Genomic DNA, 226,390 nt, shown 5'->3' on the forward strand with positions numbered 1-226,390 from the left:
AACCCCCGTCGGCTTTGAAATCGCCCATCATAGCTGAGTCAGTTGTTTGTGGGCATGTCTGCTGGGGAGCAATTATCATTTTGTGCCAGATTTGGCAGGTGTTGTCCTCATATTCCAAAGTAAGGAAAGATGCTCTCTAAAAATATCTTTCTTCTTTATTCACACAGGCACCATATTATTCTGGGAATGAATGCATTACTACCAATAATAGGGCATGTATGTATTCGTTTATCTTTTGTACTATTCCTTGTTCCAAAAAAAATGTGTGTTTATCTTATATTTTCGGATGGAGCACCGAACCCGATGCCTGGAACATAGTACTCAGCAGATGCTGAGGAAATGAATGAGTCAGCAAAGCAACTCAGAATCTCTTTCCCAGGAATTATATTGCAAAATACTCAAAGCTTGAAGCAATTGGCTTGTTTATTTTTAAGCATTAGTACGTTTCTTGTACATTTCTATTTGTTTTCAGAACTCTCGTCCTTATCTAGATATTTGACAGTACATTAAGGAAGCACAACTTTCTTTGTCGACATGGCCCCCCAGCTTCTGTCCTTCTGAGCTTTCTCTTGTATGTACTTCGTTAGGATCCACCTCACTACCTTTGCTCAAGCAGTTGTCTCCTCCCCAGATGACCTCCTTTTCATTTACAACAATGTGAATCATTTAAACCCCAGCTCAGAATTGACCTTCTGTGAGAATCTTCCCCCAGGAGCCTGTCATCCCTCTCCATCTGTCTTTACCCCTCAGCACACATACACTGGGTGCCCTGGTATTTCTAGTCTCCCTTCTTTATAGTGGTTCTCATACTGCTTATGGTGCACATATGTTTTATCTCTCCTTAATTATGAATGCCTTCAGGAAAACACCTGTTCCATCTTTTGGACACACTGCCTTCCACTCTCCCATAAGATCGATTTCCTTATGTCGTATCTGGTAAGAACTCAATGAATGCTTCCCTGTTCAGAGATCACACTTCACAATGTATCAACTAAAGCTCAAAGCAGTGTTTTGCTCTTAGCAGTTCTTTGAGCAATCTATACAGCTCTCCGATTCTCAGCCTTTACATCTGGCACTCCATAAACACACATTTTCTACAGTCAAAAGCCACCCTCTGGTGATCTATTCTAAATGCCAATCTTCTATAAGGCTGTCCATACAGGACTTCACATGTAATTTTGCATCAAAGAAATGTATGCATATGTTTTTCTTTCTGTGTCTAGAGCTTCCTTCTGCTTGTCCATGTAACGGTAGATTCTTCACAGGGAAGATGTAGCTTCATAAAACCATCTTTACTCTGGGAGCAAAATAAACCTGTGTATCTTATTATTGTACAGGGTAGAAAATCAACCACAGTCTTGCTCCAAGTTCTCAAATGATGATGCCGAAAGAACCCTGGAAGGGCTTCGTGAGGCGGGGTAGAGTGCCCAGATTTTCTTCTGGTGCATGGGAAGCCACTGAGGAGGGGCTCTCTTAAGCAGGATCACTCAGGCTGCAGGGCGAAGATGAGCTTAGAGGGGACGAGGAGGGTTGCAGGGAAAGGCTACAGAGTTGTCCCCGTGAGGATGACTTGGGCCATATCAGTGCTTCTTAACAGCATATTGGAAAAAACTGTAAAGAAAAATAGGTGGATAATGACAAATGGGAAATCAAATGCATCTTTTTTGCAATACAGCCTTGGGAAAAGACAGTAGAAGCTGAGTCGACAAGCACAGAAACCTGGGGCGTTCCTGGTTTATAGATGAGAAAGCTGAGATCTGTGCACACAGATCTAACAGAGCAGGTAAGATTGTCCTACTCTGCCCTGAAGTTTGTCTTTCTTTTTTCTGTTCTTTCTCCCCAAATCCCCCCAACATATAGTTGTATTTTTTTGCTGTGGGTCCTTCTAGTTGTGGCATGTGGGACGCCGCCTCAACATGGCCTAACAAGCAGTGCCATGTCCACGTCCAGGATCCGAACTGGCAAAACCCTGGGCCGCCGAAGTGGAGCGCACAAACCTAACCACTCAGCCACGGGGTCAGCCCCCTGAAATTTGTCCTACGTCACTCCTTGAGTGGGGTTCAGGAACGTTCCGCATGTATTGGGAAATGTTATCAAGAAGTACTCCAGGCTGTATGTCAAGATTTCTCCCTAAGCCATACCAAGCTGAGAAGGCTAATTAGAGCCTCCCTAAGATATTTTCTTCTCAAGCACCAGTTTACCATCCATCCTAAAACCACAGGAGCTGAGCATCTACAATGACAAGTTCATCTGTGGCCATGAAGCTGTGGTCTCAGCATTCTTCAGCCACCTAAGTTAACTTCCCAAGATTTGATCCAATATATGTAGGGACAATATTTTACAAAGGTACAGGGATGGGAAATAATATTCTTGATCTCCTCTGTGTCAAGCTCTGATACTTACTTTGTATTTTATATTCACTGTCTCATTTATTTCCTCCATCAAGTCAGAGGGTAGTTATGACCATCACCAATTTATGAAAAAGTAAACTGGAGCCCAGAAAATGTGGGGACATGCAGCCAATGAGTAGCACGGCCTAGATTTATTTTCAAAGCTCATATTTTAAGGAAGCCAAGTACATAGCGTGGATTTTAGATTTCTCTAAAGGAACAGAGAAAAGTTGATGTTTTAAAAAGCGAATAATTGTGCCTTAAAAGAATTACGTCCTCAGGGCTGGCCCTGTGGCGTAATGGTTAAGTTCGGCACACTCCACTTCAGCGGCCTGGGTTCAGTTCCCAGGGGCAGACCTACACCGCTGTTCACCGGCCACTCTGCAGCGGCGACCCATGTATAAAAATGGAGGAAGACTGGCACAGATGTCAGCTTAGAGCTAATCTTCCTCAAGCAAAAAGAGGAAGATTGGCAACAGATGTCAGCTCAGGGCAAAACTTCCTCAGGAAAAAAACGAATTACATTCTCAATGTAAAATGTTTAAACGATACAGAAATGTTCACTCCCACTTCCTGGCAATGCTCAGCTCGGGTGGGAATCCCCAAGCTTCGGATCCACTGAAGGTCTTACTACACTTCTGCGCACTCTGTTCCCTCTAGCTGGAATTCCCATCCAGACCCACGCATGCCCGCTTCTCTCTCTGGTAAATTCATAAGCATCCTGCAATTCTTAGTCCAAACTTCCTTCAAAGACTTCCTTGCATCCTTCACCTTGCCCCCTATCTTCACCTAGCCACACAGCGTCCCTCCCTCCTTGACCTCCCATAGAGCTTCGCTTTCGCCTCTGCAAGCATTCCAACTGTAATTTGCTATGTATGTGTCTCTCTTCTCCACTGAAGTGTGAGCTCCAAGAGGGTAGCAGCCAAGTCTTATTCATCTTTATGCCATGAGCATAACTGCATGGCCCAATTTGCATCATAACCTGGTAGCAGGGAAATATATATCATCTCTATTACTATACGGAGAGACAGCATAATATGGCAGTTAGAGGGAGGGACTCTGGAGCCAGACTGCCTGGGTTCAAAACCTGGCTCTGCCTCTCCTAGGTGTAACTTTGGACATGTGAATTCACCTCTCGATGCTTCAGTTCTCTTATCTGTAAAATGGGGGTTATAACAGCACCCACCTCATAGCGAGATCGTTAGGATTTAACGAGGCTGTATTGGTAAAGAACTTAGAAGAGTACCAGGCATGAAATAAAGGTCTGTTTAAAAATATGTGCTTGAAAAACAAATATTATTCAAGACCTATGCCTGAGCCACATCATTCAAGAGAGAAGCAAATACAGCTCGAATTCGGACACTTGAGCCTGCCTTTTTCCAATTGTTTTCACCGAATACTTGTACGATTAGAGCATACAAACAGTTAATATTGTTCCCTATACTGAAAACATGGATTTGGTGGCTGGAATTGATTTTAGAGACGACTGAGTTTAAGCACCTCATACAAAGGGCAAGGAAGCCAAGGTGAAGTGGCTTTCTGAGGGCACGAGGCTCACTGATGGCAGAGCTTCGAATGCCAGCCCTGTGCTCTTTCCACACAACCTCAGATAACACCAGAAAGCTTGAGCATTGTTAAAATTATCTGGAAAAAGAAATGTCAGTAAAACTTGTGTGAGCACAGGGCAGACGCTGATGAAGCCAATGTTCTTATTCAAAACAGACCTCATTAGTTTCTGACAAAATTTGGATTCTATTCCTTCTAGTGAACCACTATGCCCTTCTCCTTGGATAAAATTACCATGAATTTCAGAAAACGCCTCTAATTGCTAACGAGTGGCAGGAAGAATTACAGAATGTTAAATTGCCTTTGTGCCATCTGGGGAGAATTTCTTTGATTTTATGCCTCCGATGGGAGGGTATAGATGATTGTTACTGTTGCAACAAATATGGGGATATCATGGAATAGACTCCAAAATGTGCGTGCGTTTTTTTTTTTTTTTTAGAGTTAAAAGTGACATTGCAAAGAAATTTCTCACTTCTGAGGAGGATGCTTCAGGTTACACCTCGACCCCTGGAGATCAAGTTCAATCCCTTCTACCCCCGTGGGTACTTCAGTAGGACGTTTTGAGATGCAGTGAAACAGCAAAGTCAAGGATATGAACCACTCAGTGGGTTCCCTTTCAAAACCTCACACATGCAGTCTAGTCCTAAAGATATCAACAGATAGAATCAAAACCAGCCTGGCCTCTCTTGGGAGATGATTTCTGCTTTTTTGCCATCTTCCCTTTGACAAACACGATGTGTGGCTGGGAAAGAGCCATTTTCATAAGTGTTTCATTCTCCCTCCTCCAGGCATAGCATCACTGGAGCATGAATTATGACCAGCCTGGCCGGCAAGCATCTTTCTACGAGCACATCCTTTCTCATTTGCAGTCACAGTGGTGCCTCCAGTGGAATTGACTGGGTGAAAAGAGCTCGGTGTCAGAAATCACCGGCGGCTTCTGCGTCTGCGGACCCATCCCTTGCTGAGAGTTTACCAGGTGGTTTATTTATGTTCTTTTCTCAAAGCCAAGGTGCACGGGGCTTTTTCCTTCTTGCTTGGTTGCAAACATAGGGAAATCCTGCTGCTGCTGACTTCTCCCACTTACGATCCCCTTTCAAGCACTATTTCCATTATGCCACATTTGAACAATAAATTATTGTTAATCCTTTTTTTAAATGGTGAACAACTTCTGTGGTCGCTCAGTGATAATACTCATAATTGGAGCCCATCGGGAGAATCTGTCTGTGGAAATTTCCTATTGCAGCTGTAACCACAGCGCTGCAGGGCCCAAAGAGAAAGCACATGGTGTAGCCCCACACACATACCCTCTGACAGCCTCATTCATCTCGCCTGGAATTCCTCTCCCTTACACATTCCTACTTTGTAATGTAAAACCATCCACAGAAGCCACTTAATTTATTGTGAGGCCTTCATAAAATAGAATACCTAGAAAAGTAGAAGTCACTGAAGCGGAAAAATGGAGTCATCTTTCAGAGGAAGCCCTCAATGCAAGGTAAAGCAAGACACCTTAACCCTGAGAATACTGCACTTTTGTGGGCTCTCCTTCCCCTCAAGTCCTCACGGACGGCCCCTTTGCCCGCCCCCCCCCCCCCCCGAGTCACCCAGCTCGAAACCTTCCTCTTTCTTCCCTCCGCCCCATCACCAACATGGTCAAGTTCTACCTCTTAAATTTTTCCTAAATGTGTCCCCTCATCCCTAACCCCACTGTCACATCCTGGATTCGAATCATCATTGTTTCTCGACAACAGTAGTTCTCGTGGTTCTCCAAGCAGGGCTCCCAGACCAGTAACATCAGCATCACTTGAGAACTTTTTGGAAATACAAATTCATGGGCCCCACCAGGGACCCACTGCATCAGCCAGTTGGGGTGGCTCCAGCAGTCTGTGCTTAACAGGCTCTCTGGGAGGGTCTGAGGCCCACTGGTTTGAGTACTGCTTGATTGCAATAGCACCCTAACTTATCTCCCTGCCTCCTCTCTTACCTCTTCCCCTATTCATGTGTCTTCTTTAATGACCTTCTAAATGGTATTATGCTTACGTCAATTCCCCTACTTACAACCCATCCGTGGTTCCCTCTTGCCTTCTAGATAAAATCCTGACTTCTTACAATAGCATGTAAGGCCCTCCCTAATCACTAACTTTCCTCCCCTTCTGTTAATACCTCCCCGCCATGTGTCCTAGGATCCAGGTATACCAGACAGCCGCCCCGAATGTGCCTGTCGAAGTGCATGCTGCCACCTCAGCTGGGGAAGACTCAGAGAGGCCAAGGAAGATTTCACAGGGGCAGAATTCCTTGTCTGGGTCTTGAAGGAAAGGAAATGGGAGCCACTCCAGGTATGTTCCTGGTAGGTACAGAGGTCACTGAGGCACGGCTGTGCATGAAGGCCTATCTATTGTTGTAGGACCCAGTGATTCTGGGTTCTACAATCAGAGATGCTCTTGCAGGGGCAGAATCTCATGTCAACAGATACTCCAGTTTGTGGAACAGGAGGCCTGGCACCAATGGCTCCTTTCAGTCTATGGTTTTCATCCATGAACAATTATTAGTGATCCCTGTATGAAAGTAAGAAAGCAAGACAAAATATATTTTGGAAGATCTCTTGGATGACTAGGAACCACTGCAATGTGTGGTTGTTTTTCAAGAGATTTATTAAGGGGCAATGAAGGTTGAGAAACAGGAAGTAAAGCACTGTTAATAGCTTGTCGACATGAGACAGTGCTGGTTGTATGGCCTTGGGTGATGGGTAACCTCTCTGTGCCTCAGTTTTCTTACGTGTAAAATGGGAGTAGTAACAGTACCTACCTTATAGAACTGTGGTGAACAGGAGATGAGATTTTGAATGGAGAGTACTTAGCACAGCTTGGCACATAGTAAGAATGCAAAAAAATGTAATCATTATTATCCCAAATACTGCAATTCTTGGTATTTTAAGAGCCTGTCAAGGCCACACAGTATGTATTTGGAGAGAGAGCATCTATGTGGGACAGAACATGTTTTGGAAATCATGAGAGCATAACACGATTCAAATTGCTTATATCAATTAATTCTTAGTACTTGTCTCCCTCCTATTCAATCCAAATAGTGGGCCAAGGAGGTCCTCATTGGTGAAGTTACCCAAGCCTCAAAGAACTTGTTTTAAGAATTTGAGAAGATATCTTTATCTCAATTTGAGAAGAGCTTTATCCAACTGACCCCAAAATCTCAGCTATTGAGATGGAGAGAGGGGTGGGAATATTATCTGATAAGATTTAACTCACAAGATGAACCTTCATGTATAGCGTTATCTCAATACTTTGGCTTCCTTTTGACCAATGACAGTATCGCTCATCAGTTTTTGATGATAACTCCCACAACTTGTGGGCTGGGTTGTCTCTAGACAACAAAACTTGAGGTACTTCAACAAGCAAGAAAGATATTGTTCCCACTGCTATGTTCTAACTCCCTCCAATGTTTGGCACAGGTGCCTAGTTCGGTAAGGTGTTTACGGCACAATCAAAATCAAAGAATATCACCCCTATGCTGTTCTAACAGCATATTTTAGGAAGAAATCCTCACAGTAGTAGGTCACAGTGAGGATTCTAAGATTCGCCCAAGCTTTCTAAGTTTACTCCATTCATTTTAAAATGTAAGTCTCAAACTTTGGAATCTATGATTTTGTGATTGACAGACCTAGGTAATGGAAGCTGAACCGAAGCCACTAATTCATATAAATGGGGCTGTCAACAAGAGAGCTCATGATTGTTTTCAGTCAGAGTTATAGGAGCCATAATGAAAGTAATGACCTAGAGGCAATTTTGTCTCCATCATCTCAGTAACAACATAGGGGTCTTTGCGTGATTAGCAAATGTTTATTATGAATTTCCATTTAGCTCTAATTGGCTCAAATAACACATTTGGCTTCTCAGTAGGATTTGGATTGCTATAAACAAAAAAGTTACTTAGTTATAGCTGAAGGAACCTGGCTCTGAATGAAGGGGTTTCTAACACGCTCATGCACCTTCTCTATGTCCATGGTAAAAAACTGACATCTACAGAATGCGAAATCTGTGCTCGATATCGTGTTAGATACTTCTACGGTTCCTCTCTTTTAATCTTTACAGCAAATTTACAAGGAGGCTACTATTAACATTAGTGCTTTATAAATGAGGAAAGTGACATTTAGGGAGAGTTTCAACTTGCTTAAGGTGCAACTCAGTCAGCGTCGGGCAGCAATAGTCAAACTGAGCCATCTGACCCACAGAGCCCATGCTTTGAATCAGGGGCCTCTGCTGCTGCCGTATGGACTCTGAAAGCCTGGATTTCTGAGCAGGTCCTGGGATATCACAGTTCTTTTCGCTGATCATCTTTCTCTCTTTTCTTTAGCTGCCAAGGAAGTCAGGACCAGTTTTCAGTGCTTCCTGGAGAAAGGCCATTTAGCACAGTGGAGAATGGCTCAGTTCTGATCACTCAGATACAGGCCTATACCTCAGCTCCTCCACTTAACTGCCGTGTGAATGTGGGCCAGTGATTTCACCTCTCGGAGCCCTGTTTCCTCGTCTAGAAATCAGCAACATAATACCTGCTTAAGGTTATTGTGAGGACAAAATTAATGAATTAATGTATGTTGTCTTGTCAGTAGACTAGTGGTGATATGTTTGATGTAAAGACGTCAGCCTTACATAATAAGTATAGACATTGTTTCATAAAATGTTTGTAGAGATTTTACGTTTATGCACATCCTACTGGGTCATCGTGTAAAATGTCACTGTGAGTTGGGGCCAAGGTTTGAAAGACACTGCTCTAAACCCTCCTCCTTTCCGACCCTTTCCTCTGAGATCTCTGGGGAACCTTTCCAGCCTTTTTCTGTTCCTCTTGCAATGAGTAGAGGAATCTCCTTTTCCTCAGGATTTGAGCTTCTTGGTAGAGACATTATGAATATACTCACAAGAAGAAAATAAACTGTTCTTTACTGGCCCTTTCTAATTTGGGGAAAAGAAACCAAGAACTTTTTCACTTCAAAGTGTCCTAAGCTAAGTGGCAGAAATCATCTCTGGACATAGAAGAAAGCCCAGCACGGTTCTCTGACCAAGTGGCTTGCTAACAACTCGAAGTATCCAAAACATGTCCTGAGTGTGCCTGGGGATTTGGGATCAATTACCTCATCTTATTTCTTTCTTGGCCTTCCTATGTTTATCCCATTCTCCCAACCCCTCCTTGCTATTCCTTTACCTCCTCAAATCTTTCTATTCTTCCTTCTAGCCAGATAACTCATTGGAATGCAAAAATGTTAATTTCTCATTCTTCATCGTGTATTTTTAATGACGATTACACAAAACCAACACCCTTTAGTTGATTTGAATTAGCACGACTTTTTAGTAATTGAAGGGTCATCAAAACAGTAGTTTTGATAACAGTTGCTCCCACTTTCCACCTGACATTAATCCATCATCAGAGGTATTAAGCTTGCATTGAATTTCCAAGTTCAAGAAGCACCCCTACATAGTGACTTATGGGGCTGCCCTTTGATTTGGTAATCATGCAGGCTGATAGTAGAATAGCCACACATTCAGAAGGCATCCTCATGGAAGCGAACAGCTCTATTAACAACCTGAACACTGACACAGTCATTCTGAGCCAGTAGCACCATTATGTACACAAAACAAGATGAATGGTACAGTATATGAGGCCAAGCGGAAACCCTTCCAATACAGGGTGAAAGAGACACCTGATTTACCATGAATGCAAGAGACAATTGTCATCCCGTGATGTACAGTCATTTTTCTTCGCTGCAGACTATGAGGGAATGTTTCAATCACGTTAGCTGGGTTTTTTACTTTTACCATAATAATTATTATTGACAGATTCATTTAGGGTAAGAAATGGCCTTTCAAGAAAACACTGGGGGATTGCAGCAGAGCCTGGGGTGTGGGAGCAGATGTGCATTATAAAGCAATATGTGGCATAATGAGAAAAGCATTCTTCCCTATCCTATTAATTGTTGGCACCACCTGATAATCAAGAATTACTGACCCCTCCCACCCTGGAGCCAGTAGATATTTGTGAATTGTAATGCCCTGTGGCCCAAATACGAGCTCAGCTCTGTGCAATGTTGACAGCAAGTGTTTCAGTAACATTAATCTGAACTCTACCTTTTCCCTCTTTTGCCTATAATGCAACTTGTGAATAATCCGTAAATTCTTTCCAATAGGTGAATGGTTAAGCAAATGATACAAGGCAATTGATGAACTACTGTGTGGAAACATAATTAACAGCTGTTAATTATGAATATGATTTTAAAATATGGAAAATACTTTAGACAATGAGGTTAAATGAAAAGCAGAATGCAAAACTGTCAGAATACTAAGATTACAGATATGTAAAAATGCAGTTGGATGTAGAGAAGAAGGAAAAGGCAAGCTGTTGTATTGACAGAGAGGGTGATAAGCAATTTCTCTTTTTCTTTTGAAAATACCCCTTAATGTTCCTAGGATATTCTTATAATAAAAGTTATTTTTTAAATCAAAGCCCACCTCTTAAGACAAAGGTAGTTACTCTTTACCGTAAAATCCATAAACTAAAACTTGCATGTGATAAATGCTGAAACATTTTTTTTTCAGGTTCAGAAATAGTGTTGGAATCTGGCAAGGAATGGGTTCACATTATTCAATGTCAGACACATTTACACTCATATGTATTAGTAATTCCTTTGGTTGACTTTTCCTTGCTGTTGTCATGGCAACCATTTCCACTGCCATTAGTACCTTTAGGGCCCAACCTCGTTCACATGTTTTTAGGCTGTTTCTCTTCTAACAAAGCAATTAATACTTGTGCCATATCTGTATCCGAAGCCGGGGTGACCTGTTTCATCTCTTGGCAGTGCTAAGCATTTGGTTTCCTTCCTTTCTACTTTTGTAGGTGCTTTTGTTTTTCTTTGTGGTGCTTCTTTTCATTAACTCTTAGAAGCCACTTTACTGTTTCTAATTATATCCTGTTTGGATTATTTAAAGTTCCTTTTTTTGACATATACTCCATATTTCCCTACCAAATGACCCTCTCTCCATCATCAATCAAACAGCATATTTTCATTAGTGATCACTTTGGACCACTGCCGTAGAAAAGGATCAAAATGTCTTAGGAATAATCGAGACTTTAGAGTGATTCTAGACTGATAATCACTTGGTTATATCGTCTGGACTCACACCCTCCAGTCACAAGAAATTCACTAAAGCACAAGATACCTCTGGCATTTTCCGACATCTGGAGTCATCTAATAGTCCTTTGTAATAAAGATTAAGAACACTGGCTTTTCTCAGATGTCAAATTAGAATTTTAATAGTAATAACCAATGTGGCAAGGGTGCTATGAGATGGACTTATTCTTATACTGCTGAATAAAGAATAAATTTACACAAACTTTTTGTTAAGCAAAAACCACCATCAAAATCCTTATCAATTGGGGGGGCCAGCCCAGTAGCGTAGTGGTTAAGTTCTTGCACTCTTCTTCAGCAGCCCAGGGTTCGCAGGTTCTGATTCCGGGTGCAGACCTAGCACTGCTCATCAAGCACGCTGGGTTGGCATCCCAGATGTTAGCTCAGTGACAATTTTCCTCAAGCAAAAAAGAGGAGGATTGGCAACAGATGTCAGCTCAGGGCCAATCTTCCTCACCAAAAAAAAAAAAAAAGCCTTATCAACATTTACTCCCTTTGGCTCTGCAATTCTTGTAGGAATCTCTTCTAAAGAAATAATCTAAAATATAGGGAAAATTAGGTATATTGTTTATTGCAAAGTTGTTTACCACAGCAAAAACATTGAGAGCCATCTAAATGTCTAAGAATAGAAAAAATATGTGGTATCCACTAGGTAAAATATTATGCAAATAGCACATCTATAATAACATAACAAGTGCATATGATGTAATGATAATTTAAAATGTTAATTTACAAAACAGGATGTGAATATAATGTGGCTATAACTTTGTAATAAGAATCAGCTAAACCATAAGCCCCATTAGAACAAGAATCATGTTTGTTGTATCTAGCTTGTATCCATATAATCTACCATGATATCTACAAATATTTGTTATATAAGTAAAAGAATGGATGGACAGACAAATATGTGTAGCAATTCGGAAAGTAATACACCAAATTTTTAAGAATAGTTGTCTTTGGGAGATAATTTTGTTCTAGGTTGTTCTTTACTTAATTATTTTCCATCTTAGTAACTTTTAGAGACTTTTTGGAGGCATTGAATTAATCTTCCTAAGCTTATGCCTTTCCTATGAAGACAATACGGAACAAATCGACACTCATCCTATATAGAACCCTTTAAATAGTTGGGAGCTCGTTCCAGTAATTTCAGACAGACTTTGTATGACATGAATTTCCAGCTCCACATAGGGCTTTATCCACCTTATTCCACAAGATCAAATGTTTTAAAGTAGATGGGAAAGCTATGTAAACTCTAGAACTCTGTATACATATGAGAATTTGGTACACTAAAATTACCCTTTATTATTTTATAAATTCTCTTCCTAAAGCATAGGTCAAATTATGCATTAGCTTGAAATGCTCCTTTTCTCTTTCCTCTTGTCAGAATCTTTCAACATCAACTCAAACACCATCTTCTCTGGGCCATGAAGATATGATCAGCGATGAAAATCAGTCTGCAGGATTCTTAAGATTAAAGCCTTTTTACGTTTCCAAATACTCAGGCATTTTAGTTTCTGATATCAAATCAATAAAAAATCAAAACATCTAATATTCATTGGCCTTCTAATTAGGATCTACTGTGAGCAAGTCTCATTAACAAGAGACACCCATTTTACCTGACAGAGGTTCACCCAACTCCATCCTGACAGGGAACTGTGTGTGTGTTGTGTGTGTGTGTGTGTGTAACATGGGAGTTTAGATTTAAGAGTAACGTAACCAGCACTCCACAGCATGTGTGTGTTGGGAGATGAGAGAGAGTAGCACATACTGACTAGAAGAAATCTCTGGGATTGTAAAACCATTTGATAACATTTTTTCATAGAGTTCCAAAATTGAAGCTTGAATCACTGGTGATGAGGGAAGACAGAGAAAGCAGTAATTTTCTAGCCTGGTAGATGGGCCAAGAATAGCGTGTGAAGAAAAAAAATGAATTTCAAGGACATTTGTTTCCACCTTCTAAGGCATAGTTGGAAAATTCACCAAAAGATGACATTTTAAAATGTTTCTCTTTTATGATAGTTGCCCAATACTTGCCGTCACCCTGCCAATGAGCGCACACAGGAGATAAAACCACCAACCCGGAAAAACACCAACTGTCAGGAGAGACGGACACATGGCACCTCAGTTAATTCAGCACAGAAATGCCTCCACTGAAGCGCCATGCACCCTTCCCTCCTCCTCCTGCAGGGGACGCTTCACAGCCAAACCATTTTCTCGTGCCTTGCAATCATCCTTCTGCAGTCTTTTAGAATATTTATTATATTTCTCCTTTTTATGTATTCAAATTTCCATCCTCATCAATAAAAACCATATATAACATCCCCTGCTCCAATTTGTACGAAAATTCACTCAACCAGTTCTTTCCCAATAAAAGCAGAGGGCACTTTTCCTCACTACGTGTTTCACTAATTCCCTCGATAAGCTCTAACACCTATATTTCACCTCCCAATGCCTTTTTCCACTAATTCATTGGAGGGTCGCTAGTTCCAACTATTTCAAGGGTCCAGATAATTGATTGATGCTGCCTGGTGTTACTCCATCTCTCCAGAAGATTGAACAAAACGAAATGGGATTAAATCACAGCTGAGAGGAAATTGTAAGAGCACAAGGAAAAAGCTTCTTGAGTGTATAAATCAAACAAATCAAGAGTATCTATGAAGGTTATAGAACACCCATCATCAAATCCTTTAAAAAGGAGTTAAGTCTATTTTTAAAGCCCCAACCTCCTTGGGAGAAGTAATCTTGAATGAAAGACCTCTTGATGCCTTTTCCTTCACAAAAATTCTAAGATTAACAAATATTACAGCAGCAGACGCTCCTAACTGCCTACTCAATATCCATTCTTCCCTCTTCCTGGCTAACAGACTCCTCTTGTACTGCTAGAGATGGCCATGGAAACTGGCCAATGAGATGTAAGCAGAAAAGACCAGGAGGAGCTTCTGAGGAAAGTTTTCAAAATGGAACTAGACTCAGCTGGCACACCCCTTTTACCCTTTGCCCTTTGCTCTTTACCCTTTCCCGTTCTTCTGACTGAAAAGCAAACTCAAAGCCTTGAGATCAGCCACCATCTTGGAACTGGGATAAAGGAAGCCACACACTAAACACAGCAGAGGAGGAAGACAGAGGCACCTTGCACTTAGTACTCCAGCCAGGGATGGTCTCTTCTAGACTTATTGCTATAAGACAAAAATAAACCCCTTCTTTGGTTAAACCACTGTAATAGGATTTTCCATTACTTAGAGCTAAACCCAAAGCTAACTAATATGATTACACTCCCTTTTTCTTAAAACTGTCTACGTTTGGCTTCTATGACACCACATTCTCCGGGTTCTCTTCCTCTCTCACTGGACTTTCCTCCTTCTTCTCCTTTGCTGGGTCGTCTCTGCTCAGCCTCCTAGGAGCACTCCAGGGATTAGCCTTGGGGCCTCTGGTAGGCAAAATAATGGCCCCCGAAGTTGTTCACATCTTAAGCCCCAGAGCATGTGAATCTTTCACCGTACATGGCTAAAGGGACTTGGCAGATGTGATTAAGGATCTTGCCTTGGGGAGATTACCCTGGGTTATCCATGAAATCACAAAGAACTTTAGAAGGGAAAGAGGGAGGCAGGAGAGTCAGAGTCAGAAAAGGCTGTGACAATGGAAACAGGTCAGAGTGATGCATTTTGAATATGGAGGAACGGTACACAAGCCAGCGAAAGCAGGTTGCCTCTAGAAGCTAGAAAAGGTAAGGAAACAGATACTGCCCTATAGTCTCCAGAGAGACCGCAATCCTGCCAACACCTTGACTTCAGCCCAGTGAGACTCATTTTGGACTTCTGACCTCAGGAACTATAAAATAGTAAATTTGTGTTGTTTTAAGCTACTAAGTTTGTGGTGATTTGTTATAGCCTCAATATGACACTAATACAGATCCCCTTCTCTCTCTATTTGTATGTTCTTCCTATGGGACATTAAGGCATGCTGTGGCTTAAGAAACCATCTATATTCCAAGACCACCAAATCTTTCTCAGCCAATCTGACCTCTCCTCAGTGCTCCAGATTTGTATATCCAAATTACTACTTGTAGGGGAAACAAACAAGTAGAGCCCCTTTACAAAATGCAGACTTGTCTAAGCCTATTATTGTCTGAATGTGTTACCTGTTGAATTAGTCTAGCTTTCTGCATTCCCCGTGTGTGATGGGGCAGCATCTGACAATAATGAGGATGTAGTGACAGAGCAGACCACCATCCACTTCATTCATTCATTCTTTAATCCAAATATGGTTATTGACCCAACCTAGAATGTGCCAGTTGCAATGCCTGGCCCAGAGGCAGGTAAGGCATGTTCTATCTTGCGCATCTAAGATACTTCAAACTCCACACAGCCATTTGGGAACCCCTAATTTCCCCACCTCATCCAGCACACAAGCATCTCCTCATTTCCCCCAAAAAACACTCTGCTCCTTTCTCAAGCTTCTTCATCTCAAGAAACTGCACCATCATCCAGCCAGTTGCTCCCGCCAAAAACCCAAGACCTTATCTTATATTCATTCTTCTTTTCCTCACTCCACACATCCAGCCTATGAGCAAATCCTATCAACTCTATCTTAAAAGCACACCCAAACGCACTGACATCTCCCCTCTCTACTGCTTCCCCTGCCATCCAAGCCACTACTGCCATGGCTTACATGGAATGCTGCAACCCAACCACCTCCAATGATCTATTCCCCAAACAGCAGTCAGAAGTACGTTTTTTTTTTTTTTTTTTTTAAAAGCAGTTTTGTTGGCTTTTTTTTTTTTTAAACTGTTTCAACTGTTTCAACTTTTTTTTTTTTTTTTTTTTAAAGATTTTATTTTTTCCTTTTTCTCCCCAAAGCCCCCCGGTACATAGTTGTGTATTCTTCGTTGTGGGTTCCTCTAGTTGTGGCATGTGGGACGCTGCCTCAGCGTGGTCTGACGAGCAGTGCCATGTCCGCGCCCAGGATTCGAACCGACGAAACACTGGGCCGCCTGCAGCGGAGCGCGCGAACTTAACCACTCGGCCACGGGGCCAGCCCCAGAAGTACGTTTTTTTTGATGTAAATTCGATCGTGTCACTACCTGCTTAAAATCCATCAATGACTTCTCCTTGCACCTAGAACGAAAGTCAACCTCCTCGTGCTGGCTTTCCGAGACTTTCTTGCCTCTTCCTAACTCTCCATCCTTGTCCCACCCCTGGCTTGCCCTCCACCTTCTTTTGAACATGCCGATCTCCATTTTGCACTAGGACTATTCCACCAGCTTTTCTCCCTGCCTAAAATGCTCTTCCCCTCAACATTTCTTCTTTCTTTCTCAGCCTTTAGGTCTCATCTCAAATGTCACCTCCTCAGCAAGTCTTTCCTGACTACCCTATATAAAATAGCCATCTAATTATTCCCCAAAACATCTCCCTATTTTAATTCTTTGCATGACGTATATCCCTATTTCATATTTTTCCTATTAGTTTAGCCCCGCCCCCCAGGAGAACATAAAAGTGATGACAGCAGGGGCCTGGTCTTTTTCACTGCTGTGTGCCCAGATCTTTGAAGATGGCCTGGCACATAGTTGGTGTTCCACAAATATTTGTTGTCAGAGTGAAATTTTTCCCCAAGACCTGCAATTACAGTTACTGGCTGCTCTCATCTGGTCATTATCACAAGATATGTTCACTATCATTATTCTTAACAAGTAGCACTGTATTTGGTTTCCCTGTTTACGTTTTCTGTCTCCTCTATTGAATGTGAAAGTCCTTGATAGTAAGGATTATGAGATTAGAGCAGTGAAGAATATAGTCCAGGAAGTCCATCACCACATTTGAATGAATAAATGAATGAATGAATCAATTAATGAATCCATAAATCAATGAATGAATTAATTAATGAGTAAAAGAGACAGTAGCCTGCTCTGTCGCTGCATCCTCATTGTATCTTCAGATGTTGCCCCACCACACACAAGGGGCACATAAAGATACAAATTAAATTAACTGGTAGCAAATTCAAACAAAAAGTGACGTAGTTATACCCGTATTTTGTAAGGAGCCTGCTTCTATGACTGTAGTTTTCACCCTGGTCAGTCCAATAGTCAGGTAGGGTCCACTTGAACTAGGTATCAATAGCGGATCGCCCTTAACGATTCTCTGCTTAGCAACACTATGAAGAGTATAAAAAGAATTGTGACTAATTCATAAACTGTCATTTTGTAATTAAAACACGATACAGTTCACTAACTATACTAACATACTACAAGCCATAAAAAATATTGACCAGATTCTGATATCTGTCTCATTTCACTGTGGAACTAATAATAAGATAATTGCATTAGTATTTGCACAGCTAACATTTATAGAGAATTTACTAGGCGCCAGAAACTATGCTAAAGCTTTGTATGAGGTTATTTTACAGATAGCATGACTAAGTTTAAGAAACACAAGGCCACACAGTTGTGACATGGCAGATCCAGGACATAAACCTGGTGACCTGACTTCTGGGCCCACACACTTAACCACTGCACTAGCCTGAATTAACTGGCAAGGCCACGAACTGGCCAAACTTTATCAAATGGTTCTTTCTGGACCCTCTTCTGAATGGCTTAGTCCATGTGGCTCCCATCCCAACAAGCCTGTCCTCTGCTGGGATGTCTGGATGTCTTATGTTTATTTCAGCACTCTTATTAAAAAGACCTGAGTCTCTGCTTAAGTACTTACTCAAAGGACCGATTTAACATATTCCGTATCCCTACACATCTGGCTTGGCTTCCCTCCCACAGATTCTGGGTAATGTTGTGCACGGCTGCTTGGTGCTGGAGCTCCCTGGCTCTCCAACCTGAGCGCTCTGCAGCTGGCTCTCTTGGCCCTGATGCTCCCTGCTTTGTAGTTGTGCTCTGGCAGCAGAATTAACATATTTCCAAGTCTCTTTGACATGAAGAATATATATCTGCTTGAGCTGAAAAGTTAGAATGACTCCCCCAATGGACAGAAACACGGAGGGTATGACATTTCCTATGAAACACGATTTAACAACCCCACATAAAATGTTTAATTACATGATGCCAAATTTTGTATAGCTTATTCTAGAATATTCTAATAGCGGAGCTTTTCAATCACATTTTGTAGATTCTAAACTGAAAACATTTTAATAAATGAAATCACATGGTACTTTCATTTCTTCCCGGTTCCACCCTGCAGTTCACAAGAAGAGCATCACCTTTTCTCCAGAAAACACTCTCTTGGCACTTGGGTCATACAGTAATTCACCTTTCCATAATGCTTCTCTGCTTTGGCATTTGTCCATTTGCCACAAAGAAAGTGAGGACAACACGGACAAAAGATGGAAACGTGTAGTTCTCCCACTTGTTTTTCCTACCAGGAAAATAAAATGAAAAGGCACATGGGCTCTATATCATATGTTTCTGCTTTGGGTTCACATTATGGGAATATTCGGGAGAATTCTGGCCAAACTGGAAAGGAAGAGACACCAAGATAGTTATCAGGCATGTTTTCAAGAAGATAGCAGCATATTTTTTAATGCCAAATAAAAAAGCGTATGAATAAGGAATATGTTGAAAAGTTCGAAAAATATGTCCACATTTAACCACAAAAATCTCCTGCCTCACTAAATAAACCCAATAGGTAAACTTCCAAATGGGGGCCGTGCCGCTTTAAGAAAATTAAGGCCCTAAATATCGTAGAAACAGAGCCAATCATAGTTATCAAAAATAATTCATGTCTAGTGAATTGCTTAGTGCTCAAGACATCATTTATACCCAAAAAGAAACATTAGGGCTTTGTGGCGTGGCAGCTTCTCACAGCTGTCAGGAGCCAGTTTCCTTATCAGTCCAGCAGGAGTGTAATTAAAGACAATAGCCGGAGCAGCTGTATTGAAAAAACAAGTCGTTTGTCTTCCCTTCCCCCACCCCTTCTGCTCACGTAGTTAATCTGAACACAGCATCAGCTCCATCGTCAAGGCTTCTTCAAAAGGCAGAATAATAAGAAACATCTATCTGTTTCCCACTGTGGATTGTGAAGGCTGAAGAAATACTTGCTCTTATCTTGCTATTACATTATATAAAATGCAACTAATTTAGGTCTGGAAATTCAAAAGCTCCTGAGATATGGCAAGTTTTTGGAGAATAAGAAAAATTATCTTCAGCGGTAGAGAGAATCTGGGGAAATGGTTTATACGCGGTGGTGTTTGGAAAATGTTTCACAACAGGCTTTCCAGGGGAAAGCCCTGATTTGTAACATCTTCCAGTTTCTGTGGAGTAAATACTCCCACTGTGGCTGATGTCAAGCTACCAATGTGACATCATGAAACATGGAGCTGAAAAGAGATGCACAGTAGGGTGCCATTATACAGTATTTCCACCACACAGATGTTTACGATAGATGTAAATAATCTCAAGAAAATAGATAATAGTAAATGTAGGAAAATAACTGGAAGTGGCGAATTTTGAGTATTTGTTACTTTGTTTTTAATGTGATTATTGAAATTTTACAAAATTTTTAATAATAACTATGTTTATTGTCTTGCAGAATTCCTAAAAGAAATCATCTCTTACAAGCCAGTACAAGCTGACTCCAGCCCACCACTACCTATACTCTGGATGCCCCGTTACTGGAAGTAATAAATAGCCCTCTAGTTATAGTAGGTGAAAGAGAATGTATATTAACAATGTTTATTTTTTCAACAATGGAATTTGGTCACTTTTTGTATAATTTTTCCAAGACCTACCTTTCCAGAACGATCTCTCTGAAGCCAGAAAAAAGAGTAATCTAAGAACATGTTTATGTGTTGTTACTAAAACAGTGAAAACCCAGGTAATTTTCATAATCATGATTGTTGAGGATGTATTTTGTAAACCTTTTTTCTTCACGTGAATGTAACTAAATGCTAACAGGAAATGTTGGCTGAGGCACCAAGACAATAAATGCCACATTCCACGGGAAGCACAAAGCTATGCTGAGAACTTGCAAAAGAGGTGATCAAAAAACAGGTAGATAGGCTTCCCCTTCCGGGAGGATGGAGTTGACGTATTTTTCCCTATCCCTCTCCCTAAGTACAACTACAAACCCTGGACATTATGTATAAAACAAACAAAAGAAGACTCTGAAAGGTGGAGCAAAGAAGACAGACCAGCTAGGGAGTAACACAGTGGTGCGTTTCCTAGCTTATCTTTTTGCCTCATAAATCCCAGAGTAGGAGCTGCAGAGAAGCCAGCAACCCAGAGACACCAATGGGCGCAGACTAAAATGTCACCAAGAGCCTGCGCTCTTTACCTGAAAGGACTTGGCAGGATGGAACTCGTCTGTATCTTGACTATCCTGACGTCAGTGTCCTAGTTGCGACACTGCGCTTGAGTTTTAAAGATGTTTCCATTGGGGGAAACCGGATAAAGAGTACACTGGATCTGTCTGAATTATATCTTACAACTGTGTGTGAACTTAAAACTACGTCAAAATAAATTTAATTAAAAAAAATTTACATGACGGATGCAGAGAAAGCATTTGATAAGATCCCACATCCGTTCATGATAAAAACTCTCAATAAAATGGGTATAAGAAGGAACATACCTCAACATAATAAAGGCCATATATGACAAACCCACAGCCAACACCACTCTTAATGGTGAAGAACTGAAAGCCAGCCCTCTGAGAACAGGAAGAAGACAAGGATGCCCCTATCACCACTCTTATTCAACATAGGACTGGAGGTTTTGTCCAGAGCAATTAGGCAGGAAAAAGAAAGAAAAGAAATCCACCTAGGCACTGAAGAAGTGAAACTCTCACTGTTTGCAGATGACATGATTATATACAAAACCCTAAAGAATCCATCAGAAAACTATTAGAAATAATCAACAACTACAGCAAGTTGCAGGATACAAAGTTAACTTACAAAAATCAGTGGCATTTCTATACTCTAATAACAAACTAACAGAACAAGAACTCAAGAATGCAACCCCATTTACAATCTCAACAGGAAGAATAAAATATCTGGGAATAAATTTAACCAAAGAAGTAAAAGAATTATACAAGGAAAACTATCAGACATTACTGAAAGAAATTGATAATGACATAAAGAAATGGAAAGAGATTCCATGCTCATAGATTGGAAGATATAGTTAAAATGTCCATACTACCTAAAGCAATCTACAGATTTAGTGCAATCCTAATCAGAATCCCAGTGACATTCTTCAAAGAAATAGAACAAAGAATCTTAAAATTCATATGAGGCAACCAAAGACCCCAAATAGCTAAAGCAATCCTGAGAAGCAAGAACAAAGCTGGTGGGATAACAATCTCCGGCTTCAAAACATACTACAAAGCTATAGTAATCAAAACAGCATGGCACTGGCACAAAAACAGGCACACAGATCAGTGGAACAGATTGAAAGCCCAGAAATAAAACCACACGTCTACGGACAGCTAATCTTCGACAAAGGAGCCAAGAACATACAATGGAGAAAGGGAAGTCTCTTCAATAAATAGTGCTGGGAAAACTGGACAGCCACATGCAAAAGAATGAAAGTAGACCATTATCTTTCTCCATACACAAAAATTGACTCAAAATGGACCAAAGGCTTGAAGGTAAAACCTGAAACCATAAAACTTCTGGAAGGAAATATAGGCAGTACACTCTTTGACATCAGCCTTAAAAGGATCTTTACAAATACAAAATCCACTCAGACAGGGAAACAAAAGAAAAAATAAAGTGAGATTTCATCAGACTAAAGAGCTTCCGGAAGGCAAAGGAAACCAAGATCAAAATGAAAAATCAACCCACCAACTGGGAAAAAATATTTGCAAATCATATATCTGATAAGGGATTAATCTCCATAATATATAAAGAACACACACAACTGAACTACAAAAAAATGAACAACTCTATCAAAAAGGGGGCAGAGGATATGAACAGACATTTCTCCAAGGAAGATATACAGATCGCCAATAGGCACATGAAAAGATGCTCAACATCACTAATTATCAGGGAGAGGCAAATCAAAACTACACTTAGATATCATTTTATGCCCATTAAAATAGCTATAATCACCAAGAAAAAAATAATAAATGTTTAAGAGGTTGTGGAGAAAAGGGAGCCTTCATACTCTGCTGGTGGGAATGCAAACTGGTGTAGCCACTTTGGAAAACAGTAGAGAGATTTCTCAAAAAATGGAAAATAGGGGGCTGGCCCGGTGGCCGTGTGGTTAAGTTCAAGCACTCAGCTTCAGTGGCCCAGGGTTTCGCTGGTTCGGCTCCTGGGAACAGACATGGCACTACTCGTCAGGCCATGTTGAGGAGGTGTCCCACATGCCACAACTAGAAGGACCCACAACTAAAATATACAACTATGTACTGGGGGGATTCTGGAAGAAAAAGCACACAAACAGAAAAGAAGATTGGCAACAGTTCTTAGCTCAGGTGCCAACCTTTAAAAAAAAAGAAAAATGAAAAATAGAATTACCATATGACCTAGCTATCCCACCATGAAGAACGTGAAATCAACAATACAAAGAGAATTATGCACTCTTATGTTCATTGCAGCCTTATTCACCATAGCCAAGACATGGAAGCAACCCAAGTGTCCATGGACTGATGATTGGATAAAAAAGATGTGGTATATATACACAATGGAATACTACTCAGCCATAAAAAAGACATAATCGTCCCATTCGCAGGCACATGGATGGACCTAGAGGGTATTATGTTAAGCAAAGTAAGCCAGACAGAGAAAGACAAACACCACATGATTTCACTCATATGTGGAATATAAACAAACTTATGGACAAAGAGAACAATTTAGTGGTTACCAGGGGGAGGGGGGCACAAGGGGTGCAGGGGCACATTTATGTGGTATCTGACAAATATCAGTGTACAACTGAAATTTCACAATGTTATAAACTATTTAGACCACAATAAAAAAATATTTTTTTAAGTTACATGTCTCCTACTCCCTCAGCTGTATCAGGATATGAAAGGGTCAGAAGTCAGAAATTAGGAGATTTTGGAGAAAGCTGCTGGTGTACGAAGAAGCCCCCCCCCCACCCCCGCCCTTCCTCAGGTGGTAAACTGGGGAGTGTTTCCCCATCTCTGCAAATCAGCACAGAGGGGCTTGAAGAAGACCGCTTGAGAGTTTGATGTTTGGCCTCTAGAGATGGGGACATATAGATCAACTCTCACCTGAAAAATCTAAAGGGCAAGAAACCAGCTAGCTAGTGGCTTTGATAGAAAAGCAAATGAGAGGCAGCTTCTTGGGGAAGCCTACATTCCCGGAGTTTGTGGAACAAAGATGTGTGAACTATGTCCTGAGGACCAGATGGAGACCAAGCACAAGGGAGCTAGCGTGGGTCTTCTTAAATCTTGTCCAAGAGAGACCCTGGAGGGGCAGAACGACCTCAGCAGGAAGAAACCAGGATACTGCTGAGTTCATCAAAGATGAGGGAGCTTTCTTCAGCCTCCATTCAGAATAGAAATGCCCATGTCAAGAGAATGATGCCTTTTCCCTTCTGAGGGATCAGAAAAGAAGCCAGCAGCATAGGGGAGGAGGAGCAGAAGCCCCAAGTGGGCAAAGAACATGCAGCAGCCAATGCTGGAAGATGTTCACACATGGAGTTTTCTTGTGTTGCCACAAGATGACAAACATTCACTGGTGGTTCTCAAACTGAGCAATCCTGAGGACTTATAAAAATGGAGACACTTAGATCATTTCTTTTTATTTTATTTTATTGAGATAATGGTTTATAACATTGCGCAATTTCAGGTGTACATTATTATTTACCAGTTTCTGTGTAGACTGATCAGGCTCACCACCAGTAGTCTAATTTTTATCTGTCACCATATGCATGTGCCCCTTTATCCTTTTTGCCCACTCCCCAGCCCCCTTCCCCTCTGGTAACCACTAATGTATTCTCTTTACCCATATGTTTATCTTCCACATATGAGTGAAATCATGCATTATTCACCCTTCTCTGTCTTCTTTCACTTAACACCATACCCTCAAGATCCACCCATATTGTTGCAAATGGGACAATTTTGTCCTTTTTTATGGCAGAGTAGTATTCCATTGTATATATATACCACATCTTCTTTATCCATTCAACCATAGTACGGCACTTGGGTTGCTTCCACATCTTGGCTATTGTGAATAATGCTGTAATGAATGTAGGGGTGCATAAATCTCTTTTAATTGTTGATTTCAACTGCTTTGGTTAAATACCCAGTAGGGGGATAGCTGGATCATATGGTATTTCTATTTTTAATTTTTTGAGAAATATCCCCACTGTTTTCCACAGTGGCTGCACAAGTTTGCATTCCCACCAGTAGTACAAGTGTTCCCTTTTCCTCACATCCTCTATAACATTTATTTTTTGTCTTGGTAATTATAGCAATTCTGACAGGTGTAAGGTGATATCTCATTGTAGCTTTGATTTGCATTTCCCTAATAATTAACAATGTTGACCATCTTTTCATGTGTCTGTTGGCCATCTGCATATCTTCTTTGGAAAAATGTCTGTTCATATCCTCTGCCCACTTTTTGATTGGGTGTTTTGTTACTGTTGAGTTGTATGAGTTCTTTACACACTTTGAAAATTAATCCCTTGTTGGATATATGATTTGCAAATATTTTCTCCCAGTTAATGGTTGTCTTTCAATTTTGTTCATGATTTCCTTTGACTTGCAGAAGCTTTTTAGTCTGAAGTAGTCTCATTTGTTAATTTTTTCTTTTGTTTTCCATGCCTGAGTAGACATGGTATTTGAAAAGATGCTGCTGACACTGATGTCAAAGAGTGTACTGTCTATATTTTCTTCTAGGAATTTTATGGATTCAGGTCTTACATTCAAGTCTTTAATCCATTTGGAGTTAATTTTTGTGTTTGGAGAAAGATAATGGTCTATTTTCATTCTTTTGCCTGTGGCTAACCAGTTTTCCCAGGACCATTTATTGTAGAGACTTTCCTTTCTCCATTGTATGTTCTTGGCTCCTGTGTCGAAGATTAGCTGTCCGTAGATGTGTGGTTTTATTTCTGGGCTTTCAATTCTGTTCCATCGATCTGTGTGCCTGTTTTTGTGCCAGTGCCATGCTGTTTTGATTACTATAGCTTTGTAGTATATTTTGAAGTCCAGGATTGTGATGCCTCCAGCTTTGTTCTTTTTCTCTGGATTGCCTTGGCTATTCAAGGTATTTTGTTGTTCCATATAAACTTTAGGATTCTTTGTTCTATTTCTTTGAAGAGTGTCATTGGGACTCTGATTAGGATGGCATCGAATCTGTAGATTGCTTTAGGTAATATGGAACTTTTAACTATGTTTGTTCTTCCAATCCATCAGCATGGAATATCTTTCCATTTCTTTATATCTTCCTCAATTTCTTTCAATAATGTCTTATAGTGTTCCTTGTATAGGTCTTTCACCTCTTTGGTTAAATTTACTCCCAGATATTATATTCTTTTTGTTGCGACTGTAAATAGGATTATGTTCTTGACTTCTTTCTGCTAGTTCATTATTAGCGTATGGAAATGCAATTGATTTTTGTAAGTTGACTTTGTACCCTGCAACTTTGCTGTAGTTGATTATTTCTAATAGTTTTCTGATAGATTCTTTAGGGTTTTCTACATACAGAATCATGTCACCTGCAAACAGTGAGAGTTTCATTTCTTCCTTTCCATTTGGATTCCTTTTATTTCTTTTTCTTGACAAATTGCTCTGACCAAACCCCCAGTACTGTATTGAATAGCAGTGACAAGAGTGGGCACACTTTTCTTATTCCTGTTCTCAGATGGATGGCTTTCAGTTCTTTCCCATTGAGTATGATATTGGCTGTGGGTTTGTCATATATAGATTTTATTATGTTGAGGTACTTTCCTTCTATACCATTTCATTGAGAGTTTTTATCACAAATGGATGTTGGATCTTGTCAAATGCTTTCTCTGCATCTATTAAGATGATCACATGGTTTTTATTCCTCATTTTGTTAATGTGGTGAATCACATTGACTGATTTGTGGATGTTGAACCATCCCTGCATCCCGGGTATAAATCCCATTTGATCATGGTGTATGATCCTTTTAATGTATTGCTGTATTCAGTTTGCCAATATTTTGTCGAGGATTTTTGCATCTATGTTCATCAGCAATATTGGCCTGTAATATTCCTTCTTTGATTGTCCTTGTCTGGTTTTGATATCAAGGTGATGTTGGCCTCATAGAATGAATTAGGAAGTGTTCCGTTTGGAATAGTTTGAGAAGGAAGGATAGGTATTCAATCTTCTTTGAATGTTTGGTAGAATTCTCCAGAGAAGCCATCTGGTCCTGAACTTTGTTTTCTGGGAGGTTTTTGATTACTGTTTCAATCTCTTTACTTGTGATTGGTCTACTCAGATTCTCTATTTCTTCTTGATTCAGTTTTGCGAAGTTGTATGAGTCTAAGAATTTATCCATTCCTTCTAGGTTATCTAATTTGTTGGCATATAGTTTTTCAAAGTATTCTTTTATAATCCTTGGTATTTCTGTGGTATCTGTTCTAATTTCTCCTCTTTCATTTCTAATTTTATTTATTTCAACCTTCTCTCTTTTTATCTTAGTGAGCCTGGCTAATGGTTTGTCAATTTTGTTTATCTTCTCGAAGAACCAGCTCTTAGTTTCATTGATCCTTTCTACATTGGGGGGGGGGAGTCTCTATTTCATTTATTTCTGCTCTAATTTTTATTATTTCCCTCCTTCTGCTGACTTTGGGCTTTGTTTATTCTTCTTTTTCTTGTTCTGTTAGGTGTAGTTTAAGATTACTTATTTAAGATTTTTCTTGTTTGTTGAGGTGAGCCTGTATTGCTATAAATTTCCCTCTTAAAATCACTTTTGCTGAATCCCATAAGAGTTGGTAAGATGTATTTTCATTTTCATTTGTCTCCAGGTATTTTATTTCTCCTTTGATTTCTTCATTGATCCAATGGTTGTTCAGTAGCATGTTGTTTGGTCTCTGCATATTTGTGACTTTCTCAGCATTTTTCTTATAGTTGATTTCTAGTTTTTTAGCATTGTGGTCAGAAAAAATGCTTGATATGATTTCAATCTTCTTAAATTTATTGAGGCTTGCCTTGTTTCCCAACATATGGTCTATCTTTGAGAACGTTCCATGCGCACTTGAGAAGAATGTGTATTCTGCTGGTTTCGGATGGAATGCTCTATTAATTTCATCTGATCAAGTGTTTCATTTAAATCGATTATTTCCTTGTTGGCTTTCTGTCTGGATGATCTATACATTGATATAAGTGGGGCGTTGAGGTCCCCTACTATTATTGTTTTGCTGTTAATTTCTCCTCTAGGTCTGTTAATAGTTGCTTTATATACTTTGGTGCTCCTGTGTTAGGTGCATATATATTCATAAGTGCTATATCCTGTTGGTGGAAAGTCCCTTTAATCATTATATACTGCTCCCCTTTGTCTTTCATTGTCTTTTTTTATCTTGAAGTCTGCTTTGTCTGATGCAAGTATGGGAATACCTGCTTTCTTTTGTTTGCCATTTGCTTGGAGTATCACCTTCCATCCCTTCACTCTGAGCCTATGTTTGTCTTCAGAGCTGAGATGTGTTTCCTGGAGGCAGCATATTGTTGCATCTGGGTTTTTAACCCATCCAGCTACTCTGTGTCTTATGATTGGAGAATTCAATCCATTTACATTTAGAGTGATTATTGACATATTAGAGCTTAATATTACCATTTTACCTGTTGTTTTCCAGTTATTCTATATTTCCATTTTTTCTCTTTCTTTGTGTTTTTGACTGCCATTTCATTTTGGTGGTTTTCTCAGTTTTCTCTTTTTTTTGAATTGTGACTCTGCTTTGATTTTTTGCTTAGTGATTACCATGAGGTTTGTGTAAATGATCTCATGGATGAAAAAGTCCATTTTCTAATAACCTCTTATCTCCATTAGCCTAAGTAGGTTTCAACCCCTACCTCTTCCCTTTCTGAGTTATTGTTGTCACAAATTATTCTGTTTTGTGTTGTGAGTTTGTAAATAAGTTGAAGTGTTTATAGTTAATTTTGATGCTTTCCTTCCCTTTTTCTTTTAAGTTATAGTTATTTGCTACCTTGTTCTGAAAGAGAGCTGCAGTTTTCTGATTTTTTCTGTCTACTTATCTCCTTGCTCAAAGCTTTATAGACCTTTGCCTTTTTATTTCCACATGAGGGGGCATCCTTGGTCATTTCTTGTAGGGGAGGTCTAGTGCCGATGAACTCCCTCAACTTTTCTTTATCTGGGAAAGTCTTATTTTTCCACCATATCTGAAGGATAGCTTCACGGGATAGAGTATTCTTGGCTGAAAGATTTTGTCTTTCAGTATTTTGCATAAATCATTCCATTCTCTCCTAGCCTGTAAGGTTTCTGCTGAGAAATCTGCTGAAAGCCTGATACAGGTTCCTTTGCAGGTTATTTTCTTCTGCCTTGCTGCCCTTAATAATTTTTCTTTGTCATTGACTTTTCTCAGTTTTACTATTATATGCCCTGTAGAAGGTCTTTTAGCATTGATGTAATTAGGAGTTTTAGTGGCTTCATGTATTTGTAAGTCTGGTTCCTTCCCCAGGTTTGAGAAGTTCTCAGCTATTATTTCTTTCAACAAGCTCTCTGCTCCTTTCTCCCTCTCATCTCCCTCTGGAATACCTATAATCCTTATGCTGTTTTTCCTAATTGAGTCAGATATTTCTCAAAGAATTCCTTCATTTTTTTTAAATCTTAGTTCTCTCTCCTCCTCCACCTGAAGCATTTCTATATTTCTATCCTCTAAATCACTAATTATTTCCTCCATAATGTCAGCTCTATTTTTCAAGGATTCTGGATTATTTTTATCTCATTAATTGTGTTCTTCATATCCAGAATTTCTCATTGGTTTTTTTTATAGTTTCAATCTCTTTGGTGAACTATTCCTTCTTCTCATTAATTTTATTACTGAGCTCAGTGAACTGTCTTTCTGAGTTTTCTTGGAACCTGTTAAGTTTCTCTATGACAGCTATTTTGAATTCTCTGTCATTTAGATTGTAAATTTCTGTGACTTCAGGGTTGGATTCTGGAAATTTGTCATTTTCCTTCTGCTCTGAATTGTTGCTGTAGTTTCTCATGGCGTTTGTGACTCTAATCCTTTTCTGGCACATCTGTGTTAGTATCAGGTCACAGATTCCACCTGCTACCACTGGTGGGAAGCAGGATCTGTGTTTCTGATCCCACCCTGTTTGCTGGAGGTTGTGGGGATACAGCGGGTGGTCACACTTGCCAGGAAAGCACTCGTGGGTGGGCTCAGGGCTGCTGCCGCTGCTTCTTACAGTCTCACCAAGGTGTGTTCCCACTTGCAGGGCAGCAGCAGCACTATGGGCACTCCCAGCCAGGAAAGCATTTGAGCATGCACACAGAGCTGCCATGCAAGGGTCAGGGAGTGCTCACCTATCTCCACTACTTCCCAGAGGCCCAGTCCATCCACTTTCATATGTATAGCTGCATGGGTCTCTCATCCTGTTGTGCTGTGTGGGTATCCCCCATTAATCAACGAATGTCCATTTAGTGGTAGTTCAAAGGAGGCGATAGAAAGGGAACAGCTCATTCTGCCATGTTGCTGACGTCACTTCTAGATCATTACATTTTTAATCATTGCATAAACATGTCTGGGTCTTCATGACTAAAATGTACTTTGAAAATGTTTTTTAATTAACATAATTATGATATAAAGAGCAAAAATAATTTTGTTGAATTAAACAATTTGATGGAATAATTTCTTTTCCCTAAACATATTCTCTGACGTTACAGTTTTCCATGACAAAGCACATTTTTTTAGGTCTCTGTCTTTCCTCCCGTACCCTCCTCACACCTCTCCTCTGAAGCCCACCCCCACTTCAATCTCCTCTCCAAAGAGAAGAAATTCTAATTATAAGTCATATTCCAGGGCACAGATCATACTACATTTGCTAGTGGAGAACCATGCATAACAGGGTCAGCATATGAGTGTGCTTCCTCTCTTCTTTCTCTTGGTTATATGAGGCTGAAGATATCAGCTGACCCACGTCCTGGACTCTTAGGATGATAAAATGATTCTCAAGAAATCTTAAGGGAACAAAAAGAGGTTGTGGAAAATCACTACAGTATCATAATATTTCTTTCTCATGTTCTCTATTCCACCCTTTTTTAAAAAGCATCTTACATACTATTTTATTTGGTACTCAATAACTCTATCGTTCAAATTCCTGAAGTTCCTTCTGCTACTTGTTGTTTCTGGTGACTCTTACTCAAGGTGGATTGTTTCCATGTGTTTTGTATTTTTAGATTATGAGTTCATGTTTAGTGGAGCCTCTAACTTGAAAGCTAACTGTTTAACAAGGGCATTCCCATCGTTTACTTATTCAACAAACATTGACTTATACGCCACGTGGACGTATGATGGTCTCTACCCATAAGGAACTTTAGAGTTGCTATCTATCTGTACTGGTTGGGGCAAATAGTCAACATCCTAGTGATAATAATAATAGCTAACACTTATTGAGCAATCATTGGGTGCCAAGAATTCAACATGCATCACTTCACTTAATCCTCAACAACCTTTTAAGGGAGGTACTATTATTATCACCATTTTATAGATGAGAAAAGCTGAGGTCTGTAGAGAGGTTAATAACTTTCCCATGGTCACTTTGCTAGTACACTGTAGAACCAGAATTTCAAATCATGCCATCCTGACTCCAGCACCCAAACTCTTACCCACTAGGCTATATTACAGTCGCACATAAATTTCAAAGCAATTAGGCTCAAACCAAAGGCACCAACATCAGGCCAAGAAAGATAGGGACTAGGCTGAGATCCAGAGGTTCCTCACTCATTTGGACATAAAATACAGGCTGAGAGTAAACAACCTGCTGCAGAAACTGACCTCAGGGAAGACACATCCAATGTCTGGTCTGATGCAAGGTTTAATTCTAAGTTTCACAAAGTAGGGAGGCTGGGGCTTCTCCTTCTCATGTCCCCACTGGGACAAGTTCAAGAGCTGGAACAGAACTGGGCTTCCAGGAGTCCAGCTGCAGGGAGGCGAGGGAGAAAATAAATTTGGGGGATCTGGGGAGGGGGAAAATGCGAAAGCACAGTCTTGGTTACACCAAAGTTTACTGACATGCTGAAGCCCACCATCTAGTACATGCTGTTCATCAGGATGAAGAAATCAGGATTTTCACAACGTGCTGTGGCATTTGAAAATGTCACTACACTTGTCTGGAGGACACAGCTCTGTAAAACTTATATTTTATGGATTTCAAGCAGAAGACAAGTTCAAAAGAAGACCTGTTGAGTCGAAAGCGTGAGAAGCTCAGGGTAAAGTGGTTGGGAATGAGCTCCTGAATGGTACTCTTAGTCGTTAAGTAGGTAGACAATCAGCGCCAACAAACATCAAGGATGCTTGTGCCCACTTCCTAGCAGATGCAACTTCTTCTAAAGAAAAGGTATTTTCAAAAACTCTGACTAAATGGGATACAATAAAATTCTTACGTCTCAATAGATTATGTTGCACAGCCTTGAAAATCTCATTTTAACTGTTTATACCACTGTTTGCCATCTATAAAAGTTCTACCTAGAGCAATTAGGAAAAAAACTGCATACATTCTTTAATAATAACCCATGCACTTAAGTATTATGGAAATATGCATTATGTAATTATTCAACTATCAGATTCTTGCCTGAGGCCGATTAATCTCAGGAGAACACCAGACAAGTTGTTCATGAAGCCATGGCCAGGGGTCAGTTCTCATGAATGCTATTCTGGGTCACTGTGTTTCATGACTTCCATCTGAGCCCTCACCCTAGTTGGTGGCAAAGGGGACAAAGCAAGACAGAGGGAAGAAATAGCTTTACTGAGAGCAGAGGAGTGGTACTGCCTTCATATATAAAAGAAAACATATTATTAGGTCATGGTTGACATGTAATAGCTAATTCACTCAAATGACTTTTCATTTTCATATCCTGTAATTTGGTGTGATTCTCCCTTTAATAGCACTCTGAACTGATGCACGTTTGCATTTACATTCAAAAATCACAGCAAATTCTCTCTAGCAAGTATGGCTCTTCTGAAGGTTGAGACTGAAAAGGTGAGTGTCTAGCGAACCACACAGACCTCTGCCCTTAGCGGCCTGTCCTGTCACCACTCTGCCTGCATCTGCCCTCTTCGCCTCTATGAGCCCATTTCACCCCCACATTGGGCTCTGTCTGCTTTCCTTTCCATTTTAGAGCTACCATCAACTGGACCGGTCCTCAGGGAACCTCTCCCTTTGTGCTGCGGTAGAGGACTCAGTTTCCCTGGCTTTGCTGTTCCCTTGTGTGTGACCTCCCAAAGTGAGAAAAAGGAGCATTCTTGAGGGTGTTGCTGTTTATCACTGGGGAAACAAACAGGAGTTAGTCAGCCACAGTAACAAATAAATGTAAGTGACAAGCTGATGAGTCCCCTGAGGGCCCCTACTAATTGTCCTCTGGGCGGCACAATTCTGGGGATACAGAAGACTCAACATATGCTTCCAGAAAGAAGAAACGCACTACCACTTGGTAGCTTATGGTATATTTTTACAATGTAAGACCCAAACTGCCTTAAAAAAAAGAAGAGGTGAAGGCGTGGGGAGGGGACTGATTGTATATTTACATGAAATTGTCTCCAAGACATATTAAGTGAAAGCTGAGTGTAGAACTGATACATTTTGTATAAAAAAGGGATAAATATGTAGTTAAATGTATTTACTTTTAAATGACTAAAATACCGCTATAATGCCACACTAGAAACAGATGACACAGATTGCCTCTGCGGAAGGGAACTGGGTGGCTGGGGGCACACTTGGCAAGAAGATTTCTCTCTATAATCCCTTTTATGTCTCTTGAAGTTCCACTCTTTCCTTTTTTTTTTTTTTTACAAGTGAATATACTCACCACTCAGATATAGATACATGATAGAAAGCCAGATTTTAATGTTAAGAATCTGAAGACATCACCCACTTCTCTGCTGTGAAAAAGATGACCCTTCTCCCCTTCTCTCACTGTCACCTCTGTCTTCACCCATCCATCCATTAAAGGATTGCTCTCAAGTTTAAATGCATTTTTGAAGTATAAGAAAAATGCAGTAGACTCTAAATGACTAGCTCTCTTCTCTTCCCCATTCCTTTCCCCTACCCTACCCCCAATTTACACAGAACCTTCCTCTTCCTAAAAATGAATTTTGAGTAAGGCTCTGGAGGCATAATTAATACCCTGTTGATTGTTAAATTGAGCTTTAAAACATTTTAAAAAGACTTTGCAGAAACATACTCTCTAGTCCCACAGCTTTTCAACTTTCTATTGGTACCACCAGCAATACTTAGCCACCTAAAGTTGACATTTTCTCTGAGGATTAAGTTGAAGGCCTTGCAAGTCTTCTTTCAGAGGATAAAAGACAACAGTCTCCTGCACATAATGTCCCCCTTCCATTAAGCATTTTTCAAAAGAAAATAAACATCCTCAAGTTTAGTAACAACAATTTGATTCCAAGAAAAATAAATTGGTTCTCAAATTCTATTGCAGCTTTGAAAATATGCTCCCTGGGCTGGGCCGGTGGCACAGCGATTAAGTGTGCAAGTTCCGCTTCGGTGGCCCAGGGTTCGCCAGTTCGGATCCCTGGTGCGGACAAGGCACCGCTCATCAAGCCATGCTGTGGCAGGCGTCCCACATATAAACTAGAGGAAGATGGGCACGGATGCTAGCTCAGGGCCAGTCTGTCTCAGCAAAAAGAGGAGGATTGGCAGCAGATGTTAGCTAAGGGCTAATCTTCCTAAAAAACAAAGAAAAGAAAAGAAAATATGCTTCCTGAGTAACCAAAAAGAGATCTGCATTGTTAGTCTAACAGGAAAAAAATTAGAACTCAGCTATGCCATATAAAATGTAGCAAGAACCAGTGTCTTCCATTTCAGCAGAGCTAGAATTGAAAAAAAGAATAGTAGGCCAAATAAAGGTAGCACGTTAAAATATTTGTCAATTGTGTGGTATTACTGTTGACAACAATTTGCTCCCTATCCTGCAAGAGAATTACACATCTTCATTGTTTGCCATGATTCCTGCAGGCTGAGCACATCTCCCTGCCCTTTTTCAAACTTGGCCATGGACTTGATTGGCCAACAAATGTGAGCAGAAATGACAGTGTGCTCCCCCCAAGTAGGAGCTTATTTAAGATGCCTGCTCTTGCTATTTAATCTCTGCCTGAAGAACAGCATATCCTAGGTGGGATGCGCCATCAGCCTGGATTCCAAGATGAAGACTCACGGAAAAGAGCCATATGAAACAGAGCCCCGCCCACAGCTGCAGCTGCAGGCAACCTGCAGCAATAGGGGACAGCTCCAGCCCAACCACAGAGGATGTGCAATGAGGTGAAGAAATAAGTCTTTGTTATTATTTGCCACTGAGATTTGGGGATCACTCTTTATCACAGATTGGATGATTAATGCAACAGACAAATCACGATGCATTCATCTCAAGAATGGGAAACTAGGTTTCTGTATTCTAGGAAAAAGGGAAAAGAAATTAACGTTTATAGAACATATGCTCTAGGCCAACTACTGTTCTAGTTTTCATGAAATTGTCCACCAACTTGATATCTGAAATAACCTCCGGAGTCTCATCTAGAAAGAGAGAAGCTAAGGTTGTTCTACGACCTCTAAGGAAGTTTCCAGAGTGGGCATTCTATATGAGTACTTAACTGGAGCCCTTCATAAAAATAAGATTCACGCCCTAACCTGCAGTCACCACATTTTTAAGGAAGTGGATATCTGGCCTGGGTTAATCTCTATGGTTTTTTCATAATATGACTGACATTTTAAACACACCAAGAATTGTTAGTATCATTTTCAGAGAAGACTGTCCTCCAGGTCACTGTTTGCAACTTTCTATTTCAGAGAATAAACTCATTTTTATTTCCTATTTTCACCCAGTAAATATTACATAACTACAAAAAATCTTGGAATTCTTTTAGAATTTAGCTGCTTCTTACATTGCCATGAATTTCATTAAGACACCCATAAATGTAATGATATTAATGAGAATCTGACTAATAATTTCTCTTTTCCAAAAGTTTATGTGATAACAGAGATATCGTGAAAAGACTTCAAGTCAGCAGAGTCTAATATTATTAAAGATCAATATCGTTACCATTAATGACACACAGGCATTGTTCTTGGAAAAGAAGTGCACCTGGAGTTTGACAAATGGATTTGAAATGAAGAAGAGTGGAAATGATCTATCCTGGCTGCAAAACAGCTTTAAAAGGCAGGCAAAGTCAACTGTAATATTCAGAAGTAAATTCTCCTATGCCTCTTCTGATCTGAAGGAAAACATTTGTAAAAAGATATATACATCTTCTGGTGATGTTAACATTTTTAACCATTTTATTCGGTATTTTAACTATACATCTATCGGATAGAACAAGAAATCTATAAATATACCAATCTTTTTAGGTGTAGGCAAAGAATAGGAAGATGTTGGACCAGAATTAGAAACGTAGTATTAGAAAAAATAGAGACCCCTATTTTTTTTCAAAGTACATCATTAAAGTTCAATGTTATGAATACTCACGTGTCCACTGTTATATCTGTATATGAAATAAAGGCCCAGACTGGAAAATAAAAAAATTTAAGTTTAAATGAGGGGATTATGGGTGATGGTTTGGTTTATATATCTTTTATTATTGTTATAATAATGTTTTTAAACAATAACAAATAAATTGCTGCTACTAGTATCTTATTATATATACTAATTTTAATGTTCTATTTAGATACATTAATTTTAATAAATCTAAGCAATTCACGCTCTTTTCAGGAAACATATACATCACAAGGGAGTAAAAAAGAAAACAAAAACATCCATGATCCTACAAAAATTCTAAATTCCTTGATTCTTTTGTCTCTGCATATTTATATAAATAGAGAAAAAAAATGGAGTTCCACTTCCTGCAATGGATGATGCATAGCTTTAGAATAACCCTCCTATTGAGAACTAAAAGATGGGCACAATGTTTTAAAATACATATGTTTGAAATATACATTGGCCTCAAAGAATTACCAAGGCAGTGACAAGTTGTGGGACCAAGATTTAAGAGAGGAGGGGAACCAAGAGAAGTAATTCCAGAATTAAAGGCACATCTCACCTCAAGGCAAATTGCCAATTCTGAAAATGAAAACGACAAATGTGGGCTGACCCCGTGGCTGAGTGGTTAAGTTCGCGCGCTCCGCTGCGGCTGCCCAGGATTTCAACGTCGGTTTGAATCCTGGGCACGGACATGGCACCACTCATCAAGCCATGCTGAGGCGGCATCCCACATGCCACAGCTAGAAGGACCCACAACAAGAATATACAACTATGTACCAGGGGGCTTTGGGGAGAAAAAGGAAAAATAAAAAAAAAAATCTTATAAAAAAAAGAAAACGACAAATGAGAGGTTGAGGCAGTGAGCACAATTTTCTTTATTCTCACAGGACTAGGGGAACGAAAATTCAGTTCAAGGCACCCCAAGGAGGAGGGGCTCTGGTGAACAGCCTGCACTTGCAGTGAGCTCCAAAAGATAGTAGGGTGAACTACGAGCAGCCTAGCCCTCATGAGAACTCAAGCGCAGATTTGAATCTGGTACCGATTTCTGATGGGAGTAAGTTCATCTGTCCAGATGCGCTGTCTACAAGAGCTGAAGGAAATCTTCCCTGGAGGAAGAAAAGATCACTCAGAGCCTCAAATTATCTCTAAAATTTTTCATAAAAAAATACCTGGCACTCAATAAAAACAAAACAAAACCAAACAACAGACAAAAAGAGGAATTATCTGCAAAGCAAGAAAAAAACACAATAGAAACAAACTCACAAGTGGTACATAGTCAATAGATTATGTTCAATCAATTAAATGAGAAGATGGAGAATTTCAGCAGAGAACGGGAAAGCAGCAAATAAGTTAAACAGAAAGTCTAGAACCAAAAAATAAAAACCTTGTAGGTTGACAACAGGAGGTTACATACAACTGAAGAGACACTTAGTGAAGAAAACATCAGAAGAAAATACACAGGCTGGAACACGGAGAGTCAAAATGGAAAAATGCAGAAACGCACGTTAAAGACTCGTGGGATATGGACAAAGTATCGAAGAATAAGAGAGAGAAGAAAGCAAAAGCAATATTTAAGGAAATACTGGCAAAGTTTTTCCCAAAAAATGACAAAAACACCAGGAAGTGCTACAAACTCCAAGAAGAGCAAATACAAAGAAAACCACACCCAAGTTCATCCCGGTCAAACTGCTGAAAAACAAAGACAGAGAGAAGATCTTAAAGTCAGCAGAGGAAAAGAGAGAGTTTGCCTTTAAAAGAACGACGCTGAGACCATCAGCTGATTTCTCAACAGGAAAGAAGAGAAGCAAGAAGACAACGGAATAGCTTCAAAGTGCTGAAAGAAAACATCTCTCAACACAGAATTCTATCTCCAGCAAAAAATCCTTCAAAGTTTAAGGCAAAATACATTTAATACAAAAACTGAGACGATTTGTGATCAGCACAAATACACTTGTGCAAATACAGAAGGGAGTTCTTCAAGAGAAAGGAAAATCATCCCAGAAAGAAGCACCTAGATGCAGGACGGAATGCAGAACAACGGAAATGGTAAAGTGGGTCAGTATATCTAAGTGAATATTGACTACAAAATAATAGTAGCAATGTTATATGGAGTTTAAGATATACCGTTAATATCCTTGACATTAGTAGCACACAAGGCGGGGTGGGGGTGGGAGGAGGTGGAGAGAGTACTCTACCATCTTCACATTATCCAGAACTAGTATAAATTCTAAGTAAAAGTACTAATAAGAACCAAGATGATAGGTTTAAACCCAAATATATCAATAATACATTGACTGCGAATAGATCAGACACATAATTTTTAAAAAAGGTTGTCAGACTGTCAGATTAAAAATAAGCAACTCAATCACATAGAAAAGATACACCATAAATAAATGAGGTTGAGAGTAAAAGGATGGTAAAATTATATATTCCATGCAAACATCAACCAAAAGACAGCTAGGTATCTTCACTACTCTAAGATAAAGCAGACTTTACAAAGCACCGTGGACATAAAGAGGGACATTTCATAAAAGAGTAGGTCTAAGGGGAAAATACAATGTCTAAATTTGTATTATGAACCTAAGAACATTACCCCAAAATATATAAAGCAAAAAACTGGCAGAAATAAAAGAAAAATCCACATGATGGTTAGAGACTTCAACATGTCCTTCTCAGTTACTGATAGAAAAAGCAAACATAAAATCAGTAAGGATATAGATTTGAACAAGATTAACAAATGGCCCAATGGATAGATATAGAACAGTGGGCCCAACTAGTGTCAAACACACATTCTTTTCAAATACCACAGAATATTTACCAAACTGTCCCAAACCTGAGACAAAAATCAAGTTTCAAGAAATTTCAGAAGATTTAAGTGATACAGGTTATGTCCTGACTAATCACAGTATAATTAATAACAAAAAGATAACTAAAAAACCCTTATGTTTGGAAATTAACCAATACCCTTCTAAATAGCTCATAGATTAAAGGAGATCATGAAAGTGAGAAATATTTGAAGTGAATGACAATGATTTTTTGTAAACTACATATCCATTTTTGCAGATGAAGAGCTAAAGCCACACTTAGAAGGACATTTATGGCCTTAAATGTGCACATTAGAAAAACGAGAAAGGCTAAAAAACAATGCTCTCAGCTGTCATCTTAAGAAGTTAGAAAGAGAAAGAACATCAAATTAAACCCAAAGAAACTGAAGAGAGGAAAAAATAAAGATCAGATCAGAAATTAAGTTAAAAAACAGCCATATGAGAGAATCAACAAGGCAAAAGGTGGTTCCCTGAAAGACCTAATAAAATTAACAACCCCTTGCAAAGCCAAGAAAAAAGCAAAAAAAGGGAATAAAAAAGGACATCAACTACAGTGTCTCCAGACATTAAAATATAAGTGAATATTATTAACAACTTTGCTGATAAATTTGAAATGATAAATTAAATGGACTAATTCCTAGAAAAACATAACTTAGCAAAAGGATTGGGAAATCTGAACAGTCCTATATCTATTATGGAAATTGAATATAGCCTGATATTGTTTCATATAGCAATATGTTGTAACCATTTCCTTATGTTATTAAATATACTTGTTCCGTGACAGAGGACATGTATTATAGTAATTATAGTAGTTAGTTAAGACTGGGATTTCATTTAAGCTTTCCTTATTGTTCACCATGTGACCTTTGATAAATTATATAACCTCTTTCATAATTTTTTTTAAATACTGACCTCGTAGGTGAGATATCATGTTAATTTAGTACAATGCCTTGGATCCCATAAATTTTTGATAAAGATAGCAATGAGGATGTTTAATGACTGCATAGTAGCTTATTTTCCCGTCTTATAAATGCTACAAGAAAATCCTTGTTTATCTACCTTTACACATATCCCTAATTCTCTCAGGATAAAATCCTGGAAGTGAAATTGATGGATCAAAAGAGACTCATGATGCCTGGGGCCCAAATGTCCTTCAGAGAAGCTGAATCAGCTGACACTCCACAAACAGTATAAAAATGCTCATTTTCCTACACCCTTGTCCACCTGGATATTATCCTTTTATATTTTTGCCAATTTGGTAGGACAAAGTGGCAGATCAGCATCATATTTATTTTGCATTTTACTTATTATGTAGTAAGTATGAACATTCATTATATCTACTGGCATCTGTGTCTTTTCATAAACTGCCTTTTCATATCTTTTAACAGAGCAGAAGAAAGGGAGAAGAACTGGTGCAAATTGCACAATCCTGGTGGTCAAGGGTCCCAAAGCAAAGACCCAAAGGTCCCAAAGCAGTTGGTTCTCAAACTGGCCCCCATCCACAGAGGGCAAGGAGAGACTGAAGAAAGAGGTGGACCACTCCAGATTGGTAGGTAGCAGATGTAATAAGCGAGGAAACTTACTTACGAGGCTTGTCTTGGGCGGCCACGAGACAAATAGGTCTCTGCACCTGACCGCCAGCATCTCAAGAGCTTTTATGGAGGCTTAAGTGGGTTCAGTCATGTATTCAACCCAGATGATCTCAACAACACCTTACTCTCTCAAGGCTGTGTCCCTGAAGCAGCGCCTCGTGTTTGAATGGTGGGCGGATCATGCATCCCAAGGACAGGGGAGGGAGGAGCCTCCAATTGCCTGGGTCCAGCTCCAGGGTCAACCAGCCATCATGTCCTCTCCATTATTTTCTCCAACAGCAGCATCTGAAAAATTTTTAGCTAGACTTCCCTTTCTGGAAACGCAAGAATTATTTGCTCACATGGACCTTCTTGACAGCCCTTCTTTCAACCATTTTTCTCCTGGGATATTTGCATTTTTTCATATTGATTTATAAGAGCTCATTACAGAGTATATGGTTTACTTTTTAATTCTGCTTAGAATTATTTACTTTCATTCTCATTTAATCATGAAAGTATTAGGCCGTGGATTTGTCTCTGCAATTTTGGTCATATTCTACGGGTCCTTACAGGGAGTGTTCTCATTATTATCTTCTCAATTTTTGCATCTGCAATTTGTTTTTCAGAGTATCTGGATTTAGGACATAGATATAGAAGAGAAAACAAAATCAGAACAGTACAATTACCAACTCATATTATCTGTTAGGTTTTGATTCTTTAATAATGACAGAATATTAAACAAAGCACATAAAACCATACCACGAGGATATTCTCAACTAGAGTGGTTGGGTCTTTTTTCCAATTCAAAGGTTAAAAGAAAAACATATGGGAACAGGGAGAGAAGATAAATTCTGAAAGGCAAAAATTATACATATTCATTGTCAGAAGTTGTATGTAGTTGAAACGACATTGTGCCCATTATCAAATAATGTTTTGCCATACCAGATGTAACCTATAATGCTCACGTCTCAGAAAATGAGACAATTCCAATGTCAGGCTGCGGACGGCCAACAGCTGTAGTTGAGTCTTAAGCGATCCCAAGTGAAAAACATGTCACCACAACAAACTTCCCTGGGGTCAGTTTTACTGGGACTAGAAATTATTTCCATGATTAACAATGTACCAGCGTTGTTTATATTGTAGCATTGACAGTTCAGAAATTGTTGATGTTTCCAAAAGAGGCATCTGATAAGAGATTTTGAAATTATTTGAATTGAGAACAGCCCATGGCCTCTTGTCAAATTAAGCTCCTAGTAAATGCCTAGAGAGAGAGGGCATGAGGAAGCCCAGAACAGGGCCTGCAGGAATGCAAAATTTCATGAACTGACTGGAGGTACTGACTGAACCAAGGAATTTACTAAACTTTTCCATGGCATCTTTTCAGGTGAAAGCTTCTTGTAAAATCTGTGCAATATCTAGAAAAACAGGCAAGCTTAATTCTGCTTAATCATGTTTGTCAGTGTTTGTCAAAAAGATGAAATTGTGCCCCATCTAATGAGATGCAGTAAAATGGGCTATGAGAGCTTGGAAAAGCAAGATAACAAAACACAAAATATACAACTGCAAAAGGGATGCTGGTTCTGGCCTCTATTTTGGCACAAGTGAGTCTGTTCCCATCAAAGCCTAACTATAAGAATCGGAAGCACTGGCTTTTTTCAAATACCAGAGACACAGAGGATTTCTTGACATCAGCATTTCCCAAACTGACTTCCCACAGAATCCTCATAGCTCAGCACCCATTTAACACTGGTCTGGGAAGCACCTTTTGGAATTCAAACCAGCGAAACCCTGGGCCGCCAAAGCAGAGCGTGTGAACTTAACCACTCTGCCACAGGGCCAGCCCCTAAATTTGTCTATTTGCTAAAACTTGTTTGTATCTCCCAAAATCAATACTCAGGAACTCTTGGCTTCATTCACTGACATTTGAAAAGCAGGGTGAATTCTGAGTTGCCCAATGCTCGCGTTCCCAGCTGAGGTTGAACAAGGCGATGTTCTGCCTTCTTGTTTCAGATCTCATCCTGTAAACAAATGTCCTTTCCATGGTTTATTTAGTGCCACGTTTTCCACATTGTTGTGCTTTTTGTGGTGCTTTCACAGGGCCCCAAGCATAGTGCTAAAGTGTGTCCAGTGTTCCTCTGCACAGGGAGGCTGGGAAGTGCCTGAGGGAAAAGTAAATGTGTTAAGGAGGCTTCCTTCACACACGAGTGATAGTGCTGCTGGCCACGGGTTCAGCATCAATAATCAACAATGATATTAGATAAGGTGTCTTTAAATAGAAATGCACATAAACAAGGTTATGTTGATCAGTTGACAAAGACATTGTGACCAGACGCTCACAGGAACCTAACCCTGTGTTGCCCCTAGGAGCAATGACACAGTACTTGCTAATTCAGTGTTTGAGGCAACTTCATAGAACATAACTACCAGCAAATAACAAGAATGGATTATATGTATATAAATGAGCCAGAGGAACTTTAGGAGTTTAATTTTTCAAGCTGGAGAAATGAGCTTTATCTTATTCAGATAAGAGCCTTCTCTGATAGCCATTCATTTATTCAATCAATGAACATATATCGAGTTCTATGTGCTGGGTATAAAGTGGTAGCAAACACAGACATTGTCCTGAGTTTCTGGAAGTCTGTGATCTAGCAGGGAAGGGCCACTGTTCCCATATGTTGTATAATGCACAACCTGAGTGGGGAACACAGATGCAACCAAATAATCACATTAACCAATTAATAATCACAAACTTGAATAAGTGCTCTTTAGGAAAAGAACATGGTTCTCTAACGAGGAAGGCCCCCAACTTACACGGAAGGTGGGAAGTGGGGAGGATATTCCAATCAGAAAACACAGCCTGGGCAAAGGCTTGTAGCAGGAAGGAGCGTGACATTCTGTAGAAACTGAGAGAAGAACATTGTGCCTGAAGCAAAAGAAAGAAACGAAAAATGGTCCAAAATAAACCTGGAGAGACAGGCAGGCGGTGAATCACCCAGGGTCCTATAAGCCAAGCTAAAAAATGTTGGTTTTATTCTGAGTGCAAGGGGAAACCACTAATGAGGGGTGATTAGATTACTTACCTTAAAAAGATTGCTCTGGTTACAGCGTAGAGAAGGCAGAGAAGGTAGTCAGAGTCAGTGTAGGGAGAGCAGTTAAACTATCGTAACCTCCCTCGTGTCCCTTACAGTGTAATTATAGCCTAACAAATATATAGCTATCCATGTGCAGATTGGACCATACGCTGAGGCAAGAGTGATGAGAAAAATCAGCCTGGCCATCATCAAAAGAGTTTTATATCTCTTCTTCTAGAATTTATAAACCATGGGAATAATGAATTTCCTTTCAGATGCATACTTAATCTTCTTTACTCTGACTTTCCTCATCTTTCAAAAGAAGTGTTTGTGTCTCCCTTCAAATGTATACCTTGTTTGTCATTATTCCTCCATTGTCACAAAGTCTGCGTAAGTCACTTTTTCAATGTATACTATCAATATTCTTAGGAATACAAAGACTTCCCTCCTCTGTGGATCCCAAAGCCATTTCTGGAAAGGATGGAGGTGTCAGGGAATCTTGAGTTATCCCCTGGAATTAAAGGTAACCCAGAAACTCATGATTTAAGACATCTGGCTTTTGGCTGTAGATGGTCTCTTCACTTTTTCCTGTATGAAGACTTTTAAGTAAGTGTTAGAAGCTGTATTTCAAAAGAGAAGGGGAGGAAGGAAAGGGGAAGAGGGGAAGAAACTGGAACAGGAGGAGAAGGGAAAAGAGAAGGCATCTCCTACCCGTGTGACCTTATCTGGTCCTCGTTTGACCAATGACTGTAAATAGACATTTTTAAGATAAGCATGGAAACATGAATATGGACTGTGTATCAGATGATATGGGGACATTTTGTTAGATGAAATAAAGCCATGGTGATATGCAAAAAAAAATTTTTAAGTCCTTCTCTCAATCAGAGATGCACTGAAGCATTTATGGGTAAGATGACATGATGTCTAGGATGTTTTATAGTACTCTAGAAAAGGGCTAAGATAAATGAAATGTGATTGACAAAATGCGAATAATTGTTGAGGCTGGGTGGCGGGACACGGGGATTCACTCTACATAGGACATACTATACTTTTCTCTTAACTTTTGGTATGTTCTTGAGGCCGAGGAGACAGAAGCCAAATAGCAATGGGCTAACGAGTGACAGGGAGATACTCTGCGTTTTTGATATCTCCAAGTCCTCTATACACTTTTATTAAACACTAGGCCTTGTTTTAACTGGGATTCAGGAAATTTAGAGGGTGCATCGTGTTCGTGGTTGGGAGGGGATATAATGCAGCCTCATTTCTCAGAAGACAATGGTCCAGGAACCACAGCGGGTGGCCAATAGCACAGCCCACAGCGGTCCCTGGGGAAGCACGAGCACAACCAGGAGCCCTGCGATCCTGGAGGCCAGACAAAGGTGACAAGCAAGGAGCAGATAGATTCGGGGACTTGTAATGATTCCTTGCAAGCCCCAGAGATGACTTGAGGAGGAGAACCTGGTAAATGTATGCAGTTCCAGCGTTCAGCAGAACGAGTGCACAGACTCAATATTGGGGCTTCAAAGGGAGAGGTTATGCCTTGAGGCTGGACAACTGGGGAGCAAGAACAACACGTGCACACACGTGCACAGAAACACTGACACTTAGACAGCACTGACCTTGAGCCGTGCACTGCTCTAAGCTTTTTACATACACTCATTTCATCCACATTTCAACAACTGCGAGTAGATATTATTATTTATAAACGCAGGAACTGAAGGACAAAGAGATTCTGTAATTTGCCCAATCCAGCTAGTGAGGAGAAGAGCTGGAATTCTCACCAGGTCATCTGACTCCAAAATCCATGCTCAACCTCCGTTCTATACCACCTCTCACAACACCACACACACACACACACACTTTCTCTCGCGCTCTCTCCCTCCGTCTCTCTCTCTCAGAAAACAACCAGATGGACATTCACTAGTAAGTTTTTGGGTAAATGTTTTTTTCCTTTGTGCTTGTCTATTTTCTAGGTTTTACGAGTTGAACATGTATTACTTACATTTTCATTTTTTTAATCTGTAAATATATTTTTTAAGCGAGGCCCTTCCTTCTTTAAAAATTCCCAAAATATTAATGTGAGATTTTGCCTAGATTAAGGGAAAGAAAAGTTCCTTCTCAAAGCATTTTGATTTCTGCTCAGGAAAGCCTGTTTTCTCAGAATAGAAATGGCCTACGAGGTAGAAAATGTGACTGTTAACACGGGGAAAACATCAGGAAAACCCTCACACGGGGTCAGAGACCTCTTCCACTACAATAGAGAGAGACAGCATGAACAGAGTGTGGTGCATTGCAAATATGGCCCAAATTTTTCTACCCCAGTATCCACACTCCTTGGCAATGGGACTTTGCAGCTCTTCCCCACAAGACATGGGGTCCCTTCTGGAGATCTAATGTACATCATGGTGAGTACAGTTAACAATACTGTACTGTATTCTTGAAAGTTGCTAAGAGAGTGGATCTTAAAAGTTCTCACTATAAAAAAAAAGGGTAACTATGTGAGGTGATGGATGTGTTAACTAACCTTATAGTGGCCATCACTCCTCAATATATACATAAGTCAAGTCATCACATTGTCATACATCTTAAACTTACACAATGTCATATGTCAATTATATCTCAATAAAGTTGGGGGGGGGTCTATTTTTCCATCACCTTGAATCTGGACTTGGCCACAAACCTTAATTTAGCCAAGAGACATTGACAGATGGGAGGCAAGCAGAGACCAGAAAAGCACTTGCTCCCTGTGGTTTATCTTCTTGCCGCTCTTAAAAGCTTGAGGTACCGTGTAAATGAACCCAAGCTGGCCCGCTGGAAGATGAGAAGCCAGGGGGAGAAAACCACGGCTCGCTGGCTCTCAGCCTGCCAATCACCAAATATGTGAATGAGGCCACAGCTGCCCCACCGACCCAAAGAACTGTGAGCTAAAGAAAACAGTTGTTTTAAGGCACTCATATTGAGTGGTTTGTTACACAGCAAAAGCTCACTGCGACAGATTTATATTTAAGCAAAGTATGCTAAGGTGTGTATATATGTCACTTCCAAGAACTACATCTCTACGTTAAAGAGGCAGAACAAATAAAGTCTCTTTCTTAAAAAGTCCTTTTTTCTCTAGAAATTGTTTGCTCGCTTTTTAAGACATTACAAAAGAATAGAGAAAAACTGCCCCCTCAGCCTCAACTAAGGAATCGTTATGATTAGACCCGGAATTATAGCCCCAACATTATAAATAAAAGGGGAGAGTCCACCACCTTCCTTAGTCAGAATGGTCCCTGGTAGAGTGCAACACAATGGTCTCCCTCCAGGAGCTCGGCAGGAGGCTACAGGCAAACCCCAGGGTCCTCTGACCCCTGATCACCAAAGGAGCAATTCTACCTTCAGGGGCTTAGGGCCAGTGGGACAACAGAAGATCCTGCTCCTTGACAGGGAGCTGGAAGCAGTGTAGGTAACATGTGGGTATCACTTGGCATTGCATGTAACAGAAAATCAAGGACTCTGATACTTGGTGTCCTGAAATACCCATTTCAAGGCAAAGAAGAAGATTTAAAAGTAGGGTCTGGTCCAGAGTGGAAAGGCAACCCCAGGTTCAGCAGAACTAGACGCCTGGCCTTAGGAAGAAGCATGGAGGGGATCACATACAGGATGTTCTAAGGACGCCTGCCCACCCTGATGCCAGGAGAGTCACGGAACTTATCACAGACCATTTCTCAAGCAGGTAACAAGAAGGGAAAGACCAGTGAAAGAGAAATGAAAGCCATCAAAAATACTTGTTATAGTTCTATTTTACCTTGAACCGGTGCTGAGCCACACAAACAACATAGTATTAGAAGAGCAAATTTGCTGTGGGAAATAAAAGATTTGGGAACACTCATACTGCAGATAGCTGCAAAACTCCTAGTGTGACAGCCGATTACCATTATCCACAGACATTTCTCTTCTTTCTCATGGCCAAGAAGACTTTCTCACAATTCAAATGTCACTCTACCCAATTTCATCTTCATACTATTTTTCCCTCTGTTCGTATTGCAATAGGGAAATGAGCATGGCCATCAGGTAAAGATAACATTGTTATTTCTTCTTTAGTGTCATTCCCTCTGAGGATATTTCTGAACCATGCGTTTTTTAAATGTTACTTGTTTAACAGTATGAAGCACATAGGGTTTTTTAGGAGGCTATAAATAAAATAAATTATGGAAAATATACACAGTACTGTCAAAACAGAACAGCCCTTATGAACTACATTCTTCAGATCTTCTCTTTCCTTGATCTCCTCTATGGTCACACAGTGGACCTTGTCACGTCCTGAAACAGTAGTCACTAATTTAGACCATAACTTCCCAATCTTCTGACCTTTCAGAACCTCCAGTCCATTGGCCCCTCCCCCCCAGCCCATTACATTTCAAGAAACTATTGGTTCCATATTTTGTTCAATTCCTCACATTTCCCTGACTAAAGTCTAGCTCTGGATACATCCAACTATCCACCTTCTCCACGCATGTTTCTGAGCTTTTGCCCATACTTGAGAAAAGTCCCACAAGGTTTCTCTAGACAGCTTGCTCTCCCACTCTGAGCTACCGCTACTTAACGCTTAGACATTTTCCCACTCTTCAAAGCTTCCATCTCCCCTCTAACCTCCTCACTCCCAGCAGATAATCTCACCTCCAACCAACCATGCAGAGAAAAGACACTCCAAATGGAAATTCCCTCAACTTGCCTTTCCTCCTTCCCTCCTGTTATAATTAGGACTCTCTCCTGTTTAAAAGCAATCCCTCCCACCTGTGTTCTGGATCCCATTTCCCCCATCACCTTAGGGCCTTCTAGCTAGCTATTCACAGCCCACGCCCACCCCAACCCCACTTCCCATCTCACTCTTCCCTGCTCACTCCTTCAGGTCAGCATTTGAACATGTCCAAGTCTTTCTCTGCCATTTTACTAAAAAAATGTCATCTTGTTTCTCCACTCTTACTTCATCTATCCCCTTCTCTTTTCCCTCCTTCACAGAGAGTCTTCCAGAGAGTTCCATACATTAACTCTTTCTGTGCATCACCGCCCACACACAACAGTCTTGATTCCACTCCTACAAGTCCCATGAAACAGTTGTCACTAAGACCAACTATGATCACCATGTTACAAAATCCAGCGGAAATGAGGACCCGGGAAAATCTCCAGAAGAAACTTAAATTGATCACCTTGCCATGATTGTCATTTTCCCTTAGACAAACTGTAATATATAGACATTATAGAAACTGTCACCTTACACAAAAATCTAACAGAAAAACAGTTTGCAATCACATTTATGGATACTAACAACAAAAATTTAGCAAAGTTAGATTTTAAAAATAGATTAAAGAAACTTCATAATATATAAAGCGTGCTAAAGAAAACCTCAGAAAATTTGTTTGGATTTGGTTTAGGCTTTTTTTAAAATATATTTTATTTTTTATAGCAGTTTTAGGTTCATAGCAAAATTGAGTAGAAATTATAGAGAGTTCTCATAAATCCCCTTCTCCTCACACATATACAGTCTCCCCCACTATTAGCATCCCCCACCAGGATGGGGCGCTTTTTTTTACCATCGATGAACCTACATTGACACATCGTTATCACCCAGAGTCCACAGTTTACATTACAGTTGCAACGTACAGTAATGTAATGTATACTATACATTCTATGGGTTTGACAAATGTATAACGACATGTCTTTATCATTGTAGTATCATACAAAATAGTTTCACTGCCCTAAAAACCTCTGTGCACCATTTCTTTATCCCTCCCTCACCCAACCCCTGGCAACCATTGATATTTTTGCTGTCTCCATAGTTTTGCCTTTTACAGAATGTCATACAGTCAGACTCATAGAGTACTCAGCCTTTCAGATTGGCTTCTTTCACTTAGTAATATGCATTTAAGGTTCCTCCACGTCTTCTCATGTCTGGGTAGCTGATTTCTTTTCAGTGCTAATAACATTCACTGTCCGTACATACCAGATTATTTATGTGTTCACCTACTGCAGGGCATCTTGGTTGCTTCCAAGTTTTGGCAAGTAGGAATAAAGCTGCCATAAACATTGTGTGCGGGTTTTTGTGTGGACATGTTTTCAATTCATTTGGGTCAATACCAAGGAGAAAGTTTGCTGGATTACATGATAAGAGTACGTTTAGTTTTGTAAGAAACTGTCAAACTGTCTTCCAAAGTGGCTGTACCATTTTGCTTTTCCACCAGCAGTGAATGAGAGCTCCTGTTGATCCAGGATAGTTTGTTTTTACAGAAATAAAATAATTCTATGCACATTACTCCACACCTTCCCTTTTTGTCTTAACACAAAGCACGGACATCTCATTAGTTAGTGATAAACATCAAATTCCCTTGTTTTAATATTTGTGAATATGTATATGTGTGCATATATATATATGTATGTATAATTTTATATAGCTAGGATAGTATACATGTTATTTTTTTCAAATCCTGACTCTTCCATTTTGCCATGAGCACTTTAAAACCTCAATGCCTCAGCTTTCTCACCTGTAAAATAAAGATAATTTAGCGAGTTTACAGAGTTAAGGTATATAGTGTGTTTATAACTGGACTAGGCATACTAAACACTAGTAAATGTTATAATTATAGGGAAAAATTGTTAAAGATGTCAGAATGGACCAAAGAGATTTCTGAGTGTGCCATATAGCAGGCGCTTCCAGGTTATAGCAACCTTTCATTGTTAGGGAGCTATTTTACAACTCTGTAAGTTGCAGAAAATGGGGAATCATATAAATTATTCTTGCCCATGAAAACGCAAATTCATTGTGTCCCACGGAATATAATGGATTACTGCCTCGTGTTTTACATCTATTTATAAATTCATTCCAACATTCCTTATTTGCCTACATAATGTGTGGTTCTGGGAATTTCCCTTTGTGTCAACTGTAACATCTTACTGGTTCTCCCATCTTTGACACATGTTCATTTTATATTTGTATGAGAGTCATGATGCCATATCTTTTTAAAGTATCCTTCAACACTTATAGTATTTTTTCAAGAAAACGGTTGTGAGTCAAAAATATATTCTCACACATGCAAGGGCGCAGATATATACATAGAACATAGAACACATACCTTCATTGTTAAAAGTGCTTGAAGAAATTGGCACATTGAAGCACACATCTTCATTAAGAACTCTAGAACAGCAAAGAAATGAAGTAAAACACTGAATTCTTTAAATATAAATCATATAAATAATTATGGCTAGGAGCTGGCCCCGTGGCACAGCGGTTAAGTGCACACGTTCCCCTTTGGCGGCTTGGGGTTCGCCAGTTCGGATCCCAGGTATGGACATGACACCACTTGGCAAGCCATGCTGTGGCAGGTGTCCCACATACAAAGTAGAGGAAGATGGGCAGGGATGTTAGCTCAGGGCCAGTCTTCCTCAGCAAAAAGAGGAGGATTGGCAGCAGATGTTAGCTCGGAGGTAATCTTCCTCAAAAAAAATAAGTAAATAAATAATTAGGGCTAGAGGATGCAAGGAAAAAAGAATGTTTTGAAAATAACATATACTATTTTTCAAATAAATTTAACTACAATAATCTGGAGAGGATTCCAAGAAGACGGGATACAGTATACGACTCTGACAGCCTCCCATGCCCAATTCCCTTCTTAGGTAGATGGGAAACCCTATTCCATAACTACCTTGGAACATACAGAAGAATTTCCCCTACCTGCCTGAAAAACTTTCCACAGAAAAGGTACAGTTGAGAGTCGGGTGGACTCTCTTTTCTCTTTATACCTGCTTTGTTCCCCATCAGGACTCCCAAGCTGAGAATTTTCCCTTCCGGCAGCTCCTTTCTGCAGGTCTTGCCAAAAACAGACCTTCCGCCCACAATCATCTGCTTCAACTAAGGGGATCTAGCAAGGGCCAGTTAATCTCTGATCCGTGTATGCGCAAAAATAATAAGTTTGATTTGTCTCTTTTTGTAAGCATAAGAACACTAAGAAACTGTAAGGAATGTATACTATCTTTACCCAAAATGCTTTGTCAGGAAGAGAATCTGCAGAAAATGTATTTGTTTAAAACTTGCAAAACAAATTAACGTGATTCTGACTCAGCAATGTCTGAGCACTTACAAACCCATAAATAAGCCACACCATCCACATCAAGAACATTTCTTGAATGAAAGGTAAGTGGCTATGGGGCCGTTGGTGGGTATCTTGACCAATGAAGGAATTAGTATAAGAGTGACTTCACAGCCCTGCTATGGGAAAGCATGCTAAGAAACGACGAGGAATTTACCTCAGGTATGCCCATATTTTCTACTTTACAAAGAAAAGATACAGTATACTTAAATGCGTAATTCCTGAAATGAATTAATAAATATAATTCTGCCTCATACGGGTACAACTCTAAGAAACGTCAAGGAATCCATATCATTTCCACTCAGAATGTTTGCTTCTTGGAAAGAAAGACAGGTCTTTCCCCAAAAAGGTAACCAGATATTATTTCCCCAAAATATGCTAACCAAATACTAAGTCTTCTAAAAAGTTCACATCTCTCTAGACCACATGGCCCAAATTTTGTCTGAAAGGACCAGATAGTAAATACTTTTGGCTTTACAGACCAAATGGTCTCTGTCACAACTATTCACAGTTGTGCAAAAGACTGACGACATGTCAACAAATGGTCACGGCTGCATCCCAAGTAAATTTATTTACGAAATCAAGCAGAGCCCCAGATTTGGCCCTAGGGCCATAGTTTGCTGACCCCCTGCTCTAGACCTTACCTCTAGAACTCACAGTTTACACAAAACAGTGTGACGAGGGAGTCAGTAAATACTCCCCCCCACACCCCCACCGCATCCCGGTGTCCCTGTTTCCCAGAGCTCAGAGCTCCGTGCTCTCCCTAGAACTGTTTTCTAAATAGCCCAATAGTCCCTCAGGCAAGGAGAAGAAAATCTCTCCTTTGTCTTGCTTGTTAGTATTCCAGATTGTTCCTCAGAGTCAATGAAGAAGAGAAGATGCAGAGAACATTTTCAGAGAAATCTTCTGTAATGTGTGACTTAATCTCACTTCAAAGGGATCCTCTTCTAGCTCAGAGAAGGGCATTTTAACCCAAAGCACCACTTCTTCCTCACAGGAAATTAAGTACCAGCGTGGCTTAGGCTGCCATCTTGTGGCTAATTGGAGGAAGGAAAGGGAAAATCGTTGGACCCAGACACTGGAACAAGCTGGAAACGTGTGCTTCGTAACAGGCCTCTGTAACATGTACCAGATACTGGGGCTATACAGGGAGTCAAAACTCAGTTCTCATCCTCAAGGAGCTTACAATCTGTAGGAGAGAAGATAGATATTAATCCAAAAATTTGCAAAAAGATAAGTAAAATTACAACCATGAAAAAAGGTCTGAAGGAGCTTTATGTGGTGCTCTGAAAGTGAATAAAACAGATTTGACCTCGGAGGGAAGGTGGAGAAAGCGTCCCTGTGGATGAGATGATTAAACGAAGGCCTGAAGCTGAGGAGGGACCTACCAGGTGAAAAAGCGAGGGAAGATGATTTTAGAGAAAGGGAACAGTGTCGTAAAAACTTGGCGGCGCGAGGGAAGCAAGGCAGAGTGTGGTATGAGATGAGGCCAGGGAGGCACAGAGGGGCCAGGTTGTGCAGGGCCTCAAAAACCGTGAAAATGGGGGAGGTTTCTTTATCCTATAAGCAGAGCGAAACCATAAAATGGTTTCAAGACGTGACAAAATCAGATTTACATTTCAAAAAGAGCACACTGTATCAGTCACAGTCCAATCAGGAGAGAGAAACTACACAGCAATTTGGGAAAGTTTAATATCAAGAATTATTAACTATTTAACAGGAGATTGGAGTAACGGGGGACTGGCCTACAAGAAATCAAGATATAGGCTCAGCAGACATAAGGATCAGCCACTCCACCTTAGATAGCAGATATAAGGAAGCGCCTCCTGCTCCCAGTGCTGAGCCCCAGACCTTGTTGGGGAGGAACCCACCATCGCTCCCTGGATAGCAGAGAAGTCACAGTGGGGGAACTTGCTGAAAATCCCCCCTCTAGGGTGCAGGGGGTTGGGGGGGGGAAGCCATTCAAAGGGAGGGAACTCTCTGGAGGCACTCCGCTCTGAAACCACCCAAAATGGGAACCACGAGGAGCTTCTGGCACTGGGTGCTGCTGGCCATGGACCCCTACAAGAGCTGGGCTCAGGAACCTGGTGCTGGAGAAGCCGGGCACTGGAAAGGCCGCGCGATCTGCAGGAGCCTGTGGAGTAGCATGGGCCTGACTAGGAACGAAACCTTCCCTCCTCCAGTGTCTCTCCAGTGCCCTCTACTGACAAAGTTTAGCATCATGCAGCTGGCAAAGCAAAAATATTTAAAGGACCCAGCAATGCACTATGGATTTGAAGCTGAGAGGCCATAAATTGATAACCAGCACACATTGGCCTCTAAGTGGAGAGCCTTCTAGAAGAGAACCAAGAGTGGACGCAAATAGACCAGTTAGGAGGTACTTAAGTAGTCCAGGAGAGAGACGAGAAAGTGGTCATAACCTATAAGGGGCTAGACAACATACACCAGCAAGTTCCCCATGGACTGTGGGATGGACACCAAATAGCATGGTTTATGTTCCTTTGCTCACCAGACTTGCAGAAGAGCTGCCTCAGAAGGCGTGGCTAAAAGAGCAAGGAGGGTCCGCTGTCAGGGTCTTGGTCTTAAGGCAGCACAAGCTGTACTGAGTCAATTCTTTGTACACAGTAAGGCACAGGAGGAGCATTGCTCCCAAGAGACAGACTTAACAAACACATGAGTGCAGTGCAATCAAAGCCACACCCAATGCATGCAAATACTACCGCAGCCAGGCTTACAAGAGCAGGCTTTTGGGTCCAAAAAGTTACCAAAGCATGACTTCTGACAAACCATCACTCCTATTTTTAAAAAGCTTTTAAACAAATGGCCTTAAAAAAAACCACAGCAGCAAGCCTGGAGTTCTGGTGCTTCATACAGGCCTTCAGTTTACCTGCTGTCTCAAAACCATCAGCGGGGCAAGGTCCAGGTGAGAGGGCTCAAGTGCCGCAGCTTGTCTGTAAGGGGTCTCCCCTCATTTCTCCAAAACATTAACACTGCCAGGTGGGAGAACCTGAGTACTAACTGAGAAGCTGAGGTTGAAGTAAATTTGCCTACAACTAAAATTTACCACTCAAACACAAAAACGAACAAGAGTTTATCAACGGCTCCTTCTTGGGCGGTGAGCCTGAGGATGGGGAGAGGGGTGGGGCAGGTGACTATTGCTTTTTTAATAAACTCTTCTGTGTGGTTTGATATTTTTTTAATCAGGCTTGAAACGAAGGTGCAAACGAGCTTTCAAATGGATAAGGGAAAGCTGTTACATCATGATGACACTCAACTAGAATTTTAATTACTCAAAGATTACCCTTGGGTCTGAAAACGACTTGAGGACTTTTTATTATCTGAGATGACTAAAGAAGTTACAGGATCTGCCTGAGATAGTCAATAGGGAAGGACACAGTTCCCCTCTGCTGGCACTCCTTTGAATTCAGCTCTCTCAATATAATGGCACCCACAGGAAGCACACTGAGAAAGAACTGCTTAGAACTGAGCTCTGCCCGTGGGTGGAACCAGGATTTGGACAAGTCTGAATCTAGCGGTAGCCTCAGTTTCTGCAAGAGTTGAGCAAGCTCTTCTCTTCCATGAAAGGTTTGCTTGCTCCTGCAAGTTGATTTGCACAATGCTGCAGCATCAAACCAGAACTCTTCCTCTTCGGGAGGCATGAATCAATATTTCAAAATGAGTAGCGAACCAGACCATCCTGGTGCATTTGCAAAGGAGGATATGGCTTAAAACTCCTTGAATCCATCATCCTGCCTATAACGAAGACGTGAAAGGCTAAGCGTAGAGAGCCCTGATGAGCCTCCACCGAAGGCAGTGGGTGGGTGTCTGAGGCCTGCCTCTAGCTTCAAGCTTAGGGAAGGGGATCTGCGCAGGATCCCTCAGAGAGCTTGCAGTTCAGGAGTAGCTGCGAATTGTCCTCTGACTCCCGCCTGGGAAACCCGGAGAACAGTGGCGCCTTCCAGGTGTGGCAAGTTCGCAGGGCTGATTCTTTCTGTGGAGCATTTTCAGAGGTTCCTCATTCAATGCCTCTCCTCCAGCAAGCCCCTAACAACACCCCCTCAACTTCTGCATCTTAACTGTACAGCCCTAACCCCCTCTGCAGAGGGCTCCTCGCCTCTGGGAGAAGACCTTCTTAAGGAGAGTTCTTTTGCAAGTGACCACCACACCAGCTCCTATCACAGACCCACTTGGCCCAAAGAAAGCTCACTCATCATTACCCTTCTGTCATTTTATCCACAGCTTGTTCCTAAATCTAATTCGACCTGCGGAAAGAAACTGCTCTTGTCTCACCCGCAAAGCTTTGATTTAACAGCTTGCCCGCCAGCCATAAATAACAGCACAGTTCAAGGAGAGAGTATTGGTACTATTATTGCAAAGAAACCAAAAAGAATTTTTTTATTTCTGATGTGCGTGGGCGGGGCTGCAAAATATTCTATCATATGTGCATAACTATATTTTAATTAACAAATTCCCTATTGATATCAGATTGCCACCAACTTTTTTAATTAACACAAAATTCTAGAAACCAAACTTCACTCAACGCGCCACCCACGTGCAGAACTGGGCTCCTAACCCACCGAGGGAGAAACGCCCCGCCCCTCAGCCCTGGGAGCCGGCGTGCTGGAGTCGGCGCCGCCACCGTCGCGCCGCAGCGCGCATGCGTCACCTAGCCAGCACTGTTCGCGTCCATGTTCCCCGCTCCGGTACACCTCCTTCAGGAAATGCAGTCTTCACTCCTCCCGCTTCCTTGCCGAACCTGGTTCAAGATGGTTAGGGGCTGCATCTAGAACCGTCCCTGGGTAGCACGCCCCTCCACGACCCGCCCACACGGAAGCGGGCACTCTCCGCCACCGGGGGGCTGGGCGGGGCTCCGAGCAAGGAGGGAGCCTATCAGAGCCGAGGCCCCGCCCCCTCGCGCCACTATCTCCGGACTGGTGGGGTGATGTACTACCTGAAGATTTGTTGTGAGGGTTAAAAAAAGTACGCACGGTTCCAGATGCTTAAAGAGCATAAAGTGTAGCGATTGTTACCCGCCTCCATGTCTAGTCATCTTCCTTCCGGTGGCAGTGGTAGTTTGGCTCTACCTCTCCAAGATTAATCCTGTGCCCTCAGTCATCTTCCACCTCCTGAAGAACTTCTGAGCAGTTGCCACTCCTGTGGCCTTCATTTGATCCCTTTCTAACTGGAACTTCTTCAGTCCGTCTCCCCCATCATTTACACACAAATATCCTCCTGTTCTCTTGGCTCCTTACTGCTATAGCTACCTCTCCTTTCGCTCTTCCTGTCTCATGAAAACTGCAAAAGGTTATCACGTCCGTCTCTTCTTCATCCCTCCCACCCCATCTGCTTTACTGGCATCTGGCTTCTTTCACTCACTCCACTAAAACTGCCCCCAGCAAGGTTTTGAGTGGCCGTGTCATTAAACCCAGTGAACGCTTTTCCGTGCTGCGTTCTCTGCAGCATCTGCCACATCCCCCTGCAGTCTCTGTACACCCCTCTGCCGCTCCCTCTGGTATTCATAATGCTCACGCTCCTCGTTTTCCTACCTCTGATTACTCCTTGCTGTGAGTTTGTCTTCCTTGCCCTGCCTCCCCCTGCTGGGTCCCAGATCACACCAGTCCTCTGTTTCTTTCACTCTCCACTCGTCCATGGATGAGCTTTCACGTCACTGGCTTGGTGTGCCAGTGACTCCCAAGCCCATACCTCTAGCTCAAATCTTTCTTCTGAGCTTCAGACTCTTCAGACCACGGGAAACTCAAGACTTAGCACCTCCAAACCTGCTTCAGCTTCTGTGCATTATCTGTCTCCTGTGTTCATCTGTGGCTGGCATCATGTGCTGTCGCAGGTCAGAAATGGAGGCGGCACCTTAGACTCCTCCATCTCCCTCATGCCCAGTTGTGGGTCAACTCCCTTGGGAAACAGACACTGAGACTTGTGGGCAGGTGGTTTGTTGCGGGGAGAGTGGTCTCAGGACCAGCACTGTGAGGGGGCAGGGAGGGAGATGGGGTGGGGGGCTGGAGGGGGCATTGAACAGCTGATGCAGTTGCAACAGTGGGCTCAGCCAGTCCTATGGTGACCTCTGGAGCTGGGATAAGCCTTCAGAATTGTTACACGCTGAGGCAAGGGATGGGACACATACCCCCCAATTAACCTCTCACTGGATGTGGGCCGCTCTTAGGAGGGGGCTTGACCTTAGGTGAGGTGACTTTCTTTACTGAGGGCTATTTCTGGAGAGGGACTTGGCTGATGGGCATCAATCATCAAAACTCCCACTGTCTGGAGGGAGGAGTGCCTGGTCTTAAAGAGAGAACCTGGGCATCACCCCACAGTCCCCAGTGACATCTTAATACTCAGTTACTGACCAAGCGTTTTACCGATTTCTACATTTTAGTTTTCAAATGAAATCCCTCCCCTCTTCAGACAACTCTCCTTACTATTCAAAAATACCTGAGCATCTATGTGCACCAGGCACTGTGGAAGGGACAGAGTGATGGGTCAAGTACACACACTTCCAGCTTTCAAGATGCTTTGTCTAGTTGGAGGGCGAATAATCATCCAAATATATACTTTAAAACCATAAGTGTTCTGATGAAAAATTAAAAGTGCAGAATGCTATGAGATCATATTACAAGGGAGGCTTGGCCAGCAGGTAGAGGAGTCGAGGCAGGGAGAGCTTCCCTGGAGAAGTGTCGTTGGAGCTGGAATCTGAAAGATGAGTGGGCGTTAACCAGATGTGTGCTTGGTTATTGGGAGCTGTGGACAGGCTACGGGGTCATCTGCCTATGCAAAGGTCCTGAGACAGGTGGGACAAGCCACTGGAGGATCTGAAAAAAGGTCAGCATGTCTGTGTCAATGAAAATAATCCATAACCAATCTATAAATCAAAATTAGGGTGAGTTATGAGCCAGATCTGAGGACTAGCCTAGCCTGGGGCCTTCCTTCCTCAAGGAAAGAAGGGCACCAAAGAAGTGGGGTGCACAGAGTGGTTATATACCATCTTGGAACAAAGAGCATACCTCACATATGATAGGAATGTCTCTTTTACAACAGTCACGAGATTGCCTAGCCAGCACAGCACAGCTATTCACAGAGCAGGTAGTAGGTCTGCTATCTTGATGGACACAGCAGGGTGGGCACAGCAATCAATTCCTAGCCTAGGGAGAGATGCTTATCCTTAAGGAAATGCCAATGTGGGGGAAGTTGCGTCTTTATCATGAGGCCGTTTACTCTCGTCTTTGGGACACAGCAAATGCTTAAAGCAGATGTACAATGCATGCTCAACAGCCATGTCAGGCCCTTTTGGAAAAACAAGGTCAGACCAAATTAGGTTTACACCAAATAGCTTCCTCATATACTCCAATATATCCTATTGCTTGCCATTTGATTATCATCTGAAATGCAGAAACTGAGGCGGAAGAGTAGTAAGAGATGAGGATGAAGAGGCAGGCAGGAGCCAGGTCCTGCAGAGCTAAATATTTAGGTCCTCTTTCCTAAAAGTAATGAAAGCCCCTGAACAGTTTTAACCTCTGTGTAGTATAACCTTAGTTGAGCAGAATATTCAACTACCCAGAATCAGTGCAGATAAAATAGATAATACAGATATACAAAATGGTTAAAAGCTAAATTCTGCTAATGTTGGGCACTGGGGGAAAAGATGTTTTTGAATGCAGATATTATTAGTACTACAATAGCCTGCTTCTTTATCTCTAATGGCTACTTGTGGCTCCTCTAAACAATAATACCTGGCTGTTATTGCTTATTAAATGCTAGCATGTTAAGTGCTTTGCATAAATTATGTCTTAATGAAATATCTTTACAAGTGGGTATTATTTAGAAATTGAGATAGAGTGCAACTTGCCCAAGTTCTTGCAGTCAGGAAATGACGGAGTAAGACGTGAAGCTGGATGTCCAGTTATAAAGCTAAAGCTCTTGACTGCTACACTGAAATACCCCACCTCAGCTGTGGGAAACACCCAGCCTCACCTGACTTTGAACTTCCTCCCATCACGCCGCACTCATCAGATCAGACACCTTTGGTAAATCGGTACCAACCTGACTCAAAACTAGGTTTGGAACACACACACCCTTAGACACCACACAACACAGGCTGCCTTTCGAGGGCCACCTCTAGAAGGAGCACTTTCTCCTGGTTGATTCCACCCCGTCCTGACTTATTCTCCCTTACCAGCCCATGATTTTGATGTCCCAATCTTCTGGCAGCTAACCCCACCAATTTTAATGGATATTTGACAGAGAAATGCAAACGTAAATCTACTGTAATTTTCTCCTAATAAAATTATGATTGTTCTATCCCATTTGTCATGTTAAAAATTGCCCCCTCTTCCTAATCAAGAACTGGTGTGTTCCAAATTCCAGGTTAGAAGCAATTATGAAAATATCCACTAGATGTCAGCCTTGAGCTGCAATAGGGTTTCCTGGGACGTGGAGGAGGGAGCTAGTAAGGAGCAAGCCTAGAATGGAAAACCCTAGGTGTTTGGGTGATTTCCTTGGCAGTGTGAACTAGGACAGAAACTGTAGTTAGCTTTTTGTGTTTTGATTTTTCAACGACTATAGATAATTAGATCAATAAATTAGATCATGTCGTTCCTCTGCTCGACAAGCTCCAGTGTGTCCTTCTCATTCAGAGTAAAAAGCAAAGTCCTTACCACAGTCTGTAACACCGCCTCCTCTCCCTCGTCCATCGTCGCCCACTTCAGCCACACTGAAACATGCCTAAAACATTTTTCCCAGAATTACCTGCCTGGTTGATTCTCATTAGATTCAGGATATTGAGGCTTCCTTCTCACAGAGGCCTTCCTGGACACCCTTCCTAAAATGGCACCAGCCTGCACCACCACACCCATAACACCCCGCTCCCTTACCCTGACTTATTTTTCCTCATAAAGCTTATCACCACCTGGCATAGTTTCTTACTCATTGTTAGTCTCTCCCTGGATTGTCAGCTCTCCGAAAGCAGGGACTTTGTCTTGTTCACTGCTTCGTTCCCGGAGCCTAGACCAGGACCAGGCGTACAGGTGCTGCTCAGTATACACGAAATAAATGGTCTTAATTCAAAGATCTTCAGAGAAGATGTCATAGTTCAAAGAGTCATTTATTTTCATTTGGTAGATACTTATTAACTACCTAATATAAAGTAGGCATTGAATTGTGGGAGGTACAAGAGACAATATCTTATTGATGAGAAACACAGTTAGGTCTCTGGCTCTTAGTTCATAGGATCTCAGCGAGAACACCTATTATAAAAGGCTTTACCAAAAAAACTATACGACAATCATGGCTGCTCATTGTGAAAAACTGTGGAGCAGAAAGATGATGCATGCATTCATCTCTAGGCAACTACATTTACTACCCTCCCTCCAAATAGAAAATTAATTCTTCAAACTTTTCTGGAAGGAGATGTTTCTGTAGAGTGGGAGCTTTCCTCGTGGATAACCCGATTCCCTTCCCCTACGGTTGAGATCCATTTTCTTTTGCTTCCCCCTCAGCGACACTGGAGACCACCCAGTCACCCAGCTCCCTCAACCTGTGCTATTTAAAGGTGTTCCTGGCTTTGATCTTTAATTCACAGTTAAGAGACTTAGTTGGTTTTTGCCTAGAAGACTCATGATTAAGTTTCATGATTTCCATGTCCATTCTCCCCATTCCTGCACCTCGTGCCCAGGGAAGAAAAAAATATAATAATCGTCTTTTCAGCACAAAATTTTGAGAGAAAGTCAAGAAAAATAATCCACCACATGCATATGGCCTACAAACCATAGGAGTAAATTACAGACTCCTTTGGACTCTAATCAATTACTTCCCCACTTCCCAGCCCCTCTACCCTCGCAGATGCCGTCATTCTAGGGAAAAAAATAGAGAAATGCTTAAGCAAATTATCCCTGGAAGATGATAATTTTTAAGAATAAGGGAGAATAACTAGTAAACCTTAAGTGATTTTACTCTCCAACACAGTTTGCCTGTAATGCTGGTAATTTCTTTTTATGTGAGAAAGATGTACGAGTTTCAAACAGAGAATATTTTTGTGCCTTTTCCTCATGGATCTACAACCTATGGTTTATTTGGATATTTTCTCTCCTGTTGAAGAAAATTTAGTCCTATTTCTTTACAATTGACAAGTATATGTTTCCCTCTGAAATCTCTTCCATTGCTTTGAACTAGAGCCGAGCAAATCCCATGCATAATTCTGTCAATCTATTTCTTCTCCTTATGGAATCATTCCAAATACATGTGGCCACTTAAAAGGTGCTAATACAATTACGGTGACAAACTCATTTCAATGGACTTTATTTTACCCTGAAACAGCATATCTATAGGACAAGTTTGTTGAGAATTTTAAGCTTATTCAGATAAAAGGCCTAATGAGACCCTGATAAGCTATGAATGTTAGCCCAGGAGATGATCAGGGTAACTTGGCTGCTTTACAATATTATGCTGAGGGCAAACTTCAGCCAGCAGCAATACCTTAATGGACTCAGCAGGAAATTGCACCAAACCCTCCAGACGGTGGTGCTCCCTGTAGTTCTCAATTTAAGCTTAGGACAATATTTAGTGTATCTCTTATCTTAAAGTGAATTATGTCAGGGAGGGATGGAAACCAGTGTTTGAGAATAGAGAATTCCTGCCTTTACAAAGGTAAGGATAGTCACAGACTGATGAGGAGAAAATTATTCTTGAAATGAGAGCCCGAGAATATTATTCACGATTCAGAAGAATGGTTTAATTCAGGAGTTAGCCGACTTCTTTATCCACTCCTTCCTTCCAAGAGATCTTTATCCACTCCTTCCTTCAAAGTCAAACTGCCTGCATTTCCTGATGAAACCCCACAATTTCACTTACCTATACTTCATCTAACAAGTGTGTTTCTCCAGCCCTCTCCTCTGGGCTGTGGTCTGTAATACCCAACTTTGAGTTGCCTATCCTCCACTTGGTGCTCTCTGAAGACACACTGAGTCCAAAACAGGCCTCAGAGAAGTAGCTGCTACCCTCACTGGGCTACGTTTCACTCTGCACATCAGGCCTCAACAGCACAAACCAGGCTGTGGCTTCAGTTGGACCCTAGGTTCAGGCGTGGCGGATTTTCTGGCCCAGTGGCTCATCTTTCTGCCTCCTGTGTCCTTTCTATCCGCCCACCTGAGCTGGGTTACTAGCCTTCACTCCTGCTGGTACCCCTTGCGGAGTAGGCGAGGCAGGCCTGTGGGCTTCACTGCTGGCTGATAAAATGAACTCTGCTTCTGCTGCACAGACCTTGCCCCTCCTACTGCCACACCAGAGCACGCAGGTCCCCAGGAAGCCACATTCTCCAACAGAATTTACCAGATGCTCTACATTTGAGGGATTTGTTGGACGTTTACCCAGGCTGTAATAAAGATGACACTTTGGTCTCCATTTTGCTGGTGATCCTTATATGAACTCTTCCATTAGCCAGAACCTTGGAGAAGAGGAATGGGTTACAGCAAACCCCACATTGAACCCCTAATACATTCGTGATGCTGTGTTTCAGATCTAATGTGACAGACACTAAGGGATGAGATTTGAAACCAAAGTACCCATGATGAGATCAAGGCTCTTGCTGCAAACACGGTGACTGATATGAGTAGCTACAGGAACCTAGGCAACTCGCCTCGGCCAACGCAGCAGGTTACAGCAGGTTTTACTGTAGTGTCAGCTGGAATAAAAGCACAGCTTTGGCTGGAATCCTCAGATGCCAAACAAGAACTGAGATTTAAAAAAAAAGATCCAGGGCCTGTCCCGTGGCTGAGTGATTCAAGTTCTGCACACTCCACTTCAGCAGCCCAGGTTTGCAGGTTCAGATCCCTGGTGCAGACCTACTCCACTCATCAGCCACGCTGTGGAGGCATCCCACAGACAAAAAAATAGAGGAAGACTAGCACAGATGTTAGTGCAGGGCTACTCTTCTCAAGCGAAAAAAAGAGGAGGATTGGCAGTGGATATTGGCTCAGGGTGAATCTTCCTCGGCAAAAAAAATAAATAAATAAATCCATTCTAAGAATCAGGAGTAGCTTTTCTTTGAACCACACAATGAGCAAGCAGAAATCTGGCCTTGAGTAAAACTATAGCTGGAAGAAAAGCTCTCACAACGGCCTTACACCTGAAAGGCAATTCTGCTTCTCAAGGACTTGGAGTCCAGCTGGAGAGGGCAAGGCACTTGCTAGAGCCAGGAGAGGATCACTTCAAATCAAGCTTTTCTTTAAGCACAGGTGACGGCCATGACGGCTAGACTAGGCAGACCTCTAGTGTGGGAGCTTGTGGAGTACAGGCATGGCTCCTCTTTGTTTTCCAGGCTGGGCTGAGGGACTAGCAAGCAATGCCGTCAGTGCAGAGAGTCAGAGGAGCATCAGGAGAGGGCTCTTTCAGAATACGGAACAGAGTATCGTATTTCCTATCTCGGTGAATGGCCTAACCACTTGCCCAAGTCAGAAACTTGGCTATCATTTGCTCCCTATCAACTCACGTCCAACCCATGTCCAAGTTTACCCCATTCACAGCTCTGTTAAGGTTTTAGGTCAGGTACTATCCTCTCACCTGGAAAAATGCAAGGCCCTATTAACTGGTCTCTCTGCCTCTGGTGTGTTAACAGAGCATCCTTTTGAAAATGTCTATCATGGTACTCGGTTTAGAAACCCTCAATGACTCTCTATGGCCTTTGACGTAAAACCCAAAACACCTTCACACAACCTCTCTAGCTGGATCTAGCTTGAATTCTTTCTATATAATTTAGCTGACTCTTGACTGGTCTTCAAATGCCAACTTAAGCTCATTTTCTCTAGCTTTCCCTGACAGCCCCTCTCCAGCTTGTTAGATGCTCTTTCTCTGTGCTCCCATCGTCCTTTCTTAAATCTGAGGATCCTATCATTGTGCAATGATGCTGGGTTACACGTGTATCTCCTCCACCAGGGGAACAGTTCCTTAAGTGCAGGGACTGTGCCATTCATCTCTGGATTCGTGATACCTAATGATGGCTCTCCAAGTGCCGGTGATCCAAAGGTAAGGAAAATACAGTTCCCACCCTTGAGAAGCACAGCCTAGTCTAGAAGACGGTTACACAAATAAACTAGACCACAAGGCAAACGCTATGACAGATGGATGATCAAAATTCCTTATAAACACCTTCCATCTCTACAGCTTCATCATCTTATACGCAGCACTAGTCACATCGCTGAACTTTTGCTTGATGGTCTCCCGGAACACTGTGAGCCCGAGACAAGGATTGGGAAAGGGGAGGGGGAGTCAAGAACTGCGTTCTATTCATCCTCAGTACCTCACACAGAATCTGGCATATAAAGGTGCCATATATATATTGACTAAATAGAATAATCATAATCATGCCCTTCTTAGGGGGTGGAAGGTGACCACGGAGAGCTAAAACGAGTAAATTGACATTATCACTGAACTTAAAAGTCACCTCCCAGAATGAAAGGGAAAGGTGGTATTCAAGGCAGACAAAAACGACATGAGCAAAGGCATCAAGTGGCAGGCCAGTCTGGGAGTGTCCTTGACGGGCACAGCTGATTTCAGAAAGATCCCAAGGTACAACCAAAGCCTGAGGATATTCTGCCACTCCATGCTACCCTCTCAGGGATCCTGGGATGACGTGAGAGACTCCCAGGAAAGAAGCAGTTACCCCAGATCTCCTATCCACTTATGAAATGCCCTGAGGGATTCTGACCTGGTACGGCCAGCTATAAATCCTGAGACATCACATAACTCAGAGGTGGTCACAAGAACAACACACACAATTCAGCACCGAGGCTTCTTCATTTTTCCTGCACTACAGACCAAGTACCAGCATGCCCCAAATTCAAATAGAATCGAGGACGAGACCACAGTGGTCATTCTCCCTAGTCTGGACTCAAATATGCCAGAGCAATTTATTTTGAGATCTTAATCTGTAATTTTTTTAGCAGGTTTCAATAAAAAAAAGCTATAGAAAACATGTCTTAGAAGGAATAAAGGCCCCAGAATTTCATGTGACGGAACTGCACAATGAACAGCGTTTTACGTAACCTGACCCACGCTTTCAGCTGACAGAATCACGACAACCTTCAGGCCCTGCTCTAAACCAAACCCTTAAATGTGCATGGAAGGCAAAGAATGAGGGCAGAATGAAAATACTGTATTTTGGTTTAGTATTTTTAATTTGTAAACACTTGTTCCAGGGAGATCACACACATCACAAATACAATCTCAGCGAGCTGAATTTTCACGCGCCTATTACCACTAGTTCACATTTGGCCTGTTTCTCTAACCTACGAGCCAGAACCAGGCCACTACCAACTCTCAAAGGAAACCCTGGGTCACCACGTACAGGAGGCAGAGCTGCTCTCCCTGCTCTACTCTGTCCATCCTGTAGAAGAGCACGAGGGGCTCCAAGCCCTCAGTGTCCACAGACATTGCACTGCTCTGCCTCATCAAAAGAAAAGGGGATAAATCCTGCTGATGGTTTGATTTGAAGAACTCATTTAACATGTATAATTCCAAAAACACAGAAGTGTAAAACAGCAGGAAATCTGTTCTGTGTTGTCTGAAACTTTTAAAATAAGGAACATTGACTAAGATAATCTTTGCATTAAGTGGGCATGTGTGATTTTGCAGCCCATCACAAATAAGACAGTCTTCATCAAGAAAACAGGTTGAAAGAAGAAAAAATTATGAATGCAGAATGCAGGAATCTCCTAAATATGGGAGAAATGTCAAGAGACAGAAGCAACATAGAGAGAAAAATCCTAGTACCAAGAAAGCAGTACAAGCTAACAGTAAACTTCGAAGGACACAAACTTGTTTTAGTGTTTCTGGGGTTGCACAGTCTACCACAATGAAGAGCTGAGAAAGTTATCAGGCCTTCCTCATCAAAATTCAGGCAGATCTATATGGGAAATGTTCTGTAACATGTCAAGTCTGGTCATATAAAGGGTCAGTAAGCAGACAGTCATTATGAAAATTCCTTGACAGACTTGCAGAAAAATATTTTAGCCCAATTGATATTTACTCTACATAGGTCTAGAGAAAAAGAAAAAGCTTATAACTTCTTTACATTCTTCTTACCCTAGAAACATATCCATTATAAGAAGGGTTACTGCATCAAATTCACGCCATGGTGTCTGCACTCATTATTAGTAATAAGATACTTACAAATAGGACACTGACATCAAACTTTATAATAATGTCTTTTTTAAATTCAAATCTATTATGGCTTTAAGGAACTATGTGATTAGGCATCCAAGCTCTTTATAAACTGTAATAACATTTTTAAAATTATTTTTAAGTATTGTTCAATGTTGTATACAGTTTAATTTTCAATATAAAAAGATAATGAGATGAGCAATTTATGATTTTATGTATTCATGCAGAGGAAGAGGAAATAATGCTGAATCAAATTCCCAAATCTAGACATCTGGGTAACCACGTCAAATATTTTAAAGTTGACTTGTGTGTGTGTGAGAGTGTGTCTGTGTGTGTATTTAACACAATTAACTACTACATGAGCATCCAAAACTGATCTGAAAGCTGACTGTTGTCCAGACTCTTCCACTTCAACAATTCCTCATTTCTCCAATATGACAAAACCAGAAGATTTAAACATGCCCGAAGTGCAGAGCCAGTATGACCATTTCTCTCTTTCTTTAGCAATAATATCTACTTCTGGATTGGCTAGAGCTAAAGTGAACATATAACTGAATCCTGGCTGCTTCTGAAAGCAGCTACGATGAACTCCTATGAACACTGTTTTGGAAAGACGCTCCCTGAGGGGAAAACAGAAATATCTGAGGTCATTTCCAAACCCAGTGCACCGGGGCTGACTTTAGAAAGGCCTCTTGAAGACACAGCCACAGTTTTACACTTCATGCTGCTCAAACACACGTTGCTCTAGCCCACTGTAGATCTAAGAGAAGGAAAGTTAGAAATGGATTTTCCGGCAAACATTTTAGGACCCAACTCAAACCCAAGATCTGGTCTTCGTCTTTGACAAAAAAGAGGTCACCCAAACATTTATTTTTCACTCCTGATTCTGTGAAGAGGCTTCTGAAGACCAACTTTAGTTTCTGTCCCACCGAGGTCCTCACCGCTTGGCACTCAGGGCTTCGTCAGAAGGTGCAGTTATTTCGATCCTGGTCTTAAGGAATCAAGGGGGCTTGTTTTCCCTAGATATGATTTGAGTTTCCCCAGAATGTTCGATGCTTCCCTCAATCTTCACAACACTCTGAGTGGGCAGGATGGGCAAACGCTCTTCCTTTTACGGATGAGCTGATTAGCAGACAGCTTGCCAAGTGGCTCCATATAAGTAAATCTGTGATGCCAGAACCAAATGCTCAAGTCCAGAACTTCAGTTTTTTAATGCAAAAGTATCACAGAGGGGTGTGATTGCTAATTACTAACAAATCCACTGATTTGAACATAAGGATATTATCCACAATGAGCTATTCCCCTGGGAGGCTGGCCACCACATTAATCTAGACCAAAACTGAGAGTTCACTTGCAAATGACAGCCACAAATTTGCCCTCAATTTGTTTTAGACCAAATACCTAATTGACCCCTGCCAGGAGACTTTTCCTGGTGGGCAAGAGAAAGGAACTTAAAAAATTCACAGCTGCCATGAGAGCGACAGAGAGAACGCTGCTAGGATCTTAGAAGCCAGGGGCAGAAAAAAGAATTCCCAAGGAAGTTACAAGGAAATGTATATTATATCTGTATTATCTTTAAGATTTTAAACATAAGAAATGAAATAGTTACACCATTTGTGTTTTCCTGGATGGCCTATAAACATAAATGACTATACTATTTAAACCAGAACTGTGTGGTTAAGGAGATTTATACTTAAAATATACTTAATTCCTCTTTATGATGACTGCTTTAAATCTAGCAAAAGAGATTCATCATCCTCTACTTTCACCTGGGGTTTAAATGTGACCTTTAAAGGCTCAGGGGTCGGGATCTCCCCTACTTCACGGGGGGAACCCCCGGCCCTGGCCTCCTCGCGGTCTGTTTCACTGAGCTCCTCACTGTAGAGCTCACTGATGGGGCCCAGAGCCTCGCTCCTGGCAATGATGTCCACGCCCATCTCCCTGACCTCTTCAGGGCCTTCGGCCACAGTTCGGTCTTTAGCTTTCCGCAGGCTCCGCATCTTAAAAGCTTCCCTCGAGGGAGCTGCATTCGAAATAGATTTCTTGAATCTTTCCCCTGACTGTTTCAGCCTCTCTCCTGACTGCCTCAGCCTCTCGCCTGACTGCCTCAGCCTCTCCCTCCTCTCTGGGGTCACTATTCTAGTTCTAATTCTGTTCACTTTTTTGTCCAAATTCTGCCGTGTCTTCTGCATGTTTTCTTTGGAAAATGCCTTTTTGATATTATCAATGCGCTCCTTGCCTGACTTTCTAAGCCTGGCAGATCTGCTCTCTTCAATATAATATTCTTCATCGGAAGACAGCTCTATCGGGGGATCAAAGACATCGTCCTCCACCTCTTGATCTTCAGTCAGGGTTCTGTCTTTAACAATAGACAGGGATGTCGGGCACCGAAGCTTCTCCTGAAGGAGAGAAAAGGGAGCATGTGAGAGATCAGTCCTCTGGCCTTCTGGCCACACCTTCTGAACCTCCTCCAAAGGCTGCTCATCCTGTCCCTGCTCCTTAAATGGGGGTATTTCTCCGGGTTTCTCTATCTGTGGCCCTTTTTTCTTCTTCATCTCTGAAGCTCACCTGTGCAACCTCATTCACTCCTATACCTTCAGATCCAATTGTAACAAACTCACGAATATTTTCTCTTCACCCCCTCCCTTCTCCTAAGATGAAGACACATTTTTAAATAATAGACAGCCTTCATCTTGATGTGACACAGGCATCTCAAACTTAACATGTCCAAAACTCGAGGCCCATCCATCATCCTCTCCACAGCTCCTTCTTTTCCTGTCCCTCTCAGCAGCAATACCCATCCAGGTGCCACCCAGTTAGAAACCTCAGAATCAGGGTCCCCAATATTTTCTCTCCCTCTCATCCCATATCCAACTGGTCACCAAGCATTGTTGATAATACTGTTTAACAGACTCCTCAGTTCCCTCCTCTTTCCTCCTTGCTTCTACCAATGTCTTAATCCAGGTGCTTGTCATCGGAGGCCTGAACTTGTGCAATGCCTCCACCTCCAAAACATCACCTGAGTCTTTCCTGAGAAATATTTCTGAAGCATAGCTCTGATCCTTTCTCTACTTTAAAACTTTTGGGAGCTAATCAACAATCAGAGGATAGAGTTCAAATTCTTTAGTATGATTAGAAGGCTCTTCGGTTTGAACTAAGCCTATTTTCCCACTCCTCCAGGCCAGCAACACACAATCACTCTTTCCATTCCTCAAACACATAATGTTTTCATCCTTCCACATCTTTGTGTCATGTGGTTCTTCATACCTTCAATGCCCCTTCACCTCTTTTCAGCTTTGTGAACAAAATCTTCCTTCAAGAATGGATTCAAATGTCCCCACCTTCCCAAGAGGTTAATTCTGTCTCCAAGATACACCAAAACAACAGACCTCTATTTATAGCATTTATCACAGTTTGAACTGAAATGGAGCTCTACTTATTTATAAATGTCTCCCTGCGGCCTTCACTGAACGGTAGGTTCCATGAAAGCAGAGATGTGGCTTATTTATGTTTTGTGCGCAGCATCTATCAGAGTGCCTTGTACACAGCGGGTACATGACTACTGGATCAAGTAAGAGGCTCATGCCTTTATCAACAAATAGCTACTAAGCATCTACATGCACCAGTCCATGTTCTAGGAACTGAGAACCTCCTGAGAAGAAAACAGAGTAAAAGAGCTTATGATCTTGGAGAGAGAGAAACAAACAAGTTAAATATATAGTATATTGGATGGTGATAAGTGCTAAGCTGAAAAATAAAGCAGGGAAAGGGGGAATATGGTGACTGGGGAGGATGCTTGGAAAGGCCTCACTAATAAGGTGACATCATAGCCCAGACCTGAAGGTAATGCATATATTTGGGAGGAAAGGAGAAACAGCGAGGAGGACATTGTGGCTGGAGCAGAGTGATCAAGGGGCAAGAGGAAGAGGAGAGAAGAGAGGAGAGGCAGCTGGAAGGCCAGACCACATAAGGCTCTGTCTCCAATAATAAGGATAGTGGCTCTCATTCAGAGTGTGAGAGGAAGCCTTTAAGAAAGTTTTGAGGGGAGTAGTGACATGATTTGACCCATATTGTAAAAGGATCACTCTGCTGAAAATAGACTATGGGGGCAAGATAAGAAGCAGGCAGAACAGATGGAGACCACTGAGATCAGTCAGGTGAGAAATGGATGAGGGTGTTGGCAGAGGTGGTGGTGAGAAGTGGTCCGATTCCCAATCCCCTGTGAAGGTAGGAGCCAACAGGATTAGCTGCTAGACGTAGACATGGAGTGTGAGAGAGTATCCAGGACCAGTCTCAAGTACATGGCCTAAGCAACTGAAGGAGAGACCTGCCATCAACTGATACAGGGAAGATCACAGGAGGACGCGCCTGGAGGGAAAGGATGGGATCTGAACAGGCTGACTTTGAGATGCCCAATGGCAATCTAAGGAAGCAGAGATGGTGAGCAGGCAACTGAGCATATAAGTCTGGAATTCAGAAGAGAGGTCTGGACTAGAGATATACATTTAGGAATCATTAACATAATGATGAAATTAAAAATCATGAGACCAGATGAAAGAGATCACCAAGAAACTGAGCGAATGAGTCTACACTCCGTTATTCAAAACCCCTTGGCGCCATGGTGTGTTTCAGAAATCAGAATATTTCATATTTGGGGGAAATATGATATATTACATAACATTCCCAGTGAGATCTTGGGAAGAAACATTTTTGCAGCAAAAATATGAATATTCACTGTATGGTGGGATAAAGAGTATAAACAGCCTCATGCTATTTCAGGTGAGGCTTTGCCATCAAATGGGTTCAGGTCAAGCTAAGTCTTGCTGCCAAATAAGTTATGAAAAAAAATTATTTTTAGAAATGTTTGGATTTTAGTGTTATGAAAAGATACGATTTTGGACCTCTGGATAAGACGGAAGAGATGAAAAAGAACCAAAAAGGAGATTTATCAGCCAGTGAGGCAGGAGAAAATCCAAGAGAGAGTAGCACACCCAGGAGCCAATGGGAAAGAAGCTTCAAGAAGAGAGGACCAACTATGTCAAATGTGTCAAAGGATGAGGATGCGAATTGGATTTGGGAACACGGCAGACCCTGGTGACCTTAAGAACCCACCCAGAAACACAGCTGCTAGAGGAACCCAACTCACCATTTAGGGATTATTTCTAAAACTAAACAGGCAACACTTTAAAGATCTTGAGATTTTTTAACTGAATCCCTAAGTTAAAATTTCTAAAAGAAACTGTGCTCCTACTTGAGATCCAGATTAAATCTGTTCAGTCAAAAAAATTTTATAAATATGTAAGAAATACATTTATACATATTCAAAACCTATCAGCCTGATAGTCGAGAAGGTATCCCTGGAACCTTATTTCTTTGGATACTTATTTAAAATTAAATTCTTTGGCTACAGGATTGGAGAGGCTAGAAGCTAAAAAAAGGCAGGGTGGGTGTCTCGTAGCTCTCTGATGAATCAGAAGCAGCCAAGTTATTCCTCTCCTTTCCTGACACCTGCTACAGGGAGGAGCTTCAGCAACACTTGAGGGGGCTGATACGGCCTGAGAAGGCATAATTAGAAAAGGAAGGAGCCAAAGAATAGTTACTGTTTGATAGGGAGGAAAAGCCCTCACAATCCTGCTGTGAAGAAATCAGATATAGCTTAAGTCAGGAATCATATACCCATTCTCAACCGCCTAACAAATTATACAAAATTAGGCTTCAAAACAAAACAGAGGTAGAGTCAGAGAAAGTACTCATTATGTGGATCTATTTACTGCAACTCCTATGAGTCAGAGATACCATGAGTTACTGGTAAATACACTGTAATAATAATTATAGGATTGAATTATAGGTGATTTCCAAATACAATTACCATGTATCTTTTTATGTAAAAGTTGAGGTAAAAAGATGATTTTTATAATAAAATGAGTACTTTGGGTCAGAGTAATGTGGCTTTGATTGAGTATCAGCGTAATATAACTAGGGGAATATTATTATATAAATATTATACATATATATGTGTATATACATATATATGTATGTATGTAATCACAGGCATGTGGTCAGTAAGCAAAATTGTTTGAAGATATGGTAAGACTCCTGTCTTGCATGATGAGAAGGTCATCAAGGTAAAGGTATGCTCAAAGAAAAATCTGTAACTGGATGAGAAATAGCAGATAAGTTTTTTTAACGCTCATGTCCAGGATTAGGTGAAAACTCAGCCATACACAACTGTGGGTGATAAAATACTAATAAACACTGCCACAAAAGACATATCCAGGGAAAACTATTTGAGGAAAAATCCAAATGGAAATGAAAGTATACTAAAGCTGAATTACTCAGTTTCAAGTTAATTTTAGTAGAAGGGAGAATCTCAATATAACCACTTATACATATTAACTCCAAGAATGAATTATAAGAACTAATTTTCACTGCTGAGAATAACCATGTGAATATTGCATAGTGTCCTAACATCTAATGAATCCTCGGTCTGAGGTCTATGTCCACTGGTGCCTGCCTTTATCCTTCTCCACAAGCTCTATTATAAAAGATAGCAACGGCATATTTACAAACTGCTGCTTATCCTGAACAGCGTAAATTCACAGACTCTTCACAGCATTCTCTCTTACAAAGAAAGATCTGACCTAAACTAGGGCCTTTCAGTTGCTTTTTCATACTACCTTCTATTTGTTCAAGTAATAATAGGGGCTCAAAGAAAAGGAAAAAAACATAGTTTCAGGGAATAAACAGGTGAATACAGAAACATCTTAACTTTAAAAAAAAAAGAATTATGTCAATAGACAAACAAGAGCCAATTAGAAATTTCAGAAACCTCTTTGTGCTGGCCTTGGTAAATCCTGACAGTCCCTGGTCCACTCCTTGCACAAGGTTCTCAGGAGGGATGCTGGACACCAAGACTGTTTCCTGGCATGTCCCAAGCAAGTGGAGGGTGAGATACGCTCACTGCCGCTAATGCCCTTGGAAAGTGAATTGAAAAATGTATACTACATTCTCCAACACCAAATCAGATTCCCATTACATACACTAATGCTGGGACGGGCCTCTGAGAGTAACGTGAGTGATTTTTTTTTTTCATATTTTTAAGTCTGTAATAGGACTTCCAGTGACCTGGAAGGAAAGGAAAATGATAAACAATTTCAAATGGCCTAGTGCAATCCGCCTACTTTTAAAATAAGCAACTCTTCTCTCTCCTCTTCTTCTTCCTAAATAACCAACAGGCTCTTAAAAACAGATCCAAAATACCACTGTGCCATCCCAGTGTAACTTTATCAGTCACCAGAGGGCTATGGAGAACTGACTAAAGTGTAGAGAATGCCATGGGGAGTTATGGCCCACATCCTTAGTATCTTACACGTATCTGCCTGCATAATCCAACTGTGTTCCTATCTTATTTTGTTTTAATTCTTCTAGGGTTTTTTCACTATGTGTATGGGCATTCATCCATTTTAAAAATACAGTGTGATAACACTGTATATATGCACCAGTGAACATCCCTGCATACATTACTTACTTTATACTGAGAACAAATCTCTGACATGAAATTTTGGGGCCAAAAGGTTTGTGAATTATTAAGGTTCTTAAATGCATACTAACAAAACTGCCCTCCAGAAAATTAATTGCACCAATTAATATTCCCACCAGCAGAATACTGAAGTACTTGTTTTTTTCTACCCTCGAACTCTATGTTTCAGTAACTGTAAATATTTAAATAGGTGAAAGTGGAACTCTGCTCATTTATTTTGTCTTTTGTGAACTTCTGATAACGACTTTCCTGTTTTTCCACCATGGGAGGAGAGTTCAACTTTATCCTTTTGATTTAGAAGAGCTTTAAAATATATTATAGATACTAAGCATTTGCCATGGATATGTTCCAATTTCAAAAACCACAAGTATCAAGCGCAGAGTAATATAGGAACTTAGCTCAATACACAATGCCACACAAAAACTATTATGTTAAATCACTAAGTAAAAAGACTACGTAATCAAATATAAGGAATCACTTATATGACTCCTACATTTGTATGAATATAATAAAAAAATAATTTCCTGATTAAGAAATAGCATTTTTCTTATTTATGACTCTTACGTAAATATTCCAATAGACAGATTATATTCTGAAAAGTTCACATTTTACTGTTTAGGGCTTTCCTGGCTCTCCATAATAAGGAAGAAAACCACATTGTGGGGCTACTGGTCCTCAGTTTCTTTTTTCACACAACAAAAAGGTGTTTTAAACTAGAGGCTTCTTAGGTCTCTTGGAGTTCTAACATTCCAAGGTCTATGAGAGGGCATCATTCTAATATGTCCAACATGCCGAAAGAGCCTTACCAATATTAAGTTTCAAAGGCTGAAATAGCCTCAGCTATGATCCACAGTTCATATTACACAAAATGGTTGAGCAGCTCAAAACACTGATATGATAGTACATTAGTTAACACAGAAATAAATGGTTTGATCTTGAGATCTCTGCTGATACTGAACTCCACCACATGAATATATACCATAGTTATGATGCAACACTGGAAACCTCTGACACGACTTGGCCATTAAAGGATGTGAGAGATTGCAGTAATCGAGCTAAGCACGAGTGCAAGCTTACCTGGAATATTACCACGCGGAATTTGTTTTTCTTCAGTATTTCCTCTTGCTTCGATTCAACTTTTTTAACATGAGTTTGTTGCCTCTCCACCCGGGCCTTCACGTCTTTAATGTGAGCACTGACTTTGCGGGTTTTCTCAAACAACTTATTAATAAGATAGCCTGTGTTGTTGTGTGACTGTGAAAACTTCAGTAGGTCTATCTGGACGGATTTTATGGCGTTTTCCATCTCCCTGTGTCTCTCTTCTATCCTCTTCTGGCTTGCCTGCACACTGTCCACGATGGCGGCCACTTTGTCCAGCACAGTCACAATGGTAAAAGCAGCGTCTTGGTCTTCATCCTCTGTAACGCTCGACAGGCGATTCTGGTGGATTTTATCAGCATTTGAAGCAGACCCATTATGTTCCATTGTATTTATTTCTCGGTGAAAGATGTCCTACCACAGTCGATTCTGGCACTTCGAGCAAAACAGTCAACAGGGGTGTTTAAAGGGTTGGAAACCCCACCCCTGGAGACTGGTCAAGTATTTATAACTACAAATACCCATACGTGACTGCTCTGCAACATGAGCCCTCGCAAAGCACTGGGGAGTGTTCCACGCATGCTTACTGACTGACTAAGGGACCCAAATAAGACTGTGTGGACACCAGAGGAAAGCTTCTTAAAAAAAAGCTCACTGAAGCCACCATGTTACTAATATTAAGCGTAGAAGCCAAATGACCAAAAAAGCAAACTCCAAATGTTGGGTAAAGCTCTTGCCTTTAGATAATTTACAGCAGTATTTGTAAAAGCGAAGGGGACTTTTGAAGTGAAATCTGCTTTTTCTATTAATTACAAATATTAAATGTACTGATATATCAATATCAAAGAATATAGTAAATAAACACACCAAAACAGAGGCCATATAGTGAAAACATTATATTATAACATGCTTTTCCAAACCAAATATTAAAATTAATATTTAATTTTGAACATATTCTTAAATTCTACATGCATACTTCTGAATATCTAAACATGTTAAAACAGCTGAATACATTCTACTCACACTTCAGATCCTTAAACACCAACAATCTATTAATATAGCTATGACTACAGGACAAATTTGGGTAGAGTTCTTAGATAATTTTTAAGCTCACTCTAAGAGCACCAATCATTAACAATCATTTTTGCATTTTATTCACAAACACTGATACAATTTGTTTATTTATGTTAAAACAAATATTTTCTTTAAAAATGAATGTGTATTAAAGTAGTTTAACTGAGAGAGTAGGCTTTATTCCAATCTGTTTGTTAAACAGACTATTCTCACAATACCTAAATCTACCTTTCAGTGATCGGCTCCATCATTGCTACCAGATACTTTCCCAAATTATCAGAATTATTTTTTCAAAGAGAGGAATAACCAAATTCCAGTTCATACATCTTATATTTTACATCTAACACACACAGCTTTATAGTTCATGCGATAGGCAGTGTCTAAAAAATCAGTTTCTAAATCTCAAAAACATTTAAATGTCTATTTAAACACAGTGTCTTCTAGATTTTTTTTTTTGTAAGAAAAGTAATCTGTAAACATCTTTACCTTTAGTTCATGCTTGGTCATTTGCTGTGGTCATTGTGGAAGAAGGGGGTATGACTTTATAACCATTTGTGAAGTGGTCCATCTTTGCAAAAATATTACATTCCATGGGTAAAGAACAAGTCTTAGAATTACCATGTGGTACAAATTTGTGAAATCAATTTCTGTATTTAAAAACATAAAACAAAGACTACTAAACAGTCCAAAACTGTTGTAGTTGAATATTCTAAATACGAGCCAACAGTACTACACTAAAAATGTCCAAAAATAAGGCCTCTGAAATAAATATTTCCATTCTTTAAAAAAAGACATAATAAATGTGCATCACATGGTCAGTGTACATATAAAAGTTATCATCTTAAACCATTCTGGATGACGTATCTGAAGTAAAATGACCTAGGTTTTGCTTCTGTCGTCGTCCTCTGTTGTTTTTAGGGCATTTTCTGTTGAGTTAAAAAAAAGAGAAGAAAAATGTCATTTTGTTTAGAATATTTCAAATGTTTCCAAAGTAATACACATCTCACTCATAAGGCCACACTGCATGCGATCACATGACGGGGGAACAGGATGCTACTTGAGGCAACACAAGGTGAGGACCAACAAGTCAGACTGCTCTCTTCCCTACAAAGCTGGGAGGTGAGAGGAGTAGATATACGATGCAGGTACGAACACAGCAAAACTCATTCCTGGGGTCTCTACTGCTGCATATGCATCCCCCTGGAGAGGAATGCCTGCCTTCCTCTGGCCTGGTGACTCCCCAGCCACAGTGACAGGAGAAAGGATCCTAATTGACACCCCCCAAAATGACAAGAAAGCTCAGATGAAGGAGGAATCAGGAAGATGTATGCCTGTTAACCTCAGATATGAATACACAGGAAATGCCTAGTGATTTTAGACAATGACTCAAAATAAGTCACTCCACACCCTGCTTGGGCAAACCATAAAATCCACGAAAGAACAGCCATGCCAGGGAGAAGGGACATTCCTTGACTCTGCTCTCATTTTACCGGGCATGTTTCTGCATGGTGGTATGAACCACTGTGCTGTAACTGCTCTTTCCTGCCCACAGGAGTGCAAACGGACGAGCTCTTACTATGCACAAGGCGCTGTGCTACGCAACACGGAATAAAGGGACTGCGATGAATCCTGGAAATTCCGAGTTTGGGCTGTGCAAACTCCTTTTCCTATATATAAAATATTAAATTAAGAGTTGGACTAACTTCTAAAATCTCTGCCAGCAAGGAATTTATAATCTAGTGAAAAGAAAGTCTTGCAACAATGAGTACTCCTACTCTAAAGTTCCATATTTTCATTCAACCTCAAAGAGCACTGTTTTGCCTTGACTTAAAAGCCTGGATGGTAACACTTCCGTTTTATACACTGTTTTCCACAAATTTTATCTCCATTTCATAAATAAGGAAACTGGTTGAGAAGTGCAAAAATCCTCTTTAACATGTCACTAACGCACGATGACCTTGGAAAAGGTCCAACTTCCTGGGGCCATGGTGTTTTTCAACTATAAAATAAGGGTGTTTGGCTAGGATGATGTCCAAAGTCCCTGCCAATCTGTCACTCTATGAGTCTAAAAACATAAAAGATTCCAAGCATAAAAGAATAAAATTTTACTTATACAGTGTTGATAAGCAGGTCAGTAGAAACATCCTTTTAAAAGAGGATTCCTCCCACGTAGCAGCCACCACGACAAGTGAACAGCTGTCCCATAACAGACTGTGTGGGAGAGACACTCCTTAAAAATTCAATGGAGATGACCAAGCACATAATTATGATATCTAAATCCAAGAGCGCAACACATCTATCTAGGGGAGAAAATCTCACAATAAAAAGACAAGCCTCAAGGAGAGACTGATGATAAATTCAGTGAGATGACCCTTCAGTGATGGAGACAGTGGGCAGTGAAGACATTATAACACAGTTAAAAACACAGTGATGTCTAAGTGTCTGTGAAGGCAGCAAACACATGTGGAGTAGAAAGTAGAGGATACAGACTTGAAAACTACCTGCCAGGTCATTTTAATTTAGTAGTTGAGGATTATAGCGCACTGAGAACAAAAGCACAGAGCTGGAGAAGAGGCTGGATTAGGCTTTATAAAGGGTTTAACCATCTGTGCGACCTTGGGCAAGGCATTTCCCATCCTGGGGCTTTAGTTTCCTCAATTCTCTAGAATGAAGGGGTTGAAATCAAAGTTGCTTTCCACTCACTCTGACATTCTTTGATCTTCTTAAAGGTGACACTGTCACCAGGCCTCAAAATCTTCTCTTATCTTTACCTTAACTTCTTTCACCTTCCAAATCATTTATTACCCTACTCCTGCTTTCCTCTACTAATGCCCTAAATGCTCTCCTTCTACCTCACATTTTCATTCCTTCAACGAAGTTTGCAGGTGACACTCAGATTAATGCTCTGGAAAAATGGTTCATACCAAGTTCCTCTCCTGCTCAAAACCCTCAACAGCTACAAAATCAAGTTTGAACCTTGCTCCCACACCACGATCATACTTGGCAAATATATTTCCCAAGATGACTCAACGTGGACTCTTCTCTTGGTTTGGGAATCCAGCGGCACTGAATCCAAATCGAGGCACTTCCACTCATGGGTAGATGACCACAGGCAAATTACTTAAGCTCCGCACCTATATTAAATGGCCAGAGGCAACCCTGCTGTTGCACGTTTTTATTCTATCTTCTCTTTCCTGTCATTATTTTTTATGTCATTATGTCTCTACTTTAATCTACTGCCCAATATTATACTCAGCAGTCTTGCCTAAGGGCAGATCATCTGTTCTATGGAATAAAGTCCACTGACTTTAGAATCTGAATTTTATGAAAAATAGCTGTTAGAGAACCTTTGTTATCATTTCTAGATTTATCATTTCAGCTCCAGATGGCTGAGACTACTGAAAGTCTGGCTTCTATCCAGACCTTGGATAGAAGAGCCATAAATCCATTATGGCCTGCCAATATCTGTACTTGATATGCTCCAATCCTCTGCCCAGAATAATGCAGAAAAGCATAGGGATGATGCTTATGGGACTTCTGAACCAAACCTTAAAGGAGGTAGGAAGAGGGAAGCGAGAAGAAAATACACAAGACCAGGAAGCATACACACAATATGAACTTGATTTGCTTTGATTTTTCACAGGTGAGATTCCAACTTCTACTCAGCTTGAAAAATACCCATTTTATGCCAACTGCACTCCAAATAGGTCCTTTAATTTGGAGTTTAGTTGCAATAAACTCCAATGGTTTTAGTTATGATAGAGAATTTTAAAGCTTAGTATTTATGACCATATTCCAGAAAACAAAATAACATTAGCACAATGATATAATAAGAAAAGCAGTTTTCGGTAACCTCTGATTTATTCCTTCTTATTATATTTACTATGGATAAAGTATATTCTTAGGGCATGAAACATCTTTTAGTTCTGCCAGGCTTAAAAAATTTCTGCATAGGTCTTCTGTGCATGTTCAGGCCATTCTAAAAGTTCTGCTACCACCATTATTGTCCCTGAATGCAGTGTTAGAACACACAGTTCTGAGTCCCTAAATTCCTTTATGTCATTGAATATTCTCATGCTCCCTCTGCCTGTAGCCCAAAAATACCTGTATTCCTGGGAATGAGTTCTTGCCCATATTCTAAAGAAGCAAGACAGGGAGAGGTCAGATCGATGGAAACATCAGTGAATTGATTCTAGGGCTTTTTCCTAAAAAACTGGTTGGAGTTAAAGCCCCTATGATTTTGCGTGTGCTTCAAGGGTCTTTCTAATTTAACAGCTACCCACCTCTAATTTAAAGTTGGTATTTCTCAGGTCATGACCTACCTTGTTATGCACATGACAATTGCTACTATGATGGCAATCTGCACAGCTCCGATAATGGCTGCAATGAGAACATGGGTGAGCTTTTGCCTACTTGGCACTACATAGAGAATACTAAAGTCTGTCTTTTCACAGTGCTGTCCAGTGTAACCAGATTCACATCTGAAAAGGGGAAAAAAAAAAAGACTACTATGAGAATTACAAACCTCAATAACTCCAGGTTTTAAAATTAAAAGATACAGAAGAATGATAAATTTAAATCAGAATAGAAAATCAGGCACTCTCCCACCATTGGCAAAAAAACTGCCATTTGTCTATTTCCTTACATGTTTTCTGATGCCTATTTTACACAGCGCTTCTTTCACCTACCATGATATCACATTAATTTTAAAGTTGCTAAATAGTCTTTATTACCTTTATTCAAAAACAAATATCTAGGGGCCAGCCCAGTGGTGCAGTGGTTAAGATCACACATTCTGCCTTGGCAGCCTGGGGTTCGCCAGTTCAGATGTCAGGTACAGACCTACGTACTGCTTGTCAAGTCATGCTGTGGCAGGCGTCCCACATATAAAATAGAGGAAGCTGGGCACAGATGTTAGCTCAGGGCCAGTCTTCCTCAGCAAAAAGAAGAGGATTGGCAGCAGATGTTAGCTCAGGGCTAATCTTCCTCAAAAAAAAACAACAAAAAAAAACAGATATCTAATATTCCATTCAGTGGTTATAATATAGCAATCTATTCCTTGTTCTAAGACATATGAGCTATTTTCCAGTTTTCACAATTATAAATTAGGTGTGGTAAACACTTTGGTGAATGTGCACTTTTCTATATTTAGTGCTATTCCTTAGGCTAGATACTTGGAAATAGGATTATTGAATAAATAAGCATAAACATTTACAGTTCTTTGATGATAGCACCCAACTATCTTCAAGACACTTTTCAGTGCATATATATAATATGATCTTTTAAGATGCGAGTGGGAAAGGAAAATAAGTTATTAATGACAGAAATGAAGCCAAGCAGTCAAGTAGGTGCTAATCTTAGAAATTATTTAATTCCAATTAGAAGTAAATAAAAAGGCAACAACATCAGCTGATGATAATAATTTGACAGGGGAAAACATTTCAGATATTTAACAGAAAATTCACATTTTTTAGCTGACAGAGTGAAATGTATAAATTAGCCAGCCTTCAGTTGGAACTGATTAATAAAACATCTGAAGTGTATTTATTAATGTCCCACACTTCATTATAAAAAAAAGATTCTTTAATAAAGCACATATACCAACAACAAAGAAACTTGGGAGAATGAAACAGGGGACACCAGGGGTGATATGAGCCCACGAATCCCATCCCTGAGGTTCCGAGACACCCGCCAGTAGGTTTCACACTGGGCTCTAAGCTTCCTAGCAGACAAAAAAAGGTAGTAAGGTAGATACATAATTCATAGAACAGAATTGAGTGCCCAGATATAAACCCATTCACCTATGGTCAACTGATTTTCAACAAGGGTGCTCAGTGGGAAAAGAGCAATCTCTTCAACAAATGGTGCTGGGACAACTGGACATCCACAGGCAAAAGAATGAAGCTGGACCTCTTCCTCACAACATACACAAAAACTAACTCAAAACGGATCATAGATCTAAATGTAAGAGCTAAAATTAAAAAACTCTTAGGGGGGAAAAGGAGTAAATGTTCACGACCTTAGATTAGGGAATGATTTCTTAGATATGACACCAAAAGCACAAGGAACAACAACAAAAGAGACAGACTGGACTAAAACAAAATTAAAATCTTTTGCACTTAAGGACACTATCAAAGGAGGGAAAAGACAAACCGACAGGAGGGGAGAAACTTTTTCCAAATTACGTATCTTTTTTTTTTTTTGGCTGAGAAGATTTGCCCTGAGCTAACATCTGCTGCCAATCTTCTTCTTTTTTTTGTATGTGCACCACCACCACATCCTGGCCACTGACAGATGAGTGGTGTAGGTCCACACCAAAGCAGAGTGTGCCAAACTTAACCACTAGGCAACCAGGGCTGGCCCACAAATTATATATTTGATAAGAGACTTGTATCTGGAACATATAAAGAACTATTACAACTTATTAACAAAAGGCAAAAAAATGCAAAAATGGGCAAAAAGATCTCAATACACATTTTTCTAACTAAGATACACTGATAGCCAATAACACATGAAAAGACGCTCAACATCATTAGTCATCAGGAAAACACAAACTACAATAAGATACCACTTCACACCCAAGAGGATGGCCAGAATCAAAAAGTCAGATAATAACAAGTGATGGCAACAGTAGAGCAGGGAATAAAAAATGGTGCAGCCACTTTGGAAAAGAGTCTGGCAGTTCCCCAAAAAGTTAAACACAGAGTTACCATTTGGCTCAGCAATTCCACTCGTAAGCATTTACCCATATGAAATTAAAACACACGTGCACACAAAAACTTACAAACAATTGTTCAAGGAAGCATTATTCATAATACCCAAAAAGTGGAAACAATTCAAATATACATCAACTGATAAGTGGAATTAAAAAATGTGGTACTGTCCGTTCAACAGAATATTATTCAGCCATATAAAGGAACAAAGTACTGATACAAAGTGCTACCACGTGGATACACCTTAAAAGTATTATGCTAAGTTAAAGAAGCCAGACACAAAAGACTACATATTATATGAATCCACTTAAATGAAATGTCCAACATAGGTAAATCTATAGAGGCAGAAAATAGATTAGTGGTTGTCCAGGGCCTAGGAAGAAGGAGAGATATGAGACTAATAGCTAAAGGGCCTGGAGTTTCTTCTGGATGATAAAATATTCTAATGTTGACTGTGGTGAGTGCACAACTCTGTGAATAGACTAAAAACCATCGGATTGTAAAAAAGAATGAAAGAAAAGAAAGCGGTAAGATCATTCACACAAAATACAGTCTCCATAAAATAAAATCAAAGCAGTTGTTCAAAAGAACCAGTTACTATTTTTACTAAATTCAAGGAACTTTATCTCATTGGTCCTCGTGTAAAGAGAGCACTGTCTGACATTAGAGATCATCATTCTTAACAGCACAGCTGCAATAACTTCAATGATATAATGAAGTCTCGTAAGATTTTTAAAATACTATCTCTCACAGTAGGCTAATGGCCAAACGTCAAAGCTCAGTAAAATAAAAACAGTTCTAAAGGGGGCTATAAAAATGTCCTAGATAGGTAGCCCTCTGAATGTGAAGCTTAATCCAAAAATTAAAATCAGAATATCGAGAAGAATGTGTAGGCCATATACGGTTCAGGCAATCCTCCCTGGATATTATTTTTGTAACTGACTTTTGGGTCATACTCTCCAAATATCTCGAGTATTAACTTTCAGGTTATTACTTCTTCTTCTGTTATGGATTAAAGGCAGATCCAGGCACCTGGTCCTCTGCCCTCTATTCTTGCATCCCACACACCCTCCATAGTAATTTCATTCCCTCCTGTGGCCTCATGCGCTGATTCATTTGCTCACCCATATTTACTGACATGTTTACGGACATGTGCTGGGTACTGTAGTGGCATTTGGGATACATCAGTGAGCAAAACAAAGATACCTGGCCTGTTTACCCTCTAGCAGGGGAGGGAGGGACAATAAACATAAGTAAATAAAATGGTTATGTTAGAAGGTGACAGGTACTACTCAAAAAGAAACAGAATTAAGGGGGTGCCAGGTATGGGCCAGGAAGGGAGGACTGCAATTTTAAGTAAGGCAGTCGGGGTAGGTTTCATTAAGAAGTGAAGGAGTAAAGACATGTGAGTAAAGACATGAAGGAGGTGAAGGATTCTGCCATTTGGAACAACTGGGAGAGCATATCGGGCAAAGGAAGAGTTGGTGCAAAGATGGTGAGGTGAGAGCATGAGTGCACGGCGTGTCCAAGGAGCAGCAAGCGTGTCTGGAGGGAGGTGGGAAAGCGGAAAGGGAAGCAGGGGACCAAGACAGACAGGTGACGGGGGCAAACGGTGTAGGGCCTTCTGCACTCACTGAGATGGAGGAGCCACTGGAACGGTTTTAGCAGAGGAATGATATGAACTCACATTTATTTTAAAAGGCTCACTCTGGCTGCTGTGCTGAATATGGACTGAAAGACACAATCAGGGAAGTTACCACATTAATGCCAGGGAGAAAAAATGGAGGCCTGCACCAGGAACAGCAGTGGCAAGGGTGAGAAGTAACCGAATTCTGGATATATTCTGAACTAGAGCAAACGGGATTTCCCAACTGACTGGCTGTGGAGTTTGAGAGAGAGAAGAGTCAGAGATGTATCAGAGGTGTTTTGTCTGAGCAAATGAAAAGATGAAGTTGACATCAACCGAGATAGAGAAGGTTACAGGTGGAGCAGGTTTAGGAGAGGGGAGGCAGATCAGGAGATCAGCTTAGGTCCTACCGAGCTTGAGGTGTCAGAAATCTAAGTGAAAATGTCAAGGAGGGACAGGGATCTATGAGTTCCAGGCTTAGGAGAGAGGTCTGAGATTTACGTAAATTAAAAGTCATCAGCATATGTCAGGTAAAGCCCTGAGACTGGATGGAATCACTAAGAAAGAAGACCAGGACTGGACCCTGATGCACGCCCACATTGAGAGGTCAGGGAGCAAAAGAGGAAGCAGCCAAGAAGACCAAAAGGAATGGTCAGGGAAGAGGGAGAAAACCAAAAGCTCATGTAATCCCAAAGCCAAATAAAGAATGTGTATCACACAAGAAGGACTGATCAATTACGTCAAATGCTACTGATCATTCAAAAGTAATTTAAGACTAAGAATTGACCAGTGAATTTAGCAACAAGAACAGTCTCAGTGGAGCGTTGGGGGCAAAAGCTTATTGGAGTGGGTTCAAGAGCAATGGGAAGTGAGGGAGTGGAGACCAACCATAGACAACTCTTTCAAGTTCTCCTGCCAAGGACGGTAGCTGGTGCAAGTGAGAACAAGGGTTTTTTCCCCATGACAGAAGAAATAAAAATGTATTTATGAATATATATAAAATATATTTATACAAAGATATATGACATGGAGAAAAAGAGAGAGAATTGCTGGTAGATAGTGAAAGTCTGTAGAAGTTCCCTTCATACTGCTTCAGTTTTCTCAGTGAACTTGGAAACAAGATCATCCGCAGAGAGGAAGGATGAGAGAGGACGTACTGACAGTCTGAAGAGAGAGGTGAAGGTATGAAGCAGTCCTCTGGGAGAGAAGGAGAATGAATGGACTACACTTACAGAATGACTGCCTGGCAGTGTGAAGGGCCCACGTCGAGCACAAACGTCAGCAAGACAAGTCAACTGGGTGGTGTGCCTTTCAACAGCAGCCATGTTCAGCTGTATGCGTGTAGGTATGCAATAGGCGGGGGGTCGGAATGAACCAGCGTTATAGCATTGTCAGGTGAGTATGATGAACTAGGGGAGGACTACAGTGACTGTCCATGGAATTTCAGCTGAGTAAGGAGGAAAGAGGACATTCAGGTGATAGGATCAATAAACTGAGGCCTAAGGGGATGGAAGGACTTCTGGGTAGGAACTAGAAGGGATATGCTAGAAATGGAATGGTTCCCAAATGTCTCCTAAGTTCTAAAACCAAAATATATCCAGTAGCCTACAAGACATCCATAACTGGATACCCCACAAGCACCTGAGACCAAGAATATTAACCTGAATACATCATTTTCCCCTAAATCCTATTCCCTCTGCCAACTGTACTTCCCCACTCAATTCTGCCTTAGCCAGAAACCTGGGAGACTCTCCTCACTCTTCCTTCCCACTACCTCCCACCAACTCCCACATTCCTATCCTCATACCCAGACGGTCACTAAAACCTATGGATTCAACCACCTGCTTCTTTCTCTGCAATTCGTCTCCTTATCTCAGTCCAACTACAACTCCTTTACTTAGTTCAGGCTCTCACTTCTTACTAATATACAGTCTCCTAATCCATTTTCCACAAAGCAGCACCAGAGTGGCTTTCAGATCTGATCACCTCTTTCTCACTTAAATTCTTAAGTGGTTTCTTGCTGCCTTTAAAATAAAGGACAAGCTCCTGGGATGGCAGAAATGTTCCTGTGACCTGCCCCTCCTCTCACAATGTCCGCCACCCCCTGAACATTGAAGTGCCTTGTCTGAAGTCCCTAATCATCTCCTGTACATCTATGTGTGACAGCATTTTTCATATTAAATTTTAATTGCTTATTATGTGTCAGTCTTTTCCACCAGATTATACGTTTTTTTGAAGGCATGATCCATGGATCCCTGGAATATTTCAATTTAAGACCCCAGTGCCAGGTAAAATTTGGTACAAAGTAAGCAATAAATAAATAAACAAACAAACAAATTAATTGTGGGACAATGTGAGAAGATTCTAACCTGATAATAGGACTATGGCTAAAGGTTCCTCACCCCTGCCTGTTTACTGCCACCCAAACTACTACACCCAGCTACTAGTGGAAGTGCATGTGATGTTATGGCCTGGTTCTTGTAGACATTGAAGTACTCTGACACAAGAAAAACATCAACTGCTTTTTAGGAGTTATCAGTGTACAGAAAAGAGATTCTTTAGCATTTAAGAAACACCCCTGGTCTGGAAAAGAGGGAAAAGTTGATAATCATCATGTCATTCAAAACACAATTTACTGAGTAGCTACTGGGCTAGGTCCTATGCAAGGTACTAGGAAGACGGTGGTAGGCAAAACAGAGCCCCCGACCTAATGGCACTTACAGTCTAATACTAGCAATTGCTATTTATTAAATACACACTGTGTACCAGGTGTCGTGCTAAGCATTTTACCTATACTATCTCATCTAATTTTAACAACGCTTGGAGGTAGGCACTTTTATTAATATAATTTTAGAAATGAGAAAAGTGAGGTTTAGAAATTTTAAGTGACTGCCAAAGGGCATAACTGATAATTGGCCAGTCTGGTGTATCTGATTCCAAAGCCTTTAACCACCATACCATCCAATCCTGTTACTGTCAATTCATAAAATACTACAAAGTGCCTGATATCACTTCACTATCAGGACATCACCCTCTCTCATCCTTCCTGTAGGTATCTTGAAAGATGCTCCACCCTAAGAGTACAACGCGATCTGAACTTCTATCAAGATGTATGCCACTGTGACACAAATGAGGAATCCACTGTATGTTTTTGTTTTACAACTGCCCTAATAAAACGCTACATGTTGATTAATTTTACTGGCCTGTTCTCTTTTGTACAGCTGTAGTTTTTAAGTGTTTGGGAAAAGGCGGGGGTGGGTGGTTAGCTCCTCCAAAAACAAGGAAAACTTTCAATCAGGAAAAATTCAAAAGCTTAAATTTAACAAAGAATTATTTAACTATTAACAGTTTACAGTGTTTTATTTTGTTTTGTTTTTTAACAGGAGGAGAAGGAAAAAAGAGTCAGGAGAAGGGAGCTAAAGGAGTAGAGGGACCAGGAGACCTGCTTTCTTTTACTTCTTGAAGAGAAAGATTCACTGGCTTCTGGGTTGACAGGACAAAAGAAAAGTATAATATTTCTCCATGTCTTGGTGTTTTGACTAAGAAACAAAAAAAAAAGATTCTGGCCAACTGTGGGAAGCAGGAGTAAGCAGAATGAGAGCAATCTCCCCTGGTCTATGGAAACATTACCTGGCTACCTAGACCAACCTGGGGCAGAGGGTGAGGTCCCAGCAGCAGCAGCACAAGAAGTGTTAGTGGTAGACAGACACAGAACCACAAAAGGCACTCAGCTCATCAGGCTGAGGATCAGGAAACCTGAGACCTAGTCTTGTCCCAGCTCTATTTCTAACTTGCTCCTGATCCTGAGCAAGTCACAGAGCCTCTCTGGAATCAGAAAGGGAAGATTGACACCCTTTCCATTTCCATCTCTCACATCACACCTGGTTCTAACATCCCCATCCCCTTATTTTTAGAAATCTATTTTAGTACATATTTTGAGTTCCATGTTCTCTGTTCTTAACACATTCTTTAGTCCTTCAACCACTTGGTGACAGATTGCCTAAAAACCAAAATAGCGTCAGAATATGGTATATTTATTTTTCATATTAAAAAATACATAACACTAAAAATGTTAAGCCCATAATCTCAAAACCCAAATACAACATCTGCAGGTTTTTTTTGCAAATTACTTGCCAATTTTTTTCCAAACTATGCTAATTTATTTTTTTACATCTCTACAACAAACAAACGTTACTTTTTGATAATATTTAGTCCACATTTCATTTCCTTCTATAGAGCAGTGACCACTGATGGAAAAAATTTCTCACCTCTGATCTGGAGGTAATGACTTACCTACAAGAAGCCTTCTGAGTGGAATAAATGAATTCACATTTTCCATGGATGCAGTAACCATTGAGGTTTTCAGGGCAAGGCATGTGGTTTCCAATATAAACATCTTCTCTTTGATCACTAGCATCTTAAAAGAACATAAAGCAGTTCAATAAATAGTGAAAAGCAAATTGAAAAATATGGACTTTTCAGAGGTTCTGAGACAACAAATAAATTCACCCCTTGCTGGGTAATTTGGAAAGGCAATTTATCAGAGGGGAGTTGGAAGAGAACCAAGGTCCCATTATGCCACAAACAGCCTGTTTAGATTCAAAGCACTTGAAAATATTTGCAGGATGTGACTACTACAAGCTACTGTTGTTTAAAAACAATCTGCCAAGGGCCAGGCCCCATGGCCTAGTGGTTAAGTTTGGTGCACTCTGTTTTGGTGGCCTAGGTTCATGAGTTCAGATCCCGGGTGTGGACCTACACCACTCGTCAGCCATGCTGTGGTGGCAACCCACATAAAAAATACAGGAAGATTGGCACAGATGTTAATTCAGGACTAATCTTCCTCAAGCAAAGAAAAGAGGAAGATTGGCAACAGATGTTGGCTCAGGGCTAATCTTCCTCAGGGGAAAAAAACGAAATCTTCCCCAAAAATATTAAACATCTTTGCTAAAGAAATAAATGTCACTTCTAGAATAAAGCTCACCTCTGTGACAGAGAGATGGTATATATAGCACTGACTTTTGGAGAACTAATTTACTCTAATCATTCACCTAAGGGCTACAAAATTGAGGCCAAAGAACACTGGAATGGCAGAGAGCAAGTGAGGGGATTCTGAAATTTTAGGGTGAAATGTTTATTTTTGGAATTAAAGCTACTGATTTTTTCCAAATGAAAATAGCTTTGCTATTCTTTCTATATAGTTTTTCTTAGTATACGTTATTATTAAAAAATTCAAATAACATAGAAAACAAATAAAAAAGAAATTTAAAATCCCCGGAGACCCCTCTATCCGAAGAGAAGCTTTATAAACATGTTGATGAACAACTGTTCAGACTTTTGACCTGACCTGAGTTGTAGTGAAGAAAGGGGAAGTGTGGTGAGTAATTCCACTGTCAGAAATGGGAAGAGAGTTAGGGAGGAAAGAGAGAAAGAGCAGGAAAGATGAAGACATGGGGACCCAGTCTTCAAAATCAACCATGTTCATTCATTCATTCTCTCTCTATTCCTATTTCTTTCTCTCTCTCTCTCTCTCATATACTTACATATGCAATACTCATTCACATCCCCAGACATTTTGGAATGGATTTTTGTACTTTTTTTCTGGCATATACACTAATACATTAATCGTCAGCTCTATGGACCCAGAGTTCCCCAATGTCTAAGGCCTGTCCGTGTGTAGGAAAAATTCCCAGGCTTCCTGCCCTTTCTCTTTTACAGTTCCAGCTTGCAGATTCTGTGCATTATTCAGCTGTGTGACCATGAGCACACCACCCTCTCTAAGCCTGAGATTTCATGATTGTAAAATCAGGATCATAATAGGACCTACACTTCATGCAGTTTTGAGAGGATTAGGCAAGAAAATTAATGTATGTAAAAGACACTAAAACAACCAGCTATCTATATAGCACATCAGGTAATGGCAAAGGCTTATCCCCCACAAAATACAGAGAAAGGTGTCAATAAATTTGAAGAATGTTAATGGAAATAAGGAATAAAATAGGAAGCTGTGAGTATATATGCGTATATGGGAAGGAGAAGAGCAACAGAGAAGTGGGAATAGAGGCATCAAGTGTGAAAATACTGAGAACTAAAAATGCAGATTTTCTGGAGATCAATATTTACATATAAAACAAAAAAATTTTAGTGATTACTAAGCTCAATGATAGGACAACCAAAGCAGAGAGATCATGTCATCTCTAAAGGACCAAACTGATGCCATTTGACCTCAAAATTTATATATTGACGTTGTACTAATTTATGCCTAGAAAGAGAAGTGAACAAGAAGGCAAGAAATCCAACATGTAAGTCCTCCATTTTAAGGATATTTTTGCTATTTTGTGGCCTTGGTCACATCACTTCTTCTCGCTAAGGGAGTAAAATGAGGGCAGCACTGTCCAAGAGAAGTATAATACAAGACACACACGTAGTTTTTTTTTCTAGTAGCCATATTTTTATAAAAGTAAAAATAGGGAAACTAATTTTAATCATATATTTTATTTGACCCAATATATCAAATACCATTTCAACATATCATCAATATAAAAAACTGTGATATTTTACACTCTTTTTTCTTAAATAATTCTTCAAAATCCAGTGAGCACTTCACCCTCATAGCACACCTCAATTCCAACTAGCCACATTTCAAGTACTCGACAGCCATATGTGGCTGGTAGCTACCATACTCGACAGCAAGTAGATGATTTATTCATTTATCATTTATTGATCACCTTCCATATGCCATATGCTAGGTGCTGGGGATAGAAAAATAATTAAGACATATCCCATCCTCAAAGGGCTTACCTGTCCTCCAGCTCCCAAACTATAATTCTGCCACGGCAAAAGAAATCAACCCTCCTTTGGGCTGCTCTAATCCTAGCACCCACTCCTCTACTACAATACTCATGATAATGTCATAACTATTTGAGTTTTTAAAATCAGTCTCTACAATGAGACTGTGAGCTCCTTGAGAATCTAGACATTTGTATTATTCGTTTCTTTATAATTCTAACATTTAGAATGTAGTACTCTTCTTGCTATGGTTTCAAACTAAAAATGCTTCTTGACGTTCGCAATCAAGCCATAAGGGACTTAAGGAATGCAACTGTCTCCCACAGCACTCATCACCGTACAACTCTCCAAACATGACACTTTCATACTGTGATACACCGTGAGAGTACAATAATGGGACTACAGAGACTGAGGTTATGTGACAACCTACAATAATAAAGTCCTATAATGTGTGTAACAATAGGACTGTATAGGTCTAGAGAGGTGGTAGTAATATACTAATCTACCATGAGAAAAATCCTATAAACAGCAGGAAATTTCCAGAATAATGCAGAGCTGAAAGCTAGCAGAGAATTCAGTTAACAGGACAGCAATAAGAAAAAGTTAACTAAATTAAGAACAGAGTTTTGAGAAATTAATAGACAAAGTATGACACCAATAGCGTTTATTGAATGAATTAATGAAAGAATGGTATCAAGCTCTACACAGAGCAAAGCCATATAAAACATGGACATGTCTACTAAGACTTTGAAGTTTGTGGCTGACAGAGTCTAAATTCTGCATTCTGCTCAATGCCAACACTATTCATTCCATTATACTGACAGACTATTTCTGTGCATAGCTATATGCTCAGCTAAGCTAACAAGATATAAAGAAAAAGTTTACATGGTTGCTGCCCTTAAGGAGCTTATAATCAACTTCGGCTTAGACCCTGGGGAAGGGTCTAAGCTGAAGTTGGAAAAAGAAACTGAAATCAGATTATGGAAAAATCTGAACTCCGGGTAAGAAATGTTTTCTTAATTATACAGACTAGGAAGACATTGAAGGCCTCCTAGTTGGAAAGCAACACAATGAGAGCCATGTTTTACACAAAAAATTAATTGAGAGCGGTTGCCTAGGGCTGGAAGTAGGGCAAACGAGGAGTGACTGCTAATGGGTGTGAAGTTTCTTTTGGCGGTAACGAAAATGTTCTAAAATTAGATTAGGATGTGATGCTTGTACTACTCTGTAAATATACTAAAAAAACATTGACTTGCACACTTTAAACAGGTGAACTTAATGGTATGTACATTATCTCTCAAAAAGCTATTAAAAAAATTAATTGGATACAGCATGCAAGACAAAGGGGCAGGGGAACCAAGAGGACCAGATGATCAATCAGGAGGTTACTGCACAATCCAAACAGTGGCAATGAAAAGCCAAGCTAGAGCTCAGCAGTAGGAGTGTATGTGAGAGATACAGAAGCAATAAATACGGCTTGAAGATGCCTAGAGAGTAAATGAGCTCAGACACTCAGATCTGGAAGGGTCCTTGGAGGCCATTTGGTCTTATGAAGGAACTCCTTTAGGTATAACTCCAAGATCCTGTTTCTATTTGAACACTTCAAGAGGTAAAAAACTCAACATAATATAGTTAATTCCAATATTATCAAATTTTCCTTATGTTGAATGAAATCTTTCTTTAACTTTGTATACATTTTCCCAAGTCTGTTCACCCTCTAACCCACTGCTCACCAATTTTTTTTCTTAAGGTCAAACTTCCCCCCGCCTATCCTTTAGATAGTTTGCAACAACCATCTTTAAGAGTGGTGCCCAACGCTAACCCCAATACACTTAAGCACTTAGTAGAACAGAACTGTTCTCTTTATTGAAGATGCTCTTCATACAGAATTATGTAAAATGGCTCTATTCCAAAGAAGATATACAAATGGTCAAAAAGGCAGGAAAAGATGCTCAATATCACTAATCATTAGGGACATGCAAATCAAAACTACAAGTTAGCACCTCATACCCATTAGGATGACTACCATCCAAAAAACAGAGAAAAACAAGTGTTGGCAAGGATCTGGAGAAATTGGAACCCTTGCGCACTACTGGTGAGAATGTACAATGGTACAGGTGCTGTGTAAAACAGTATGGTGGTCCCTCAAAAAATTAAAAATAAAATTACCATATGATCTAGTAATTCCACTTCTGGGTATATACCCAAAAAATTGAAAGCAGAATCTTGAAAAGACAGCTATAGATCCATGTTAATAGGAGCATTATTACAACAACTAAAATGTGAAAACCACCTAAGTGTCCAACAACGGATGAATGGATAAACAAAACAAAAACAATGGAATATTATTCAGCTTTAAAAAGAAAGGAAATTCTAACATTTGCTACAACACGGATAAACTTGAGGACATTACGTTAATTGAAATAAGCCAGTCACGAAAAGACAAACACTGTATGATTCCACTTATATGAGGTACTTAGAGTTGTCAAAATCTTAGAGACAGAAAGTAGGATGGTAGTCGCCAGGACTGAGGGGAGGGGGGAGTAAGGAGTTAGTGTTTAATGGGTACAGTCCCCCAAGTTTTACAAGATGAAACCCTTCTAGAGATGGATGGTGGTGAGGGCTGCAAAACATCATGAATGCATTTAATACCACTGAGCTGTACACTTAAAAATGGTTAAGACGGTAAATTGTTATGTATATTTCACCACAATAAAAAAAATTAGGAAAAAAAAACCCTAAATGTGAGCCTAATCACAGGAGGTCCACTAGAGAGAATGTAGTAAGCCGAGTTCAAATTTAGACCTCCAGTCATCCAGGAAGTATTTATTAAGCATCTGCTATGTTCCAGGCACCATGGAGTTTCAGACAATAGCAGTACAAAGAAAACATAAATGCAAAGACCCACTAGGCAACTGAATACATGAAACTAGTGCTTAAAGACAGATCGAGGCTGAAGAACAAGCTCTCGCCAAGGTGAGAGCTGAGAGTAAACATTCTGAAGGAAATTAAGAAAGCAAGCAAGGGGGTAGAACAGAATTCTGGATACAAAATGTGCGATAAGTGTGATACAAAAGAAAGAGTACTAGGGTTTAGGGTCCGAGAGTCTGAATTCTAGTTCTTCTCTGCCATTCTACATGAGTCACAAAATCTCACTGTTTAAGCTTCTTCATCTGCAAAGTGAGGAAATATGGTTGTGATAAGGATACAATAACAACACAAATATGTGAAAGCACCTGGCACATAGGAGGGCGCTTGATTAGTCACTGTTCAATGGATGAATATCCTACTGACCGTACTCATAAATCATATCATACATGTTGTTGACAGGCAGACCTCTGAGCATACCCAGGCTACCAACAATGAAGCTAGAAAACAAAGTACTCACAATCACCATAATAGCATCGATAATGAATTCAGTGATAAAGCGTTTAATATTCAGAGTAATCCCAGGCAGTAGATATTACTGCCCCTACTTTATAGATGTGATCATTGAGGCTCAGAGAAATCAGGTCACATAGCCTTTATGTGTAGACCAAGCCTGACTCCAGGGCACAAGCTCTTAACTGTCACATTATCATGTCACCAAGCTACCTGGGAGATGTGCAGGGAATGGACAAAAACGGAATGTCCAAGCACCTGCTCTCTGGGCCAAGTAAATTAGATAACTTCAAAAAGGAAAGAGAAAAAGCCTTTCAAGATGTAATAAAGCACAGTTTCAGTAACCACAGTCCTGTCTAAACAATGCCCTCAGGCAAGTGGTGACAGGCTCCAGGAACAACAGCTGCAATGCTAGTCTCTGAACAATGTTTGTGTGTGTTCAGTATAAAGAGGGTACTTGGTCACCCAGTGGCTCCTTCCCCTAACAGAAGCATTCAGAAACAAGTCCACCACCAGCGGCAGTGTTTTCAAATACAAAGGAGAGTATGTTCTAAGTGATGACGTTATAAGAAAACCCAGCGCCAGATGGCTTGTCTGCAAAGGCATGTTCCACTGGCTATCTGTCCTGCCCCATCAATGTACAAGTGAAATAAAGCATGAGGAGACGCTATTAACAATCAAGAAATTCAACTGCTGAGGCCACAACTACATCAATACCACATCAGTAACTCTACGGCTCATTATTTCTACAAACCCCCTATACCACCCTGTACCTCACGCTTTATCACTAACATATCCCTCCATGCACCCTTCCCTAACCCCAGTCTCCTGGGACCCCATCAAAGAACTACCTACCTAGCTATAAACACCTGTGTACACTCCGACACCGCCCACTCTCTCATTTCTAAACCCCACTGTTCACACCAACCCCTCCTTTCCTAACTGCTCCACTCTGCCCAGTGAAACACCTTTTCAAATGTGAACAAACTCACCCACCTCCTCAGCTCTTCCCTGAGAAAGTACTCCTTCATCTCCCTGATGTACCAAGACCCCATTACTTCCTACATGCCCTTTCTTTTCACCTTCCCCTGCTGTGCTTACCACTGTCACCTCCAGATCAGCATTCTACTCTCGTCTCCCAACAACCCTCCTCTCTTAGGGGCCTGTGCCATCCACCTACACGGCCTCCTAACCATCCTCGTCATGACTCTACCACACTCCACAACACACACTCTCAGACTCCCTGCAATGATTTTAGCACCTGGCTCACAGTCTTATCTTTTGATGAAGCAAATTTATCAAGACCATTTTAAAAAGGGCATATCAAAAGAGCTGTATTAAAATATACACACAACAGTCACCAAGTAATGGAAACAACAATACCAACATCTCGGTATCTCTGGAAGGCCTGGTCAGCAGGAGTAGAGACCACAGAGAGAATGAGGTCAAGGATGGGGTGAGGTGAAGCTCAGGAACGAAGCGCGAATGTCTTGATAATAAAAAGGTGTCACGGTTAGATTTTAGGCTGTATGAAAATATCTTTGGATAAAAATGGCCACATTAAAATGTCATACGCCACAAAGGAACTTCCTGGGTAGACGGAAATGTTCTAGATTGTGATAAGGTATAGTGTATATGGGGTGTATCCATTTGTCAAAACTAATAGCTAACATTTGTGCATTTCAATGCATATAAATTGTACCTCAAAAAAATCTGTAAAATAAGAATAATGGTAATCAAGTGGGTGGAGGTATACAGACAAGGCAAGAATGACAAAATGCTGAGAAGCTGAAGGTGAGTATTGAGCACATGAGAGTTCATTACACTATTCTATTTATATGTTTGAAATTTTCTATAATCAAGTTTTCAAGATGTGACATACCCATCTCCCACACACCTCATGCTCAACCATCATTCCTTTATGACTTTAACATCGACAACAAAGCTTCTGACACTGCAGCTTCACTATTACCACAGGTTTTCCACAGCCCAAGAAAAGCACTATTTCAGCCACTAATACAGTGTGCTGGACATTCAAATGCTCCATTTCATGAACACTCTTCTCCAAGAGCCCAACTTTAAAAGATCTTCTTACTGAGCACCATCTTCCAACCATTCTAGCTTCTTGCTGATGCTGCGTTCCCGCTTTTCACTTTGTAGCCTCTATTCCGAGCTCTCTGCCTACCAACCTAGTCTTTTCTGTGTACTAGGGACACAACTATTTGCAAAGGGCCTCCTATAAATGCTTGCGAGAACAAAAAAATAAAAGCAAATGAGATAAAAACAGAAAATAGAGTTACCTTTTGACCTCTATTCCTATCAGAATATTTAACTCCTTCACAATCTGGATTTCACCTTCATAACTCTACAGAAACCCTGTGGTCCAAGATTACCAATGATCCCCTTGTCTTCAAATTCAATGCTTGTCCTCCAATACCTTTATGCAGTGTTTTAAACTACCAGCCAACCTTTCCCTTTTGGTTTCTGTGCCACTGTACTCTTCTTGGCTTTTTCCTCTGGATCCTCTTTTTGCTTCATCCTAAGTTGGGCCTCCTTTCCGTTCTAAATAACAGTGCTGTACAACAGAACTTTCTGAAACTCTGGATATGTTCTATATCTGTGCTGTCCAATACGCCACTGGTCACACGTAGCTAGTGAACACTTGAAATAGGGCCAACATGACTGACAAACAAAACCTTTAATTTTATTTCATTTTAATTAATTTAAATTTAAATAGCCACATGTGGCCAGCAGCACCATCCTAGACAATATAGCTCTATAATGTCTCTCACTCATTCTCATGACTTCAGTTATCACTTCTATATCCCAGGACTGGTTCGCAAATTTATACTAAACAAAGTCATCTGGATGACTTCCAAACAAGCAACACAAGCTCCAAAATAAAGTTAATCACCTCCACCACCACCTCTTCCCTTACCTTACCCCAAACACCCTTCCCCTCCCTCCCAACATTCTTAGTTCTATAAACAGAGTCATCACCCAAATCATCTGAGCTTAAACTCTACCCCTCATATCCAAAAGAAGTCTATTCCTTTTGAGTCTCCCTAACTGATCTCCCTGCCTCCCATCCACTGTACATAATAAGCACAGTGTTCCTGCCAGGTATCATTCATTCAACTGGTTAACTATGCAGCCTTGCCTTTTTCAGATATACTAATAACCCCCTCCTGCCTACAAATAAAGTTTAAATTTCCTAGGATAACATAGCAATCAAGACACTACACAATCTGGCCCCAATCTATCTTTCTAGTCTTGCCTTGCAGGTCTACCTCTTAAGCCCCCTACTCTCCAGCCAAAAAAGGGCCCCTTACTGTTCTCCAATACATTTCATTGTAACGTTGGCATCCACACCTCTGCTCATGCTCTTCCATCCTTAAATATCCTTTTGACCTCTGTTCAAATCTTAACTGTTCTTCATGGTTCAGCTCAAATTCCATGTCTTCCATGAAGTTTCTCAGATCCTCACTATTTCCCACCAAACAGTAATCTCTTCTTTTCTGAATTTCTGTTGCACTTTTTCACCACACTACATTTATGACAATAACCAATTTCTACTTTGTTAGAAATAGGTTATATTTAATTCTTATTAATCACAGGCTCTTTCAAGATGGATGCCACATATTAGATATCTTTCTATCCACCAACAGTGTCTGGTAAAATAACTAGTACAAAGTAGGCACATAATAAATTATATTTACTGATTATGATAATTTGAGTTATAGATCAATTCTTATGTGTAAAGAATTTTCAGTATCTCAAAAGTGGTCTAAGTATTAAATTATCCCTGTGATTTTATCAAAGGCAGTCAAGTATTTTGGGCATACACAATTCCCCAAATTGCCTTAAGTATGAGCTTATATCTACTGAAAAACATCCTTCCTATCTTGGTCATGTACTGTCAGTACAGAGAATAAAACTGGGGCTGATCTATTATGTTTCCTATGGGAATACAGGAGATTTTCCATTTTAAATACAGCACTTTAATCAACATAGAAAACTAATATTTCAGGGGCTAATGGATATAACCGATTCAGGTTTGACATGATTCAAGTGAAGGAAGTAACAAATTATTCACTGATAATATAGCTACGATTTATTGAAAACATATGAGTATGTCAGATACTGCTCTAAGCATTTGACGTGTATCTCATTTAATTTTTACGAAACCCTATGAGATAGGTACCATTATTATTCTCATTTTAACATATTTTTTAGAAATTAGGCATAATAGGTAGATCACACATCTAAAACAAAATTGTCCATTAGTATAACCAAACAAATGGGCAGAAGATGTCTGTGTGAAAGAGCAATTATATAGAAGTCCTGGTGTAGGAGTCCCAAGATCTAGACCTGCTCTGGTTCACTAGATATAACCTCATTGAGCCTCAATGTTCCCACTGATCTTTACCCCTCAGAGTAATGAAATAATGGATATGAAAACGAGAAGTGAAAGAGCACTGGACTTGAGGTCAAGGGACCTGGAATCCAATCTCTGCTCTGGCCTTTACTACAAATAAGACCCTATACAAATAAACCCTACAGCTTCTTTGATCTGCATCCATTCTTTTGACAAGTATGGAGCACCTACATACGTGCCAGACAGCCTGCTAAGTGTTAGGAATACAAAAGTGAACATCACAGATATAGCCTCCTGTCCTCACAGAACTCAGAGCCTAAAGAAGGGGGGACACAGATGAGAAAAAAGACAATTACAATTAGAGTAGGTTATGGGATAGTGAGGTACACAAGAGAGGCTCCTAATCTAGACTTAAGGGTCAAGGAATACTTCCCAAAAGCAAATAACTTCTAAGCTGAGATTGAAAGGATGAATATTAGGGAAAGAAGAGTTTCAGGCAGAGGGAACGAGGTTCAAAGACCTGTGCACAGAGGGCAAGAGTTAACAGTAGATTCTGGAGAAGAGGATTTAAAGAGCAAATATGAGGGATCTTTCTGTATAATTTCTTACAATTGCATGTGAATCTACAATGATCTCAATAAAAATTTCAATTTAAAAAAAGCCTATGTGAGAGTAGTCTAAAAACTGATATACATTACTACAGAGAGCAAAGCTGGAAGGGTCGTTATAATGGAAATAGAACTAAGACAGCTAGTTACCATATTTCAGTAGTTGGCCAAAATTTGGAAAAATCATGATTCAGTACCTTTCACATCTGGTCGATATTGTAGTCCATCATCTTTCTTTCCCAACAAACTAGCGTCATCTGTGTCTATAAGAGAAAACAGTTTTCAAATCAAGATACACTTGATGTTTAAGTCACACTATGAAACTCCCAAATAGTCCAAAGCTTCACAACTCTCTGGCCACTCATCCTGTTCATATTTCCCACCATTCTCTTGATCGATTGTGCTATTTCTATCTCAGGCGTCAAGGCATCGCAGATATATATGCACTTTGCATGATGAACAGTCTAATCTCATTTAGACTTCAGCACAAATGTCACCTTCTTAAAAAGGCTTCCCTGTGCATACTAAAACAGCACACACCCTGAAGAGAAAGGATTAATCCTTTCTCCAAGGGATAATGGTCTCAAGATTTACCTTCTCCTACCACTGTTTCCCTGGAAACATCAGATTAAATGTGGAATCTCAGCTGTGTGATCAGACAAAATTTACTATAAAATGACCTCTGACCGGTGAATTGTATGTGGACTGGGAAGACTGTAGACGAACCATAAATACCTGTTGGGAAACATAAGCTTTGGCTTCCCAATACATAGTGGGGGAGGAAAGAGAAGGTATAGTTAAGCGCAAAAGGAAATATTATGGGGTGGATCAAGATAAAAGTTAAGGACGACTACTCCACAGATTCTAAATCTGCATGAATTTCAATTAACAAAACCCTCAAGCTTGACCAACTGCTCTGAATTTGAAATCCCATGTAGTAGCATTCAACCATGCACCAGTTCCTCAGAAAAGATAGTCTTTCTCTAAGTGACTCTTTCAACCTAAGCTCTAAATAACACCCCATGAAAGAAAAACAAACCCTACCACTTCTTCAAAATCAAAGCTAAGTGGACTGTCTACCTACAAGGGGTCCCTACAGCATATGGTTTCCTCTACACGCCCACACCTGACCCCACCCAGAAATCCTCTGATGAGCTTCTTGGATGTTCTTTGGTAGCTTAGACCAGAGGTACTGCAATCCGTTGCACAGTATTTCACAAATAATTTGTTACCAATATAAAGTACCAAACTTTGCCTTATGACTTTTTTCCCTTAGCTCAGATAAAAACATATCCCTTTAGTAAGTCCAAAAAAAGGAGAGGGGATGGAGGGAGGGTGGTTAGACCTAGTGAGCAGGAAAGACGCAGAATCCTAGTCCAGGAGAATGTGTCTGGCCCTTGTGTGTTACTAGGAGACTTTACACTATCCTAGCCCATGTGTGCAACACAGGAAAGACGGTTGAGAACCTCTTCCCGCAGTAACTGGATAGTTCTAGTAGGGATGGAAAACAAAAACTCATTCTTAGTTGGTGTCATGACTTCTAAACTATGGCAAAAAGCAAGAAGGGCAAAAGAATTTTATACTGAAGGTAATTATTTTTCCTTACATTCTATAACTTCACCCCAAAATCCCTAACAGTATATATATGTAGGGGCAAAACCACAGGGAAAATGTGAAAACAAAGTAAACCATAACACTCTAGAAAAAAAGATGAAGAAATATATGGCAATACTTATATTTTTACTATGATTAAAATAAGTTTAGTAATTCTTAAACAGCTATAATCATTTCAGATTCGAGACAATCTTCAAGTCCATGTTAGAAGCAGCTTAGTAACTAAATAAACAACCAAGAAGCATGGTTTGTGATGAAAAAAAATCTAAATTAGTAGCAGAACGAAGAAATTCTAAAATATATAGTAATAAAAAAGCCAATAAAGCATCAAATATTTCTCATTTTAAAAATTTGGAACACTATCAAAATGTACAAAGATTGTCGACATAGGATATTAAAGACGGGTCTCTGGATAAGTAGAATGGATTTTACCTGTGCAATGACCAAGATGCCTTATATCAATTTGTTCTTGCTTTATACAAGATGCTTCTCGAACAAAACAAGGATTGTTATAGGAACTCCCATCAGAAGCACACACAGGATTAAAACTGTATCCACTGCAATCTATATTACATACACACCTGTCAGAAAAGAAAAAATTATCTATATTTTACAACAAAAGTATTTCACAATGCTGCAATAGCAAAAAAGAGCAATCCTTTCTTTTTTTCTGCTTTCTGTAACAGAAGTCAATACAGTGTTTAAAGTCACTAATAAAAGCTTAAACAAAGTGAACACCCAGCTAACAATTTCTTTCAGGTGACAATTTAGAGATAATTTCATCCAAATATTATTAATCCAGTGGTTTCTCTAGAATTTTCCTATCTAGACACAATAATCAATAGATGTCAAACGTCAACAATATTAACTACAAATCAACATGGTATAGTGGAAAGGACACAGAATTACTGAGTCAAAACTCATGAATCTAGGGGCTGGCCCGGTGGCACAGCAGTTAAGTTCACACATTCCACTTCGGTGGCCCAGGGTTCATCGGTTTGGATCCCGGGTGCAGACATGGCAAGTCATGCTGTGGTAGGCATACTACATATAAAGTAGAGGAAGATGGGCATGGATGTTAGCTCAGGGCCAGTCTTCCTCAGCAAAAAGAGAAGGATTGGCAGTAGATGTTAGCTCAGGGCTAATCTTCCTCAAAAAAAAAAGTCATGAATCTAAATCCTAGGTCAACTAATTATCAGATTTACATCCAAATTCTTCCTCTGTAAAACAGAGGTAATAATCTACCTACCTCACCAAATAGTTAGGAAGATTAAAAAACATAATAGGTATAAAACATGTAAAATGGAAGCCCTCAAAAGTGTGTTCTAGCTCCACATCTACCTGTATAACTGAGTGTCCACTGAGACTGTGTCACAGAAAAGAGCAAGGAAGGCCAAGGCACAGTCATTCCTCAAGAAAGTAAAATCTAACTGGAAACATAAAAATAAAAAACACAGAGACTCTCCTATTTCCAGCAACATGGTGGACTCAGAACCTATACTAATCCTCTTGCTGAAAACAAAAAATACGGGATAAAGTATTTTCAAACATTTTCTTAAGTGCATTCATAAGTTGGCTAGAAAGCAAGGAATATGCAGGACAAAAATTAAATCAAGAAAGGAAAACAGAAAGGTCAATTGAGTTTGCTAAAGCTGATTTTCACCCTGAAGGTGGGTAAATTCAATTATCAACTTTTTTGGCTTTGCAGGCCTCTGGGAACAGGCGACAAAGAATATTGATTTACCCAAGGTGAAGAGTCTAGAGACCCTAGAAAAGCCAGTACCTCAAAAAGCTACAGCCCTCACCATGAGAGTAAACTAGAAATGAGCTGCCACATTCTAAAGAGACTGTTTAAGGGGGGGCGTGGTGGATGCTGCCCTGAGCCATGGCATTGAAGAAAAGGGAGAAAAACATCTCCCCTGAGAATTCAAAACCAGAAACCAGCCCTCGCACGGCTAATTACAACTTAAAATACTGCTTGTGTATTCTGAAAAACCTCAAGCCCAGAATTTATTTTAAGCGTCAAGGGTTGGAATAGGCCCTGGGCAACTGACAGAAGCAAATGCAACCTCCTCTGGAGAAACCCAACTTTGTTATCCTAGACCACAAACATTTTCAAAGATACAGTTCTGAGAAAAATAAGCAGATCACACACATACACTCACTCACACATCCACCACAAACAAGAAATACACCACCACGAGCAGAGCAAGCCTACGTGAAAAAGAACCAAACAGAACTTCTAATCAAGAAAGAATGTAGTATTAGAAATGAAAAATTCAATGGCAGATTTAACAGATTAGATAAACTAAAGGTAAATTAGTGAACTGGAAGACAGGTCAGAGAAAACAACCCAGACCAGAGCAGACAGGCAAAGAGACAGAACACATGAAAAAAATGGTTAAGAGACATGGAAGACAGTCACAAGATCTAACAATAATCTGACTGGAGTTCCAGGAGGAGTTAAACAGCAAGGGCAATATTCTCAACAATTTCTCACCAGACTTTCTAAAACTAAGAAAAGATACTAATCTAAAAATCCAAGAAGCCTAATAAATTCCTAACAGGATTATTAAAAAGGAATCTAGACACTGAGATATCACAGTGGAATGTTATAACAACAACCACAAATATTTTAAAGTAGCCAGAAAGAAGAGAAAGATTACCTTCAAAGAAGCAAGAAGAGGGACAAGTGTCTTCAAAAGCAATACTGAAGCCAAATTATTTATAGCCAAAAGACAGTGAAATAATACCTGCAATGTGCTGAGATAAAATAGAATTCTATATACACAGAAATCTCTCTCATAAATGAAGGCAAAATAAAAGTAATTTGGAAGAAGTAAAAACTTAGAAGGTTTATCACCTGCTGACTGTCAGTAAAGGAAATTATAAAGGCAGCAGAAAATGATCCTATAAGGAAGCTCGGAGATGCAAACACAAATGAAGAACAAAAGTGTAGACAATGTTAACAAAATACTGACTATATGAGACAACAACAATACTCTGTATGGTTAAATTTTTTTAAGACAGGAAATTAAAATGTATTATAATGATAGCATACACATTGGGAGGGACTGAAACTATAGTGTTCTAAGAAGAACAGAGATATTGATGAACATTAGACTGTGATAAGTTGAATATGCATGTTAAAATTGCTAAGGTTACCACTAAAAGAAAGAGCATCCATAGCACTGAAACTAATAGAGGAAAAAAATCCGAAATAAGGCAAGAAAGGAGAAAAAACAAAAGGAAAACACACAAAAGTACAAAATAAGATAACAGAAAAAAAATCTAAATACCAAAGCCAGCTATATTCTGCTTATGAGATATATGTGAAAATGAAATGATACAGGTAGCTGCAGGTGCTGGGGGGAGGAGAATGGGGAGTTCTTGTTTAATACGTACAGAATTTCAGTTCTATAAGATGAAAAAGAGTTTTTGAGTCGGATGGTGGTGATGGTAGCACAATGATATGAATGTATTTAATACCACTGAACAGTAAACTTAAACATAGTTTAGATGGTAAATTATGTTATGTGTATTTTACCATATTAATAAAAAAATTAGAAAAAAATTTAGTAATACAAAATTGAAAATAAAAGGATAGTGAGAAATATACCACACCTGGAATGGAAGAAACCTGGTATGGCTACATCTAATATCAGACATAAGAGACTTTAGGGCAAAAAGGATTATGAGAAGAAGGTCCCTTTATAACAATAAAAATTTTATTCACCAGGAAGATATAATAATTCTAAGCATTTTAAGATAGCCTTAAAATCTATAAAGTAAAAATTTATAAAACCACAATGAGAAATAGCCAAATCTGCCATTGTAGATTTTAACATGCCTCTCTCTGTAACTCATATATCAAGCAGATAACAAATCAGTAAAACTGAAATATTTACAGGTGAAATGACATGATGCTGGGATTTGCTTTAAAATACTTCCCCAAAACAGGCAGGGAGGGAAGAATAGATAAAACAAAATTAGACTTTTTACACTAACTGAAGTTGAGTGATGGGTATATGGGGATGGGTCGACTTTATTTTTTTCCCCCTTTTCTATATGTTTGAAGGTTTCCTTAATTCCTAATGAATTAAATACCTAAATGTGAAAAGCAAAACTACAAGACTTAGAAGATCAAACATAAGAGACTGATTAATTTAACTTCGAGATAATGTCCCATAAAGCATAAAAAGACAAGCTACAAACAAAAAAACAACTATAGCCCATATAGCCAACAAATAACCAGTTTCCAGAATACAAGAATAAAAACCAATTTGAAAAAAAAATAATTTGGAAGCATATAAGAACAATATATGTGAAAAGGTGTTCAACCTGCTCAATAATCAGGAAAATGCAAATTTAAACCACAATGAAATACCATCACATTCACTAAATAGGCAAAAACTGACAATAAGGACAACAGCATGTGTTGGCAAGGATGAGGAGCAAAGGGAATTCTCATCCTCTGCCTGGGGGAGAGCTTACTGGGACAACCACTCTGGAAATCAGGCTTTATCAGGAAAAGCTAGACTTGCGCACGCCCAACAATTTCACTACTAAGTAAAGCCCTTGAAAATCTCTCACGCTTGTACACCAGGAGATCTGAGTAAGAATGTTCACAGCAGCATGATTTATGAGAATAAAAGACTGAAAAGAATGCAAACGTCCATCAAGAGCAGAACGGACTGTAAGAGGATGTGGTATAGTCAAACAACTGAATCCAACAAGCAGTGGAACCAAACGAACTACAGCTATGCGCATTAACGTGAACGAAATCTCAAAAACACAACGAGCAAAAGAGGATACACAGAGTATGATTCCATTTATACAAAATTCAAAATCAAGCAAAAGCCAAATAATATATTATCAAGAGATTTATCATACATGGTAAAACTATAAAGAAAGCAAGGAACTGTTCCCACAAAATGCAGTATAGCAAGTGGCTCAGAGAAAGATGCAATTGGGGAGGGGCTGTGAAGTCTTGAGAATATCCTATATCTTGGCTTGGGAAATGGGATTCACAATTTGTTTCATTTTCATACATCAAACCAAATGTGTAAGGTTTCATACACTTTTGAATATATGCTCTATTTCACAATTTAAAAGTTTAAAAAACTAAAAATTTAAGAAAAAACCTAAAAATTCATAAGAATATTAACTTAAGTCAAAAACAGCTTTTATATTTTTAAAGGGGTGTGGCGGGGGAGAATATGTGACAGACACCATATGTGGCCTGCAAAGCATAAAATATTTACCATCTGGCCCCCTTACAGAAAAACTTTGCCAATCTCGGGTTTTAAGGGATAAAAGTGGGCAAAATTGGGATGGCAATAAAATAGAAACGGTGGCTAATGTATTACAGAATGTTTCAGGAATAAGACAAGGTTCAGCAACAAAGGCAAGATACCACTCCAGTCCAGAAGGGAGAAACAAGTGATCCAGCAGCAGGCGCTGCAGCCTGACCAGAATGGCATCACGTGTATGCTGGATGAAGTCAGAGCTCCTCCGTGGGATGGTGCCAGCTGCATGTAAGACGGAGCACACTGAGAACAAACCATCAGTACTGTGTTCAAGGACACACGAGGAAAGAAAATGGAACTACCATCTCAAGGAAAGTCCAGCTCCGTGAATTACAGGTGTTCGCAGACTGGCAACAGTAGCAGAAGGCAGGATGCCCAAGCACAGGAGCGTGCACTAAGGTGGAAAGGAGTCACTTCAGTAAATATGCCAAATTCAAAACATTTAACAACCATTTACTCTGCCCCTACTGTGGAGATATTAGTACATTCAACTTAGCCGCATTTAATCCTGACAACAAACTATGAATGGGAAACTGAACAGGACGGAAGTTAAAAAGCCCAGTATCACAAAACCAATGAGTGGCTGGGATGGTGCCCTCTCTCCTCATTATGGCTGCTACATACGATAGGTATCTCATGGTGGAAAGTGACGAATGAAAGGAAGTAAGTAGCTATTTTCCACATTTATATCATGAAAACTCTTTTCACTAAATTGCCCTCACTTTTCTCTCAAACAGGCCAGGAAGACTTCTGCCTCAGGGTTTTCCCTCTTCCGGAAGCACTTTTCCCTCAGACATCCAGCTAGTTCAAGTTTTTCCTCAAATCTTAAAAGAATGGTCAAAAATTAAATCACAAAGCGTCGATTTAAGAAGTTAGAAAAGAACAATGGAATAAATCCAATGAAAATTAAAAAAGGAAAAATGTAGATGATATAGATATGGATTTAGGTATAGATATATAGAGATGATATAGATATAGATACAGATACAGATATACATAGAGATAGAGATGGATATATATAGAGAGAGATACAGATAGAGATAGAGACACAGATATAGATATATAGATTCATATAGATATATAGAGATAGAAATAGAGATAGAGATACAGAGATAAAGACAGAGAGATACAGAAATAGAGATAGCAATTTATAGAATAGATATATAGATACAGAGATATAGGTACATAGATACACAGAAACAGATACATACATATGGAGATATACCTCAGACAAAATAGAAAACAAAGTCACAATGAAGAAGATCAATAAAGATTAAATTGGTCCCTTGAAAAGACTTTCAACTCAACAAGCAAGATGAACAGAGAAAGAGAAAAAAAGAATGAGAGAAAAAAATAATACCAGGAATAAAAAAAGACTATAGATTCAATTAGGATTATGGTTTAAAAGATAATAAAAGGTTATTATAAACAACTTTACGCCAGCAAGTTTGAAAACTCAGGGGAAATGAATAATTTAAAAAAAATCAACTATCAAATTTGACCAAAAAAGAAATAGCAGCTGAATAGTACTACAATCATTAAAGAAATTAAATCAGCTGTTTAAAAAAAAGGCCCTCAAAGAAAGGATCGGACCAAGGTGTTTTTTAAAAAGAAAATTCATGAACATATTAATTCTAATCATTCAATAAATAATTCTATTTTTATACAAAGTCATCCAGAGAACAAAAAGAACACTCCCTAATTCATTTTATAAGGCCATTTAACCTTAAAAAAATTTTTTTAAATGACAGATTACAACTCATTAAATAAAAGAATAGAAGAAAATCTCATCCTTACAGCAGCTAGAATATCAATAATGCACAGGCACAAAAAGATACTGCAATCAGGGGCCGGCCCAGGGCTGCAGCGGTTAAGCGCACACGTTCTGCTTCTGCGGCCCGGGGTTCACTGGTTCGGATCCCGGGTGTGGACATGGCACCGCTTGGCAAGCCATGCTGTGGTAGGCATCCCACATATAAAGTGGAGGAAGATGGGCAGGGATGTTAACTCAGGGCCAGTCTTCCTCAGCAAAAAGAGAAGGATTGGCAACAGTTAGCTCAGGGCTAATCTTCCTCAAAAAAAAAAAAAGATACTGCAATCATAAAACAACAGGATGCTATAAAAAAAGGAGTAGTATGGGGGGAAAATGAGTTCTTAGAAATTAAAAGTTACAGCAGAAATGAGAAATTCAAAAAAGGACTGGAAGATAAATTTGGAGAAATCTCTCAGAAAGTACAGCAAAAATTTTTTAAAAGTAGAAAATAGGAAAGAAAATTAAAGGACTGGTCCAAGATGTCTAACATCCAAATAATAGAAGTACCAGAAATAGAAAAGAAAGACAAGAAACCATCAAAAAGCTAATTGAAGGAAATTTCTCAAATCAGAAGTCACTAAGTTTCTATGAGAGGGCATAACACTGTGAAATTTCATTGCACTAGGGACCAAAAGAAGATTCACGTGCTTCAAGAGAGAGAAAACAATTCACACACAACAGGTCAGGAACCAGAAAGGCTTCAGACTTTCCCAGCACTGGAAGCTGAGAGACAACAGAGAAATGCTTTCACAATTCTGAGGGAGATGCACTTGCCAAGTTACAAATCAAGTATTAGATGTAGGATAAAAACACTTTCAAATATAAGGTCTCAAAAGTTTTTTACATCTTGCACCCTTTCTCAAGAAGCTACTGAAAGATACACTAATGAGAGTAAAACCAAAGAGTTAAAGGCAAGAAATATAAGAAACAGTATCCTCTATAGGAGAGAGGTAAAGCAATTTCTAGGATGATATGTGAGGTACAACAAAAAATATACAGTCATGTGCCACATAATGATGTTTTGCTCAACAATAGACCACATATATGATGGTGGTCCCATAAAACCAGTACCAGGGGCTGGCCCCTGCAGAGTGGTGAAGTTCGCATGCTCCGCTTCGTTGGCCCAGGGTTTTGCCAGTTCGGATCCTGGGCATGGACATGGCACCGCTCGTCAGACCACGCTCAGGCAGCGTCCCACATAGCACAACCAGAGGTGCTCACAACAAGAATATATAACAATGTACTGGGGAGTTTGGGGAGAAGAAAAAAAAAAAGAGAAGATTGGCAACAGTTGTTAGCTCAGGCACCAATCTTTAAAAAAAAAAAAAATACCAAATGGCCTAGCTGTGTAGTAGGCTATACCATCTAAATTTACGTAAGTACACTCTATGATGTTCACACAACAATAACGATGACAATGCCTTCCGAAGCATCCTCATCATTAAGTGACACATGACTGTATTTGGTCTTTGTCCCCATTCCTGGCACAGAGTCCCTAAAACCCCTGGAACTGTCTGAGTGATAAAAGAGTCTACTGTAGGCTAATGAGATGACTCATAGCACTTTCCTGAGTTCTGTGAGTCATTTTAGCAAATCACTGAACCAGAGGGGAGGTCATGGGAACCTCCAAATTAGGAGCATGCTGGACAGAAGTGCAGGGGATCTCATTTGCAGCTGGGGTCTAAAGTGAGAGCAGTTTTGTGGGTCTGAGCCCTTAACCTGTGGAGTCTATGCTAATTCCAAGTAGACAGTGTCAGAACTGAAGTGAATGGTAGGACACCCAGCTGGTACAGGAAAATTGGAGAATTTATTGTTGTTGGAAAAGACACATCGTTCAAGGAAGATCCTGGGAAAACAGCTGTCTACAAGATTCAAAGGGCAATCAGGCCATACTGAAATAGTTTCACTCTGTAGACAGTCGTGTTGCTGGCTGCCATTACCAAGATGCCTACTGCCACAGTGCCCTCTTCAGTCAGAGGAAGAGAATGCCAGGTGAGCCTGGTCCAGATTCTGATCAGTACAGGGCTTACCTTGACCACATGATGATGAAGTTCCTGCTCTCCCCTCCATATCTTACCGTATGAACCAAAGGACCACACACGCTTAATTGACAATACTCCTAAGAGCTGGAGGTCAGCTATGGTGAGATTAGAAATAGATCCACTCTCTTGACAACATTTCTGCCAGTCATCCATATCTAGTGACACTAGAATCCTGCTAGATGTCTCAACTGTAGTGAGCCCTGTGTTCCCCATGACTCACTCATGGGCTTGCCCAATGACTTCCCGCAGAAGAGAATATTGTAAACTCTCTGGGAAGCCAAAAGCCAGACTCTGACCCAGAGACTATCCATTGTGCCTTCATCTAATAGTGGCACTCTTGCCCTTTCCTGCCTGGCTGGGTTAATTCTCAGTACTGGTAATACGGCAATATTCTATTTTGTATGCTAGGAGTTAGGTACATAGGTATAGTATTCTTTAAGTTGCATGTGTATGTTTTAAACACTTTTGTATGTAATGTACATTTTACAGTAAGAGTTTTAAAATAAGCATAAAACAGTATGTAGAGTGTGCTGCCATTAGTTTTAAAAAAGGAAAGAGAATATATTTGCTTGAACATGCATAAAATATCTCTGGGAGATTAAATAAGAAACATCACAGTGACTGCCTCTAGTGAAGACGGCTGGGTGGCTAGGGAACAGGGTTGGGAAACAGACATTTTACTGTAAAGCCTTAAAGCTTTTGAATTTCTAATACTGAGAATTTCAAAGGCAGGAATGCATACATACATAAATAAATAAGTGAATAAATTCAATGACTTCTATGATTTAGCTGTATGATTTTGGCAAATTGCAACTCTGAGTCTTTAAAATAGGGATAATATCTCATAACATGGGTGACAGAATCAAATAAGCTTTTGTAAAAAGTCCTTTGAAATCATCAAATACTATGTACATCTGAAAGGTATTATTATTATTATTTTTGAAAAATATCTACCCTTTCCCTTCTTTTCTCCTTATTCTACACAGAAAGTGTCATTCCTTCATGATACAGTAAGTTTATTTTGCACTCAGGAAAACACTGGCTTAAACTAATTTATGTGAAGTTATTTAGATTTAACGAACACCCAAGGAAGCCTGCAACAAGTGCTGCACAATTCTAGTCTTTTTCACACAAATTAAATCCTCAAGACGACACTGTGTGCAGTCCCAAGTGAATAATAAAGCCCTAGTGTGAAGTGCCAGAGTTCAACAGAGACCTATAGAGGGACTCTAAGATACTCAGCCTATGGCGAATTCACCCAACATAGAAATCAGCAAGACAAAGTCCCTTCCTCAGGGAGCCCACCATGTGCTAGTGATCCCAACAGGATAATAAGGGCTATGCAGAGGCTGCTGTGCTCAAGACCACAGAGAAACACAGAATAAGGTCACCCAACTCACAGGACTGTGGAAGATACTGAGGGAGGCTTCCAGGAAGAGCTGCTGACTTCCCGCCTAACTCATACTTCATCTAAGTCTAGAAGAAGAGTAGGAGAGTTAAACCAGCAGACAAACAGGGATGGGACTCCAGGCAGAGAGCATAACAGAGGCAAAGTAGCAAAGGGTAACACAGCATTCAGAAAGCTGCCCGAGGTCATGAGGATACAGAGTTTCGCATTTTAAACAAACTTTTCAAAGGAAACCTTTCCTGGCAGCTGTGGAGATCTACTGGAAGGTATTTATAGACAAAGGAGCCTGTCATTGCTAACATTCTTTAGCAACATTCTTTATTATTTACTATATAACATTGTTATATATTTATTCATATAAAATAATGTTTTAATAGTGTTTATTTCCTGTTAACAGAAGAAAAAGGACAGCATACAATTATTTTTCCATGATAATCTAAGGGGTCACAGTAGGAATTTAACAAACCTAAATAGTTTCAAAAATCTAGTATTCTACATATCCAGAGGGAGGCAATGTTAAATGGCAAAAATTACTGTCATCTCTGATTATGAGGAAACAAGAACAGATAATGGTAGGAAAGTACTTCTTCGGTTCTTCTTTCAAAAACTATATGCAGCTTCCAGAAAGGAGGACATAAGGGAGGACAGAGGTGTACAACATTACTCTCTCAAAAACAAGGAGAAAGATTTCACTGCACGTTCTGAGGGAGAGACTCATCAGAGGGTGACGCTGGCCAGCAACCAGCGTCAAAACAGAAAACGGTGCCACAAATGACAAAGATGTCCAGCAGGTGGGTTACTGCTTATCAACGTTGTCTGTCATACTACACACCTACACGATTCTCTGAGCAACTCCGAGATCTCACATCACTCAGGGAAGAAAATGGAAACAGCATCTCCAAAGAGACTGACGTCAAAGAGGCAGAAGAGCAAGGACAGTTTCCACAAAGCGCGTTGCACACAAAGTGCAAAGGCATAATTTGAGGATGTTTATAACTCACCTGTGCTGACATCGTGCCTGATGGCTCTACAGACTCCTCACCCCATTCACGGGCAGGGATTGGGCTCAGGTATTTAAAAAGCACTGACGTGAAGGAGTTCTACGATTATTTGGCCCCACTCTCCAGACAAACAGCTGATGGCTATCTCGTAACAACAACTTCAGCCTTGAACATACTAGAAATACTGTTTAGAAGAAAATGGGGTGTGGTTGCTAAGAATATGGTTTAAGAAATATAAGTTCCTGTAAAGCAGGTACTATTTCCAGGTCTTAAGACGAAGCAGAAAGTCTGTCCACTGTACTTTAGAAGGTCACTATGAAATATTGAAACCTCACCTATGTGGGAGTCAAATTTCTTGGAACCTCAACTACCTAGCTCTAGGTATAAATTCAAAAGGTAAGTGTTAAGGAAGACAGCCGTCACGAACCCATGCAAAGCCCACAATGTCATTGGAGACAGACAGTGTACTTCATTCTTGCATACATGCAATAAATAAAAGTCCATGCACTTCACTCAGAAGAACCTATTTACTCTGATTTTACATTTAGAATTTACTCTTATATTAGAGACAGTTCCTACAAGCATATTGTTTCCTCTTCCAGGTAAGCAGAGAAGCAAATTAAAAGTTGGGGTCACCTACAGTAAGTCACTGACAAGGCACACTGACAGCACCCAGCAGCAGCAGCAGCAGCTAAGAGCCTGACAGTGGAGAAGAAAAATTAACTCAAATCATGAATCAGAATAGAGCCTTAAATGTAGGGGTGAAACAATTGCCATTACACATGTTACAGGAAGAAATCCCTTGTCATAAGACCTGTGTTCTGGATCTGCTGCTCAATCGCAAGCTATTCAGCCCTTTCTGAGCCCAGCTTCACCTATAAAATGAGGATAATACTTCCATAAGAGCGGAAAAAATTTATGTAACAATGTGCAAAAGCTGTAACACACTATACACTATGTAACACTAAGAATATGTTCAAATATGTTCTGTATACTCTGTTTAAGAAGACAATATATTTAAATCAATTTCCATTTAAATGGCTAAATAAAAAAAGAGCACTTCCCTTAATAGTAGAAAATTAACTTACATGGTTATCACTTATCCTCTACCCCAAAATGCCAGGGTTTTTTTTAACTATTAAGAGAAAAAGAGGAAGAGTTTTAAAGCAAGAGAAAAAGACTTCAGCTGCCCTTTGGAAACCAGATAGGTTATACAACACTTCTTCTAATGGGAAAGACATTTCAAAATGAGAAAAGATAAAATATTTTTCAAATGAATAGCCATACCTAAAAATATAACATGAAATATAATATCTACTATAGTTATATTATAGGGCAATATTTTTCAAACTGTAGGTCAGAATCACTAGTGAATTATAAAGTCAACTTAATGGGTCACCACCAGGATTTTTTAAGAAAATAAGATAGAAAATATTAGAGTATACTGCATTTAATAAAGGTATCATTTCGTAGAACTTTGTTTTACTTAATACGTATTTATAATCATGTGCAATATATGTACAGGAGTGCTGGGTCACAGTGTAAACATATTTCTTATGTGGAGTTGTGGTCAATAAAGTCTGAAAGTCACTGATAGAAAAACCAATAAATAAGCATGTGGTGTTCTAGATGGCAGCTAAGGAGTAAACAAAGAATTTAAAAGCAGCTAGTACTTAAGACTGACCAAGACACAAGGAAAGAAAGAAATCACAGGCGGGACCAGGCTGAAGAAGAGGGTAGCGTTTTTTAAAGTCATCAAGCAGCATTCCTTGAAGTAGGAAAAAGACAGCAATCCTTCTACGAATAAAAAAGGCAAATAGAGGAAGGCAGATGCTAACAAAAATGCTGTACTGGAACCCAGGAGAATCCAATCCATAAAATCCTCTGACTGTAGTCCTCAAATTTCTCATCTGTAAAGTGAAAGGATTAGACTAGAAAATAAATTTAAGATCCTACCCAACCTTAACAATCTCTGATTCTAGTAGAGTTTATAACAATTAAGTCATGACATGAGTCTTTGGTTTGTAACTAAGACCTTTTATTTTTAATAACTGAAACTTTATCTTTTAATAAGAAAGTTATATTACATCTTCTTAATAAAAAATAGGTTTTTAATATTTGCAAATCATATATCCAAGAAAGGGTTACTCTCCATAATACATAAAGAACTCACACAACTCAACAACAAAAAATCAAACAACCCAATCAAAAACTGGGTAGGGGATATGAAAGACATTTCTCCAAAGAAGATAGATGGATGGCCAATAGGCACATGAAAAGATGCTCATCATCACTGATCATCAGGAAAATGCAAACCAAAACTACACTAAGATATCACCTTATCCCGGTCAGAATGGCTAAAATAACCAAAACAAAAAATAACAAATGTTGGAGATGTTGTGGAGAATAAGGAACCCCTATACACTGCTGGTGGGAATGCAAACTGGTGCAGCCACTATGGAAAACAGTATGGAGATTTCTCAAAAAATTAAAAACAGAATTACCATATGACCCAGCCATTCCACTACTGGGTGTCTATCCAAAGAACATGAAATCAGCCATTCCAAAAGACCCATGCACCCCTATGTTCAGTGCAGCATTATTTACAATAGCCAAGACATGGAAGCAACCTAAATGCCCATCAACTGATGACTGGATAAAGAAGATATGGTATACATATACAACGGAATACTACTCAGCCATAAAAATGGATAAAATCGTCCCATTCACAACAACATGGATGGACCTTGAGGGTATTATGTTAAGTGAAATAAGCCACATAGAAAAGGACAATTTCTATATGACTCCACCCATATGTGGAATTTAAACACGTAGACAAAGAGGACAGATCAGTGGTTACCAGGGGAAAGGGGGGGTGTGGGATGGACACAAAGGGTGCAGTGGTGCACCTACAATATGAGTGACAAACAATAATATACAACTGAAATTTAACAAGACTGTAAACTATCATAATATCAATAAAGTTAAAAAATCTTTTTAAAAAGAGGTTTTTACATAAAAATTAAGGCTTAATGGCTAATGTCATATTTCAGCATCTCAGTTTTCCATAGGTCTAGCAGGCTGGGTCAAAATTATCCTTAGACAAACACATTTCTATTCCCCTGGTGGCAACCATGAAAAGCAAAGAGAAGGTGCCTTGGAGGAGTTAAGTAACTTCCATATAGCTTTCTTGGCACCATGGCCTATTTAAAAGTTTTTAAAAATTACCACAATTATTGAGATACATTTAAATTGTTAAACTTAACTGCCATCAGTAATAAGTGTTTTATAGACTAAAAGATTAGATGTTCCTAAAATTTCTTATCTCCTTCCATAGTAGGATCAACCATTTTAGCTTAATCATTTATTTCCTAGGTAAAGGTACCAATTGGTTCCTTAATGTTTTCCTATTACGGCATCAATTTCCTGGCCTGGACCTGGCTGTCCCAGTTTACGTGCCCCTTAGCTGGCTGCTCAGCCTGCAGGCTCCTTATATTGGTAAGCCCTTTCCCGGTCTGTGTCCACTTCCTTATGATTAGAGAGCCTGTATCTGAAAGAAGAGTGGTTGCAAGCTCTCAATTAAGAAACACATACAAAATCAATTTAGTACACACAACAGAGTTGCTCTGATGGACAGAGACTACATATTATAACCTGAGGCGGTGTTCAGAGAAAGACGTGTATTTTACCATATAGATGTCATATTTCGGGCTGCCTCTGCAACATGATGGAATCTCTTCTACTTTTAAGCAAAAGATCCCTAGATCTTTCAACTAAGGGATGAAAAATGACAGCAGAGAAATGTATAAAATAGGACTGAATAGAGGTACTGTCGAAGGAATAAAAACAGATCAATAGACCAAGCCAATCAATCACTGATAGCTATTTTGACTTTGAATACTATTACAGAACAGCCCTGAAGAAAAGAACTAAATCTCTATAGAAATATACACACGCGCACACACACACACACACAGAGTGGTGTTCCATCACGCGTATCATTAGTACAAAGCAAGAAGAGAGCACAACATTCATTATCTGTTCTCTCTGCAAGTTCCTATTGCTCATCATTTCTCTCCTTCTACAAACCAACACCTACTTTGGAAAACATCATCTTCCAAATCAAACCACTCTGACGGAAACAGATGGATGCATGTCAACCCAAGTAACCAATGTGCAGAAACAGAGCAAATGCAGGTTTTGCTGAATTCACTTCTTACTGAACTTAGAGCTCTTTTGCCAATTCTCACGTTCTTTAAATACACACCAAGTGAGCGATTAGACATTAATTTTACCAAGTGCCATCCAAATAGCTGATTTTGAAACATAATACAGAAAAATGGTGTGATTCTGATTTGTAAAACTCACTTCGGGGATTAACGCTAATTAAACCACATTGCTACTGTCCAGTGAAAGGTTCGAATATGCATTTAAGAGCTGAATAAAACATGGGACTAGAAAATACACAACAAAAATATGCATGAGTAAGGAAGAAAGCACAAGTCTCTATAAAATGTTTTAAAATATGAATTAAGGGGAAATTGAGGAAGTGAAGATCCATTTGTGGTATAAGGTCCTGAAGTCAGCACTAAAGCTTTTAGAATCAACTACGCCAAAAGCAAGCACCACAGGGAAATGAAAGAAGGTCGAAACTGGGAATAAATAAACAGGAACCTGATGAAAGGAAGAAACGAACACAACTGTGTTGATGATGTCTGTAGCGTTACTATTCCATCAAACAACACCATTTCTTACAGGGAGTGAACTGAAAATTGGACAGACTATGCTGTCTAGCTACAATCCACCTTAGTGAAGGCTGAACATGAGAAAATAATATAATGTCAATCCGTGCCAACAGGGATTTCTAGAAATAATTTTTACTTACTATACCTAAAATTTTGAAATCATTTTGGACTTTTCTTAATACATTAAAATATGTGAAAAGTTTTTGTGTAAAAATGCAAGAAAAAGAGAAACTTTATTATTGATACTAGTTGAAAGGATAACAGTAGGATAATTCAGAATAAGAATATTTCTGATGAATAAAATTAGCACTTGGTATAAAATACATAAAACTATCAATGGAAAAAAAAGCAGAGGTAAAAACCAAAAAAACTAGAAATGGATTTTCATTCTAAAATTTAACACTTAAACTCACTTAAATAGCTACAGTATTATATCAACTTAAGAGAAAAGTCAATATACTAGCATTAAACAAACAAATACAGAAAGCACACAAAAAATATACAAACCAGCTTAAATGAAGCCTTTCTACAATATAATCATGCTGACAATTAACCTCCAAGTCAGTTTCCCTCAGTGAACTCACCCAACATTTTCTGCGTCTTCGTCACACTCAGCTTTATATTTGCAAGGTCCACACTTGGAGTGTTTTCTGTGAACTTCTGCCCCTGACCCTTCCTCTTCTGTTTAAAAAGAAGAGTTAAATTTTCAACCGAACGTTGGGATCCTTTCCAGATATGTTTCATGTTTTCAGCAGCCATTATCCTACTTCTGGGGAGACTGTACCCAAATTCTTCATAAAAATCACTTCCAAAACCTATCCACACTTGAGCCCAAAAATCTTGCAAATATTGACTATAACATATTCTGTGATGAAAAACAAGTACTGGTACTAGCAAAATAATCCCTTAACCTATGTACAAAGGAACAATACAGTAGGTTTTGATAATTAATTGCCTTTAAAAGAATTACCATATAACACTAAATGAGAGAGGAAAAAAAGAAACGTGAGCAATAAATTTAGTCCAGTGATTACCCTATTGAAATAGCCTGTGCAATGCTGGTTAGCTAAAAAATGATTAAGTACATTAAAGTACAACCATCACCTTTTCCTCATATCAGTTCACACCCGACTTTCTGACCACACAACAACTAATTCCAGAGTTAAAAAAATATATTTATCTCCGAAATAAAAAGGAAGAGGTCTCTTTACAAAAGACTTGCCCCTTTTTCTACTTTCCCACTTAGCACAGCCAAAAATACTCAGAATGCAGAAGTATGTGGGTCTCCTATGATCCACCACAAAAAACAGTGCATACCACCAGTCCCCAAGTCAGCTCACATCCCACGCGGAAGAGGACCCTACATTTGTGGGTTTCAGCTAGAGTGGATCCTAGCCTGATAATCTCAAACTGGGCAGGGAGATCACTTCTGAGGCCAATTTAGGGACTGCAGTTTACTCAAGGATTTCTCATTCTAGTTGGGGAAAGAACACCTTATGCCGGAGAGGCCAATCAGTAAAGAGGGTATTAAAAGGAGAGGACACACACCTAATATGCCTGTTTGCTAATACTTCCAAACTTCCAATTTTTGGCGTCTACCTGCACTTTAAGTAGAAATCTTCCCCAAATTCTTGTGAATACTCCCAAAGAGATTCCAGGGATAATAACCTTAAGTATTTCTGAGGCCTCAGAAACATCATGAGATCTAGAAGTCATACAACCACCATAAGCTCACTAACATTGGTGTATTAATCTGAGAAAAACACTTAGCCTTTCTAACTCCTGCTCCCTAAAACTGTCAACCCACAGCCTCTGAGCAAGACATCCAGTATGTGCACTGCCTAAGCAAATCTTGAGATCAACTTTCACTTCTTTCATAGAGGAACAGAGACAGTTTCCTAACTGAATATCTGACCACAGGGGCTGGACCACATGGTCTCTCAAAATCCTTTCCAGCTTTAAGACCCAGAATTTATGATCTGATCCTTCACACGTGATCATGAAGCTTCTTCCCAAATACCTCCATTTAAATCAAATTCTATCGTTGGACAGCTTTAATCCCCCCCTCCTCCACCCCTCAATGAAGCTGTCATCCCTGAACTTCTTCCTCAGGACAGTTCTATTTTCTGGGTGACCTTTAAAGTCCCTTCCACTTCTGAAATTTTAGGATTCTAACAAATGTGGAAGCCCAGAGTAAGGTTTCAGACAGTGTTCAAAGGATCAGAACTTAGTTTTCATTTGAGTAAGCATGAATTTTACCAGAGTAAGTTTTCTTTTCATGAATCCCCATAGCACCTCAAACGCTATTTTGCAAACAGTGGATACTCACTAAGAATTAGAGCCTCATTAGACTACGAAATAGATTAGTCATTCTCGATTCTGACAATTTACAAGAAATTTTGTTATATGTTATTACCAAATATTAGTTTTCTAAAAAGCAGAAATAATTCATATATTTGTAAAATAAAATCAAAACATAAACAGGAAAATTACGATGGTTTAAATTAAAGCCTAAATTCCACTAGTTCTTCTGCAAGCCTTCTCTTTTGCTGTGCACAACTCACATGAGGGCTTTTAAACTCTGTACTTTAAAAATTCCTTATGAGCAAAAATTTGTAAGCAAGGAGTAGGAGAGAGTTACAAACACTGTGGTCCAAGCCAAAATCACTCGTGGGGACGATCCTAAGTAGAAGGCACTTTGGTGCAACCTCAATTTAACAGGAGCTACAACATTTCCCCTTTGTCTGACAATAAACCTTTCATGAAAAATAACTGCACGAAACAAAGGATGCCTAGGCCGAAGGGGTATAGAAGTGTTGGAGGTGATGGCTAAGGGGTGCAGAGTCTCTTTCTGGGGTACACAAAAATGTTCTAAGATTGACTGTGGTGATGAAGGCACAACTCTGTGAATGTACTAAAAGCCACTGAATTGTACACTTTAAATGAGCAAACTGTATGGTCTGTGAATTTTATCTCAATAGAGCTGTTAAAAAAAGTGAAAGAAACCAAATGTCCCATAAGGGGTACTTGAAACTTACCTCCTTCTCCAGAACCAGAACCATTATCTGAGAATAAAAACAAAGAACAAATATGAACACTTTTCCTGGAAATTTCATCTTATCAAATAATAAAATTTCTTATCAAAAATCAAACTATGATATCAATTCTCATGTTGCCCTTTTCTCATTTTTTTATGCCTAACAGTTTATTCTTATATACCTGTTTTGTGCCTTTCTCCAAATATAAATTCCTTGGACACAGAATCATCTATAACTCATGCATCTTTGTAGCCAATTGAGGAAATATCCAGGTGCCTTGCACAGAGTAAAGACCAATAAATATTGTAAAGTAAATGGCTAAATAGAAATAATTTTATTAACTCACCTAAAGGTAGAAGAAAATTTTAATTTTGTTAAAGCTTGAGAAGAATAACGAATAAGCTCTTTTTATTAGAAAGAGAAGAAAAGAGCTTTGGGTCTTGCTCCAAAAATCTTCTTAATGAAATCTGTGGATGAAGGCCAAAAGCCAAAAGGTAAAAAAAGTCCCAAGATTTAGAAGGAAAAAACCTCAGGTTGAGGTTTTCCGATTACTGATGAAATTAACTTCCTCTAGGAAACCTAATCTGAAGAAATCTCACCAACGTGTACATGGGACACTTGTGACTAGTGACATTAAAGAGCCTTCCTCAGAGTCACCAGCAAGAAGCCCGTCTAAAATGCAATTAATGTTAAATATTTATTTTACAATCCTGAAAGAACCAACATATGGCACAGAGCATGCTGAAAGGAGGATAATGCTATCATATCATCAGCATGCAGCAGCAAAAAAGTAGAGATGTCAAGTGTAGAACTTGACACATCTAGCACTTTCTGGGGGGGAGGGGGAGGCTGTCTTAGAAAACCTACTCCAATTCTTCAAATAGTTCTCTAAAGTGGGAGACAATACCCTTAACAATATTGCTCCCTTCCCTTCAAGCCCCTTCAGACAATAATCAAATTCCCAGATACGGCAGAAAGAGGAACTGGGAAAATACATATTTTATGTAGTATGCATTGCAAAATCTTCATGGGATTTTATAGAAAGCCTTAGACTACATTCAATTTTGATTAATCAACCATACAAATTACATCTTCTCTGAGTAAGGAGGAGAAAAAAAAAGAGTAGAACAAAGAGAAGGAAGAAGGGAACTCAATTGAAAATTGTTTTCATGACCAAAATTCTCTTAGGAAAACACTCCCTTTTTCCTCCTATTCCACATACATTGACTGAGTACTTACTATGTGCTAGGCAACATGGTAAATGCTAGGAATAAACTGATAAATAAGACAGTCTCAGTGCATGAGATACTTACTGCCAAACTTTTTTCAACTCAAGTCCAATTTTAATAAATACTGTATTTCATATCTTTAGTATCATTTAGAATTCCAAAATAAATTAAATATTGTAACTAGTCTGATAATGAAGTTGAGTTCTTCTTGTAGATTATATTTCACCGTATACACATCTTCCCCTAGCCACACAACTCAACCCCAACCCTGGGATTATGATGTACCTCCCTAGGCAGGGCATACTGCTTCCTGCTGAGGAATGACTGGTCTGGCTGGAGATAGATGTGTCAGATAAAAGAAACAAAGTATGATATATACATAGAGATATGCACAAAGTGTGAACAAACTCTGCCAGGAGATGCCACAGAAGAAAGATTTCACAGAGGAGGAAAGGTTTAAGCTCAATCTTAAAGCCTAAAAGAGGAGTCTTCAAGTAAGCAAAAGAGAATGTTATTTCCACAGGGAATAGAACCAATAAAAGACCAATGACATGAACAACACTGGCCCACCCAGTAAATTACAGGATCAATATAGCACCTTTTAGTTTAGCTCATTCAATCCTCATTTAACAACCCCAGGAGATTTTATCCACTTAACATTTAGGCAATTGGAGCTCAGAGCAGCTAAGGGACTTGTCCAAGGTCATACAGTAAATAAGAGCTGGAGTTACTTTAAAAGTCAGGTCTTTTAACTCTAGTACAGTGTTCTTTCCAATCTACCATTCTGCTTTCTAATGTTTAACATTCACTGTCTATCCAAGCAGCTGGTGTCTTAAACACAAACTCCTCATAAATGATGCATAATTAATTTGGGATTGTAAAGAACTCCATATTCCTTTTCAGTTTCTAAATCAAGTCTGTGACACACAATGTACTTAGAGAAGTATCTAAGAACCACATCAAATGAGTCTATTTGCCTAAGATCATAATAATATCTCCAAGCACCTAATTATCTAATGTATGGAAAAGAATTTGGCCTTGTCCAAAGAGAGGTCTGGCCTTTGCCCTCGACTTCTGGAAGGTAACTTATGTCGTACCTGATAGAAGTGTCTTGTTTAGGGAAGGTACTGACCAAATCAGATCTTAGGGTGAGGCTGGCTACACTCCATAGTCTTAGAGTGGGGGCTGGCCACACCAGAAATACCAACCATGTAATTTAGAGTAGGGGCTTTGAGTCATGTGATGTTAATGGACCTGGAGTTTGAGATGGACCAGATGGACAATCAATGAATTATGCTTATGTAATATAGCCCCAGCAAAAACTGTGCCATAGGCACTATAATATATAAAGAAAGGAAATGGAGGGGGCCGGCCTGGTGGCACAGTGGTTAAGTGTGCACGTTTGGTTTCGGTGGCCCAGGGTTCGCAGGTTTGGATCCCGGGTCCGGACATGGCACCCCTTGGCATGCCATGCTGTGGTAGGCGTCCCACATATAAAGTAGAGGAAGATGGGCATGGATGTTAGCTGAGGGCCAGTCTTCCTCAGTGAAAAGAGGAGGACTGGCAGCAGTTAGTTTAGGGCTAATCTTCCTCAAAAAAAAAGAAAGGAAATGGAGAACATCAAATAAGAATAGTTTCCACCTTCACCGCTAACCTGCATACAGTAATTCTAATTACCATATTCACCTGCATCCCTGCCCCCAAAGATAAACGCAAGTAAGAAACTAACATCAATGGCTTCCAAAATTCACCACCACTGATTCAGGGAGGAAAAGAGAAGGAAGGAAATACAAACAACTGGGGGGAGGTGGGTCATGAGGGTCAGCAGACAGAAAAGAGAATATGCAAGAAGAAAAGAGCCTTAGAAAGACACACACCCTGGGAGGCCACTGATGGCTTTCTATGGATATACCCCACCCCTTCCCCTCAAAAAATAAAAATCAACAAAATGGATCCCATATCATCTCCCACCCCAAATATTCTAATATTCAAACCATAAGGTGAAAGATATGCAAAGTCCTGACAAAAAAGGAACTAAGCATTAAAAATGTACTGAGAAGTAACACAGTACAAGACCACCTGGGGTTAAAAAGCAACAACATGAAATGGGGGCAAAAAAGAGCTCCCCATTCTCCACACAATCACCACAGGTCCATCCAACAGTTTGGGGAATAGACCTCTGACTGGAAGCTTCTTTGAGAAAATATGGCAGAACAAATTCTAACATTTCCTCAGAAGAACAGCCCACATACCGGAGTAGCACGGCCCTCTTGCCACCACTGTTATCTCTTTCTGGTGCTTACAAGCAGCCCTTCTGAGAAAGCATTCATTCTGGTAAGTGTCCCCATTTGATCCACAGACAGGAATGTAATTTGTATGGCACTGTGAAAAAAACAAAAATAAATTCAGAACTAGGCATGAATATTAATAGTTTATTTCATATTCATGAATGCAATACTATAGTACTATGACAGTCTTCTACTACACAATAGTTTGTTCTTTTATTTGGTTTAAAAAAAGAAAAGTTATGCTACTTTTTCATACCTTTGTTCACATTCATAATGAAAATAACTATCAATTATCAATAAAAATGAGAATGGAAACCCCTATCCTATCTACTTCATCTGCTTGCTATAAAGATCCAGTGAGAGAATCTAAGAGGACAGTCTTGGCAATGTTTGTAATGAGCATGAATTATGCAATATTTTATTAAAATTTTTATTATCAAAATTTGTTTTTTTAATATCTCTAGTATGCAGAGTCCCAAGGTAAGAAGACACAAAGAAATACATGATAAATGTTCTCAGAGACCTTACAGTTAGAGAGGAAAACAGAAAAAAAAATACATATATATACAGTAAAGCTAGATCACATACTAAAGACAGTAAGTATAATATATAATACCTATCACTGTGAGCTGAAGTATTCAAGAAAACCTCCTCAGAGAAAGTGGAATGTGAGCTGGGCCTTGAAGGATGAGTAGAAATAAGATGAAGAAAAAAGGTGATACAGTGAAATGACACTGGACCTGTATGTTTTAAAAAGCTTTTAAACTTCTATATGTCAAAAATGTAAAGGACTAAAGCTTTAAAATCTGGAGAAAATATTATAACAACATGACACAAGTTATTATCATTACTAAAAAGAGATAATACAAATTAATAAAAAATAGACAAAAGACAAATTTATAGAAAAAATACAAATAGCCAATTACTGTCATGCATTGCTTAATGATGGCAATACTTTCTGAGAAATGCACTGTTAGGCGATTTTGTCCTTGTGTGAACATCAGAGAGTGTACTTACACACAGCTAGATGGTCTAGCCTACTACACATCTAGACTCTATGGTATTAATCTTATGGGACCACCATGGTACATGCATTCTGTTGACCAAAACATGGTGGGCATACCAATACCCTGTTACGGTAATCTAAATTGGTTCAACCTAACTTTTAAGAACATAATTTAACAACACACTCAGCCCTCTGCTACCACTGGTTCCACGTCCAAGTCTTCCATGTCCAAGGCTTCCATGTCCTCAGGTTCCACCAACCACAGGTTCGACCAACAGCTGATCTAAAGACCTATGATAGTTGCATCTGTACTGAACATGCAGAGACTTTTTTTCATGTCATTACTCCATAAACAACACAGTATAACAACAACTTACATAGCATTCACATTGTATTAGGTATTATAAGTAATCTAGAGACGCTTTAAAGTATATAGGAGGATGTGTGCACATAATATGCAAATACTGCACCATTTTACATAACAGACTTGAGCATCCATGGATTTTGGTATCCAAGGGTGTCCTGGAACCCATCCCCTGTGGATACCAAGGGACAATTGTACATTTCAAGAGTCTTGAAAAAGGCAGGCAGTTTTTGATCCAGAATTACACATTTAGGGATCTATCAGAAGGAAATCATTGTAGAGGAAAACTTATGACAGCCATTTCAAACAGAAATCAATATCGCAAACGTAGAAGCAACCTAAAAAGCCAAGAAGGCAGTGTTTAATTAAAGCATGTTTTCTCTGTTCAAAGAATTAATATTCCAGTCATTGAGAATTACCTTTGAAAAGAATACTGGCTGACAGAAAAAGATAACATAATGTTGGGTGAAAAGTAGGCAATAACACCACACATATAACTTCTGAGAATTTTGTGCCATTTTAAAATATATTATCTAGTCCACAAAACTGAATGCAAATTTTTTAAATACTATAAAATAAAAATACAAGAAAATAAATTACATAAAACTATCTCAATTATTTAGAAAAAATAAATATTCATAAAGTAAATCCTGGAAGAAAACATCAATAAATTTTTCACTTTCCCTGTCATCATGGTTTTTTATTTCCATGTTTATGATTTTCTTTCTCAATTTTCCTGCAATGAACAAGATTTACTTTTATCACTTATTTACTTTTAAAAAGTGGTGAATTTACTTTATAAACCATAAATATGGCATGGCACCACATGTCAAGCACTAGCAAAAACAATTTCTAACAAAATATTTTATAACCAAGTTGATTGGCTATACATTATTAGTAGACTCCTGCATCAACTTTAATTAAAACTAAAATTTTACTTTAGGAAGCTTTCCTATATTCCTCCAATTTTTCATGGATCACATTCCTTTATTCTCTTTCCCTAAAATGTACACAACAACTTGTATGATGTCTGCATGAGTCAACAGGTTACTCTGCAATTGTACAATGCATAATTAGCCAGGCACCCTAAGCTCCAAGACGTCAAGTGCTAAGTCTATAGACTTTCAACCCAACTCTCCCCTCACAAATGCTTAACGAGTTTCTAATGCAGTGCTCTCAAAGGTACTGATATCACCCCCTAGGGATGGGCGCCCCTGTGGAGGCATCTTTGGTTGTAATGTTAATAAAAGGACATTGCTGTCATTTAGCAGATGGATGATGTTAGATGTACTGTAAAGGAAAGGACAGTCCACAGAGCGAAGACAAACATACCATATAATGCTTCTCTAGTCATTCAGGTAGGAACTATGGTAAAACTTACCATATACAAACAAGGCTGCTCTGTTATAACTTATCCCAATATTCGCTTTTGTTTTTTTAAGGTATGCTTTTTTTTCTTTTTTTTTTTTGTAAGGAAGATTTGGCCCTGAGCTAACATCTGTTGCCAAGCTTCCTTTTTTTTTTCCTTTTTTTTTTCCTTTGTTCTTCCCAAAGCCCCAGCACATAGTTGTAAGTCATTCTAGTTCTTCTATGTGGGATGCCACCACAGCATGGCTTGACAAGCAGTGTGTAGGTCCGTGCCCAGGATCCAAACTGGCTATACAGCCAAAGACATTCATTGTAGCATAATTTGATAGCAGCCAAATAAAATTCCCCAACGTCTACGGCCATGAATAGAAGAATCATTGAATAAACTGACAACTGTTTGATAGTCATCTAAACTACGAGAAATAATGCAACAATTAAAAACGGTTGGATAAACATGTGCTGAGTTGATGCCAAAGCAGAGCACACGAACCTAACCACTTGGCCACAGGGCTGGCCCCTAACATTAGTTTTCATTCTAGCCTCTATCATACCTCTAGTTTTTTGTTTTCAAGTATTCTGGTATGAAATTGCTGCTGATCTTTTTTAAAATCCAAACATTCATTATAAGTAGGTATAAGCATCTGACTACTGTACTGTCTTCTAACATAATCATGCCAAAGCACTGACATTTTGAAATACTTATTTTACTATAAATTACTTTTATTTCTCCTTTACATTGCAATCATACACCATATTGATTTCTTTAATTATGTATTCATGTTGGTTACATTATCTATGAATTCATTTAAAAATAGTGAAGAAATGCAATACAAATTATTGGTTATAAAAAAGGGTCATGGGGCCAGCCCCACAGCCAAGCGGTTAAGGTTCCACATGCTCTTCTTCGGCAGCCCAGGTTCACAGGTTTGGATCCCAGGGGCTGACCTGCTCCACTCGTCAGCCATGCCGTGGAGGCATCCCACATACAAAGTAGAGGAGGACTGGCACGGATGTCAGCTCAGGATGAATATTCCTCACATACAAAAAAAGGGTCATTAAGTCTGACAGGAATGAGAATCTCTAAGGTAATAGTGAACAGTTATTGAACAAGAGTTTCTATCTAGTAAACGCTGGCTCCCACTTCAAATGTCCTATCTAACTTAAATGTCCTAACACTCCTGGGAAGCACGTGACTTAGCGCTTAGAGCTGGGGCTCTGAAGTCAAATGTTGAGTTCAAACCCTGCGTCCACCATCCAAGTGACTGTGGGCTAGCACCAGCCCCATATATAATATGGTAATCGTCATCATATCTACCTAATAAAGTTGTTAGGAGGATTAAATACGAGAAACCCATCTTTAGCATCTGTATCTGGCCATGGTAAATTCTCAATAAATATTTGCTGGTTTTGCTATTGCTATTAACATTTCTGAATCTTAAGTAGTTGCCCAGGGTCATAACTAGTAAGTGGAAGACCCATGATTCCTTACAATTGGTGTACTCTAAGCACTCCACATTCAAGTTATTTAGCAGGTGACTATATGTCACCTGATATAGTGAGCAGGGGGCTTAAAACAGTTCAGGCAATGTCCCTGAAATTCAACTTAAGCACACACCTAGGCGTGAGCGTGAGATGAGAGAAGCAGACCTGCTGGTCCTTGGTCAGTCTGTTTCCAGGGTCTCTCTTAGGGACCTCTCATTGCACGAGGGGGAATTAAGGGATTTGGGCAATGTTAACAACATGCAAACATGCAACTTCTGGCTTAGGCAGTGACTCTGCGCTAAGGTCCTGACTTTAACCTAAGGGTTGCCTCCTCTATTGCCACTCCTGCTGGGGGAGAGAACTCTCCCCAACACCTTCTCTTGAGCTGGACGAATGTGATTTGAAGTAGTTTAGAAAGATGCAGCAGTGTACAACTCCAGAGCCACATCCATTCAAGCATTTATGGTGGACCTACTGTGTGTCAGGCACTACCCTGAAAATAATAAATAAGAAAATAATAACAAGGTTGTGATAGTTAATTTTATGTGTCAACCTGATGGGGAGCCAGGGACCCAAAATTAAATATTATTTCTGGACATGTCTCTGAGGGTGTTTCTGGATGAGATCAGCATTTGAATCAGTGGATTGAGTAAGTGTCCTCCCCAATGTGGGTGGGATCATCCAATCCACTGAGCAGCTGAAGAGAACAAAAAGGTGGAGGAAGAGAGAATGCACTTTCTCTGCCTGACTGTGGAGCTGGGACACTGGTCTTCCCCTGGTTCTCAGGCCTTCGGACTCAGACTGGGACTTATGTCATCAGCTCCCCTGAGTCTCAGCCCTTCAGACTTGGACTGGAACTATACCAGCGGCTTTCCTGGGCCTCCAGCTTGCAGACAGCAGATCACGGGACTTCTCAGCCTCCATAACCAAGTGAATCCACTCCTTAAAATATATCTCTCCTCTCTGTTTCTCTGGAGAACCCCAACTTTTATACAAAGGTCTAAGAAGAGAGCATGACACCTAGCGAGAGCAGACACTGATAAATTGAGGAAGAAAGAAACACAGTTCAGAGAACTCCAGAGAGAAGAAGAAAGAAAACAGGGAAGAAGTTGTAGGCACTCCTCTTTGTATATTACCAAAGTTTTAATGGAAAGATGTAATATTGATCATTTTTCTTTGTGCAAAATTAATGAAAGTAGCTTTGTTTATATAATATGGCAAGATATAATTCCTCTCACTAACAGACTGAAAAAAACAATTTTAGACTTTGTTTAAAATCTTATTATCTGTTAAAATGTGTTTAAATTACACCCCAGAAAGCTTATACTAACACTGAAAGCATGCAGAATCATAAGCAAGTTTTTTAAATGAGTTGAAAGACACTTAAAGCATCCAGCAGAAAGGTGTTTAATGGGCATATGAGATACTCTTCTTCAACTGGCAAGAACTAACTTGAACAGATACATAAGCGTACGAGAAGGCAGAGTAGTCAAAAGAAGCCTGGCTCAGCAGCAGGATCAAATCATGTTGTAAGCCCTTAGGCAGTTTGCTCCTACAAGGCAAGCAACGTGCCTTGAAACATCTTTATATCCCCAGCTTCCAGCCCAGCACCCAGCACAAAGCAGGCAATGGATAAACAACTAGTGATCTCAACTCCTAACTCATTTCCTTTCCTGCTGTCACAGGGTAAGACTGCAAGGGATTCAGACAGATCGTGAGAGGATTTTCTAGCTGTTCAAGTATGTTAAAACAGTCAAAAAGGCTATTTCTTTACAATCTTAGAGTTGCAGAGAAAGACTTTCAATTAATGAAAAGCAGAATCGTAAAGACAAAGATAAAAATGATATGAAAATTTAAAACTTTTTATCAAAAAATAGAAACAAAATGAAAATGACACTGGGGTAACTTCTTTAAAATATTCTTTTTTGTATCTATATAAACTAAAAAGGAACACTCTCTAAGGTAAATACTGTTAAATGAGTTAGCACTTAAAGAGGAATTAAAACACCTACATGTTTGTATAACATATTTCTAGAAGGAAATATAAGAAGTTACAGACGTCCTCTCTGAGAACACCAACTGGTAGCCTGGAGTGGAAGGAGGACATGTTTTTCATTATATTATCTACCTTATATGTTGTGCAAGTTGTTTACTATGGGCTATATGGGACTCTTTTAAAAACCACATCAAAGGAGTACCTACATCATGGGTTCTCGTGAAAGTTTATGAGTTATATAACTTACATATAATATATATATATATATATATAATGTTTAGGACCATTAATGGATATAAGTACTCAAATAGTGTATTATACACAGTGTATACATATACATACACACATACCTACATATGTCTTTGCAAATCAACACAAGGGAAAAAGAAAATACTGCAAAAAATGGGCAAAGAGTATGAAATATTCACCAAAAAAATGATGAAGATATGGCACATTTTGAATCTCTCTAGTAATCCAATGAAAATTAAAAAAAAATTTTTTTACCTTTCACACAAGAAAATTTAAAAAGGACTGAGAAAATCCACTACCAAGAGGCTGAGGGGAGACAACCAGTCTAACACACTATTGGTGAGAATGTTAATCTGCATATGAGTATCCACTGGCCTAACAATTCACATCAAGGAATTTAACCCAGGGAAATATCAGAAGACAGCCGGAATAGGTGACAGCCCCAGTCTTCCTGATACAGGGTGACTCAAACACCAAAAAGACCCTGCAATCCTTCTGGCTTGAAGAACCAAATGACAGAGTTCAGGGCAACTAGAGCCACTGGAAAGAGAGAGAAAAATCCAGAAAGGAGAGAGTCAGAGGGCAGTCCCAGATTCTGTAAATAAACAGACCAAATTTCTGGCTGACTCCAGAACGACTCATGGGGCAGACTCCAAGTAGCCCAGCCAAGGCTAAAAGAAATGAACTGATATTGGTGCTGCTGTCCAGAACACAGAAGAGAGAGTCTGCAGTTTGAGTTCAGCCAATTTAACTGTTTCAAAAATGACAATACTCTTTCAGAGATTCACAATGTGCAGGACAAATTCAAAATCACTCTAACATGAAGAAACAAGAAAGCACAATCCATTCTCAAATCATAAGACAATAAACAAACATGATCCCTGAGATGTCCCAGATGTTATTTAAAATCTTTAGCAGGGCCAGCCCAGTGGCATAACAGTTAAGTTCATGTGCTCTGCTTTGGCAGCCCAGGGTTAGTGGGTTCGGATCCCAGGTGTGGCTCTACACACTGCTTATCAAGCCATGCTGTGGCAGTGTCCCACATACAAATGGAGGAAGACTGGCACAGATGTAGCTCTGAGGCAATCTTCCTCAAGCCACAAGAAGGAGATTGGTAACAGATGTCAGCTCAAGGACAATCTTCCTCAAGCAAAAAAGAGGAAGACTGGTAACAGATGTTAGCTCAGGGACAATCTTCCTCACCAAAAATAAATAAATAAAATGAAATCTTTAGCAAAGATTTTAAAGTGGCAATCATATCTATGCTCAAGGAAAATATGCTTTTAAGGAATGAAAATACAGGAAATTTCAGCAGATAAACAGAAATTATAAAATTCCAGAAATAAAATAACTGATATTAAGTCACTGGAAGGGCAGAACAGAGATGACAGAAGAAAAGATTAAGTAAACATGAAGATAGATCAATAAAAAGTTACCTAATGTGAAGAACAGAAAGAAGTAAAAGTTCATGAGGGCTTGGTTACACTATGTACACCAACACCTTCTTTTAAAGAAAGCAGCTCACTTTGGTTGCTATCCCTTTTAAGAGGGTTTGGGAAGCAGGCAGGGAACCAGGCACAACACAGTGGCCAGACCATTGCACGAGTAACTGGCGGTGGGGGGAGGGATGGTGCCAGCTAAGCCATGTCAAAGGTGGCTATTGTGAATAAACAGTCGATTGGAAAGTCCCTTTTGATCATGAAGAACCTCTTTGACCAGACATTAATATACCCCGCTACCCTTCCTCCTTTAAACGCTCCACTTTTAATGAAAATAAACAACATGATAGTTTACAGTTTTCAAAGAGGTTTCACATGTAAGCTCTCTTTCTAGCTTTGATTCTCATTACAATATCCTAAGAAAGGGTAAGAATATGCCTTCTCTTTTCAGATGGATCATACAGAAACTTGCCTGAGGTTATAGGGTTACTGGAAATACTGACTCTCCTTTACTTTGATACACGATCTCTGTACCCTTTCCTCCCCTTGAAATCCGAAATCATGGAGATCATGAGTGAAAAAAATTCTAGTTCCTTCTTAATCTCATCTCAAATCTAGAATCAGGGACTATCTTGTGAGAAATATTCTGATGCCAAATTATAATTTAATCACAGAAAAAAAACAAAAAGGAAGAACTGAGTGTAACACGTTTTGCTTCCCTTGTTATACTTATTTTTTTAGACAACAGAATCACAACTAAAATAGCATCTGAAAAGCAAAGATATTCACACTCTTAATTTGAGGTTCCCCTTTCTAGTCCATCTCTATCCTTGAACTACCCTGAGGCACCAAGTCGGTCATGTTCTTTGGCCTAAAAAGATGAGACAGCAGCAAACAACGGAAGAGAAAAAGACTAGAAAGAAAAGGAAAGGGGGAAAAAATGCCAACATTTTAAATAAGAGACTCTACTGCAGCCTGTACCTTAATTCCTTTCAGTGACAATTACACCTTACATTTGAACAGAACTTTAATACTTTTTCAAAGGATTTTCACATTATTGACAGTCTGTCCACTTAATTCAAGGAAAGCAGCATGGAAGGTACAAACACTAGTGCTTCATCTGACAAAAATGTCAATGGGCTGTGAACCCAACTTCCTTACGGAGTTCAAGGTGTTTTAAGCTTTTTAATTTGAACAATGTAGAATCATAAAATATGAGAAATGTGAAATTTTTCAAAATAGGTTTAGTTTCCTCACCTGAAACTGACATGCACATTTCAAACCATCTCCATCTTCTTTGCAGACTCCTCCATATTTACACGATGACTCATCACAAACTCTTACATCAGACTCTCTCACATTTAATTCTGTGAAAGAGGAAAAATTGTTTCTTAGATAATTTGTCTTTCTGCATCCAAATGTACATAGATAAATAAAAGAACAAAATCCTTAAAAATGTGATCACCGCATTCACAAGTACAATAATAAGACATAACATACAAAAAGCAAGTTCTACATGACACAAAATGTTCAGGATTCCCCAAAGAGAATCTTGCATAATAATATGCCTAAAAGTAACCCAAACCAAAATAAAACAAAATTTTAAGATTTCATATAATTTCCAAAGGTAAATCTATAGAATTTTTCCACCTGGCCTGCCATGAGCTTTAGCGTCTTCTTACTATTGTCCTAATATTTTAGATTATTTTTCTATTGACTAGGTCACTTTTAAGGATAATAAATAAGAATAACTAAAAGGAATCTTAATTCTTTAGGTATCCAGAATAAATTGAGTGATCATTATTCACTCTAGATAAACTTTTAATTACAATAAAAAGAACTATAAAATTTCAGTTTCATACAATAGATATGTATGGAACATTTATGTGCACAGAATTAAAAAGATTCAAAATCTTGCTAGACTTAAAATTTTTAAGTGACTGATTTAATTTTGTTCTACCAGAGGAAGCAGAGCCAATCAACACGACTAGCATTCTGCGGTCATTTTGTTCCTGCTCCAAGACTGTCAGCCTTGCTCTGGTACTACCAAATTAAAGCTTTCTAGAAAACCAATCGATGGCCTCAAGGTTAGTGCTAAGTAAAAGCTGCCAATCAGGTGGAATCAAGTGAAAACCACTACAAAGCAATTTTCATATCCTCCTTATTGGGAATGAGAAATACAACAACAAATGAACTAATGCAAACAATAAACAAATGATTGTTTTAAAAACCCATCCCTTGGGGGCCGGCGTCGTGGTCAAGAGGCTAAAGTTCCAAGTGCTCCACTTTGGCGGCCCCAGGGTTCAGGGGTTCAGATCCTGGCAGGGGACCTACTCCACTCATCAGTCATGCTGTGGAGGCACCCCACATACAAAGAAGGAGACTGGCACAGATGTTAGCTCAGGGCTAACCTTCCTCAAGCCAAAAAGGAGGAGGATTGACAATGGATGTTAGCTCAGGGCAAATCTTCCTCACAAAAATATAATATTAATAATAATAAAAAAAAACCCATCCCAGTATAGCAGTGAACACATAAGTCTGGGAGCAGAGCGGCCTAAGTTAGCTCCTGACTCTGTCTGGGAAGAGCACAAGGTCCCCTGCAATCCTAGATCAAGATGAGGTCTAGGCAAACAGACCTTGGGGAACTCTATCCCTGTCCAACATCCTCCATCGCTGGTAATTTCCCATTTCGAGACTTGAAAGCAGGGCTCAGTGGACTGAGAAAAGAGAGTTGTATATCTGGTGACATCTGTCCTGCTGACTTTCATTGCCTCTCTCTGTCCCATTTGTTCTTACTGCTCTGCAACAGTGTTTTGGGTCTCCTTCCTCTAACTGACCCTCTGAGGACCTGGCAGTCAAGTACCTAAATACTCAAGGAGTTGACGGTCAATAGTACTCATTTGAGTAACCACTCTGACCCAAGCACTGCAGGAGTGCAGGCAAATGTCTGTGTAACTATGCGATACCAAAAAACATGTTTTTGTTTTCCTTACGTGGATCTCAGGTGCACAGAATTGGATTACTCTAAAGTTCAAGCATACATGTACAACTGTTTTTAAAAGACATGAGCAGAAACTTAAAACAACAGGAAACTAATACAACTGTTCTGACGTTCTCACTGTTTCACAAACCATTTCAGGGGCAGACAACCAACTTTTAAATCCTTTCACGCTGGCCACAGAGCCTTTATGTTCTTGGTTGTCCTCATCTCCCAATTTCTGCTCCTTTTTCCCTTTCCCCCTTAGCCACTTGCAAAGCTCCTGCGGCTCAATGCCAAATGTGGGGTTTGCTTTTTTTTCTATCAACCTACATTCCTACTGGAGACCTGCACAAGGTCTGGTTCCAATTACTGTCTAATATACATTTTGAAACCCAGGGAAGAAAACTAAATATTAATAAAGAACCACTCTGGAAAAGAGAATAAGAATATATAATATCTTTGCTCAACTAGAGGCTGAACCAATTTTAGGGGCCACAGAAATAACAAGAATTGTACCATTTCAGAAATAAAATTTAATACATTTCTTTTTTCTTTTCTTTCTCACCTTAAAGCTCACACTGGGCTCCAATACAATCAGACATATAAAATAAGAATAAGTAAAGTTTTTATTTTGTCTGTGGGTCAAGATCACGCTCTGAGCTATGACTTGCTACCTTGGCTTGAGATTCTTTGCATTGTCATATGTTTTACCTGTTGGATTTCAAAAGTACAGTAGGATTCAATCGAGAACCTACACCATCCCTGCCACTTAAGGTTCACATATGTCTGGAGACCTAGAGTTGTTCAGGGATCTGCAGGAGAGACTACAGGACACTTGGGGAGAGTCATCATCCTTACTAAAGTGAGGCGGCAAAGCTTGGCCCAACAAACAAAGCCTTGGACAGAAGTGATCCTAAGCACAAGGTAGCATCTATCACTCAGATCGCTCCCCCAACCCAGCCCCAAAAGGTCATCATGCCAGAGACAGAGGCTACAATGAGACTAAAGAGTAGTTTGCGCTAAAACCTCTGAAGCAACAAGATATAATAACAAGCGAGAAAAGGGGCTGGGACGCCTCAACAGCCCCAGCCCAGCAACAGCACACCTGGCAGGACAGCACGGCCAAGGAGATCATAGCAGGAGGCACGGAGGTACATCCCTGATATCCGGGGGAGCTGCAGGGACAGCAAACATCACAGGAAGAAAAAGACGAGTCACGTGGCAGTGGCCAGAATACATTAGTGAGCCCACAGAATACATTAGTGAAACACCCTTTGGTGACTCCAAGAATGAACTTGGGGGGAGGCATTCTCAGGGAGCTAGAGGTCCTACATTAATAGGTAAGGGTAAAAGTCATGAAATGCTGATTATACCGGTTATTGGTCGAGTTTTATTTTATGCCTATCTTGCTATCAAATCCATGCTATTTTCATGTGTGTGAATGTGTTAAATGTGATTATTCAGGTGATTTAATTAAGTGTCTACTATGTACCTAAGTCTACGCTAAGAATTTGGGGCACACAGAAAAATACATAACAGGGAGCTTATGATCTTGGTAACATATGGAACAACTAGTGATGAATTCAATATAGTCTATAATTAAGGGGAAAATTGTGTTGTACAGGCTATGATGCTCTAGTAGTTTCAAGAAGTAGGAGATAAAAATGGACTTGAGTGCAGTGTGCAGTGTCAAAGATGCAAGACTTGCACTGACTTTGAAAAACTGACTTTTTTCCTGATTATAAAACTAATAGGCATATTATACAGAATTCAGAAAAGATTTAAAAATAAAGAATGTCTGAACTGCCCACAACATGTGAGTCATAGCAAAAGAGAGAGAAGAGAATGTTCTCACCTAGGAAAACAATCTAAGTGAAAGCAGAGACACAGGTAATTTAATAATACACATAAATATTAATATCAGTGGTTCCCAAACCATGCTCCTGAGGAAAACTGGTGTCCTAGACTATAATGTACCTTCACTAAAATCAAATTAAGAATTTCATTTTCTTATTTGCAAGGGAAAAATGTCAATGGAAAGAATTTTCTCATTTTAAGAGTTTTTGTCAGTTATATTTCTTAAATTTTCAGTATCTGATTCACTTCCTTGCTAGCTATCAAAAAACTAGTGTTCAACAGTAAGTAAAGAAAATTAATAGAAAAATTCCAACAGTGTTTCATGAGAACAAAAGATCACGAATGTCACAAGCTCATGAATGCACATTTCAAATTGCTTTGTTATAGTGGCAGTCACTGCTAATTGCCTACATTGGACCCATTCTCCCCTCTTAGTAAGGGAACCCCAATTTAGCTCAGGGACACAAGGTATTCAGCTAAATAATGTGTATTTCCCAGACTCCCTCACTCTGTGCCAGATCACATATAAGCACCGTCCCCTTCCTCCTTCATTCTTCCATTCTTTCTCCTGCCTGCAGAGTAAACCCCTTCCCTAAGGTTGTAGCAGTTACCTTGCATGCAGGAAGATGAAAGCTACAAGCTAAGGTGGTAGAGCAGAAAGACAGGAGCAAGAGTGCCGAAAGAGAGAATTATAGTCACCACCCCTACCCTGGATATCATCCCTCCACACTTACTGTCATAAGAAATAAACAAACACAAATAAATAAAGCTCTTATCATTCAAGCCACTGTTGGTCAGGTCATTGATATGTGTAGTTAAACACAATCCTGATATAATGATTGCATGTAAATTTAATGCATAAATATTTCTAAGCAAGTCAAGTAATTTTGTGGTACACCACAGTCAACATGATAAAACTAATTATCAAGAGCATCATGACTTTATTTTTTAAAGATTTGCAACAGATGTTAGCTCAGGTGACAATCTTCTTTTTTTTTTTTTCTTCTCTTCGCCAAAGCCCCCTAGTACATAGTTGTGTATTCTAGCTGTGGCATGTGGGACACCACCTCAGCATGCCTTGAAGAGCAGTGCAATGTCTACACCCAGGATCCGAACAAGCAAAACCCCAGGCTGCCGAAGTGGAGGGGGTGAACTTAACCACTCAGCCACAGGGTTGGTCCCCATCGTGACTTCTTGATGCTCTGACTCCTCACCACCTGAGCTCAAACTCAGTGCAGAAGGAATTCTATTTGGGGATCATCTTCTGAATGTTATTTTTTTCCAAGTATTCCGTACAGTACCAAACATCAAGAAGGTACCCTACTACCTGTCAACGTTAACGATTACACACCTGCCTTCCTGAGCCCAAAATGGAAATTCAGCAAAATGGATGAGCCATTACCAAGGCCCTCAAAAATCAATGATCCAAACAGAATGATTTCACACAAAGCAGCACTCAGAAGAATGGCTCAAAAGAAAAATATTTTTGCTCTGGTTTCAAATCTATCCATCACACAATGCTCCAAACATAAAACTTGTCTCAATTTTCATTAACATTTCAAAGCTGGGAAACAATACACAGTAGGGGAAGAAATCCTACTTACTATGAACCTGAGCTGCCAAAATCCTCAACTTTTGGCAGCACTAACTAGGTTCAGGCTACAGTTCAAAACGAGACCCACGAGCCCTCCAGAATGACACGACTTTTCTACCACCCTTCCATTAAACAGAAGGTAGTTCTGGAGATCTTAGGAGTCAGCTAACACCTACAGAGAACCAAAAGTGAAAACTTTGCAAGATGTTATGAAAAAACTCAGGGCTTCTCAACCTTGGCACTACTGGCATTTCGGGTTAGATAATTCTTTGCTGTGGGGGGCTATCCCATGCATTGGAGGATATTTAGCAACAACTCTGGCCTCTACCCCCTAGATGCCAGTAGGACCACCCCAGTTTTAACAACCAAATACATCTTCAGTCATTATCAAATGTCCCCTGGAGAGAAAATCACCCCCAGTTGAGAAGCACTATAAAGATGAAACCAAAGGCTTTATGCTTAGTTCTCTAACACACTGTAAAGAAAATGAGTCAAATAAGCAGCAATCTCCAAGATCTCTGCACATTACTATGGCTATTTTTCAATTCAGTAGAGGGACCTAAATATATCGCCTCCAAGTTCATGTCAAGTCCTGGCTCAGAGTGGGTAGCCCTCCTTAGGTGATGCCTTAACCTCCAGGAAGCCCGGCTTCCTTCCCCTTTTCTTCAAGGTCAATATGACCTCTATTCTAAAGATCCCATAGCTTTTTTCTTAGTCTTCCAGCTCTTTTCCTGACCTTTCTACACCAGTTGATACTCCCAGCCTCCCCTTCCAACTTAATAATCTTGATTATCCCCTCAACTCTCTGGCATCTCACTCATTCCTTTTTCCTTCTCCTACTGCCCATCCATGTCCACAACAGTCACAGAACTGATCTCCAACTTAATCAACTCTCCAGATTAACCCAAGTGTGCTGTTCTCTCTAAAACATGCCAACCAACGCCCACGGCACAATGAATCCTCAGGGCTGGTCGGTCATTCTCTAGGGCACCCGTGAGCACTCCAGCTCCACCCAGGAGAGCTGCTCTTCTGCTTCAAGAGTCAGTCGATAAGTTATACAGCCTGTGTACGCCACCTGTATTTTTATTGTAATTATGTGTTTCTATGAAAATAGAATATTAAAACAAAATTGAATGTTATGGAAAGACTTAAGAAAAGCAAGTTGCTTTTTAAAAAAATCACTGTTGGAGTATGGAGATTCCTCAAAAAATGAAAAACAGAACTACCATATGATCCAGCTATCCCACTACTGGGTATCTATCCAAAGAGCTTAAAGTCAGCAATTCCAAAAGTCCCATGCACCCCAATGTTCATTGCAGCATTATTTACAACAGCCAAGACGTGGAAGCAACCTAAGCGCCCATCAACTGATGACTGGATAAAGATGATGTGGTATATACATACAATGGAATACTACTCAGCCTTAAAAAAGAACAAAATCGTCCCATTTGCAACAACATGGATGGACCTTGAGGGAACTATGTTAAGTGAAATAAGCCAGATAGAGATGGACAATCTCTGTATGACTCCACTTATATGAGGAATTTAAAAATGTAGACAAAGAGAACAGATTAGTGGCTACCAGAGGAAAGCTGGGGTGGAGGGTGGGCAAAGGGTGAAGTGGTGCACCTACAACACGACTGACAAACAATAATGTACAACTGAAATTTCACAATAGTGTAACCTATCATTAACTCAATAAAATTAAATTAAAAAACAAAATCACTGTTGGGGCCGGCCAGTGACACAGCTGTTAAGTTCACACGTTCCGCTTCAGCGACCCAGGGTTCACTGGTTCGGATCCCGGGTGCAGAACTACACACCACTTTGTCAAGCCATGCTGTCATAGGCATGCCACATATAAAGTAGAGAAACATGGGCATGGATGTTAGCTCAGGGCCAGTATTCCTCAGCAAAAAAAGAGGATTGGCAGCAGGGCTAATCTTCCTCAAAAAAAATTAAAAATTTAAAAAATTTTAAAAAATAAAAATCACTGTTGCATTAGGTGTAGGCAAGATAAAAACCTAGAATTCTGGAGCCACAAGACTAAAAGTTCCTTTTTAAAGAGATTAAAATTGGAACTTGCAATCAATGCATAATAAATGTGTTTATTCAAGAAAGGGGAAACTCCAACTATTCTGAAAGAAAAATTCTGGGCCGTCTTTCAAAATATTGTTTCATAAATACATATTTATCTGTTTTTAAGTTAAAATGCTGCATACATTTATGAATCATTTTGTGACTCCTCACTTTAAATAATTTTCTTGATTAACCAACTAACTACCAGAATCTTAAGGCACCAAAACAAGAAGGCTCCCAGTATACATAAGAATGTTCTGTCCTCGGCCATCCCATTCCATCACCTCGTCTTGTGTCTTCTCTCTCAGCATTCTCATCCACTCCCACCACTTCAGTCTTCAAACCTGGCTTTCCCCAACCTTGGTAAAGCCATCTCACCTGCTTTCCCAATGCTATTTCCAGTCTTCCGAGCATTGCTGGGGAAAGTCCTATGAATTAATGCTTTCTACGTACTTATCAACATGTGGAAATCCCCACAGGACATGTTCAAACTTTTTACCTTGTTCTTAAGAAGAAAATTTCAATGGGTTTATACTCATTGTCTAGATGTTAACAGTACTTGGGAAAATCTTCCCTTTTTTAGAAAAGCACACCAATCTGATCTGACAGGACCCATGCTGGATGGTTTCACTCCCAAAACAAGCCCAGCTTGTTCCTGATCTTGGTTATGTCCATAATCACTACTCTGAACACAACGGCAATACTTAAAATGTTTAAACATTTAAAATATCCCACACCAGGAAATGGTGTAGTACAGCCAGAGAACATCACACAGCTATTTTAAAGGTTGTCGGTATGTGGCAATATGAAAATACGCTGATGAACATCAAGTGAAAAAGCAGAAGACAAAACCATATACACACACTATGATTATGTATAAAAAATACACAGTACGGGGGCCAGTCCAGTGGCACAGTGGTTAAGTTCGCATGTTCTGCTCCGGCAGTCCGAGGTTCGCCAGTTCAGATCCGGGGTGTGGACCCATGCACCGCTTATCAAGCCATGCTGTGGGTAGTGTCCCACACTTAAAATAGAGGAAGATGGGCACGGACATTAGCTCAGGACCAATCTTCCTCAGCAAAAAGAGGAGGATTCGCAGCAGATGTTAGCTCAGGGCTAATCTTCCTCAAAAAAAAAAAAAAAAAAAAAAACACTATAGGAAAATCCAGCCAGGAAAAAACAAAAATGGAAACAGGGACTGTGTTTATACCAACAGAACAACGGATGATTTTTTCCTCTTTTGAAGCTTCTATACTGGTTATATCTAATGGGGAAAAAAACTCAATGTGATTTCAAACAACCCCATTTATAGTTTGCTCTATCACGAACAAAGCATTAGCATCGATAAGGGCCAGGTTCACATGCTAGTTCACCTTTTAGAATAATAACACTCTCTCCAGATATTGTAATGACTAGGTAAGACATGTACTAGGAAGCAAGAGTGCCTAGAACAAGGAGGCATACAACCAAGATTCACTTCCCCTTTTTCCCCAGACCAATCTGAAGGACACCTTCCATGACACAAATCACTGAAAATACATTGCAGGGTAAAATCAAATAATAGAGTTAATAAATGATGACTTCAGTCCCAGCAAATGAGATGAATTAGAAATTAAATTCTCTTCAACTTGTTTACTAAATTAGCCGTATTACATTAATTCTCTTCAACTACAAAGATACGAGGGGGAAAATAAATTGTACTTAATACTTCATGATACAAAACCAAAAGCAGTTTACATTAACATTAACAAGCATTAACAGAAGAGATGACTAAAACTTCTCTAAGCTATATTTAATGACCGAAATTTCACATATGCCACGCAATTATCTGACTCCAATGTTTTTCATCCCATTCTACATACCACTGCCAAACGACCCTTTGGGAAACACCACTTTGAGCACGTCAATCCTGCACCCCAAGCCCCACAATCATCCTGCACTGCCTACTTCAGTCCTAAATGCCCGTGTCAGGAGCATCAGGCAAGATGACGGGGAGGATAAACCCCAGCAGGATCAGAAAGAAAAGACGACCTAGCTCCCCAGCATTACACGTATCCAGGGTCCTTCTAGTCCAGTCCTAACCAAAGATCTCAAATGGCAATACTCTCTCCCTGACTATTTTTGACTAGCTTGGCAAACCTGTGTTTCCCTCTCGCAGATCCATAAACTGAATCTGTTCTATGGCAGCTATTAAAAAGAATGATGAAGAATCTCCACATTTCCTGACATGATACATTCGGTTTTTTAAAATGCAGATTTTAAAAACGTATATAACACAACCTATTTTTTAATGCCTATAAAAAAATATGGAAAGTGTCTACACCAAAATATGAACCACAGCTATTTCTTAGTGGAATTTGAACTGTCTTCTTTATTCTGTAATTTTCTGAATTGTTTGAGTTTTACAAGGAACCTGTATTACTTTTAAAATCAGATAAAACAATTACATGCTACAACATGTAAGAATCTTGAAAATATTACGTCAAGCGAAAGAAGCCAGACACAAAAGGCTACATATTGTTATGACTCCATTTATATGAAATGTCCAGAAGTAGTAAATCCATAAAGACACAAAGTCTCTATGTGGCTGCCAGAGGATGGGGGCAGAGGCATATCGGGACTGACTGTTAATAGGTATGGAAATTCTTTTTGGGTGACGAAAATGTTCTGCAATGAGATAGTAGACAGTGGTGATGGCTGCACAACGTACTGAATAAATTAAAAACAACTGAGTTGTATACTTTAAAATGGCGAATTTGTTATGTGAATTATATCTCAATAAAAGTAATTTTAAAAATCAGGTAAAACAATCATACTAAGTTTTGGGGGGGAAAAACGAACAAAAGAATGAACAGACATTATAATTTGGTGTTTAAGAGGCAGACCCTAGAAGCAGACCACTTAGATCAGTAGCCTGGCTCTGTCAACTCATCAGCTTATGTGACCTTAGTAATTCGCCACTCTGTGCCTCCATTCCCTCATCTGTAAAATGGGGACAATAACAGGACCTATCTCATAATGTTGACGAAGGATTAAATAAAGATATAGAAGGCACTCAGAGCAGTGCACGACACATCAGAAGTGCTAGATTAAGTGTTAGCTATTATTGTTATTATTAAGAGCAGCACTGGTGAAGGTGTGGAAAAACGAACACTCAAACCAACTGTGAGAGTATAAGTTGGCAGAACCTCTCACAAAATAATGTGGCAGTGTATGTTGAAATTTTAATTGCCTTTATCCTTTAACCCAACAATTCTATTTCTAGGAAATTATGATGGGATAGAATTTTAAAACTACAAAAATAAATGTATAAGATTGTTAACATCAGCATTTTTGATAACAGCAAAGTGGAAAACAACCTAAGTGTCCATCTGTTGGGAATTAATTAAATTATTGATGAAATAGTACACAGCCATCAAAGTGTGTGGGAGAAATGTATATCTTGATATGGAAAGACCAAGATCCATTGTGAAGCGAAAAAAAGAAGGTTATAAAACTATATAGAGTTATAACCCAGTTTATATTTTATAACATATACATGTTTACATCTGTATTTTAAGATTTTCCAAGTATATTCAGCACATTTCCTCCATCAAAATTTTTAAAATATCAACAAATAAATCTAAACACAAGCATATCACCCTCCGGTTCTATTTCTAACCACTACTCCTCAGTGTCTGCAACGCTAAGTGGAATAGCAGGTAGCCAGAATCCAGGGAAGTCATCCACAAAGACAAAAATCTACAAAACCTGCAAGCTGGCACTGGAGAATCTGATATTAACTATTTTAAAAGAGAATTTAGGGGGCCAGCCCAGTGGTGCAGCAGTTAAGTTCTCGTGTTCTGCTTTGGCAGCCTGGGATTCGCCAGTTTGGATCCCAGGTGCAGACATGGCACCACTTGGCAAGCCATGCTGTGGAAGGCGTCCCACTTATAAAGTGGAGAAAGATGGGCACAGATGTTAGCTCAGAGCCAGGCTTCCTCAGCAAAAAGAGGATTGACAGCAGATGTTAGCTCAGGGCTAATCTTCCTCAAAAAAAATAAATAAAAATTTAAAAAAATAAAAGAGAATTTAAAAAGGACTTTACAAGAGTGATGTCAGCATCATGGCGGAGTAAACTTTTCCAGTAATCTTCCCCCTCCAACATATAATGAAAAACCATCCATACTCCAACAGTGGACACCCAAACACGACACATCTAACATATCAATAACATCTGAGGGACCCATGCAGCCATACCACAGAGGGTAGAGAGGCTGGAGCCTCCCTCGGAGGTGGAACAGAGTTAAGAGAAAACTTCACTCCCTCCCCTAAAGACTGTGATTCGGGACCACGGAAGGCCTCCAAGAGGGAAGGAATGGGGGGAGGGGACGTTTGTTCACAGGAACATCAAGGACTCACAAGGGCCCTTGCAGCCTACAGGGAAGCCCTCTACCAGGGGGAAAGTTTTCGCAGCGGGTGACCTCATCAACACCCCAGGAGAGCAGACGGCCAGAGCAGAGTGAGGAAACCCCGAGAGCAGCAGGAAAAAGCGCCCCTCCCCCCACCTGCCCAGTGCGATCCAATAGTGGTGATCTCCACGGAAGGTAGAGGGCTCAGAACACCTGGCTCTTGACCCCCACTCAGTGGTGACAGGAGGTAACTGCAACTAAATACCAGGATGGGTAAAAACAGAGCCACCCCCTCTAGCAATATCACACATTATATCAAATCTCCAGATCAGAGAGAAAAGAAGAACCCAGAATTCAGTCCTCGAGGACACAGAAATATGCAATCTAAATGACAATGAATCTAAAATAGCGATCATCAAAAAATTCAACAAGCTAAAAGAGGATGTAGAGAAACAATTCAACAAGTTCAGGAGCTACTTCACAAAAGAGATTGAAACTATAAAGAAGAATCAATCAGAAATATTAGACATGAAAGACACAATGGAAGAAATAAAACAAAATCCGGAGTCCCTGAACACTCGAGTGGACATTATACAGGAGCATGTCAGCATAATTGAAGACAGACATGTCGAAATACTCCAGATGGAGGAGCAGAGAAAATTAAGACTAAAAAGGACTTTACAGGGGCCAGCCTCATAGCCCAGTGGTTGGGTTCATGCACTCTGCTTCGGTGGCCCAGGGTTTTTCCAGATCTGATTGTGGGCACGGACCTAGCATCTCTTGTCAAGCCATGCTGAGGTGGTGTTCCACATCCCACAACTAGAAGGACCCACAACTAAAATATACAACTATGTACTGAGGGGGTTTGGAGATAAGAAGGAAAAATAAAAAAATAAAAATAAATTTTTAAAAAAGGACTATACGAAACACCGGTGCATTAGAAAGAGGTCTGACTTAAAGTTCTAATTATTTGATTAAGTAACTACATGATCTTGGCCAAGCACTAAACCTCTCTGAGAAATCCCAGTCCCCTGGCATAAAAATGGGTATAATAATCCTTCATAGGATTAAATGGGATCTTTACCAAAGAGCAATGGATAAAAGATACTTCCTCTCTCTGACTGAAATAACCAAAACCAAAACTTTAAAAAGACACAACCACAACTTTAAACCAAAGCAAACTGTTGTAAAATAGTGAAGAATTTTAAAAAAACAAAAACACTAGGTCTAATTAAATGGTAATTTCAAAGCACTTATGGTCTGAACTTGAAGAAGGAAACAATAATAATAAACACAATTACAGGGGGCCAGCCCAGTGGCACAGGGGTTAAGTGCTCACGTTCCGCTTCTCAGCGGCCCAGGGTTTGCCGGTTCAGATCCCGGGTGCAGACATGGCACCACTTGACAACCTATGTTGTGGTAGGCATCCCATAAAAAGTAGAGGAAGATGGGCACGGATGTTAGCTCAGGGCCAGTCTTCCTCAGCAAAAAGAGGAGGATTGCCAGTAGTTAGCTCAGGGCTAAGCTTCCTCAAAAAAATAAATAAATAAAAGTAAAAAATAAATTAAAAATTTAAAAAAACACAATTACACCACCTAAAAATATCTCAAACCACTTTAAGAGAAAAAGCTGTGAAAAATGAACACAGGACACTAAACAAAGATTGAGCTGCTTTGTGAACAATACAGAATCTAAATATACCAATTAGGCTATAAACAACAGAAGGGACAAGGAAATATCAGTTTAGATTCACTTGCAAAACAATATTAGACGAAAGCTGACAAGGCAAAACAAACTGCATTTAAAAATCCCAAAAGGAGATCTGATCTGTGAACAATAGTGGCTCCAGGTTAAACAGAAAATGCCAAAGCAAACACTAATATCAAGAAGAAAGTTCAAAATTTTTCTGGTATAAAATGAAATAATTTCAGCATAAACATTAAGATATTACAGAGGAGAATGGAAATAGTCAAATTTCTTCTTTACATTTTTGCATATTCCTCAAATTTCTTACATCCAAAAAATACTGCTTTTATAACAAAGAAAAAAGGTGGAGTTTTTTTCTCTTTTTTTAACCATGGAAAAGAAAGACTCAGAATATTTGCACAAAAATGAGAGAAATGGAGCCATGGCTGAAAACATAATATCTGCCAAAGTTTCTGAAGGCAGAAGAATATGTTAAGAACTTCAGAACCTGAACTGACTTTTCAAAAAATGCTGAAACAACTGAGCCACGAAAAATATGACACTTGCAAAAAAGAAATATATTCAAACAGTAACAAAGGATTAACAGTAAATCATCTAATAAACTAAAAGCAAATACTGAAAGAATTTTAAGATTTAAGCATAGAATTTCAAAGTACATGAGAAGAGAAGTATGCCAACTCCTAAATGCCTCATTTCTCCCATGAGAGAAGCTAATAATGGAATAGCAGGAACAATGAAAATAGTTCCGTTAAAACAGTGTTTCTAACAATGAAAAAAAGGAGGGAGAAGAAGGGGGTAAATGGGTTGACATTATCTTCCAGTCTAGCCTAAAAGAAACTGAGAATTTAAATTCCATTAAAGAAACCACATATACAAGGAAAATGAGGGATAAAAAATATGAACTTAAGAGAAGATGCTTGGTTATAATAAAAAAAGACAATAATAAGTGTTGGCCAGGACGTGGAGAAATTGGAACCTTTATACATTGCTGGTGAAAATGTAAAACGGGACAGTCACTTTGGAAAACAGTTTGGCAGTTCCTCAAAATGTTAAATACAGAGTTACCATGTGACCCAGCAATTCTACTCCTAGGTATAAACCCAAGAGAATTGAAAACATATGTCCACGCAAAAACTTGTACACGAATGTCCACAGAAGCATTATTATCATAACCAAAAAGTAGAAACATCCCAAATGTCCATCAGCTGATGAATAAACAAAATGTGATATTCATGCACTAGAATATTACTGAACTATTAAAAGGAATGGAATCCTGACACACACTACAACATGGTGAACCTTGAAAACATTATGCTAAGTGACAGAAGCCAGACACAAAAGGCTAGATTCCATTTATACGAAATGTCCAGAATAGGCCAATATACAACAAAAGACAGTGGACTAGTAGTTGCCTAGGGCTGGGAGAGCGGGGTCTGGAGAGTGACTGCTAAAGAAGATCAAGTTTCTTTTTGGGAGGAGGAAAATCTACTAAAATTGTGGTGATGATTGCACAACCTTGTGGTTATACTAAAAAAAAAATGGACTGTGTTTATGATGTGGATTAAGGCTGCCCCAGCTAGAGAAGCCCAAGGTGACCTGGCCTACATGCCAAACTATATGACCCAGTGGACTTTTTTTATGGTATGAATTAGGACTGCCCCAGGGAGAGAAGCCCAGGGCATCCTCACCTGCATGCCGATCTATATGGCCAGATTCGTATCTAAAGTTATATGACCGCACAATAACCAGACCCCATCTGCACTGAAATCATTTAATGACTTTTTACATCATCTTTTTCTTTTTCTTTTTTTTTCCAGTAAAAATAAGTCACGTACCCATGCCTTATAAAATTAGCCCTAACCCTCAACTCAGGGCAGCAGCAGGAGCTCTGACTGCCCGTGGGTCCTGTCCCCACGCACCAGCTCTGCCTGCCCATGGGTCCTGTCCCCATGCCAGCGGGAGCAGCAGCAGCAGCTCTGCCTGCCCATGGGCTCTGTCCCCATGCCAGCGGGGGCAGCAGAAGCGGCGGCAGCAGAAGCTCTGACTGCCCATGGGTCCTGTCCCCATGCTATTCCACACTATTCTCTAAATAAAAGAGCACTACTGCCAGATCTTGAGAGTCTAAGAAATCTTTCTTTCGACTCCTCGGCTCACCGATCCCGCATCACTGTATACTTTAAAAAATGATGTTGATGATGGAAGGTAGCACAATTACTTCATCTAATGTAAATGAGTGAACGCCAATGAAAGCAGAATGGTCTCTATCTGTATGAGGAAACATGTCCCAACACTTAAAAACTAAAAGACAAACACAAATCTAGAAAAGGATGGGAATCACTATGACTTCAGGAGATAAGTTAAATCTACCCTACACAAAAATAAAACTGCAACAAAAAGTGAAACAAAAGTCAAAGTCTATGTCCCAAAGAGAATAACAAAAATATAAGAAAAACTGTGGAAAATACACCTCTATCGCTGTAATTAGATGCTTCAATATTTCATCGACAGGAGATGACAAAACAAAGAATTAAAAGTAGAGAACTGATATAAAGCATAAATTAAATCATTCCCCTTGGTAGGGGCCAACTTGACAGAGTCAGGTTCAGAAAAAAAAGATATAAATAAATAGATAGAGAAAAAGACTATGATAAGACAAAAGTGGTAAAATCTTAACAACTGGGAAATCTGGGTAGACTACTGCAACTTTTCTCTAAGTTTGAAGTTAATGCAAAATTTAAAAAATTTTTAAGTAAAATTATCAGTTATATAATAGGGGACTGAGAAGCCAAGGAAATACCACTTTCTTTTCTGGGTTACAAGGATCTTTCACAAAATTTGTTCTCAGACTAGGACGCAGACACACCTAGTTTTAATGCAAAAAGCCAGAAATTCTATGACAAATTCTTAGATCATAATGCAAAACCACAAACTATCTGTATCATATCTAAATTCATAGGTTTTATAACAATAAGAGGAATTTTATCAAAAATGCCTATAGAGGTTAGGAAAAAGAAAAAAATGATCTGTTTCTACCTAAAGAATTTAGAAAGAGAAAAAAACAAAGTTGAAAAGGGAGAAGTACTAAAACTAAGATATAAAATTAATACAGTAAAGGAAAAATGATAGATAAAAAACATCCTTAGCGAGCGGGTAAAGGCAAATGGTATAATCAGAGACAGCAGGGCAGCCTTCAAATGTAAAGAAGTAGGCGGTGGATTCAAGGAAAGAGCCGAGAACGAAAAGAACAGAATACAACAGAAACTGCAAGGACTACAGGTAAGAGGGTGATTAAGCGGGAAGGGTGGGACATTGTAGAAGTAAGGATACACGTCCAACGTGGTGATTTTAACAGGAATGAGGGAAGAAATACACACCAGTTTGACTCGGCTCCCAACAGGCTCTCCAACCCAAATTAAGAGCATCACAATTTACCCGCCTCCTACAGCAGGAGACCCAGACCAAGGAAGAAAAAGATGAATGAAGGCCAGCTGGGTGGGGACTGGCACAGCGAAGAGCTCATGTCCCACTGGACAGCTCTGGCTGATTCGTGACTTGTAGAAAGGAGAGCCCAATGTTGCCAATACCTGCCCGTTTAGGAGCGAAGACCAAAATCCAGATTTTAAGTGAAACTTCCAGATTTTTAATGGTTAATAACCAATGCAATTTTTTAAAACACTGTGCAGACCAAACAAGTCCTCTCAGTTCTCCCCATTTCCACTGTTATCTCTCACCATGCTCCCCATCTCTTCCCTTCTCCCTTTCATCTTCACCAATTCCAGACTTTGCTTTTTAAAACCACAATGTCACTCAAATCCTTTGAAAGTTTCCTTTGTCTTCACAGCAAGTGCCAAGCCTTCAGTTCAGCCTTCAAGGCCTTCCACTAATGTGGCAGCAATGTGACTCATCTCCTGCTTTAATCCCCAAATCCCAAAATATTCCCATCTTTGTGCCTTTTCTAACGCCATTCCCTCAGCTTAGAACACCCTTCCCAACTCTCCTCAGTTTCTATATCAACTTAGTCAATAATTCATTCCACAAATAAATTTGTAAAGTGTGCCTAATTTTGTACCAGGTATCTTTCTAGGCACAGTCGATACAGCAGCAAACAAAACGGACAAAAATCTCTGCCCCATGGAGCTACAAAGAGGAAACAGATAATAAGCAACTGGTACAGCAGGTCACACAGGAAAAGGTGCTTTGGAGCAAGAAAAAAAGCATAAAGTTAGATTAGGGTGGGAAGGGGCAGAGGGGATGGAAGGTGGAAAAGGCTGCAATTTTAAGGCATCATTTTGAAAGTGATGTTAAAGACCTAAAGGAGTGAGAGGATAAATAACTGGGACAAGAAGGTTTCAGGCAAAAGGAACAGCAACAGCAAAGGCCTCAGGCAGAACCGTGCCTGATGTTTCCAGCTGACATTCTCCTCTGCTGCAAAGCTCAGCTGAGTGCAGCTTACTCAGGGGAACCGTCTCTGATTCCTACAAAGCAGAATTATTCATTCCCTCCTATCTTCCTTACGGCACCTACTACAGCAGAAACTCTTTTTCAGATATACAAGAGTGACCGCTGATCAATTAATCCAAAAAGACAGGTAAAGCAGGAAATCACTTAAAAATGATACATGCATATTTTAAACGTTTTTAACTTCAAATATATAAATGTACATTCATTTCCCCATGTGGCACCAAGACCTTTTCTTTGAATATAGATCTGCCAAATGCAGTTCCCCACTTTCCTAGATAAAACACCATAATCCATTACCTACAACGTCCATTTTCCTTTTCTTTAAAGTAGAATGAGAACTTAATACTTGCAAAGTTTTCTAGGAGCAGAATCCTCCAGAGAATTACAAGGTCTCCCCAATCTGTTTCAGTTGTCTTGACCATAACCTAACTCATCAACAGACAATTCCTTCAGCCTCTTGACTTTATCAAGTCTTTCTAGAGCATTTCATAAAAACAACTTTTTGCATTCACATTTCATCAATTTGAATAATATTTACTATTTTATACTCACAAGTACCACAGGTACAAATAATTTTCAGAACAAACAGAATTGACTCTTTCTTGGTAAGCAGAGAAATCAAATGATACTCATGCTAACTAGAGCTAACTTATCAGTTTGAGCATCTGTGTGCTGTGGGAATTGGTTAGTATGGTTGACTAAGGGAATATTTAATCCAGAATGTTAAAATCAAGTCCAGCAAAGGATCTGAATAGACATTTCTCCAAACAAGCTATATAAATAGCTGATAAGTACATGAAAATGTGCTCAACATCATTAGTCATTAGGGAAATGCAAATCAAAACCACACTGATACGAAACTTCACATCCACTAGGACAACTATAATCAAAAAGACAATACCAAATGTTGGAAAGGATGTGGAGAAATTGGAATCCTCATACATCACTGGTTAAAATGTAAAATGGTGCAGCTGCTTTGGAAAACAGTTTGGCAGTTCCTTAAAATGTTAAACATAGTTACCATGTGACCCAGCAATTCTACTCCTGGATATGAACCCAAAAGAATTGAAAACATATGTCCACACAAAAACTTGCACGTGAATGTTCAAAGAGCATTACTCATAATATCCAAAAAGCAGAATCACCCAAATGTCCATCAAGTAATGAATGGATAAACAAAATGTGGTATATATACCCACACATATATTTTATATATCTCCATACAGTGGAGTATTACTCAACCATAAAAAAGAATGAAGTTCTGACACACACTTCAACATGGAAGAATCTAGAAAATATTATGTTAAGTTAAAGAAGCTAATCACAAAAGGCCACATATTGTATGGTTCCATTTACATGCAAAGACCAAAAGAGGCAAATCGATAGAGACAGAAAGTAGATTAGTAGTGGCCAGGGGTTGGGGGGAGAGAAGAACATGTAGTGACTGTTAATAGGTACAGGGTTTCTTTCTGGAGTGATGAAAATGTTCTGGAATTAGACAGCGGTGGTGATTGTACAACTCTGTCACTATACTAAAAACCACTTAAGTGTATACCTTAAAAAAATTCCAGTGCTATCAGTTCAATAAATGCTTATCAATGGGGGGGACTCAGATGCATTAACTAGATATTTCCTTACACAGATTTATAAAAAGCTAACTAACCACCTCTGTTAGAACAGAAGGTCCCTGAAGGCAGGGATGGCCGCTCATATATTTCCCTTAACATCTAGTATATTAGATTACACTAAGCCAGTATTCAATCAAGGTTCACTAAATAAATTAATATCCACATATTACATACCAGGGATCTAGAAGTGTACTGATCAAGATACCACAAATTAAGAAAAACTCACTTTATATTCCCCAAAATCCTGAATTGCCACTAACAAGTCACTTCTCTTAATCGGAAGTTCATATCACCCATTTATACCATCCTTACCACCATATCACAATCCAGAGGACCCTAACTTCCGTGACATTTTTAAAACCTAGTTCAAATTCTCCACCTTATGTCTATCACCAAATGCCACCTTCTCTCAGTGGTTTTCTACCTCTTTAACCACATTCCCTAAGATAGAAATGTCTCACATACTTAGCCTCATTTGTGCTTCTCAAACATCCAAGAGTCAAAGAGAACTATCATCATTATCTTCATGTGACAAATGAGAAAAAATGTCATGTCTAAGGACACCTGGTCTCTTGGGTTCAAAGTTCCTCTTTCTTCACATAAATCATGTATTTCCAAACTTTTTTCTCTTTTGATAAACAGGGAACCTTCTGATGTTAGATTTTTTAAGAATAAGTACAAATGAAAATATATAAAAATCAAAGCAGTAAGTATAAAGTCTGGATGAGAGCTGAGGCAAGAGGACAACAAAAAAGGCTTGTTTAGAACAAGAAGGGAGAAACAAAGGACCCACTGCTTAGGGAAGATGTCATATCAAGGGATGACAATGACAAATGCAGCCCCATTCAGCTTCTTCTTGGCTTTGGTAATCTCCATCAGGAGCATGATCTTCAAACTGGGAAGGGCAGAACTCTGACAAAAAGGGAGCTCACATCTAGTGTAAGTGGCATGTAGAGTGGACAGCAACAGAATACAGAGCAAGTTCAAAAGAATTTGCTTTCTGATCCAAACAAATCACACTCCATGATACTGGAAAAACTTTTAGATCTGACTGCTGATTATCTAAGCTATCGTGACAAGGTGCCAGGGACCAGAAATGAAAGAATGCATTCTCAATTTTCAAAAGAGGAGAAGTGCAAATCCAGAAAACCATCTATGGGTAAACTTGCCACACATGCCCTGAAAAATTCTAGAATGAGAAAATAAATTTTTGAAGACAATAAAAAGAAAAAGCCACCGTGGCCTCCTTATTAAGGCAAGCTATACAGCATTTGCTTTTTGATAGGATTACTAGAACAGAAAAAGGGAGGATGATACAGACATATACATAACTGATTCTAACAAGATGATCTGATAGAATCTTTAAATGATAGGCTGGCAAACAAAATGGGAAAATGTTGAACAGCAGAAGCTCGAAAATCTGTTAAACTCTACTAGGAGGATGCATAGCTGGTTGAATATCTGGTTGATTAACGTATCGACATCAACCAATTTGGAAGGAAGTCTCCAGTAAAATCAGAGTTCCATCCTTTTCCACGACATAGACAACTTTTATGAATTTAATAAAGCCACAAACCTGCTCTCAACATGTGCAACGGCCATAAAGCTGTGAGTGACCTAGCACATACAGCCTGGCAGAATCAGACCCCAGTAAGGTCAGAGTAGGCTGAAACGATGGTCCAAAACCCAAAATGAAAATTAACAAGGAGTCAAGGCCAGCATTTAGATTTATAAACTCAAATATATGAAGGAGTAAACTTCAGTTTATGTAGGAAACACCTAGGTAAAAAAAAGCTACTAAAAAATCTACACACAATCTCAAGATGCCTTAATAGATGAATATGTCCAGACTGGATTACTATAGTTCTCTAATTAATCAACTTAAAAAAATATTTTTTTCCCTATGAATCATTCCCAGATCTTCATCCTAGAAAGTCAGAACAAGAACCTACAAATATCATTTAGTTAAAATTCTAGCTTTAGATCCAGTTATTAAAGTGTATCTTAGCAACATAAAACATTTTATTTGAAGAGCTTAATTTATTGACATTTATGTCAATATATCAATATATCCTTGAAAGAGGCCTCAGATATTTTTAAACCCAAGTCTCTCTTTTAATAAAGAGGAAACTAAGAAAAATTAAGTAACCTGCTCCAAATAACACAGCTGCTTAGCAAGGGCCATGATCCCCAAATCAGCCCCTTTCTGCACACCAGGAGGGTTTCCAGTCCTCTTCGTCCTTTCTTAAAATTTGCACTACGTACTAAAGAATTAGAAAACACACACAACATCTATCAACACACTATATTTTGCTAAGGACAAACCAGCTTAGCAAGAACAAATAACCACAACACATCAGTCTGTAAAATATTTTGACATAGTGTGATCACTTACAAGTCTGATCACAGATATTTGTTACAAAAAGGCACTATAATACAAAAATGGTTTTTATTCCTAACCATTAGTGTGTGATTACTTATTAAAGCATTATCCCATATCCCACTTAACATTAGAAAAAATAAAGTAAAAGTTATTACATAGATGGAAAAGCTTTTAATGGACATGCTATTGTTTACTGTGCTCAAAATCCCTCCCTCATCATAAAATATACTATGAAAATTATTAAAAGATTTTAGACCCCTAATCGAAACGGCAGGCCAAAGGTTTTCTTCATTTAGGGTACCATTTGTGCTGAAGCCCTCTTGTTCCCTCCTCACTCCCCCAGAAACAATGCCCAAAGGTACAAAGGTTGTCTGCCAGGCAGGCCAACGGACCCCCTTTGGCCTGATGTCCATCCTCCCTTCCCCTCCCCCTCTCCCTACCACCCCATGCCTCTTCTCCTACCCTCTGGGTTTAAAGAAGACAGGTGGAGAATTGATAAAAGGGCAAGTTGGCAAGGCTGTAGCTTATGATCACTAGCATTATAGGCTAGGCCAGCTCCAGGAGAACCCATCCACCCCTAAATGAGACCTGGATGCCCTTCTTGCCCCATGGCTCCTCTGGGACCCCTTTTGAAAGGAAGAGGGAACTCTACTGCCCAGATACTCTCATCCACTAGAGCCCCAGCAAGCTCTTTGTTTCCAACAGCTGTGGGGGGGCAAGCGGCCTTGGAGAGAGGGGAGAGGAGGGGGAGAGGTCACTCTCTTGCTCCGTTGCTGCCAATCTTCACGCTCTCCCGCAAAACACACAAACACACGCACAGGATCGTTCCCTCGGAACCGGTTTCCTCTCTCCACACCTCAAGAACCCAGGGTCACACTCTGCTACACAGAGGCACTCCTTGAGACCCAATTACCTCTTTCTATCACCCAAGCCCTAGACAGGATGACTCCCTAGCTCCCACCCTCTGAATCAACACCAACGGGGTTCACTCCAGGATCCCCCTCCTCCTTCCTGCTCAATGCATATACCCCTGGGCACATCCCTGAGCCCCAGGCACCACACACAAAAACACAGGGTCACTTCCTGGGCCCCAGGACTTTTCCCTGCTCGTATCCACAGACCTGGGGTCACTCCAAGCCCCCAGCGCCCACCTCTGGACCCAAAGGACATATATAGATAGATAGACACACACACACACACAGAGTTACTCTACATCGCCAATCCGCGTCCTCCGGGCCACCTTCTCCCTTTACCCACAAGACCCCTCCGAGACCCCGGCGCCCTAAGGAAGAACCTCCCCAGCACATGGTCATTCCCCTGGCTCTCAGCCTCGCAGCGCAGCCCCTCACCGTCACACTCACTCACACACACACACACACACACACACACACACACACACAGAGAGAAAAGCCCTGCGTGGGGCCGCCCTCCCTCCCCTGATCCTTCACAACACAAACACGCGCTCCCGCGTGCACACCCACGGCCACCCCGGGAGCCCCGGCCGGCCGCCTCCGCCTCGCCGGTCCCGGCCTGCCCGCCGCCCAGCACGCGGGGCGGCTCTCGCCCGGCACTCGACACACACAGCCACTCCCCATCCCCAACGCCGGCCCCCGGCCCGCTCGCGCCCTGGTCACCCGGGCCCTCTCCCAGCGCGGCCGCGGGGACCCGGAGGGCGGCGGGGGAGGGAGGGGCCGCAGGGGCGGGCCCCCGCCGGGCTCACCTGAGCAGTTGATGCTCTTGCCTTTGCCGCCGGGACAGTCGCCGCCGCCGCCGCCCCCGGGGGGCTGGTTGGACGCGCGGCTCCCGGGCAGGGAGAAGGCGAAGAGCAGAAGCACCGACGTGTAGCAGCAGAAGGCGAGCGGGGGCGCGGCCGGCAGCCGGAGCGGCACCTCAGCGGCCGCGGCGCCCATGGCTGGCGCGCCTGGACGGCGGGAAGCGCAGGGAGCCGCAGGCCCGGGGCATCCAGCCGCGCGCCGGGAGCCCGCCGCGGCTCGGCGCCTCCTAGCAGCCCCTCCGCATGCCCGTGCCCCCGCAGCGCCCGCCAGGCCCGGCCGCCGCGCTCGGGACGGAGGCTGAGGGTCCGGCGCGTGCGAGGGGCGCGGGCGCGCGGGGGGCGCGGGAGGGGCGGGCCCGCGGGGGGAGACCGAGGATGGGAGAGCGGGCGGGCGCGCGCGCGCGCGGCGGGCGGGGGACGGGGGCAGGCCCGGCCCCTCACTCGCTTCGTCGCCGTCCCTTTGTGTCCGCGGCCGTCGCCACCGCGTCACAAAGACCCCGGCCCGCCGGGCGAGGGGCGCGTGACGGAACCGCGGGCGGGAGGGGGCCGGCGACCCCGCCCCGCGCACACCCCCGGCGCCCGCGCCGCCAGCCCCGCCCCGCCCCGCCGCGGCCGGCGCCGCCTCCGGGGGAGCTATTGTTCCTGCGGCGGGCGGGAGCGCGGAGGGCTGGGGGCGCGGCCCGGCGGGGGCTGGGGGCGGGGGGCGCCCCCGGGGCTCCGCAGGCGTCTTTCCCGCAGACGGTGTTGCCGCCCTTTGTAAGCGCTTCGGAAGCGTTTCCTTCGCCCAGCAGCCGGCTGCAACAGAAGGGCAGGTGGTCTCTTATCTCTTTTCTAGGTGAAGAAACCGAACCGCCGAGAGGTGAAGGTGACTTGTCCAAGGTCACATACGAAGCAATGGACAGGACCAGAATTGGAACCCAAGTTCTGCCTCCAGCTATGCGGTCCTTAGAGATGGGGGCAAATGGCTAAATTTCTAGGATCCTCACTCCCACTCCATTCCCACATACACTGACTGAATTTAAAATACTCTGAAAAATTCTATATTGTACTCCCACTAATAATAGCTAACATTTAGAGAGGATTTGCTGTATACAAGACCTGGAGGAAACTCTTTACATGCATTCTCTCCAGTTCTTTTTTACAGCCCTACAAGGGAGTTCTTACTCTCAGCTCCATTCCACAGAGGAGACAGTTGGGACCCAGAGAGGTAAAGTGAGCTGACTCCCAGTCCAGCGCACTTCCTGTCACATCATGCTAAGTGAGACCCAGCCATGGGCGGTAAGATTATGGACTAATTGTTTGAAAGTCCTGTGCCTTTTTCATTCTATTTTGCTGCCTCTCACCTCAGAAGGAATTTTTAAATCTCATCGGAAAACTGATATCAATGTGACAATAAAATTTTTAAAAGGTCTGAAAAGCCACCATAAGCAAAGCCACATTAGGGAAAATATTTTCAATGTAAGTAAGAGACAATATACTTAAAGAAGTAACATAAATCAAGAAGAAAAAGTCAACATCATAGAAAGATGGGAAGCCAACTTGTCTTATTCATGTAAAATACAGACCATAAATATATGCAAAGATATTTAAACCCACTAGTAACAAGAGGCAGATTAAAACCATAAGATTTTTTTTTTCTGTAGATCATTAACAATAGTTAAAAGAATTGACAAAACCTAGCACTATTAATTTACACATTTGGGGAGGGCAATTTGACTATATATCAAAAACCTTTAAAATATGTTTACCCTTTAATCTAACAATTCCACATATTGGAATTTATCCTAAAAAAATAATTGGGCAAGCACACAAAAATGTATATATGGATGTTCATCATAGATAGCATTTTTATGATAGTAAATATAAGCTAAATGTCCATCCATGAGACATAGTTAAAGTATGGTGCCTCTTTGAACAGTGGAGTATTATGCAGCTTTAAGGATGATTAGGTTAGTTTTTACTGACATGGAAAAAAGCAGGATACTAATGAATATGTATAAGAAAACCTTATTTTTCTAAAATATACATGTGTGTACACATCCATAGGAAAAAAGTCAAGTAGAATATATAACAATATATTAACAGTGGTTATCTCTGACCGGTGGGCTATGAGTAACAGGTACTTGTCTTTTATGTTTTCTGTATTGTCTGAATTTTTGTCTAATGAAAATTTTTATTGTTATAATTTAAAAAGCTATTTCTTTTTAAATTATGCTTTCATCATCCTTTTTATATAAATTCACATTTTTAACAGTTTATTAAGATTTGCCTCATCCTCTAAGTAAAATTCCACATCTGGCTTCTGAATCAGGTGTGATCCCAGCGAAGCCACAGCAGAAGGCTGCTGCTCTGACCATTCCTTCAACAGCATCCCTGCTAAGCTTGACCTCCCTCATGCTTCTTTGCTGCCCTGTGTCTTGGCTCTCCAAGCCCCAGTATTCTTCCTTTCATTTTCACTTGACTGCTAACCATAGCCCGTGCAGAAACACTAGTAGGAAACAACCCATAAATAAAAAGCAAAAACCCTATGGCCAGAAGTCAGAAATTAATTTACATGTGCATCTTTCTCCAAACGAGATAAAAACTCACAGATTTCTCAAAAGTTTTCAAATTGAAAAGGACTCTACTTCAAAAACAGGATTTCTCTGACTTTAATCATTCAATCTCAGAGAAGAAAAAAGATCTTGGTGGTCATCTAATACAACGCCCATCACATGCCTTAATATTGGTGACCCCAAAATGTCATACAGCAAAAGAGTGTGAGACTCGCTACATAAAAACCACCCAGAGAGTTTTAAAAGAATATAGATTTCTGAACAGCACTCCAGACATTCTGGGGGAAACTCAAATATCCCTTGATTATATGAAAGTTCTCTAAGTAACTCAGATACACTGCCAGTTTGGAAACCCCTGGCCTAACCTTCATCAGTCAGTTATTGCTCCGTAACAAACAATCACAAAATCTCAGCAGCATGCCACAATAAACATTCATTTCTCATAGATCTGGGGGTTGACTAATCTAGACCAGGCTTGGCTGAATGGCTCTGCTTCAAGCTGCAGGTCCAGCTGGGCTTAGCTCTTGTGTGCAGGCCAAGCTCTGATCTTCTCCAATATTACCCATTTGGTGGCCCCAGCTGAAGGAGCAGCAGCTACCCAGGGGTATCGCTTATGGAGATGACAGTGGTACAAGGGGGCATCCCCAACTGTGCAAGCCCTTTCCACACCCCCACTTGTACAAGTCCACTAGCATCCCACTGGCTAAAGCAAGTCTCATAGCTGAGCCCAAAGACAAGGGGCATGGCAGTCTATTTTTATGGAGGGGAGTGAGAGAGAGTGAATATGGAATGACTGCTTTTGGACGATAATCTATCAGAAATCCTATACTTGAGCACTATTATTTATGTTCTTTCAGAAGATTTTCAGTTCCAAGTAACAGAAAACCCAACCCAAATTAACTTAAACAAAAAGACATTTATTGGCTCAGGTTAAAAAAAAAAAAAAAAAGCCGGTGGTAGTGCCTTCTCCTATCAGTTGTTTTTGTCCTCAATAAAGCTCCACTCATGGAAAACATTGCATTCCTTCAAGAAATCTTTGTAAGCGTCCACTGAGTGCTAGGCGCCACAGTAGCCTGTGGGGGCAAGAGACAGTCCTGTCTCACTGTCTACATGGGGAGACATCTGAAAATTAACAATTACAACTCAGTGTGATAAACACTAAATAGAAATGGAGGATGTGTGTTTGGGGGTAAGGTGGGGGTAGTAAATGGCAAATCCTACTCCACACTCCCAGCCCAGCCAAGATTCTGGCTTTTCTGGACCTCCTGCTGGAGGGTCTAGCTGCATAATGAAGCCCCGATAAACGGTAATGAGACAATGTGGGACTGACAAATTGGCCCTGGTAGGAGAGAGTCAGAGCGCTTGAGCTCAGTCCAGAAACACTGGAATGATTTATGGAGCAGCACTGGCGCAAGCCTGGGATTGACCTCTGGCCCAAGTTGAGAAATTAGACCCTGCTTCCTAGAGAGAAGGGTCTTTAAAAAACGTGGAATGAGTAGATGAAGTCATTCATTCATTCAGTAAGTTGGTACTGCAGGCCCCCTCCTAGTCCCTGAAAATGCAGTGGTGAGTACAACAGACCTGGTCATCATCCTTAGGAAGTTTACAGACAAATGTTGAACAATTATACGAATTAAAGTAAAATTACAACAATGTTGATAAATGCTATGAAGGGAAAGCTGTCAGAGGCTTACCTGTTAGAGTGACACCTGTGCTAAGATCAGAAGAGTGAGTAGTTGACCACGTGAAGAGGCAGTGTTCCAGGCAGAGGGAACGTCATGCACCAAGGCCCTGTGAGTACAAGGGGCTAAATGCCGACCAGTGGGGTAAGACAGCGTAAGCTCAGCTTGTTTTAAACTTCATTCACTGATTCAACAAATATTTGCTGAGCACCTACTATGGTCTATGCTCTGTTCTAGATGCAGAGAAACAGCGATAAACAGAACAAAGTCCCTGCTTCTTACAGAACTTAAAGTATAGTAGGGGAGACACCGTAATAATAATATTGGTGGGAGAGCATGATTGTTGGATCGAGCCATAACCATAGTAACTATAACTCATTGAAGACCTGCTACATCCCAGCTACTGCCAGGCACTGCCTATTTGTTGTCACTATCCCTCCCACCCACCCTGTTGGTGGGTATTATTTCCATTCTATAGATGAGAAAACTGAGGCTTGTGAAGTTAAGTGACCTACCCAAACCAGAAAGCCAGGAAATTAGAGTCCCCTGGCTCCATCTGACTCCAGAGCCCCACCACATCACTAGCGTGAACAGGTGGAGAAGCAGCATCGCCTGATACAAGATGGAGCAATTATTGGCCCCACTAAGACTGCAGCCACCAAGGTGTGTGCACAAACCATCCTGAGCCCCTGCCAGCATGTCAGGAGACTTTTGTTGGGGCTTCCTGTGATTACATGCAAGGATTATTGTGATTACATTGTAATTACCACTCTGGTTCAAGGCACGATTATTGTCACTCCCCTCCCCTTAACAGTCCTCAATTATTTAGATGGGCAAAAGCCAAGGAGCCAAGGGTTACAGATATCTGAACAAAAAGTGCAGTGGGACTGCAGAGAGGTAGCCTCACTCTGCCTGGAGGAGAACAGGCTTCACCACCGTAATTCCGTCAGTCTGAAAGGCTTCTCACCCAAACAGGCCCTGTGAGTGGGTAGAGAGACTGAGGAGGCATTGCTGGGTTTTTCTGCAGGTCTTCTTGTCATTTAATCGTTCAGTATTGTCTGAATACAGAATTAAGATTTTTTTTTCTCCATCTTTCAGCAAATGGAAATTTTCAGCTACAATTCAAAAATTTCTCCAAAAATGAGGGTTTAACTCATAAAAGATTGTACCACAGAAGGAGCTTCTCTGACAAAGACAATCACACATAAATGGTAGGAAGAGGTATGGCATAGTAAAGAAGAGTGTCCACTCTGGGGCCGGCCCTGTGGCCGAGTGGTTAAGTTCGCGCACTCCGCTTTGGCGGCCCAGGGTTTAGCTGGTTTGGATCCTGGGCACGGACATCGCACCGCTCATCAGGCCATGCTGAGGCAGTGTCCCACACAGCACAACCAGAGGCACTCACAACTAGAATCTACAGCTATGTACTGGGGGGCTTTGGGGAGAAGAAGAAAAAAAAAGAAGATTGGCAACAGTTATTAGCTCAGGTGCCAATGTTTTTTTGTTTTTTTTTTTTTTAAAGATTTTATTTTTTCCTTTTTCTCCCCAAAGCCCCCCAGGTACATAGTTGTGTATTCTTCGTTGTGGGTTCTTCTAGTTGTGGCATGTGGGACGCTGCCTCAGCGTGGTCTGATGAGCAGTGCCATGTCCGCGCCCAGGATTCGAACTAACGAAACACTGGGCCGCCTGCAGCGGAGCGCGCGAACTTAACCACTCGGCCACGGGGCCATCCCCTCAGGTGCCAATGTTTTATTAAAAAAAAAAAAAAAGAAAGGAAAAAAAGAGTGTCAGCTCTGGAACCAAACCATCTGGTTTTATTTTTTTTTTTTTTTTTTTTTAAGATTTTATTATTTCCTTTTTCTCCCCAAAGCCCCCTGGTACATAGTTGTATATTCTTCGTTGTGGGTTCTTCTAGTTGTGGTATGTGGGACGCTGCCTCAGCGTGGTCCGATGAGCAGTGCCATGTCCACGCCCAGGATTCGAACCAACAAAACACTGGGCCGCCTGCAGCAGAGCGCGCGAACTTAACCACTCGGCCACAGGGCCAGCCCCAAACCATCTGGTTTTACATCTTAACTCTGCCACTTGCTACCTTGGGCAAGTTACTTAACTTCTCTATGCCTCAGTTTCATAATCCATAATAGGGAGATAAAATTTGTATTTGCTTCATAGGGTTGTTGTAAGGATAAAATGGGTTTGTATAGGTAAAGTGCTTGGAACCATGCTCAGTACATTGTAAGTATTCAATAAATAATTTGTTAGAAGTAGTAGTGGCATAGTAAGCAAATAAATGTTAGCTATTTTTAGGGGCAGTCGCCATGAACTGCATTTATCTGCTAAGCTAAGAGCTTGACATGTATTATCTAACATAATGCTCCCAAAAACCTAATAGCAAAGGTGCTGTTATTATCCTCACTCTGAAATGAGGACAGATGAGAAAACTGAGGTTTGGAGAGATTAAGGAATTTACCCAAGGTTACACAGCTAGTGGGCAGCAGGACTGAGACTCAAATCAACATCTGTCTGACGCCAAAGCCTATGATCTAAATCAAAACCCAAAGAGTTCAAGTCAGCAGTCAAAGAGCTCATCCGAGCTGGCTGGCTACTAGAGAGACCTGCAGGAGGGCAGCCTGATGGCTGGCATGGGCGGCCAAGCTACTGGGAGGAAAAGTTGTGAGAATGAGCCAGGTGGGTCAAAGGGAAGGACACGAGGTTATAGCCAAGAGCCTGGGAACTTGAGAACAGCATCCATTGGGCTGAGAATCCAGAAAGAGAGATAAGCAAGGAGTTGAGTACCAGAGGAATCAGAGTGAGTCGAATGGAGCTAAATAATTATATTTTACCATTGTGTGTGTTTAAGTATGTCAGCTTGCTTCTGTATGTATACATATGTATTGAGCATATGTCATTTGCCTGTGTGTGTACATATGTAAAGAGTGTATCAGCTTGCCTCTGTACATATGCATAAGTGCCAAGCATATGTCATTTTACTCTCTGTGTACATATGTAGGGAATGAGTCTATATCAGGTTGCCTCTGTGAGGGTGTGTATGTATGCATATTTGAGTGTGACAGCTGTGCCCTGTGTTTTGTACATTCATATTTACATGTGTGTATCCATGCACACATTACTGTATATAGCAACTCATCTGTGCATGTACATGTGGAACTTAAACTGAGAGTCAGCAGTTTTCTTATTCTTCTCCCTTGGCTCCCAGTTGAAAATTATTCCTCAAAGTCTGATGGTCTCGGGACTCAGCATCAGGGTCAATAGACTTGGCATTTAGTCTGGATTCCTAATTAAGGAAGTTGTGAAGGTGAAACGGAAAGACCACACTCTGAAGCTGTTTCTCTCAAGGCAAAACAATAGTAGTAAGACTTAGGGCAGCTGTAGCATGGTGGCTTCAACAACAATGGGAGCAGGGGTCAAGGCAGGACATGGAGAATGGTGACAGCAGCGCCATTCATCCAATGGTATTTAGAGATTGCCCGTCATGTGCCAGGCAACTGCGATAGGCAGTGAGGATGAAGAAGTGAACACGATAGACACAGTCCCTGTCCTATAGTCTAAAAGGGAAGCAGGCTTTAAACAATCAATTACAATTGCGAAGAGTTTTGCAAAGGATGTGTGAAAGCTGTGGGAGCATCAGACAGGGACCCCTAACGTAGCAGGGGCTGGGAATATCAACGAAATCTTCCCCAAAGAAGTGATATTTAAGCTAAGGCTGGAAGACTGATGAAGAGTTAGAAGTGGGTGGAGAGGGAACAGAATTCTATGAAGAAAGTTCAACATGTAAAAATGAAATACAGAATATGGCAAGTTTAAGACACAGAGAAAAGGCAGCTGTGGCTGAAGCCTGGAGAGTGAGGTGGCAAATGACACAAAGAATGTAGTTGGAGACTTCAGGAAGCCAGGGTCAGATCGTACGGGGCCTTTTAAGCCAGAATAAGGGTTCAGACTTGATCCTAAGATGATAAACAGATAATAACCTGCTCAGATTTGTGTTTTTAAAAGATCACTTGGTTAAACGTGTGAACTGTAAGGTATGCTAATTATATCTCAGTGAAACTGTTAAAAAAATCACTTGGGCTGCAGGATGCAGAATGGATCGGAAAGGCAAAACGTACCAAGAAATCCAGGGAGAGCTAGTGCAGTGGTCTAGGTAAGTGAGGATGGTGAATTGGACTAGGCCAGATGGGAACAAGCAAATGAATTAGATTAAGGAAGTAAGAGCAACAGAATTTGGTGACTGACTAGATGCGGGAGGTGAGGGAGAGAAAGTGTCAAGCAAAGGTTATCCCCAGGTTCAGTGCCATTTACTAAAATATCATCTTTGGAGAAAAAGCAGGTTTGGAGAGGAGGATGAGTTCAGTTGTAGGCACATGGAGTTTGAGGGGCCAGTGAGGATCCGTACCGAGCTGTCCAGGAGCAGTTGGATTTATAAGTCTGGTGTTCATAAGAGATTTACGCTGGATTTATAAGTGAGGGAGTGATCAGAGGATAAATTAACTGAAGTCATGGAAGTGGGTGTGATGACTAAATGAGATACTATAAAATTAGAAAAGGGCCTAGGCTGAAGCCTTGACAAACTCATATGGAGGGAACTGTGAAAGAACTGCCAGAAAATAGGAGGAAAACCAGGAAAGAACAGAGTCACAGTGACCAAGGAAAAAAGTGTTCAAGAAGCAGGATGTAGTCAACTGATTGAACACTGCTGAGAGGCCAAGCAAGATGAGTACTGAATAGAGACCAATGGATATAGTCACTTGAAGTTGTCAGTGATCTTAACAAGAGCCATTTGATAAAGTGGTAGCTGCAGAATCCAGATTAGAGCTTATTGAGACATGAGTAGGAAGTAGGAAGTGGAGACAGAACGTTTAGACAGCTTGGCTGCCAAGAAAAGAAGAGAAACAAAGCTAGAGGTGACTGTGGGTGGAGGAGGGACTTTTTAAGATGAGACTGTGAAATATTTAAATGATGATGATAAAGACCCAGTGGGGTGGGGAGAGTCGAATACACAACACAGGAAAAAGGATAATCAGCAGTATAAGATTCTCAAGAAGACAGGAGGGCTGGAATTCAAAGCTCAGATGGAGAGATTGACTTTTGGGAGAAGACACTGTGTTCTTTGTAACAAGAGGGAAGGGAGAAGGGAGGCTGCTGGCAGCTGAGTTTGTAGAGAAGCTATTGAGATACTGAGGAAATTCCTGGAGCCTGGCTTCTGTGTTCTCCAAAGAGGAGGGAGGTGAGGTGGAGTGGGGAGAGTGGATGGGGGCAGTGGCTGCAGAACAGTAGCTTAAAGCAGCTTCAGCCCAACTATAATGTCCATAAGCTACCTCTTAGCCTTTCCACCCAATCTTCATCACATCTTCTTCATCTTTGATGTGGGCAATTGCATTCTCTCAATCTTACATAAAAAGTTACTGTTTTTTACTGATCTATAACATGTAATATATATATATATATAACAGATACCACTTCAAATCAAGGACCCTGGCCCCTCCCTTTCAACCAGATTACTGCTCCAAATCCCTACTATGCAGAAATTTGGGGTCAGATTTTAGAAGGGTGGAAAAAATTTGAAGTGGTCATTGATGATAAGGGGAGAGAAAGCATGTGATTTTCCCCAGCCAAGCTTAGGAGAGATGGATAAAATAGAGGCAGACACCAGAGAGACAACCTGGAGCAGGGGTGCTTAAGAGAAGGAAGTTAGGAGCCTTTTCTCTCAGATTGGGGGAAAAAACTAACCCTGCTACTACTCACCTTCTGCAAAGGAGTTCTAAGAGAGGTGGCCTCTTAAGAAAGTGGGGGCAAAGTGGAGTCTTTGCTTTCTGAGTAGCCAATGTAACTTGAGGTAACCTAAATTCAGATTTTCTCAAATCTGCCATACCTTCTTACCATATGCATGCTGGCAAATGGTTGACTGATTTGATCACCATTTTGCAATTCCCATGAGATAACTGATTCGAGTAATGATCATCAATGAATGTTAAAACCTTTGGGTGAAAGGTTGGCGGGGTCAGGATAGTCACAGTCTTAAAGTTAACTTATCAACTATGAATGAAAGAAAATAACTTAATAATGGAGAGATCTAGCAGGTACCACCTTCACCAGGTGATCAAATCTAGCCTCACCAATGGTGGGACAGCTTTCTACCACGGGGCTCCTGAAATGATGTAATGAGAGGCAGGTGATCTTATCTACATGATCGTCTTGCCAAAGAAGTTTAACCTGAATCTAATCACAAGGAAGTAATCAAATCCAGAATGTGGGGCACATTGATGAGGCCTGGACTTTACAAGAAATTTAATGTAATGAAAAACAAAAAAGGAGAGAGGTTTGTTCTAGATAAAATTACACTAAAGAGACAAAAGAAGCAAATGCAATAAACCTTGATTGGATCCGAGAAAATAAACAGCAATAAAAGACATTCATAAGACAACTGGAGAAATTTGAATGTGGACTACATATAGATGATATTACTGTGTTAATATTGATTTACTTAGTTGTGATAATGGGATTATGGTGATGCGGGAGAATGTTCTTATTCTCAGTACATGCATGCTGAAGAATTTAGAGGTGAGGTGTCAGAATGTCTGCAACTTTTATTTTTCTTTGGTGAGGAAGATTCACCCTGAGCTAATATCTTTTGCCAATCTTCCTCCTTTTTTTTTAGCTTCAGGAAGACCAGCCCTGAGCTTACATCTGTGCCAGTCTTCCTCTACTTTGTATGCAGGATGCCTCCACAGCACGGCTGATGAGTGGAGTAGGTCCGTGCCTGGGATCCAAATCTGTGAACCCAGGCTACTGAAGCAGAGTGCATGGAACTTTACCCCTCAGCCATGGGGCCGGCCCCTGCAACTTTCTTTTAAGCGGTTCAAAGAGAGAGAGAAAAGCAAGCAGTTAACAATTGGTAAATCTAGGTGAAGGGTGAAAAAAAAAAAAGATTAAGAAAAACCTCAATGCAGTCTATTTCTTCATTACTTCATCAAACTTTTTTCTGCCACGACCTTGGATAGCTTTATGCTTATAAGTATAAACTGTGCTTCTTAATGTGCTAAATTAGATTGAAATCTTTAAAAGCATCATAGCAAGAAAATTGCTCTGCAAAGCTTTTTAGACATAAAAGACTTCTAATTTGTGTAGGAGTATAGGTGAAGATAATGGTAAAGTGAGAGAGAGCCATGAAATATTAAAAAGAACACTTTCCTGGGAGTCAGAAGACCTTCAGGTCCAGCTCCTAACTACTGAAGATGTCAGTTTCCGCATCAGTCAAGTGGGGCTAATGGTATCACATGCATCATCCTGCTGTACAGGTACAGGAGAAACAGGATGTGAAAAAGGCTTTACAAACTGGAAATGGATATGCAAGGGGAGGGATGCCACGATGATGTCCTCTTAGCAGTAGTTCTCGAACTTTATCATACCTTACAAGCAACTGAGAAACTGGTTAAAAGTGCAGATTCCCAGCCCTACCCTCAGAGATTCTGATTCAGTAGGTCAGGGTTGGGGCCCAGAATTTACTTTGTGAAAGCAACCCAGGTTCTCTGGTCCAACGGATTTGAAAACCACACATGGAGAACTGCCTTGGAGGTGCTGTGATCTAACATCCTTGCTACTCAATGTTTGGTATGGACCGGCAACATCACTGGTACCTGGGAGGTTGTTAGGAATACAAAATCTGGCCCCACTCCAGACTTGCTGGATCAGAAGCTGCATTTGTAACAAGATGCCCAGGTGATTCCTATGCACATTAACGTTGAGAAACACTAATCTAAATGGCAAGACTGAGTGGTGACCTCTCTTTTTTGCCCTGGTCACTAACTCTCAGCTTGCCATCAGACAGAACTGGGGTGGCACCTTTGTGTTGCTGACACCTTTACCCTCACTTACCTCTTCTCTCTGCTTCTCTTTGTTTCTAGCTCCTCAGTCCTAGCAGATCTTGATAAACATAACCAGCCAATCAAAGTGCTTGTTTTCTCCCATGCCATAAACAGACTAACTGAAGCATACGGACTTGGGATCCAAATCTAGTTAACCTAGGTCTGTGATTTTTTTGTTTTTATTATGGTGAAACAACATAAAATTTACCATTTTAACCATTTTAAGCCAACGGTTCAGTGATGTTAAGTATATTCACACTGTGCAACGATCTCCAGAACTTTTGGTACGTGATTTTGAATACGTCGCTTAACCTCTCCAAGCTTCATTTCATTATCTTTAAAATGTGGATAATATTACCCACTCTTGCAGAGTATTTTAAGAATTAAATGAAATAATAAACGAATGTCCCTAGGACCCATAGAAGATGTTCAATAAATGCTAATCTTCTTCCTTCCTTCCATTTGAAGTAGGTTTTCAGACAGCCCTGGATGTTTACAACAGATATCATCTGCTGAAATCTACTGATAAGAATTTTAAAAGCATATACAAAAATCTACATATTCGGGGCACATTATTGCCTTAGAACAGGGCAATTTGTGAAACAGAAGTATTCTATAATCTATAGAATTGGGCAATTTGAAACAGCTAAAGTAAACAGCAGCCAATTACATTTTGTTGGGAAAATTACATTTTGGGAAGCAACAACCCTTTTGTGCCCATTATATAGAAATTCTTGTATTGACTATATTGTTTTATAAACAGCTTAAGTACAATCATTATGTGAATATCAGTAACTTTCACAAATAGTGCTTTCAACCTTGAGGCTGATCCACTTGATGTAGCATTTGAATTCCGTTTGTGTACACACTATCTTTAAAGGAGAATGCTAACGTGAAAACTTGGGTTATATGCAGTGAATTGAAAAGATCAGTTTAACTTCAGAATTAGGCTAATTAGAACAGGGAAAAAGAATTTAGAGATCCTCTCCTCCAACTCCCTTATTTTATAAAAAAGGAAATTAAATTAATATCCAGAGAGACCTAGTAACTTGTGCTCAATCATATGACGAGCTACTAGCAAAGCTGGGACCAGAGCCCAGGTTCCAGGAGTGTGCCCTGGTGTCACTTCACCTTGAAGAATGAGTGACACTTCAACAGCTAAGGTGATGGGAAGGGGTTGTAGAGAGGCCTCCGGGTAGAGGGATCAACAGATGTAATTTCACAGAGCCTGGCTCTGAAACCGAGAGACTGATCGGTGTGTTGAGGAGTGTTCTGGAGTGGCGAAGCAGGAAGGAGAGATTAAGATGAGTTTTGTGATGGGAGAAGAGAGTTTTGGACTCTCTTGTAACACAGAATATTGGAAGAGAGGTTTAAGGATTTTGGGGGGTTTTGATTTTACAGTTTAATGTGGCTCTTCCGTATTTGTATTGTCATGTAGTCAATATAGGTATCTTGGGAAGTAGCTGTTTTACAGATGATGGTCTAATATTCAGGAGATTATGTTCTTTGCAAAGCAAAGGTTTGAACTCAGGCTCTGAATAGAAAGGCTGTGTATTCTGATTCTTAAAAGCAGGTGCTCCGGGGCCAGGCGCTTTGGGTTCAAATCTCTCTGGCCCCATTTAGAAGCCATATGACCTTGAAAGACAAAAATGATGACTAAAACGCATAGTGTTTGTGTGCCGGGCTCTGTTCTAAATACATTGAACTAAGTATATATTACTCATTTAATCTAACATCCATTGACATTTATTCTATTATTATCATTATTTTAAAGCCTCCCTACCCCCCTCCCCCCAAAAAAAAGAGAGAGAGGAAGGAAAGAAGAAGAAAGGTGTCTCAGTTGAAGATGAGGAACAGGGGTACATTCCCCCAGATTCCCTGTTCCTCGATTTATAATATAATCTCAACTCCTTGGTACCCCACTATTAGTTCCCTTCCCACTTGTGATACTGTGGTAGATTAGACCATTGTGCAAAAATATTCACCTTCTTAGGAGGAGTCTACTTCCCTCCCCTTGACTCTGGGCTCAGCCACGTGACTTGCCTTGGCCAAGGAGCTATTAGGCGATATAACCCCGAAACTTGAAATGTGCTTCTACAGTTTGGCTTGCCCTCCTGTACTTCTGCCATCACAATGAGAAGAGCTTCTGCTGGGTAGCTCTTGCCCCTTCAGCCTAGGGCTCAGAGTGGCCACATAAGAGCAGATCTGCCCCAACTACCCCCAGATTTCCCAATGGCTGAGTGACTGGAGCAACCGCCCTCTAGTCCTGCAGAAAGTCGAATACCAGCCCATCCAAAGACCCTCTTTGAGACTCAAGGATAAAGATTTAGATCCGTATGCACCTCACCAGCAGAGCACCAGCCTCTGAGTTTCTTTCTTGGTTACTCTGGAAGCTGAACCATATGATGGGACAGAAAAAGAACTGGAATCTTACCTTGCTACTTACAGTATTTCTAGTATGACAAGTATCCGTTTGGTTAAAATAACCAATTTCTTAAAAACAGGGTTTGTAATTTTTTCCCCAACAAACCCATAAAAGAGAAAACTCAGACCAAAACTTATTAAGTCTCTTGGAAGTCTCCAGGAGTTAAGAAAGGGAGCCCATGTTGACGGATAGAGACCCCTTCACTTTGAGCCCTTTAATGAACATACACGGTTAGTCTCCTCCCCCTCCCCCCACACTGGCAGTGCTGTAAGGACATTTTTCAAGCGGAACTAGAGCTTCTGATCCTCTCCCTCAGAAGTAGCGGGATCACCATTTTGTCCATTCCAATCAGTGGCAACCGTGAGAAAACCTTCACACCCAATCTGGGCATCTGGATAATGGAGAAACCAGTTTTCCACCTAATGATGATAAACTGCTCTGTAAGGTTGATACTCGGCTTGTAAATCCAACAATTATATTGGGTAATAGAGGTTCGATAGATATGTTCTTTAAAAATCTTATGTAAATCACCCTTCTATAAGTTGAATCTCATTCCAAATGAACCAGAGGGCTGTTTAAGAAAATGCCATGTTGAAACTTTTCACAAGGGAAATAATCACACTCTTGTATTTGTTATGGAAGTTTTCTCTACTAGGTGGTCCTAAACCATGGTATACCTGGGGTACTTCCCCTGCAGGGCAGCATCTCTATGGGAGGACATTCATATCACAATGACAACAGTAATGTTAAAATGCTTTACATGACTCTTTATTTCAAAAGTGCTTTACTAACATAGACTAACCTTCACAACATTCAAGGGAGGTAGATAAGTATTACACACCACTTTCACAGATGGATAAACTGAGGCAGAGATTAGTAAACTGTGTTGAAGGGCATAATATATGGCACAATTAGGAAAAGAACTTGTTGCAGTCACAGATCACTGGCGACCTTTCCCATGACTTCTGAGTCCCACCAACACAAAAGTCGCAGATGCAGCACGGAAGCAAGTCTAAGGCCACACTTCACCTTGTTGAGACCAGATGTTGAATATGCTGTCCTTTGGCAAATATTTCCCTCACATACATTCTCACATGACCCCACCTCTAAAACAGAGGAGAGTGGGACCTGTTGTGGGTACAGAAGGAAGGGTTGGAGGAACGGGGCTGGGAGGGAAGAAGACAGAACAGAAAACATGAACTGATAGCAAAACAAGGGCAAGAGAGAAGAGGAGGATGAGCTGGGAAGCAGCCCAAGAGAAAGGAAAGCCACAGCAGACAAGAAGTGTTATTCCATTTGAAAAGCTCAGACATCTAGAAATGTTATTAAAAGGGTAATTCTTAGCAATGACATTACAGAGCCACTCTTCATGGCTTCACCAAATATAATTATCAGGTCCTGCTGACATTCCCAGGAGGCAGACGCATTCCTTTCCCCTGGTCCAGACCACATACTGATGTAATTGACCTGACACTGCAGAGGCTGTTGACAACTCTAATGCACTCTTCCACCATGCCACCTCTCTTTCTCTGTTCTCATTCTTAAAAAAAAAATGGGGGGAAAGCCAGTGCATTTTAAGATTCTCCCTGAAAAATTCTTAAAATATTTCCTACATGTTTGATGCATAATAGGGTAGGGTTCCATGTTTGATTCCGTAAAGAGGTTGTAATAAGCATACATGGGGATTAACAGTCCCTGTCAGTCAATGCTCCTTTATATAACATGGGACATTTAAAAAAAAACATGAAATTTGTGGATGCCAACCGTCTAGAAAAGAATTGAAGCTTGAGGTAAAGAAATAATCTTTTCTGATCTTTCTAGCGTGAAGCCATTATAAGAGATGGTGACTGACGCACCACCAGCTGCGATGGAGACACTGATGGCAGAGGCAGCACCAAATGAGTGGGTGACAAGGACCCAGCAGGGAGCAGCTAGAGTCAGATGAAAAGGTGGAAGAGGCAGCACAGGCAGCTGACGAGGCAGAAGTCAGAGCGAAAAGGTGACAGCCAAAGAGGAGATGGGAGGAGGCGCTAGAGTTTGAGGCCGAGTGGGAAGCAATTGCACTAGTTTGTGGCTAGGCCTCTCCTAGGATGGGTCAGAGCCAGAAATGCATCCTTTCTTCCATTATTTCAACCGGCAGCATCATTCTTTCAGGCATCTAGCTGTACAACTTTACCCCTCCTCTCCAACAAAAGCAATCAGCTGCCAAGCCTGCCTGATTCCACTTCTGCAATGCCCTTCGCATTGGTCTCCCTCGTTTTTACTTGTCTCCTCTAGCTCCTCCTCTCCTCTCATCCTAACCAGGGCCAACCTTCCCAACTCGTCTATCAGACTCCAGTCTTCTCGAAACTGTTTCATCCTCTAATCTTCCTCCTGGAGCAGTTTTGATCATGTTACTGCCCAACTTGGAAATTCCTGTGTGTCACTGCCTCTCAATTCTGTGTCTCAGCATCTTGAATCTTCAACAGGACCTTGCATCTTGCAAAGATCCTCTCCTTTCCAAATTTCCACCTGCCAAAATGCCAACCGTAAGGACTTGGCTCAAATGCCACCTCCTCCAGCAGGCCTTCCTTCAAGCTTCTTAGCTCTCTGCTCTGAGCTACATATACACTTGAAGACACACACTGACCAAGTATATGACAGCTGTGTACAAGCCTTACCTCCCCTACGGGGCTGTGTCCATGATTTGGCAGGGTGGAGTATGGTGAACTGTGTCTCAGTATTTATCTGTCAATTCTCTAGAGCACCAACCAAGAAATGGTTATTGCCTTTCCACCTCAGGTAAGGAACTGCTCAAAAGTGAAATGAGTTGGGATGTACCTGTTCATGAATGGAGGCATTCCAAGTCCCTGCAGATGTGATCTGGCTCTCAGGGTAAAACAAACCCATGGTATAGCTTTGAGGGATGAGGCAGGGGCAGGGGCAGGCAGAGCCTCTCATTTTCGAGTCAAGAGACCTGGGACTGAGGTTCTGCTTTGCCATTCACTAGCTATGGGCCTGGTGCCATGTAGTTCTTCTCTGAGCATCATTTCCTCACTTCTGCATGACCTCACAGGATTCCAGACCAACTGAGACACATTTGTGAACTCTACACCAGTGATTCTCAATCCCAATTACGTATCATAATCCCCCATAAAGCTTTGAAAAATATAGAGGACCAGGCCTCAACCTTAGTCAAGTGAATCAGAATCCTCAGGGAGTGGGACCCAGTGGGACTAATTCGTTATAAAATAGTCTTTCTAATGCATAGCCACGGTTGAAAACTACTGTTATAAACTCATAAATACCATTAACAGTAGAACGAGATGCTTTAGGCTGCTGGTTTAATTATCCTTTATTTGTTCAGTTAGGAATTAGTTCGATGCTTTTATAGTTCCATTATGTGTCTGAGCATTTTTTTGCATTGTTCTACATTGTTGTTTGTGTGCTTAAGTGGTAAATTCTGAGGGAAACCAATATCCGGCACACTGCTGTACACAAAAACGTACCTAACCCAATTTTTTTTTTTTTTCGTAAAAACTTCACAGGGTCCTCTAAAACCTTGCTACACAGAACTGTGGTGATCAGACTAATAGAACTGGCAAAACCTGGGAGCTTACAGGAAACGCAAACTCTGAGGCCCCACTTCAGAATCTGCATATTAACAAGATTTCCAGATGGATCCATAGAGGAAGCAATAGCAAACTTTTCTCTGTTCACATTTGTGTTGAGGGCCTGCTGGTCCCCAGCCGAATTCCAAGCGTGTAGAAGGGCATGGAGAGTCCAGCTGTCTCCCATAAACCATTTAAGCTTGGGACTTGATCCAGATGCTTCTTTTCTAAAGGGTCCATTTGGTAAAAACTGTTAAGAACACAAATTCTTACAAAAGGATCCTTCCTTTCAAAGATGACTAGTCTTCACAGGCTTCCTTTAAATAACCAGTTCCTCTAAGATATTTAAAATATCAGTGTATAAAGTAAATTGAGGCTCACTAAAGTTTTATGCAGTGCATAAATAATGAGTATATATGTACTCTACTGGACTTATGGTCCCCAGGACCCAAATTCCAAAATTATGCAGGAGGGAGGCTTAGCCAATGCAGTAAACACTTGCTCCCTGTTGACCCATGCCCTCCGGGCAATTATGATGTCAGCAGTACCCATCCAAGACTCTGCAGACCACACCACAGTCAAGGAGTCGTAGCAGATTCTGAAAATTATCTAGACCAACTCCCTTGTTTTATGGACTGGAAACAATGTGGCCATGGACTAAAAGGAGTTACCCAAGGTCAGAGAGCACTTGAGGCAGAACCAAGTTCAGAACTCAGGCCCTGACTCCTAGTCCTACACTCCCTACATAGCCTCTGCCACACATCCCCCTCCTTCCCTGCCACATGGCCTTCAAATTTCATTCTCAGAAATTGCTGACCTGCCTTGCCACTGAAGCGTCCCTTTGCTTCTTCCGGCTACTGCTGTGCCCAAGTCCCAAGGCTGTTTTTAACAGTAGGCTACAGGAGAAGCCATCTCACAGCTCAATCAGAATATCCATTTATCAATCCATGCTTCCAAACATATTGGTAATGGATTCTTAAAAAGCTCAATGCTAACTGTGTAATGCAAACAACATAGCATCACTATTAGCTAGCACCATGAGCATGGTGAGGGAAGGGCCTTAGGTGGCTAAGGACGAAAAACAAGGGGAAATGATGAACTCAGTAGTACAAAGTTGGGAGGAAACTACAGAGGGAAAAGGCAAAAACTGGAGCACAGTGTGGGAGGCAGCACCTTTGAGAAACATACACAGTGTGACTATAAAATTGCAAGTCTTTTCTTTTAATAAAACAAACATGACAGAATGTAGAACTCTAAATGAACATTTCTCCCTCAAAGTGGTTACATCCTTAGTTACAATGTTGGAGACATTATTTGAAACTCCTCTTTGGGGAAAGGAAGGCCTTACAAGGCAGTTTTGAGCCACATTAGAAAATATCCTTCCATACGCTGGGCTGTTGAAAAACAGAAAATCCACACTCAAGGGACACTGAAAAAATGAAAAAGGTGCTGCAGCTCTCATGGAGGTTCCCTAAAGACCTCTAGCGAGTTCTGAGCAACCGCTTCACCACCAGAGACACGTGTGGCCTCCCGGGATGGCCACTTTCAATGGGAGGGCATTCATTTGGATAGAAAAGTTCTGATGTCTATTAAAAAAAAAATCAGCCACACTCCTTTATAGTCACACTTGCATTTGGTTAAAAAATACAACAATAACACTCACACATGGTTCTTGTAGGAATTCTAATTAAGAGACATTACATTCAGAATTATAGCACGCATGGTGATCATTTTCAGAAGACTCTAACAGCTTCTTTGCCACTTAAGGGGTACATAGGGTGCAGCTGTTTACCTGAATGTATTCTTAAATAAGTGACTACTACCACTCTAATTCTCCTAGTTGTAGCTCTGTTACAGGTTACTGACGGCAAGTTCTTGTTCCAGACTTTCTTTGCCAACACAGATTAATTACAAGGGAGCCGCCCCCACAGTCTTAGGGTGAATTGGGAAAGGGCCGGTTAAATGAGGAAACAGGCCATTCCTTGGTAAAAGTTTGCAGTTTTCTTTCCCAATACATCTTCTTTTTATTGAGAACTTCCATTTTTATCCTGTGTTCCTCCTCTGCCATCTCACACTCTCGCTCTATCTGCTGGATTTTGGCCACATGCACCTCATTCATTTGTATCAGCTGCAGTTGTAAGATGGACATTTGTTGATGGTGTTCTTCCTCATGCATCTTTTTTAAAGCACCTTCCTGAGAGGTTTTGCTCCTGTAGTTTTTATTGGCTGTTATTCTGACAGCTGAACACGAGGGTTCAGGTTGAGAGGTCCCCTCACATACTGGAAAATGTATGAACTCTTTCTCATCATCGCACAGTTCTCTATTTGAAACAGCAAATGATTCTGAAAAACAGTAGCAGAAAACATATGTTCAAAGATTTTACAGGCAGAGAGTAAATCAATCCTATTTCCAACGACAGGGTCCCCCATTACAGGATGTATCTGAAATAGCATCTGCTCTGGTCTGCGCATCTACAGGCACCCTTGCCACACCTGACTTTTTAAAAACCCATAAATCAAAAGCAATTTTCCCTTAAGAAGTAATGGAAAAGGATTTCATCATGTCATTTCTAGAACTGTGACCTACGGGAAGAGTGGTCAGAGACTGCGCTTATGAAGAATTGGTGACCTTGATACGTTGATGTAAATTCCAAACTGAAGTGTGCACAACTCCAAATGAACACTCACGGTACGAGGCCAACACGTGGGCTTTCACATTAAGTTCTCCCTCAGTCTCATCTCCCTTTCTCAGCTTCTCATTCAGCCAGGAACACTTGTTCAACCTCCACAAAGGGGGCCGTTGCTCTGTTTCCTGGTCCCAGGTCTTGGCCCTAACCCTGGATAGCCATCTTACAAACGTCCTCCCTGGAAAGATGAGTGTCCCTGGCTTAACTTCCTCGCCACACCATTTCTCTTCAACCTCCTACATCTGATTGTTACCTCCATCTGGGCACGGCCATCTGGGGGTCAATATTCAGATCTCAAAGACACTTTTCAATGTCCCTCTTATGTAACCTCTCCCTTGCATGTGACAAATCCTTCTTGAAATTTCTTTCCTCTATTAGCTTCTGATCCATTGCTCTCTCCTAAGTTTTCTACAGCCTCCTCTCTGATTGCTCCTTCTAACGTCTCCTTTAAGGACTCAGACTTGCTCCACCCACCTCTTACCTCTTCATGTTCCCCTGGGGTTCCTATCTTTGGCTCTGTATTCAGTCCACCATAAGTAACCCTCATAATCTGGTTCCAAACTTCCTTTATCTTTCTTCCCTCACTCTTCAAAACACTCTGTGCACCCATCAATCCTACCACAAACTACTCACATTCGTAAAGGCCATGCTTTTCTCCATAATTCTTGAGCCTGAAGTTGGGCTCAGTATTCGTCCTCCCCCCACTCTCTCAAACACACACTCTACTCTGGTCTCTCTTTTTCAACCTCCCCCCAAATCCTACTTCATTCAGGGTCAATGCCACCTGCTCAGTGACACTTCAGCTCTCCCCTTTCTCTATAGGGACTCTTCTGTTACAGCATTTAACGCACACTAATATTATTTTGGGACCATGCCTTATTCATTTCCTTTATCCTTGGGACCAGTTACCTTATTTTGTACACAGTGGGTAAATATTTATTGGCTGAAGCTTTGAACACAAGCAGAAAAGAGCTTACGGATACAAAATGATGCCACTGTTGGTGGCGCCATGTTTGCACTTGTATTTTTATAGGGCAATAACACTAGCATCAATTCGAGAGTTTCAACAAGGAAACCACTAACTCCACTAACCAATGGAGTCTTCTAGCTGTGTTTCCAAGGCTTTCTTGGAAAGCTTTACATTTCCAATAATGAGAATTGTTTCCTTGGAGAAAAATATCAATTTATTAACAGAGGTGATTACATTATTACGTCCACCCCATTATTCCAGAAGATGGGATGCCGGGAATAATGGCTACTGGGGGAAACCTAGCTCTGTTAATAAAAGGAAATGGCTATTGTTTAGCTTATTTCACTCCAAGGGGTTAGGTAACAACCATAACTAGTCCCTAAGTAAGAGTAAAGAAAGGTAAAAATCTTACTTTTGAAAGAAAAGGTTAAAAGTACTTCTGTGTCATCCAGAGATAATGGAAATAACTCCCTAGGAATCCTCCCCAACTCCAACAGCTCTAGCCTCGATTAAACGTCTTTCCTTCACGCTCCCGCTGCCTCCCGAGCCCACTCTGGCAGAGCACTTGGTGGTTTAACTACCTCCCCTTCAGGTCTCTGAATAGTTTGCAGACAGAGACTGCTTCCTGTTCACCCTCATGGAGAACCCAGCACAGGGCCTGGCAGACTGCCTGGCATGTGCGAAATGTGTGTGGGATGAATTGGCTGAAGTGGGTCACATCCCTCCCAACACAGCCTGGCTGTGGAAAGAACAGGGCTCTGAGTTGAGAGTCGAGGCACAGGACAAAGGACTGGGCAAGGATTACCACTGAGAATAGGGTCCCTCAGATGCGATCAACTGCAAAGAGGATTACCTCACCCATTTCCTTTCTAGTCTTAGATCTGAAAATGTCTTCTTTGAAGACAGGACACAACGGACATTTTTTGGAAGCTTCAGCCTCTGTTCTCTGATTTCATTCCAAAAGATAGTTCTGGCTACTCCTCTGAGTCTTTAAAGTTCATGCCCTCATAATGCCACTTATCTCTGCCAATTTCTAAAAGCTCATTTTTATCTCAACAATTCCAGGCTTTAGGGGCCTGAGGAGGAAGATGATGATGATGGACTGTAGCTAACCAGGCACTGGGCTAGTGCTGTACCGCATTACCTCATTTAATCCTTACAACAACTCTCTGAGGGTGGTATTACTCTAGAAAACCTAAAACAATATCCAAAATCATTTGGCCCATTGAAAGACTCAGGACTCTAGTCCAGGCCTGCATGACTCCAAAATCCAAGCTCAACTACTACCACATCCAGCCTCTCACTACTTCACCTGCTCAGCTGATCACTTATGAAGCTTAAAATGTGCCTCCAAGTTGTATCCACTACAAAACCATCTATTACTAAGTATACGGGTGTATATTCCAAATTTTGGTCTCCAAATTTCTCTCTAGAGCTATGAACATGAAGACAGTATGTTTCATGCCTGGAAACAGAGAAGTGACTCACTTTAAAACTACTCTTTTTAGTTTAAATGTGTGCCAACATACAAATTTTAAAGCAAGCAAGCCGGGTCTCTTAAGAAGACTCTGGCAGAAGCTGGGGCTTCAAACTAGAGAAGCCTGATGGAGCGGTTAATTAACTTTCACACAAGTATTAGCTCCGATGAAGGGAAGCTAAAGTGTTCAGAGGGGGAGAATCTTCTCTAATTGGAAAAAGACTGTCCTGGGAATGTAACCTGCTGCAAACATACACCATGTAATCTCTCTCCCAGGTAAAACAAAGCCACCTGATGTAGAAACAACTCAATTTTGTGCAAAATGGATAGGAAGGCCCAAGGGTGTTCCTGGGAGCGAAGAACACCGTCAAGGGGTATTTTACCACTTGGGCAATTTGAGCAAGTTTAACATCAGCAGGAAAAACCTACCATGGCAGTCAAAGGAAGGGAAAGAAACCATGTACAAGCCAAACCCCAGCTCTTCTCAACGGAACAAAGGAAATAGGGCTGACTGGGAAAATGGATAAATAAGGTGTGGTGCATGCATACCACAGAATATTATGCATCAAGTAAAAGAAACGAATTAGATTTGCACACTGCAATGGGAATAGATCCTAAAAGCATTCTAAGTGAAAAAAGGCCAAAAAAAAAAAAAAAGGAATGGTATCTATAGCACAACTTTTAATCTATGTAAATTTAAAATATATGCACACAAAAAGCCAATGCATGCTTTCCAGGACACTGAGAGAACACATAAGCACACTGGAATGATTAGGGTACAGGAAAAAAGAATGACAGTGGTGAATGTAGATAAAAAGGAAATAAACATGTAAGTAGCACAAAAGAGGGGTGTTTCACTGACCAATGGTGCTAGTGTGCCATGAGTGGAAATATAACTCAGTCCCCTGTACTGGAGTCCCCACCCCAAAAGAATAGAATAGGATTAAATAGTGATAATAATGGAATTTATTAAGAAATGTTTGTGTTAATTATAGCTTTGTGTACCCATGTTTGCGTTACTCAAGTATAGCTTTATAGTAAATAATAGCCTATGAAATTAAATATCAGATCTCTTAAGATAATTGAGTACTACTTGAAAGCTTAGTTTTCTTAAACATATTGGACATTTAGTCATCCTACCCTCCCGACTACCCCTAGCAAATTTTGTTGGTTTCCCTAGTTTGCTCTGCAAATCTGTTCCCCAAACATAATGGAAGATAAAGCCAAATTATCATATATCATAAATCTGCAGGGTATAAATTGTTTCAATATATTTAAGGGGAAAATACTGGTTTTTTGCAAATACTGTCCTAAGTGTTAAACATAAATTTTAAGACTACTGTGTTCAAATACAGATGTACACCCCAAGAAAGTCATTGACAGAGCTAACAGTATCCAGGGGACAATGATCAAGATGACAAAGTTTAAATCATCTCACAAAAAATAGTTGGAGGGAGGCCTCTAGTGGAATGCTGCTAGGCTCCATCCTGGTTAACAAATTCCAACAAATCTCTGCGTACCTAATTCTGAAACAGGCCCTCCGTGACGTGTTAGAACTGTCCCATAGAAAGATAATACAAGCCACATATAATTTAAATTTTCTCATAGCCACATCAAAGAAGTACAAAAAGGTGAAATTAATTTTAGTGATATATGAAATCATTCCAACATGTGATCAATATAAAAATTATCAGTAAGATATTTTCCGTTCTTTTTTGGGTACTAAGTCTTCAAGATCCGGTTTGTATACTTACAGCACATCTCAATTCAGTCTACCCACATTTCCAGTGCTTACTATCCTCATGTGGCTTGTGGCTACTGTACTGGACAGCACAGAGTTAGAGATGCTGACTAAAGCAACACACACACAGGGCCCATATGTCAAAATACACACAATGGAATGAGAGCCATAACCTTATAGCAGGTTTTCAACCTTATTCCCACCAAGACCCAGAAGGGATGATTGACACTTCTGCCTGTCTTTTTCTTTCTTGAAAGTAAACTGAAATACAAAACAAGTGAGGTGACCTCAAAGCTGTTTTAATGTATAGAAAGAGTTCCAGCACCTTCACTATTAGTGTTAACAGATTACTTTGGAAACTGACAGAGCACCAAGGTTCTCCACGACCCTCCAGAGTTGATCTGGAAACAGGCACAGGGAACACTTGGCTGTCCTTTAATAATCACCAGCAAAAAGAGAAGTCTTATGTGTCGTATATGTACAAACATCCAATTTAAAACACATCTCTTTTTCGAGTGAGTCTCTAGCAATTGTCACTATGGGAAGGACACTGAGAATCCATATGTCTTCCCTTCTTGCTGGAAATTTATAAATTGCGTTTATGCATAAATGAAGCACATCATTTCCTCCAAAAAGAAAGAGAAAAACATTTGTGGAACGAACTTTCTAGATGCTACCCTAGAATTTCAAAATGAGGAAACAAGACTGTCTCCTTAGAATAACCCTATGAAATCAATCCACAATAACCCAGATCAAAGATTTGCAAAGTTAACTGGAAGCAGTCAACCCCAGCATCTTCCCGGGCAACATCTCCCAGGGAGCGGAGGCAATGTGAACAGCAGGTCTGCTGACTCACCTCCGTCCCTCCCCAGCACCACTCCCTTCACCACCTCACAGACAATGAATGACTCCAAGGCCAGCAAGATGGAGAGAAACTGGCTGAAGCTATAAACATCTCCAAAGACAGGACACTGTCAATCAGCAACGTGCCCCATGTGCCACAGACGTAGGAATGGGGAGGGATAAGAGAGTTGGCAGTGTGCATGGAAACACTGTCTGCTGGGAAGTACCCTGGCTTGGGAACTCAAGAATCAAAATTCAGACACGGGTTCCTACACTAGAAAATGATGTGTGAGGTTCATGACATTAACCACTATAGTTTCCCAACTGGCTCCCTGGACTTAACCTTAGTCAGATGATCAGTAAGCAAACTTCTGATCATAATTTAGGTTCCCAGAATGACGTGCCCACAGGGGGGAAAAAAGTGCTAATCAAAAACGTGTATTCAGTTCACGTGGTTATCTTTTTCAGTCTACACAGGTAACATTCTTGGTTTTAGACCCTTTTTGAGACTTTTTTTTTTTTTTTTGGTGAGAAAGATTGGCCCTGAGCTCACATCTGTTGCCAATCTTCCTCTTTTTTGCTTGAGGAAGATTGTCTCTGACCTAACATCGTGCCAATCTTCCTCTATTTTGTATGTGGGATGCCATCACAGCATGGCTTGATGAGCAGTGTGTAGGTCTGCATCCAAGATCCAAACCCATGAACCCTGGGCAGCTGAAGCAGACCGTGTGAACTTAACCACTATGCCACCAACTTTTTTTTTTTTTGAGGAAGATTAGCCCTGAGCTAACTGCTGCCAATCCTCCTGTTTTTGCTGAGGAAAACAGTCCCTGAGGTAACATCCATGCCGATCTCCCTCTACTTTATATGTGGCCTACCACATATAAAAAGCCTACCACAGCGTGGCTTTTGCCAAGTGGTGCCATGTCCACACCCAGGATCCGAACCAGTGAACCCCAGGCCACCGAGAAGTGAAACGTGTGAACTTAACCGCTGTGCAACCGGGCCGGCCCTGCCCCCTGCCAACACTTTTAATTAACCAGTCCCTCAGAGCTCAATCTATTCTGAGGACACTAACTAGTGAACTTCTCCTCCTGCAAGCTAAGAATCAGATTTTCCTAGGCAAGTGCTTGCTGGGTCCTTGGAGCACCTTAGCAGCAGCCCTCTGGCTTCCCCAGGAATCTTCCTCTGCTTTAAGGTGTGTCTTCTGCAAACTGCAATGAGTCTTTACATAAACTGGCCATTCCTATCTTAAAAGAGACAGGAATTATTGGCAACTTATCTACATGCATTTCCACCCTCCTCTTGCTGGGAGGCATTTCAATAGCCCCTTAATTCCACCCTTTTAAAGCTATGACACTATTATTATATCCTCGATTACATGACAGTCTTTTCCTTTCTTAAAAAGTATGTATGACCTATTTTCCTTTTTTCAATGGAAGTATATTAAAACTAAAGTGAATTTTTTCCCCAAATTTCTCAAGCTCGCAAGAGTGCCACAAACCAAAACTGTGGATCACAATATTATAATGGGTAGAAATGCTGGTTTTTAATCTGGGTGAATGCTGAACAGGTGTTTGCCATATTAGTCTCTATACTTAATTCTTAAGTTTGAAATAGTTCCCTATTTTAATGTGGCCTTTTGAGTGGCTTAATGCAGTGTCTTGCACATACGGGTCCTCAAAAATATATATTTTTTTTAAATTAGATTGAGTGAATGAATACAAATCCTTAAGCCACTCTCTTTAATATATTTGAGATAGGCTGAGATAAGCAACTGTTAACTGATAACAACTGAATTAATGTAGCCCCTTATTTTTCCTTATTCTTAAGTGATAAGAGAGTTAAGAGAGATCCTTTTAAGAGAGACACAAGGATATAACCAAGTGCTTTTGTTTTTATGTGCCATGATTTGAATGTCCTATATAATCCAGAGATTTTGAATTGGGGAAAGTCAAGTTTGACATCAAGGTATATTTTTTATCAATTCCCTCAAATTGAGGATTTTAAAATTAGGATGTCAAACTGGTACCCAAGGAGAACATGCAAGCCGGCCTCAGGGACCGATACCTTGGGCTGCCGCCTCCGGGTGGTACTCCGGCTCTTCCTCCGGGGGGCTCTGCAGGAAGTAGAGCTGCTCGGGCAGCATGGTGGCGATCTTCTCCTTGCCCAGGACGTGGGTACTCAGAAGTGGACTGACGCTCCGCTTCACTTTCTCTCTCCTTTCATGGGCCATAATTTTTTTGGTCCGAGCCTTGATGTTCTCCCAGCACTTCTTCAGCTGCTTGAAGTCCCGCAGAGACACGCTGGGCTGAGAGTTGTACTCGTGGGCAAGCGCCTGCCAGGTACGCTGCTTGAGGGCGATAGTCCTGGCATCACTTTTCTTACATTCCAGCACATACTTGTACTTTTCTACTAAAGCCAGCAGGATGCTCTTTTCCAATTCTGAGAAGTATTTGGCAGGTTTTATAATTTCGTTGTTTTGCATTTTCCACTATATTTCTCCTGGCCGTTAGCTATCCTGGAAAAGGAAGTTTGGAACAATAATTACTAACTCCAGCGCTAAAAGTGTCAGCAAATCACTTAAGCTTAATCCCTGACTTGAATCCCTTTATCTGAAATACAGTACTTTCTTTTCCATTCATGCTGAATTATGATATTCTCAGGAAAACATTCAGAAGTTACTAAGAATGGATTTGTGTTTTTTTTAAAAGATTTTATTTTTCCTTTTTCTCCCCAAAACCCCCCGGTACATAGTTGTATATTTTTAGTTGTGGGTCCTTCTAGTTGTGGCATGTGGGATGGCGCCTCAGCATGGCTTGATGAGCAGTGCCATGTCCGCGCCCAGGATTCGAACCAGAGAAACACTGGGCTGCTGAAACGGAGTGCGCACACTTAACCACTCCGCCACGGGGCCAGCCACAAAGAATGGGGTTTTACTTCAAAGCAGACTTTCAAGTAGGTCCTTTGTTGTAGGTCTTGGCCAGTCTATGAATATCTGGTATGTAACAGCAAAAACGGAAAAGTTGAACATCTACATGGAACTCTGTTAATTTATTTTTGCTTAATGTTAAAGAATTGATTGTTCCCCAAATTCATAACTTTAGGCAGTTCTTATACTAAACAGCTTCTCAAAGTTTTGTTATGGCTGAAAACAGAGAAGCCACTGTGTAACCAAATATAACAGATAATGTAAACACTATCAAGATTTCAAAATCATCAAGAAATCACCCCAAAAGATCTGACATTTCCCTCACTGTGTCTGTGACCATGGATAGGTCCATGATCCTAGAGCAACCTCAGTTTCTCCATCTTTAAAATGAAGGCTTGGAGTCTGTGATCACCAAGGCATAAGGGCCACTTTTAAAAGTGTACAGTCCTACATAAATAATTTATATAATTTCAGGTGAAAAGGCCTGGGTGCTTGAAGATTGAATCCAATGCACCTTTTTACAATTGAGGGAACTAAGGGCCAGTAAGGTGAGGTGAATTGCCCAAGATCACAAAGATGGTGACTTGGGAAGTCAAGAACCTGGACTGTCCTAATAGTCGGGTATTCTTTTTTTTTAAACACCAAATAATAGCCATTTTTATTATGCATATTCCTTTAAAGTCTTTGTTCACATATTATAAGTTATCAATTTTATATTATTTAAAATTTGCTGAAATAACATTTTCTCTATTTGTATAGTTACCATAGTCTATATAATACCTTTTAATATGTTTTAAATAAAAATTTTACATATTTAATATACATAAATTTCACTTTATATACATATACATAGTGAAATCATTACTACAGTCAAGCTAATTAACATATCATCTCCTCACATAGTTACTTTTTTTATGATGAGAGCACCTGAAATCTACTGTCAGCACATTTCCAGTATTCAATGCAGTATCATTAACTGTAGTCATCACGCCTGTCCATTAGCTCTCCAGACTTATTCATCCTATATAACTGCAACTTTGTACCTTGGACCAACATCTCCTCCTTTCCTCCACCCCCAGCCCCAGTCCCTGGTAACCACTGTTCCACTCTGCTTCTATGAGTTGGAATAGTCTGGTATTCTTACCATCATTTCACAGCCATCTCTTGGGCTGTCACCTTGGGTGACTCCAGACTACTCAACCATGACCCCCTTAGGTCATCTTGCCATCCTCCCACGGCTGAGCCAGCATCTTTCACTCAACGGGTGCTTAGTAAATGTCTTATTCCATTGTGCGTTTTGTGACCCCACACTCCCACATTTTTTAATCACAGGAAGCTTTCTACAAAATTAATCTCTTAAATGTGTTGTGGCAAGGACGTCACTAAGCAACAATGAATTCAGGAATAAAGTGAGCACTGCATGTTCGCCTTTGTGGAAAGGGCCAATATGCCCTAGTCCTCCTTATGTTCTCCAAGCCTCGGATTTTTCAGAATGGGTAAGCATCAAGATACTGATGATGTAGTCCATTTAAGCTGACCAACCCATATCAAAAGAACTGGAAACTAACTTGAAAGGAGTCCCATTGGCCAAAAATGGGGCATTTGAACATTGACAAGGGTGAGAGGTACACAGATTCATTAAATTATTCTCTTGCTCTTTGTGCATGTTCGAAACATTCCATAATAAAAAGTTAGGGGGAAAAAGGCTATGGCTTTTAAAATTACGTAGACTGATTTAAAATCACACTATTGCAAGCCAGCTATTCACATACTATGCCTGGGGAAGGGTTACAGTAGTTGGGAATAGCTAAAATCTGTTAGACTTGAGGCTGGAGGGGACGTGTCAGATCAGAGAGCCTTAAAATTGAGGCCAAGGAGCGTGGGCTTTACACGAGGCAACAGAACCTGATCAGAGTCTCCCACTATGTACCACCTCCTCTGGAAAGTTAAGGTTAGAATGAAGTATCACTGTGATCAGTGTCTCCACACACCAGGCCCCCTGTCTCACACTCATCGTGGGCACATCAGTATCAGAGATCGAGAGATTCAGAAAGAAGTCAACAGTGGTTCGACCCTCAGGTCTTGAGCAAAGCTAAACGAGGGTAAATTTATCTTTGAAGATGTGTCCTGGCACCCTGAATTCCCAGGCCTGTGCTTCAATCATGTTGCTCTAATGTCCCTACAAAGACACCCAATCCAGGCCCTTTCTTTCCCAAAGATCCAAAATTAATTTTTCCCCTTCACCAATACTCCTACTCTCCATAAAATCAATGTTCCCAAAACTGAAACTTACTAACACACACACCCTAACATATATCTCTTCTGTATCTCTGCCAACCCGTCTATGTCCAACTTTACTTTCGATAGTTTTTACTAAGAAATCAACAGGTACATTGAACATTCTTAAACTACACTGCTCCCAGAGCAGATCCTGATCCAATATTCCACCTCAAGCGCTCTGCCCCAGGAGATGTCAACATGCCTGCCTTCCCCCAGGCCCCCATTCTGTTTAAGAATCATTGCTACAAGGATTGAGAAGTCTGATTCACAAATGAAAAAGGGGTTGTTTCCAATTTTGTTCTATTATAGGTAATGCTATTTTATTTAAATATATACAAAGAAATATATATTATGTATATTTTTCTTTCTAAATAAATCTTTTTTCTATCCTTATTTCTTTAAGATAACAGCTGCCACAAAAGATAAAGACACAAGACTTTTGTTACATGGCCATCTGTCCTCCAGAAATGGTGTACAATTTATACTCCTACTAACAGCACATGAGCCTGTCTGTTTCCCCATGTCCTCTTGCTGTTAACATTTTTTTAAATCTACGCCAACTGTGGAGATGAAAATGTCACTTCATTATTTAATGGTATATGAATTCCAGCTCTCAGGCAAATAAGCCACACTCTGACTGAGAAAAGTCCCTGTGATACCTGATGGAATTGAAATTACATGGAATTAATGCCAAGCAATTTCCTAAGTCTTCGTCACAAGGTGTGCAGTACCATTAGTTGCCACCAGGCGGTGGTGGGTTCGTGAGGAGTCCACATACACAAAGGACCTTGCCCCAAATGTGGCCAGTTGAGTCTCTAATAATAGCAGTAATAACAATAGCAGATAACTTTTACTGAGCTTTAACTGTGGGTTAGACACTATACTAAATACTTAATATGCACTATATCATTTAATCCTCCCAAAAACAGTCTCTGAGAGCATCATTTGTTACACTACAATATTTTCTGTTAAAAAAAAACGTTATTAAGGGGGCTGGCCCTATGGCCGAGTGGTTAAGTTCACGCGCTCCACTGCAGGCGGCCCAGTGTTTCGTTGGTTCGAATCCTCGGTGCAGACATGGCACTGCTCATCAAACCACGCTGAGGCAGCGTCCCACATGCCACAACTAGAAGGACCCACAACAAAGAATGTACAACTATGTACTGGGGGGCTTTGGGGAGAAAAAGGAAAAAAATAAAATCTTTAAAAAAAAAAAAACTTTATTAAAGTACCAGAAAAAAACTATACAGCTGCTCTCAAAAGCAAATACTCAGAATTACCAACACCTGGGGACCATTAATAGCCTATTAACCAAACCGTTATTTAATCACTCCCTAAGTAAATCCAGAGTTCCCAATTTACTTTGCTTAATTCTGTAGAACAGCAGGCCTCCCTGGGCCATGTGGCTGCACTCTACAGAGCTCTCCAGGGAGTCTGGTATGAGACAGAACACCCCAGAGGTCCCCTATGGATCCCAACAGCCTCACGAAGTAGGCTGTTTATCCCCACTTACCAATTATTATTCCTATTTCCCAGACAGGAAAAGTGAGGCTCAGTAACTTGCCTGTGGTCACACAAATGGTAAGTGGCAGAACCAGGATTCAAACCCAGGTCTGACACCAATGCCCATGCTGCTCTCTGTTCTGCTTAGCTCTCTGCTTTCAGACCTAGTGGCAGCCTTTAGCTCCCCGCTCAAATTACATGTCAATTAGCAATCTAACTGTCAGCAGGGAAAGCTCCTAGGGTACAGCAACTTCCCGGGGAGCTGTGCCTGCTTCTGTCCTCTCCATTTAGTGGCTCTTCCCTTCCTGCCCCCAGGGTCTCAAACCTAGGGCCCAGGGCCTCCAATTCCTCCCACCCCACCGCCTGCCCCAGGTGTACCTCTCTCAGTCTAACCAGCACTCCTAAATAATTTCCGCTGTTGATCTGATAAGAATGTATGTTTGAAAAGCAACTGTAGAGATAATATGGAGCTTTAAAATGCTCCATGCTTAGGGGAACGCTGACATTCTGCTCCAGCACCTGACAGTCCTAAGCAAACAAACACTTCCTGAGGTAAGAGATCTCTAGGTGAAGCTTATTAATAAAAACTTCACGGCTAGAAAGCACATTCTAGCTTAAAAGTACTCAGCAATGTCCATACTTGGTGAGAGACGACAACATAAGCCTTCTGGGCTGCATCAGCTTTTATAAGAGATAGGCTGGCCTTCCCTGCCCCTAACTCTGCTCACCTTTTTTGTCTGCTGTTCAGCTAGACACAGTGCCACCTGTTCTTATGCGTGGTTGTGGTCCAACAAGCAGCCCGGTGACCCTCACACAGTGGGCCCTGAGCAAATGTTTATGAATGAATACGTTGTGCTATAGCCATAAAACCGCCTACCATGTACAGAATGAGTATCATGCATGATAAAACAGTACACTAAAAGCTGCATTAATGTAAAAATGGTCAAATAAAATAGCAAAACCCAAATGCAATGGAAATTCTCCTTGGGCTAGACAAAGACTGCAATTCTAATACCACGAAAGAACCAAAGAAGCAGCAATCGGCACAATTCCCAAAACACTAACCTTGACTAAACCACCAGAAGATTGTAACGAGTATATTTACTATCCACCTTAAAAGAAAAATCCATTTGTTACTGACTGAATGCTTGCATCCTCTTGTTTGCAACCAACCTTGCTGGTGCCTGCATCTAGCACTTCGCAGCCTCGAGGACTGTCAAAAATAAGTCATTTTAGCCCCCAGTCTGTGGCGTTTTGTTATGACAGCCCAAGCGAACTAATACACCATCTAATGATCTGTTAAGTTCACCAAGGGTCAAACTAAGTCCTAAAATTTGAGCAAAGAGTAGAGAATCTTGGCCAGATTTTACTTCTACTGCCTTTTGTGGAAAAGGGAGTTCTTCAAAGTCAAAATTCAGGACAGGAACCATGACTGAAAACCTGTGGTGCTGAGGGCTCAGATAGATGTCAGGATATTAAAGACTGCTCCTTAAAGTGAAGTGAAATGAACCACAACAACGGATGCAGAAAACCTGGGCTCAAATCCTGACTTCAGCACTCACACAGCGTGTGACTCCGGGCAAGTCAATTAATCTCCAATGCTTCATCTGGAAAATGGGGTTTATACCCGCTGCTCTGCCTTATTCCCCTGCACAATGGGAGTAAAGAAGCATAGACTAGAGCTTCAATATTTGAGTTCTTTCCACCCCTCCCACCCATATTAAACTGCCTGCAAAAGTAGAACAGTGGTCTGTATACAATATATATTCAAATATTTACTGGCTCCTTGATTTTATAGACACACAATTCAACAAATATGGAATAAACTCCTGCCAGAGGCTGAGTACTGTCCCAGAACATGTGGGAGATGCACAGACAGGTTGAACCCCAGAGCCTGGAAGGAGCACTGGCGTGCAGACACTGATAACTAAAACGAGAAAGACACCAACACAGACACCACAAGAGGGGACAAAGCACCTTGGCGTTCAGAGGAGGGAAGAGGTTAATTTGCATTCTTCACAAACACGAGGGCATCTGAGCTAGATCTTTAAGAATGTATAGGATATGAACAGAGAGAGTTGAAGGAGATCATTCAGATAAATAATTGATAAGAAAGGGCCTGGACTCTGAGCAGTGATGATGTTAATAGGAAGGAGGAGGTGCACACGGGAGACTGTTTCAAAGCAAGCAAGGACCAGCACGTGTGTGTGTCCACACCAGGGCGGGGGATTTGAAGAGAAAGCAGAGGCAAGAAGGAGACACGAGGATTAACGGAGCACCCACTCTGTGCTGGCACCAGAGCGGGGACTCCTTAAGACCGGGGCGATCATAGTCCAGTGAAGACATAACACAACACAGCGTATCATGGGAGGGGCTGGTGATAAGGCAGGGTGATAAGCACAGTGACAGAGATGTGCCTAGGGACACTACTCCAAGCTTGGAAGGATCTAGAATAAGAACCTAATTCCTAGTAGCATCGATTGGAATTAGAATTAGCATTAGGACAGTGCAGGCGACAACTTGGGAAAAACTGAAGGAACATGTCCAGAAAGGGTGAGTGAGCCAAACGAAGGAAATGTGGCACCCATCCCTGAAGGAGACCTGGCCACAAGTCCTGGGTGATGGGTGCCCTAAAGAGACAAAAGGCTATTTCCTATCCTGGCCTGTTGACTCTCTCTCCTCACTCAGCACCCCCAAGCCACCTTTTTTGGGGAAGCAACAAATAGCTTAACATGTTAAAACTAAAAAGGGACCTTAGACTAATCCTCTCACTTTACAGATGAGGAAACCGAGGCCCAAAGCCAAACAGGGGGCTTCCTGGGGCCCTAGTAACAGAGGAGGGCCTGAAGGGAAGTATCATCCTCCATTTTCAACCCCTGCCCCACATCTCCTCCTGGGACCCTCTCACCATCAAGATGCCCTTTTGCTCAGTCCCTCAAGCCTTCCTCCAATATCCTGACACTCATTTTGTGACATAAGGCAAGTCCCCTTTCCTCCCTGTCAACTTCTCATCTCTAAATTATAAACTAAAGTGGGTTTTCTCAAAAGTCCCAAGCAGCGCTGGCAGTCCACGAGAGCATTGCCACTACAAGGTTTTTCTGCAACCTAATTTCCACAGTTCTCTGCCAAATACCCAAAGGTGGTATTTTCTGCCTATTTATGAGGTTAGTGGAGCTACCAGCCAATGAAAGAGAACACTGCAGCAGAATAAAGAGATCTCAGCACTTGAGAGGATTTAAGGCCCATACCCAGGTTTAACTCCGTAGGTTAAGTAGTTCCAGCTGAAATGTCTAAAGCAGGTGATCGATCCGTTCGCTACTGTAGCCCCAGCTCCTTGAAGAATGCCTGGTACATGGCAGCACTTGACAAATATTAGTGGAATATATGTTGAAACTAACCTGCTCGCCATTTGTGTTTTTGACTAATCATACCTAGCTGTTCTACTACGTAAAATTTCTCCTCTTTTAAAGGATTTATCATAACAAAAGTCATTTCCTGGCGGCTTCTTGTAAATACTATTGCATCGTGTGCTAAATTTTTAAAAGCCTATGACTATGATGCCCTCATGATTTCATCTTATCCAGAGGCAAGAGTAATCAGATATTGTTCTCCCCGTGCCCACCTTCCCGCTTGTTCAAACCTGTCTACCCAGGAAGGCCGCTCACCTGTGGCCTCTCCATCTTCCTTCCTTCCTTCAGAGGGCTTTCCAGTCTTAAACCCAGCACTGAACTTGCTTCCTCTAACGCTCTCCCTCCTCCTCCCCTTCACTACCCACTCTCGGCAGCCATGAAACTTGGAAGCGTTTATTTTTACCATCTGTGTCTGACTGTGACTGTGAGTAGACCCAGCCTTGTGTTTAAGGCAGGAGCTCCCACCTCCCGTCCCTCCACTCTCACAGTTCCCTCTATAGGTCACATGAAGGCTCTCTAGAGTCCTGCCTTTCCTTCCCCTCCCCCACGGCTCCACCCTAAACCATCTCGCCACCCCAGGCTCCCCGAAACTTCCTCCGAAATATTATTAAAGTATGCTCCAAGAAAGCGCTTTCACAATACAGAAAGTCCCCTTTGGTAGGTGTTCCCACTGCAGCCTGCCTCCGGCCTGTGAGCACTCTCTTCTCCTCCCGCACTTCAGCAACAACCATCGGCTCTCAAGTCTCAGGGTCCCAGTATCTACCTCTCACTACGGCACTCAGAATTACTCTGCACTGCAGTCTATGCACATCCTCGAGGGTCTCCCCTATCTGAGGGTGAGCTCCTGGGGCTTGGAACCACGTTTTATTCCTATCTTCAGCACGCAGTTGATTGTGTGTTTGTTCCAGAGAAAGCAGGGGGAAGGAGAACCCCAGCCCCCTCGTCTCTCCCCAACATCATACAGATTTCCAGCTGTCTACCAGCCCCCTCCACGGAGCTGTCCATTATGGGCGCCTCAGTAATCTCCAACTCTCCATAGTCAAAAGCAAACGAATTATTGCCCCACCCCCAAGCCTCCTGATTTCTGATGATTTCCGCCACATTAACTTGGCTCAAAGCAGAAAACACAGCCTGCTCTTCAATCACGTGTAATCAAGACCTACTGTACATCTACCTCACTATCTCCTCTCTCCTCTCCCATCCTCACTGCCTGCGTCTGAGGTCAGGCCCTGGTCTCCCCAAATGATCTCCTGGACTTCCAGCCCCTCTCCCACACAGCAACCAGAGGGATCTTCCTAAAACACCATGATCATATCACAGTCCTGCGTGTGAACCTGACATCTCCCCAACGCCTCAGTGACAGATAAAGTGCAAGCTCCTCGCATGGCCTTCAAGGCCTGTCCAGATCTGGCCCCGATTATCATGACCCTCCACCCCACTCCACCCCACTCTACCCCACTCTACCCCACTCTCTCCATGTATTTTTCAACCCAGCCAGACCCACTCACCTTCATGCTCTTGAACCTGCTGTCTTCTCCTGCCTCTGTTCAGGGGGCTTCCTCTGGCTGGAATCCTTTTCCCCAAGGTCCACCAAGGGCTCATTTCGAGCCCTAAGGCCCAACTCCCGTGAAATTTTTGTGAAGCTTTCCTCAACTAACGCCCAGGCTGTTACGTCTACTTTATTTACAACAGCTTCCTTCTAAAATGACTTTGAGGCAGCTTACAAACTACGCACGCACAGCAACTAGTTTTTTTTTTTAAGAGAATGACTATCAGGGCAAAGACAAGAGAGGGGTAAAGAGAGAGAAGCTAGGAGGTGGGGTAGCAATCACAACCTCTCTCATACGGTCTCATCTTCATCGTGCTCGAGCTGGACTGGCCCTGAGTTCTATCCAGAACGAGTTAGTTCCTCCTCTGTGAGCTCAGTGCCAGTTGGACATGACTGTACTGTAGCACTTCCCATATTTTTTGTAATTTGCTCTTTGTGTCTGTCTCCCTCACTGGACTGGGAAATTCCTAAGGGAAGACATAATTTCTGACTCATCTCTGAATCCCCGCATGAAGCACATGACTCAGCATGCGATTGGTACTCAGCAGACATTTGTGGAGTGAATATCACCATGGACAGGGAAAAGGGCACTGGTGCTGGTTGAAGTCTCTACCAGGCATTTGAAAAAACACTGTTTATCCCCACAAAAAATTACATGGCTGAGAAATGGGAGAACTAGGATTCAAACCCCAAACTCTCTCTCTCTCCAAAGCAACGGGTCTTTCCACTATGCACACGGCGCCCGCCCTTCACCATCATTGTGCGCCCAAATACCCTCTCCTTCGAGGCCTGGTTTTAAAATCACCCTTCTCCAAGAAGCCTTTCCTGCTCACTCAGGAAAGAAGTCAGCCTGAGTCCAGTGCTGACCGTCCACAACACTCAAGTAAGAAATGGTCACCTTGGTGGCTGAGCAGTCTGTGTAGGTGTTCCGCAGATGGTGGTGGGCCGTCAGCTCCTGCTCCTACTGCCTTGCCCCTGGTGCAGTCCCTAAGCCTTCCTGCCTTTCTCTTCCTTCTTCAGGGTCCAAAGCCTTCCAGTTCTCCCCCAGTCCAAAATGAACCCCAAAATAATCTCCTCATGCCCGCTGCTTCTCTAACCAAGTGAACTGTGTTCACAACACACTCCTTCGTGACATCAGTCAGGCCTTCGTACTTTAAGCGTTCCATCAACCTTTAGGGCTGGTGAGCATCCCAGTCTCCTCGATACATTAAAAGAATTTCAGGAACCACAAGAAGGGACAAGGACATTTTAGGAGGCCCAATCCCCTGGCTCTCAACCCATCTGAATACTTTTGGGGTGGCCTGGAAGGAAGAAGAGACAATCTGGGACCTCGCCCTAGCATCCCTCCGGCAGGCAGATTGCCTGGTCTCTAAGGGCAGGATGAATGTCGGTCCAGAATGCTGCCGGAGTGGTGGACCCTGGTCCCTTCCTCAACATCTTCTTCCAAAATCGTTCCCTCTCTCCGGAGTCCACCCTTGTCTCTCTCTGGCCCCAAACTCCCAGAGCAATCCTCAGTCTTAACTCAGAAACTATGTTTTAGAATTACTATTCAACAATTTCCTTGGTAACACCAGTGTCTTATTTGGCAGGGCTGCAAGGCACACCCCTGGCCCTGATATTATCCAGTCTCGTTTTAAATGTGTGACAAATATATCCCAGCATCCTATACCCACTCTCCTGACACTGCAGGAACATTTGTAACCTTAAATGTTACCACATCTAAGAAACGCCCAAACTCCTGAATCGGAATACGGAGACTAAATTCTTCCCTGTTCCTACTCCTAAATAAAGATTATTCATGCAATTTACAGTAGCTACTTCACAGCGCCGGTGTGATGATTTAATTAGATAACTCACGCCAACTGTTTAGTACCTCGGGCCTGGTACATAGAAAGTGCTTAAAATTGAGCTATGATCATTTATGTACGTTGGTTCTCACAATTGTTCCTGGGGGTAGGGATCACACCACGCACTCCCGCACCCCCCCTCCCCCCCGCGGCACCCCCATTTACAGAAGCAGAAGCCGAGGCTCCAGAAAGGAGCCTTCCCAAGGTCAGGGGGGCACGGACGTCATGCTCGGCCCTGGGCCTCCCCGAGTGAGGGAGCCCTCCCATTACACCCTGGAACGGGGCACAAGGGGTCTTAAAGGAGACAAGTATGGGAAAGCGCCGTGCACCGTGCCCGGCAGCCAGTGGGGACCCTAGGATGGGAAAACCGCGCCACTGCGGGTCACCTGGATTCCTCCCAAGCAGCCCCCGCGGCCTGGGGGTCCCGAGTCCCCGACCTCGGGTGCGCAGTGGAACGTCGCCGCGGTGCGCGCCCGGGGCTTTGTACGCGGCAGGCCGGCCCCGCTCCCGGAGTCGCTGTGCGGCGCGCGCCGGCGGCCGCCGGGCCTGCAGGGCAGGGGGCGCAGAGGCTCGGCCGGCAAGCCCGCCAGGCCGGCCCGCCGCCCGCTTTCCCCGCCGCCCGCCGCCCGCCCCGGAGCCTCCTACCTGCAGCGGCGGCGCGGCGGCCGCGGCGACCGGGGAGAGGCCGGCGGGACGCGGGAGGCGGGCGGCCTCGGCTCCTCTCGCAGGCTGGGCGGCCGGCAGGGCCGCGGGCTCCGGAGCGCCGGGCGGCGGCGGCGCGCGCGCCGCGGCCACAAAGCCCGGGAGCCGCCGCCCCCTCGCGGGCCGCCCGCCGCCTGCGGGTCCGTCGGCGCCGAGGAGGGCGGGAGCGCGGCCCCGCGCAGTCCCCACCTCCCGAGCCGCGGCCGCCGGCCTCCCCGAGGGCTCGGGGCGGGGCGCGGGTGTCCCTCGCCCACCCAACCCTCTTCCTTCGAGCCGACATCCTGGTGCTGATAGAGGTCTTTTCCCACCTTCGAGGAGTCGCTGCTGAAGGGCCTGGAAAGCTATGTTTCGTGTCCAGGAACAACAACAAAAGGATGCATTTGTCACAAGGGATTTGGCGGCCATGGACACGAGTTAGCTCAGTCCAAGCCCCCAGTCTAAGAAAGGGGACTCCAGGCTAACTGGAACAGCCAACTCTCTTGTGCTGGGTTCATCACGGAGCTCTGTTTGGTTTTGCTTTTTTAATTCGCGGGATGTGTCTCTCCCTAGGCTGCGCGCTCCCAGGGCAGGGGCTGTGCCCTCTGGAGCCCACGACCTGGCTCAGACGCCGTGTGCCGAGTAAATGGGAATTAATGCGCGGAGGAATGAATGCACAACAGATCAAACTGTAGTAGGACAAGGCACCTTTTATTGCCCCTCCCACAAGGATGGGTGGCCAGGAGTTTCTTTTGCCCTGTATCCAGTGCAGAGATTCCGAGCTTAGAAGGGCAGAGGGCTGTTGAGCTTTTTGTCTTAATTAAGGTCAAATTCACAGAACATAAAATTAACCACTTTAAAGTGAACGATCCAGTGGCATTTATTACATTTACAATGTTGAGTAACCACCATTTCTATCTAGTTCTGAAACATTTTTATCGCCCCAAAAGGAAACCCCCCGCTTGTTGAGCAGTCACTCCCCATCCCCTCCTCCTCCCAACCCTTGGCAACCACTAATCTATTTTCTGTCTCTCTGGATTTGACTATTCTGGACATTTCATATAAATGGAATCATACAATACGTGGCCTTTTTGTCTGGCTTCTTTCGGTTAGCATGATGTTTTCAAGGTTCGTCCACGTCGTAGCCTGTATCAGTTCTTCACTCCTTTTTATGGCTGAATAATATTCCATTGGATGTATACCACAACTTGTTTATACATTCATTCATTGATGGGTAGTTCCATCATCCACTGATGCATTATTTCCACTCTTTGGCTATTGTGAATAGTGCTGCTCTGATCATGCGTGTAAATGTATTTGTCTGAGTATTTGTCTTCAATTCTTTGGGGTATATACCTAGGGATGGGATTGCTGGGTCCTATGGTAATTCTATGTTTAACTTTTTGAGAAACTACCAAAAAGTATTTCCATAGTGGCTAAACGAATGATTTTACATTCACACCAGCAATGCTTGAGGGTTCCAAATTCTCCACAATCTCACCCACACTCGCCACTTTTCATTTTTCTGATTCCTTGTATACACTTGAGGCTATTGCCGCCCTCCCAGCTCCCACCACCCACAGCCCTAGAACAGACTGAGCCAGATCTTCTGCCCAGAAAGAAACAACCAAACACTTCCAGGGGTCAGAAGGACCAATAAAAGTGAAGACCCTTGCTATAACTGTTACACTGCTCTTTGTTCGTTATTTTATTAAAGATTTTATTTTTTTCCTTTTTCTCCTCAAAGCCCCCCAGTACATAGTTGTATATTCTTCATTGTGGGTCCTTCTAGTTGTGGCATGTGGGACGCTGCTTCAGCATGGTTTGATGAGCAGTGCCATGTCTGAGCCCAGGATTCGAACCAACGAAACACTGGGCCACCTGCAGTGGAGCGAGTGAACTTAACCACTCAGCCACAGGGCCAGCCCCTCTTTGTTCATTATTTTAACAACAATTACTCTAGTATCCAAGTGGTTTTGAAATTGTCCAGAGAACCTGGAAACCAAGACCATCCCAAAGGAGTTGCTATTGGCAAACAAACTTTATGACCCTCACCTCACTGGAACCCCAGGCAGTACATCATTTCCACTTGGAGTTTTCCACTCCAGGGCCACGTTAGATATCCATGAAGATTTCCTTCTTAAATGAGGATACGCTCAACGGAAAACTATTGGGGTGTGAAAATAGAAAGTCAATTCAGATTGGAAATTTGACAGGTGGTAGAGGGTGAGAAAAGCACTGGATTTAACAGACAGACCTGGGCCTGAATCTTGACTTTACTGCTTATCTCGTCACAAATGAAGCTAACCTCCTCGCGTCTCAGTTTTCTCATTTCTAAGGTGGGAATAGTGATACCTACCTGGCACGGTTGATAAAAGCTTCTAGTCTTGACTTCAATAAATGATCAGTATCATTATTATTGTTGTTGTGATTATTTAAAACAATGATGATTGACAGGAGGTGCATGCAGAAATGCTAAGGAAACATAGAAAACATTTAATCATGTGTCTTCTCCTCAAATCAAGAGCTATCTCCAAAACTAACATGACCAGGGTGTCTACCTAGACCTGTAGCGTGGTTGCCGCCCTCCCAGCTCTCTCCTTCTGCCCTAACTTAGCTCTGTCCTCGTTCCTTGTCCTTAGACAACCTTCTTAACCGAGTCTTATCTGTAAAGTGCAGTAACAATACCTGCTTAATAGAGTTGTTTGAGGATTCAGTAAGATATTGTACTTGTAAAGGGCTTAGCACAGTACAAGTTACATAGAAAATAATCGATGTTAGCTATTATTTTATTATTAATAATAAATCTGTTATAACTTCTCCGTAGAAAGAGTTTACAGAAGGGTGGAGTCTAGAGTCTAGTAAAAGGAAGCCATAGGGAAAGAACCCATTCGTGTGACTTGTCCCTTCCCCAAGAGCCTGAGGGTCCCCCCTCAGGAGGTCCATCCTCACGATGGAGATGAGCGATGCATTGCACTCAGACAGCTTGTGGAGACTGACTCTGAAATGGTCTCCCCTTTGCTCAGATCCATTCTCACCAAGCAGTCTTCACATAGGACTTGGTTTCTACAGAAGTTTTCTTAAGGGAGGGAAAAAGCACTGATCGTCCCACCCGAATACTCCAGAGTTCTGAGAAAGTACAGTTCTCTTCGTAAGTTAATACATTGCTGTTTAGTTTATCCATGTGGCTGCTATGATTTTGACTGGCTGGATCCAGTGTCCCTAAAATCTAATTAAGTATAGACATTAGAGACTACTTTCATCAGGCTCCTTTGGTGGCAAGGAACAGAGAGCCATTCAAACTTGCTAAGGGCAAAGATAGTTACTGAATTTCAGGTGAATTGAAAGCTGAGAACCCAAGTTGAGCAGGGCCTCACAGGAACCTAAAAGCCACTAGGAACCAACCTTTATCTCTCTCACTTGAGGTCAGTGTGTCTTTCTACACTCTGCTCTCTGACTCCCTTTGTCCCTCGGTGTCCTCTTTGTCTTGTTACACCTTTGTCTCTTTCTGTATATGTGCTCCTCTCCCCTACCTCCCAGCCTGCTCCCGCTGTTTACTCAATGCACTTGGCCCTCGTGGACACCCCAACCGAGCTTCCTCCTTGTCACTTGGCTCATATTTACACACACACAAAATGTGATTGGCCCAACTCATCATTTCAAGCCAGGACACAAGCTGGCAGCCTAGGAATTGACTACTTTTGACTACAAGTCCACTTCTGACTCAGTCAGCTATTACGAGATGGAAGGGAGGTATCATCTGATACAAAAATAATCCCCCAGCACAGCAGGAACTGGGAGTGGGGGTATTCACCAGAAACTGGCGTGGGTGGGTACATGCACTGAAATCATTCTATTAACATGACCATACTTTCTGAGTCAAACAGCAGGATAAATAATACAAAAATTATTTGCAATCCACTCCCTGATGGCAGAGGCAGTCTGGGAGGTGTAGTTCAGATGCTGAAACATCGGAACTTCCGAAGCATTTTGATAGCTAATGACAATAATGGACGAAGATTTTTGAAATTGAGACTTTCCTAGGAAATCTTAGTCAATCTAAAATGGAGAATGATCTTATGAAGCATAATACCTACATCACAGAATTGTTCAGAGGACTAAATGAGTTCTACAAGTCACTTTAGTCATTCCCATGTAATTATTAACTATAATTATCATATAGGGAAAGACTGGACAGTCCTTGATCTGTGGTGACCCCACCAAGATACAGCTGTCCTGTTAGGCAATCTCTGACTGCTGGTCAATCAGTCTCTGCACATTTCTCTTTAAATACAACATCAAACACCAGAGAAGCAGGAAGATGGTTTCTAGGAAGCTTCAGGGAATGGCGGTGATGCCTCCTAGGATCTTACCACTGAGTGCATGGAGTTGATTTTTTTTTTTGAAGATTTTGTTTTTCCTTTTTCTCCCCAAAGCCCTCCACTAGATAGCTGTATTTTTTAGTTGTGGGTCCTTCTAGTTGTGGTATGTGGGATGCCACCTCAGCATGGCCTGATGAGCTGTGCCACGTCCGCGCCCAGGATCCAAACTGGTGAAACCCTGGGCCGCCAAAGCAGAGCATGCGAACTTAACTACTCCTCCATGGGGCCGGCCCCTCGAGTTGATTTTCTATCTGAACATCTCTTTTGCTAGGTTGGAGAAGGGTAGGCTATTCTTCAGATGGCCAGATATATCCAAGTATCTTTTGTAAGATATGGGCAGTGAGAAAAACTAAAATGCCTCCACCTACAGAATCCAGCTGTCCAGGGAAGGAATGAGGCGAGAGAAGCTGCAGTGCTGAACAAGAAGCTACAGGTGGAGCTGTTGAGAAGACCAAGAGCTAGTGCTGATGGAGCAACCTTGGAGAGTACCAGGTCAGACAGCGATAGGGGGACAGGGCCAGAGTGAAATCCACACTGCAAGAAAACTCCAGGACTCATGTGTTTCGAATGCCTACTCCCCGCCTTTCCCTGAGACCCACCTTGTCTATTTTAAAGTGACTGGATTTGCAAGCTACTGGCCACAGGAATTGCTGGTGCCACAGCAATTTGATGTTGAGGTGGTTTTGGTGAACATATTTATTAGTACTCAGGTGTATTAGTTACTTATTGCTGTGTAACAAATTGCTCCAAAATTTAGAGGCTTAAACCAACAAACATTTATTATCTCACAGTTGCTGTGGGTCAGAAAGCAGCTTAGCTAAACAGTTCTGCCTTTGGGTCTCTCAAAAAGTCACAGTCAAGATGTCAGCTGGGGCAAGAGACAGGTTCCAGTTTGTCCTCATGAGTCCCAGTGTTCTTTGCGGGCCCAAGTCTGTCTTCACAAGTTCTGGCTTGTCCTTGATCTCGTCCACATCCAGCTTTCCTTCCCAACTGCCAACCTGGCTGACGTACAGCGACTTCAGGCTCGGCAGCCTGCACAGACTGTTCCAGCAGCTCCCACAACTGCATGAGATCTAACTCCTTTGAAAGGCCTAAAGACACTGCTGCAAGCCTGTGTTACTTTTCAGAAAACTGCTTGACACTGTTCTATATTTCTAGACCTGCTCTGCCACTAATAGGCTGTGAAACCTTGGGGAAGAGGTTTATTATCTGAAAAATCAAGAGTTTGGTTTAGATCCCGAATGGCTGTTCCACCATTAGTTGCTACTGCTCTCTTCCCTTCACTATCAGATTTCTAATGCAGCAATTCTGCTTCTAGGTGTTTCTCCTAGAAAAGTATTTGCCTGTGATTACAAACAGATGTGTTCCTTGCAGCTTTGATGATGGTAAGTAAAGGAAGGCAGGAGGGAGGGAGGGGGGAGAGAAAGACAGAAAGTGAGAGAGAGAAGGAGGAGGAGGCGGAGGATAGAGGGAGAAGGAAACATCGGAAACGACCTGAAGGTCCCTCCTGGGGGACTCTTTCAATAAACTATGGTTTTGCATAGCACTGACAAAGCATTCTATTGATGTGGTTTTTTGTTTGTTTATTGTTGGTTTGGTTTGGTTTGGTTTGGCCCAACCATTTTGACTCCACAATTTTAAACCAGGTGAACATCTTAATCTTGGGCATACTCCCCTCCAACCAAGGACATTTTGATACAACTAAGAGTTAGCTTGCTCTGAACTCTGCAGCAAATATGAGTAGCTAGTGCTATAGGCAAAGCTAAAAAAGCAACAGACCAATGGAGGTGACAAGGAAATGTTATTCCCTTGGAGCATCTGGAAGGATTTGCTTACAATATTCTCATAAATTACCTAGGAAATAAGTGTAAACTATCAGTATTTTATCCAATGCATAGTAAATATTTCTGGTAGAAATAATTCATACAAAATAAAGCAGACGATGGCTAAAACTGCACATGGTGAATGTCAGATCTGTTAACTTTAACTTGAAAAACAGGACTTGCTAGAAATAACGATCACAGACTACAACTCAAAATGGCAGAACACTAATCAATTACATTTAAAATAGAAAATTTTCATGGAAAAGAATTGATCCTTTGAATTCTACTAATTATAATTTCAGTAAAACAAAATGTAAAAATTTGGAAATCAATTAAACTGTGTTAACTGGCCAAGGAATTAAATGAGTGTAATAGTGTGGACCCCAAAAAATATACTCTCAACAAAAATTCGTGAATGATGATGTAATCCTGGTTGATATTCTTATGTTTGTAAACTTGATTCTAAATGTCTTTGAGTCAAAAGAATAGGGTAAAAATAGCAGGGGCAAAATCCTGGCGTTAGAAAGTCCTGTTGTCTCCGTAGACCCCATGCTCCCACGCAGGTATTATTAGTTCTTAGAGTTAATTATTACAACCAGTGGTTTGAGAACCACTTCTCTAGAGAGATAAGAAAGGAGGGTCCAGTGTATACCATCCCCAAAGTATTTGTCATGGAATTTGACAAGTTGATTCTAAAATTCATCTGCAAGAGAAAATGTTCAAGAATAGTAAAGGAATTCTTGGAAAAGATCAGAGATGGGACTTGCCCTACCAGATGACAAAATAGTCTACAGACTTATAGAAATTAAATCTGCATGTCACTATACAGGAATAGACAATTAAATCCAAGCCATAAAATAGAGCCCAAACAGACTCTCAGACATGTGGGAATATCACACATTTAAACCGTAAGGAAAGGATTGATTAGTGCACAAAAGGGGGTTGAGATATTTAGCTCTCCACTTACAAAGAAATAACATTTCTACTCTACATCCTATTAAAAAATTCCAGATGGATTTTTTTTTTTAAGATTGGCGCCTGAGCTAACAACATTTCCAAACTTTTTTTTTCTGATTTTTCTCCCCAAATTTCCCCAGTACATAGTTGTATATTTTATTTAGTTGTGAGTCCCTCTAATTGTGGCATGTGGGATGCCGCCTCAGCCTGGCCTGATGACCAGTGCCATGTCCGCGACCAGGATCCGAACTGGTGAAAGCCCGGGCCACAGAAGCTGAGCGTGGAACCTAACAACTCGGCCATGGGGTCGGCCCCTCCAGATGGATTTTAAAGCTGTATGTATAAGAAAATTATACAAGTATTAAAATAATATACAGAACTTTATATTATTAGAAAAGGAAATGCTTTCTCATGTAAGATACAAAAAGCGAAGCTATACAGGACAAAATGGATAAATTTAACTATGAAAGTTGACTCCTACAAACATAGTGCCCAAATCTTGGATTCTAATACATTTCTCCAATAAAAGGAACCAGAGTTCTTTGGAGAAATGGTTGGTTCTAGAATTAGGGCAGGAAATACACAAGATGAGCCTGGAGTGTTTTGTAGTGCCAGGAAGTAAGGAAGAGTTAAATCACACACACACACACACACAATTAGGGGGGTGTGTCAAAGAGACATAGGAGTCAATGGAAAGAGCTCCCAATGGCCAAAGCTGGAAAATTTGAACAGTAAAATAAAGTATTATTGAATTATAGTCCAAAGTATAAAATAAATAGCCATGAGTCAATACCAATATAAGTAAATGATTGAATAAATAAATAAATGGGGTTGAATAGACAAATCTACTAGGCAGAGGAATTCCAAATGATTTATGAAGATACTCTGCCCTCAAGGACGTGCAGCTTAACTCCCACTCCTTAAGTGCAGGCTATGCACAGCAACTTCCTCCCAAAGAGGACAGTATAGAAAGGGGGGAAAGGAAGAGTAACGTTATAGTGGGAAAACTGGACAAACACTACCTCGGCCAGGTGATCAAGGTTAATGTCAAAGGTGGCAGGTCATGTTGAGTCATACCCTTGAAGTGATGTGATGAGAATGGCACTTTATCTCTGTGGTTTTCCTCCCCAAAACCCAAAACTCCAGTCTAATCAGGAGAAAAACATCAGACAAATCCCAGCTGAGGGACAAAATACCTAACTAGTACTCCTCAAAATGACACGGTCATCAAAAATAGGGAAGTCTGATAAACTTTCACAGCCAAGAGGAACATAAGGGGACATGACGACTAAATATAATGTGCTACTGTGGGTGGGACCCTGGAAGAAAAAAAGGATGTTAGGCTAAAACTAAGGAAATCTGATTACAGCATGAGCTTTCGTTAATAATCATGTATCAGTGTTCCTCTTCCCAACCCCAAGCATAAAAAAAAGAAAGATATTCTGACTGCAGGATGGAGAACAGATTGGGTAAAACAATAATAATAATAATAATAATGTGTTGATATTGGTTCATTAATTGTGACAAGGGTTCCATACCAATGTAAGAGGTTAACAATAGGAGAAACTGGGTGGGGGGTATACACCAACACTGTCCTATCTTTAGTTCATTGCGACCTTGACAGTTTTAAGAAGTATTAGATATTTTATAGGATATCTCTCAATTTTTTGCAACATTAGATTGCAAAATTACAGATTTTGGGGAGGGCAGTAGCTATTAGAATTTTTAAAAGTGCGGTCCTAAATATTGAATTCTAGAGAAATACTACTCACACATATTAAAAAAAAGGGCATGAACAAGAGTTTATGAAGCATTATTTTTAAAAAAAAGCAAAAATTTAACATCTATCTATAGGGAAATGATTAAACAAACTACAAAATAGCCACAGTATAGAACACCATATTTCACTGACTTCAGGATGCCATCAATTAGAGACATCACTATTTTATGTATCGTTAAGAAAGAAAAATGTTCCTAATTAAACTACGACACAAAACTTTCTTATCATTTATAATTTTTAGTTTATACTATTCAAAAAACCAGTTGAGACAAGACATGGATTTCTTTCTTTTTAAAGATTGGTGCCTGAGCTAACATCTGTTGGCAATCTTTTTTTTTCTTCTTCCCCCCAAAGCCCCGCAGTACACGGTCATATATTCTAGCTGTAGGTCTTTCCGGTTCTGCTCTGTGGGACGCTGCCTCAGCACGGCCTGATGTGTGCTGCCATGTCCATGCCTGGGATCCAAACTGGCGAAACCCCAGGCCACCGAAGCAGAGGGCATAAACTTAACCACTTGGCCGTGGGCTGGCCCCAACACACGAATTTTTAATTCCATATTATCCTTGTACATACAGTAAAATGAAAGTATTCATGAAATAAATTGATTACGGCATATCTAAATCTTATCAGAGTCTGAACCTTCTGAATCGTGTTTAGACTCAGAATCATCAATCTTCCAGGCTACTAACATCCATTCTACACACTTTGAAGCGTATCCAGCAGGCAACGACAACCACATCACCACTGCTGCCTGCCTGACGGCAATCGTAAGATGTATGCCAATTTTAGAGATCATAAAACGTGAACGAAAAAGTATGCCTTAGAACAATGAAACAAGAGTATTATGCAGCTGCTAAAGGAACCAAGGGAGTTTCATACATGCCACTATGGAAAATTCTAATTCATATTGCTAAGGAAAAATAGCAAGTTGCAAAAAATATATACAGTATGAGCTCCTTGATGGTAAAAACAAAACTAACCTCTATATTTCTGTGGCAGACACTGAAAATTTGGTTACCCAAAAGATACTCACAACTCGCTTCTACCTTGCCATTCCATACTTTAGATACTTGAAAGGTAAATGACTTTCTTAGACTCCCTTGTTGACAGAGGGGTCACGTGATACTGTTCTGACCAGTGAGTTGTAGGCAGATGGACCGGCAGCCTTCCTTTCCTGAATAAAAATATAAAACTTCACAAGAAGATGACTTTTGTCCTTTCCTGTTTAATATGCGGACACATACTTAGAGGAGCAGTAATCACCTGTGACCCTGAGGACAAAAGCCAAACACTGAAGGACAGAAAGAGCCGGGGCTTCTGATGACATCACAGAGATGCCCTGCGCTGCTGGCTCTGCGCTGCCTGCCCCTGGGCTTAATTTGGGATGAGCCCAATAAACTGCTTTCTTTTGTTGGGTGTTCAGTTGCCTGAATAAAGTCCCAACTGCCACGAGTCATACATGTGTAGAGATAGATTGAAAAATATCTGAATAAAACGCACAGTAACCTAATAAGAGAGGATGACAGGAGGAGAGTAAGATTGGGAGGGGATGTTGCGGGACTTCAGCTTTACTTTTACTTGTTGAATTTTTTACAACTTAAATGTATTTGCATCTTATCTATGTAATTAAAAACATAACTGTTTTTATAAGATTGATGTCATAAATGGAAAGAGACTTGCCGACAAGAAAAGAGCTTACAATGGAGCAGCATCTCAGGCTAAGATATTTTTTTCAAATGACTTAAGTCCAGAAAAGAAAATTTTTCTACTTTCCATTCAAAAAGGTTAATCTGGCTTAATTTACTTGTTTGTGGAGAGTGCAGGCTTCTGCAGAGTGGACACCAGTTCCTTTTCTAAGAGCTCACAGATTACCTTGGATACGATCCATCATGGGTTTGGATTGGTGCTCAGTAAAAGTCAAGATTACGAGACTGCATTTTCCAAGATCTACTGTTTTCTCCTTTTTAAAGTCAGAACATTTTCCAGTCTTGAATTTCCTCTTACTTCTCATGTACTCTGATATTTTCCAAGGATTACCAGCATAACAGTTGCATACAAAAGGTCCTGGCACAAAAAAACACATGATGATGATGATGCCATTAATAAGGACAATGACAGTAAGAGCACTTACCACTTCCTGGGCATTTTCTGTGTGCAGGCACTGTGCTGAGCCCTTTACACACACTGTCTCATTCAACCTTCACAAAGCTCTGTGAGGTCCATCACTATTAGCTGCTCCGTTTTATAGAGGTAGACACTGAAGCTTGGGCAGCTAACTTGCTCAAGGCCACCCAAAGTCATACAGTCATAACAGATTGGAACCTGCAAAGCGCCACCTCTTAATCTCTAAGCTTAACTGAAAAAAAAGGGCAAAATCAATAGACTTGTAATGTGAGCAGTAAAAGGCTCATCGTGTGTAAACTGAGGTCAGTCCCCAACAGGCTCTCTTTGAGCACCTTCCATTCACCCACTAACTGGCCCCAACCGCACTCACCAAGCGGAGCCAGAGCCGACTCCGTTTCTCATCCTTTCCGTATTTTCCTTATCACCGTAGTCTAAACTCCGCAGGCTCCTCCCCTACTGCTGCCCTTGGTGCCCCCTGCGCAAGCGCACGGTGGCCCAGAACTTAACCAGGTGTCCGCGTGTCCCCGAGCGCGGGGCGCCGCCGCCGAGGGAGCGCGCCCGGCGGGGCCGCGCCGGGGGTGGGCGGGGCCTCGTGTGAGCCGCTGAGTGGCGCGGGCTTTGGGCTTTCGGAATGAATGGCGGGGACTGCGCTTTTCGCGGGGAAGGAGCCGCAAGAAGTTTCCGTCGCACGAGTATTTCATCACCCATCCATCTATTCCTGAAATATGTTTTAGTGACTACTGTGTGCGAGCACCCACCTGGCATGGAGACTGTCCTCCCTGGGCTCCCGCACTTGATAGAACAGAACACGAGAGAACAGAACATGTGAGAGGTGGTCCTTGAAACCCCACACCTCCCAACATCCATACCGGAGAATGTGTAGTACAGTAGGAGGAGAAACTGGGCCTAAGTAGGGGTTCATGTCTGTACCCACCAGGGAAACGGCACCCAGACTGTCTCTAGGCTTGCCGTTCCTTTCTCGTCTATTTTCCAGGGCCCTCGTCCTTACCCCGCCCACACTTAGGTCAAGGTCGTGTCCGTCCTGCTTTCTAGACGCTTACACTCCAGTGGGGTTAGAACACTCCACCATAATATAGGATGAGGAAAGGGGGCACTTAACAGAGGGGCAGGTAGCTAGGGACTGGTCTGTGGAAGGCAGACAATCTTCAGCTGGTCCCCTGGATGATTACTGTAGTTCAAAGTAACTAATGACAGACTCAACGCATCCAGAGTACTTGAGAAACTAAAGGTCCTCCTTCAGGAAGCTCGTGATCAAACAAAAAAAATCAAAGAGTAGAAACAGTAGGCTGTGCTGTTAACTAGGAGACAGCAAAAGAAAGAAATAATAAATAGAAAAGTAGTAATTTTGTTTTACCTGCTTATTTGTATTTTTGTGACAGACTGTTTTTATTGCAATTCTATTTTCTCCGAAGTTGAATAGTTTCTTGAATCTGCAGCAACCTGGGCCATTTTTGCCTGAATTCCTCTTTCCTCAATGTCTAGTTCATGTCCCCCTCTGCTCTCCCTCCCAGTTCTTCCTCCCCATACCTACCACCTTCCCCTAATAATTGTTTAACAAATCCTACATTGTAGAAATGGTTTCTGCTCCCATTCTGCTCGGCTCCTAAGCCATCTTCCTTTATTTCTGGGCTGTATAGTGTTTAATTCATTAAAAAACAGCCAAATCTTCTTCTTGTTTTACTTTATTGACTATTTTATAATTTCCTGGTTCCAAAAAGCTTTCATATATCCAGTCTTACAAACAAGTAATCTGGTAGATTCCTTGACACTGTCCCCAGCCCCACACCGCCATATCCAGTATATTACCAAGTCTTATCAATTTTATGTGCCCAAAATTTCTCTGACTTTTCTTCGTCTGCCCATCCCCACCCACCACCTTAGTCCAAGCTCCAACTTGGATTACTGCTGTACCTACCTCCATTCCATTTTCGCCTCCCTGCCAATCCATTCTCCCCCGAGTAGAGTGACTTTCTTAAAACACAAATCTAATCTCATCAGATGCCTAATACTTGTCAATGGCTTACCTTTGTCTTAAAGATAAAACCCAAAATCCTTAATAGGACCTACAGTGTGGCCCTGCCAAAATCTTCACTCTCTTTGACTCACTTCTCCCCTTTTGTCTTTTTGTTTCACCCACTGTCCTTACGGTTCCTTGGTGACCTCCCACCTCAGGGACTTTGCATATACTATTCCCTCTGCTTAGTGTGTTCTTTTCCTTGCTCATTACATTCTTTTTAAAATTTAAAAAATTTTTCCAACTTTATTGAGGAATAATTGACAAGTATAGTTGCATATGTTTAAATGCACAACATCATGATTTGATGTACATATACATTATGGAATGAATGCTAAGATCAAGATAATCAATGCACATCCATCAGCTCACATAGGTAACCCTTTTGTGTGTGTGTGGTGAGAATGCTTCAGACCTACTCTCAGCAGCTTGCAAGTATATGATACTGTACTATTAACTACAGTCACTGCTGTACATTAGACCCTCAGAATAACTTCTTATAGCTGAAAGTTTGTACTCTTTGACCTACATTTCCCCATTTCGCCCTCCCCTCAGCCCCTGGCAACCACCATTCTATTCTCTGAGTCTATGAAATTGGCTTTTTTTTTAGATTCCACATATGAGTGATACCATATAGCCTTTGTTTTTCTCTGTCTGGCTTATTTTACTTAGCATAATGCTTTCCAGTTTCATCCATGTTGTTGCAAATGAAAGGATTTCCTTCTTTTTTATGGCTGAATAATATTTCATTGTATACCACATGTTGTTTATACATTCATCCATCAACAGACTTTTATGTTGTTTCTGTTTCTTGGCTACAGTGAATAATGCTGCAGTAAACATGGATATGCATGTATCTCTTTGAGGTACTGATTTTATTTCCTTCAGATGCATATGCAGAAGTGGGGTCATATGGTAGTTCTGTTTCTAAGTTGTTGAGGAATCTCCATACTGTTTTCCATGATGGCAGTACCCATTTACATTCCCACCAACAGTGTATCAGGGTTGCCTTTTCTCCACCTCCTTGCCAACATTTGTTATCTCTTGTCTGTTGATAATAGTCATCCTAACAGGTGTGAGGTGATATCTCATTGCAGTTTTGATTTGCATTTTTCTGATAATTAGTGATGTTGAACATCTTTTCATATTCCTATTGGCCATTTTTGAATGTCTTCTTTGGACTCATCCCATTCTTGCCACCTACATATCCTTTAGATGTCAGATTCAACATTACTTCTTAGCAGAGACTTCTCTGACTCCCAGACCAGGTCATTGCAAAGATAAATTCTAGCCAGTAAGCATGATTAAAGCAAGAAAGTGCATGTGTTTGGAATTTGATTTGCTCCTCCGGCGCATTCTTCACTTTTCACTACCATGCTTTGTGCTCAAGGAGGCCGACCTGTGTGAACCACACTAAGGTCTCGCTGGCTCTCTGGGGAGAGCAACCCGAGTGGGGAGCACAGGTCGGAATTCCGAGGCCGCTGGGGTGTCTTGGCATTTATCCCCCTGCTCCCTCCTGCGGGGTTGCTGCAGGCTGGCTGCTCCCTCAACCAAGTGCTGACTACAGCTTCTGTCGGCCAGGGGTCTCCACGGAGCTGTCTTTGTTTCCGTGCTCCAGTAACTGTCCTCTCCTCCCTCCTTGTGCTCCTTCTGGCCAAGGGGTGCCCTCAACAGTGTGCTCACATACTACATTATTACTTGTGGTTTCCCTAATCCCCACCCATTCCTTTGTAAATAGATCTTGTGCTAAACACTCCTCAAATTATTCTCCCGGAGAGCGCCATCTGTTTCCCCCAGGGACCCTGACTGAGACAGTGCCCCAGAGAATCTTACGTGTAACTAAAATTTACATCTCTGGTCTCAAAACTTTTCTTTATGGCCAACAATACCGGGTTTTTGTATCCTTTTTATTTACAAAATTGAATGCTATTTGGTTATTGAAAGATCATGTTTTTTAAAAAATAGAAACAGATACAGAGAATATGTTGGATTTGATCTCAATTTTATAAAATAAAACAAATTAAAATGAATGTGTGTGTATAAAACATTCAATAAATAATGTTCCAGATTGTAATAGTCAATTTCGGAGAGACAAGATTATTTTTTTCTTTACGATTTTCTATGTTTTCCTAGTTTTCTGCATTATTATAATGAAAAAATATATATGTTGTTTTAAAGGAATTTTGATGTTGACCCAGTTAGACAAATTATAAAAATCGTTCATTAAAGTGTAAGATAAATAAGACAATGAAAGTATATTACCTAGGACATTACTTGGCACATTTAGGCATTCAATATGTCAATAATAATTTATTGTCACAAATCAATGTTTTAAATGCTTCTCTACCTTACAAAACAAAATACAGAGAATAGAAATTAGCCTTTTCTGGTTGACTCGAGAATATTAGTTATTATACTGTACTGTAATAGCATGATGCTCTGAGCTCGGTTCGCTCAATCCTATCATTTAACTTACAAGAAACTCTGTAAAATGAATCATCCCCAGAGAGATTAAGTGGCTTCCCTGAGGTCATACACAGCTAATTAGTGCTCTCAGCACACCTTTTCTCTCTAAAGACTTCCTCCGAGATATCCTTCCTTCCCTCTGGAGACATACTTCTTTTCCTGTATTTGTCATTAGCTACAACTTAGTTAATTCTATTACAGGCTTTTTCATTAAGTAATTAAGTCTATTTCTATCTTTATCATAGTACATCGGGTACAATCTTTTCTTCTCTCTCCTTGTAGCATTTCTATTTTGATTTGGAAAGGGAACTAATCAGGTGAAATGAGTACTGCTGATAGACACAGGGAAAGGAAATGAAAAAGTTTCAAGTGAAATTAAGTTTAACAAAGAATAAATGTTATCAGCTTTTAGAGTCCATTAACACGTCTTATACTCCCCTTCAGAAATCACACAAATGTCCCTTGTCACCTTTCTCCAACTCTATATTTATCCTAACAGTATTTAGTGAGGTATTATTTATGGATTAAAAAATGAACAACTGTTAAGTGTAAAGCTTAACGAATTTTGACAAACATACACACTTGTGCAACCATCATGTAGATCAAGATAAAGAAATGTCCTTCCCCTTGGAAAAGTCCCTCCCATCTCCCCGTCATCCTGTGCCCTGCACCCTCCACCCCCTGCCCATGGGACAATGCAACCACTCTTCTGATTTCATAGCTTGGTCTTCTCTGTTCTTGAACTTCCTATAAATGGAATCATACCGTGTGTGCTGTTATTGTGTGTATCAATTGTTCATTCCTTTATATGGCTGTGTAGTATTCTACTGCATGAATACACCACAATTTCTTTCTCTGTTCTTCTGTTCTTAACCACCATGCTATCCTGCTCTCAAGCCTTATCTTTTCTTCTGCTGATGGACAATTGGGTTGTTTGTAGTTTGCACTATTATGAATAAAGCTGCTATGAACATTCCTGTCCAAGTCTTTTTTTGGATATGAACACTACTCATTTCTTTTGGGTGAATGCCCGGGAGTGGAATTCCTCCATCATGGGAATTGCTCTATCATGGTGCACGTTTCACTTTATAAGAAACTACCAGACAGTTGTCCAAAGTGGTTGTTCTATTTTATACTCTCTCCCATTACCCTACACCCTCACCAACACTTAGATTTACCAGTCAGTTAAATTTTAGCCATTTTGCTGAGTATGTGGTGGTATCTCATTATGACTTTAATTTGTTGAGCACCTTTCTTTAAGTTTAATAGTCATTCAGATATCTTCTTTTGTGAAGCCTCTGTTCAAATCTTTTGCCTATTTAAAAAAATAGGCTGGGGCTGGCCCTGTGGCTGAGTGGTTAAGTTCGTGTGCTCTGCTTGTGAGGCCCAGGGTTTCCCCAGTTCAAATTCTGGGTGCAGACATGGCACCGCTCATCAGGCCACGTTAAGGCAGCATCTCACATGCCACAACTAGAAGGACCCACAACTAAAAATACACAACTATGTGCCAGGGGGCTTTGGGGAGAAAAAGGAAAATAAAATCTTTAAAAAAAATAGGCTGTCTTTTTATTACTGATTTGTAGGAGTTCTTTAGGTATTCTACTTATGTGTTCTTTGGTATATTTATTGCAAACATTTTCTTCCAGTCTATAGCTTGCAGTTTCACTTCTTTAAAGTGTCATTTAACAAGCAGAAGTTTTTAATTTTTATGAAATCCAATTCATCAATTGTTTTTTGTCCAGTTAGCATATTGTGTTATAAGAAATATTTGCCTACCCCAAGGTCATGAGGAGGCATTCTCCTGTTCTAAAACTTTATAGGTTTACCTTTCACATTTATGTCCCTATTAAACTTGCCTTTCCTAGCATTGTGGTACACATAATAATCCTCAGGTAGTATTTAAAGCCGTGGGAAAGGATAAGGTCACCAAGAGAGTGTAGAGAGATACGAGAGGAGGCGCCAATATATGCCAATCAAATTTGCAATAGGATTTTTCATGAAACTTGACTCGCTATTTCTAATTGTCTGAAAGAATAATTGCACGAGAGTAGTCCAGAGACTTGTGCAATGAACAAATTTATGGAGTTTGTTCTATCAGATTTTAAAACATTCTTTAAAGATATGTAATGTGAAATGCACATTACTATGAAGAAAGACACAATTTCAACAAAAAAACAAAATAGAGCTCAAGTATAAATAGACATACGAAGCGCAGGGGATATATGAGTCCATAAATGGTATTGAAACAGCTATCTATCCATATGGAAAGGAACTAAAATCCTTACCATACACTAAGACAAAAATAAATTCCAGATGGATTATGGAGCTTAACAATAGGGAATTTTACAAGTACCAAAGCAAATATAAGAAATTTGTTTATAATATTGATTAATGCCTTATGCAAATACTAAAGAATAACAATTAACTATGCAAAAATTGTCTTCTGCATGAGATCAGAAGCAAAATTAAAAGACAAGCTAACCAAAACAATGAGATACCATTTTTTATGATCAGATTAGTACAAATGTGTTAATAAAAAAACACCCATTGTGTGACAAAATGGATACCCTGGTACATTGTTAGAGCACATTTAAATTGATATAACCTTTTTGGAGGGCAATATCTATCAGTTAGAATTTTAAATGTGCAACCCTTTGGATCTAGAAATTTCACTCCTACATATCTATTCTAGAGAAATATTTACACATATGCACAAAAACAAATATGAGGGAGCTTACTAGAGCATTAATATTGACAAATGGTGTTTAAAAAGCTATAAACTAACCACACTGTGTAATAACGTATTACTTTGAGTCTAATATGACATCACTGGTAAGACATCATTATGCTTTATATCTATAAGAAAAACAAATGATGCTGTCAATCAAACCTTGACACAGTGCTTTCTTATCCTTATAAATTCATATAGTTTATATATCATATTTAGTGAAAGACATCTTTTACACTTATTTGACTCGATTCATAAATCATATATTACTTTTTTGCACTCATAAATGGGAAAATATAAAGGAAATAAATGGGTTAAGGAATTCCTAAGACAACTTACATTGAGAGTCTAGGTCTTCTGCATCACTTTTGATTCAGCGTCATCAGTGACGAGCTTTTCCTCATCAAGTTGTCTTGTGTGCCATCCAAAACATGAGTGATAACAGCTTTGGAAAGTTCACCTATTATAGTTTCTGGGACTTTCTACCAAGTTACTGACATCCAATCTCAGGTTTGATGCACACGTAAACTCAGTTGTAAGAGGTGTTCACTTTAAAATGTGAAAAAAGGTGTGTTTCAAATTGATGAAATATGTGTGCTATGCAGCAAGATCCCTTCTACAACATACTAAATGAAAATAGCAATTTGCAAAAAATATATAAAATATAATTCCATTTATGGAAAAAAAATTAAATGTTTCTGTGGCAGACACTGTAGATTGGCTCCCAGAACTATTCATAATCCTCTCTTCTTTTTAACTTCTAACAGCTTAATTGAGATATAATTTACATACTGTACAATCCATCCACTGCAAGCGTACAGTGCAATGAATTTTAGTAACTTTGTACTGCTGTGCAACCATCACCACAAACCAGTTCAAGAACACGTCCTTGACCACTGGTGCTGGAGGGAGGACTCTGTGGGGTTTGGGCAGGGTCTGGTTGAGACTACAGAGTGGCTTTGGGCTTGAGGATGGTGGGGAGCAGTTTCGGTGTCGAAGGAATGGCATCAAACTTCAGTTACAAATATTTCCTTTCCTTTCATCATTCAAGAAACATGCATCAGTGTCAACGAGATGCAGGCTCCCACCAGGCAAGAGGGCTGTGTTCCTTGCGTCTCCTCATTCGTAGGTGTAGAAGGGCCAAGCATCACAGCGCAGTGCAAGGAGTACAACAGAGCAAAAACTTGGGTGGGGTCAGGGTGAGGGCGGGAGGTGGGGTCAGGGTGAGGGTGGGAGGTGGGGAAGGGGCTTTACAGAATAAGCTGGTGTATCTCAGGGTCCAAATATGCACACGACGGGCAATGGCACTCAGGGCAGCCTCTAGGTGATGTCCTTTGAGTCCACAAGTTCTTTTTTCTTTTTTTGAGTGATCTTTATGTTGAATTCCTTTTATTATTGTTATTTTACATTGATTCTTCTTTTTTCCTAAGATATTTTCTCCTTTATTGATTACTTTAATTAATTTTCTTGGTCTCAATATATGTGATAAAAATGGTTTGATGTCACTCACTGATACCTGTGTGGTGACACTACTTTCTTTTTGCTTTTTATTAGGTTTTCTGCTTTGATACTTGATTACTGGTTTGCTATAAAAGGATAGAACTCAGGAACAGCCCGATGGAAGAGATGCAGAGGGCAAGGTACTGGGAAAGGGCATGAAGCTTCCATGCTCTCTGAGCGAGCCACTCTCCCCAAATCTCCACGTGTTCACCAACCTGGAAGCTCCCACAGATCTCAGTTTGATCCCCTCCACCGTGTTCTGTACTAAACCCATGGACTCTTATAATGTTTGGTAACTGCCAGTTTGGTTGTCCGTAATCTCCATTAGACAGCGGCTCTTTGAGAGCAGAGGCTGGGTCTCACCCATAATTAAAGGCCAGCTCTAACACAATTCCTGGTGAAGAGCGAGGCCACCTCCACAAAAATAGGATGAGTGACCATATCCTTTGAGCAAAGGGTTGTGTGATGTGTAGCGTATAAAAACGAATGAGACTTCAATCCTACCTTCCTGGAGTTTACGTTTTAGTGAGAGTGGAACACAGATTCCCACAATCATATAAGTTGAGGAAAGGAGCATTAAATGAGGGGCGAATAACCAGAGTTGGGCCTGTAAAAGATAAGACCATGAATTCTCCTATTAGTCCTGAGGAGCATCACTGTGATACCGACCCTGATATCAGTTTCCCCACATTAAACCCAGCATATATGGGGTTAAAACCAAAACACTCATTCCCTGCTTACTCTCTGGCTTCCTGGCTCCAGAATCCACTATCCTCCATGGAGACAGACACCGTCAAGGACAAGCACCTGGGTTATCTCCTCCCACAAAGAGATACGGGCTGGTGGGAAAGCTGCTGACCAGCAAGGTCATGGGCTCCCCGCTCTCTGCAAGTGTCTCAAGGCCAAAGACAGGCTGGGGGAAAGCTCCGACCAGCAAGGCCATATGCTCCCCCTCCCCTACCTAAAACCCCAAATAAAAACCCTTCCTTTTAGCTTTTCTGGGAATTTGGGATTTCAGCGTTAGCTGCCCTCTCTCCTTGTTCAGTGCTGTGCAAAAATAAAATTCCTACTGTCTTCCACCACACCTGGTTTTAGAGATCGGCTTGCTGTGCAGCGGGTGAGCGAACTCACTTCAGGTTCGGTAACAACTGTGGTCCCAAAGTAGTCAGGCCCAAGGTACACAGGACATGTGAGAAAGTGGAGGGCTCTGCCTCAAGAAGCCATCATCTGAAAAACCCACGACTGTGCTACGGAAGGCTGTATTATGTCGTTGAAGCCTAATTAACCAAAGACTATATTCGGATTAATGATCCTTGCAGCAAAGCAGGGCAAGGATGAGGGCGTGGCAGGGCTGGGGGGGGGAGCATGGGGGGAGGAGGAAGGGGGAGGAGAGACACACCCTAGAGGAACCTGAACTCCATTCAACAAGAGGGAGGAAGGCAGCATTTTTCTAAGGTTGTAGTTCCCACTGAAGGTTCCAAGGACGGTCAAAGGGAAGCGGGGATCCATTCTGGATTGGCTGCTGTGTCTGAGGCAGAATCAGAAGTGGGATAAAGGAGGGATTGGGTGCTGTCTGTTGAAGGGTATCCCAGTCTGTGGTGGAGAGGACACTGCAAAATGACCAGACATGGAGGGGTGGGACCAAACAATGGAAAACAGCAACAAAAAACACCCCACAAAGGGCCAGCCCAGTGGCACAGTGGTTAAGTTCATGGGCTCCACTTCGGTGGCCCAGGTGTTCACTGGTTCAGATCCCGGGTGTGGACCTACCCACTGCTTATCAAGCCATGCTGTGGCAGGCGTCCCACATATAAAATAGAGGAAGATGGGCACGGATGTTAGCTCAGGGCCAATCTTCCTCAAAAAAAAAAAAAACCACAGAAAACACCCCACAAGATGAGCCTGCAAACTAGAGTTCAAAGTACGAATGGAAGATAAAGTTCTGAGGAAAAGGATGATAGAGCAAAAAATGTTTAAGATTCTAGGTCTGGATCTATAGGAGTTCCAGAAGAGAAGAGAGGGAATGGTGGCCAAGTGTTGCTGAGGAGACAGCAGCTGACAATTGTCTGGAACTGAGTAAAGTCTTAAAGTTTTCAGAAAGGAAGTCTTAGACACACTCTAATGACTCTGTAAAACCATAAGGAAAAAGAAAAATTTGAAAACTACAATAGAGAAGTGTAAAGTGTATGCAGTAAAGGTCCTCCTTTATCCTCAGCACGACTTCCCTCTCCATAAATCACTGCTATTAACAGCGTGGTGTTGGGTGGACATCTGTGTCTGTATCTATCTATTTATTTATAGAACATAAATATAATTAATTTATACAATTCAATGAAAGCAATCAAAATACTCATCTAATCAATAATAATAATGCAATTTATTAATAATAAAATAGCAATAACAATATAATTATAGAAATATATTGTTTATATTACGTAGTTCAGTATGTGTGCATTTTTGCTTTGCTTTTAATTAATAAAGGGAATTTTACAATACCTTTGCTGTTTAACTTTCTCTTTACATGTAACAATAAATCATAGAGATCTTTAGTAAAACTATCAGATTCAGGTTTTTTTTTTTTTTTTTGAGGAAGATTGGCCCTGAGCTAACATGCGTGCCCATCTTCCTCTATTTTATGCGAGATGTCTGCCACAGCACGGCTTGACAGATGGTGCGTAGGTCCACACCCGGGATCCAAACCGATGAACCCCGGGCCACTGAAGTGGAACATGTGAACTTAACTGCTTCACCACCGGGCCAGCCTCTAAGTTTTGTTTTTTATTATAAGGTTTTCTCTCTTTTAAAAGTTATTTTACAATAACATTTGTTAATTTTTTTCAAGTTCAGAAAAAAATAGGGGATCACATAATCCCACTGCCCATCTATTGATATTTTTTAAATAACAAAAGTAATAAACATTCATAGCTAGAAAACAAAAAACAGTTCAGAAGAGAGCAAAATAAAATGTGATAGCATGTCATTCTTCGAGAAAAAATTATATTTATTAAAATATATTATCTATATAGATTTTTCTTTTGTTTTCTAAGTTAACACAAAGGGAATCATTAGAGCATTGTTCCACACGTTGATTTTTCACTCAATAATAAACCTTGCAGATCTTTCCATATTAGCATATATAAAGTTATAGCATTCTTTGTTTTTTAGTGGATTCATAATATTCCATAAAATATAATATATTGTACATAAGTACAACCATTTACTATATATGGAGTACATTGTAGACAACCACAATCGCTTACATCCTCTAACGTTCCTTTAAGATTCTTCTAATGACAGCCATTTAGGTAGGTTGTTTCGAACGTTTGCTTCTACAAGCATTGCCCACACGAAGCATCCTTGCTCATGTATCTGCATATGTGTGAGTATACTTGTTGGACAGATTTCTGGGTTTGGAATTCTGAGTGAAGGCACACATGCAGTTATAACTTTGATGACCCCTGTCCAATCTCCCTCTCGAAAAGCTGTACCCGTTTTCGTTTCCTGTAACAGAGTATCTGAGTGCTTTTTTCTCCACTTCTCATCAATACCTAGTGTTATTAATTTAAAAAATGTTTGCATGGATAACTAAAAATGATATCTCATTATTTTAAATTGCATTTTGTTAGTTACTAGTCAAAGGACAACCTTTCATAGTCTTTGTGATCATTCAAATTTTTTTTCAAGCCCATTTTTTTGGTTAATTTGGGAGTGTGTGTTTAAATAATCTGGTGCTTGTGTTTTATCTATTATGTATCTTTTTACCATATCAAAGCTTGAAACTTTCGTAAAATCTAATGTTCAATCTTTTCCTTATGAATTTCAGGTTAGTGATTTGCTTATAAAAACCTTCTACATGTCCAAGAAAAAAATTGTTTTATATTTTCTTTTTAAGGTATTTTGTTTTTTTAACATTTAGACGTTAGATTGGGATATAAATAAAATTTTGAGTTCCAAATTGATAGCCAATCATCCCAGAATCATTTATTGAATCATATTTTCCTCCATTGCCTTGAATTTCACATTCATCACATACTAAATTCTGGTGTGTGAGTGAGTGTGTATGTATGCATGCATGACATATGCAGAGATCTCAGATCTCCTACTGCAGGAGAGTAATTTCCAGTGACTCCAGCTCTTACACTCTGCAGTCCATCACATTTTTGCTCTGAGGCCCAGCTTCTCACGGGTGGCTCCCAGTTAGTGATTGAGTGCAGCAAGGATGCTAAGGCAGGTGCGTTTCCGGGAGACAAAGGATTTCTCTCCTAAGTGACTTTGACTCAAAGACTCCCGGGTGGCTTTGTAGAAACTTTCTTTTTTTCCCTTAGGCTTATCATGATATAATTGAAAAATAAAATTGTAGTATATTTAAAGTGTACAACGTGATGGTTTGATATACGTATACATTGTGAAAGGATTCCTACCATCAAGTTAATTAATGCATCCATCACCTCACATCTTTACCTTTTTTCTTTTTTTTTGTGAGAACACTTAACTTCTACTCTCTTAGCAAATTTCAATGATACAATATAGTATTATTAAATATAGACACCATGTTATATATTAGATCCTCAGAACTTATTCATTTTATAACGGAAAGTTTATACCCTTTTACCAACCTCTCCCTAATTCCCCCACCTCCTCAGCCCCTGGCAACCACCATTCCACTCTCTGAAAAGTTCTACAACTGCAGTGTGGGCTAAGACCTTCCTGCTTTCCTTCTCTCATTCCCAGGGGGACCTGTTTTGGGGTTTGACTGCATTTCCAGTCCCCTCCACTAGTTCCCCATTTTTTTTCGCAGATATTTCCCCCAATAGATGGGAGGCACCTCGTTCCATCTTGGTTCTCAGAGGATCCAGACTAACACAATGTATATGGGTCTCTTTTGTTTCATTGATCTATTTGTCTACTCTAGGTCTGATACCACAGAGTTTTAATTACTATAGCTTTGCTGTATGTTTTGAAATTAAATTAATTCCCCTACATTGTCTTTGTCAACCTAAAAAGCAAATTCGCCTGTTATTTTATCCTCAAATTGAGTTTATTTCTGGAATAGCCAAAAGAATTGCAATTTAGGATGTGCATGCTATGGCCAACCACAGGAAAATCTGGAAAACAAAGGAGGGGAGCCTGGTTTTATAGAGAAAAAGGGGGAGTAGGGAGGGGCTGTTCCAAATGAAAGACCATGGGGAGAAAGTACCAATTCAGGGTTACAATGGGCTGCTTCACAGTGGCTGAGCTGTTGCCAGGTGGAGAGAAATCTTCCTTCAGTTGTGAAGTAGTCCACTTCCCGTGGAGGCCGCAAGCATACTTTTCCGGTTTGGTGTAATTGACGATGTATGATAGGGCGTGAGAGCTCCCCCTACAGGCCTTGTCAACTCCAAGTTAGCTAAGGTTTCTTTTATTTCCACATCTCCTATGTCCGAATATTTTTTGGCTATTCTTGTGCAGTTACTTCCAGCTGAACTTGTTTCAGAAAAAGTTTTTTTTTAAATTAATGCATGCGTATGATGACGAAAGGATATGTGGAAAATAAGTTTCCCTCCCACCTCTGACCCTCAGTTCCAGAGGTTCCCTTCTCAGAGGAAACCACCTTTACTAGATTCTTCTGTATCACTCCACTAACATTCTAGATACATATAAATGTGTGTGAGTATTATAGAGAGACACACACATCCCTTCCTTCTTGGCCCAGATTGTAGCATATTGTGCACCCTGTTCTGTACTTTGCTTTTTTCACTTAACAATAGATCTTGGAGAGCTTTCAATGTCAATATTTATAGTTCTGGCTCATTCTTTGTAATAGCTGTCTTGCATTGTATTGTTCCCTCCAAACGCATATTTAAGTGGTTCTCAGTTCTTTGCTATAACAAACAATGTTATAATGAATCAAAGGAACTTTAGAATCGTCTTGTCAAGTTGTATTTTTTTTCAGATCCCATTGAGATTTCAAATGGAGCTGCCTTGAAATTTACAGATTTAGGCAAAAGAAACATCTTTATAGTTGAGCCTTCCCAACCAGGCCACACAGAGTATCTTTCTTTCAGTTTAGTTAGAAGGACAAAATTTTACATCCTTTGGCCAACTTTTATAGTTTTTTAAAATACAGGCCTTGGACTTTTGTTTAGACTTATTCCTAAGAGGTTTTTTTGGTCTTGTTTTTGTTTGTTTGTTTGTTGTTGATATTATAAACGGGAACTTTTTTTATATAACAATTCTTATTAGTTGTACTGATTTTCAGGAAACTCGATCTTCATATGCAATTCCTGTGTGCAGTCTTTTTACTAATCTTTCTTAGTTCTAATAGCTTTTCAGTTGATTGTCTCAGCTTCATAGCGTTCCAGACAGAGAGAACAGCATATATGAGGCCAGGAGGAGAAAGAGAGCCTCATTTGATTGAGAAATTGAAAAAAGTTCAGAAAGACCAGGACTAGCGGGAGAAAAGCAGTGACGGGACATGATTGTGTGGTTATACGTTTGTTGATATTGGCGGTAGAAGCAGCGGCAAGTAAGATTTGTTGGTAGTGGTTTTGGTTTTTGGGTGATAGGAGGAGGTGGTGAGCCAGGGAGCAGAGAAAATTATTGAAGATAGGGAAATTATATGAGATGGAGAGAGAAAAAGGTTAAAAAAGAAAAGGCAGATTGCTATCCTAGGTCTTTAAAGAGGAATTGAAGAGCCGTGGAAGCAGATTGGAAGCTAAGAGACCTGGTTCTGCCTCATGTTTTGCCACCAACTTGTCCTGTAACTCGAGGCATGACAGTTGCCCTTTCTGATAATCTGTAGGATGACGGTAGCAGACCAGAAGATTTCTCAGTTCCTTTTGAATTCTGACAGTGTAGAATTACGTAGCTCTGTATTCACTTGGGTTCAGTAGCCCTGGCATAAAGGAGGACTCCTGTACCCACAGTCTGCCTGGACCTTAGAATGTAGACCATCTCTCCAGTTCTACCAAGGGATAGACTTATCCTCTAGCTTTTCCTTAAATGAGTGCAACTCCCTGACTCCCCAACAGAGGGTGCTTAGCCTGGAAGATTAGAGTAAATAAGGCTAAAAAGTTTGGGATAGTGGAGGGCAGGGGATGTGCCAAGAGGCTGGCCTGGTCACCTGGCATGCTGGCTCTTGAGAGTTCTGCTTTTAGGACCTCAAGACTGTGCCAGAGTGAGGGCCTACCTTTCTGGGGTCTGATTCTGGCCTTGCTTCTCCGATGTTGAGGCTTCCACCCAAAATGTTTGATTAGCCCTTGTCTGCATGCGAGGTTCACATCTAGGTGGGAGTGACCGGGGCAGTGCCTAGGAAGGTCTCTTTCTCCGCCCCTCCACTTTGAGTGCCTTCCCCTGAGACGGCCTGGGCATGTAGGAAACACTTGGTAAATAGCTTTACAGGATGAATTATGTTATCGCAATGCCTAAAGAAAGGGCAGGAGCAGGATGAAAGAACGTATAAAAACATGAAGATGCTGAATGTTATATTCTCAACTGCCTGGTGCTTTGTAAAAGAAATAAAAGTAATTGCCCTATTTAGACAAGAATATCTCAGGTTTAAGAATAAAGCTTACGAACACACCTTTAGGCTGAAGCCATCTTTTACTTATTTATTTGTATTTTTGTTTATTTAATTTTTTATTTGGATATAATTGTAGACTCACGTGCAGTTATAAGAAATAATACAGGGGCCGGCCCGGTGGCACAGCTGTTAAGTTCACACGTTCCGCTTCTCAGTGGCCCGGGGTTCGCTGGTTCGGATCCCGGGTGCAGACATGGCACCACTTGGCACGACATGCTGTGGTAGGCATCCCACATATAAAGTAGAGGAAGATGGGCACGATGTTAGCTCAGGGCCAGGCTTCCTCAGCAAAAAGAGGAGGACTGGCAGTAGTTAGCTCAGGGCTAATCTTCGTCAAAAAAAATAAATAAATAAAAAATAATACAGGGGCCGGCCCAGTGGCAGAGCAGTTAAGTGCGCAGGTTCCACTTCAGCGGTCCAGGGTTCGCCGGTTCAGATCCTGGGTGTGGACATGGCACTGCTTGGCAAGCCATGCTGTGGCAGGCGTCCCATGTATAATGTGGAGGAAGATGGGCACGGATGTTAGCTCAGGGCCAGTCTTCCTTAGCAAAAAGAGGAGGATTGGAAGCAGATGTTAGCTCAGGGCTAATCTTCCTCAAAAAGACAAACAAACAAAAAAGAAATAATACAGAGATTCCATAAACCCTTCACCCAGTTTCTCACAGTGGTAACATCTTATATAACCATGGTACAACATCACAACCAGAAAATTGACATTGATAATAATCCACCCATCTCATTCAGATTTCACCATCTTAACACGCACTCATGTGTGTGTATTTAGTTCTATGTGATTTCATTACATGTGTCAATTTGTGCTACTACTACGACTGTCAAGATGCAGAAGTTCCATCACAAGGATCCCTGCTGCTGCCCTTTATAGCCAGAGCTCCCTCCCTTCTGTCCTCCTCCTCGCAAACACTAATCTGTTGTGCGTCTCTATAATTTTATAAATATTGAGAATGCTATATGAATGGATCATATATACCCTTTCAGAATTTTGTTTAGAAAGATTGGCACCTGAGCTAACATTTGTTGCCAATCTTCTTTTTTTTTTCTTCTTCTTCTTCTCCCCAAAGCCCCTCAGTACAGAGCTGCATATTCTAGTTGTAGATCCCTCTGGTTGTGCTGTGTGGGATGCCACCTCTGCATGGCTTGATGAGCATCACCCTGTCTGTGCCTGGGATCTGAACTGACGAAACCCCTGGCAGCCAAAGCAGAGCATGCAAACTTAACCACTCAGCCATGGGGCCGGCTGCTGGAATTTTAAAAAAAATTATAATAATTCCCATAAGATCTATCCAAGTTGTTGCGTATAGCAACAGTCCATCTCTTTTTTCTCTTTTTCTTTTTTTTTTTCTGCCTCAGGTTATTTTATTTTGTTGGGAAAGAGTCACGCTGAGTTAACATCTCTTGCCAATCTTCCTCTTTATTTTTCCCCTCCTCAGAGCCGCAGTACATAGTTATATATTCTAGTTGTAGGTGCTTCTTCTATGTCAGCCACTGCCACAACATGGCTACTGACAGATGAGCAGTGTGGTTCTGCCCCTGGGAAATGAACCCAAGCTGCTGAAGCGGAGCACACCGAACTCTAACCACTGGGTAATCAGGGCTGACTCAATAGTCCACTTCTTTTTACCGTTAAGCAGTAAGAAGTATTCCACGGCATGGATGTACCATAGTTTGTTTAAACATTCACCCATTGAAAGACATTTGGGTTGTTTCCAAATTTGGGCTATTTCAAATAAAGCTGCTATGAACATCCTTATACAGGTTTTTTGTGAACATAAGTTTTAATTTCTCTGGTAACCTTTTACAAGTTTTGAACCATTTGATAACAAAGCCAGATTAAGAGGAGGGCCAGCACCGTTGCCTAGGACAGAAATCTATAAAAAGTGTGAGTTAAGAATGAAAAACAATTTTATTTATCAAAACTCCTCTCGAGAAGAATACTATAGTATAGCTGGTTGGAACAAATATCTGATAAGGCCTTGAGCTCCTTTCTAAGGAGAATGCTCTAGTATACTGAAGGCATTCTGTTTTG

The 226,390-nt window shown here is 40.8% G+C and overlaps 3 protein-coding genes and 2 long non-coding RNA genes across 9 annotated transcripts; all 5 read right to left on the reverse strand.

The window, feature by feature from the left end:
- Positions 1 to 407: 407 nt before the first annotated feature.
- LOC123289357 (uncharacterized) lies at positions 408 to 56,175 on the reverse strand. Of its 2 annotated transcripts, none has more exons than XR_011506311.1 (4): positions 55,993 to 56,175; positions 50,313 to 50,374; positions 35,725 to 35,764; positions 408 to 1,611 (listed from the first exon to the last, which is right to left on the reverse strand). It is a non-coding gene; the product is annotated as an uncharacterized lncRNA (long non-coding RNA). The 2 variants fall into 2 exon arrangements; XR_011506312.1 differs by lacking the exon at positions 55,993 to 56,175 and adding an exon at positions 53,836 to 53,951.
- A 9,307-nt stretch (positions 56,176 to 65,482) lies between these two features.
- Positions 65,483 to 75,880, reverse strand: CAVIN4 (caveolae associated protein 4). The gene is made up of 2 exons (XM_014842222.3): positions 75,106 to 75,880; positions 65,483 to 68,887 (listed from the first exon to the last, which is right to left on the reverse strand). The coding sequence occupies exons 1-2, from the start codon at positions 75,511 to 75,513 to the stop codon at positions 68,204 to 68,206; spliced, it is 1,092 nt and encodes a 363-aa protein (XP_014697708.1). The 5' UTR covers positions 75,514 to 75,880; the 3' UTR covers positions 65,483 to 68,203.
- A 127-nt stretch (positions 75,881 to 76,007) lies between these two features.
- Positions 76,008 to 157,529, reverse strand: TMEFF1 (transmembrane protein with EGF like and two follistatin like domains 1). 3 transcript variants are annotated; one of them, XM_044779136.2, is made up of 10 exons: positions 156,888 to 157,529; positions 133,345 to 133,454; positions 124,148 to 124,277; positions 120,667 to 120,693; positions 118,213 to 118,309; positions 101,743 to 101,891; positions 99,894 to 99,959; positions 88,834 to 88,957; positions 80,523 to 80,681; positions 76,008 to 77,126 (listed from the first exon to the last, which is right to left on the reverse strand). In XM_044779136.2, exons 1-10 carry the CDS (start codon positions 157,075 to 157,077, stop codon positions 77,042 to 77,044), a joined length of 1,137 nt encoding a protein of 378 aa, XP_044635071.1. In that variant the 5' UTR covers positions 157,078 to 157,529; the 3' UTR covers positions 76,008 to 77,041. The 3 variants fall into 3 exon arrangements, with proteins under 3 accessions (XP_044635071.1, XP_070375227.1, XP_044635072.1); XM_070519126.1 differs by lacking the exon at positions 156,888 to 157,529 and adding an exon at positions 155,630 to 155,787; XM_044779137.2 differs by lacking the exon at positions 156,888 to 157,529 and adding an exon at positions 136,173 to 136,239.
- Positions 157,530 to 176,742: 19,213 nt separating this feature from the next.
- MSANTD3 (Myb/SANT DNA binding domain containing 3) lies at positions 176,743 to 197,117 on the reverse strand. Of its 2 annotated transcripts, none has more exons than XM_044779138.2 (3): positions 196,958 to 197,117; positions 184,862 to 185,312; positions 176,743 to 177,416 (listed from the first exon to the last, which is right to left on the reverse strand). In XM_044779138.2, the coding sequence occupies exons 2-3, from the start codon at positions 185,277 to 185,279 to the stop codon at positions 177,007 to 177,009; spliced, it is 828 nt and encodes a 275-aa protein (XP_044635073.1). In that variant the 5' UTR covers positions 185,280 to 185,312; positions 196,958 to 197,117; the 3' UTR covers positions 176,743 to 177,006. The 2 variants fall into 2 exon arrangements, with proteins under 2 accessions (XP_044635073.1, XP_014697707.1); XM_014842221.3 differs by lacking the exon at positions 196,958 to 197,117 and adding an exon at positions 194,425 to 194,877.
- A 5,010-nt stretch (positions 197,118 to 202,127) lies between these two features.
- LOC123289556 (uncharacterized) lies at positions 202,128 to 208,605 on the reverse strand. Its single transcript, XR_006533639.2, has 3 exons — positions 208,427 to 208,605; positions 207,805 to 207,996; positions 202,128 to 204,485 (listed from the first exon to the last, which is right to left on the reverse strand). It is a non-coding gene; the product is annotated as an uncharacterized lncRNA (long non-coding RNA).
- Positions 208,606 to 226,390: the final 17,785 nt, after the last annotated feature.

Source organism: Equus asinus, chromosome 10 (genome assembly GCF_041296235.1).
Source record: "Equus asinus isolate D_3611 breed Donkey chromosome 10, EquAss-T2T_v2, whole genome shotgun sequence".
NCBI classification, from domain to species: Eukaryota; Metazoa; Chordata; class Mammalia; order Perissodactyla; family Equidae; genus Equus; species Equus asinus.

Excerpts from the sequence above, each read along its gene's own strand:
- CAVIN4 (XM_014842222.3), bottom strand. The coding sequence starts at position 75,513 with ATGGAACATAATGGGTCTGCTTCAAATGCTGATAAAATCCACCAGAAT. Across the intron at positions 68,888-75,105 it reads TCCGCGTGGTAATATTCCAG|GAGAAGCTTCGGTGCCCGAC; the intron begins GTAAGCTTGCAC and ends TCTCTCCTTCAG.
- TMEFF1 (XM_044779136.2), bottom strand. The coding sequence starts at position 157,077 with ATGGGCGCCGCGGCCGCTGAGGTGCCGCTCCGGCTGCCGGCCGCGCCC. Across the intron at positions 120,694-124,147 it reads AAGAGGGCCGTGCTACTCCG|ATAATGGTTCTGGTTCTGGA; the intron begins GTATGTGGGCTG and ends TTTTATTCTCAG. Across the intron at positions 88,958-99,893 it reads ATATCGACCAGATGTGAAAG|ATGCTAGTGATCAAAGAGAA; the intron begins GTACTGAATCAT and ends TGTTCTTTTAAG.
- MSANTD3 (XM_044779138.2), bottom strand. The coding sequence starts at position 185,279 with ATGCAAAACAACGAAATTATAAAACCTGCCAAATACTTCTCAGAATTG. Across the intron at positions 177,417-184,861 it reads CCCGGAGGCGGCAGCCCAAG|AATCATTTGCTGTTTCAAAT; the intron begins GTATCGGTCCCT and ends ACTGTTTTTCAG.